The following is a 288,358-nucleotide window of genomic DNA, read 5'->3' on the forward strand; positions in this document are numbered from 1 at the left end:
TTACGACACATCAGATGTTCAATTTGGTTTTGCTTGCTCGACAACCCAAATAGCTCAGAGGGAAACACAACTATGAATGTACATTAGATCTGGAAACTTGTTGAACAGACTGCAGGCTAAACCGTAATCACTAAGAATACAGAGACTTAATAACACTGAGTGGAAGCTACTCAATCCCCAACATACATAATTCCCCAACGATCTTAAAGCGCTATTCTGCTGTCCAAATGATTTCCCTGCACACACACTCTGCAATCTGGATATGAATTCTTAAAATGAGTCTCTTGAGAGTTGGAGACCCCAGATGCACACAGAAATAATCAATAGAGTAATAACCTTAGTCTCGAAACACACTGGTTCATGTTCAATGTGCTCTATTAACCTGAGGAGAAAATAATGAATTTTTGTGAGAGTTTCTATCTATTTTGTTGCACAATAAATAAAATAATAAGCCATGTCAGTTGAAGATCTAATGTCTAAAACACAGATAAGTCCAAAAAAAAAAAAAAAAACGAAAAAATAAGAAGTAGGGATTAATGGTCTTGATCATGAGAGAAAATTATGACGCAAAATCAGAAATCCTGGTACGAGATCAAACACTCTGTTCTGGGACAAGATTGATTATTTTCTTGAAAAATGACTTTGTCATCAGCTCATCTCCTTTGTGTTAAAACGGGAAAAGTGTCTATATGTCAGCTTGTGCTCTTTCAATGAGATGTCATGGCTGCCGTCTCTGATCATATCCTCACACCAAACGATGAAGGACCCGCGGTCGTCCTCTTCACTCTGGTTTTCAGTAGAAACGTGATCTGGCCAAGTTCCAGCGCTGCAACCTGGACTTATTACTCTACACTACCAAGCTTTTACCTTTTTACTTTATTAAATGTAAATCCAATCCCCCACCATCAATTTCTTAGTCTCACAATCATCAACTACTGCTTTTCTCATTGCTTTAGCATCATTTGCAACGTATTGCCAAGACGTTCCACATATTAAACTCTGAGTTTACCTGTTAACTGAAGATGTCCACATGTGTTTCGCTCCCTTAAGTCAACACTTGTTGCATTTTCAGCAACTACCAATAGTTTTGTCCATAGTTCCCTGCCAAGTCTTGGTCAGACCGGATGGATAGCAGGTGTGAACAGACATTCTTAGTTCTCATCACAGATACTGAGCTGTGTTTAGGTTTGGGGTGACATTTCGATTCGCTGCCAGATCATGCAACAGGTTTTCTTCCCACATCGTTCTCTTCCGTTCACCTCCATCCATCTTCCACCCGACCTGCTAATGAAAGGCCGCCGACATGTTTCACCAGAGTGACAATGTGCTACATACGCACTGCGATTCGGATCTGAACAAAAGAAACGTCAGGTTCGTCTCATCTGACCAGAGAACTTTCTTCACATATCTGGTAGATTTCCAGCTAAAATGAGCAGAAACACGACGGCTATGACCACCATCTTACATGGTCCTGATGCAGAAAATGAGACCGAACCATTGGATGCTGTGAACATTTCTCTTCCCATATCTTTGACAGGAGATGTCCACGCTCAGAACTAGAAAACAAAATTATTTGAGGCTTTTCAATTTTAAAAAAACAAAACTACGTGGCACGTCTTTGCATCACGGCACCAGCGGTTTCTGAAATCAGTTTATTGTGAAGCTGAGAATGACTGATAGAGGTGTGTGTGTGTGGGGGGGAATGAGACCGAGGCAAAGTAAAATACAGCAATTCACTGCATGCTAATGGTGCGGAGGCAGGAAATGACAGGTAACAGAAAGCAACACCCTCTCAGAGCCAGACTTGCATTTCACCAAGTGATGGATGATTGAAAGCTCTGGTGAGGAGGACGGGGAGGGAGGCAGACATCTCCAGCTCGCCCTGCCTCCTCATCAGTCTCTGGGGATCGGGGGATTATAGAAATATAAAAATGCACGAGAGAGGGACACTGACGGAAAAGAGGAGAGAGGGAGGAGAGAGAAAGCAGGAGAGCGGGGAGGGAGACGGAGAGACGCTATTGGTTGACTTTCATAACGCCGACCGTGGTTGAAATGTTGCTCTTGCAGTCTAAGAAATAGTGGAAAGAGGCAGCCAGAGACGGCAGACTGAGGAAATACGCATCTCTGCGAAAAAAACAAGGGGGTCTGTAACAGAGGGGCTTTGGGTAGACAGGCGGCACAAGCAGGGAGATGAGAGGCTGCCATCTATAAGTCATGACTTCTGAGAGCTGTGGAGATGTCTTGCTTGTCAACAGGAGTGTTTTCAAAATCAGCACCACTGCGTACTGTGAACATGTAGATTCCCTACAGTGTTCTGGTTGAATCGTTTCCCCTCCACTCTCTTTGTTTTTTCTTTCTTTTTTTAATTCTTTCCGACCAGAAGTGAGACGTTTTTGGGGGTTTTTTTTCCCCCAGAGAAGAACCTGAGTGTGTGAAGGCTCTGTCTCTCTCTCTTTTGAGGTCGGGGGAACTCTGAGGAATGCATCCGAGACGCAGATACAGGGCAGACAACACTGACAATGGTGCCGACCCAAACTGACAGAACCAAGGGCAGAGTGGACTGTTCAGAGGCAGACACGGCTGCTCCGGCAGACAGGTACTCCCTGCTCGATGTTAAGGTCAGTGAAGGCGTCCGTCCTTGCTTTCGGTCGTGCGTTCGTTGAGCCTTGAAGTGTTTCGGAAATTTCCTGCGTATTCCAAACTTGTGCGGTGCCGTTCCGAGTCCTCCTTGGGTAACTCACCGGAGCAACAAGTATTTGTCACAATGAGCCTGCGAAGCAATACCTTCAACTTTAGAAGGGAGTTATAAATGCTCAACACTGATAGAAATAAGCTGAAATAATCATTAAATATGACCTGGAATAACATGCCAATAAACGAACTGTAAGCCATAATAAACTTGACTGCCGTAAGCCATAACCACCCTGGACAGTGATCCTGATTTTTTCTTATTCGTTTTTTTTTAATGCTCTTAATAACGACAACAATCCTGTGCTTCTGCTGTCTGTGTGTGTCCATCAGACACTTTTACCTTCAGAGACGTATGTGTAGGTTTTGTCTCAGGAGAAACTCCTCGGCGGAGGAGGAGGCAGACTATTTGCCTGTCAGAGAGAGAAAAAAAAAAAAAAAAAAGAGGAGCACCGTGTGTGTGTGTGTGTGTGTGTGTGTGCGCGCTGTTTGAGGGCAACAACAGCGAAACTGTGGCTGAGAAGAACAGATTTCCTCAGAGCTCCCCGAAGCCTCTTGCTGTCAGCCGCACAAAAAGGGGGAGACAAACACTGGAAGCAGCTTGAGCTCACTATTGATCACTTGCAGTGATTGCACCTGGGGTGGAAACAGACAATAAAGCCACCACTCAGGAGGGAGGGATACCGGCAGCCGGTAAACCACACAGAAAGAAAGAAAGGAAGGAAGCAGGTGGGAAGTTTTTTTTTTCTCCTCCTTGTTGCCCCCCCCTCCGGTCATCAGGCTGGCTGGGGAAGACATGGCGTTCACCTTTGCGGCCTTCTGCTACATGCTCACCCTGGTTCTGTGCGCCGGGCTCATCTTTTTTGTCATATGGCAGGTGAGTGAAACCACTGCGCACACACACACACGCACACACACACACGCACACACACACACACACACATTGACAGCGAAACAGGCACATGTTGGGGCCTGTGGACGTCCACTCTTATATCATCCCACGCAGGCAGACAAACACGTCCACCTACACGCAGTTGTACAACACTTCTTGGTTTTTTTTCTCTCTCTCTCTCTCTTTTCTTATGCACAAGAACACTTATTGGCTCAGGCTATTTAGGGTAAAAGTAAAACAAGTAAATGTGCCTTTTTTAAAAGTCCTAAAATGTGATATTGTAATTGGAGCCAGAGGCGTACCTAAAGTTCAGGCTGCAGCCCACCACTACGACTCCGGGGGTCAGTAATTATGACAACCAATGAACACACAGTCAATTTAACCCATTATTACTGTCCACGTTATCAAAAAGATGTTTTGTGTATGTGTGTGTGTTTGTGTCGCTCTACGCCTCTTCCCGACTAACCAGTGTGATTTCACAGATTTTGTTTTACCTAAAAAATAGGTAAAACAAAATAATTTTTTTTTAAATTGATTAACAGCCCAGGCATGAAATAATTAATTAAATTGTGCATCATTGTTTTTACTTTACCTGAAATTTTGATTAGTACTTTGACTGTGCCGTTTTTGTGAATACTTTAACGGTAGTAAGAGTAGTAAAAATGGGTTTTTGCTTTTAGATAGACAGTTTCCAACTGTGCACTTTTATGAGTAACATAAACTTTATTGATCTTTGAAATTATATCTCATGGCTGAAGATTATATGACCTTAGAATAGTTTCTGTTGATCATATGATTAAATAAACACGACAATTTTGAGAAAACTCAGGTTTATGATAAATGTCACGTGTGATTTTAGTTGCATTTTTTATATAATGGAAACACCACCATTGCAAAATTGTGTATTTTCAACATTAGCAGAATATTGGCAAAGTTTTGCCCAGATTTGTAATGAAGTCGTACAGGTAGATGCATTCTTTTATGAATGTGTCCATTTCTGTTTAGCAGAAATGTGATCAGTTGGATTTTTATTCCTTTTAAAAGAAATAAATATGTAAGGTAACATAATGATGCACACAGTAGCAGTTTTTGAAATTAGCGATGTGGGCAGCAAGAGACTATTTAATGGAAATGCTAACATATGAAAATTTGGACTGTTTTCCAATATCGATACTGCTGTTGTGTCCGATAACTGATACTTATCAATATCAAAAAGATTATAGATATATATATATATACAGCTCCTTGCACTTTCTACACTGTGCAACCTGTGCCGTGTTCCACTTCTGTGTCTTTCAAATAAGATTTAATCAAATTTCCATTACGCCTGCTTCGGAAAGTGGAAATTTGAAATAATGTGTCATGGTTGGTTGACAACGCGAGAGTGGGGGGCAGGAGGTGCTGAGTGTTGCTCGCCCAGGGCACCGAACAAGCTAGCACTCTCCCTGGATGCATGATTTCTAATTATGCCATCAGTCAGCCCTTGGAGAGCTCCAGACGACAAACACTTTCTCAAACAAAGTGCTCAGGCTTGCATGAAAGCCACACCGATCATGACTCTGACCCGCCAGATTGGGCTCCATCCAGCTCCCTGTTTTGGGTGGAATTTGTTCAGACACCTCAGGAGACCTGAGCTCTTTGTTTGGCGGCTACACGCTCTGCAAACATCTCCGCTTCGACGTCTCACCTATTTTTACATTTGCTGCATGGAGGCAGGCAGGCATAAAGCGAAATATGAAACGCCTCATTAGGACTGCAGGACTTAAAATGACTAATGTCCCAGTTGACGAAGTGGGTGAGACTGTGTGTCTCACCCACTGTGTCTGCATGAGAGGCATGTGTCTGGCTCTGTGGTGATTTAAACACGCCCGTCAAACCAGAAATATGTTCCGACCCCCCACCCCTCGTGTCTGCCTCCACCCACTGGGTGCAGCACCCAAAACTATGTATGGCTCACACAACCAATCAGCTTCCCCCCTCCTTCTCTTTCAAGAGTAACCATGGTGCCCAGTGAGGGGACTCACCATGTCTCCATGGAAACTGCATCTGTTTACAAGGGAGCGCAGTGTGAGAGCTGAGGGGGCGCCATATGGACTCAGATAGGGGGAAATTACCGGGACGTTTTCTATTATGCATCCAAGTGGTTCCTCCCCTGGTTCCCTTCATTCTTTCCTTGCATTTCAAGGAGCAGTCATTTCCAAAATGCATCCAAACGGAAAACTCTTGCATTTTGTCCCTCAAAAACTTTGCAAGACGCATGGATGCTTTTAATTACTGATCAATAATGAATAGGTCAGCGTTTTTTTCTGAACGCTGCCGTTCACAAGACAAGCCAGATCGATGCCTCCACTAGTTGCATATGTGCACATCCATCCCTGAATCACCATGTGTGCCTCTCACGATGCGGCCGCAGCCGGGCGGTACACACCGGGAGGCGCCGCTCGTCGATAGCATCGGCCTGCAGCCAATTGTTACGAGTGCGTCTAAAAAGTCGAAAGGACATTTTCTCACACCGTTCTGCTACTTCAACCCCACCCCCATTTTCTCTTTTCTTCTTGTTTCAGATCATTGCATTTGATGAGCTCCGCACAGACTTCAAAAACCCCATTGATCAGAGCAATCCCACCAGAGCGGTAAGAAGAACCCTGTTGTTTCCCTAAATCTAAAACCAAAACGAAGAGAAAGAGACCATCAAACCTTCATGTGCTCAAAGAGCAATCTCTGCTTTCAGATGTTTTTCTTTTTTTTTTCTTCATAATCATCACACACATCATGTAAAGAGAGCAGGCAGCCACCATCTAATGGTCTGGGTATCCCTCTGGGTATTCGAGTGAGCTCCGTTTAGGGCGACGCGTTCATTTTCTTAGCAATAAATATTTGCACTTTCGAGTTTACCGTTAATCCCGGGCTTCCAAGCGATCGGTGAAGCGGACGCTGTTTCTTTGAGAAGTTATTTGTATGCAGATTAAAGCAATCAGCGCTCTTGAAAGACGTGAGCTCCTTGGCCTAACCAGTTAAAGAGACCCGTTCAAATGAAGCCCCTGTTTAGACAATGATGAACTGCGAGGCTGTCAGAGAGAACCGTTTAAAAAAACAAAAAATATACTTTACTGTCCAACAAGCTGCAGAAAACATCAGTGTGTGATTCCTGTCTTTAGTTATCAGCTTTCATGAGTGCCATCATTGGCTTAGCAACCGAGGAGCAGCTGTGAGTGTCTTTTTTTCACAGGACAGCTAATGTTCTAGCAGTCAAGTGAACCTGCGTCTGACAGTGAGGGAGCGATGAGGGGCGGGAGAGGAAACTGTGAAACCAGGCTGTGGATGTGTGGAGGCACGCCAGCCACAGGAAGTGGACACAAAAGCTGCACCACCTGTAAAATCCATAACAGTCTCTGGAAAAAAAAAGAAAGTGGAAGCCATTTTTCGACGCTGAAAGCTCGTTGCGTCAAAGCTGCATGACTGAGTGGCGTTGCACACACACACACACACCCCCGCACACACACACACACACACACACACACACACACACACACACACACACACACACACACACACAGTAAGATGGCAACTGGAACACGTCAGGCATCTAAAAGCTGATGTGCAGCTTCTCCCAAAATTACAAATCAACTGAAGAGGAGCTGGCTGGAAATAGACGGTGAAAGTACACAGCCATGGTTTGATTTAAGCCAAGAGAAACCCGCGTTCACTCGGCCAGCGTTGTGTGCAAAAACAACAGAGGCAGTAAACATTTGAGAGAGGAGTCACATGCAGACAACACGGCAGTGTTGAAACGTGCGTTTCTAGTTTGGATTTGTGTTTGTCGCTGATATTCACAGTTGGAATCTTGCAAGCGCAGTCGATCCTTTCAATTGTTTTCATACCTCAGCTGAAATCCCCTTCTTACAGTCAGTAAGCATTCGTCTAACACTGGTCTCATCTCGCACAGCAGACGCTCCTCATGAAACAACTCTCAGGTCAACAACTAAATTACTACTTCAAAATAAGAGACTCCAACACAGACACAACATGGTTGGCCCAGAAATCAGACCTCGAGTGACAAAACCGAAGTCGACCGCATTTTAGACATCAGGGAAACTTCTGAATTTGCACATTTTTTGGTGCTACTATTAACAATACAAGCCTCTATTTTCTCTTCCGTTTTGTGGATTTGAAAAGTAGTTCAACAAGAAAGAAATGGTTAGATTGGCCAATAAATAGTTTGATCATTCAAGGACTCCCAGCTTCAGTGTTTTTTTTAGAATAATTTTTGTATTTCCAACTGGAAACTCATACGATCCGGCTTTATGTCACAGAAAATGCGCTGTTACTTTGAGAAACAGACACGACTTTTCCGAGAAAAATGGCGGCTTTTTAATCTCAACCCTTCGTGGGTTGCTTCGTATTTAAAAAGACCAGGATGTGTCTTTTTAAATACGGCTGCAGAATCATCATTTGTGTCAATTTGATTTAAACAAAAACATGTCAAAGTGTTTCATTATTCAAAACAGCAGACACAAATTACGTTTTGTTGTCTCTAAATCGTTTTTCGTTCTCTTTTATTTGCTTTGCGTAATTTCTCGACCGCCTCTGATAAGCGTCTGGTTCATTTGGAATCGACCCGGCACAAATGAGGGCACCTCGGTGACGACTCCAACACCAAACCGGAAGGCGTCCGGTTTATTGCGTTCACACGTCGAACCGCGTCACCTGCGCTGGTGACGGATGTGGGGCACCGAGCTCGAAAAAGACGGAGGGAGTCAGACAGACCGAGCTAACTGTGCTGAAGCTGAATAGTTGATAGCTGGCTGAAGATTCAGGGCAGAATTTACTCTCAGGTCAGCAGGGGATTCTCCATTTATGTCCACATTTTCGGAAAAAAAAGAGAAAGTCGACTAAAGGGAGCAGACATCAAGGGGCCTCGACCCGAGACAGAAGCTTTCAAAAAAAAAAAGGAGCTCAGACTCATAAATAAAAGGGAATTAGACTTGCTGATTAACCAGTGTTTCTTATTTGATGTAGTAACTTTGCTTCGCCGAAAATAAACAAATGAATCAAATAAAATGGACGAACCATCTGCTAATGACTGGGCTAATGATATTTGAGCTTATTAGCGAACAATCCAAACTAGTGTCCGACGGTTCGTCGATGCTGTGAAAGATGGACAGCGTTCATATCAGATACCGCCGGAGGGCTGTTGGCTCGCCCAGCCAAGACATCGCAGTCCATTAAATGTGGACGAGTTTATGAGTGTGATCAATCTTAGCTTTTCAAAAACAAACAAACAAAAAAAAACAGGAATCAAGTGAATGTTTTAGTTAATAATTACCAACATTAATATCATCTCCAGCTCATTTGTTCTGGTCCCCACTTTTCATTGTGTCACTGCTTTTGTTCTGTAGGAACATCTTGCAGTTTGCAGACTATTGACAAGCGATGTTCTTTCTTTATTTGTGCGCCTTTTCAGAGAGAAAGGATCTTGAACATCGAGAGGATCTGCAACCTGCTCCGCAGAGTGAGTAACAGATGCTTCTCACCTTTTGGGAGGGTAGAAGGGGAACCATGACTCAGACAGAGGGGCTTCAGACAACCAAGACCATTTGTCTCTTTCGCACACACACACACACACACTGATTCACGTATGTTCCTGTCCTGCAGTCAGGCGGTGATGGAGATGCCATCAAAGATTTTATCTGTGGAGTTTCTTTTTTTCTTTATCTTGTTTCAAAGCTTTTAGTGAAAAAAAAAAATCTAAACTCAAGGATCTCTGAAAGTTCCTGTTGCTCTTTATGCTTCTTTGAAAATGGATGTAGAAACAGGGCAAGATTCTAAGTGTAGCATTTGAGTTGTTACGGATGTTGCACTGCAGTCGGAAGGGGCTCATACCATCAACTCTGACGAACATTTTTAAGTGTAAAATAAAGACGTGAAACTGCGTTACGTGTTGGGGGGGAAAAAACCCCAGACGTTCCTGTGAAACGTGGTGGTGGCAGCATCATGCGCGAAGCTTCAGAAAACCTGTTTAGAGCCACAAATGTTGCATAAACGTTTGAAAGATGGCAGCTTGAATGGAAAAAAAAGCTGCCATTAAATAAAATAAATAAATAAAAAACACTTCTAGTATAAGAAGTTTATTTTTAAAGAACTGCTTTAAATTGTCTTTTTTTGGAGGTTTTGAAAAAAGAGAGAAAGAGAAGCAAATAACTTGAATAAATTCAAATGTCGGTCATGATATGAAAACAATCTTCATGAATGTCAGTTAAAAAACAAGAAAAAAATGTTTGCAAATTAAATATTTAGTTACAGTTCAAATATTGTAATTAAATAGAGACGCTGGTGGGGTTTCCAACATAGAGACAAGAAAAATAGATCTTAAGAATATAAATGACACTTTTGGAATCATTCTGCAATTTAGGCTTGTTGTTAACAAATATTTTAGTAATCGAGTAATCTATCGATTATTCTTCTGATTAATCGGGTAACCGCATAAAAACAAATCAAGTAAAAATTGGTAAATCTAATATTACAGCAGTTTTACTGTCACATATCAATATCGGCCCAATTTTTCATATTTGAGCTTCTCTAAAAATTACTTTTCTGTAGTCTAGGAAATTAACTCGTAACAATAATGGCTCGCTTTCTGAGTTAACCTGAAGAAAAGTTATTAAAGAATCTGTATGTTCACTGTTAAATAATAAAGCCGCAGACCTCAGTGCGAGGACAACAACGCCCCCAAAACAGCCAGAGCTATGATGGGATGGTTCAGATCAACCTGATGGAATGGCCTAGTCCAAGCCCATACCTCCATTCAAATCCGACACAAGACCTTAAAATAATGGCGCAATTGTGTGAAAAACCATTAAACAGATAACAGGAAGGACACATAAGGGCAAAAAAGTAGAAAAGAATTGCAGCAGCTCTGGATTCAGACTGTTGAGCAGCAGTCTGGTGGTTCAGGACGCTGCTCAATGCATCAACACAAAAAACTCGCTTTCAAACACATTTACAACGGGACCAAACTACTGATTTGGTGGAGGAAAGCTGGCCGCAAAAACATTCTACAAGCCGAGAAAGAAATGAAAACACTCTAAACACCTTGGGAGCTACTTCTTCACGTGGAGCAGCAGTTTGTAATGGTGGCGCCTCCACTCTGAAGCTGTGAGTTTGCTCTCCCGGATCGCGCCACAGTGCGGCCTGCAGCATCCCGGCGATGTTTAACCGACTCCCTGTGTCTGTCCCGACCAGCTGGTGGTACCAGAGTACTCCATCCACGGCCTCTTCTGCCTGATGTTCATGTGCGCCGGAGAGTGGGTCACACTCGGCCTCAATATCCCGCTGCTCTTCTACCATCTGTGGAGGTACAGTCCCACAGCAGCTGTTCGATCGCTGCGCGTTGAGCCCACCGGCCAAAACCCACTGCTCTTTTCAGGTTCTTTCATCGGCCGGCCGACGGATCGGAGGTGATGTACGACCCGGTCAGTGTGATGAACGCCGACATCCTGAACTACTGCCAGAAGGAGTCGTGGTGCAAGCTGGGCTTCTACTTGCTCTCCTTCTTCTACTACTTGTACAGGTGAGGAGGAACGTGGTCGTCCCAGAGGTCAGTCATTGAAACAATGTTCTGTTTTTCAATTTCTTCTTTCAGCTTAACATCCTTGTAGTGATTTTAAGTGGGATTCTTTTTTTTTCTTATTAGCCAAAATGGCATTTTGTATTTTTCCACTTATGTTAGAATTCATCTGAAGTAGTGAAACACAGATTATCTTCGAAAGGACAGACGATCGTCTGTTTTCAAAATCTTTTTGATGGGAAAAATATATATATATTTTCATTTATTCTTGAATTAAACTCTCCAGTTACCTAAAAGTCTGTTCTTCAAGAGGCCTTCTTACTTGTATTATTTTGCATGGACATTTGCTTGCGAGAGAAAAACAACAAATTTATGTTTGGATATTTAAATTGATCACAGTTGTTGAAGTTATTCCAGAATTTCAAAATATTTCCAGCAAATTCCCGCCAAAGGTTCACAATAGAGACGTTTCCATGCGCGCACTTGTGTTTTCCTATCACTTTACAACACCAGTTAACAGATCGGTGATGCGTCTTGTCCTAACTTTTGCCCAATTTCCCTCCTCAGCATGGTCTACGCCTTGGTGAGCTTCTAACAAGTGCTGTGAAGATCTAAACCGGAAGGAGCTGTAAGATATCCAAAACCGATGGAGGCAAAAATCTTCTTCTTTTCATATTTTCCGACTCTTTTGGCCTAAGACCGATGTGACTGAATGTGAGTGTGTAACGGTGTTACGTAGGATCTTGTTTAAGCCCTTCATCCCAGATGCCGCTCTCAGAAAGCCTAAAGAAAAGAGAAAACAAGCAGCTCTGAAAGACTGAAAAGAAGCAAAAAAAAAAAAAAACAAAGAAGAAAAAATATGTCGGATGTTTGAGATGCCTTCGATCCCGATACACGATATTTCTGAAGGGCTGGATTTCCCCACGCTGCTCTTACTGATCCGGTCGCTCAGCTCACTGTGAATCTCCAAACTACTTAGGGGCCGGAAAAAAAAACAAAAACAAAAAAAACAGAAGCGAACACGTCTGTAACCTTCGACTTTCAAATCGTGATTAGTCGAATTAGTCGTGACATTTGAAGCGCCGGTCAAGTCGAGCGATCGCTTCAGCGACGAAAGCCTGAAGCCTCTACAGAGAACCGACGAGGCAAATGGCATCCAGGTAGAACATCGAACCCAGTTTCCCAGAAGGACGTTAGGGGAGCCGTTCACGAGAAGCTGCGTTTGTGCAAATCTGTAAGCAAACATGCGCTGGCGCGGACTGGATTCAGCTTTCATTTGCGCCTCATAAATCCGCCTTTAAGGGTTTTTGTCTGTAGCTGTAAAGACGTATATATTTATTGCTTCATAGGTTCATGCTTCTGAAAAGAGTAATGATGCCAAAAGTTTATGGTGAAAAAACAAAACTTGTGCCACATTTAAGAATGAATCACGATTTGTGCGTTTAAAGGGATATTTCTGATTTTTTTTTCCCCTACGCTGAGATCTGTAGAAGTTGTCTCATTCCCAAACTCGTTTGTCGAGAAGGGAAAACGTACAGAGACGAGAATAACTTCACTTCTCGAAAATCAGAACTGTGCCTTTAACACATCTGGCACCTGTTTTTTGTTTTTTTTAAACGAAGGAAAGCAAGGTAGAAAAAAAAGAAATCTGTTGTACTTTTAGTGTGCAGAGAGCGCCTTATTTCCAGTGAAGTTTACTCTCACTCATCTGCATCTACGCCGTAGTCCTTTTTAGCGAGCGGTCTTTGAAACTTTTCTCTGATCCCAGGTAGACTAGAGATCTCGTGTATAAAAAGCAATTAAAAACACGCATAAAAAAAGCAAATAAATAAACAAAATAGCAATGTCGTACAATCCATGAGACATATCAGAGGTGTGCCATTCAGTGTTTGTAACGTCGGTGAGTGAGGCTCGAGTGTCGGGATGGGAGGTCAACGACTCGATGGCGACGTACCAGACATCGAGGCGGCGTAGGAACGCCATGATGCCGCTTTAGTTCACGTGGGCCAAACGTTTGAGCCGAGACGTCGTGACCAATTTGTGACGGCAGCCTATGAAAGACGTTTCTCATTCAGTCAAGACTTTTTCAGCCGAAGCCTCACAAATTGCCGTTTTGAGATATGTTGAAACGATACGTTCCAAGTTTCTAATACTAAACATCCGATCAGCTGCACCATTTGATTTAGCTGGCAAACACGCATGACCAATTTCTCAAAATGTGTAAGACTTGTGTGAGCCCGAGTTTTCCTACACTGGCCTGTTTCCTTACCGTGGCAGAGAGACTGTATTGGGTGTGTATCGGACCTTCCTGCATGTCACGTGACCTGCACTGTATGCCAGGGAGCTCACAATAAGCTCAGATACAATGGCAATACGATAAATTCAAAGCGAATAAATAAATAAATAAATAAAAATTTTGGTAAGTTTTGTGTTTACACCGTGCTCTAATTACCATGAATCCAAAAGTCAGAGAAACAATTTTTCTACAGTTCCTCTTTAAATCTTACAATTCAGTTCAGGGAAATCAGTTTTTAAATGTTATGAATCAGGTCAAACATTTTCTACAACAGCTTTCTGGACCAGGACTTTCTGATGGCCACTAAAACGTCAACTTTCTCTTCTTTAAGCGACTTTATAACTAATGTTGCTGAATGCAACATGAATGCATGTTCATTTAAAAGACCCATTTGTACCCAAACATAAACTTCCTCTATGTAACGTGTACCAGTCCCTCCTCCAGCAGAAATACAGACACACAACAAATGCAACAATGTTCACCAGAATATGATAGAAAAGTCCTTTGTTGTCCCACAGTGGGGGTGGATTTCTGTACAACTGCAGCAAACAAAAGGAGAAATCAATAGCAATAATCGATTATGGCAAAACATTTCATTTTCATGGCACCACAGGACACTTCTCCAATTTTAAGATCTTTGTGCATTTGAACCTTGTAATTTGACCTTCCCTGTTGTTTTTTGGAGCAATGGATTCTTCTTCCTTTCAGCCCATGTTGACAAATGAAACTCATCTGATTGTGGATGATGACAGTTTTACACGTTTCAGGGAACATCTTCACAAGTTCTTTAGCTTTCCTATATTGATTGAAGACATAATAATCTAAAATCCAAAGAAGAACTAAAACGTACAACCTTCAGCTACTTGAATGTGGCATTGAACTGGAGTATGCTTCATCAAACCAGTGTCAGGGACAAAGAAATCTTGACTAGGACACCTTTAATTAACTTGTTTGATTCCCCCCCCCCCCAATTAAATGGCATGAAGCTGAACGCCATCGTAGTACGACGTAATATCGACTGCAGAAACGATTTTCTTCGGGACGCTTTGCGGCGACACGCCGTCCATCGCCTTAGGAGAAAATGTCACATAGGTTGTGCGATTTCACTTTCAATCACTGAAGCAACTTTCATAGGCTGCCAGTGTTTTGGAAGACGAGCAATATGTCGTGCCAAGAGACGTTCGCGGATAATCACAGGACACCGAGACCTCGTCGTTCCGCCAACTGTGTGAATGTGTGGAGTCTGGACAATCACTACCGAAGCACAGGAACCCGCCGACAGAGGAAGGAGTACCGCCTGCTGCTGGAACGTTATCACATAGTCGCTCTAAATAAAGCATTTTAGGAAACTGAATTTAACAAATTCTGTATCGTATCCGTCTTTTATACATTCCTCATCATTATGCTAAGGTCAATTTGGTGAATCACTTTATATCTACTCGGTTACATTATGATGTGCATCTATTTACACGCCATATCCCAATAAAACAGTGATGCCAAAAGTCGCTTCCACGTTTCTTCTTTGGTGCTGAAGGTCAGCTGGGTGAGGAATGCTGGTTGGTACGCTCGAGGAGAAAATTACAAAAAAAAAACAAAAACTTCCCAACTAGCAGAGGGAAGGGAATTCAGGAGGAAACAGAGTGGTAAATTAGACGGCGACGGAACGCCTCGCTGAAAGCTGCCTAAGCTAACAGCTGCATTTCGAAGTGGCTGCAGAGACATTTAGGCGCATCTTGAGGAGTGCAAGAATAACTGAGAGCAGGCCCCCACTGAGACGGCAAGAGCTTCCACTTCAGAGGCAGCCGAAAGCAGGTTAGCGCTTCCTGCTAATGTCTCCAGAATACTAACATGAGAACTAGATACACTGGAGGTCTGCGGGGACAACGACGCAGCAGCGGCTTCACACGAACCGTCAGGAAAAAAGAACGAAAGTGTACAAAACACACCAAGTGTCATCGTACGTCCTTGTGTAATATTTAGAAACCATAAGTAAAAACAACCAAAGACAAACGATGCTAAACTTAGCCAATAAAACTGTATCTAAAACATATTTTTTGACCTTACAAATCAATTGGGAGAAACATCTTTTTTGTTTTTGACAAATTACAAAAATAACCCATTTAGTGACAAAATGGAAGCTGATTTCTTCAGGTCACTGCATGAATATTCACTCCCTTTAAAGTGACCGACCTAATTCAACAGCTAATTGGTGACAACTGGTGCTAGCATCCTCACAATAATTTGAATATCAGTGTAAAGACGCTGATATTGTGTGTGCCTTTACACACACAACAACATCATGTGTGCAACCTATTAACCATGCCATGATCGTTAACCACACCTGGTTACTAACCAGGTATTAATGACCATACCTGGCTAACAAACAGGTATGGTCACCCATTTTGTCTGATTTGAAGAGGGGGAGTAGAGGGGGGCCACTTCACTCAGGTGTACCTGCTGCGTGCGCTAGTATTTGTGTTTTTGATGACTCATCGGTCTGTATTTGACAAGTCATCAAATACAGACTGATTGTATTTTCAACGACAGTCATCGGTGACTGTTGACTGGCGCTGGTAACTCATTTTCAACAAACTAAATGCCCTTCTGCTGTCTCGGGTCAGACGTTCAGCTACGCAGTTCGATATTATTTCATTAATATTCCTAATGACCTGTAGGAAAGAAGTCCAGTTAATAAAGCGCAAACTTTTCTCTTTTAGATATCTAAACCAAACTTTACTTGTTTTTTGGTATTTTCAGTCTGTTGTTTACATTTTGCAAAAATAAACTACAGTTGAATTGAAATGGATGAGAACATATGAAAGTATATTCTAGGAGCATCACTAGCTCTCGTCTAGATAAGTTCTTATGAAAAGCTGACCTGCTACCATGTGTGATGCTGAGAAACACCTGCTGGTCATATGTACAAATGGTGTTTGTCAAAAACAGGCTGGGGGCTTCTGGCGTCTGAAAGGTCCTGCGGTATATCAATAGTCTGAATAACGATTCAGACACAAAACAACAGGGATTCAAGCTGGTGTGTTTTTTTTTTTTCCTCTGTTTGAAGAGGACATATCGCTCCCCGCTGTCACCATGGAAACCAAATTGTACTCGAAATTCCTGTTGACTCACATCGAGGGTCTCACTCAGAGCAAAAATATTCCAAGTCAAAAGTGGTGCAGATGCCCCGCGGCGCCGCATTTCTGCTCAAAAAAAAAAAAATCCTTTTACCGGACTCAGGTAAGCAGTCATGCCGACCCTGAAGCCCGGAGTGTGTGTGTTACAGCGGCTGCAGACAGTAACACGCACACACACACACACACACACACACACACACACACACACAGAAAAACATGCATTGGCTTTTTTCTACTCTGTCTCAGCCCACGGTTCACACTCCTGCACTCCCATCATCCTGGGCTCTTCCTTTCGCAGCGCCCTCCACCACAATAACTGTCTCAACTCCTTTCCCCTCTCTCCCACGTCTGTGCTCTCCCCGAGAGATGTAACCATGGAAACTGGCCACAACTGATGGGCTTGAAACGTCAGGATCGGCATAGACAATCGGGCCGGTGCACGCCTGCACGCACACCAACACACACACACACACACAAACGCTGGCAATTATTGTGCTCATTCATTATTATGCAAGACACTCTGGGCTGCATGTTATTGTGACTGTACGGGTTAGGAAAACCGCAAAGCGCCTTACACGTGAAATTTATGTTTAAATACGCGGAGAGAGTTTGATATTTTGGTGGAAGATTACCAGCACATTCACTGACAAGGAGACCATGAAAAGAAATCCAATTTCTGTAATTCGGTGTGTTTAATTAAAAAGAAAAAGGGAATACACTAAAGGGCTTGTCATATTTTGTCTGAAGCCAAATATGAAAACAGACTATTTGCAAACGCATTCGTACCTTGTGAAAGGTTTTCAGAGGCTTTAATACAAGTAGGACTTAATGTGATTGATATATATATTATCAGATTATAATTGCTAAGCAGAATTTAATTATATTGTATAATTAAGATACGTGCCATACATGTCTAACCTAAGAACTGTATCACACAAACATAATTAAATCTATAGTTCTTAAAATCTAATCAATAGTTCAGCCTTTAGACTCTATTGGAATTTAAAATGCTACGCAATCGTAAATGTTTCGCTGTCAGCTACGTGAAGAGGCAGTTCGACGCTATGAATCTTACCAAAATGGGCCGGAATGTAAACAACCATCTCTCCGCTGTGAAGAGATAAGCTGCCAAGCTGAGCGAAGCAGCTGTTAACGTTAAGCCAACGTGTGGAAGTCTGGTCGACTGAAGGGCTTCGCTCACAATCTCCTACAACTGCGGGCAGACCACACTTCTAAAACGTGGCAGAACATTGGCATCAACTTCTTGTTCTGTTCACTGATTGGTCCAGGTGAAAACTCTACCTATTGCAGTAATCCACTGCAATAGGAGAAAGTGAAGAAGGAGCAGTGAAGGAAGATGAGAATCAAGCGGAAGTGGAAAGGAAGGCGACGGCCAAGAGTATTAATGCTGCAAAAAGTATATCATGTCTATTCTCCAGACTGAATATATGTGCATCCAGCATAAACGCATCACCCTAAACACTCAATAACATCATTGTGCAGGGAAAAAAAACGCAGGTTTCAGAGTTAAGATCTGCTTCAGACTTACCCTTTGCTTTATGTTGGTAATAAATCCCATAAACAAATAAACTGAAGTGTGTGACGGTAATGTGGCAAAACGTGGAAAAAGTTCAACTAGGGATGAATTCTTTAGCGAGCGTAGAAACACTTGTCTATTTCTTTTATAATCTGCCGTTCTATTCTTTCCGTTCTCCTTGCAAATCTTCAGACGGACGTAGAAGTGGAAGTGTTGTGTTAGCAGCGCGTTTGGGTCCAAGAATGTGTCAAACCTGTTCACACTTATGTTTTTATGTGGACCGTGGATCGTCTGTCCAGACGGAGACGCGACTGTGACTCACTCTGACTGTCAGCTCTCGCCTCATTCGTATTGATATCCATCACATTCGTCTCAACTAGCTGCAGATTTCACTTTCAGCTCGTGGTTTCATTCAAGACGTGAACATTTTTTGTCCCAACTGCTTGCGACGTTTCAGTCAGCCAGGGCCCTGCTCCCCTCAAATTTAATTACATCACGTAACTTGACAAATGACGCTTTTAGGTATAAAGGTTTTTTCCTCCTGCTCATTTAATTTCTGCTTCCAGTCAGAACATTCAACAAAAAGCATTAATATAAATCTCTACAGCACCGTTGTAGCTTAATCCTGAAACACGAGAGAGAAATGTACAAACGCGTGCAAGTACAAGCATGAACACGTGTAGGAAATCCTGCACATAATCCCATCATTGTACAAGCGCCTAATTAGCACTTTGCATATGAAAAACAACAGAAAACAGCGTGTGGGTGAGGCCAGAGGCCAGCGGCGCCGCAGAAGGGCAGAAAAGGTGACAAATGAAGAGAGCTCCTTCGTCTGAGTGCACACCTCTCTGACTGCATGCAGGGAGAGACATCAGAATAAATGCGAGGTGAATCACAATGGAAATGAGTGTCACACATTCTTTATATAACACCGTTGTCACAAACAGGTATTTAATTTGTTTGGAGACACAAAGAAGAAAAAAAAACAAAACGTCATAATCGAGGACAGCAGACAACGTGCGGCACGACTCAGACCAGAGGTCACGGCAACAAACCGTGGATTTTTTTTTTTTTTCTGCTTGGGAACGAGCAGCTTTAACTGCAGCAGGTCGCCTGGGAGAGTTTAAGTGAAGATGCTGTGACTGTTACCTGCTGCACAACTTCCTGTGCGACAAACCAAGTCAAAGCAACTCGCACCAAATCATCATGGGGGGGGGACACATATCAGGGACACATATCGGAAACCTGACAGATCAGAAAACAACTTGAGGAAACAACGTCATCAACACGTCACTCTAATCTGACCTCTTGTAGTGCGTAATCTAACGCATTACCAATCCAATAAGCAGATTAAAGTTACCATCCAAGTTACTGTTTGTAGTGAACACATATTGTTGCTTTCTTCTTTTTCCTTGGGGAGTTACGTTTCATGCGTTTGTCCGGCGACACAAACGTAAACGATGGAGGGATAAGAGAGATGCACATTTCCTAGCTGATGGATGAATTTTTCTATCAGCTAGGAAAAATTAACTTGATTAGGATGTGTAATCAAGTTACTTTTTCAGAGTAACTATGACATCCCTGGTAATACATTAACTACTCTGTATGTCATATGTGTGTAGGCCGGTCACGATAACACATTTTGATGGACGATAAATTGTTCCAGAAGTTATTGCGGTAAACGATAATATTGCGCTACAGTAATGTACAAGATCAGAACGTGAATTAACTACATATAAAAAGTATGTTTTAATCGTACAGAATGAGAATTTTAACAACCGATTTTCAGATGCACACATTATTATCGGCTACACCGCAACTCTATTTACTGCGCAACGCATTTCCCACAGCAAAAGTTTTCACTCATTTTAAAAACCTCAAACAGTTTCCTCAGTCTCTTCACCTTTTTTCAACGGCATCACTATTCTAGCACTGCAAAAATATAATATAATATAATATATAATATAATATAATATAATATAATATAATATAATATAATATAATATAATATACATGTTAAGTGGTCATAATGATCAGGTGTTGTGTGGTCATTGCTCACACTGACATTACACTAAAAAGATCATTTGTTTCTATTTATGAAAGTCAACTTGACAACAAGATGTTATATACAATGGATATTTATGGCAACATTCCCGACAGACCGTGTTCCCTCATTCAAAGGGAGTTTCTGACTCCTGATGCCTTTAAGCACTCTGAGCTCTTCAGAGCGGGAGAGGAAGCGCTTTGGTGCGCCTTCAAAATAAAAGCACACGAGTGGAAGATTTCAAACTCAATGTTTCTCAACTGCGGTGAAATTATTAGGGTGGACAAATGCGCCTGCCTCCAATACTGGGGGAGAGGGGAGGCATGTCCCCTCCTGGTCCCCCCGTCTATGGCTCGCACTATAATTGTCGTGAGAGAAAGAAAAGCGATGCTAGCGTTTGTTTCCGGCCCACCTGAGTCGATACTTTGTAGAATCATCTTTTAAAAAGATTTAGAAATCATCCACCTCACAAAAACATGACTTTTTGTTGCCCTATCGCCTAAAACCCCAATAAAATATTTGTAAAATGGCATAACTTGGAAAGATTTTAAAATGTTTTTAGAAAACAAATGCTAAATGCTAACTCAATTTAAAAAGTTGCAACAAATAAGTATTTATATTAAGCTTCACCAAATGGACACTAAATGTTGTGACTTCATTTTAATAAAAAGGCACTTTGGAGTTTGTTTTTTGTCTTACTTCGGCAGAAATCATTTTCACATATGTTCAAAACAAAGGAGATGTTTGCGGTCTTAGGTTTTTAAAATCAGAATAAAATCAATTTGATACAGTTCTCTACCATCTAAACCAGTTCTGATTTAAACGTCGATCTCAACCAGCAGGTTCCACTTCTAGTCTGTCTGAACTGAATTTGACATTCTGGTTCTATGTAAACTGAGGTTGTGCACCAGTATTTTTTATTTTTTTAAAAAGCAACCCAGCATGTTGTCCTTTGTCAGTAAATGTACGGGAAGATCCTGTAGGGAACCCGGCGACAGTAGGCGTCCCACGCGAGTCCGTACTTGGCCCTGCACTGCCTCTCGTCCCGGGCCTCCCGGTGAACCAGCAGGACGGTGAAGTAAACCACGTAGAAATACGGCAGGAGATGAGAGAAGCCTGGAGGGGAAAACAGAACAGCAACAAGCATAAATGACCTAAAAAGCAGCCTAAAAATGTCACCCGAGGGATTAATCAGTGTTGGGTTGGAGAGGAGAAACACACACCTTCTCTTACCAGCGTTTGTGATGTGAACCACATTTAACAAGCTGTAATCAAGAGTGCAGCCCCCCTCCGCAAATAGCAGCGCACTGTCTTTCCCGTCTGTGTTGCATAAAAGCCTGGCGCTGAATAGCTGTTTGATTATGCCCATAGAGTTCAGTGTTGAGTCATCTCCACGGTCACTTTGCAAGCCTGTACTTTGAGTCTTTGTCTGGCTGTCATTGTTTCATCGGTTTTTGTCTGGAACATGCTGCCGTGTTTTTTTTTTTTTTTGAAGAATTTCTCAGTTTGGGATTTTGCACCAGCAATTAAGACAGAAACTGCATAACACGTCTCGGTTACAAAGGCTGTGAGTCACTTTGAGCCGAATTTCAATGAGAGGTAAGAGAGAAACGTCAACCGCAACAAAAGTCTGACAGCTGCTATTTGGGGATAGTTCGAGGGAAAGTGATGCAGTCTGCTGTGTCATTGTGTCAAAATCTCACTGCGTGGTCAAAAATACAGGAAGTATCCTAAGAGATTAATAAGGGCAAAATAAGGCCTTAAAACATCCGGGGGAGAGATGTGTGTTTGAAATCTCTTCACGTTGCCATGAACTGTAACCTGATTTTGAGAGAATTTGGAAGGGAAAGAGGCCCACAGCATAATAAGTCTGTTACCGTACTTAACTGTGGATTTCAGGGCCTTTTCTCTTCCAGAACTACATTTAGTGTTAGTTGCATAATACCTCAAAAGTTGGTTTTATCTCAGCGAATCACACAGTTCCCGTAAAGTTAACAAACTCCACACTTATACGTTTGAAATAGTAGGAGAGACATTTTGATTTGGGAAACTGCATGTTACATATAAGTTATAGGATGAATCTCCTGTAGCAGTCTGTTACAGCAAAACTGAAAAAGCCTCTGACTGAAGTCAAACAGAGAAGATTTTCTGCAATTTTCTTGATTTTTATAAAGAACAATTCTTTGCACAATAATCTTCAGATGTTCTTTTTGGGTCCTCGGCTCTGGTGGCCTTCATAGAAAACCAAAACCAGTGTTTCCCATTAACATCTCTTGGACAGATTGTGGACTGACGAGGCTTACTGACCTGAGGAGTGACCCTTAGATGCAGTTTTCCAGTAATAAGCTTTAGAAATATATTTAACCCGTTTTACAGGTGTTAAATACATCGCCTGAGTTTTAAATGACTGTTTAAAACTTAATCATTCCTCTCACTGCAGCTACGGGAAAGATTAGGCAAGCAGTTATGTTGTCAAAAGATCCGCACACATCTGCATTACTTGACTGTTCTCCTGTCTTTTCTGTTTTGAGGAATAAGCCTCTGTGTCATCCAATAGGCATATCTCCACAATAAGGAAGTTCTGGATTACTAATTAGACATTTCTATGCAAAAATACTTCAGTTAGAAGAATCAGGATTGTCAAGGGTGGAATTTCTAAAATAATAAACATATTTTTTCAAGATGATATTTTACTTTTCTGTATGAGATTATGCTATTATGTTAAAAAAAAAACTGCTAATCAATGTGTAAACTATCTAGCTGACTATACTGTAAACAGTACCAGAAACAGCTATGGCTTCCTTCACCCAGGCTGTTTTGGAGGGTTTCCACATGGTTGTGAAGATAAGAAACGGGTTGAATACAAAACATGAGATGTAAGGATATTAAAGATGACCTCAAAGCAGTGAGGAAGGTGTTGGGAAGCTTTGATGACCAGCTGCGCGGGCGCATGAGCTATCAGTACTTTAAAGTCTTGCCATTCAACATCAAAAGAGATTAAAACAAGTTTTAGATATGCACTGGTGTCCTACAATAGGGATCACGACGACCTACACGAGGAAAAACGGTCGAAAACACAAAAGGGCTCGTGTGAGAAAAAGCACAATCCTCACAGCTCAATATTATCTGCAAAAATAATATTGCAACCACCAGGCTTTCCGATAGAAATCTGTGCTGCTGTGGTTTACTATGCAGGGTGTGTACGATATGGAGCTACTTTAAAATAAATAAATAAATAAATAATCACTGTAGGGCTGATTATTAGTCATCGTGACTCAGAAGATGCTAACATCTCACTGTAAAAGGTTTCATCAGCAGCAGGTTGGGATTCATTAAAGAGCTCAGACCAAAGAGTCACCCTGTCACAATAATTCATGCGGTTTACCTGGTGAAGTGGTGGCTCACGGAAAAAAAGTTGATATTTACATCGCAGATTATAGGGATTTATTGAATAATCCATAATTCTATTTGGCCTATTTTCTTTCTCTATTAAAAAAAAAAAAATCCCCAAAATGCATTTTAAAGGAAGCAAAACCAAACCAGCAACCAGGACGGAAAGAAACTAAAGCATCTGAAGCGGGTCTTGACACGAGTCAGGATGCGATCACATGGCTGTCAGCAGGAAACCTCTCTCCAAAGCCACTGGTGACAGGGAGACTTTGATTGGAAAAAGTGGAACAACATCCCTGCCAAGTGGCACAGATCTAAGGAGCTAAGTAAAACAGAAAGCCGACAAACGCACCATCTTCTGTTCATGCAGGATATCTCTTATGTGGTTGATGAAGTTTATACAAAAAGAAGCCAAATAGTTAAATATAAATATATAATTGAAACTAAATAGCAAATGTGCAAGCAGGAAGGGGTGCTTCTTTGCTCAATTCAGTTGATCACATATCACAGATTCACACAACCTGATTTGTTGGACATAATGAACAACTTAAACAGAGGTGTCCTCTAATGGGGGACAAGGGGTGGCCATGGCCCCCCTCTTGAAAAATGTTCACCACCTCTTTGCGCCTCCAGAGAACATTTTTATGTAAAAGAAATTAAAATTCAGAGTCATGTTATGTTATTTTATGTTATATTACATTGTATAATTTTTTTTTATAGCTGTAACCCCCTGAAATATTTACTGGCCTTGTCCGGCCATCACAATAAAACTTTTTTTCCATTGGACTAAAACTCCACCCAGCTGGTAATTAACACGCACTATGAACTGGGATTTAAATAAATTAAAAGAGAACTATTACTAATTTAATTATCATTAAAAATATCTCATACTGAGAAGAGAAAGACCAAAAGTGACTTTTTTTCTCACCTGCCCTTGAGTTTCTGTAGATGGCGGCAGAATATGTAGGTTTTTAAGCTCCTGGAGCCTATTTCATGTTATCAGACACTTCTAAGTGAGTCAATTAAAGTGTGATAATTAAGAAAAAACTCAGACAAGTGACAGAGAAGCTTGAGCATACTTCACCTATTATTATTCCATATTTCATAATTAAGTTGATCTTTTTTAACAGATATACATGAAGAAACTAAGGAATTCCTGGTCGATTTTGTATGTATTTTCTACTTTAGATTGAAGTCACACAAAAGAGCCTCTGAGGCTGTGTGAGGTTGGTCAACAAGGCAGCGGGGAGTCTGAAGCGGTCTTACCACATGGCAGGGACCAGGCCAGCGCCATAAGGAGGTCGCCGAGGTAATTGGGATGACGAACGAGGCCCCACCAGCCTGACACCAGCAGCCGTTTCCCTGTAGCTGTGGCGATGGTCTCCAGTCCTGTGAGGAGTTGTGCAGAATGCATATTAGGAAAGAAAATAAAAAATTCATCCCTCAACTTCTTCCTCTCCTGTCCTGACATCAGGAGGACATGCATGAGCGGGGTTACTTTATTACAAATGAAATCAAATGACGTGAGAAAATGGACTCCATCAATAAATTTCCACAGCTTTTGCCGAACGGTAAAAAAAAAAAAAGGAAATGACGGACGACCTGAAACGCTGGGGTGAGTCGGGTCTCGCCTGAACTGGTTCTTCTGCGAGTTGGATTGTCTGAAAATGTAATACCCAGCACCTGACGACAAACGGAAACACGCGTTTAAAAACCATCAAATGTGCCACGAAACAGAATCGAATGAAAACACTACTCACCGTTCAGGGCGACGATGAGCGCCGCCGTGAGCAAAGACAGACTCTGTGGGTGGACAACCAGGAAGGACGCCTGCAGGCTGTAGGTGAAGGGAACCCAGGCCAGGTCGCCAAACACCAGCATGAACCCGAAGCCGTCATGCACAATGTCCATGGTTGTCAGAACGGCCTCCTGGTGAGAATGCAAAAAAAAAAAAAAAAAAGTGTGACTACTTATTACTCTCTATATCGATCACTGACTATAATTTGACATCAAGGCTGCAGTCACTTAAACTCAATGTTTTTGGCCAATTATGAGAAGAAAATTAGGGATTCGTAGATTTTGTGTGAATTTTGTGCACATTTTTCAGATTTGTTGAAAAACTGAAAGGACTTATTGATGTAATTTGAAGTCAAGAGGGCTCCAATCGACCACATTTGGCCTGCGGGCTTTGAGTTTGACACACGTGACACATCTTTGTGAAATAAGAGTAACAAAGCTCACTTCGTTCCACAAAGCGTCTGCCACATAAAGCAGCTGGAAGCAGTTGACCAGGACCATGGAGAGGGAAGGAGAACCGCGAAGCTCCGCCTCCTTCATCAGCATCCCGAGGTTAATGACCACCTGAAGGGGCGGAGAGAATAGCTGCACTGCAATAACAGGAACAAGTTGAAATAACATACACTTAGAAAAAAAGAAAGCAAAAAGCTCAAGGGGGTTGATTTCTATTGCAAAGCATTAGCAATCAAAACTAATTGTTCAGCTTCTCCTCCAAATGATAAATGTAAGTGAACCGTGACTTTTGGTGTAATTCTGCATCTTATTGTTTGTTATTCTGAACCTTATGAATCTTTTGTCGCTTCAAAACTGTAAATAAATTACTATAATTTGTCAGGACACGATCATGTGAGTTCATTTTAATTTGGGACATTGTCATCAATTGTGAAAAAATATTCTGAACGCTAAAAAGTAAACGTTTTGACATTTCCAAAAGATGTAAAAAAGACAACAACAAAAAATAAATCCCACACATTGTCTGGAGCCAGTTGGTGGAAGGTTTTTCTTCTGCTCTCCTACGCACGCTGCTTTAAGACATTCACATGTACAAAGGTTTAACTGTTTACTCTGTGACTGAAGAGGAACCCCACTTTCCTTTCCTACTTCAATCTTATTAATTTGTCATTTCTATTCTGAAAGTATCTGGCATAAAAACATTTAATTTCAAACTAATAAATCTCTCTCTGTTGTGTTTTTTTTAAATTCTCTCTGGTGACGCAGATGCGAGATAAAAGTGTCCAATAAATCTGGTTCTGTGCTGGGTCATCGGGGAGGCAGCAGAACTTTGATCTGGGTTGCGACAAAACTGAGGCTGCAAATCGATCAGAGGAGAGCAACAGTGCCACCCGGTGGTCGGTTTGGGTTTTAAAGAAAGGGAGTCTAATTCTTATGACACATTTTTGCCTCACCCTAACCCATATCGCTATCAGAAAAACAAAAAACACACACAAAAAAAGTGACATTTTATGTTGCGCTTTCTTCTAACTTTTGGAAAACGTGATCAAAAATGTGAACGTAAACCAGAACATGATTTGTCACATTGAATATATTGAACTTACCCAACCAATCAGACCTGGTCTGAGTTCACAGAAATACTTGAGGTCAAAGTTTCCGATCCGAGGGTTCAGCTCCCGCCCGATGAAGAAGTCATAAAGGGGATTCCCTACAACAAGACAAGCAACAAGTACAAACAACGACTCTGAAGATGCTGAAGATACTGTTCAAGTTACCTTATTCTTGATGAGTAAATACAACAAAGGTGTTCACCAACATGTTGTCTTTAAGAAATTAATGCGTCATTTATATACTTGACAACTTTAAACATTAATTACCAATAAGCAAATAAAAAAACAAACATTTTATCGCCTAAAGTTTAACAACATTCAAGTGTGAAAGCTCAGCCTTTCTGTACTTGATGTCAGTACAGTGTGATTGATCTGTTGATTCGCTTTAAGATAAACCAATTAATACATGGGCAGCAAAGATTTTTTTTTTTTATGCAAAATTTCAACCAAGTAAATCTAAAAGTAGGCCATGAGTTGGACAAAATGTATTTACGGACAAAGTAGTTTTTTCTTAGATATATTCATTTTTGGCTTAATTGCTGCTGTGAGTATGTTGTCCTTTCAGCAATTGACCTTGTTTGAGTCCGTAAACTCGGATCAACGTTCAATTGTCCACAAAATTAGTTGAGAATCATTTCAGCTCCACATGCAACTCTGACTGCAGAAACAGAGCTGATACAGTCATATGTGTTTTTCTCTCTATTAGCAGAATTCATCCTCTCACAAACTGAATACCGTTTCTGCTGTTTTCTGCCTTTGTGGCTGCTTATTGCCTGAGGATACATAAGAACAGCGTGCAGCTGGCGCAGCAGGGTCACCCGACTTGAAAAGGCAGAATGCAGCTGATGCTGATGCCTGCAAACTCCTGCCGAGCGGCAGGCCTCTTAGCCATTTACCCACAGGAAAACCAAAAAACATCCCGCAGTACAACAAACGGGCATTCGAATGCGCAGCGCGTAGGTGAAGCTCGCTTTCTCACCTGTGTCTCCCCCCAGGGCCAGAGCATGGGAGGGAGCCCAGAAAGAGCGGACGTAGAGGTAGACGGAGGACAGAAACGACACGACGACGGCAGACACCGCCAGCGGCACCAGCAGCTCAAACAGAGATCCGAGAGGAGCGCCGAGCCCCAGCAGCACCGACAGCAGCACGGCGCTGATGCACAGGCTGTGGAAACCTGAGGGAGGAAAACAAACAAAGCTAAATGTTATAGCCCCAGGGAGAGCAAACAGATAGAGGACTACATAAAAAAAAAACAGCTAAAAGTTGGCAGACAGATTTAATGTTTATCTAAAGTAAGCTTCAGCTCAAACAGGCAAACATGACTAAAGTGTCGTGCTAGAACCGATAAAACATCACACTTTATTTATTTGGAAAAAGAGATTTACTTTTTAAAAGCGTTGATTAATAATGAAGCTGATTGATACCATTTATGGGATACTTGAGGCGGCTTCCGTCTCTCAGCACTAATCCTTCAGAGACCTGCATGCAAGAAGAGCACTGGTGAGAAATCAAGCAGAAACACTTGGTAAAAAATACTCAATAATAGACGCGCTGCAGCATCATGAGGTCAGCCTGACCAAAAAGGTTAGCAATATTATACTTGTGAACAATGCAGTGATGTTTCAAAGACCTGAAGGATGTGTCAAAACAATGATCACAACATGTAGTTCGAAGAAAGATAATCGTGCAAATCTAAACAAATAACATAACGAGAAACTCAATGAACTCTTGCTCTGTTTTACATTTCATATTTATTTAAAGATGCAATAAGCAGTGGCCAAAACTCCTGACATCACTATTGCTTATGTGTTTCTGCTATTCTACACTTACGGACTAATCAATTATGTATTTTAAATTGTAAGTTTAGACAAGATCTTGCATTCTGAGTGCCATTAGCGGCCAAAACAAAAAAAATAAAAACTAAAAGAAACAAATGGCGACAAGGATATTCAACACGACCACCTCACAGAGCTGAGTAACATTGTAATATAAACAGTTTAATGGTTTGTCATTGATTATTCATGTGCTATATTTGTAGTATTCATAACACTTGGAACTTCTTGCGTTTTGTCATATTAAAACCCACAGAGATCCTTGGATTTAACTCAGATTTTTACGTGACAGACCAAAACCAAGTGGACATTCTGTAGACATTTCACACCTTGCCTAACGGCAGCAAGTAGAGGAGGGCATGCAGTCCCATCCATCCCAGCAGCAGCACAGGAGCCAGCGGGTCCCACAGCTGGTCGGCGGACGGGAGGCAGGGGGGCCACCGGAGGACGCCGGCCTCTGGTGATTGGCTCACGCAGATCAGGAAGAGAACGGTCAGTGGGAGGAAAACAGGAATGCACACGGCACCTGAGAGAACAGAGGAGGAAATGAGACGGTCAGACAGTTCAAGACCATTGACTGATAACAGCAAAAAGACCGAAGGTGCTGAAGGTTCCTGCATGAAATGAAGGGGGCAAATAAGACCAGGCAAGAAAGACATTTAAAATAATGTGATCTGATATCTTGCGTTACAGTTGGACTGAAATAACGTTGGCAATCTATCAGTCTCTGACATCAGTGAGAAAAGTTTCTGCCACTCCTCCATTTGTTAAAATATGTCAGGAAAACACAGTCGGTCCTAAAGTGTCTTCCTTAATTTTTTTTACATGACTCTTCCATCACAGATTCAACTGGGCTGAAGTTCGCGGCACGGCTCCAGCTTACCCAGAGTTCCTCCAAACTCTCTTTCTGTGTCGTGTGACAGTTTGTGTTTCAGGGCTTTCCTGGGTCCCATTTTCCTCCTCCTGTATGGAATAATTGACACAGATAGTGGACATCATCCAGACTTTTATGGAGGTGGCAGCATCGTGATGCTGCTGTGTTTTGCTTCAAGTAGTAAGCGCAGCATTGCTCAAAAATTCTTCAACTTCCCTTTTAAAATCAAAATTAAGGACAATAATAAACTTCTGACTGGACATGCACAACAACACAGTCGTTGTAAAATTGCCATCTAGATGTTATAGCTGATATGATACACCATACATGCTTAAAAAATAAAAATAAATAAACTTTCTAAAATATTGTGAGGTCTTGCATTTCACACTAGTTCCTTGGAATTAAATTCAATATTTACATTAAATGATGAAGCCAACTCAACGAATGAGAATCAAAATGTTGCCTAAGAAAATAAAATAAAATCCTGAGGTTATTTGCTCCAGGCTATGTTTAATAAGCGGGTTGTGTTAAGAGTAATAACTGTCAAAACTCGGGTCAAAGTGCAGCCAGTGACACACATACCAACCTTTCTACACAGAAATTGGAGGCAACACCGTCTAGAAACGCCGCCATTACCATTAACTGAACGTCAAAAGGGAGAATCTGTTATTTAGTAAATTAAATTTCTTACCAGTGTTGGGGATACGAGGGAGTCTGCCGAGCCTTAGAGGATGTCCATACTGCAACCTGCACGCGGATCCGCCCAACGTACGACCTGTCGGCACGAAGCTCCCTTTCAGCCAATCAGATTCGTCCGTTGTCATCAGAAGAGGGTGGAGGCAAGAGGCCTTAACCAATCAGAGCCAGCCAAATCAGGTGGCGACAGCTGAAGCAGGAAAACTCCTCAGAGGCCAGTCTGTTGGGAAACAACTCTTGAATCGCATCGATGCTTTAGGAAAGCAAACACCTAAAGTTCCATGTTTTAAGAATGAATAAGAACAGGCTCTTTTAAACCCATACATGTTTATTCTGGACATACATTCAAGTTAGTTTAGTCACAAAAACAGACAGGAAACATGGATGTACTGCAGTTTACAGTTAATGGATGAAAACAAAAAAAGGTCCATAAATAGCCTCAAGATATTTATCAATGGAGCAGCTTTCACTGGACACAGCTTTGCTCTTTAATCATCAGTGTTTTCTTTTCACATTCATATTATCTTCAAGGTCGGAGTGCTAGAGATGAATCCAAGTTTTTTTGTTTAATTATTATTTAATAGTAAATTATTAACATTAGAAACTGTAAGTAAACTCGACAAACAACAACATGATTGGTGAATCTTGGAAATACACCAGCCGAGAACTGTCGGAGGAGTAATAAACAAGAGATTCGGACAATAATTTTCCTTCAATATGTTTAAAGTATTCACCGAAATAAAGCCAATAGTGGCTAAACGATTCCTGAACAACGTAACAGAGGTACAACTCAGCCTCTCTCACAGATCACTTCAATAACACTCTGCTCCATCGGTGAGGGGTCCAGGCAGCGGTGAGCGGAGCTTCCCACTATCTCATCCAACAGGAAGTGAACGAGGTTCTCGTCTGATACGAAGCGCCACAGGTACATCTGCAGGTAGTGGCAGTCGACTTGGATCTGCTGCAGGCCGTAGCGCCCAAAAGTGCGCAGGCGGACACACTCCAGGAACGTCTTCAGGCTGATTTTGATGATTCCCGTCATCACAGAGACCTGGGAGAGAGGACACGTTAATTTGGCCAGTAGACGGGTGACGGGATGAGGCTGAAGGAATGAAGAACAGTGGAGCGTTGGTCAAAGCAACGCTGCACCGAGAACTACTGAAGGAAAAAACATGAAAACCTCTGAACTGTCTTCACAAATTGTAAATGAAAATAAAGTGCTGTCAGTTGTAGGACTTTTCTTTTGTAGGTTGTTAAAAGAAAAACACAAACCATTTTTCCAGCTAGCGCTAGACTCATGCGTTTTCTTTGATTGTATTTACCCACAATGCCCTGCACTTTAGTTCGCTTCCTGCTTTTGAAGCGGTCTCTGGCCCGCTTGGCTTTCACGTATGAATTCAGACCGCACCAGAGTTCACTTCGACCAATCTTCACCTGGCTTTTTAGGAGGATCAAATTTCACTTTTTGTTCCAGATCAGGGTTCGATTTCGCATTCACACTTCCGAAATGGACCAGACTTTCTAGGCAAACAAGCTAGAGTTGAATCAAAGCGAACTGAACAGTGTAAACGAACCCTCAACTACATCTGAAAGTTGGTTTTGGAACATATACAGCTGACATTCAAGCTTCTGGAATGGCTCGAAAGTCAGCCTTGTTGAAATTCATGAATTATTTGTTCTAGGCAGCCATCCATTTTATGAAAACTCTGCCTTTACTTGATGGCTACAAGAAGAAATCGTGTTTTTGTTCCTGTAACTTGGTAAAAGTCATTTATTCAAATATTGGTGGGGGTGTTTATGTTAATTTGATGCAGTTTGTATAAGTTCATCACAATGGAAGTCAGAGAAAACCCACAGTAAATGTAAATTTGCCTGATACTCGTTTGCAAAAATGCATTGAAGCTTTAATAATCAATCCCCCTCAAAATCAATTAAAGATAAAAATTAACATAAATGACATACATGCCAATGTTGAGTGGCTGTAAACTTCTGGCAGAAACCATTACTGCGAGTTAACAAATCAACATGAAGGAATATCCAAACTTCCCAAGAGGAAAGAACAGCGTCTGTGGATGCAAAGTCATGCGCTGTAAGAAGCAGATCTCCATGCTGAGCACACACTGGACAGTTCCTACGTGCTTATGAGGAAACTGAAGACATCAGCCAGCGGTTGGAAGCCAAGTTCATTAAATCAAGAGCTTGGAAACGAGAAACACAAAGAAGGGAGACTTCTACACAGACTACGAGAGAAAACAGTAAATAAATCTGAATAACGTTTTTAGTGATGCTTTAGATAAATGCAACAAGAATCTACGTTGGCAGAACAGCCTTAGACATTCTGTTGTTTTCTGCCCTGAGTGGCTAGAAAATGATGCGAAGGAGGAAATCGAGGGGTATCATTAGCATGTTTAAAGTGCGCCCACGTCCGCGCCTCCAGAGTCGAAGAAGTCAACTTGAAAATGTAACCAGCAGCATCATTGAGCATGCTCCAATTCACACGTTCCCAAAGGCAGACAGCCTGCAGGTCCCGGATCGCAGCCTGCTTCTTTAGCGTGGAGGAGATTCTCATGTGCCGCTTCTAAGCCTGTTAAATCATATTTATTTAAAGTAAATGAAGAGCAGCACTGACCTTGTTGAACTCCACTGAGCTAAAGATGTCGATCCTTTCAGAAAACAGCTTGTGGATGTTGCTCAGCAGATTGGTATCCATGGGAGCGCTGCAGATAAACAACAACCAATCAGTTCTTGCTCCTATTCTAGACATCATCGCTACACAATAATGACTCACTTAAGTAGAGAAGCAAATGAAATTAGTTTTCACTTTACAGAATTTTTAGGAACACTGCAACTGTGATAACATTACCTCTGTAGACATAAATAGCGATTCACCAATTCTGTGCCGACTCTGTCATTGAGGCCATTCCCACTTCCATTTATTTTCCCATTTAAACAACTTTGTCCACAGCATTTTTATGAATCAAGGAGATAAATTAATGTCAAAATCTTGCTCTATTTATTTAAATTGGATACAACCATCAAAAAAACATTGTATAATGTTTCTATTTATTTTGGTCTGATTCTCAAAGGGACTGGTTGGCTCATGAAATATGGTCCCAGATCACACCAAAGTAAAGTTTGAGTAAAACCTCTTTACAGTAGAATATGAGTAAGTTACAAAGCATTTCAAAACATGTACGAATCAACACATTGTCAGTACAAACTGCCAGGAGGCAGATGGCCTCATGTGGTGCCACAAAGAGTCAGTGTTGAAACAACTAACACTGCCAAAGAATGAAGAGTCGAGTTTGTCATTCGGAAGTGTTTAATTCGTAGCTCTTCTGTAAAATCGCTGACTACAATTTCCCCAAAACACCAAATACAGCCACTCTGAGGCATAACGGGCTTGTCGCTCCAATGCCAGAATAAACACTGAAGTCTTGTGTAAATGTCTATATCTGTCACCTCCATGATTTGTAATGATTTGTCACATTAACCAGTTCATTATTTAATGCAAACACCGAGATTGTGAAACCATTTTTTGGTTTTGGTTTTTTACATTAGCAAGGTTTTGTGCATGTTTGTAATGAAAACACAGCTCACCTCTGATCTGTATATCAGGAGTTATAAACTCAAACTGCTATCCAATGCAACAGAGTTTCATAAACAAGGTTGCTTCACCTCGGTGTGTAGCTGGCTGCATAACGGGGTTGCTGCCTGGAGCTGCTGTAGACGGAAAAGGTCCTTTTGCTTGAGTCACTGCTGTGGGCCTTCCTCACGCCTTCTTCATACAACAGACCAACCTGCGGTGCAGGACAATCATGGGTGATGTTCATGTAGGAACCGTGGCAGTTTGGCTCAGTCTGTCGTTCAGAGCGATACCTGCACGTCGATGGAGGTGGTGTCCTCCACTACTCTCTTCATCACAGCTCGGACGTTTCTGGGCTCGATGGTGTTGACCCAGTCTCGAGTTTCAACGCTCTTTCTTAACATCTGTGAAATTATCAAACCCTGAACCTGGATAGAGAAAGAAACAAGGTGTCGTCTTGGAGATGCTGTGTATTTTTACTCTTGACTCTATATTCTTGTTTCTAATGGTGAAATACCTTGACATAATGGTTGAGGAGTTTTTGTGCCGCTTCTCTTGCTTCTCCACATAACGTTGTGACTGGTGTTATGGGATTTTGGTGCTGAAAAAGACGGCCAGTCTTTGTCATTTTAAAAACTTGTTTACAGTTTGTCATGCTACAACCACACACATCTTAAAGATTTTCTTACAGTCCTCCAATACCTGGACGAGAAACTGTTCATCTGTGAGTGTGAGTATGTAGGTGATGGTAGACGTCTCAAAGTCCAAGCAGAGGCGAGACAGCAGCAGCAGGAGAGCCGGGGGCGTGGATCCTCCTTTGTCGCCGGCGCTTTCGCAAAAGTGTCGAGAGGACTGGCACACAAACCTGATGAAGTTCACCACCAGGTTCTCACGGACTCCCTGGCTACAGAACTCCCCCTGTGGCAATGATATAGAGAAAAGCTTTCATTAAAAACTCACTTTTTAACTTTGTTTAGAACAGGAGTGTCAAACTCATTTTCCTTTTGGGCAATATATAACATGAATGTTCTCAAACGGCCAGTTGTGCCAGAATGTATTGATAAAACATTTACCCCAACTGTTAAGACATTACTAAACAGCTGTGTTGGAATTGCTTCTTAAAATTAAATCATTTTAAACACCTTTCCAAACTGATCTGTCCCTCCTAGATTTTGCGTTCCTTTTCGATTTTTTTCTTTTTCTTTTTGCTATCAGAATGATTTTGCAAAGCTTATTTACAAATATCAGCAAGAGGTTTCGTGATACTTGTGTCTGTAAATGTGACTTTTTGTTACTCGCCATATTGATCACAGATTGTAGCCTGACATGGGTGAGAGTTAGCATCACTTAAACCAAATGTTTTTTGAGCAATTTTGTGAAAAATTTGCAAAAACCTTTCAATTATACAATGACATGAAAAAGTGTGGCAAACTGATGATTTTGCGTGACTTTCTGAGGAAGGAACCGACTGATGGAAAATCAATAAAGTTCATAAAAAATGTTTTTAACAAAGGAGATTTACCTTGAAGTAAGGCTTGTTGGAGAAAGTAATGTCCTTGGCGGTGAAAAGATGGACTGACGCCAACACCGACTTGATCTGGTTGAGAATAGAAGCTGACAGAGATGAGAGAAGCTCTGGAAGACTGCTGGGAGCATCCCTGCCAGCAGCAGGCCCTCCTAGATGCACTCCGCCTCCAGCCACGGAGAGTCGAGGCGTTGCTAGGGCCTGTCTCACATCTGTCAGGCTGTCCATGTAGAAGCTCTGCAGAGCAGAGAGATACTGCTTCACTCGCTCCGTTGCCGCTCTTATCACGATTTCCGTCCCCCGGTTTGGAACGGCCGAGCCAGGCAGCAGTTTGGTCACGGCCTGCAGTCTGCGGTGGAAGCGGTCTAGAGCGCGGACCAGGAGGGAATTATCGCCGACGCCTTTCTCTTCTTGTATCCTCCTCTCGACAAGCGAGAAATACCGAGCCGCCAGGTCATCCACGAAGGCCTGCAGCTTGCCGTTTGCCATCTGAGGAATATTCTTCGAAGCCAGCTCGCCTGTCTGAGCATGGTTGATGAACAATTCTTGATAGGAAGTAATAACCAGACATAAGCTGCTGACAAATTCATTGCAGCCTCTGTCTATGAATTCGAGAATGTCGGTGTTTGGGGTGGGAGAAGGTAGAGAGAGCGTCTTAGGGGAATTATCGCTCGGCGACCCTGCGGCTGTAGAAGAAGACGATGACCTGCGTGTTGCAGCCTCTTTCGAAGCTGGAGTCGGCGGGTACGGTTTGATCTCCGCTTCCAACCCCTGAAGGTCCTGCTCCAGTCGAGAGCGTGCATGACTCAGGAATTTATCACAGAGCTCCTCTGCTGGCTCATCCAGCTGCAGCAGGAGCTCCACACACTCTGACAGGTCTTTGGCGCTCGTCCCGCCATCTCTATAAACACACACACACACAAAATACTGTTAAACAGAGTCAATACATGGTGCCTTGCAAACATATTCACATGCCTACGTTTCCAAGTTTTGCCATAACAACATCAATGCATCTTAAGGGAATGGATGTCGTGTGATATAATTATACAGTTTAAGAAAATGCAGTTTTTTAATCTTAAAAAAAAAAACTTTAGTTCTCAATCCCAGTTATTCAACTGGCTTACCACATCAATTAACTGAACCTTCCTATGAAACAGCACAAGCTTAGTAAGAATGAAAGAAACATGTCTGTGGGCATATTTACTAATTCACCTATTTACTATACGTTTCAGGAAGTCAAATTTAATTTATTGGAAACTTGAATAAAATTTCATACAAAAAAAATTAAATATAGGCAAGCCAACTGCTGATAAATTTGCAAGTACCCATGATAGGCTCAAAAAAATCTATGTAGCAAGTGTATACTATCAGCCAGTCAGCGATAGCCTCAACCAATGAAGATGTTTGCGTACAACTCAGCCTTTTTCCTGAATGAAAAGCGCCACAAGCCAACAAACTATATTAAGTAGTCCTGGCACAACAAAAAATGAAACCTGTGATTAATGCATTTAAGGCAAACGTATATCTTATTTTATCAATTCAACATGTTTTAATTTTAGACACAAGAATTTAAAGACTTCTTAAGGATCCTGTAATTAATGATTGCGTCATCTTTCCCTGATCTTTACAGATTTCCACCTGAACTTTTGCCGAAGCTCCTGAGCCAGCTTCTCCATGATGGCGTTGCAGTCGTCTTGAATCCCCTTGAAGGAGGGCAGGTGGCTGTACTGCTGCAGCACGCAGCGAGCACGCCGGTGGGAGCTCACTGCCTGAGCATAGGCCTGCAGCTCCAGACACTTATTCAGTCTAGCAGGCAACTCAAACAGAAACTGAAGTTTCCTCAGTAGTGTGTGAACCCCTGGCAAGAAACATAACGGGACAAATAACTAAGAAAATCATCCTAGAGGTAAACAAAAGTAAAAAAAACATAAAATAAAAATGTGGATTATACCAGAGAGTTTGGTTATCTGTGCGTGCTGGTCCTGAAGCGTGCCGCTGATGGAAGCGCTGAAGTCAGTGATAGCAGCCATGTTCGCAGACAAGCAATCCATTTCGTCCTCCATCTTTTTGAAATCGTTCTTCATTTTTCTGATGGTGTCTAACGAGAGAGGAAATACCTCACAAACATGCAAAGGTCTTCAGTGTCCTTGAATCTGAAGACCTTTGTAAGGTCACATTACAACAATTTCAAAGAGCTGCATGTTGCAGGCTCCTAGTTTAGATGTGTCTGTGTGCTATAATGGCCCAGTCAAAGTACAGACCTAAAACAAACTGAGCAACAAGGCTTGAAACTTAATCTATTGTTGAAATCTTGTATTATCATTATTATCCTTTACAATGCTACAGTGCTTTATTTTGGTCTACTGCACACACTGAAGTTTGTGAATGCAACGTGACAAAACATGAAGTAGTTCAGGGGCTACAGACACATGCGCATCATCGACTTTACCTGTAGCAGATATGAACTTGTTATAGTTTTCATAGACCAGAGTCTGCATGTCACTGTCCAGAGAGCGGATCTGCTTCACCATGCAGGTCTCGTGGTCCATCAGCTCAGAAAGGGAGCACTCCCTTCTCAGCTGCAGTTTCAGAAACACGATGGTCATTAAACATCCTTTAATAAAGCACATAGTACTATGAAGCACTGACTCAAATTTAGTAATTAAAACAAATTAACATCCACCAAAGTGTCTTGTGTTTCCACAGCAAGACCTTAAAGTCATCCTACGTATTTACATGTAAATATAAAGTGCTGGAAAATATATAACTTGCGTTCATACGACTATATAAGTGTGATAGTAGAAGCTGAACAAACAGCACCTTGTTAAGGTACAGATCCGGGTCAAAGTGCGGCCCGTTGATGTCGCAGGGATCCAGGGACTGCGGCTGCTCCGGGGCCTTACCCTCCTCGTTTAGCCCATAGTAAAGCTTCAGCATACCGTGGACCCTCCGCTTCCTCCCGGACTCGTCCGACACCGAACCGTCGGCGTCCATACCGAACTCCGACCAGCTGCCAAAACGGACGAACCGAAACAAACACCTGACAGCTCAGAAACACGGACTGAAAACTCCAACTCTCCGTTTAAAATGATTAAATGTTTTTTTTTTTTTTTGTTTGTTTTTTTTCAGTTTTAGCCGAATGTCCCGAATGACGAAAACTTGTTATTCAAAATATTCCAAATCTGTCATATTTTCTTCGGGAGGAAACGCAGCTGTATGGAGTCGTTGTTATTTCCGCATTCGTAGCCAATCCATACTTACGTTCTCGCAAAGTGAACGTAATCGAGCCTGACTCGGGTATACTACTGCGCATGCGAGCACCAGAACTATTTAAAGGGCCATTTACCTTCTCTTTTTTTTTCTTTTTGGGACTGAATCATTGGATCTAAAAATTTATTCTTGTTTTTTCTTAGATGTATTACAGATTTATTTCGTTCTTTGTTTTTATTGCCTTTTTATACTGGTATTGTTTAAATACAAAGGTTTCTTTTATGATTTCTTTGGGGGGGACAATTTGAGACTTTTCCAAGATGGGGGGGTCTGTACTTTTTTACCACTGTTATCTATTCTGCACAACAATGGGATTATATTCCATTTATATGTCAATGAGTGATGCACACCATTTTGAATTTGAATGAACATCATTCATTTAGTCCTAATTGTTCCCTCAATTCCCTTTGTTCTGACATCTCTGCTCTGTTCCTCCTTTTAAGTCTGCTGATTGTGTAAAAACAGACTCTGCCCTTGTGCTTGACAATAAATAAATAAAATAATATTTAATTTATTTCAGAATTCTAAGATTAAACCTCTCTTTTCTAGGAGTATAAATGATTTAATCAGATAAACACACACACAAGTGTGAATGCGCTGTTTATGACTGACCTATCATTGGATAGGAGCCATGTTGGAATTTGACACTGGAGCTGGTGAAAAATCTGAAATTTTCTCACTTGGAAGTCTTGACATTTATTTTTCCAACTAGAAAGATTTTCGACTAAGAGTATGGATGGATGATTTCTTCTTTGTCACTCACAACAAACAGAAGAAAAGCTCCTCTCCTGCCGTATCATTTTGTCTTTATAGTAGGTTTTGGAATCAGAATAAACAAAGGTGCACTTCACAGAATATCTACAAGAGTACATGGAAAGGAACCACAGTCTTTTATATTACTTCATACATACCAAACAAGTATTTTACAACAGAACATTTCATTTCAACAATCAGCAAATGTGTAATGATAGAAATGGTGAGCCTGTTTTAGTTCAGATGGAAAATAAAACTACAGATGGTTTTAAGATTAAAGTTGTAACAGTGCATCATGCTGGTTAAAATGAATATGGCTTCAGTATACAGTACAGTTTTTAGGTGTGTAGTAAGCACACTTTTGTTTTTTTTAATTAATGCATCTTGCTTTATTTTACATTAAAAAGACAGCAGAACTGACTGCATACAAGACATCAGTAGGAAAGGTAAAATACATACAAATCATTTTAGTTCCCGATTTCAAAGTGTGGAAACAGGGATTCTGATATCAACATGTTTTTTTAAAAAAGGCACTTCTGCTTCTTCAGAGCGACTGCTTAAAGAGACAGCATTTGATTAGACCTAATTCTTCATTACTGTATACAAACACAAACATAAGAAGATGGAAGTAAATATATTCAATCATAAAAGTTCAAAAGTCAGTTGATGGAAACATTTGTATAAAGATTATGTTAGTATTAGTGCAACATTACATTAGGCGGAGGCTGTCGGAATGACAATTCTACGAGTCATGCATAGAGTGTGTTACCAACAATGTGACAGGACTGCTAGCGGTTACAGACGGTCGCGGAGATACAATCTGAGGCTCAAAAACAAAACAAAAAAACATTCTTGAGCTTGCATAAAGAGAGGAGAAAGAACGTGTGAGGCTGTCACTTATCAAGCGACAGCAGACGTTCGGGTGGAAGGCAGTGTTAGATATATTAGGCTTCTTTCAGTGTAAAATTTGAAACGCACAATTCAGACTTGAGGCGGCTGCATCGGTCTGAAACTCAGATAAATTGAGGAGTAGGTAGGTAGGTTTGGTGAAACGTGGAGAATAAAATGTATACAGTACAGTCAGATTTGCCATAAGATGCTGTTTTTGAATTTTACCACCTCATTGAAACCCGACGCCTCGAGAAGACAAGTGGAAATCCGTCTTTGTGAAAGTTGAAAATGTTCTACTACACATCGATATTGCTTTCTCTCTTCTTCAACAAAACTTTACCATTAGTTCGCTTAAACAGGGTAAATTTAAACTCATTGAATAAATAACATGAAATAATTAATAAATGTGAGCATTTATTTAGTGTCAGCGGTACGTAGGGTGGAAAATTAAAAGATTACCTTCAAATTTTACCTCCAACTAGAAAGTTCCTTGCAAAAGCATCGACCTGTTTTTTTTTTTTTTTACATTTAACAAACAGTGGTGTATTTTAATAAGATTTTATGTGACAGAAAAGTAGTGCATAATTGTGAAGTGAATCTAAATCTAATACTGCACACAACATTCACTTGGTGTTGCATGGCGATGGCAGCATCATGCTGAATCAGGAACCTGTAGTTTTTGTCCAGGCTGGCTGAGCTTACAACATTTTGCAAGAAAGTCTCAGCAAAAAAAAAAATAAAAAAATCTTCTTCTACTGTTTATACAAACACACAGAAAAAGATTCACAATTGAACCAAAAGGTGGTTTTGTTTGACAATTATGCGGTACTTTGTGCTGGTCTGTTGGCAACATGTTAAAAGTACAATGAAGTTTGTGTCAAATTGGTATAAATGCTTTTGTAAGGCACCATAACGGAATAACATTGGTATCTATAAGTTCATTATTAATTTATGATTCAAATCTCTGTTCCTAACTTTAATCTTTAACTCTCACTTATATTTAGTTGTTGCTTTCACAAAAAAAAAAGGATGAATATAAAAATCCTCAAATGAAAAGAAATAGAAAATGTACTCACAAGAAACTTCCACAGCACAGCAAATGTGCTGCCATAACAGTGAACCCTTTATGTTTCTACCAGTGCTTCTCCAACTTGGCTTCACCGTCAATCGAGAGAACAAGGCACCAGTAGTTTGAAAGAAAAAAAAAAGCAGAATAATGCCTTCGCACCCTTAAGCTACTCCCCCCTAAAAGTGTTGGTCATGCTGACTGAGGGGAAGCTGCAATAATCTTAACAGGAAGCTTAAAGAAAGAAAGAGGTACTGTGGTGGTTAATGCTCCTTTGAGGTGTGGCATGTTTGAAGAAATAGTTTACGCTGAGCGGATTTCTCTGAGGTTCATCTCCGCCGAAGAGTGTTTGATGGGAGTGTAAGGCCGTCTGCCGTCCGGAAAGTTCAGTTCAATCTTTGCAGGTTCGGATTTTAGAAAGATCTTAGTTTTCACATTAATGTACTCTCATACTATAGACCACTTTAAAACGATAAATACACCCACACATAGATACCTCTAACTTGGTCCTTGGTTTGCTCAGAGACTAGCTGAATAAAAAAAAAAGGAAAAAAAGGAAGTCTAATTTTTCACTTTTACATCTCAGTGTAAAAACGTCCAGGTTTGGTCGTTGAGGAGACGGAGGCAGAGAGGTTTAACCCTGCTCCAGGCTCTCAGTGTTCACAGCGGAGTAGGTGGGCACCGTGGCTTGTCGAGTGAAGAAGGACGCGGCTCTTTTTGGCTTTAAGCGTTTGATTTCTTTGCCTGAAACACAAAACAATGGAACCTAGAAATGCTCCCTCTTGCTTTTATTTCGGATTTATTTCGAGAACTCACCGTTATCCACGTAGCTGATAGTGTTGAGGGAGTGGACCCGGCTGCACACGACGCTGCCCTGCCTTTGCAGCATCCCGCGGCGCCCTCCGCGGCCGTTCCTGGTGCTGGCTTCCTGTCCGGTGGGCTCCTGAGGAACGCCCGGCTCGTTGGCGGCGCCCCCCTCTGACGTCGACATCAGCTCCACGCAGAACTCGATAAAGCCGCTCATTAATTCAGCCTAGGAAAAAAAATAAAGAGATTATTTTGTCACCTTTTCTTCTCTGCACAATACACACCAGCTTTAATCTCCATTTTATCTGAAACGGGGAAGCAGAGGCACATAGCGCTCATACTGGCATCGTCGGATTGGACCCGAGTGTGATTATAATTTACTGCTTCCGATGTTATGTAATGCCCCTTTGCCATCTGGTGCCCAAACAGCTTTTTTTCCAATCACAGCTTTTGATGATGTAAGACCACTGCACTCATCACCCTCTGCAGGAAAAACTGAAAATGCAGCCTTTCAAATGTATTCACAACACTTCAAATGTTTACTAAGGGCATCATAGCAAAGGGGTCTGAATAGAAAAGCACACTACACTTGAAACCATGTTGGCTTCTATTTTTATGCATTATTTTCTGATTATCACCAGCGGCGTCAGGTTACTTACCTCTTTTTTTCCAGTTACGAGTAATTCAACAGGTTACTATTTCCAGTTCAGTAATCAGATTAGCTGATATTTTTTGTCATTTTATTCAGAAAAACCAGATTTTTATTTTCCAAAGTTAGAATTTGGTGCAAAACCAGTAAGTCGTAGAGAGAAGAAATTGGTTGAACAGGATGTAGTAGTGGAAATGCTGCTTTTAAATACAGTTGATTCACTCTGATTGGTATTTTTATGTTGAGGCGGTGAGGGGTTGTTGTCAACTAATAATGTAACTTGTAATCTAACAGTTACTTTTAAAATCAAGTTAACTAAGTCAACTTCTTCAACGACAAAATCAGAATAGGAAACATTACAGGGACAAAATCTCGAGGAATCCAAGGGATGTGAGTATTTCATCAAAGATCATTTAATCATTTTGCCATATTTTCCTGTTTTCTTACTTGTTTTGAGTAAATCTTCAGCAGTTTGTTGACGGGAGTGCCGTCTTCCTCCCCGTCAAACTCCAGCCACAGGATGTGCGAGTCCCCCTCCTCTTCGGGGCGACTGTGGTCCCACGAAAGCTCGCTGAAACGCAGCCCGAGCAGGACGTGCTGCAACGAGACGTGATCGGCAAGAGGACAACTTTTCATGAGAAGAAGTAAACGGCTAATAACTCTCCAACTGTGCACAAAGTTAGGACTGTTAGAAATATTCGTCCCCCACCAAAAAAAACCCAAAAAGGCAAAGAAATTCACCTTCTCCTTCACATCCATTACATAAACTCCGTCCAGGCAGATGCCAACACTGACAGCTTTACGTTTTCCCCGCTGGAGGATGCCTTGAACTGGTTTGTCAATCTCCCCGCAGAAAAAGGCGGACCTGATGGTGGATTTGGTGTCAAAGCGTGAAAACAAACAAAACAAAAAGTGGCTAATACAACGGTTCCTACCCATAGTAAGGCAGAGTGTGACACATGCTGAGGTACTGGTGCAGGAGCTGCTGAGGCTCCGGAGAGCTTCCAGTGGATTTGCTGATCTTTCCGTACTCCTCGGAGAGCTTCTGCTCCAGCTCTGCCTGGCGGCTCGATTTCCCCCGCAGAGTGGAGAAGAACCCTCCGCTGCCCATGGCAACGTGAGCCGGAACGAAGGAAGGCAGCTTCTTTTCCCTGCGCGCAGCGGAGGGCAAAGGTGAAATTAGATTTTATCCCTGTGTGATAATTCACAGTTGAATCCGACAAGAACAAACACATTCCCGTTTCATTTTTTAATGTTTTGTTTTACTGCAAAAAAAGGGATTATTTGCTCTTGCGTTGTCAAAGATATATTCAAATTATTTTACAGCAAATACTCTTGGTATTTGCTGTAAATACCAGGAGTATTTACAGCGAATACAGCAAATACCACATATTTTCTGTATTTGTCTTAACACGTTCGGCTCCACCGTGGATGAGAAACATAAAACTGAAGCACAACACAACAAATAACATCATGTGCTTGTAAATGGTGTTGCGAGTTCTCCCCTCTTACAGAAGTTTGAATTAGTGACGTGACGTTTATCATTTATCATAAAATTGTTTTTTTTGATTCATTGTTATAATGATACATTTCAGATATTGATAGTAAATCAATATCATGACAAAACAATGTCTGAGCAATAACGTATATAAACATTAGTAGGTTTTGGTGGCATTTTGAAAGGAAAATTGGAATCAGACCTGAAAGAAAATTGGCATTGGCCGGTAAAACCCTGATCGGTGCACTCCCACTTAAACTGTGGGAATGTTGGTAAGGCTTCCCTTGGCATGACGACCCAAAAAAGAGACGAACTGCATGTTTGACTGATTCACCTTTTAGAAATGATTCTGTGGCACATTCATCTGATCAGATTCCGCACAGCAGCAGCTTCTTAAACATAAACCGACAGATCAACTCACTCGCTTACCTGATTTTAGTCGTGATCTGCTGGCTGTCGAGACCAGGCCCCTCTTCAAGAGCGAGGGACAAGGCGCCAAGCCCCGCCCAGTGCTCCGGGTCGCAGGGGTATCGGCCAGAGAGGATGTTGCTCTTGGCCTCCTCGTAGAGAAGTCTCAACACCGTCTCATCTTTAATCTGTGGAGTAGGAGAGACACAATTAGTGTTTTCTAAAGCGACGATGAGCTAAAGAGATTCGTGCAAATTAGTCAGTCATAATGAATCACAATGAAGGCTTTGCAGTACCTGCAGCTCTTTAGATTTTGGATAAAACACGTTGCGCCTGTACTGTAGATATGGTTCATCTGAGGAGAAAAAAAGAAAGAAAGAAAAGCAGGAAATAATGATGTGTCAGTGTTTACTGGATTTTAGGTAATTTAGTTTAACACTTAACAAGAGTTTCTCGATTCAGAGCACTGAGGCTACAGACAACTCAACCCACTCAGTCCAGGCTGACAACCCTCGAGTGTGGGCAGTACTTCCTACACAAAAAGGGAAAAATAAAAAAAATAAAATAAAATAAAAAGCTTTCAATGCAATTAAATACTGCCCTTGAAATCCTTGGTGGTGTTTTTAGCCGTTCCCTTTTTCTGTGACTTGGAGTTAAAACGTGAGCTTTTCCACTTTGATTGTTAATAACCACAAAAAAAGAAAAAACAAACAGCAAACTGCGTCACCGGCTCACACCTCACAGCCGTTTAGAGACGAGTAGCAATTCAGCAAAAGTCTGCTGTGACGTGTGGCCTGTTTGTGAAAGATGAGTTTTCTGGTGTAAAACTTTGAGCATAAGACTCTAAAAATCTGTCCATTGTGCACCTTTGTAAGAACTACTTTAATTCCACAAGGATTATTACAGTGGGAAAATAATTGTTTGCAAGACAAAACAAGTCTCTAAATTCTATTACAGCTAAACTTTAATGTGAAAAAGCACAATATTTGATAGCTTTTTTTTCTATCTTGTTGAGGTTTTTACATAAACTGGCCCTCAGCTGCAAAAATACTGCATATAAACTCTTGTTAAACTAAACTTTGAGAAACAACTTTATGTTTACTTTATGACACCTATTTGTAGCCATGATTTACTCTGTCCACAGAAGGCCTGCAACTATTAATAATTACTTTAGTGGTTGATTATTCTGATGATTAACCAGATGAAAAATTGGCAGTCTGCAGATTTATTTAAAAAATAAAGCCTTTTTTTACAAAACACTAGAAATACATTAAAAATGGAAATAGACAAATGAAAATTTTATTGGCTGAAATTTAAAAAAAAAAACATTCCTTTATTGTACTCTTGATGGTTTCTAGCAAACAATTCTTCTGCAGCGAAAAAAATATTTCCAACAACATTTGAAAAGCTTAGTCATTCCTGCTCGACTTACCATCAATATAATCGAGAGCTAATATGCTGACTATGTTTTGGATTGATTGAATGATAAATGGTTAGCAAAAGAAGATACTTGAGGAATTCTGGGAAGAACATGTGTACAGACAATGTTTTTTTTACTTTAATCTTAAATGCAAAATTGATTTAATTTTTTTTTTGAACACTTACTCAATTACTGCTCTGAGTGTGTTCTTCTTTTAGCAAATAGCTTGTTTTGGCTGCATACTCCAGTTAACGATTAATCCATTACTAAATTAGTTGACGATTGTTTCAATAACTGATTCTTCACAAAAAATTGTTTCAGCTCTAGTCCACAGCATACAGTCAATCCTGTCATGCAGTCAAAGAGCCATGAAAGTTGATGCTCAGCTATGTTATTCTTACACATTAACCTAATTAGCATGTTTTACCTGTGAAGCCAGAGTGTGTGTGGAAAAAATGCCAGGTGATCTCAGTGTTAAACAGCCCCAGGCCATTAGTTTACTCCAAAGAAGACCCTTTGTGCTAATCCCATTCAAGTTCCCACCTTGTGAAATGTCGTCTTCTGACGCCTCAGTGAATCGATACAGCAGATCCTGCCACTGCCTGCACAGTTTGTACGGCTGATGCCTCGCCTTCAGCTGCAGCTCTGCAGAATAAGGCATAAAAGAAAAGGCAATTCAATTAGCTGTTTCTTGAACTTATTAAAAGATGAAAGGATGTCCAAATCAATAAAAAAAAAAAAAATGGTGTTCTTACCAAGCAATGGCGAGCAGAGCCAAAAGGCGAAAGCATCCGGTGCGGATTCTGGGATCTGCAGGGCTTCACGAACGCTACGGCCCAACTCCTGCACAGAGACGCTGCCGAGCCCTTCCACGGTTAAGTGGACCGCACTCTCACCAAACAAATACACGAGCACGTCCTGAGCTGTGGGACACACGCAAAAAAGTTGTTTACAGCATCACAATACAGGCTTTTCTATTTTTAATAATCTAAATAGACTTTGAGGTAAAAAATAAATAAATAAATAAATCGAGGAGGGAGTTAATTCATTCCTCCGTTTTTGATTCAATTGCACCATACCACGGGAAAGCGTTGCGGAAGAAGCCACACTTCCTCTTTGCGAATGATCATCAGACAGATCTGGAGGAAAACTGCAGTTGTCACCCTCCATCTTGTATCTGCAACACAAACGCCAAAACTTCAGAGCAGTTAGAACATTTACACTGCAGCATGTGCAACGAAGTGGAAGAGTCCATAGAAACAAAGAACAAACCGCTCCGTTGTTCCACATGTCCTTAACAGAAATTATGACTTTCCTTGTGCATTTCTAAACTATCGTATTTTACTTGTGAATGCACAGAAAAAACAAAAAATGTTCATTTGAAAACCACGAAGTTTAAATGAAAATGTCTATTTTAGTATTTAGTATAAAATGAGTTACCTACAAAAAACTTTGTGAATAAAACTAATTGAGTGAACCCGTAAAAAGAAAGAAGAAATGGGAAAAAACAAAGCAGAACTTGAAATTATCTCTAAAACTTTTGTACCATTGGTGACTTTTTGTTGTAAATAATCTATGCAGATATTGCATAAAACATGAAAGAATTGTTAAAACCCTTTTTCTTATTGGGATTATGATCAAAAGCATATCTTAATTGATTGTGAAATATTAACAAAATGTTATACATATATGTGAGGTGGAAGGACACCTCACATAATGTAACACAAACTGCTAATCATAAAGAATACAACAAAACTGCAAACCTACCATACAAACTTAAACTACAGAAAGAAAGACAGAATTAATAAGAGAAGTAGCTATGAGGCACATTGTGACTCTGGAGGAGCTGGGAACATTCACAGCTCAGGTAGGAGAACCTGTTCAAAAGTATTATTGACATATTCCTCCTTTTAGGAGCTGGAGAGTGTAGATTGGGAAAGGACGTTTTGTTTGGTCTATTCTTGAATTGACTGATGGGTGTAAATAGCTATTATTTAACACGTATGGCAAAGCAAAGCAACTGTCCTTACTGGCAGTCAGTGTGTCGCTTTAAAGGATCCTTACTGGGAATAATCCAACGTACTGGGCGACTGATGGCCCAAACTTTACATTCTTCTTCTGTTTTTCTCTCTGTTTGTTTTGGGTTTTGTTTTCTTTTTTTTAACTCAAGCAAATTTGTGTTTGGCAAGTTTCTTAAACGTCTAATGCCTTCACAGACAGAAAGGGGAAGCCGTCTAAAAGCCTTCAGGACGTTAGTTGATTCCCAGCCCCGGTCCAACAGGAATGACAGCCTAACGGATGAAGGTCTCGAGGGAAAAATCCATCATCGCCAAATCAAATTACCGTTAGCTAACGCTAGCTCAGACACAAAACAAGTGGCTATGGCTATTTAAAGACCCCCATCCTGGAGCGACGGGTCCCGCTTTTACTTTAGCATGTTATGTTAAGTTATGTTAAGTTATTCAGGAGCTACTTTGCCAATTTGAACACTTATCTGTGGCTCGTCAGCTAACTTTCAGTGTTCTTCCCTTCAGTCTGTAGAAATAAACAGATGTTCCGCTCACCTACCTGTATTATGGTAAATTCACCTTCACTCGCTGCGTTTTCCTGGGACAGAATTCTGACAATGTAACACAAACTGCTAAATACATGAGTCAACAAACAGTTCGTTCCTGTAATGCTTCTCTGGCGAGGAAGGGTTAGCCAAGCGCCCGAAATTAGCTTTCCGGGCAGGGTGCGTGCGGTAGCTGAACGATTCGATTCTTTTGACCGGTTCCTCGTCGTGGCGCGTTGCGGTTGATGCCAAAAGCTCTTAACCTCAGCAGGACGGGGAAACTTTTCAATACAAATACCTTACTGAAGTGACTGGTGGCAAATATCTACCTCTATGGGGGTTTAAACTTTCCCTTTTGTCTAAATGAGCGATATGTTTATAGCGAGGCCAAAAAGATTTAATCCCGAAAACAAGTTGAAAGTTAAAGTGGGCGCAGTCGTCACCTTACGTAATGGGCACGTCATCGTCACTGTAATCCATCAAGGAGATTTTTTTTTTAATCCAAGCAAATCTGTTCATCCTTCCACAAAAGAGAGATTACGAGAAAAATAAACCCCTGAAAACACAATAGAGACAAAATAAATAAATAAAATGTATTATTATTATTATTATTATTATTATTATTATTATTATTATTATTATTATTATTATTATTATTATTATTATTATTATTATTATTAATATTATTGTTGTTGTTGTTGTTGTAGAAACAACCGGTTGAACAACAGCAGTTTTTGCATGTTTGAGAAAAAAACAGGCAATTTGCAGAGGATAATGGCTAAGAGGCATCCTGGACAGCTTAATGTTGCACTGTCCTGCTTTGTCCATCACAGGACAAAGCAGAGAAACACAGGACAAAGGATCATACATGCGCCATTTAAATAACCCAACATCGATGTAACTTTTTATATTCTGAGAAAACAGTGACCCGGTATGTGTCATACTCTGAGCAAACCCACATATGTCAGGGAGAGCATGCATGCACTGGATTCAAAACTAGGACCTTCTTTAAGCAAGACAAAGGTGTTAACAACCCCACCACTGAGCAGTCAATAATAATACTAATTCATATTATTTGTGTACCCCGTCTCTTGGCTGAAAAGCTAACTGGAGGTAGGCACCGGCATCCCTGCCGACTCTACTAGGGTGTTAGAAAATGGATGGATGGGATATTATTTGTATTTTACTACTCATAGTAGTAGGTGTTGCAGCCAAAACATTCCCACAGACTGAAAAACAAACTTCAGAAAATAAGATCCATGTTCAAAGAACAGACTCTTAAAATGTTTGTCTAACTGTACGCCACAGAATTGTTTACATTTTTAGCATTTAAATACATGCACAGTTCCCTTTGCTTGTTCCATCCACCTGACACAGGTAAATGCAGAGTTCAGCAGCTTGGGGATTACAGCTGCAAATGGGTTTAGCAGCTTTAACAAAGGTGTCAGGACAGAGGACACACTTGATGGCTTTAACTGAATTACTGACACCGCTTAATCGATCTTCTTAATCCTATTCCTTGGTGAGAGAGGTGATGCAAGGGCAGAGATGCAGGCTGGAGGACCAGCCATGAAGAGAAATGTATCGCGATACTCGCACGTTACGTTAGAAACAAAAGGAAAAGGGACGCCACGCCATAAGGCATTTAGTAACTTCAAACTTTAATAAGTCATCTGTTAAATTACGTCATAGTCCTGTTACGCAGCGGAGCATTGCGCCTCATGTCTCTCTACTGTCAGCTTTACATCTCTCTTTTCATAAGTCCACAAAAATCATTTGTGTACACTGCCTCATCAAATACTGCTTTATTGCTTTTGGCCGTAAGAATGCAAATGGTAGATCACTTTCAAAAGCAACAAACAAATACAGTACAACAACGACGGGTTACCAGTCATGCACAGCTCGCAACAGGAAAAAATAGAAAGGAATTTTAAAAAATGGTACTTTATTTTGACAATGGATGTTCCTAGAAAATTCTTTGAGGTTTTTTTTATTTTTACTGTGACTTTTGCGCTTCTTTTATTTGTACTGAAGGTCCCTGGGTAGACCTTAATTTAAAGACCATTTTGAATAACCACATCCGGCATCGTCCAACCGACAAAAAAAAACAAAAAAACAAAAACACTTTCCAATCTTGTGAGATTCATAGAAATTTCTTTGTTTGAATTGCCCTTTTTTATGTTGAAATAAATAATGATCTCTGTAAAAATTATTTACATGTCTATAGAGGGTGTGCGGTTTAGGCGGGCGCAGTGGTCGTCTCTCCGGCCGTCCCTTCTTCCACCTTATTTTTGAGCAGCAGGAATGTGAGCACAGGATCGAGGTACTCCATGACGGTCTCCTTCACTCCTTTCTCCAGCAAGTACCCTTCGGTCTCGATCTCCGTGTTCTCCTTCCCCGCCACTGCTTCCATGGCGGTCTGCAGGAAGCGCAAGCTCACCAGTACGGAGCCCTTTGGCGGGGAAAGAAACAGAGGAAGGAATGAGAGGCTGGCAATATGCACATCAACACAAGCTGCTGCAATAACGCACTTATTGTTTCTTATTTACCAACGAACAGAAAGCCAAAGGTCAGTGGCAAATCATTGACCTTTGGCATCAGACAAACACTAGACACCAGTTTGAAATTAGCAGGAGTCAACTTTAAATTTTTCCATGTTTACCTGTAGGAGGAAGATGGACAACACTCCAGCTCCAATGGTGTTCATCAAACCCATGTAGTAGTTGACCAAGGCCTCTCTGCAGCCTCTAAGGTAGATATTGAGCTCCTCGGTTTGGTAGTCGTAGTTGTAGTGAGCTGAGTTGTTGGTTAGGCGATACTGGATGCATGGTCGCGGAGAGCTGGGGTTGCAGCAGCTGAACGGGACTCCATCCACCAGGTAGCGTCCGTCTACGTTGCTCTTGATGCGGCTACGGAAAGACGTAAGACACGACCGCCTCAGAAAGAGTTCTCTATGGATACGTCTTCATGGGGAGCTCTTTTGGTCGCATCTACTTACTTTTTCACTTCCGTGGAGCTGAAGTCAAGGTAGCGATTGCTGATCCACTGGATCTCAAACCAGTCCCTGAAGTCATTGTTCCCGCAGCACTGGAACTCCATCTGCAAGCGGTCGATGTTCTGCTTCTGGAAGCAACGGCCTGGGGTGTCTGTGTCCTTGTAGAAGCGGATGCCGTTCCTCAGGCCGGCTTTCAGTGAAGACTCCAAGCTGCCCTTCATGGCACAGCTCATGATGATGGCCAGCAGCATGAGGACGGTGAAGAAGCACGAGACAGCGAAGTAGGGCTTCAGGAAGTTCTTCCAGCGAGGGAATCGGCCGGCGTCCAAGGCGTCCTGACAGATCTTTGAGGCAAAGTAGTTGATGCCCAAAGACGCCAGACCAACAATCATGAGGGTGTTGGGCACGATATGAATATCCGTGTTAGCCATTACCTAAAAGTCGGACATGCAAAATGTAGAAAACGTGAATTCAATATGTTAATATTCTTTGACTGTGAATATTACATCATAGATTTATGTGCGCTCATTAATAAAAAAAAAAACTATGTGTTAAAAACTGATGTTCTGACTATCAGTGCTAGATTTAAGGGTAGCACAGATAGACAGAACATCTTGTTCCATGTATCCACAAAGAGATGCTGCATTACAATACGAATCCAATGCCTGCAACTTTGTTGTCTCTCTTTTTTTTACTTTATTTTATTTTTACAGCAGTTTAATTTTAATGTGTTTTTCTTGATGCGTGTTGTTCTTAACCTTTTTATATAAGTACTTTGAGTTATCTCTCGTTGAAAGATGCTGTATAGAAAGAAGTTGCCTTGGCTTGCTTTGCCCTGCTATAATACTGACAAGAAAACGATGAGTTTTTTTCTTTTCAGTGGCAGACCTTCTCATCAATGATCGAAGCACTCACAAATCGCAAACTTTTCATGCCCAAATTACTCTGATCCATGTGATGAAATTTCAAACTCTGAACTGTTCTATTGAGGCAGTTCATTTCTGATTTACTGAAGTCATATTCATTTGAAACATTGCAAACTGCCTTCACTGTTTTTTTTAAATTATCTGTACACATAACCTTTCTTTTTTTTTAAAGCTTTTTTAAAACATTGAAGTGAGATTATAACTATTGTATTGTGACCGTAAACGTACTGATGTGCTCTGCACCAGTGCAGAAAGGGCTTTCCTAGAGAAACATCAGTTTACCACTGGGTGGTGCTACAAAAAGCAACAGGGATTTTTGCTGTTAAATGAGAGAAGAATATTCAGACTCCTTTGTTTCTGCTTGCAACAGCTTTCTTTTGTGTTTTCTGAAAATTTTTTGAAGATGTTAAGTAAAAATCTATTTTTGCTTTCAGCCTTGTGAGCTTTGAGGACAACATTGATTTAAATATGCTTGCTGTAGTTGTTAAACATGAGTGGAAGAATAATGACTGTTTAAAATGAACATTTGTATAAAAATAATTGTAAACTATATCTTCCTGCTTTATGCTAAAGGTACTTTCTTATTGTGATAAGATACTTTATTTATTCTGATTAAGACACAAGATTTTGAGCCACTATATTAACAGCATGATGCTACCACCACCAAACCTGACTTCACTGTGAAGTCCAATGTTTTACAGTCTCACCTTGATTTGTCCAAACCTTCTTCATGCCATCGTGGCCAAACAGCTCAGTCTTTGACCCATCAGACCATAAAACTTACCAGAACATCCCAAAATGACCAGTAGTACTTGTAACATAGTCAACATTTTCTTTCTTTACTTTGCACTTCAGTGCAAAATACTATGTAAAAGTACATGTTCTAGTTGATTCAAGAAAAATATGTTTAAATAAGATCAAATAAAAGCACACTAAATTATTTAAGGAAAAGTTGACAGCCTTCAGAATAAGGGATTAGTTTGACCGAGAGGCTGATTTAAGAAATGATTAGTCAGGATCCAAAGTGGGTCAAAGGTCTGTAAACCTTTGCTGACTCAGAATAAACAATGTTTTGTGTTTTATTGACCAATTTGTCAAATTACAAATAGATTCCCAAAGTCCATGATGATTGACAAATGTTTTGATACTTTGCATCAGCAATAGTATCCTAAAACTTAAAAAAAAAAAATATACAAATGTCCAAAACACCCGTTATTTTTGCATCACACCAGAAGTTACAGCTGTGATTTCATAGATTAAATTTATAATAAGGACAAACATAAGCTACACAATAGTTCCAAATGAAATGTTATGATGTCAGCTAGTAATAATGCTAAACAGGACATCACAACAAATACCTCCGCTCTCCTGCGCAGCTCCGTTTTCAGGAGGCACCCCAGGGTAAAGGTCGTGGCCCCTGCAAACGTGGCACACCAGGACAGGAGCCACAGTCCCTGTGCCAGCTTCACCCTTTTTTGAAAGGGGAACTTCATCTTCATGACCACCATGGTTGCAGCGCGCGGTTCGGGGGGACCCGAGTCTCACCGGGGGAGAAGGGGAAGGAGAGCGACGAGCCAACGGGAGACGATGATGTGCTTTGTCTGGGAGGCGAGAGAAGAGTTTAGAGTTAAAAGTCTCAAGGTGAAGATGACCACTGAATTTCAATAAAACTGAAATATGACAACTGAGCTGAACTAAAAATGCAAAAAAAAAAAAAACATCTAGAAAAATTGGCTCCAGATTCTGGGAGATTAAAAACGTTTTTTTTTTTTTTTCATTTCGACATCTCCAGTGGTGTCACCGCAAATAAACAAACGTGAATGCCCCAAAGTTCACCTTATTGGTCTCCAACAAAACGTCGCGAAAAAGTCCAGTTCTCCGCTGACCGCCGGACGCCTTCCTGTGTGCCACGCAGTGGATTTGGCACACTGGATTTGGCAAACCTGGATGGTGGGAGCGTCTAATTGCTAATGCCTACCTATCCTATTAAACTGGTCTGTGGATCCAGGCCAATGTCTGCTCAGCACACGTTACTCACACAGTGGGACAAGAATGACGAGCCTTATCGAATCTGACAGGAAGATATTAGCACTGAAGTCATTATCTGTGAAAACACTCATACTTAGGGACGGAATTTTCAAGATCTTTATTCTATACATCTACATAAATATGAGGCTACTAGAAACGAATCAGACATGTAACATATTTTGATTCATTTAGAATTTTGCACAGACCGATGTATATGATTTTTCTTTTCCTTTCATTAATTTCAACTATTATGGAGCATCAGAAGTTTGAGGGGCAAGAAATTACAATAGTAATTGACAAGTTTTGCAGAGATGAAATATTTCTGCTGCCATAACCAGGGGAATGTGACGTAGCAGAGTATTAGTAATGATTATCTTCTAATGCCTAATGAGGAGTTAAGAGAGACAAATATAACTCTCAGCACAGCATTAAGAGGCTCATAACATCCCCGATACAGAATACCTAATACTCTGATGTTAAATGTAAATATACAGAAATGAAAATGTTTTGGAAACGTTTTGTTGCAAACCATAACCATAAAGAAATAAAGCAAATGCATAAATTACACACTGAGTCTAACTTATTTGCTTTATTAGATGGAATATAGTCGTACCTATGTGCTGTGATTGGGTGTTTTGACAAGATATTCTAGTATTAACACAGTTTACAGTGCAAGAAGGTATAATGAGGTCACATAAAGACAAAATCCCATGAATACATACAAACATACATATATGTACATGCAAACAAGATGGTGTGTACGGTTTCATACAGCATAGAGAACAAAAATTTAGAAAGCCGTCCTGAAACATTTTAATTTTTCGACAAAATATTCTGCAAGTAATTAGCCGGTGGCTGAATCCAAGCTGCACCGCAGTGGTTCAGTGTTTACACCGTTTTATCTCACTCCTGCAACTGTTAGCCATTTCAAATCCGTTGATCATACATTATTTAATTGACAACTCTAGATGCTGGGTAAAGAGCTATGATGCTACACTGTAATAAATATCAAAGGTATGTTTATGAAAGAAGAGGAAAAAAAATCTGCTTCATAGCTAGTATTGTGATCAGTTCAGCAACGTGTTAGTGACGAAGGGAGTGGACTGCTTGTCATGAAACACAATGAAAAGAAAATTAGATACAATTAGAAGTTAGCTGGCAACATACCTACTGATTTACAGTCTATTATAAAGCATAAATACAGTTACTGTATTCAGCAGCTTTTTGTGTGTCTTGTTTTGTTTGTTCCCCCACAGTGTACAGTCAGAGCTGAGTTCGCTCCCCTTTCAGAACCTCCTCTGGAATCCCCGCGGTCCAACCGTGCATCTCAAACCCGGCCGGCTCTCTTCCTTCACCCGACGTCGGGTCGCATATGAAGTGATTGAGCAGCTGTTCCGCTGACTGCAGGCTGGCCAGGATGCCGCCTTCCTCGGGCGCTCTGCTCTTTATCAGCCTCCTGATGACTGTGTCCCTATCACTGCTCATTCGCCAGTGATGAATGATCTGATTATCGAGATCCTCGACGGCTTCGTCAGCTGAATGGTGAAGGCTCCGCGCGGCCTCCGTTCCTCTGAGCTCTTCGTCGTGGCGTATCAGAGGTATTTCTTCCAGGCTCGCAGACCGGATGAGGATGGTAGACTTTACATTTGGACTTGTGGTGATCCTGTAACTCTCCTCCTTACGCATTCCCTCAGACAGGTTCTTGAAGCCGGAGGGTAAAGTGTTGGCGTGGGACAACGGGACAAACTCGTTGTGAATGGTGAACTGAAGATGGGGTATCTGCAGGGGGCGCAGAGAGTGTCTTCTCACCAGGTCCTCGCTTCCCGACTCGCTGTCTTTGTCCATGTCTGCTTCTTCTGGCCTCCATGTCTGGCCTCTGTTTGATCCCGTCAGTAAGAGGCGTGGGGTCTCCTCTCCCACCTCGGACCAGTCAGACTCTTCCTCCTCTGGAACCGACCCCAAAGCCTGCTCCGGCGCAGACGTTGCTTCTTTCCCATAGTTATGGCTGTCCATGAACTGAGCCGGTGGGGGAGCGATTGGAGGAATCATCTGCGGGAGCGCATCACCAGAATGAGAGTGTGGGTTGACTTCATGCAGCCCAGATGTTGCCTAAAGTGAACAGAGGTGGTTGAAACTTAATCAGCTATAGTGCCTTGATAAGTAATTACACCACATGGCTAACATTCATCTGCTGATGGATTGTTAAGGTACTGTTATAAAGTTAAACAAAAATCAAAGACTGAAATCCATCACAAGTCATTAATATTTTATTGTATTGTGCCCAGTATTAATAAATGCATGTCTGCCTTGAACGTGATGATAAAGGTCAGCCTCTCACTTTTATTTCCTCCATGGTGCTGGCATACTGAGCGTCACTCAGTTGCTCGGTCAATTCTGAGATGCGCAGATTCAACCTTTCTCGCTCTCCTTCCATATTCTGAAGCTGGTGGAGAAGACAGGGGAAACACAGATCTTCAGTAAGTAAGAGAACTGGCTCACAGAGCAGCGCCCCAAAACATTTAGGAATATGTTAACTGAGGGAGAATTGAGGCCTCACCACTGAGTGAAGCTTTAACTCTAGGAGGCTATTGGTCTGTTGTGTGGAGGAACAATCATCACGGAGCCTTAAGAAAAGAGACAGAACCAGAGTAAACAACATATATGTGCAACATAATACAATCACCACTTTCTCAGTCACACTTTTTCAGTCAGTGTTTCACAACTGTGGTAATTATTTGTATCAGTCAGTTTAAAAAATGTGTCAAATTATTCATTGAAGATTTGAATCCATTTTGGGAAAATCACATCAGATTGATATGGACTTGCTGTCAGTCCATGACTCTATTTTATTGTACAATTTATTATGTGCTTTTGTAAATTGCAACCTTGTTTCTTGTTTTGTGGGAAACGGAACAGGAAACAACAGGAAACACATTCTATAGCCCATCTGCTTTATTACTTTTGGCTTTCTGTCATCCGAACATGTTCATCCGAACATGTTTTTCATTCTGGAGGCACCTGTTAAACCTGCCCATGAGGTTGCTGAGCTCCATGCGAGTCCTCTGAAGTTCAGTTTCCAGGATCTTCTGGCTACTGATAAACTCTTCTCCCAAACACTCCATCCTCACTGCTGTCTTCAGTAAACTCTGCTGCAGACCTTCATTTTGGTTCTGCAGTATCCTAGACAAACAAAAATTTAAAAAAAAATAAAAAATGCCTTAAATAAGTTACTACCATCACTTCATCCATAACTTTTTCAGTTAGCAAAACCCTGAAGCGGTGTTCTCAAAGTCCAGTCCTCAACGGCCACAGTCCTGAAACTTTCAGAGGCGTCTCTGCTTCATCACACCTGGCTCCAATATTAGCATAAATCAGTATAGCTAAACTGCATGCTAGTGAGGAAGTTTCGCCTTTTAATTCAAGTCTCTAAGATATGAAACATGTCTAAAAGTTGCTGACTCTGTCCCTTGAGGACTGCCCTAAAGGAAAACATTAAACTCACATGGTCCTGCCAAAGTCATGCGTTTTTTCCTGCATGGGAAAAGAAAGAAATATGCTGGTGAGTTGAAAAACATTCAAATGGAAGAACTGCTGTACTGCTAAAGTCTAAACACTAAAGAGGTTTAAAAAGGACACAAGAATAAAAACCAATAGTTAGGATGGTGAATTGATTTCCTTTACTTTTGTGCATAGTGTCTAATCTATTGTTCTGCCGCAAATAATCTACTTTCCACCATGATGTGCACGCAGTTGCCAGAATCAATAGAAAAACAAATGAGAAAAATATTGTTACATAACTTCTGATTTTTTTTTTGTGACTCTTCCCTAAAGGTGAACAAACTCTAAAGATAGATTGCATGCAAAAGTTTAGACTTGAAAAGTGAGGTCATACTTTAACATGGAATGGCCTGGAGAAACTTGTCCGTTCTTCATCCAAACCAGAGGGGTTATTTGTGTTGCTGGGGGAATCAGTGCTGATCAGACATTCTGGCTTTCTGTGCGAAGGTGAACTAATAGCAGAATCCTCCTTTAAATTTGTATGATGATCATCAAGAGTGTTGTGTTGGAGATCACTGTGAAGACTAAGATCTCCTGGAGATTCAAGGTGATGGTCATGAAGAAGATTTGTTTGGTGGTATTCAACATGATGACGCTGAACATCTGGATTGTGATGGCCTCTATGTTGATGACCTGGGGTATGGTAGCTTTCATGGTGAGGACTTGGACTGTGACAGTCATCTTCATGATGGCCAGCTGGACTATAATGAACACTGCCTGGACTATGGTGGACTGTCTGTTCATGACCCGGACTGCTGTGACTTTCATAATGATGGTGAGAATGGTGGAGATCTTCGTGATGGTCACCTACACTGTGCTGAACTTCATAAGCATGGCTTGGGCTGTGGTGGTCTCCATGATGACAGCTTTGATTGTGGTCATCTCCCTGAAGACAGCGTGGAGAGTCCTGATCCCCAAAATCTGAAAGGTCTGGATTTTGGTGTTCTTTATGATGATGGCCTGGACTGTGGTCATGTTCATGATTATGACCGGGAATGTTCTGGTCTCTATAATTACAATGGTCTAGATTATGCTGGTCCCCATGATTCTGGCCTTCACTGTGATGATGGCTTGGACTGTGACGGTCTCCATGTTCATGGTGGACTGGACCATGGTGGTCTGCATGATGCTGGCCTGAACCTGGGTAGTCCCTGTGATGGTGGTCTGGACTGTGGTGGATTTTATGATGAGAATGATGACCTGGAGTGTGGCTGTGGTCAGAACTGTTAGGGTGTTTGGGGTGATGATGATGGTCTGGACTATGGTGAGCTCCATGGTGATGGTGGTCTGAATTGTGGACCCTTGTGTCATGATGATGGCCTGGACTGTCGTGGTCTTGATGATGATGACGATGATGATGATGGCTTGGACTGTGGTGGTCTTTGTGATGATGATGGCTTGGACTGTGATGGCCACCATGATAATGGTGGCCCAGATTGTGGTGGTCAACATCGTGATGATGACCTGGACTGTGGTGGTCACCATGATGATGATGGCTTGTACTGTGGTGGTCAACGTCATGATCATGGTGGGCTGGACTGTGGTGTTCTGTGTCATGTTGGTGGCCTGGACTGTGGTCATCTCCATGGTGGTGGCGTTCTGCATCTTGATGGTGGCTTGAACTGTGGTGGTCGCCCTGATGGTGATTACGATGGTCAACATCATGATGATGGCCTGAACTGTGGTGGCTACCATGATGATGATGATCCAGATTGTGGTGGTCAACATCATGGTCACGATGGGCTGGACTGTGGTGGTCACCATGATGATGGTCGCCATGATGATGGTGACCTGGACTGTGGTGGTCGTCATGGTGATGGTGACTTGAGCCTTGGTGATCCCCATGATGATGATGGCCAGGACTGTGGTGGTCACCATGATGATGGTCGCCATGATGATGGTCGCCATGATGATGGTCGTCATGATGATGGTGACCTGGCCTATGGTGGTCTCCATGGTGATGGTGGCCTGGTCTATGGTGGTCTCCGTGGTGATGGTGGCCTGGGCTATGGTGGTCGTCATGGTGATGGTGACCTGGGCTATGGTGGTCCCCATGGTGATGATGACCAGGACTGTGGTGGTCGTCATGGTGATGGTGACCTGGGCTATGGTGGTCGTCATGATGATGATGATGATGATGGCCAGGACTTCGGTGCCTTCCATGGTGATGGTGGCCTGGTTTGTGGTGGTCTCCATGATGATGCGGATTAGATTCTTTGTGGAAGTCCACATGGTGGTGCTGGTGGGTTTCACATGGATGAGGCCTATCCTTGTGCTCACTATGGTGATGTGGACGTGTTGGACTGTGAGGATCTCTAATGTCACTGGCTGAACTGTGACGTCTATGCAGATGTGGAGTGGTAGGCCGTGAGCTTGAATGGCTCTGATAGTGATGACTTGAACTATGATGGTCTTCATGATGACGAGTTGGGCTACAATTATCTTCACGATTCTTGTCTCCAGACTGATGGCAATGTGGTGCATTGTGGCGTCTATGATGGTGGTGATGACTAGCGGTATGGCCATATCTTTCGTGTTGGTGATGACCTGGGCTGGTGCAATCTTCATTTTTATAGTGATTGGAACGATGGCGGTGGTTGTGCTTTCGAGAAGGCAGTCGAGATTGATGCTCATGAGCTGGAGATCTTGAGCGACAACTTCTACGTCTGTGCTTTGGATGACGAGACGGATTGTCAGAGCAGACACCGGGATGCTGGGAAGCTTTAGAGTGAGACACATGAGAAGACTTTGAATGTTTGCTAGCACGGGAATGTCTGCTTGAGCTAATTGAGTCTGCACTTGCAGCTCGACTTCTCTGCTGCCTGGGTTTGTCAATGCTGCTGTCTGTCTCCCTGGATCTGGTGGAGACCTGTCCTGGGCTCCAGGGTCTTTGAGCATCTGTGACCCCAAGAGAGGTAAGTCTCATTGGGCTGAGCACTTGCCTTGTAATCTCATTAAGGAAGGCAGAAAACTTCATTTTTTCTTTCATTAAATTCTTCTTAGCTTCAGTTTTGCTCCTCTCCAGCTCATCTCCTTCATTGCTTCCATTTCCGCTTTTATCTTTTGGTGCTTTGAGATCCTCCATTGACTTTGCCTTGCGGAAGCTTCCATCATTTCCTAAGCCTCTTGTGCTCGTTTGCTGGTTTTTGAATCCTGCTCTAGTAGGACAGCTGCAGGAGGACTTCTCAATGCCTTTCTTCTGCTTGGCAGATGTCCTGTGCAAACTCCCTCTTTTGATTATTAAAGGGGCGGTGTCGTCTTCTTCTTCTTCAAAGTACCGATGTTTAGTAGAAATGTCAGTAAAAGACTGGGAATATTGAGGCTTCCTGTGAGTGTATGTATCTGAGGAGTCACTGGTGTTTCCAGAAGAGAGGCTGGAGGTGGAAGAAGATGTTGTGGATGTGAAGGAAGATGAAGAAGAGGAGCAGGAGGAAGAAGATGACGAGGAAGAGGACGAAGAGGAGGAGGATGTGGATGAGGAAGACGTTGAAGATGAGGAGTCAAAGGAGGTTTCTGAAACAGAAAAATTGCGATGCTTTTGCCTATGATGACCCTGGTGAGGGTGTGAAGAGTGACTCTTCTCATGATTTTGGTTGTGTGGAGGATGATCGCCGCTGTCCACTGTTGACAGAGTGCTGTTGAGAAAAACATTTTACAGTTAGAATATTTGAATCGCACTAACAAGAAGATGTTTTTTTTTTGGGGGGGTGCATATTTTATGTAATAGCACATAATTGCAAAGTGGAAGAAAAACATGATTTTTGAAAGATTTTACTGCTGGTAGTCAGAAAAAAATGTGTTTCTAAGTCCATACTTCATAAAACCACCTTTCACTGGAGCTGCAGTAGGAAATCTCTTGTGGTTGCACAATTGGAGTTGGGAATTTTGTCAATTCCTCTTTGCAAAATCCCACAAACTCCGTTAGAATCAATGGAACGTATTAACAGCGGTTTTTAAGTCTTGCCACAAAGTCTCAATTTAATTTACGTTCTAATTTGAATAATGAAGCCCAAATCTCTCTAATACAGAACTGCCTGTATGGATCCTCTACCTACCAGAATGTGTGCCACTCTTATTTCCTTCGCAGTCTCTAACAAATTTTGTTTAATTAGCTCTATCCACCATCTACCCTGACCAGTTTCCCTGTGCCTAGTGAAGAAAAGCATTTTCACACCACTGGTTTTCTGACCAGTTCTCAGTTAAATTTGTCTTTCCACCATCAATTCTGACTGGTTTCCTGTTCTTCCTCAAAAGAAGCATGAGATGCTCCCATGTCTGTGTTTCATTTTGGACATACTGTTTTTACGCCTAACTTGTTTTCAAATTTACACAACATTATCTCTGACCATTTTGCCGCATTCCTTGTTCTTTATGAACTTGTAGGAGAACAGCTGCATGTAGTGATGGACTATTTTTGCAAGTTAGGTGACTTCTGAAGGACGTTTTATTTTTCTTGGACTGTCTTGATGTGTGTCAGTTTAAAAGGGGCTCAATCCAGATGCATTTTTTTAGTATATGTATCTACTTTTTCTTCTTTTTTTCCCACTATGCACTATTACTATATTTCTAAATGTGACATAAAATGCAATAAAGTTTATAGTTGTAATGGGATAAACATGAAAAAGTTGGTAACACATTAATTGACGGGGTATTCATAAGACTGACTGTCTACTGTAATGTGACATTTTTATGACTCTTGTCATGAAGTCTCATTTGGTGAAAAATGCCACTTTTAATGCAAAGTTGCTTTAAAAGTCAATGAAAACTTTGCAGTTAAGTGTCATTATTTACCAAATAATGTAAAGTTTGTACATTTAATAGACCTTTAATTCTACTTTTACTGCAACTTTGCATTAAAAGTGAAATTATTTATCGAATGACACTTCATGACAACAATCATAAACCTTCGTAGGGACTCATTCATGCTCATAAAAGGTGTCATGACAGGGTTATGTCAGTCTTATGAACACCGTTTCAAATAAAGTTTTACCAAAAAAGTTCAAGTGAAATGAAGACGTTTGCAAGGAGAAAAAGCCACAGACTTACTCTTGACTGGTGTTGTCATCGGCCTGGTGACGGTGGTGACGGTGGTGATGGACTTGGTGGTGGCGATGCTGCATCACTTGTTTGGCCTTTCTGTGCTTCAGTTCTTTTTCTTGATGGTCACACATTTCAGACGTCCTGCATCGGTCTAAAACAATTTCTTCATCCAGCGAGTCAGCAGCAGAGGACTGTAATAAAACATTCAATCGGTTTAAATTATACTGTTTTCACGTTGTTCTCATTGAACTCAAAAAATTATAATAAAATTGTGCGTTTAATATTCTATATGAATCTAATGGTTAATGTAAGCTTGTCATACAATGAAACAGCATGACACGAAGCATAAATGAGGCTTACTTTGTAGGAAACCAATGATTAAATGTTATATGTTTTTTTTAAATACAACAGAATACTCCAATAAATGTTTAAATTGATAAACTGTCTAAAAGATAAAGCTATTTCAGCCGTTTATTGTTAAATCAGTATCTGTACTTACGTTGAGAGCAGGGGTGTTCACACTGACGTTCCCTCTGAAGGCCCCTATAACTGACAACCAGAGCCCATCCTGACATATCAATATATATCTCTGTGCCAACCAATGACAGAAGGGCTTTGATCTGAGCTGGACTCCACCAAAAACAGTACAGAGTGTGATTGCTTTTGCAGGAGTCAATAAAAGAAAGTATGAATGAGTCCAACATATTAGCAGCAGTATGAACTGCAATCACAAGCTGTTCGTGCAGACGTGTCTAGGTTTATTGACACGTCATCAATCAAATTTTAAGAAAAAAGCTGTTTTAGTTTGCAAGGGAAAAAACAGCACAAATGAAACAGGACCAATGGGAAAAGCCGCTTTCCACCAGCTGGTTTGCAGTTCAGTTATTATTACATCATTCTACTAAATGAGAAAAATATCTGCAAGCAATATTTTTATTTATTTATTTTTATTTTTTTTGCTTTTGGAAAGCTGGGTTTAATTTCACCAGCCACACTTGTAGAATCAAGAAATCTTAAAGCCTGCCAAGATAAAGGAGGCAAAAATAAAATAAACTAAAATCTGTTCTTAGATGCACCAATCCAACAAGAAAATAAAGATCAGGTTAGAAATGCTGTTGACATCTATTATTCTGTTCTGTGGGTCTCATTTTCCTCATTCAAGGTCAACATTCATGATTCACCAAAAGGAAAGCTTTCGGCGAGCAGCGGAATCGACGATCAAGTTTTAAGGCCATGATCAAAAAAAACATTGTGATGATCACCAAGATATTGGGAAAAATATTCTGTCAACTTACACGACAGAAGAGAAGTTTTGGGAAAATGAACATCTTAACACAGAATAAAAAAATAAATAAAGCACAAAAAATATACTGATAGTCAAACATGGTGGGGGTAGTGTGATGATCTGGATCTGCTTTGTTATTTCCTGACGTGAACATCAAGATGGATTGATGGAACCAGGAGTTGACGGGTAAAATCCTCAAGAAGGGGCTTCGGCTAGCCGCTAGCGGTTGCTAATCAAAAGATCAAGTGCAGCAGAACAATAAACTGAAGCATGCCATAAAGATCACCTTTCAGTGGTAAAAAAAAAATTAAAATGAAGGTTTTGAATTGGTCTATTCAAAGTCTGAACTTAAATCAATTTAAGACGCTGAATATTGACCTTAAACAGTGCTTCCTTCTACTAAATCTTCCAGTGTGGCTGAATTAAAACAGTTCTGCTGAGAAATATATATATAAAAAAATTCTTTGAGGAAGCAAAGTGTGTTTTATAGACAATTTTCTGATAAGTTCTTGAACTTGTCACGTTATCCTAATTCTCTGTCTGCATCCTCTTGTGTGTACCTTTGTTCACGCCGAACAGCAACAGAAGAAATAAAAAACGTTAAACTGTTTCGTTATGGAGTCTGACCTAATTATATAACACCAAATGTATCAAATACTGTTTATTACAGCAAACATGAAGAGATGGAAAGTAAGAAAGCAGAAAGAAAAAATGCAATTTAAATGTGGTTCCTTTTAAAGAGTTTTGTATTTATTCATTTTGCAAAAAATTATTCAACATGCTATTTTCACACTGTTACTCTAGAAGTTTCTATTTTCTATACTTGAAATGTATTAAAATATATTTAAGTCTAAGCTCATCCTTGCATTAATTTGCGCTGAAGCTTTCATATCAATAAATACGCTCTGTAACAGACGTGCAAATAACAGCGGCATGTTGACAACAAAGTCACATTATTGATAAGTATGTCCCTATTATGTCAATGCAATGGACAAGCTAATAACTCAGTTACCGAGAGCCGCATTGAACTCCAATAATGTGACAAAGGGCTCTGCACTCCACACGTTTTAATAAATCCAGTTTGCTGCTTATGTCTATCTATACATACATGTAGATATAATCAGAATGAAAAAAAGAGGACATTTGAACCACCCTAAATAAATTGTCAAAGTTAACAAACTTAATCAATGAACTTGATTCAGTTACTTGTTATCGGTATAATATTTTCTTTTTTCAGTTCATATAGACGTAAACAAAAATAAAAAAGCATTCTGATGATAGCAGAATGCTATCATCAGATAGCATTCTGATGATAGCAGAATGCTATCATCGAGTAAAGACCTTCGTTTCAATCCAATTTATATAGTGTTTTACAAAACTATTCATTCTGCTTAGACCTTTGCACACTATGTGAAGCTACACCTGGGCATCAATGTCTTTTTAATTTGATCTAACGTCTAAACATTTTATTGGTGCCCTCTGTGTTTGTTTACAATCACTGTTCTGCTGGAAGATGAACCTGTGGCGTCTTCTCCAGTTTTTTTGGGCTTTTTTAAACAAATTTTCTTGACTTTAGGTCAGTCCGTCTTCCCTGTATCTGCTGAAGACAAGCATACCCACAGCATGGTGCTGCCACCACCATGTCTCACGCTGAGGTCGGTACGTTCAAGGTGATGTTTACGTCTAAAATCATGAATATTTTCCTTTCATAATATATCCTGCTTTAAGAACCCAACGAAACTGACAAAATGCGTAAAATAAATTCTGGGGGTGTGGATACTTTTTCAAGGCGCTGTATGTATGAAATAGCCAGTAGCTTTCTCTGCAGTTGTGACTCAAATCTTCTAACAGTCAATGCGTCACCAACACGATGGAAAGTTGGGAGAGTCAGATAACAGTCATGTGCAAACGCAGTGTGTGCTGGAAGGCTTTTATGAACTCCAACATCTGCACATCAATTATTATGGTGGCAGAGGTGAGATGCAAGAAGTAGCAGATATAAATGTGGAACCATTGCAACTGGGTTTGTTCAAGAAACGTAAATAATACACTTTATTAATGATTAAAACAGGGAATTACCCCATTAAATAAATTAAAACTTGGTGTTGCTAAATTTCCTGACATACATGAAAAGATTTGTAAATAAAAGGTCAGAAATTATTTGTAACTACATCCAGTTTTTATGTATCACTTTTAAATGTAAAATACAGTCTACAGTCGATCTAAATTTCTCTAAGTGATATTTTTGATTTCAGTATCTGAGGACAAGTCTGAGCATTTTCTACAAAATTTAAAGAGAGATGGGAAGATTTCTCTGTTAAAAGCCATAAAGAAGCACATTGTGCAATTAAAACTTTGTTTTTGTTTTGTTTTACGTTTAGCAACCAAGTCATATCTTTTGGTTTGCAGGTAAATTATACAGAATAAATGGCACATCATTTCTGTAAGTTTTCTTTATAGTCTAATTTTTGATGACAAAAATCTAAAATTTTAGTATCTGTCCACTTTTATACATTTTTTTTACTTAATCAAGGGAAATGAAGAACAATCAAGTGGTATAACGCCACAATTCTCCCGATTTAATGCAGCTGCCAAATGTTTGCGAAATCCATTTAACCTTTAAAAATCACATTTAGACACGTCGAAAAAACCAACATCAGTGTATTTTGAAATTATGAGAGAAGCTGCAGCTGTGAAGAAGCAAAAAAGTAGTTCTCTAAGCTACTGACTAATGTCTGTTACTCTATCATATATTACGGTGTGCGTTTGTAACAACACATTAAAGCTTTTGAAAGGCAGAATATTTCATAATAAGTCATTGTTTCCTCCAGCTTACCACAGAAAGCAGCAAAATAGATAAATAGTTAAAACAATCTTTAAACATGTTCCGTCCTGCTGCAATCCCTGCAGCTTTAATGGAAAAAAAACAAAACATGATCATCTCTAAATGTAATTTTGGCCGCAGCATTAATAGAAGAGCAGAACAGAATGACCATTATGTGGAACCTTATCGACTTCCGCGCTTCCCCTCCAGTGTTAGCGTCAATATGCTGCTTACAGGCAAGAACTTTGCATAATCTGTAGTCACGACAATGTGCCCGACATATTTCCACACCAGCGCGTAACGAAGGTGATGGATGAAGGGAATGGACTTCTAAAAGGGGAGCCAGAAGAAAGTCAAAACATTCAGCGGTAAAACGTGTCATTTTTGGGGGATTCCAATTTAATGGACACTCAAAAAAAAAAAAAACAACCAGAAATATACATACAGTGTGTGAATGGCAAATCTAAAAGCAAAACACTCAATTTGCAGAGGAAATGCAGATTATTACAGTCGTAGGAACGTAGGATGTGTCGGGTAGGTTTGACTCCAGGACCCATGGCAACAGAGTCAATCGGTTCGTAATGCAGACAGTTGAAGCTTCTTCAACATCAGCAATGCTTCCAAATGAAATCTAAACAGAAATGAACTTACAAAGATCACAGGGAAATGTTAGCTGAATAAAGTATTGCCCCTCGTCACCAAAAACAACAACATTTGGATAAATTGTGTAACTGCGCCGAGCCCCGGGGTCGCCTTTATAGGTTGTGTGTCTCATGTGGATCAACAGAACCGGCCGAACAGTGCGAGAACTGCTTCTTTACAGTCTGAGGGACGTCCTCTTAGGAGTTAGGTAGAGAGCTCCCTCTGGTGGGCAGTCTGTGCATCAGTTTCTTTTCAGACCAAACAACAAATCGCTGCTGCTCCTCAGTTTTTCCCCACCCGGATGTTGGGGTTAAGAAGAGGATCTAGGTTTGGGTCTGAGCCGGCCGAGGCGCGTCCGAGTTTCGCCATGATGATGATCAGCGTGAAGAATCCCAGAACTCCCACCAAAAGGAGCACAAAGACACGCTGCTTCCAGGACAGAGCTGTCTTCTTTCCCCCGGTACGGTTTCTGGAAAGAATGCATGAAATAAGACAAAACCGGAGCAAACAAAATTCTCATTTGTTGTTTTCTCTAGCCTCTCAGCGCCACAGCGGAGTTTGAAGGGACTGACTTTAGAATTCGTGCGAACCAGCTGAGCGCCGGTCGCCGCCGGTACTTGTCGTCGTCAAAGTCGATCTGCGTGACAGAGCTGTGAACGTCCCGTGTGTCGTAGACCTTTCTTGGCGATGACGCTGAAGAAGGACAACACGCACATGTTAGTGAGTCACAGAAGCTGGAACCAAAAGGCTTTCTGGGGACCTACCTGTGTGTATTGTGATAGTGTCAGTGGTGGAAGCAGCAGGAAAGTTGACCACAGAATGCTCTGGCATATTTGGATCCCCATTTTTATGAAGTCCGCCAACATTTTCTGGTGTCGGAGGTGAGGCAGCAGGCGGGCCGAGGCTAGTGTTATAGGAGTGACTGGAATAAACGCCACTTTTATCTTGTCCTGTGAGAAACAAAAATACAATTTGACTAATAAATCACAAAAGCAGAACTTTGTGAAAGTATTACAATTTTGTCAGATTACAACTACAAAATAAAAGTTTTTTTTGTTGTTTTTTTCATTTTATGAAACAAACCAACACAAAGTAAGGTGTGATACACAATAAAAGAAAATCTTAAATTGGAGAAGAATACAGTGAATTTCCATTGAGCTCCTCTGAGTCTATAGCAGCTCGACCTGTTACTATCACACTATAAAGTCTTTTGGGTTATTTATCTGTCAGTTTCAAACATCTGGACACTACATAAGGATAGAGAGCATCTGTGAACATAAATTTCCAACTCCTGAAGATTCTTAAATAGAGTTAGGTCTGGTCTTTGACTGGGCCATCCCTAAGTCATTCCATCACAGTGCTGGCTGAATGTTTACAGTATTTTACGCTGATGGGAGGAAAACTCTAAAGATTTTTTGAAGCCTCATTGCAACAACTATGTGATGAAATTCACGGGGAAGGAATGGTTTTCTGACGCTCTGTGTGTCTGAACAATTGACTCACCATCGAAGGTTGACCAGTCCGAGTAGTCAGAAACATCAGCTGGTGTTTCTTCAAGAACCCCAACGGGCTCTTCAATCTGCAGGGGACAGGATTTGATCATCATCACACATGAATGCAAAGGTAGAAAGAAAGACAAAAAGAAAGAAAAGAGAGAGAGAGGAAGAAAGAAAGAAAGAAAGAAATACAAAAAGAAAGAAAAGAGAGAGAGAAGAAGAAAGAAAGAAAAAAATAAATACAAAAAGAAAGAAAAGAGAGAGAGAAGAAAGAAAGAAGGAAAGAAAGAAAGAAAGACAAAAAGAAAGAAAAGAGAGAGAGAAGAAGAAAGAAAGAAATAAAGACAAAAAGAAAGAAAAGAGAGAGAGGAAGAAAGAAAGAAAGAAAGAAGAGAGAGAGAGAGAGAATGCAAAAGAAAGGAAGAAAGAGAAAGAAAGAAACTGAGAAAGGAAAAACAAAAAAATGAGAACCATGAAGACAAAAAAACAACAAAGAAGAATGAAAAACAAGACAGAAAAGAAAGGACACTACAAAGAAGATAAGAAAGAAAAAAAAACGCAAGACAAAACAAGAAGGAAAGAAACATCAACAGGTCGTTACCAATGGCAACCCTAAACCAGCCCGAGCCCAGTTGACAGATGAGAGCTGCTCTCTCAGCACATCAGCCACTGGGCTGGCCAGATTAGAGGGTGGGAACACTGGGCCCTGGCAGGAGGGGCACTGGTACCCCGCTGGGGCCGTGTGGAGCGGCAGCCGAGACGCCAAATTATTCAGACACGCCCAGTGGAAAACATCTACGGGTCGACAAAAAGACACCCGGGGTTGGTATTTTCTTCTCGCCAAACTCACCCACTTCGGCTGTTTTAGGTTTATAAAGATCCAACGGCACAAAAAGAGCTCATCTCACCATAGCAGATCAGTCTGACTGTGTCGCGTGTGGCCAGCGGATTATTGCACAGAGCACAGTTCGGGTTGTAATCGCTGTCCTGAAGCCACTGCAGATAAGACTGGACAATGCACTGCGGAGCAGCAGACGGAAGCAGAGGATGTCAATGCAAATGACAGATGAACAAACATAAGACAGAGACGAGACGCTCTCCACCCCCCAACATTTACCTTGTTGTGGTTGGAAACAAGGCAATGTTCACACACGTTCACACGATGCTCGAAGCAGAACAGGTTGGTCACCTTCCTCTTCGGACACTTGCACAGACCCATAGCCGCATGCGCTGTGTTGGGAAAAAATAAACCACCAAAAAGAAAATAAAAATATTGTTTTTTTTGCCAATAACCGCTCAGAAATATCTGAGAGGATCAAACAAAGATTTTCCCAATACCTTATTTTTTCTTTCTATACTTATTCAGACCTCATATGGAATATAAACAGGTTTTCTACACATTTTCAGAATCACTGGAAATAAAAAAATTCCAATAATTTACAGAGAAATTTATAAAGGCAAGTTTTATAAAATTGCCCTTCAAAAAATATCATCGGAATGGAAATTATTGAGCCTAAATTATAGATTACTTATTGCAACAAATTTAATCAGAGATTACAACAATATGCAAAATTAATCTTTAATCATTAAGAAATCCTGCAGTTCTTAAAGAAATTCTGTCTTTAATTCTGTTAAAAAAGAAAATCTCAGTTATTGTTTCCCGTAAGTTAGTCTTGAAATGCAGCAGATTTCAAAAACTACATTTTTAAATAGAAACCATGTCTTGGTTCAATACAGACATATTTATTGAGATAATGTTTTCCTGTCCATACCACATAGCTCTGTGTAGGAGCCCCATTTAAACCATTTTATAAATTATAAAGATCGAAACATCCTCCTAGATGGGAGCGGTGTCTTGTCTTTCCCATTTTGAAGACTTTCAAGGAGAAACTGTCCTTTATTAACACTAATTGTGCTTCACTTACAATTCAATTGCTCTAAATTAATTGTTAGGGGTGCAAACAGATATATTGCAAATAACGAGGTAGAACACTCCACAGCAATAAAATAAATGTAATTATTTATATTTTAAAGACATCTTTACAACGTGTATCAAAAAAAGAATATGGTAAAGCTGTAAGTTGAAATGTGTTGACGCTGTCCTGGTATTATCTGTTACTGAAGGAAAGTTGTCTAAAAACGTATCTTTTTCATCAAAGATGATCATCTGAAGACAGATGTAGATTTATGGTGACGACCCGTAAACAGAGCCCCATTAGTGAATGTGTAAACTATCCCTCTGAAACAATGCAGCTGTGAAAACCTGACCAGCAAGAATTTCTAGCTTACAAGTGAAAACTGTATTTTTTCACCTACATCACAGTGAAAGAGGTGTAATAATCCAACATAACAGTTTTTTTTACATCAAACTTCCCCAGAATCAAATTTCTAGACTTCTCAATCCTACTTAAAGTAACATTAATGTTCTACTGAAAATTCTTGACTATTTAATTAAGACAAGTCAGTGGGAAGACCTTTAAAACAGAGCCTGCAAAAACCACAAACTGCAAGAAAGAGGAAGGATGGATGGACCTTTTAGAAAATGGGAAAGTTTTAATGTTTGTTACCCAAAGTTCAAAGGCTTCACAGGTGAAGAAAAACCTACATTCAATAAACCTCAATTTAGTAGTTTTGCAGCTGATTGTATTCCCCAATGTGTCGTTTTCTTGTTTATACATGCTTTAAAAGTGACAAGCTGAAGATGGAGGACGTTAAAAGAAGAATATTGATAAGAGCACCAAAAACATATCTTACTTCCAGCCCATGTTACCAACAGTTACAAACACCACGCAGTAATGCTACACGTTGACCAAAGTTCAACCTCACCACCCGCTATCACAAACTCTGAGGCTTTTTAATAAGCTACCCTTTAAAAAACATGTTTAGATATCAGTACCACATCTTTTCAGCAACACAAAAACATCTTCTGACAGCTTCACTCCCACATTTTACGACTCTCACATTGGTTAGCTGCTAGCTCAGCGAGCTAATGCGGCTAGCTGCAGGAGCTACGGAAGTAACAAAGTAAAAACTCACCTCGTCAGCCGTCACGCTGACATTAAAGAAGAGTCGTTTGTTTCAAGTACTTCTGCAATGCTGTCATTTAAGGTGTCTCCCTAAATTCCCAATGAAAGTTGCTACAGGGGATGTCATCATAAACCTGGGCTGTCTGCTTCCTCTATGTGTTTATGTGCCACGTCTCTTCCGGACTTCGACTTCCTGCTCGTGGGTTTTCATTACAAACACATGCTGCCACCTACCGAGCCGGCGGAGAAACATTTAATGAGTTTCTGAGAAACATCTCGTGTTTCTCAGAAATGATAAGGTTTGTGATTGAAGTCTAACTCCAATATGTAACAATTTGTCAAGTTTGTATTTATTTATGTGGTAATTTAGATGGCTTACCTGCACAGCAATATAAATCCAACCAATCACATTTTCTTACAGCCTAGCCACTTTCATTGACTGGTATACAGGTAAAATAATGGAAGCTAGGGGATTTTGTTGGTTGAAAAGAAAGACGATATTTAGTCCCAGATTTTTATGTCTAAGTAAATAATAACTGAGATATCAAAAAGTAGTTTGGTTTTTGATCTTAAGTCTTTTTGTAGCTGTACTTTTTCAACATTTTTTTTTCTCTGTTTTGAAAGTATATTAAAAAAAATATGTTGACTTTGAGTTTATCAGCTCTGCAGGTGAACGGCTTTCATCCGGCTCCTTTAAAAAGCAGAAATTTCAAAAAGCCTGCACGCAAGCTTGCGTGTGTCAGTGACCGTGGCTGAATATGAGAACAAATTGTTTCCTTCACACTTCACTGCCCCCCTAAATTGCCTGTAGAGGGAGACATTGAGGGCAAAATGAGAAAATGAAAAATTAAAGGAACAAACCAAGAGCAAAATAGGGAGACAGAACCGTGCTGCATATTTATCATTCGGTGTTATGTCAAATTTGGCTTAAAACATGACACAGCAAAAAGTCAAAGGGAAAAAAAAGCAACCTCGCTGTTTCACAAACGACGGCTGAACGGGGGTGGGGAGGGTTGTTTGTTCCCCTCACACAGCCTCCACCTGCTCATTAGACGGGAACATGTTTCAGCAACACGGATACCTGTGTCAACCCTCTGTGAGAAAAACAGAGAGCGAGACTAAAGGAGTGTGTGCCAAGGAGCGTGCGTGGACCTGGAGTGTCCCACGGTGACAAGCGGGGGGACGAGCATAAATCACTGACAGTGGGGTGGGGGGAACGGAGAGGGAACTCGGCTTTCAGATGAAGGCAGATCTAAAGACAAATGACAGAGACGCTGGAGGACGTATCAGCCCCCGGGGTGCCGCAGCTCGGTCTGAACACGGCAACGGAGAGCCGAGTCGGGTTAGGCTGCAGGACGTTATTGGCTGATTGAGTCTGGCAGGTATTGATCAGCTATCAGCTCCATCTGTGAGGGAGAGTGTTAAGATTCAGGCATGGCTCGTTTAATTATTCTCCTCCCTGATGCTGCAGTCAGAGCACAGCCTCTACGTGTTCACATGTGTTTCTTTGACGTGTTGCGCTTTGATCACTGTACGTTAAGAGGGAAAAAACAAAAGAGGGGTGGATTTTATGGTCAAATGAGCTGCGATGTATCGGTAAAGCTATTAGAAAAATGCTAATTTATAGGAGAGGTGTGAATGTGGAATCAGATTTTATAGGTGAACTCATCAGAACAGAATAAATATGTGCCTGGAGAAAAGAAATGTTTTCATTTTGAGTTATGGAAACACATTTCCTGCATTACAATTTGTTATATGAGACAAACAATCAATACCAGGATGAAACAAATCCTTTCAGCGATCCATGTTCTTTTGTTAATTGTGCTCAGACGGCCTTTTAACAAAGATTGGATGTGGTTCTTGTTCTCATCAGAAAGGCCCTCAAGTACTCTTGCATTCACTCCAAAATAATTCGTTGCCATCCAACAGGAAATAAAACCCAGAAACAATTAAATATGCATAAAAATACCAATAACTATTCATCCAAATTAATGAATTCAAGTGTTCCTATCAATCCAAATGTGCTAAAAAGCAACAACAACCAAACAAAATGCATAGTCAGTATGAGGTTTCTGGATTCCTGTTTGATGAATGTTGTCACACCTGATGGTCTGGTAGATTTGGTTCAAACGGGGACCAAAGCTGCACTATTTGTTACATTTTCAGCTGGTGCTGTTCGCTTTCACACTGCACTGCGTCAAATGAAGCAAACCCTTTGAAAAACCTGTTCACCTCCTCGCCTGCGGTGGCGCTGCATCAAGAACCACTGGCGGGAACGGCACAAAGAGCTCTGAAGAAGACATGAACGCAACTTCCCTCCTCACACTATGAAAAGAAAACGTTAGCAGTCGTCTTTAGTAAGAGACCATGAGCCTTACAATTGTTTTTGGCCGTATTTACCCAGAATGCCCCGTGATACAGTCTGTCTTGGGGTGGTCTTGCTTGCATTCACATATGCATTCGAACCCGCACCAGAATTCATTTCAACCGAACAGACACTGAACAGGGCTGGTGTGAATCAGGTCCTCCACCTTGTCAACTCCTAACAGCTGCCCTCAAACCAAAGGGTGACATGAAAATAAGTATTTAACTCTTTCCAGTCAACAAATAAATAGTTAACAAGCGGAAAGAGCTAAAAGAAAAAAAAGCTCCAAGTCTCAGTTTTTTTTTTAACACCATTATTGCAGGATTGCATATTATCTCTGTATGTGTGTGGTTGTGTGTATGAGAGAGATAGCTGAAAATTAAGCTAAATCAAATCCATGGTCACATAGCCACATCATCTAATTCAAAGGGTAATTACACTCTGGATGCCGTTACTTTATCAGGACGGTGGCTCCGAAGCAAATCCATCAGGCTTTGTTCTGGATGAAATTGGTCTGATTGATTTATGGATGTCAAGTGAAGGGCAAAGAGACGGAGACAAAGAAACTCCGGCGTGTGAGCGAGGGTCAGGGAAAGGGAGTCGCAGATGTACGGCTGAGACACGGCCCCCTGATGGGGGGGGAGGAGAGTATTGAATCAGACAGAGACAAATGGAGTGTGAGCGACACAGAGAAAGAAATTTAGACATATGCCTGCTGACCTCAACTCTTTTTATGGACAGATCAATACAGGGAAATGCTTGTGTGTGTGTGTGTGTGTGTGTGCCGCTCCCAATAAACATTGAAACAGCAGTGACATTACCTCGGTCCTGACTGGCTCCTCCCTGGCCTTCAAACCTTTGCTCATGTCTCTATTTCATCTGAGACCTTGTAATCTTATCAACGACTGAGAGGTCTGGAGATCCTGGATTATCCTCACCGTAGAGTTTGCTGGGAGAAAAAAAGAAAAATCACCATTACACTGCAGTCTGTGGCAGTCAGAGAAGCAGCACATGTGGTTCCACAAATAAATCCCTTTTGTTTCTAACTGTAACAGTGAGATTAAGCTGATTTCTATCCAAATTAGACACAAATTAGAAACAAGGAGATTATTTCCAGGCAAGGGTTATAGTCAGGGTTAATCAAAAACCAGTGTAAGCATAAAAAGTGAGGAAGTTTGTGTTGACAATAACTTTTGCACCACTGGACAGCTTATTTAGTCCCTTCATTGCACTTTTATACGGAAAAGTCATTTGTGGGTTCTGCAGCAGTTGCACCCCAAATCATCTCCTTTTGTCAAACAAGTTATGTCGCAATTAAGTCTTAGGTTTGAAATAAAAACAACACATGTAACGTAACGGACGAGGTAGTCTGTGGAAGAACTACTCACAACCACAACAGGTTGGAACCTCCCTGTGGTCACCACAGGCTGGCACCTCATTCCTCAACCAGCATTTGGTCATTCTGACGCATCCAGTTCGATTGAGGTCAACAATTCAGGGAATCATTCTCTCCAACCCCAAATACCCCAAAGTATTGACATTGTGGTCTTACAGGGTATTTCCAAGACCCTCTAAGACTGCTAAAGAGTGGAAAAGTGGGTCTGCCACTGGTTGCAGTGGCTCTTTTTCTTAATTGAGGAAAAATAATGACTTGTGTATGGGTTCTTTCTATAGCAGAGGCTGCAGCTGAGGACTATGGCTTCTGCATAGCAGCTGCATCCCAACTCTAACAGTTTGTCTTTCTGCATCTAACATGACTTTGGCTTACTGTTTTGTTTTTTTTTTAAGTAAAACAAGCTGAAATAGCCTCTGACTTTTTTGTGTCTTGCCAAATTAGTGTCATTACGAAGACACTTCTGTTCATTTATTCTCCCAAACTGAGCCTCACTCTTTGCTAATTTCCTGATTACCGTTTATGTCCCGAGTACTGATTAGACCAGACAAAAGGTTTTAAACGCTGATTTAGATCAAGGTTTCCTCATAATCTTGCAAATCTTCCTAATCAGGGAAAGGAGAAAAAGGAACAGATCTTTAAAGCAAGAGAACTTCCATCACACGTTCTGTGAACCGCTTCTTAAAAGTACAGGTCAATGTATCTAATTCATTGTTTTTGGAATCAGAACAGTCTATTGAAAAGTTGAGTTTAACATTAAAAAAAAAAGATAAAAATGTTAAATATGAACTTGCTGAATTAGTTTGAAAGGTCAATCATTGAATTTACACCCTATATTTTATATCATGCATCCTGCATGGAAATGTTAATGTCAGTCATTTCACGCTTGACTTGGAAAACGTGGTTTGCGAACAACGTTGTTCCAAACACAATAACACGCGCTTCCAAAAAATAAAATAACCCTAAGAGTTTTAACAGTGACAACTGTGCAGTTGCTCAGACTCTTAGAATATGTAAACGCTCCTCGTCTTGGAGTGAGTCCCAACACAACAAAAACATCTGCCCTGTGAAACCAGGTGCTGAAACAGCAGCCAGGATTCGTTTTGTGGAGGGTCACCTGAAAGGACATCAGGCAAGCAGTCAAAGACTAAGTGCCCTGGATGACAGGGAGTGTAGGTGTGCAGACCCTCCCCGTCCCAGCTCTCGGCTGTTATTGGTTCTCAGGGTGGTCTGTAATCACCATTAAAGTCTCAAAGGGTCCTGCTTTATGAGACAGTAAATTACGTTGACACTGCACAGCATGAGATCGGGGCGCGTTTGCAAAAGAGATGGACGCCCTTGTGATGGATAAAGAAACTGTAGAGACCTTGAGTGGTGTGTCACAGGCTGGGAGGTGGGGGTGGGGGGTCCACCACTCCAGGTGCTAATAGATAAGAGCATAAATATAAGATGATAAGAGACACTTTGTTACAGTGCAGGTTATCTTTGGGGAATCTCTGACTGTCATTGTGTCATAGAGATTATGAAATTAATCTCTGCTGTTGGTGGGGAAATAAAACTCCTATTAATTTTTTAAAGCACCTTTTTATAACACATGGCTTGTTTAGAATAAAAACAATAACGAAACCAAAGATAAGACCGTTTAATGAAAGAAGACAGACGGCTATCTGTTCTCAGTACTGTAAAAATAATTGTACTGCAAAAGAAATGCAACAAAACAAGCAAACGTGCACAAAAGAGATGTTTAAGATGAGAAAAGTTGAATTTAAGGGCATTATTGTCAACAATAATTTCCACACCTGCATATGGAACGTGATATTGCCGTGGGTTTGAGGAAGGCTAACAGCCAGACGGACAAACATATTTTTAGTCGTTTGTAGCCGTTTAAAATAACCTAAAACAAAAACATGTTCAGAGCTCTGAGATTAATTTCCATGTCATCTTTCACCGGTGGTCAAAAAAGATTATAATAATTCAGCTGTGCTGCAGTTGTCTGAAGCTAAGTTAGCTAAACCTAAAGCTAGCATGCTAACATGCTAACACCTGTTTCTCTTCCTTCTTGTGTCCGTGGAGGCAGACGCAGAGTCCGCCTGTCTGCTTTTGCTGCCACGGACTTAGTCAGAGGTGTTTCATGCTGCTGCTGTTTGGAGGCTGAGTCATCCTCTGCCAACCCGTGAATCTGACCTGATAACATCCCTGGTTTCACTGCTAGTTGACTAACTGCTCCAGCCACGTCAAGCCTGGGTTTCTGTTTGGCACTAGGAGAGTTTTTGGCCTTTTGGAGGCCTGATGACAGAAAGTCAGCGAAGGAAAGGGCAACGCAAAAATAAATGAAATAGTGTCTGAGCAGAGGAAGATGAACCATTAGAGATGTGGCTTTCTGACCTACTTTACAGAGCTACAAACATATTGAGTATTTCTCAAGTCAGTCAAGTATTTTAGTTGCTTCTAGGACAGAATAGTTCTTCACAAAGCAAAGATGAGTGATTGACAAAGGCTAATCTGATTTTTAACAGATGCCCCTGTTGGCCGTGAACATCACATATTGTTGGATCAGACTGGCTAAAATGTTTTTACAGCCAGAAATAGATGTTGAAAAACATTTTTTGAACAGTTAAAATGGTGCATTTATCTCCATAGCCTTTTCACTCCTGCTAACAGAAAATCCCTCTGCTTAGAAGAATCATCATTTTCCATTGTTGGACTTGTGTTCGCAAAGTTTGACGGTTAAGTTTAGACGGTTTATAGGTAAAATAGAACAAATCGGTGTTTCTAAGTAATACAGCAATGCCCGTATCGGTATTACATTGCACGTTATCATTTCATTTTAGCTCATCGAAGTCTAATCTGGAATCTTTCTGACTACAGGAACAATTTTTTCCTCTTTACCTCCAAATAAAATCTGTCTAAACCTGCAAAATGTTATCCTTCCATGAAATACTACTACTAAATTAGAGCTATACATATTATACTATTTTTGCTGAGAGTGTGTAAACTGCATTAGGAAACCAATTTCTTTTGTCACAAGCACACAAATAATTTCTGCGCTTGTTGAAATTATTTAGAGATTTTAAACAAAAAAAAAATAAAATAACCACACACATCTATGAATCGTATTCGAGGAGCAAAACTACACTTTCTGTTTTCCCTTTAGAGCAAAACAGAAATCTCTCCCTTTAGAGATTTTTTACGAGTGAGGGGACTTTTAAGATTAGAAAATGTCGTCTTTTGCAAAAAGGGAGTTGTGCATAATATTAAGAGCAGGGGACTCACTAATTGTGGAATGGGTAACTTAATTAAAACTTATTTTACAACATTGGATTTTTATTGCTCCTACTGAATACAGTTAAACTAAAGGGTAGCATCTTTTGGGTGAGACTATGCTACTGCAATTAAAATGAATTTATTGGAAGGTGTTTTACACATTTTAATATGTGAAGACTGCTGCTAGTGAGTGAGATGATTTATAGTTGGGTGACAAATATGCACATATGAAATAGGAGAGGGATTTATTTTTAAAGGGATGCATCATTATATGATGGGGGAAAATATATGTTTGGGTGAGAAAAAAACAGTTTATGTGTGAGAAGAATATATGCATGTGAAAGTGACAGAACAAGGCTTAAATGAGCCTTTCGTCGTCATGTCAGCAATGACACACACAGGCATGTGTCATTCTAAACACTATGGATTTATTACCTAACATAAAAGAATAATAATTCCATTGCTATTGAAATATAAACATTTATTCGTAAGGTTTTTATTATTATTTTTTTTGTTTTACAGTTAAAGTGGTGGAGACCAGCATGTGGCTCCAGAGTTGCAGACCTCAGCTCTAGTCTATATCATTTCAGGACAGCAAAATATGGATCCAACATCTGTTTTTAGCATCACCTCTGTGAAACACTATAAATCTTGCTAAGAATATCAAGAAACTCTATCCAGAAGAGGATACAATGTGTTATTTAAGGATCGACACAGTCAATGCTAAAACTCACTTGGACACATTTCAGTGTTTCAAGCAAACTTTTTTAGCTTATAAAGTTGCTTTTGTCAATAATTATTTAAAAGTAAATATATTTTAGGTAAATCTTGCATGTATTTTTACATTTGTTTGTGATTAATAATGAATCAATTTACTGTTTCTGCTAGTCTTGTGTCTCAATTATGATTCAGTTATTTTCATGCCATAATCCAAGAGCATACGTTTTCAGTCTGAAATCAGATTTCATGTCTTTTGTTCTCAAAACTTTTAAGACTTTTGCTTACATTTTCATTTTGAAAGCAGCACTTCCTGTATTTCTTCTCAAGGCGTCTCTGCTCGGACTCTCTGCTCGCTTACGAAACATTTTCTGTTTGCTTCTGGAACAAAAAAAAATAATGCACCGTCGCCTAGCAACCTCTCAGCCAATAGAATGAAAGTGTCGTACTGGGTGCGTTTGTTTCCTTCTAGCAGGTGTGCCTGTGTGGAGACCATCAATTGTATCAATCTGATAAATGATGCTGATGAAAACCAGAAGTACATGGACTACAAACCGCTTGTTGAATGTAGCACTAAATGTATTAATATTATGAATTTCCACATATAGAAAATTTTGTCTTACAAAAGATAAAATTGACTTTAAACGGCATGAACTTTGCTGAAGTATCTAAAAAGAGAAATACGATCAGAAATGTTTCCTATGACTGTTTTTTTGTAAAACAAAAAAAAAAAAAAGAAAAAAGTTACACTGAGTTTCGTCAAGGAACAAACTAACAGGAACAAAAGTCATTTATAAATGCTGAACTTGATCGGTGTTGAACATTTGAGTGCAGATTTTTTGGAAAATGACTACAATGTTTTGCAACAGAGACCATCTTTTTTTTTTAATGAATCAGTTTTATTAACTTTTCCGCTCCACAGTTTCCACATTTAACCACACGGTGAAGCAACAAACATATCCTCTCAGTGAAACATTTATTTTGTCATCTGTGTTAAACGGAGGGCAAAGTTGACCTGAGGCAGTCATTTATAAAAAGAAAACAAAAATATCAAAAAGGGGTTCAAAAGATTTTGTCATGTGGGATTAAGTTTGTTGTATTATAATCACTTTCCTGCAACTTCTGGAAATGTCAAGATAATGCTAATGAAATATCTTGTAAATTAAAATAGTAAAAAATCCAGAATTAACCTTTGCATTTAGTGTGATTACTGTAGAAACAAAGCTACTTTTCTTAACCGAAAGTGTTTAAGTTGCACAAATTCTGGATATAAGCTTTTTCTTAATGGTATTACTTTTAGTCAGCGACCTCCGCAGAACAAATGTGCTTTATTCCCTTTCAAACAAATGCATCGGCGACATTCCCCTGATTTAATTGAGAAAAAAGGGCTAGAGCTAAATTGATTTGCAAAACGTAATTTTATACCAGTCTGGAGCAGCACCTCTGCAATGTGAGCCACATCGCAATGATTACCACCACTTCAGAATAAATAGCCCTCTTCAAACAGATGTTTGGCTACCTACAGCAAATCTGCTCGGCGGCAAATTTGCTTTCGATAATACTGTGAGTAAATTTAGGCCCTGGATGTAATATCGCCGCCCCACGCACGTGTACTACGTCTTCATTTAGCCTCCTCTATTAAACTAATTAGGCAAAAACACAAAACGCAGGCTTTGGAGCGCGTCGGGGAAACAATGCGGCCCACCTGCAGAGTGCACTTCTGGGAACCTGCCACAGATAGTCTGTTAGACCTTGAGAGTAACAGGATTAGACTGGTATACGGTTACCGTATGGATCATTGTACAGTAATAAAATGTCACAGGGCAAATCATCCTGCCCTATGAACATCAGGGTATCATTTAACAGACATAAAGTCAGAGGCTGAAGATGAATATTTTCACTTCAAGCTGGATAATTGATGTATTTTCCAAATGTGTTTACTTTCATCGAGCCTTTACTCGTTATGATCCACAAGCATGGATGAATTTCATTTTATTCATTTATTTTTTTTATGATAGATAAATCCACAATAAGGCATAATTGTGAAGGTGAAGAACACAGAAAGTCATGCAAAGGACCCGGTGGGGATCAAACTGCAGCGTATTTTGAAATGCAACTTGAACGAAGTCCATGTTCACTCATCAGGACCAGAGGCGCTTGCTCCCTCTCCCACGACCGTAAAAAAACAAAATGACACAATTCTGTTCCTGTAGCCTCGGTTTAAGTTTGGCTCCTGGCACATCGTCTGAGCATGACCCCTCATTTCTCTGTGCGTGGTTTTCTTTCAAAGCGAACATGTTTAGTACACTAACTACAGTTCTGCATTCACATTTTGGCAGAGTATGAAATGGCCTGGGTGGAAATAACTTTGTTTTTGTAGCTTTCAGGGGAAGAACTTAATGAGTCTTTTCTCACAGAGAGTGTTAAAACCTGAGACCAGCGAGGTTCACCCTCCAGCAGCAGAGGGAGCGTTAAACACCACGATGGTCGAGATGCGTCGGACTCGAATCCAAAATGAAAATATCGACTTTGAAACCCCTTCTCCGTTTAATCTGACCGAGCTTGACCCGTTTTTCAAAGAAAAATGGGAGGGGAAAAAAAAAAGCAAAGAAGCACATAACTGTGACATGGAAAGGAAATCCACCACCAGGTGGGTGTGGATATATTTCTGTGTTTGTAAAATGATGTGATCTGTAAAAGGAGTCTTACGTTCGACACACAGTTTACAGCAAACAGCTGAAACAAGAAAATGTTGAAGCTTTCAAGGGGTTTGAGTACCTATTCAATGTACTCTGATTATAAAATCAGTTTCATGTACTCTGATTATAAAATCAGTTTCATGTACTCTGATTATAAAATCAGTTTCATGTACTCTGATTATAAAATCAGTTTCATGCAAAATCTCACGTCTCAGCTGAAGTCGAAACAAATTCAATGCTACATGTTGTGATATCTAACAATAAGGTCCACTGCATTCCTCTGTCCCACCAGCTCCGCTGCATCCCACAGGGATTAAGGTCGACTCCTAATCTGCGGCTGTATTTGTTGACACCCCTGCTGCCTGATCCGTGTTTGCAAGGAAGCGGCAGTCAAGGAGTATAATTCACTTCCAATTAATGAAGCGTGATGTTCAGATGTCGTGATTTTCTTTTCCATCTCTTGTGTTTCTACCTCCACTGCGGCGCCGAGGGAATTTTCCAGCTTCGTCTGATTTCTCTTCCTCTACTGAACGTATCTATATGTTCTTCCAAGACTTTGGAGGACAGCGCATCGACAAGACAGGTTGCTTGTGATCTTTACACTGGACTCTATCCATTTTTGTTTTTCACCGAGTTCTCATCCTTGCTGGTCACTTTCCAGAAAGTCGTAGATGGAGTGCGTCTCTGCACTGGGATTTCTGTGCAGCCGAAGGAGTTCTTCCTCCAAATCCCAAAGGCTCAGATCAAGTATTACTTCCAAAATCCATTCAGTGTGGAAAGACTCCCAACCAAGATGATCCGACTGCAGGCTTATTCACTGTTAGCTTTTGAAAAAAAAAAGAAGGGAAAAAAAAAAAACCCACACAAACCCCTCTGAGAGTTAAAAGCCAGGAAACCCATCTGCTTTTCTATTCGTCAAGGACTCATCAAGTCTGTGTGTCCGTGCAGAAACTCTCGTGCATGTCCCCGGTTTGTCCTCTGTCCTACTTGGTGTTTTGGCTCACTCGGTGCTGTGTAGTCTGTAATTGTGGCAGCACAATGAGATTTGCAGGAGAAATTGTGCAGTAATGAGACAAGAAATGACTGCCTCACATCCAATTTGTCTCATCTTCCAGCTTATTTTTCATCTGCGTGAGCACAAAAGGTGTTTGAGGAGAAGAAAGAGAAGCGGAAAGTCCAACATCAGCAGGAAAGACGGTCATGTACTGTATATATATATATATATATATATATATATATATATATATATATATATATATATATATATATATATATATATATATATATATAGTGCCAAAGACTTTTACAATACAGGATAGTGTATAATCAGTTTGTTTTCAAAATGAGCACATTTTCGATGATTTATGAGCTGCTATCTCCAATGTTTGGAAATGGTTCACAGCAGAGTTACTCTGAGTTCATCAGATATTTCACTTTCACGGGACGTCAGTCGGATGTCCCACATTTGTTTTTTTCTCTTCCTTTTGCAGGATGAGGAGAGGAAACAAGTATAAGCTGAATGTAGGTTTTCTGTAATCAACATTTGGTCTGAACTGCACATTGTGGCTGAAACTTAAATATGCTCTCCTAGAAATATATAAATTAATGTCATTCAGTGGTGCTCATGGTGAAAATGGACTTCATTTCTTAGACAAAGAACAATAAACTGATGAGCTTTATTAGTAGTTTGGGAGTTTTATGAATACAAACAATGCTCATTGTTATATAGGGCTACCTGTTACTGCTCTGGGATTTTTATCAGCAAAATGTTTTTTCTGCGGTGGATAAAGCACCAAAACCGGGCCCAGTCCGGGGGGCCCACATTCTCATAAACCTGGCCCTGTTGATGCGTCAAGTTTTGACCTTTTACCTTCTGATTTCATGGTAAATTCAAAGAAATTAAAGGTAGTAATCTTTCATTACTTCACTCACTATGTGCAAAGCACCACCACCACTTGCAGAAAAACACTCCCTTAGCACGATGCTACCTCTGCACGACTCAGACACCGATTTAGACTTGAACGCCTCACCTTGAGCGCTCCAGACATTGTTACCTGTGATGGGGTGCAACTCGTTCAGCCTTCTCCAGAAGGCAGAAGGCGTCCGTGTGGGGATGTCAGTCGAGCGCCGGTGTTACATTTTCCAGTTTTATCTCAGGTTTGAGTCTTTCATGTAGTTCATGAAGATCATATCCAGTTTTATTTCATCCGAGCCTAAAGATTTGGCTCAGGTTGGAAATACTAAAACATTCTTTTCATACTATAAATCATTTCTTGTTCTTTATCTTAAAAGCTGATACCAAGGTAAGTAATTAAGATGTTGTTGTTCCTGCTATAGCAGCGTCATGCTATTAGAGTCAGTCTGCAACGTTCACTTCTCTCTCTAACCTCTGCTATCAGTAATCTTCTTTGCTGCTCTGTGCAGAACTTTATTGTCTTAACAATGTCTATTGGCAGCCCTAGGGCTTGAGCTGCCAGTAGAAATTGCAATTTAACAGCGGACTACACTAGCATGGTTAGAAATAAATGAAATAGCGGCACACTGCATTTCTGTGGCAATCAGCTGTGTGACAGGCAGAACCTGAAGTTGTATTAAAGAGGAATAAAGAGCCACGGATTCATCTTCTCTCTGTTGTCATCTGGAATGAAACTATAGAATGCATTAACGTTACTTTGCTTTTTTATTGCAGTAGCAACACAGTGTCAATTTTTGAAAAAAAACAAAACAACCAAAAACCCAAATGATCCAATCACACGAAAGCCAATCAATAAATTTAGGCAATGAGACAATGACAATGAGCTCACTGCACTCCAGTCACCGTGTCAATCCAATCGAGCAGCTTTCGGGCGCACATTATGCTAGTGCAGCGGACGAAGCTGCAGACACTGTGTGACATGGATTTCAAGCACCTTATGAAATCCAAACTCTGAATAATAAAGAACCTCTGAATGCAAAATGGATCCCAACCAAGACGTACCTTTAGAAAGCAGACAGTTGCTTCACGTGAAATGACTAAAACATGTGGTTAGAAAGAATTATTTTCTTCTTCTTTTTTACAAAACAACACTTTAATCGTGTGTGAAATAGGAATCTATTTTGGCGTTCCTTTGTCAGCGCCATGGAGACACGGTAAGAGAGTCCAGCTGCATGCGACGCGGCCTCAGTGCTTCCTCGCTGCCTCTCGGGTGCATTCGCACATCTGTACCGAGTGCCGTCTATACATGTTAACGTCAGGCTTGAGCGAGGCCATAAGGTCACGTCTAGGCAGCGGCCTGTTAAGAGGCTCGCGCGCTCCGTCTCGTTCTCAGCCAGTTTCGTCTGGCTGCGGGCTGCGGTGCGTTTTACACGAGGCCTTCCTTCAAACTGAAACAATATGTGGGTCATGTTTATGCGTGAAGACAGTTCATTCAAATATGAGTCTTTGCTGCTCCGATGCCTCCTGAGCTTCTAAAAGATTATCTCCACAGGGGGTGAGGTGAAATGACTGGTTGGAGTGATAACAAGATTATAAAACTTTTATTAATCCCCTCTGAAGATGAATTCATAAAGCAAATTCCACACACATCTCAGGTTTACATCTTTTCCTTTTTCCTTCTTTTTTTCTTTCAAACGCAAAATTATGGCACTATTATTTTCTATAATTTTCACCAGGAAAAAAAATATATATATTCATGTGGCTGTGGCCAAGATTTTATTTATACAAATGAAGACGAAGTATGCATCTTTAACAGACCCACTAGGAAAATTAAAAGAAAAAGGAAAAAAAAAAAGAAAGAAAGTCACAATTACACTATATCAACATTCTCCGAAACAAAATTAGCCAAGCCAGTAATTTTGGGTGCAAGGTAAATTTTACATTCCACTGACGTTTTGTCTGACACCAGTACGAAACTCTGCCGGACGGAATAGTCAAAGGAAGCACAAACGGTTTCCCCTTTGGAAGCAACACAGTGATAAACAACTGATAGACGATAATAAACCCGGGATCGGGGGAGGGGATGGGTCGCATCCAGGTATGACAAACGGATTTATGCAGCGCTGAACCCCGCTGTGCAGCAGCCATCAATTCTGTATCCTTCTCAATTCACAGGTTTGTGTCTTTACCCCCCGTTACTCTTATTCCTCCTACCTGCTAAGTGCTAACACATTTACATTTTTAGTGCTGCTCAGTAATAAAAGAGGTGGAATGAGCGGAGGCCTTTCTCCGGTGGCGAAAACAAACATCAGTGAACCGCTTTCACTGATGAGCCTCCCCCCCCTGTTCCCCACCTGTCCACCAGCCCACACAACTTGGCCGCCGCCCCACAGTGTAGGTCAACAGTGTTGCGGTTGGAGTCTCCTCAAATGCACTCACAGTTCTTGGCCTCATCTTCTAGGTCACTCACAAGAGTTCTTCCTCCAGCAGGAGGCTCCGCTTTATTAGCTTGTTCGCTCAGTCAGAGCGGCGGTGGGGAGGGAAACGGTTTACAAACCCTTAAAGTCAGCAACTGAGGTCAAGGGGTGAAGCACACGTTGGAAAAGAGCAGCTGAGGTCGTCGCCTAAGGGGATCTGTGGGCTTACGTGCCAAACTTTGGGTGGTTTGATAAAAAAACAACAAACAAAAAAAAACAGAATGAAATCAAATAAAATGACATGACAGTACAAACAGACTCAAGCCATAATCCACATCAATGTTTAAAGTGAAAAACAGAAATCTGAAAACAGCTGAAATTCATTAACTGTGACAAACATGAGGAACAAACCATATCATAAAGGACAATATAAATAAAGATATCTGTGCAGAGCTTCGTCATGGAACAAACCACTGAGAAAGAAACAGCAAAGCATTATCCAAACACAGCCTGGTCGGTGATGATAGTGGTAAATAATCTACACACGTGCTGCAGCACTACCTTACTGATCTCAGGTGAATGATCTGAAGAGGTAAAACCGAAGCTGATCAGCCCTCATACTGTCGTAACCCTGCCATCTACTGAATAAGGAAATAGCAAGCCTACTTTAAGACAAGTGGTTATTGGGTTGTTTAAAATAGAACAATTCACAGCTTTACAAAGCCCTTTGCTTGGGTAGCTGATAGGGCACATCAATATACTTGAGGCATTTGGATCAATGAGTCAATAAGACTACATACTGTGTGTGACTGGTGAGAAGGAAAAGGGGGCGGGGGGAAAGTACCAAAAATGTCTGTTTTTCATCATTAATGAATCCATTTTGCGCTGACCGCTGCGGCTCCCATGTGTGAAAAAAAAAAAACTCCGCCTTCGCCCACGCCAGGTTTGACCTTTCCACTAAAGATACATTCTTACATGTCACAGGGAAAGAGCAATAAGAAGAAAAAAAAAGGGGAGAGAGAGAATCATACACAGGCCATTACTAAGACGGTGAAGAAACACTCAGATGTGCATTTACACCTGGGGCACTGGCTGCTGCTTCCTGCAGTGAATTGTTCCCACACAGTTCAGTTAATTGTATTCAGTCCTCTCAGTAATGAACAGTAGGTCATTTGGAATGGGAGACCAGAAGAAGAAGAAGGCACAGAGGGGTGCTTCAGAAATGTCCATGCCAAGGGAAATTGTGCATCTATACAGTTTTACCAATTACACTATGAACAGCATCTGGTACAATACATCATGTGTAGCAGTAGTCTATATCTGGGATTCCTCCTTCTCTATAGCCACGGTTGGTGCCATGCCCAGCATTAGAAACATGATTGGAACCTTTGTATAAGCCGGTGCCATTGGAGGGGAATATGGTGTGAATGATGTAATCCTCTCGAAGGGGTTTCGGCTGCATCGGCGGACAAGCTGGCATTGGTGTCATCTGGAAACCTGGGCCGCGAATTTCCAGGATCGTGTTATCCTTCTTCGTGCCAGATTCAATGTAATCATCATAGGTTTTGCTTTTTCTCGAGCTACTGCGAGTGTAGTGGTCACGGGAACATAAATGCCCAGTTCTATGCCCGTACCAACAGAAGACACCAAATATTAGAGCCAAAGATACAGTGGCGGTCGCCCCGCCAATAATCCCTGCTAGGGGCAGTGATGTAATCTGATGTGAATCCTCATCCTGCTCCTCTTCCGATGAGCTAAGGTCTGACGTTTCTGCTTTTGCACAAACTAAGGCTTCATCAGAGTCAGCATCTCCAGAAACTGTGGCTTTGCTTTCTGAACTGACAGCCAGCGGCACCATGCAAATGATATAGCTAGAACGTGGCTGCAGGGAAGTTAGCAGATACTCTTGGCGATCACCCCGCACAAGCGTCTCTGTGATCGATTCCATGGCATTCCCAGTACCTTGTCGGAGCCAGCTTAACCTAAAAGAGGAGCTTGGCTGAGCTGCACTCCAGGTAACACGAATACTGTTGTGAGACAGAGGTTTTACATTTAGCGCCAAGCTCTTCCCCACACCACTGCTGCTAAGAGTGTAGTCTAAGCCTGAGTCAGGAAACCCAAAGCCAGGCCTCTTTGAGCGCAGAGTAAAGAGTGAACCCTGTGGAGGTGCATTGGTGGTGGAGCTCTCAACCCCACTAGCAGCCCCTTTGTCCTTAGTCCCTGTCAGTCTCACTACTTCACATTCCTCCATTTCACTGCCCAGGTCAATCAAAGCCAGATCTCGCACCCTGTCCGGCCCATGGCAAGTGAGACCCCTGACGGTGATGGTGTTCCCGCGGGCACGCAACCAGTCAAAAAGCCATCGGAGGTTGCAGCCACAGTGCCATGGATTCCCACGTACCAGCAGCTGGCCGAGACTGTCCAGGTCTTTGAACAGCCCCCTTGGTAACGTAGTTAGGTTATTTCCTGATAAGTCCAATCTCTGCAACCTGTGCATGCCGTCCAAGGAACCACGTGGCATGTGAGTCAGGGCATTGTCTTGTAGAGACAGTCGCTGTAGATGAGCACTGGGCAGATTGACAGGTGGGGTTTGAAGGGAATTGCGCACGAGGGACAGTTCTGTCAAGTTAGAGAGGCGGGAGAATGTGTCATCTGCAATGCGTTGGTTTGCCAAAAGGTTCCCATCCAAAACAAGACACCGTAACGAATTGAGGCCTCGGAAAGCATGCGTCGGGATAGTAGAGATCCGGTTGTCATCCAGACGCAGTTCCTCTAAAGAAGCTGGCAGTCCCGAGGGAATACTAGAAAGGTGGTTCCGTGAAAGAAAAAGCAAACGTAACCGTGGGTTGTCGGCGAAGGCCTGATCTTCAATGGACACAGTGGAGATGGAGTTGTCGTCCAAGTGGAGTTTTTCTAACAAGGGCATTCGAGCCAGCGTGGTGCGAGGGATGGTGCGTATGTTGTTGTCCTGCAAATGCAGCTCTCGCACAGACGGAGGAAGGTGCATGGGAAATTCATCCAGCTCATTATCATAGAGGTATACGACGCGTACAGACAGATGACGCTCCAAGGAGGTGGGGAGGCCTGGGTTGTTTATGTGGTTGTTCTGAAGGTAGAGGACAGATGCAGAAGGGGGCAGTGATGGGATGGAGCTCAGCCCACGATCATTACAGTAGATAAAGTCTTCATCGCACCTGCATACAGATGGGCACGTCATGTCTATGTCCCCAAAGTATCCTTGTATAGAAGCAGCAGCAAACCGAAGCATGCCGGCATGTATAGTCAGGGAAAGGAACAGCACAAAGAGCCGGGCACCCAGTTTGGCCATGCAAACAGGTGACATTATTAGGAACATGAAGACTGTCATTGTTTTTTTTTTGTCCCTCCCCAAGTATGTTGTTGCTTCCTAATAAGCCGCACTGAGCAGGAATCCTGCGACCTCCACCCTGAGAGAGAAAGAGAAAAAAAGGCAGCAGTTAGCATTGATCCAGGCACAAATTAGATGATTGTTGTACATGGAAACGGAGATGATTTCAATCAAGCTTAATGAGCTCATTTATGCTCAACATCATATTTCACTGTGGTTTTGCCAACCCCTTTAATAGAAAAAAACACCAAGATTACAACACAGGAACATATTCCTGCATGTCGCACCAAGAAACAAGACTGAGTTTTTCTTTTCACCAGTGAATAATCGGACCATCAGGGGGTCGTGCATGCATGGGTGGACCTGCGTGGATTCTCAATCTCTCAACACATTCTGCCTTCACTTCAAAACTAAAAAAACATACACACCGTCAAAAATTGTGCCAAACGTAGAGATAGAAGTTATGAAAGATAAATTCTCAACCTTATAATCAAAGCCTGTCTTAAAATGCACAAATAAGTTTTAAAATAAGCAGAAATGATTAACAAGAGCTTAGGAAGCTCTATAGTTATATAGAGTATGACTGTAATCTGCACAAAGATTGTCATGAGGAAAATTTAATAAGACAGTTACACAAAGATATTATCTGCAGCCAAATCAGGAGGTATTGGTACCTCATTAACAGGTTGTGCAGGGGGAATTTACATAAACTGCACCGAGGCCGTGATTGGTGTCCTGATTTGCTGTTGTTGCTGATTAAATGAGAGACATCACAACAGTAAAGCGCAGAATTGATTGCAGGGATTCGGAAACTGGTAAACTGCGACACTATCGGTGACAACTTGAGCCCATCGCGGTGCTCAATAGGCAGCGTCTTCGGTCCGAGTCGTTCAAGTTCACACGGCAGCCAAGCACAGCCCAGCACGAGTATTGATTTTCCCACAAATCCGAGGTGATCTGCCAGAGTGAGTCGCCTCTTATAGAGATTACAGGATTCCCAGGAGTGCAAGTCAAACAGCGCGATAATTAACCAAATGAATGACAAACTCTGCTGGGAGTCAAATTTGGTAAATGCACATCAGCAAACATCGCGCTGAACGCGCCTCTGCAAAGGCTGTCAGAGTCACCTCGAAATTTTACGAGTGTCGTGAATCAGCGTTTCAGTAAACAAACATAAGCAAACGCCCCGAGAGCCGTGGCACTGAAGCAGATCAGGGATCATTAAAAGGAAAAAAAAGTGCTGCATGTCATTTGTCGATCTGAATGTTTGCGCAGGATTACGTTTAATCTTCATGGAGATTGGGGCCGTTACTGTGGGGGCATGTTAATGCAAAAAGGGCATCTCAGGGTCTCACATCATGTCTTTTTTTTAACACTTAAAAATGAAGAAATTGCAAAGGTAATTTAGTTGCATTTATTTAATTAAAATAATTTAGAATTCATCGCATAAAGCTTCAAACTTGGTTTTCTACTCTGTTAAAAATTTTGAACGTGAAACTGCTTTTGGCAAATCAGGAAGCAACATGTCAGTAAAGCATCGGGCCAAAGCTTGACAGAAAACTACTGGACCTGCTTATATTAGCTTGGCAAAAACTGTAAAGATTTGAAAACGACTGCTAAATATTAACATGTATTAAAGTAAGAACAGATCGCCATTCGAGGTAACACTATTATGACTGCAATAATATATTTTCAGAGGTGGGACTATTATGTGTTGTTTTAATGTTTTAAATAACATCAGTTGAATGGAATCTCACAGTGGCCCCCCTGCATTGTTAAAACTAATTTTATGCATCAGAAATTGAAAAATGGCTATCATAGTATAAAAGAGAGCGTTTTCAAAATCTCCTCTTTCAGTCACTTAATAACGATGCATTTGTTTTTCCTCTAAAATGACATTTTAGGACATTATTCTTGGTGTCGGTTTTTTTATGTACTTTGCTCGGTTTTACACCACAAGAAACAGACGCTGGTCACCGACATCTGCGCTGCTTCCTCCCCTCTCCCACCCCGCCAACTCCACAAAATATTCAAATTGACTTGCAACCCACTAATCCCTTTTCATGCCTACTTCCACTCCAGTCCCCTCGACGCAGCAGAGTGGAGTCGGTGCTCTTTAAAGTGGGACCTGAAGAGAGAAATAAAAAATTTAAAAAGCAGAGATTGTTACTTTGCGCAGTTTGATATTGACTCGGTTTACGAGCAGAAAGGCGGATGTACGCTGCGTTCTGCTGTAAATGTTCATAGGGGGCATTTGTTTGCGCTAGTGTGTGTGTGTGTGTGTGTGTGTGTGTGTGTGTGTGTGTGTGTGTGTGTGTGTGTGTGTGTGTGTGTGTGCGTGCGCGTGCGTGTGTGTGGGAGCGGCAGTCGGGGTACTGCTAAAGAATGGATGACTTTTGAATCCCAAGAGGTTCGGCTGCAAGTCTGCTGAACACTAGAGTATTTGGGTCAGCGCTTTAAAAACAAGATAGATGTGGTGTGAGATTGAAGAGGCACAGAGAGCCAGAGGGATTAAAAGAGCATATTGAGCTGTGATTCTCTGGATTAAGCAGGTGCTACACGGAATAACAGCCAAACATTCTGAGCTTTTCTTTCTTTCAGGGTCTTGTGCTTGCTCATTTTGTTTTTCGTCGAGCCAAAGAAACATTACAGCTCTTTGTGTTTGTGAATACCTAAAGAGACCTTTTTGTTCGCCTGTCCACGGACGATCAAATTGAAAGCATTAACCCACATGTGGAGCGTGATCTGTGGCGGGGAGTAAAGTCGGGATGTGGGGTAATGTGTGAGCTAGACAGGCGGACGCCTCAGGCCGAGTACTGTACACCCAGCTACACCCGATCCAATACTGGGACTGGATCAATTTGCATACAAAACAGACAGGGACTGAGAGAGAGAGTGACCGAAAGCAGCTTTTAGCTGGACCACTGAACCTCCTCTCCTCACTGAGACTCTACTAGTGGCACAGAACAGGGGAAATCTGGAAAACCAGGTTTTGGATGGCTAGAGAAAAGCCTGATGTATCATAAAATCCACTTCACTTATGGGAAAAAAGAAGAAGAAGAAAAAAAAAGATAATTGTGGTCCACAGCTTATCTTCCATGACATGGCCGTGCTCTAGATTTTAGATTTAGGGGCTTGACACGGGAAATGGATGATGCAAAACATGGAAGAAGGGATCACAAAGAAAAGAAAAAGAAAGAGGAAAATGATAATTTTGCTTCACCACAGAAGTTGTAGGATTGTATTTGTCAAATGGGTTTGTTATCTTTTAGCGACTATAATATGGAACAAGGAATATGAAAGGAAAACAATAAAAAATCTAATCTTACAAGAAAGTCTCTATTTCTATTAAATAAGAAACACAATAAAAATCATGGAGAAGTTTATTGACGCAATAAGTCATTAAAAAACATGCTGCTTCATCATCCTCCTCCCACTTCCTCTCGTCTTTGTCTTTTCTTCCAGTAGTAACAAACCGTTTCCATTGCAGTTTTGCAAAATACACAAATTTCCATACAACCCTAAAACCTCCTCCTGGTAGTGCAAAACATTTGATCAGAAAATTGCATATTTTTCCTAAATTGCAGAGTTTCTGTGAATTTATTTTCAGACTTTCAATGCGGTGAATGGAAACTGCAGCGAATGTCTTTAAAAACTATTCATCGCCTTTAAGCTTCACTTTACGCCACAACCCCATGTGTAAAGTATTTTATCTGGATTTTAGGAGATGCAGCAGACGCCTGTAATGTGCCACTGTTTCCTGCAACTATTGAACGCATCTCTGCTCCAACACACCTGAATCAAATGAATGGTTACTGACCGGGCCTTTGCCAAACTGGGGGACATGCAAATGAGGCAATTCCAGAGCAGAAACACCAGACGCCTGTGACAGATCAGCACAAAGTAGCTCAACACATAGTTTTAAAAATGATTTTACAAGTTAAAAAACGCAAAAGAACCGCGATATGCGTTTGTGTCCAGCCTCTTTTAAACTCCGATTCGACTGCATGTAATCCGGAGCCTGAAGTAATTCTCCAACTAGTAAAAAGCCGCTCGGTGAAGAGGTTTGATGAAGAACAGTATCGCACAGTCAGCGAGTCAAACGTAAACACTTTGACAAGGAGAACATTTATTAGAGAGGCAGAAAAGAGACCCGGGGTAACTCTGAAGGAGCTGAAGAGAGAACCTGATCAGATGAAAATCACCCTGAACACACCGGCATCTACTCAGTAAAACATATTGTGAAGTAGCTTTCATTCACAAAAACAAAAAACAAAAGCAAAACCAACAACAACAACAAAAAAAAAAAAAGATAGGGAAGCTGGTTAGTGTTAAGGTAGAGAGAGCTAAATAAAGCTTAAAGCTTTGGTCGCCTCCCAGCAGGACGACGCCAAACACAGTCAGATCTACTATGGGTGGGTTTAGAAAACGGATGTTTGTGTTTGAATGATCCAGTTCAGACCTAAATATAATGGAAAATCTGACAAGACCTGAAAATGACTCTTCAGAGACGCTCTCCCCCCAAACCGACTGAGCTATAGATGTTTTCCAAAGCAAAACTCAAATGTGAGTCTCTGCATAAAGCCCGTAGATAAATACCCCCAAAGCAGCTGTAACATGTTGACAGGTCTAACATGTTTGTCAACAGTTACTCTGCATTTAAACGTACCAGAACATTTAAAATGTATTAAACATCTTGTCTTCAGTCTATTTCAAATACTAAATAACAGGAAGTGACAGAGATTCTTCTTTTCTTTATTCTATTTGTGATTTAGCAATGTGATGTCACATTGCTAAATCATTGCTCTTGTTTCAAACACAAACAACTAAATCAACTTATTAGTAAAAATATATGCATCTCAGCATCGATTCCACACAAATTAACTTGATCAAACAGCACAGAAACGGTTCATGAGAGGTTGGATCCCGAGCCAAGAAATGAGACTAAAAATAGTCCTTTCATTACGCAGCTGCCTGTTCGTAACGTCGGCAGCACTTTGACACACTCTGGATGTTTACGTCTAATTGCCTTAAAATGCAAAGGCCGCAATGACACATTTCGCCGTGAAATGTGTCATTTCCTCACAGGCAGGATTTGTCGTTGGTCTCTGCAAGGCGAGAGGAACCCCACAGTCGACTCCCGAGAGCCCGACAACATCCACACTTGGGAGATTCACCTTTTGGAGGGTCGTGTGTGTTTGTTGGTGGCTACGCAGCTCAAAGGACCCTAAAGCTACTTGATGTATAGCTTTACAGCGCTGCGTCGTGTTTCATTTCCACAACACCATAATAAGTTCTGCTGTGCCACCAGTCCAACTCCCTCTAAACTCCTTAAGCTCACCGTTCCCGCTTCAGGATAGATGGATTGCAGCTAAATCCTTTCGGCATTAACATGAGGGTGGCATCCTGCTTGCGGCAATATGCTCCGGCGCTGTGACCAAAGCTGGGGCCAGATCCATCATGAGTCGGCGGGATTTTTTGGGGCGGGGGGGGAGATTGAGTGTTTGCGACGTCGCGCCGAATGCGGGCCTTGATCGATGGTGTAATCCAGCGGGTTTCTTGAGGGTGTTACAAGAGAGTTAGTTATCTTAGCTGAACTGGATCTGACCTCAGGTTCATCAATAAAAGTCTCGTTTGGAAAGTTTTTTTTTTTCTTTTTCCTCCAATGCAACAAACACTTTGGGGTCATGGTGACATAAACAAGCAGTTTCATGACTTCCTCTCAATATCATGTGTCATAATTTGAATTTAAGGTGCTTTGCACTTCACCCAAATACGTTGAATTTCCCTTAATTGAAATGTGAACATTTTCCTCCATATGTACCAAGACACACATGATGATTTTTCTCAAGTGCTATTACTGTCTTTGTCATTTAATGAACAGCAGGGCTGGTGTGAGAATAAACTGTTGGTGAATTATTGTGAGAAAATTTGTCTCCAACAATTTGGTACATAATAGAATACGGTAAATATAAATGTAAATATTCATAATGCAAATTAGATCAATCAGTCTATATTCAAAATGATTGTGACCACCAGGGGACGCTGAAGTGCTTCTAATAAGATCCTTTGGTGGGACGAAAACGCATCAACAAAAAAATGGACCTTAAATATTTGCAGTTCACCTTTTTACTGATTTTTCTGTTGAACATAACTAAAGGATCAAGTGATAATTTGAGTTTTCAAAGATTTAAATCGACTGAAGCGTATCCATGCAGCTTAAAACTTAATAAATATCAGAAATTCAAAACTGTTGGATGATCTCAGATAAAAATTGTATTTTCCCGAAAAATGCCTCACTTTCTTACCTTACTGTGTTTGTGTTTATAAGCTATCGAGTCATCTGTCATTATACGGAAGACAATATTGCTGAGGAATGAAAGCTTTTCAAGAGCTTCATCTTGTTGCTCTTTTGAAATGTTTTCATCATAAGTATGTTTGAGCTCCGCAAATTCTCCCTGACCTTTTCTCACTGCTGTTCCTACAGGACGAGTCGTCCAAAGCAACAACCTTTTCAAACGTCAATATCATTAGCCGCTGCACAGCTGATCAGAGGAAATACATAGATTTAATGTTCAGGCAGAAGTGTGATATTTTTCACACTTTGAGGGACAAAGTGCAAAGCGATGCTTTTACTTCCCAGGAGGCAGATGTCACGGTTTTTGCCCCATGATCAAGGTGTGCAGACATGGCGTGGGGCAGGATTATTGTTTATGTTGTGACTGCTGCTGCCTTTAAAAAAAACTAAATTTAATAGTTGTAAGACTAAAATATGGGGTAAGCTTCAAAAATCTAGAACAAAATAAATAAATAAAAATGCATAATTTGTTACATTTTAGTTAGGATATCTTCCTGCTATTCCATGTTATTTGAATGTAAAAAACTTAAAATAAACACATTTTTTATTGTTACCGCTCAGTGTTCCTCTTTCTCTGTCTGTCAAACACACAAAAATAAATAAATGCATTCATAAAAATTCCAATTAGCAAATACACAGCATGAGAAAATAATCCCCAAAGATAATATAGAGATTTTTGTTATTTAAATCACCAGTGTACACCACAACTGGCTAATAACAAGCTAATAATTTTGATAAAATACATTTTCCTGACACATTTTTGAATGTAAAAAAAAATTGAGCTTCCTTCAAGCTTTTATTTGAGGAACCTTGACGTCCTGTTTCACTCTTCAAAATGGGAAAGACGAGGATAAATTCAAGGATAAGTTCTTCTTTATCACTTAAACAACGGCCATAAAGAAAACAGCTACTTGCTTGAATCTAAATATCTAAATTCAGAGCAAACGATTTGAAACAGAACAACAGCGAGTTGTTTGAGTAAATTTTCTCTGAACAGCAGCGCCGTTGGGCTTCTCTGTTTCAGCCGGGGATCAAAGAAAGAAACAAAATCTCTCACTGTTGGACAAATGCAGAAAGAGTTTCAGCATGAAATCAGGCTGTTGCAATAAAAATAAATAAATAAATTATTGCATTTTAAGGCTTTTTACACATCATTTGCCAGGAGGAGTAATAAGTGTGCAGGGGCTCTCTGCATGTATTTTCCAGCTTTTGGCTGCGGTTGAGATCCAGTTTCTTGCCACCGCAAGCGAAATTTGGTCTGACCACAGGTAGAAATAAGCAAGTCAGACATCTGCCACTTTGGAGCTCGATACAGTGGGACCAGCGGCCAGAACGGGCCTGGCAGAGCAGACGGTAAATAAAGCTCAGAGGATGTCGAGCTGAGACTGTGGTCACACCCAAGGCTTTAATCAAGGCTTCATGGGCTTCTAGATTAACCAGGCCTGGTTTTAATGTTGTCCCGACATTACATAGTACACACGACTTCATCTCAGGAAGAGCTAGCTTCTGGATATTATGAAAATGTACTTTATGGTTTTAAATTGCGCCTGTAAAAGGCAAATTTATCTCCTCCCTCCTTGGAGTCAAAGAGTCAGCCTGTGGTTGTCACGCATCAGCAACAACTCTGATTGGATTTTTTTTTTTTCTTTCTTCTTTTATTTGCGAGAGACACTGACACTGAGAGGGAGGTTGGTTAGCTTAATTGGTTAGATTTGAATTCAACCCTGACGAGTTGCGATTTAAATGCGAGGCTGTGGGAGGGCCGGTCACACAACGACGCCCTTCCTTCAGGGTGAAAATGGATCTGAGAAAAAGAAATGAAAAGCATTTTTCTAAACCTTTGGTGTTAAGTTGTGGACTTTTGTCATGTGTAAAGAAGTTGGCTTGTAACCACAAATAATATCCTCAGCTATTGCAGTAGCATATAAATATCATGTGAGACGTACAAAAAATAATTCTGACAGTGTTTAGGTAGATATTTTAATGTTTTGTCCTGGTTCTGGTCAGTGTTGCTACTCCGATGCACACAGGTACCAATTAGCCTTTTTCTGTCAAAGGAACTTGTAACAATGGTTGCAGGAAAATGGCAGAAGTGAATGGAAACAGCTAAAAATCTCACACAGATGATTTATGTTTATAATGCATTCCATTTAATGCATTTACTTCTTGTGTTAGTAAATGAGGTGACAAAATATTATATTATAATATTCTTAAGATATCAACTGTTATGCCTTACCATCTATGAGTCAGGATACAGAGAGCAGAAGGTTGTTTGATTGGTTTGATGGCTTAAAAGGAAGTCAAACTTCTGATTTATTATTACGGGTTAATTTGTCTCAAACACTGAAAAAAAAAAAAACGAGTCGCTATTGCAGGTCATTATCGTGCAGAACGTGGAGGGAACTCCAGTCCTCAAGGGCCGCTGTCCTGCAACTTTTAGATGTGCCTCTGCTGCACAACCTGAATAGATTAATTACAGCATTAGCAAGACTCTGGAGAACTTATCTGCACAAGGAGGAGGTAATTAAGCCATTTCACTCCAGTGTTTTGTACCTGTGGCACATCTAAAAGCTACAGGACAGCGGCCCTTGAGGAATGGAGTTTGACACTTGTGGTTTAGAGAGATGAACTGTTGACTTGCTAATATGATTCATGGAAATCAGCAGGTGTTTTTATACCTAGAGAAGGCAAAAGACGAGAAAATCCCAGAGTTAAACACATTGGCTGACATGGGAAACTTCATGCTCACAAACAGCAGCTCCTCTTGCCTCACTGATCTGACCTTTGACTCTGAAGACCAATCGGTTATCACAATGAGACATGAGCTGTGTAGTGTCCTTGAAATCAACAGTTCAGTTGTTTTGTAATTCCAGGACAAAATGGATTGGGATCAAGAGATTTTTGAGGAAAAATGTGAGGAGAAAACTGCCACCTTTCACATCACTCAAGTATTTTTAAACAGGAACAACGGGGCTCTTTGTTGAAGGTATGAACTAACCAAAATGCAGAGTAAATGGAATGCATTAAAAAAACATAATGAAAACTTACACTGAAACCACAGAGAGCAAGTCGTGAAGCATGGCTAGTAAATGGACGAATCCACCATTAAACAATGAGAGGATGAAAGGAGGGAGAGTGGAAAACGACTAAGAAACCAAAAGAGGTAATCAGATGAAATGTGGAACAGGTGAGGCAGAAGGAGAGCAGGGAAAAGGAAGGAAGGGACAGAAATCAACTCAAAGGAAGCTAAAATACTACTGGAAGAAACTTCAAACCGAGGGAATCGACTGACACGGCATGCGAAACAGAACGCCGTAAGACTCTCCTCACAATAACAAACACATGAACTGAATGTAAAAAGACACCAAACATAAATGAACAGAAAAAAATAATCGAAAAGAAAGACAGAGAAAAAGAAATTCAAGGTGAATAAAAGTGTTTTTATCTCACTGGATGTGCAGAAGCAGGGAACACATGAACAACAATCTGGTGATGTGGAAATGAATTCAATGGCGTGAAAATCATCTGAGTAGCTGAGATTTCCATACTTTATTGTACATAAACTGAACTTTTCTGAGGATGTCAAAGTTAAAGTGAAAGCAGAAAGTGTGATTTCCACAATATGATAAATATAAAGAAAAAAATAACACACACACACATTGGTGTCATATGACGCACAGCAAAGTCACCCCACAATTAGCCTCAGTGATTACAACCCACACCAGCAGTGTGTGGCCCTCGAACGCAGCACCGTGCCCCGATGTATTTCAGTGCAATGTTAATGTTGCTTTTTAATAACTATGATTTATGTCCTTCTTTTGTCCCAACATGAGGTCAATCTTTTTCATGTGCCGTCAGGACGACGTCTTCATGTTTCTCCCCGGTTCAACGGATGCCTTGGCGTCTCTGAGACGTGGATTAGCTTCGCTCTCTCCGAATTCCAGTTCAAACGTTAAGCTCTCAGCGCTCCACAAACCAACACCCTGTGAACGTCGCACGCAGCCGGGACGTCTGGGGACCGACTCTTAGTCTGCAGGGGGTTTAAAAAAAGGAAGCCCTGAGTTTCACTTCGGAGACATTTGTCCTTGTCCTTGCTCTCCCGTTTGCATATGTCATCCACATGCGTATGGGACTTGTGGGAACAATAAAGCAGCTGAGTAAGACTCAGTTTTCTTTCGCTTCATCACCGAGCTTCAGAATCATGTGGGAGTTTATTTTATTTCACTTTTTTGCCTATCCCGTCAGCTGACATGAACAGACTTTTTTCTACTCTGCATCTGCGTTTCAAAATGTTTTCATCTTTTTCATTTATTTATTTATTTTTGCTTTGCAGCCACTTCCCCCTGTGTGTTTGTCTCTTTGTCTTTGAGCAGCTTTTGTTGAGCTTCTTGTTGAAAGTGAAAACGCACAGCAGCAATTCCTGGGACTGACAGAAGTAATAAATGCTGGCAAAATGCCATCCAGTTAAAATCCACTTTGGCTAATAATGTATTTCTCAAAGGAAATTACGGCAGCAATGCAACACAGAAAATCACTTACATGAAGTAATTTCTGCTTGAATTGCTTTCCAGTTGTCTTTAAAATACGGCAAATTGCTGGGTTGGAAAGCGGCTTAAGAAAGTCTTAATTTTTCACACATTTTGTCATGTTACCATCATCAGGCTTAATTCACTGAGATTTCACCAACACAACATAGTAAAAAATTGTTAGGTGGAAGAAAAATTATGAAATGTGAATTAGTAATTACCCCCTTCTCTCTGATGTCCCTAAATAAAATCCCTTTTTTCTTTTCTTTTGTTTTTTTAAATCTGTTTTTTTTTTTATCACCATGTCATGATAGCATGCTACGAAACAGATAATCTGTGAAAAGGTCTCCTTCACCTCCTGCCTGAGCTACTGTCTGAAGAAATGCACCACTGCCAACCAAAAACAACCAGTCAGATCCAGGAGGCGGGTCACAGCGCTGCCAATCAACTCAATGTACTCGTTGCTAAATGCGCCAACGGTGGAGAAACATCTTACCGTTACAGGAAAACTGTTGACAGCCGTGATAACTCGCCTGTCTCTGCTAGCTGGAGCACAGCAGAGAGCAAGAGGGTGAAGGAGGAAGTAGCAGGGGTACACGCAGGATTATTGACAGCGCTAAGACCCACCTCCTGTCTCTGACTGGTTGTCGTCAGTTAGCACTGGGAGCTTTGGGAGAAGGCAGACGAACTAGACATTTTCCGCAGATTGTCTGTCTCATTCCATACTGTCACAAGACGATCACCTTTTCAACAAATATGTAAAAGAATAAAACATTTTTATAAAAGCTACCTAATGTAGCTTTAATATTACAGTTGTTGAATGTTGACTGTGAAAACCTCGAAGGGGTATAAACTCTTTAGCAAATAATTGGAACGTCATGAAGTCATAAGACGGTTTTTTTTTTCGTAATAGAAATATCTGGAGAAATAAATCCAAACTTCAAGATCCTATGTAATCCACACTTCTCAGGATGAGTGGGGCTCTCATGCATGAGGCATCGGATGTGGGAGAGATCCGGTCCAAAGACGCTGGGTGGAGAGTTTCTTCACTCAGACTTTCCGATCAAAACTCCTCCAATATAAACGCTCTCATTGTCACCGTGTCATAATTAGAAAAAATTTGGAGACCAAGGATTAGAGCATCCCTGATTTAGGAGGACTCAAACTTACTTAAGTTCAGATTTTAACAGCTCATCAAAACCAAAGAGATGTTCCAGAGCAAAGCTGGTCTAAAAGGAAGAAAAACCTTTGAGTCGTTCTGTTCTTCTAATGGCTGCTAGCTTTTAGAGAAACCTTTGCTGATCGCTTTCTTTGGCCTCCTGCCCACAAAGCGAAAGGGACAATCATGCTTTACGGCTCGCTATTTAACTGTTGTTAGTTTGTTTTTAATGGCTTCATTTAGGTTGGATTCTAATTGCCATCACAAATCGGGAAAGAGTGACAGTGCAAGGTGCCGCTCTGGTTGGGTTCTGTTCAGCTTTTCAATCAAATTATACGGCCGTGAGGATGACGGAAAACTTTAAGTCGGCATTCTGAGCAAGCGATTTAAATTTGTCAAAATCTAACCGAATATATCCTAACAAGTAACCTAATGTAGGGAGTAACAAGTAAAAATAAGTAACCTAATTAGAACCTAATAACTTTACACTCATAACTAAAACTGAGTATTAAAGTCGCACCAATCAATCAGCCGCGTTTCAAACACTTTGATTGGCTGTGAGTTGATCAGAAGTTGCAAAAAGTGGCTGAGCACTGAGAGTGGACATGCAAAGAGTTGCAAAGAAAAGACAAAAGATGTGTACATTTTAAGAAAAGCAGCAAAATAATGGTGCAACAATATTGATTTAGAGACTGACAAAAATCAGACTCGCACATTTTATACAATATGACTGATATTAAGTCTGACTGAAGATGCTATTATTCTCCCGTTTAAGAAAAATATTGTACTGGGGATATCTTGTCCTGTATGGAGATGCTCATACTCACTTTTTGAAGTGGGGTTGACAGGGAAAGAGATGATGCCACACCATCTGCCCTATTCTTCCCAACACAACTCCTTCAAAGTCTCCAGACACCGCCGTCCTCCCGGGCTCCTGCTTACGCAGGAACTCCAGGAAGCCGAGGCGGATGGCGGCGTGTAGGAGCGCTTTCTCTCTCTCTCTCTGTGTTTTATAGGAGCTGTTCTTTCCTCTGCGTTTTCAGCTTTTGGGACTCTGATGTAGATTAGTTGTCGCTTCTGATTCCGGATCGGCTCCCTGTGGGGAGAGAGAGACGGAGACATCATAAAAGATCGCTTGTGAATATCGGCGTCAGTCAAGTGTCACCATGGCGCATTCCTGATGAAACTGTAACCGGATTACGACGCTGCGCTGGTCTCATGTCGTTACCGTACGTCTATTTTCATGACTCTTTCATCCAGACTTGGTTGGAAATGATTACTGTAATTAAATCAGATGCGCATTTGTAATTAATGGGACTTTAGTTTAACAGGAAAGAGGCTTAAATTGTTTGATTCTCAAGTCACTCAGGGATTGTTCAGAGTTTTGGATGTGAAGTTTTGTTAAAAGGTTTTTGGAGCATTCAAACTACTAATCCAAGAGGGGATCGAACCAAACCGCCCCTCAATCTCAAAAACATCACAGCGGTTTACACTAAAGGATTTAATCTGATATAAAAGTAAAGCAGCATATGAAGTGAATGCTGATTGTACAGCTTTATATTTATAAAGCTTTAAATGTTCTCAGGTGATTGGTGGAGCATCGTCTCCTACATCAATTTCCAGAGTAATTACCAAACGTAATCCATGTTCAGTGCAAACATTGTGGCATTTCTGCGTGATAAATCGACTTTAATGCTTAATCACATTTTTGGCTTTCGGAGATTTTATTTTTTCAAAGTCTTGATTTTTTTTTTTACCAATGCACTCCTTGTGTTTTTTCAAAGTGATGCCAGCACACCCGGGGCGGCCATTTTGTTTGACAAGCGTGTTTTTCAGCTTCTCTTCATTTGGACTTTGAATTCTGGTGAAATAGGCCCAGGCTGATTACATTATTTATTTATTTTTTAATTATGAGAATAAATTCGTAAGGATATAGTCCAACAACAATCAAGTCAAAATAAAATCAGAATAAAGTTGTAATATTACCAGAATAAACTCAGAATATTAGGAGCATGAGGTAACATTTTTGAGAACTCCACAAAAAAATCCCAAAAATAATTTAAACGAGGAATCTTGAGCATCTTGTAATTATACTTTAGTGTTGATTAAACAATTGTGGAAATACATCGTCTCTTAGCATATTAGCATAAAAATTACCTTTTAAACGGTTGATTGAAATGTGTATTGTGAAGAAAGAACCACAGACTGAGCTGGTCATGTCAGTTCTTGATAACTACAGAAGCTTTTTCTCATTAAAACAACTCATTGTTGTAGTTTTAAGACCACCTGTCATAATACGATGGCTGCATTATTGGAACTAAAAACTAAAAAAACATAGCATAAACGACTATGAAGGTCACTCCAACAAACTAAGGCCAGACTAAGAGATTCATCCAGTTTAGTTAAGAGAGCCTCACGTTAAAACAACTGATTTATCCTTTCAGGTTTAGCAACACCGAGGCTGGATTTCACACACCCTCCAACAAAGCTGATTAAAAATAAACAATATGCAGCACCTGAAGTTTACAAATTACAAAATGAGATTTTTCCCCCATAGAAAATGCAGTGAAACATAACACAGCACCCCTGAACGTCGCCCCGTCTCTGACTGTCAGTCTCCAAACTGACGTTGTTATGGCATGAGACAGCATGCCGTCTTCCTGTCAGTCACAGTGAGGAATTCCACTTGTCTCATCAGATCATATGATTTAAGCTAAGAAAAAAAAACAACAACTCAGAAGTAATGCCTTCCCTTTCTTCCTCATAAATTCTCCGTCAAACAGTTGATCTTATGTCTTTTACACCCGAGTTTGCCTGCTACAAAGTGAACATGTTGAGGTTTTGACAAAACCCTGATGGAGTGCAGTTAAGGCAGACATTATTGAAGAACACATCAGACTGGTTGCTTTTGATCAGTTTGATAGCACTTCACGACTGTTAGAAATTATTCACTGCACAGACAGCCGGATAACATGGAGTCTGATGATAACCACTAAACAGAAAGTTTCCAATTTGACCAATTCCCATCCTCTTTGGGATTCAGCACTGAATGGCCGAGTGGAAACTCAAAAACCGGACCATTTTCTGATCAGTAAATGCCCCATGCCGAGCTCTACGAGGTTGTGATGACAACTCTTCAGTACAGAAGCCACTGCTGAGTACAGTAAACCCAAACTCAGCTGATTCAGGGGCATTTAAAATCAAGTGGGATTAAACAAACAGCTGTAAGAAGCTATTTAAAGAAACTATTGTACATCATCCCAAAAAAAAGAAAAAGCGCGAGGTTCTTTTGGGCTGTTTGGAGAGCATGAGAGGCACAGCAGATAACAGGAAGGCTTAAAGGGAGAGAGGTTGGGGTAGCATTGTATGTTTTCCAAGCCATTTTATAGCACAATCAAATAACTATGTTACCTTCAGCTGATATGAAAATGCTCTATATATCAAAATAACTGTATGTATGTATATATAAATAACTATCTGATGCCTTGAAAATTGGCCTGTCTCTTTAAGAACCTCCTCCTTTAACAAGTGACACAACATGCCATCCTTAGAAGTGTAGTTTATGAGCTCAAGCTAACTGTGCTAACGTAGGATGTGAAAGTCATTGTCTGTGTTTCAAAACTATAAATCCCTGTTGTGCTGCTCCATTAATCTCCTCATCGTGCAAATACATGAGTCCTTATGGCAGGATGGCTAGACAAAATACTTTAAGTGCTGTTCTTGCAAAGCTCGACTTTGTTCTGAGCCTGTGAATTTGTCTTTTCAAGACAGTCGGAATCAATTTTCTGCGCAAAGTGCCATCCCATCTTAATTTATACCTGGAAATAAAAATATATTACAACACGTTGACAAAAAAAACCCCAACAACAATGCAGAATGAAGTGATTTAGAGATTGTTTTTGCAGGTTTCCAGCCCAACAGCTACAATCTGAGCATTGATATGCAATGCTATTGGAGGATAGAGGAGTAGAGTACAAATCACATCAGATATTGGTGGATTAATAGCAGAAATGCCTGAAAAAAACACAACCTACTAAAAAAAAAAAAGCACCAAATGTCAGAAGCTCAGACTTATTAAAGGACTTTAGCTGGCATATCAAAATATGTCTTTCCTTGTTAACAGCTGCAGGGGAATTCAGAATCCCTTCAGACCTGAGAGGCCAGGATGAATCTTAAAGTATTTCTACATTTAAATGTGAGTCAGGAGGTAAGTAGGGGGAGAAGAGTCTTGTGTATTTGTGTGGAGATTCACCGATAGCTGCAGGTGAAATGGAAACCTTTGGGGGTCTGTCTCTACCTGCTTTGCACATCAAGCTCCAGCTCAGTCAGAATGGCTGGAAATGTTTTGTAAGTCTTACGGCGTATTCTCAATTTGATTTAGGTATGGACTTTGACTGGACCATTGCAGCACATAAATATGCTTTATATGAACCGTTCCATTTCAGCTCTGGTTGTATGTTTAGGGTCGTTATCCCGCTGGAAGGGGAACCTCTATCCCTATTTTCCACCCACAAACAAAATACCATCATTGCTCTGCATCAATCTCTATTCATTCATCCATGTTTCTCTAAAATCTGCCTGGCTTCCTTGCAAGTAGCTAAAAAAAAAAAAAGACCCTGTTTTGACTTGGGAAGATGTGTCCTGTTACTTTTTCAAGCAACACAATCATGTTTGTTCTCATGTGACCAGAGCAGGAGATTATTTATTTATTGCCAAGATTGCTTGTTGTACTCTTTCACAATCGCTTTCTTCTTGCTAATCTTTCAAAAAACACCAACTTTTGTGAGTGAATGACTAAATGCAACAAATTCTTACGTGGATTCTGAAAATAAAGAGAATGTCCAGGGTGAAGACGGGTAAAAAAAAATAAAAAATGTACACCGCACTTTTCAGTTTGTCTGGGTGACAAAAATCTTCACGTCACAGTTATGACCCTCCACTCAGACCACACGAGAGCTTCGTTCATGAGGAGCTCGCGTTGATCTTGCGCCGGGCGTGACCTCTGGACAACAACTGCTCGATTCCCACGGCCGGCGTGGCAGCAGCAGAGGCCTCCAATCAGAACAAGACGGCGAGATTCGGTTTATTCGCTTAATTTCTCTATGCAGGGTTTCTCTGATTGAATAAGAAGCTTATTGAAACCCGTTACGATGAACGGGGAAAAAAAAGAAGAAACATTTGACATCTTCCCCTCCAAGGACGTCTGAGATGTCTGGCCTCGTCCCCACGTCCCATAATTCCTCCCATCATGGCGGTGAAATTTAACTGACCTTTGGATCCCCAGCTCTGACACTCAGGTTGGGCCGCATATCGTCAATTTTCCGAGTTGATATCTCCAATTGGACACCTGCCAAACACCTCTGGATTGACCTTGACAAGACCGAACTGCTGTCTCCCCCCCATCCCACCCCCTCAGGAACCTGCCCCCTTAACAAGGAGCCGTCAATCACGGCGACGCGGGCGCACTTCCTCCCCTTCCTGGAGCCGCGCTCGGGTTGATCTCCGACAGCCAGCTGCTTCTGCTGCTGTTGCAGATCTGCCGCGCGTGGAAATCTGCTGACTCAGGTCCACAAATACTCTTTGTCTCCCATCTGGACTGCCGCAACTCCGATGTGGCTGAGCAACCTGAAATAACTGCAACACAGCGGCTGAGATCAGCTGAAACGCGCGGCTACTTTGCATGTTTTCAGAGTGGGAGTGGAAAAGGCGCGATCTCGCTTGAAGGGGATTTTTGATTTAAAGACCCAAAATTTTGCATCAATGGTAATTATTCCCGCTTTTTGATTTTGGCTACAGAAATGAATGAAATGACATAAATTCACCGCATTTTAAGGTCAGTGAACAAAATATGCTTTATTTATCCCAAAGCTTATTTGAAATATTAACCTAAATATGGTCCTAAGCGATGTAAAATTGATCAAAAAGAAAAATGTATGACATTATAAGTAATGTAAATATGATATGTCAAAATCTAAACAAACCTATGGACTTAAAAGGCAGAGGAGGCAGAGGTTTCCTAAAGTGGAGTCATTGTGAAAGAACTGATTCTTTTAAACAAGAAAATGAATCGGTTTCTTCAGAAAAAACGTTCTCATAAAAGTTTTTTCTGCTAGTTACTGGCATGGGGAGAGACAAAAAAAAGCAAGTTGAGTTTTCTGAGGAAAACTTAAGTTATACCCTTCGTCAAACAATTTCTTTTTTTTTTGAGTGTCTGAGCCAAATAAATGAGAAAGTGGATATCCGGCTGTTTTACTTCAAATCCGCCCAGCACGTCAGCTTGAATCAAGTTTTTTAGAGCCAAACAACAGACATGATGGTGTTCTTGGAGAACGAGTTTACTTAGTGCACTTGAACTTCCAGTGGTAAAACCTGCTGCTTCCATTCACTTTCACTGAGTTTCAGACAATCTCTGCATGTCTGGTTGATGGGAAGTCATCTGTTACTGCAGCTTGGAGAAGAGCTGTTCAGAACAAAAGCGCCTTAATAAAAACACAAACTCATTCAGATTTTTCCAAGTCTCAATATTAGTCCCTCTACACCTCTACTGTTAGTTACTGGCACATTTATTTGAACTACAGCAACAAGGTAGTTCAAACTTTCCTAAAAAGGTGTAGAAGTGGTGATAGATTCCCTCCCAAACTGGCATGTCCAGATTTTCAGCTACAAAACTCAAACTTTTTCTCGACTGTGGACATGGAAATAACATTCTGGCAGTCGAGAGAGAGCAGAGTGAATCCAGCAGCTCGTCTTTTTCTTACAAACAATTAGAGCACAGAGGTGCATGTTTAGCTTAGCATGTAAGGTGAAACAGTTGGCTTTGCTCGCTCTCCGACTAAACATTCAAATATTTGACGTCCAGGTAAAACACGACCTTTAGAGCAATGAGAAAAGGCTTTTTGGTCAAAGAATATGATTTAATCCACCGGAGAAAAAAATACTTGAACCTCACTGATTATTTTTGTTACTGCTTGCCATAGAAGCAAACAGTGACACGTATGCACTGGTTCTGTTCACTGAACATCATTAAGATGATGTACCTTGACATGAAAACCCTTAATTCCTGCTGCAGAAAGCCACACTGACGCTTCAAATTAGAACAGCGCACTCGCCACACAATCCTGCGCAATAATTGTGGGACAAAAATTCAGCATATAATTCAACATTCGACTCGCCGTTGGAAGCGTGGACGAGAAGTTAATGAATGTTTTCGGAATAGTAAAGAAGCCAATTAATGCAGGAGCTCATGTCACGCTCTGGAAACTTACGTCCTGTCATATAGGAGCTAAAATTATCCACAGAGTGCCTGGAAATGTTTGTTGTTGTTGGGTTTTTTTTTTTTTTTTGGTTATAATTTATAGTTTTTTTTTTTATAAAGATGCACATAACTGTGAAGCAAAAGGAAACTTTTCAAAATGATTTTACACAAGAAAACCTCAAAATGTGGTGTAAACTTGACACCCTGAAATATAGTCCAGTGTGAGTAATGTCTACTACTCAAGCCTTTTATAACAATACAAAATCAGTATTGTTATAAAATGAGTATTTTATAACAATAAAATCTTATTGGGTTAATATTGGTGTTGGCCAAAAACTCAAAGCTGCAATAACTGTATTTAATCGAAAGTGAAAAAGATCCCCCTAATTAAAATATACGAAATATATTAAAGCAGGCGATCACAATGTGACAAAATGTGTGGAAGAGCCACTGCGCGTCAAACTCAAGGCCCGGGGACCAAACGTGGCCCGCCGTAGCTTTTCATGTGGCCCCCGCAGACTCCAGCTTTTCAACAAATCTGCAAAACTCACTCAAAGTTCACACAAAATCTACAGATTCCCACATCTTTGTCAGGTTTTCACTGCAAATTTGTCTCAAAATTGGCCAGAAACATTGAGTTTAAGTGACTGCTGTTAGAGTCCGTGATTGACAGAGCGATTTATAAAAAGTCACTTTTAACATGGTACAAATATCAGAAAAATTCCTTACAAATATTTTGAAATTGGCATCATAAAAATCTACAATTTTGATTGCAAAAAAAATAAAAATCACAAAATCCTAGATGAACTGATCAGTGTGACAAGATGTTCCAATATCAGAAACACTTTCCTGAATGCTGAAACAAACATTTATTGATATGCTTAGCAAGCTTTATCAATACATACTGGCACAACCGGCCCTTTAAGAACAATCAGATTTCTGACATGGCCCCAAATGAAAATGAGTTCGACATTCCTGACCCCTGACCCAGAGGTAGGAACAAGTTTTATACTCCAGTTGTTCAGATCCGTCTCTCCGTACTATCCGCATGGACATCGCTGCAAGACTCAAACCAGCTCATCTTCGCCTTTACAGATGGCTTCCACCTAACAGTGGCTCACTATGCGTGGACAACCAAGGTGCAGGACTTGAAGCTGAAGTGATCCGACGCTCCCACACACACACACACACACACACACACACTGCTCTCACACAGACAGATACGCTGCGATGTGATCAGACTCTCAACGCGGCCGCACATTATGCCAATTCACTGACGGGCAGGTGGTGGAGAGCCGCGCCGCCGGGGGCGACAGAGATGAGACAAAACGCGCCGTGGCAGATCATCTCCCACAAACAGTCGGCTCGGACCTTGAAGTCGTCCCCACTCTTTGCCAGTCGCTACGCGCCTTTCCTGCTTCAGCCCTCTCACTGACATCTGAGAGAGCGTTCTGGTCTTCCTTGTTAACCGAGGCCAGGCTCAGACCTAATAAGAAAGCTTTTACACGCTTAATTAGGAGACACTGTAATGCGGTGTGTAATGCTCAATTTACTCTATATGATTCTCCTTCTTGTCCTCTTTAATTTCATTCTGAATCAATCCATCAAACTCATTTTTTTCCTCCCCATTAAGCAGACTTTTTTTTTTCCCCCACCCACATTAAAAGCCCACAATGACGGTCCAGTTCGCTCATGTCGACTCCATTTTGAGCCCTTCTAATAGCACCGCTGCCCCTCTCTCTTCTCTCCTGTTCCCTTTAAAGTGTCCGTCTGGTATTTGTCAAAGCAAGGCGGCGGATGTAGCAGAAATGGAGTCAAAAAACGTGTGGCTGGAATAAAACGATAAAACACAGGCTGCAGCTTTCACCGAGACTGGCAGCGACGAGGACTTGCCGCTGGAAACTAATGTAAACATGGAGGGACTATAGAGTGGAGAGGAAAACAGAAGCTGTGAAAATAGAGTCTGGTAGGCTCAAGTGGATGAGTAAACAGACCGACCCCACTTTTCAGAGCGCCAAGGGAAGCTGGAGGCAGAGGGAAGGAAGGCGCAGAGAGAGTCGGCGCTCGGGAGAGGTCAGCAGGCGGAGGCTGCCGGTTTAAACATCCGCACGCTTGGACGTTAATTAAAAGTGATCCGCGGATGAATTTCACAGCGATGAATTGTTTCTCTTACTGTAGGAAACCTGCACGGATCCCCCCAGGGCCGGAGCCGGGTCGCTAAATCTGCCGCGCATGTTTTTCATGCTCTCTGCTTTTGACAGTAATGAGCCGAGCCGCCATGGTCGGCTGTTCGGCAGCTGATTAGAAGCAGGTTCCCCTAATACGTGGATTAACTTTGACATTTTCGCAGAGATTCTTTAAAGTGTAGCAACACTTGGTGAATGTCAGTTTATTGTCAGTATTTATTTCAGCCAGACGTTCTGCTCGGCCCCAGAAGCCTTTGAGAGGCAATAGCAGCAGGACATTCTGCTGTTTTTTTTTTTTTTAATCAACATCATTTCTATATTTAAATCATTTCTAAACATCTTGTACAGACTTTAGTGTCGCAGGATGCATGGCTTGCTAAAGTAGTTCAAGCAGAAGCACAATGCGTCTATGAATCCAGTTAAAATCTTGTGTGAGTTAAGATTTCAAATAACTCAGCACATTGCCTTCTCGACTCCCACAAGACGGTCACGGCATGACGCTGCCTCACCACGTCTCTCTGTCACGATCCTCTAAACGCTGGAGGTTTCTGAGCCTCCACCATCAGTTTCAGCCCCGCTGAAAAACGTGATTCGTACTTTCACAGACAAGCTGTAAGATGTCATGCAGGCAGCACTTCAGTGCCAGACAATTCAAATTCACGCATTTTCGGTATCAGCGAGGAGTACGAAGCTCACAGAAAGGAAACTACTGTCTACTGAGGCATGTCAGCAGTTGGTTCAGGCCTCTTTGTCTTAGAGAGAAAGCTTTTAACACAAGTGGAAATTAAGACTCTGTTTTATAGAGTCTTATGCACACAGTGTGGCATCCTCACTGTGACGGCACGACACCGTCAGAGTAAGTTGTCGAAGGCATTCCTTAGTTTTTCCAAGTCATGGTTTCGAAACCATGTGCATGTTTGGTCTTACTGTTCCTGCGGTTTGAACTGTCGCTATAGACAGACGTACAAACAGTAATGATGGCTGAGGTCTCATGCAGAGGGACGCTGCTGCTCGGTTGGTGCAAAGTGTCAACCTGTCATACTTGGCTTTTTGTTATTTTTCCTCTTTATTTACACTGCAGCAAAATGAAACTTGCAGAAAAAAAGACAGTTTGCAAAGAATGGAAATTGTTTAGCCCCCTCAGCTCCCCTGAAGTTGTGATTTCTTGCAAATCTTCACAAGAGATTAATTTTGTTTTCTTTATATATCTATTTTTATATATCTATTCAGAATGATTAGATATATTCATGTTTTTTTTTAAATACCAAAACTCTTAAATTGTTTTGTTTTTTTACTTTCCTGGTTGTAAAGAATCACAATAATCCCATCTTGAAGTAACAAATCAAAGGACTAGTTTATGTTTAATGTTATCACATCTGTGCAGGTGAAAAACATAGAAATCTGTTTAATGTTGGATTTAAATGACTTTAGCTGGTTAAAGACGACACCGAAGCTCTGGTATGTTATTAGTGTACTGCACAGAAACATGACTGAAATAATAATACAACCTACCAGAAGGAGCTTTTAAGAGTTATTTTTAGTTTGATGAGGGATTAGAATCAATCATATTTCATAACTTGGGATGAGAAAGAAAACAACAGGATATAGGATGTGTGAAAAACAACAAATTGAATAATACATCAAATTTGAGCAGCTACATGATACATCGAATTGAATAACTACAAAGATGAATACACTGATATGAAAGAGTACAAAATGAATGTCGTTCGGAGAAAACAGAAGCTATTGTAATACTGAAGTGTTATTTAGCTGCAGAAGTTGTAGTACTTGTAGAAGAAGCAGAAATATTTGCATTTTTTAGGAGACGCGGTATATTTTGTTCTGTAAGTACCGCAGTGCTGGGCTTGCTGAAGGTTTTCAAGCCACTCAAGTTTCAGACTGTCCCACGCTGAGTCAGCAGTGCAAGCGGAGAGAGACAGCAGGGGGGGGGTGAATCGTTATAAGTGCAGTTTATGTCTACACATCTTTTATTTTGATATTTTGTCTCTTAAAATAAAACAATTCTAATTAGCAAAGTCTGTGAGTTGTTCCAGTCGCATCCCGCTGAGTCACATGTGGAATCAAATCACGTCCGAATGATTCCGTCATCGTTTCTGCAGCCGCTTCATGAGGGTTTCCAAAGCGCGCGACGGCCGGCGGCGCATCAGTCGACACCATCAACCCTGAGCCTGCAGGTGGATGCAGATGCACGTCGCTGCTTAAAGCTCAAAAGGCTTCAAAACAAGCATCCACGCCCTTTAACCTTTTCACTCTGATGCTTTTAAGACACAAACTTTTGACTAAACTCGTCCAGCTTTTCACTTCTTTCTCACAGCGTGCGTTTTAGACGGAATTACAAACATATGTGGTCTTTGCAGTAATTAGATGACTTGCCGTGACGGATTTTATTCGGGAGTGGGAAAAGAGTCAAGGGAGCGAAATATTAAATATTATTGGCGGTTAACTTGAAAACCACCAGCAATTTTACTCCCACTTCAGAAATATGTTCCTTTCCTGTTTCTCTTTTCCATGAAATCGTAATAAAATACAAAGGAAAACATAAGTACTCCAGAGTGGAATTAAAAAGCAATTAAAACAGCGAGTCAACAAAAGTGATGATAGTGCTGCTCCGAGTCTGATGAATGTGCGTATCCGAAGGTTCACGCCGCTTTTCTTTCCTCTTGGTATTTTCCACATTGTGTCTACCAGGTGCAGCGGCTGGAATGAGCAGCAAGAAATAACAATTTAGTTTATGGTGGCATAACGCAATGTAATTTGTTGGGTAATATTTAAGGAATAACTGAACGCACTGATTGGTTTACACAAATAGCATTCCCAGAGGCAGCATCTTAGCAAACTGAAGTGACATTTGCAGGTTCATTAGCATATTGCTTTATGTGCTCCCGCAGCCATAAACGACAGGAGCGGCACGCGGTTTTCCCAGGCAGGTTTGAGCGGCTGCTCATCATCAGAAGGCGTTGGGACACGTTACACAGAAACAGATCAGCGCCGACGCGCTCAGATAACGCGCTGAAAAAGTGTAAGGAATGTGTTGATTTATTTATTTTGTTTCCCCACATTTTTAATCGGTGGAAAACAATGTTGTATGTTATTGGAATTTCACGTGGACAAAAAGAAGAAGATAGAGTCATTTTTAAAAACAGAAATCTAAAAAGTGCGGCGCGCATTGGTTTTCACGCCTCTTCAGCTAATATTTATAAAACCTGCACGGTTTTAAATGTCTCACATCTCTTCCAGCTGTTACGTTCTGCCCATTTTTCTTGGCTGTATGGCTGAAGCTCAGTTAGAGTTTGTGAACACCATTGGTGGTTTTGTGATTAATTCCAGATTGGTTTTAAGTATGGGCTTTGACTAGGCCATTCCAACATCTAAACTGTTCCATTGTAACTGGTTGTGTTTAGCATCCTGTTCCAGTTGAATGGTGAACCTTCCTTGTGCAACCTCTAACCAGTTTTGTGATTTTTTTTGTGAAACTTCCCAGCTCTTGGATAAACCCACTGTATCACTGTAAAAGCCCACTCCCACTCCCACAGCACGATGCTGCTGCTGCTGGTGTGTTTCACTGCAGGGTGTGGAGCATTAGCCAACATGGATATGCTGTTTTTCACCACACATGGGACAAGAAAATTCATACTTTGTCTAATTTGACCAGAGCAACTTCCTTCTCTCCGTCCCAGGCACAGATCCCACCTGGACAGTGGGTTCTCTGCGACTCAACGGGCCCCCTGGCTGCTGCTCTGATTAATGCGCTCCCCGCCTGGTGTGACATTAAGCGGCAATGTCTTTGTAGGTTTGAGTTTGCCTCGCGCTCCTTTCATTTTCAGACAACAGATTTAACCGTTCAAAGCTTTTTATAGCCTAACCCTGCATTAAACCTCTCCACATTAGGGCTGCAGCTAACGGTTATTCTAGTAATTGATTGATCTATTGATTATTCTGATCGACTAATCGGATTTTTTTAAAAAGGCGCATTCGGCAGATTTTTTATTCAGCCACCTAATCTTTTGTCTTTTCACTACTAGAAATAAATTAAAAGATAAACAAATAATTCAATTACTTTTTTGAAATGAGAAAATAAATAACATTATTACTTTAGTGAATCTGAGCCAGTGTTGCTTAAACTACGGCATTTGTTGAGTTAAGAATGAATCTATTACTAAATTAGATGGCGATTCAGTAATCGATTCATCACGATTAATCCGATCAATCATTTCAGTCCTACTTCACGTCGTCGTGTTTGACCGCTGTTATGCTCTTCATGATGCTGTTTGCTCACTAATCTACTTACCCTTTTGGTCACAGTTGCCTACAACATCAAATCTTAAGAAGGGGAAAGAATTGAGGCAAGCGAGCACAAGTCTGGTTAAGAACGAGTAAAAGGGAATTTAGATTTACACGCATTACAAATCATTAAATTAAACTAAAAACTTGAAATCTGACATTTTTTTCCCCCGTCCAAAGCAAAAACCGGAGACATGAACCAACAATAAGCGTGCAGTATATGATTCCCTTCATCCAACAGAGTAAAACCCCACAGCTGATTATTAAATGAGTATTCATTTCAGGGCTTTTGCTGCAGGGGATGGATTTCCAGAGAAGTCTCCTTCCATCTAACAACCTTTCAACATGCATTTGTCTCAGACGCAGGCTGTAACCGTATCACAATCGCGGCGTTACATTTCCTTCCTGCAAGAGGCCGAGCCACGCAAATGCGCGAGTCGCTCCAGCCTCTCGGCAATCAGGGGATTCACACGCACCTCGCCACGGGAGGCACTGTGAGGCGGCCGCGTGCGCGCGCCGGCCACATCCAGGCCGCTGTCCGTGACGTGGAGTGGGAGACAAATTGCAGCGTTTGCAGGCCGACGTGGTTCACAGCCTCAGCTGAGTCTGATGGATTCCGCCCGCCGAGCCCCACTGATCGCCACAGCCTGCCACAGACACGCCCACCTCCCCCAGGAGAGCCGACAATCACGCCGCAGATCTCGGGGCAGCCGCTGGTAGACCCCGTGTAATGCACGCTTCAGGACACACCCATACGGTGCCCCTCCACATATCCACAAGGAGGTGTGGGACGGATCGCAGATGAATCTTTCCCTTCCTTCTTTTCTGCCTGGCAACAGAAAGAAAAAAATGCATTGTTTTTTTTCTGCTTACTGCTTTTTTACAACTACCCTGCAGCCATAAATCACTCACCACATCGTTAATATTTAACATCTGACTCTTAATTGTTTTTCCTTTTCTTCCCCAGCATAGACACCAACGCACCCAGCGCGTTCATTTGTAAGCTGGATCAGTGTAATTGATGCAACGGCTGGAAACAAACAGGCAATTTAAGTGCCGGACACCTCACTGCCTCCCATTGCTCTTTCTCCTCCCCTCTTAGCCCTTTGTTTCCTCTTTGTCCTTTCACACACACACCTACACTCTTTTGCACGAACATCATGGACCACCTCACAATTGAAAAAAGGTGGAATAAGTGACAAGGTCAGCGTTGATAGGGGGGAAAAAAACAAAACGACAACAAACAAACGAAAACACGTAAAATGGAAAGGAAATTAGGCTGGGTAAGAGTAACGAGGGCAAAACAAAAACTAATCCGGTGAACGACCCACGACTGGACGGTCTGTTTATAATGGTGAACTTGCAGCTCGGAAAGAGAGAAACAGATCCCATTATCGCTAACGGAGCTACTTTTCCATCCGTTTCAGTTTGGCGACATCGACCGCTCGCTCCTGTTCATTTTCATCCACGGTAACCTGCAGCTTCCACGAGCTTTAATCCACTGAGCCATTTCCCCTTTCGAAACGATGAGACCTGCAAGGCATCACGGCATGTGACGTCAAACAAAAAACAATTTCACAATTGTGGGGGCTCCAATAAATGAGAAAGCCATTTTTTCCATAAAAACTCCAAGTAGTAATACAAAAAAATACAAAAAACCTTTTGTTGGACTTGTATGCTAAACACTACATACAGTGAAAAACAAACACAAGACCCTGAACACAACATCCCTAATGTGAATCACGGTGGGGGAAGTATCATGCTGTGGGGACGCTTTTATAACAAAACGGGTTTCTGCAGATGATTGATTGGTTGAATATCAGTCCATGTCACTTGCATTGTCCTTCCACTTCACCTACTACTTTAAGGTGATATTTTACTTAAACTCAAAATAAATTAAAGTATATTAAGATTAGTAGCTCAAACATGAGAGAATGTCAAATGTCTAAGGAGTGAAATTTCCTTTTTTACACAACATCCCTGTGTTTCCAGATGAGAAACTTTGTGGGGTTTTTTTTGCACAAGCCCATCTCTGATAAACTCCAAAGCAAACCGTCTAATGGGAGAGATGCAATAAAACGCACGGCGAGGCGGCCATGGGAGCAGCGCAGCAATCAAACCGTGTCCAAAGATTGGCTCCAGGGAAATTTTTCAATCACTAACAAGATATTTTCCTCTCACTTTTCAGTAGCAGTCAGAAAAAATTACCGCAACTGTCTTCGGCAGCCGTCTCGTTGCCCACTCCTTCAGTTGCTTCACCAATGACAAAATTACACCCTGCATATTTTATCATCCAAAAAGGAGAAAAGAGAAACAGGAAAACGTCAACTCCGTTTAAAATGTCCCACGCTGCTGCGCCTGTAAACATTTTTGATGCGAACATTTTGCAGTTCATGCGTGAGTGTGATTGGTCTGCTTGTCATGTTGCCGCCCTGCGTGCACACTCCCGCCCAGTCACTTGTCGTTGAAAAATTGATTTGATTTTAGCTGCTGTTGTGATCCTTGGTCTGCACGGTTCACCCTGTGTACACATCCAACCTGCAGCAATGTTTATGTTGTAATGCACACCTGGAGTTATGTGTACGGATGCATCAATCTGATTCCTCTTGTCCTGTGAGCAGCAGTTAGAAACAGTCAAGGCTGCCTGAATATTGAAGGGCAGCTTCCAGTTGTGGACGCTAAACAGTTAATAATGAATGAACAAAGTCTAATTATTTCGTTGATCTCCATTTTGACATGTTCGATACGTTGTTGTGACGTCTGCAAGAGGCAATGGGAAGCATAAAAGGACCTGATCTGCTCTGAATCCCCAGAAACAGAACTCGATACGGAGAACCAGCAATCAGTTTGGAACAAACGCCCAGAAAACCGAAAAACTGTCGAAACACTGAGTTTCTTTAAATCGAACCTAAAAACCCATTTGCTTAGAAAATCTATTAATATATTTGATATATATTTGCTTGATGGCATTTGACAAAATGTTTCATAATTGGTGACTGACGTTTAAACGGTGTAAATTACAGTCAACTGCCTTATTGCTGAAACGCACTGTACAAATAAACTTAACTGTTTCTTCTTCAGTCTCTGTTGCAGGTGAAATCCTACAGTAACTTGTTCTGTAACCAATTATTTAGACTGTAGATTTCTATCCACTCACATGCTGATGACCCTTCAGCTGAAGCTTATACTAGTAACTTTGTTCATGTGTAATTTTTGTAAAAGACAAACTGAATAAAAGGTGCAACGAAAATAAATTAATTGCCATCGGATGTCAAAAATTGAAGTGTTTGCACCGGCAACTCATTAGTGCTTTTTGCTTAGCAAAAGAAGATTTTACAAGCATGTGCAGCTGAGAGGATTCTCAATTCACTGATCAATCAAAATAAAATAAAGATTGCTCCAGAAGGATACAGTCCTGTTGTAGAAAGAAATAATACCTACTTCAGCTTATGGAGTTGGTCACTGACAGAAAAATCACATGCACCACAAACATCGCTCATTTTTGCAAATTGCAACGTGCCATAGGCTTCAATGTCAGCCACAGCCTGAGTCAAACATTTGCTCTGACAGTTCAGAGAGGTTTGTGCGTGGAGGCTGCTGGCCTCCAAGAATATCATTATATTTTGGGGAAAAGGAGAGAGAACGCCGCGCTGGGTTTCCCCCGAAAACTTGCTAAGCCCGGTGATAGGCCGGTCAGCCATCCGGCGGCCATGTTTTTGAGTTAAAAACACGTTTAAAGTTGACAGGAAATTTGAAAATATCAGTTGATAGTTATATGTTATTGGGAGACTGGAAGATTAATACCTGGACACCAACTACAAAGTCTTAAAAATAGGCAACAATCAAACAAAACTGGAATAAATAAACAATGCTTAGCCTGGTGGGGGAACAAGTAAAGTCTGGTGGCCCGCCAGGCTTATGTGGGAAACACTGGCTCATCGCACCGTTTTATCGCAGCTCAGTTAACAGCGATCACATGATCATCTCTGACTAAATAAAATATAGACACTGCTACAGTATAATAAGGCCTTAAACCATCAGAGAAAGCTTTCATAATTCTTTCTCCATAAATTTTAAGCCATAAGGATAAAAATATGGTAAGAACATTTTCTTTGCTTTCCAAACTGTGATTTTTTTTTTTCTTTAAACTTTCACATACCTTAAAAAGAGTAAATCAAACCAAGCCTGGCTGCCATCTTTGACGTGGTTTGGCATTGACTCAAAGCTAAAGACTGCCTGCAGCTAAAAATGAGACTCTTATGAGTAACAAGCAGGCTGCATTATCTATTTTAGAGCAGGTACGATAACCAGCTCAGACACAAATCCATTTGATTCACACTCCCTCATATAAACACGTTTGCTTAACCAGATTCGTCATGAATTATTCTAACTTTTATATCACACGTCAAGACAGAAGATCACAGTTAAAATGATTAAATGTGTTCGGTTTTGACATTTCTAATCATAAACCTGAAAGTACACTGACCCTGCGCGGCGCATCCGAGGCGTCGCTGCCGGGTTCAAGCATTCAGAAGTGCAGCGTCTATTTGTCACGCTGGCGTTCGCCCACTTGTTGAGAAAACGTTGAAGAATGACTCACCGGGCCGCATCCCTTTATTCTACATCTGTGTCGATATGAACTTATGGTTTCTGGCCTAATGAACTCCAGATTTCATATCCATCTTTGTAATAAGGGGTTTAGTACATTGAAACTGTAATAACTCTCGGTGTGTATTTCTCCACGGAGCGTTCTTATGACAGTCTGATCTCAGCCTACATTCACTTTCTTAGTCATCTTCGGATCATGCTTCTTCTTTTATTTTCCATCTACGGAGCAGAAATGCAGGTATCGTGCGCATGAAGGGAAGGCGCCGTTTCTTAATCAGCGCCAACTCGAAGTGTGCTCGCTCAGTTACTCGTCGTCTTTAAATCGGTTAACCAGTTTTATACTTTGTCGTGTGTGTTCTTATTTTCTGTCTTTCTGCTTTTCTCTCTCTCTCTCTTTCTCATTTTCGTCACTTCAAAGTTTCACTTCAAGTGTCTGAATTTTCGTGCTTTTCCAACCCTCTCCCACTCACTTCCTGATGTTGCTCATTCTCCCTTGAAAGACTTCACTTCTTGATGGCGGCATCATCACAACAACCTCTTGACAAACAAACCCCCCCACTTACGCAACAGAAACACACACACACACACACTGCGTAGGCTCTCCGCAGTGCCTCTACCTCATTGACCACAGTATATTACTTCATTAGCTATAGAGCAGATTTTACCGTTTTAAGTGAGATTAGCTTTCTTTGTCTCCTCCTGGCCTCCAAAAAGCCGCGTGCCATAAACATTCACTTCAGACGCAGAGCCAATAACCTCAATGTCAAGTAATTTTATGTTTTCCTGGCATTTTTCTATCCGCAATTCATTCCTTTATTCCCTGCGAGAGCGCGTGCTGGATGGGGTCCACGACCATCTGACAAATTGTGACTCTGATGCTGAAACTATGGCCGTAAAAAAAAAAAAAACACAATACCAGAAGTCAAAAGCTTCTGTTTCATGAAAACTGTATGACGCAATTGACTAAAACGCTCATGTATAATCAAAGAGTATGCTGCCGTGTTTTTGTATATTTAACAACACTATTGAGTAATATATATTGGAAAAAAACAAAACAAAAAAACTAACTGCGATATTAGCAATCAGACTGCTTCAGGGAAGTTTCTATAAAGGGCAGCCATTTGTCTTTCTGTACGGAGGCAAGTTAAAAAATTTAAGAGGTAGACCGGCTCCACCAGAACTCCATTTTAAACCTTCCGAGAAATTTCCAGCCCAATTGATCATCGCAGTTCATTGCACGAAGCCGGGAGCCTGTGCAGGCTCAGAGGGAAGAGGAGGGGGGAATCAGAAACACTAAACCTGTCCAGCTGGGCGCTGTCTGACTGGGCCGCCGGTTCGCTGCACCCTGACCGCGCGGCGAGAGGCTGATGTGTCGCCGTAATCCGACCCAGTGATGATGGTGCAACAAGCTCTTGTTTGTTTCCACATGCTGGTGTTGTGAAATGAATACGCCCGCAGCTGGTAAAATATGCGTTGCTTTACTTGGTCGCCATTGCATTTTTCACAGCTGGCCGCGTACGACCGGAGAGCATTAATCTGAAAACGTAAACTGTGAACAAACACAAGGCCATGGGAATTTCATTCTCAGGAGCACAAGATGGCTTGCCCATTCGGCAAAGAGTGACGTAGATGCCTCTTAACGTACAGAGGTTACAAAAAGTCCATGATTTGTGATGCAACAGACGATCTGACCAAAATAAACCATTTTAAAACTTTTTCTACCTTTAGTATAAAATATATTAGGCATATTTCAACTAAGAAACAGACAATTCTGTATGCACAGCCCTAAACGTACGACTCCTCTTATCATTTTAGTGTTGTACCTACTTTTAGTAAAGAGTAATTTGTTTTTTTTTTTTGGTGCTGTCTCTTAAACGTGCTTCTTGCTCGCTTATCTTCATTATTTCCTGAACAGGTTAAACGATCGGCTCCACTGTTTGCACCACAGCAAGTAGAATCGCACAACTTCATAATTGTGGACTCTTGTTTGACTTTCTATGTGCTGCATCTGTTACAGGACTATCAAAAGCGGCGCAGAAGCCCGAGCCCAACTTGACCAGCAAGGATGTAAATTTGGCCCGACCCGGGTCGGGTTCGGGTCAGGCTCGTAAATCTCCACTGTGCAATCATGAGCTGTGGAAAAGAAATGTCCTCACAATCTGATGCAAGTTCTGCAAGGGAGAGCCGGTGAACGTGGCCAACATACGGTGAGGGATGATGATTTTGGAACTTTTTTTTATTCATATTTGTGCTTTAATTAATTCCTCTGAATATACCGCACACTAATTAATTTATTTTTGACAGTAGTGTGAAGACTTCCCTTGTATGCGTCTTATTAATCAGTCAAACTATTCTGCTAAATGTCACACTGAGACTTCATTACAGCAGATGATATATACCAATATCCAACGCAACATAATTTCAATCTGTACAGTCATGAAACTGTAACGTATACGGAGGTTTTTTTAATATCGTGCCTTGAGATCTTGTTAAAGCACGACAATTAAAATCCCACTTGTATAAAATCGGATAAGAGGAATGGGGTCCTTATAGTAGCACAGAGTAGCAATCAGACCAAGCAGCAGTCATTTAAGCTTGGAGAAGCATTTTGTTCGTGAGCTAAAAGGAGGAGAGGAAAAAAGTGAATGAAAAGAAAGGAAGGAAGGAGTCCTGCTAGCAAAACTAATAGAGTTTGAAATCAAAGCGCGATGTAAATATGTGCACTTGCCTGAATGAGTCGGTTTGATTTGGACATTTTAACACAAACGTCCACATTTCTCTGAGGCATTTTTCTTGTCCTCTGGTTTTGGGCTGACTCCATTCAGCTCTCCTTGCAGCTAAAGGGCAGTGCCCTGTCTGCGAGCCAATTCCCAGAGCTTTCTGCGATGGTTTGTGAATTATTCATTCAAACATGATTGACTGCAGGATTGAATTACGGGATTGATTGATCGGTGGGCTCGTAAAATGGGATCCCAGTGCCCGCTGAAACCTAAGTGTGACTTGAACGACTTGAGGGGAGAGCAGCATCTCTGGTTATGGTTGACCATCAGAGTCACTGACAGTTTGCAGCAAGGAGTCAGTAAAGTTTTGATCCTGGAGGATCTTTTGTCTCAGCACGCAAAATAAAACAATTCTTGAGTTTTGGTTTGACTACACACATATAAGATATAGAAAGAGAAAAGTAGCGTGAGCAGTTGCTTTCTTTTGTTTTACCATTTAATGTTTTTTCTTTATTAAATAGATTTAACTGCGATTGCATATGTCTATGTTTTTAGTTTTGTGGCTCTGACAACGTTAGGATATTTATCCCTGGCAGTGATTCTGTCATGGTTGTATATTTAGTAACACTCATTAAAAACTGCAACAAATTTAAATTAGGATAATGAGCGTGTAAGTGTTACATTTCTTTTTCTTTTTTTGTGCTTCCTGTCGCGTCTTCTTCTGCAGCCATTTCTGCTGGACTACTGTATTTTTTGCTCAACAGTGACACCTTGTGGTGAGGTAACAAAAAGGAAGTGGCACTCAGAATGTCAAATTGAAGCCACAATGAGCAAGTATTAAGATGATTTGAAGTGAACATTTTAAAAAAATTAAAAGTGCCTTTTGATAACGCTTTACACAGGGGCAAAGGCCAAACTGGGCCAAAGAAGAAGAAGCCACTGCGTTGAGGAAGCATGCAAACACCAATTGGCTATTAGAAACAGTCAGCATCTATGCACCACAAATCTGGAACAAACTTCCAGAAAACTGTAAAACAGCTGAAACACTGACTGCCTTTAAATCTCGACTTTAAACGCACCTGTTCAGAGTTGGATTTGACACGTAATCAATTATAGATTTAAGGATTATTGGCTGAAAGTGCTGCAATTGTTTTATTTGAATCGTTATGGCACTTGACTTACTGTAGTTTTTGATTATTGATTCTATGTTGCATGACTTTGTGTTTATTATGTAAAGCACTTTGAAATGCCCTGCTGCTGAAATGTGCTATACAAATAAAATTTGATTGATTGATTAAAGAGAAGACGGAAACATCCTTGGACCTGAAAAACAGTCAACTTGTAGCAATAAAAGCACAAATGCAACAAATGCTGACTGGATATTGGACTTTTGTCCAATGGGAAACAAACAGCTAACATGTGTATGTTCATAATCTGTTGGGATTTTGAACAGTTTCTTATTCAATGGGCTTCGGTTCTCATTCACCTCTTGTATGAGATCAGCTGGTATTGAAAAAAACTATTTAAGTTGTGCAACAAATCCAAGAACCATTAAGGTCCTAATTTGTACAATTCCTACAAATAATATAAATGTTGCCATTTAGTAACCCACTCATGATCCATCCTTATTCTCCCCTTCCAACATGAACGGTTCACATGCCTATATGTTCATTTATTGCTTAGATTACCTTAAAAGTTGTGGCGTCGTCAAGAAAATATGATTTAAAAAATTAGTAGAAAGCCTTGAATCTACTGCAGTAATCATGCAATATCAAAACCTTATTACATTTATGTTTAAAAATAATAAAGATGAAATTCTGCCTAACCTTTCAACTTCTAGAAATGTGCATTAAATCTTGTACAAGAACATCTTTTCTCTTAGCTTATATTCTGATACTGATTATTAGACACATCTTGCATCTCTCAACAAATGACACAAAAATCAGAGAACAAGCCTTTTCTTCCCCAGCTGAACTGAACTTCTACCAAAAAGCAAATTGTCAACAGTTTTTCAGAGTAATGCAGTGTTATAATGTCACAGGGAATGTAAAAAAAACACTTTCTTGGTGGTTTGCAATCACATACATATCCACTGTTACTGTGGTAACTGCTAGAGCCGCTGCCTGCTGAATTGACGCTAAATGCAAGAACAATATTCAGCCAAACATCCGATTTGTGCAGAAATGTCTTTGAATTGATTCCAGCAGATTACTGCAGCAGTGGTTTCAGTCTCAGGCTCTGGTTTGATCCTCGACTGTCTGTCCTGTCAAAGCAAAACAAATCTCTGCATTCCTTGGCTTTCATTAATGTCTTGCTTTATCCCTCAAGGTTCAACTTTCAGCCTCGTTTTTTAAGTCTCTTTTTCCTGTCTGTGTATTTTATTTTCTTTTTTTCTGTCTTACATCTCCCTGTGGAAGTAGCACAATCCCAGATTACACAGAAATATTCGCTACTTGTTCACATGCGTGCGTCTGTGTACAGCCTCTTATGGTTTTATTTTTCTTTTTACACTCCATCCATGTTCCGCCTAATCCGGTGTCCCGTTATTTCCTGTTTGCAGTTGATGACCTCCAAACCTCCAATCGCTGTAACACTGAGCAATCGGGTTTCCAGGAAACACTAATCAGATCCTAGATATCCCGGACTGCTTTTTCATCCTCCATCATCAAAGAACCTGACCCAATTGTCAATTCCAATTTGGTGGAGAAAATAAAGCCGACTGCCTTTGGGAGTTTTCTTAAAATGTGGAAATTAAAGAAAGTAGCTTCAAAGCCTCCGTTTCTGAAGCCATTTAAGACTCAGTGAAATAAATATGATCGTCCAAGTCATGAATAGCAAAACTGTTTATTCAGAATCACCTTGTGGACCTGATTCCAAGCCTGTCGGTGGAAGCGGCTGCAGATTCAGACATTGGTACTCTCCACCCGGGGCGTAATTCAATTAGGGGTTGGCTCCAGTGCAACGGAAAACAAAAAATGACTTTGATGGACCTTCCAAGCAGGTTGGACTGTCTAGTTGCAGAAATGTGCTACTCAAATAAACTCGATCGATTGATTCGATCAGCAATCATTCCCGTTACGGAAAAAAAAAAAGAAAAGATAAACAGACCTCACACAAATCCAATAAACAGAAGCTAAAAAAAATCCTCTTGATAAGAAGGTAATTAGCTTTTACCTACTTAAGTAAGTTTTGTATTTATGATGATGTTCTTTCCACAAATTATCAGAGAAAGCAAGATGTCTAAGAATTGGAAAGGTGCTTTTTCATCACATGTAATAAATAAATCAACTTTATCCAAACATTTTGGGAAAATGTCTGTTGCCATTGTGTGTGTACGTTTGTTTGCTTTTGTTCAAGTTTGTGGGGAAAAAAAACAACAACAGTAAAGAAAGCCACAGCACGGATTGAACTCCATAGATTTATATTCAGTTAAGACCTCCCTCTACTGTGTGTGTTTCAGCTGACATCACAACACGCAGTGTGGACTACGGTGGTCCGCACTATAAATCCTAACACCGCATGTGAGACCCAGTAAGATTACCCTCGCAGAACGCTACAGCAAAGCCCCGGGGTGCTCGGATTAATGGAAAGCGGCGCATGGCTGAAAGAGTCTAAACAAACAGGCAGAGTCTGGACGGCTTTCCTTCTCGCGCTCGCAGAACAGTTTGTCCATCTGCCAAGATTTTAATATCCAGCAAGCACAAAATTATCATTGCAAGATCCCGCAAGATAACTTGGACATCAGTCGTCTCATCCTAACTAAACACCCTTCAAATTGTTAATTGAAAGCGATTTCAGCAGATTAAAATATATTTCAAGATGAGACTATAAAACTTGGAATACTTTATATATGTCAATATTAGTCAATTTAATAAATGTGAGAAAATGTGAAAAGCTACTCTGACATAAAGCAACTTGAAGAATTTTGCTATTGCTTTGACTAAAAGCAATAACTAAAGGCTTCAAAACAAATATAGACAGCAACATTTGTTTATTCAAACTGCAAGATACTTGATCACTGAAGTTTTTAAGAATATAATCTTAAATTTGGAGGTTAAAAAAAATCACATTGATGGAGAAGAACGGAGAAATCATCTGTCAACTTTCAGCTCGGTCAGCCGCAACGCATCGCTCAGATCATTTTCGACTGATGGAAGCACAATGCTGCCCGCCACAAAATCACCATGACGACAACACTCTTCCTTGTGGAAGTTGTTACAAGAGAAAGACGACCGAATGTTAGCTTTTCTTCAGCATCTGTGAGGTCAAGGGAAGTACAAACATGAAAGAAGCTTTTGTAGAGCAAACTATGTTTTCTATAACAGTGACATGTGAAAAAGAAAGAGAGAGAGCAAAACTTAGAACAGATAACAGGAAGGATAAAGTCATTATAGCTCAGTGGCTCTATTTCCTTAGCCTTCAGATGGATTTGGACAGCAGTCTATTGTAATCTCCAAGCAGAAGTAAGAATCTATATTATCTAGGAAAAACACACAGAGACAGCGGTTGTCGAGGTGTTAGCCATGCTAACTGTGCAAATTTCTACTGTAAGATGCAGAAATACTAGACTTTTCTGGTGTGGATGGCAAAAAGCCAGAGCACATATCTTTTCTGACAAAGAAACACAAGTTTGCAACAATGCCAATTCAATGCCTTACAAAAATCAGAGATCAGCACGCAGATAAAAATTCATTAAGAATTTCATTTAGGATTACTTCTGAGGTATTTTTCCATTTAACCTTTATATCTAGTTTTCCAGAAAGAAAATGACACTAAAAACAGACCCGTTTTCCATAGACGCCTAAACGTAGGAAAGACAAGAGAACATGTCATTCCGGTTAGGCAGATGTGTGTCATCGACAGCGAGGTCATTGCTACAAATGAGCTCATCCCCTAAAATCACCCATATCTACAGTCAGACAGATTAAAGCTGCGACATGAGGATCTATGTTATAGTCTTACGATCATGCACAATGAGGAAGACATTTACTTTATCCTCACTGTTACTACAAGTGTGTGGCATCTTGGGGTCACCCGGTCTCCAGAATAATTTTTTTGAACACACTGGTTCCGATAATTGCGGAGAGAAGCTTTGGCATCCTCCAACCCAGTTTTCATCTCGACATGTTGTTGCTGGTAATGTTTCATATTACGCGAGGCCTCTGTCGCCAGACGGCTTCATTCGGGACTCAGTTAGAGGCTTTTTGTAAATGTGTTCCTCGCATGTTTTGGTGACCACAAGCGCTTGTGGGTAGCGGGGAGGGTAATATGTTCCCTGCATATGTATCCAGAAAAACTAGAGAGGGAGAATAAAGGAAAGCATCATTTGGAGACACGGAGCTGCAGCGTGCATGAGTCATTCACGTTCAAATGTGTATTTTCTCAAGTCAGTTGGCAAATATATGCGTTTGGGCTGGCACGCCGGCTGTACCCTACTGGCTGCCAGCTGTCACTCAGGAAGACGGAGAGATGGCGGATTGAGAGGGAGAGCGGGGAGAGATAAAGGGGGTGGCGATGATGTGAGGACACGAGCCCCGAGGCTTTCTCCCTCTCTCGTTTCTCATTTGTCTCTGCGATGATAACAAAAAAACATGGCAGCTCGAAAGGAGCGAGGTCGACATCAGAAGGCAAACGGCACAGAAGAGAAGAAGGAAGGCGAGGAGGACGGGGGTGAAACGGGAGAGGCGTGACATATTTCAGAGTTGTTAGCAAAGCGCGCCGGCCACAACATTGAGATTCTTAATGCATTAGCCCAAATGAGCAAACCTCAGGGTTCTCCTCAGCATTCGCTACAAACGTGATTTTTTATGCAGACGTCCAATTGCTTTGTTTGCAGAGGGCCGTACGCTTTACTCACGGCCCTCTTGCAGTATTTATTACAGTTCTCTTCTGACTAATTAGGATGGGCTGCGGGGGAAATAAAGCTCCTCTGCAGAAAGAAAAGCTCCTCGCAAGGAACAAAAATTCATTTTAGCCTGAACAAAAAACAGGCATCCTTTTGGGTCCAGATTCTCTCTCTCTTTTTTTCCTTTTTTCTCTCTCTCTCTCCAATTAGGAAGAAAACGGGCCCCTGCTTCTCATGCCAGCGATGACAGGCAGGTTTCAAAACGCAATGAAAGAACAAATTCATCACCGCCAGTGAAAGAGGGCGACGTGAGAGGTCTCTTTTCTGTGCCACGCTTGGCAGTGAACACTTGGAGAGCGTGTAGAGTCAAGCGCCGAGGCAAACTCTGTGTACTGTACCTGTTAGAACGTGACGACAAGCCAACTACGGCTACTGCGAAACCCCAACATCTTGGAGAAAATACTGCTTCCTGCCTGAACGTGACAAATGATGGAGCGGTGGGAGAAGTTGTGCACCTCTAATGGCGCTGGCGGGACGAACAGCACGCCGCCCAGAATCTGATGCCATGGCTCTGACTTTTACGGCATCAATCAACCTGCGGCATCGGAGCTGGATTTTCATAGTTGCTCTGAGAAAAGTGCGAAGAGCTTATTTGAAAATGCCTCATATGTCTAAAACAAGCCGTACATTGTATTTGACGGGAGGAAAGCTGATATTCTGTGCTTCGCCGCAGAACGCTTATTGATTCACAGCCTTCCATATCGGACACGCAACAAGCTAGCAGCTCATGTTCCGCTTTATAGGAAATATAAATATTTTATACATTGAGCTTCCGAGGTTGCAGCCGATTTATCCCGTTTTATTTGGGTATTTTGGCAGCAGACTAATTACGCAAAGTGGCGCGAACTAACCTAGCCAAAGAGACTCATCTAGAGATTTCAGAATACCAATATCCCATGATTATCTGTTTTATGATTATGTTTATTCATTTTATGTGCACGTCAGAGAGATATATCAAATAATGTTGAATTTTTGTCATATCAACATCTTGAGTTTTATTTTTATTTCCTAGACCCGCCCTTCAGGAATAACTCTTGTGATTGGTTGAGATCAGTTTCCCCCTTTCTCATTGGCTGGCAAAAATTCTGTTTTTGATTGACTGATTGATCCCTGTTAGTGTAAATCTTGTCTGCACCAAATTATGCAGGGAGCTTTGATCCAGTGAAGAAACTTGACCTGATTGATTCAACCTGGACTGATCATCCTGTCAACCTGTGATGACTGTTTAACACAGTGTGTTCACAAAGATGTTTAAACCCATTATGCTTTCTTGAACAGGTTAGAAAAGGCCTGTGGGCCATGCAAACATGTTCAGTAGACATTTTTGCACAAAATTCTTCTTAAATGAGATGTTAGCTCTTTTTTTAACTAAAATTAGCTGTTTCAGTCACTTTAAATCCATCTATTTTGCTGCTGGCCATGGCCCTCCATCAGTCCCAGTGCTTGTGAAAACAGCTGCAATTATACAACTATACATCTCTGAAAAGCAGAAGTAGAGCCTTCTGCACAGCCAACAACAATGCAGCAAGTGGTTTCTGAATGATAAATCAACAGCAAAACACCTGTCTTTTCCAGCGGCCATTGTACAGAGCTTCCAGCGAAAAAAAACAGCTGACCAAAATGTGCTGGAGCTCATTTTTCATAAAACATATGAACTTATTTCCAAAAAATGTCCGGGTGGTGGTATGTTTTTTTTTGTTGTTTTTTTTTAATAACTGCTGTTTTTAGGGTGTGGGGTTTCAGCCCAAACAAAAATATAAACATGCGAATGGCAGATTATACGTATTAGGTCCATATTTAATAAACACTGCAAGATGCCTTTTTTGTGTTTTTTTTCCCTCACCTCAGACCTGTTTAGTAATTTTTTTATTGTTTTTTCTTTAGCATTAATAAATTTGCTTCAAATCCAAAGTGAGAAAACTAATTTCATTCCAAAGCCAAAGCAACAATCCCCTTAGTTGGAGTCCCTTCATTTCCTTTTACAGTTAGTTCATAAACTCCTACATAAGCATCAAAATAATACCTTGATATCAGAAAGTGGGAGTGAATTAACTTTTAGGGTCGTTAATCAGCTCGATGCCTGTGGAAATATATTAATTTCTTAAAATCTAAGAAGTCTTTCCCCCTTCCTTTAAAACTGTGAAAACCTTAATGGAGAAATGTGATTTATGCTGATCTGATTTGGATAACCATTAAGTAATCTGAGTAATGGACATTAAAGTTGTTTAATGTACCTCGTACATTGTGCTGCATTACAAATAAAACTAATGATGTGCACACAGTCTGTTCATAAGAGACTGGATTCTTTGAGACACTGGCTTAGCAGATGATTAAACAGCACTTACTGAATTCTGCTGGATTTATTTGCTTTAATGTCAACAAATGTCAGTCCTTTTGGGCTGGAAAAAGCTTCCTCCGTCTCTTATTTAGTTCATATTTTAAAGCAAGCCCCATCAGCTACTTCTGGTTTTTGTACCAACAGCTAAAGGTCACAGCATTTTAAATGCCTCTGCTTTTAAATAAACTGATTTTGTTGAAATTGGTCAGACAAGTGTTAGTCAGTATGAGCTTCACCTCAGACCACAATATCATTTTTTTCTTTTATTACACATGTAGATGATTAATAAACTGCCAGGGACAAAAATGATATCTCACAATGTTTCAGCACGTATATGTCCAGATTAAAACTCTGCATTTCTATCAAGGCTGAGATTGTTAGATTAAAGAAATATGCAAAGTGATTCGTATACCAGTCTTATGCAGCAATGTGTTGTGAGATTTATATATACATATATAAAAAAGATACTCGTGTCTTCTAATTCAGCTAACTTGTTTTTAAAACTGCACGTTTTATAATATATTTCCTTCCTATCTGTAGCCTCAGCCTGTTACTGAAAGGAAGATGGGATGAATATTAAAACTGTTTCAGTCTCCCAACACAGCAATCTCATGTACGAACAAGAAAATATTGCCGAAGGCAAAAAAAAATAAAATAAAATAAAGAACAGACTCTTTTGAGACAGACAAATTGCGATTCTGCTCCAGCTGAGTTTGCTCTCACAAGTAGCTTTAAACTATTGGTGTCTGTTCCTGCAAGGGGTGGACGTTCAACATTAAGCTGCAGGAACATTTGGACGTACGAGAAGCAAAGTCGTGTATTTCGAAGCGTCGCTGCATCGTAATAGAGCTTTCACCAACACTCATCGTTTATCTGCCAGGGATTGAGTTCCCGTTATCACGGCATGTGATTTTCCCACTTTACTTATGACAAGTATCAACCATGGCTCAATTTCAGTTAGCTTATAAAAGCTAACAAATAGCTCTCTTTTTTTAAAAAAAACGTACATTTCAGTGTTTCAGTATGTCACATACTGAGACTTTTTTTTAAACTTTATGCAGCCTTACGGCAAGACTTTTCTCCCAGTTGATTCATATCACTCATTATCAAAAGTTACATCCATCACTTGTAAGACAGTTTTTGAATGATTCAGTTGCAGTTAGCTAATTATTTATGTAGTAAATAGCTCTTATTTAAGTGGTTGTACATCATTTTTAGATAACTATTTAATATTTTAACCACACATTTAATATGTTTCTGTAGTAGTGGTTGATTTTTTTAAACTAATTTTCTACCAAACTGACTAAAACACCATAAACCTAAACGCAGGATGCTAACAGAGTCGATTAGCTTGCTGGAAGCTAAGTGAATATGTTAGCATGATGTCTTTTGGTCAAACGTCTCTAAATTTGTAAATGGTTTGTCAATGCTGTTAACTTAACATTTTAAAAATGTCATTGATCTAGTCACAATATAAGCTAAAACAAAAAAAAAAACATTCGATATTATCAAAGCAACGCTTCTCTTTTTGCTAATCATTTTAATGGTTCAGTTTCACTTTCTGTGCCTTTTTAAACGCAGCATTCAGCAGTAGGATTTACAGTTTTCACTCAAACACACAGGCAGAAAAAGTGTGTTTTTCAAACGTGTAAAACTAGCTTTTTAATGTCCAAATCAAAGAAAAAGCATAAAATTACTTTCTGGAACGGAGAAGACGCACCTGCTAACATCTGGTTGAAACTAAGCAGCAACGTCTTTCCTTTAATTGTCCTCCTCTTTCCACAGAGCCCTAACAGAGACGCGCTCCAGCTGACTGCTGGTGGACGGCTAACCGAGCTTGGAAATGGAGGCCTAAATTGAATGATGTGCCACCCCACTCCAATGTCACCATCGATCTTCACAAACAGCTGCCTTGGCCGCTTCAAACAGACAAAATTGCATCTGCCAACAATATAAGCAACACAGACAGCATTTTCCAAATATAAAACTCAAAAATAGAGCCAAGCCTGTCCTTCATTAAAGGGATGTGTAAATGTATATTATATCTACTAATAAGCTAATTATCAGTCAATACATTACCCACTACTCACACCATTTCTTTCAGTTGAACAAAATGAATGAGCTGGATGAAGGATATTTTTGTTTTACATATTTATGCTAAAAGTGAAAGTATTTACAACTCCCTGGTGGGTTGTAATGCCTCACTACTAAATCAAATATGATGCATTTTTTGCAGTCAGCGTAGCAAGAATCAGCAGCAATTACAAGACAACTGGAAATGTTTTCATCTCCCTTCATGTTTTATTTGCCTTGGAAGCGTTTCGGTTTGAGGAGCATGTGCTGATCCTGTCATTCCCGCCCCGCCAGATAAACAGCAACTCGTAAAACCCGGGCTTCTGCCGCGCAGGGTGGCGGGGAAGTTTACAATAAATGTCTGGATAAATCCACAAAACACGGCGTTGCCAACTCTCCTCCAGTGAAATACGCTAATAACCGCTCGAGAAGTCGCACAGCGAAGCCGAGGCGACGCCCTAATTTACATGTGGATTAGGTTAATGGCTGTTTATTAGCAGAATGAAAGAACTTACAACACGATTACGGGGGGAATGAATTTTGCGACTTGGAAACGGGTTGCAACCGGGTTGTGGAGACGTGGGAAGAGAGCCGCCTTCTGTCGCTCAAACCAAAGTCCTACGAAGAAACCGATCCGGTGGAATTTGAAGTTTTAAGCAGCAGCTTAATGTGTGGTTACCCTGCAAATGTTCCAACTAATGAATTGTCAGTCATGCACCAACAAAAGCCACAATGGCTCTTCCACCACTTCAAAATGCTATAAATAAACAAAACCAGGGAGCTTATTAAAATACCTGACACAGGCACATGAAAAAATACATATTATAATATACATCTTCAGTGGCTCTAAAACATGGCGTTCCACTGGGTTCTGTTCTTAGCCTTGTTTCATTTTCTTCCTTTACGCCATCTTTTCTCATCATATAGGCATATTTTCTGTCACAGCCATTCCCATAGATGTTCAGCTTCCTGCTACATCAGCACAGCGGTTAATCATTGTTTTATTCCCTCCCACATATATGAATGTAATTCTGTTTCTACGCCTCGCTAAAAGGCATTTTCAACTTCCTTTAAACCGAAATGCACTTCAGCGTGAAGATCCCCATAATTTTTTTCTTGAAGCTCAGTTCTTAACCTGCCGTTTAAATATGCTAGTCCATTTTCTGTTTCAATTACATCTTCCACATTTTATGTGGCTTGTCTTGTTTTGCCACTCTGCAAAAAATACAGCAGGAATTACAAATTTTGTTCTAACTCCAAATCAATATTGAGTACAGATGCTTCATGGCAAAATCGCTTTCATTTTAGCGCTAATATCTGTTTTAAGATGGATTCTTTGTTCTCACAGATTCCCACCTGCTGCCCAACACACACACATGCACACACACAGTTGTCAAAATTCTTTCACCTCCAGTAGCAACAATGGATGCAGGCGAAGGCTGTCACTCCTCTAATGACTGTGCTGTCGTGAATATAATGGCGGTGCCGTTGCGTTTTATAGACAGGAAGTCCTCACAGTCCCCATGCGAGCAGAAAGCGCCGACACTCAGAGCCACTAGCAGCCCCTCGCCGATCTCAAACGGCGTCACGTCCATCCAATTCTGCGAAGCTGCTCTGCAGCCACGTAGAGGAGCATGTGATGGGGAAAACAAAGACATAAGGTGGAGCTGTGATGTTGCAGATATGCATTTCTCATTTGCCTGCTGCGATTATCTTCCACGCATCGTCTCCTCGGCCTGTTTCAAAAAGCTAAGCCGCGGCTGCTTCGTGATGTGTTTGGCGGCTAATCTGTCAGAGATCAGGACGAAATGATCTGTCCATCAGTCAATAACATCAATACGTCAAACGTCAGCCGGTAATGCAGCCTCGCTTTCACGGCCGACTGAAACGAGCACTTATGATTTAAGACGAGCTTATCACTGGCAGCAAACAACGCGGCCCTCTGATCTGCTACAGGTTGCCAAGTGAGGTACTCTTGCAGCTCTGGTCATTACTGAAAGTAAGCCTGAAGGCCAAATGCAATTATAAACGGCTCCCTACACATTACCCTGCTTATTGCATAAGCTGCAGACCTAAAACATTGTGTGCCTGCCAGCGTACACCGTTTCTAAAATATTTGTTGAGCAACGTAGGCGTTATTAGCAAGCACCTTGGTATTGCATCCTTGAAAACTTTTGTAGCTGGAATTGATTGTGAAACACAAACCCAATTTGGAGTATTTCTTTGGCCTATATGGCTTTTCTTGCCGCTTCTACCAGGAGACTCAACGTTGTTCAAACAACGTCATTTTGTACCATGTAATTTCTCCTGATCAGGAACCTTCTCATTTCACAGGTTGAAATAAGAAATGCAAAGATGGGACAATCATGCACCTAATTATTAGGTGTAAGAAGTATTTACACTTAAAAACTTAATATTGTGTTTTTAGGCATAAAAAACTGGCGAAGTACTCGGCACAAGCTAGTGCAAGTTTTTTTTCTTTTACTTAACTAAAAATCAATCACATTGAACTAATTTTGTTCACTATTGTAGCAATGATGTAAATCAGTAAGACAATAATAAACATCTCCACTCCAAAATATATAATGTTTACAAAAACTACCCAATAATCATTTAGGGAGTGGGAGTATCTCAACATAGCTGCCTCTCACAACATGGTGGCGATGATGTAAAATACTGACCCCAACGTGGCAGCCATCGCTTTTTCCCCAGAGGGCAAAGCTGGGAGTGATGTCAAACCCCAGGTTCTCTTTGGGTGTCAGACACTATAACCCGATAGACCCAAATGTTATTTTGGGACAAACAACCATCAGATATCCATCAGATAACAAATAGTCGCTTTCAGAACATTTTAAAATGTTGGGATCGGTCGGTGAGCTTCGACTTTTTCTGTTGGATCGCCGAATCCAGTGTTTTAAGGGGATTTCTCCGATTGAAGAAATCCAACTTCCGACTTCAATTAATTTGTCGTCCGGTCATTAGAGTGAGGATGAGAAGCCAATATTTATTTTTGATTTAAGTTTTCTTGAACGCGTCTTTCAGTTATATTGTCTTTTCAAATGGAACGGATTGGTCCATATTTAATGAGTCAGCATAATAACCTGAACTGGGTTGTGGATGGTGAAGGGGGCGAACAGTAATAGTGTGAACAGTAAAATATGGAATAACATAAAACCGAACAGGCAATCAGAAGTTTTGTTCTCCTGTAATAAATCAATGTCCTCGGCGGCGTAAACAGCGTTTGGCAATAACTTTAAATCAAACATCAAACGCAACACATCACACAAAGACTCGTAGCACTACAAAGACTCCGCCTGCAACACTTTGGGTCTGGTCTGTCTGCAAATGAACAAGACACAGCCGTGCCATTCAATAACTGTGTTAATATCAAAACATCTAATAGCAGTGGAAGAGGCTGCATTGTGCCCAGGCGGCTCATGCATTTGCAAATCTCAATAGCTCGCGTCTATTGATGTGCGATGGAGAAATGCAAATCAGTTCAGCAACCCAGAGCAGCATCAGCGGCAGAGCTGCTGGAAGGATTTTGCTGTATTTATTTTATTTATTTATTTTTTTAAAAAGGTGAGTGGAAGTCGTATGACTGTGCAATGTAATCAGCGAGGCCATTCAGCACTGCTGCCATGATTACTGCCAGACGGAGGCCTCGCTGCCAGCGAGTCAGAGGCCATCCCGTCCAAGAATACCTCTTCCAGCATCCACGAGATGAATTCCTTTGGAGAAGCCATCTGTTTGTCTATCGCCCGAGTGCTACGAGCACAGGTTAGATAGATCGAGCCATTACATCAGGTGTGTCTCTAGCCTCTCCTCTTCCATGGGAGCCCTGGTTTTGTTTTCCTCTGTCCCCTTTCAGTGCAGGGGATTGTTTGGAAAGCTGCGATATGGAGGAAAGCCGGCGGCGTTGATCATCCACGTTGTTCCTCTTCCATGATCAGTCAGTCCTACTTAAATTTTGGTCTTGTTGGAGGCGTTTAAGAAGCAGCAGTTCAAGCCAACCCACTGGGTGTTTGTTTGTTGTACCTTTGCAGTTTTAGGTTATTTTGTACCCCGACTTTGTGTCAATGGGTATCTCTATGATAAACCCTTAGAAAACTGAGAATTTAACTGTTTTTTTTTTGTATTTGACTCATCGTCTAAAGAAAGAAAACCTGCTTTTATGACTTCAACATATATTATCAATCAGCAGGGGTTCCATCTCGAGTTATTTAGAAGAGCGAAGGTCTTCTAATGTGTCGTATTTATACAACTCAGAATGCCAAAGCAGGGATCAAAACTCAAATAAATGGGAAATTTTGAAGAGGCAACACAGAGAAATAAATTATACACAGTCTGTGAGCATATATATATAAGTAATAACCCCCATAACCCATGAAAACATTAAGCTACAAAGAAAACTAAATGGCTACTTAACAGTCTTAAGTCAGCAATAGTGTGCAATGAGATTTTCACAGAACAACCTTGAATCAAAACACTGCGGCCTCATGGTCCGCCTCATCCGCTGCTCTCCCTTGTAGGAAGGAGGGAGTACTGCACCACACACACACACACACACACCTAAGGATTCGACGTAGAGGGACCTACGAACCTAAATGTGGAGTTTTGCGGCTGTGGGAGGAACTCCCTGAAATACGCAAACTTCATGTCAAAAGACCCAAGGATGCGACTCGAACCCACTGCCTTCTCGCTGCCAAGTCACTGCCCCACCCTGCAAAACTAGAAATGCCAACAGTTGTGCTGCTTGAGTGTCAAACCATCGCCATCCATGTGCTACAAGGCTGGAAATTTCTTCCAACAACCAAACGCATTTACTCTTTTTTTTTTAAAGCGAGGAAAAAATGTGTTCGGCGAGCTGACCACCGCCATCCAAAGGGCGTGAAGTGTGATGAAAATCTTTTTGTAGTCCTTGAGCTAAACTCCAGCATAGGTACAGTTCACTCAGGCCCAGTTTGCTGACAAAGATCCCAAATTATTTGCGTACAAGTGCAAAAAAGAAGTGGGAAGGGAACAAAAAACCGGCAACATAGATACACAAAGCGAACGGTGCAAGCTGAGCCCAAATTGTTCAAATAGGACGGCAAACAATGCAAAAAGAAAAATTGGCTGCATTGTTGTCCATCATCTTTTCTGCTCACCCTCTGATTTTGTAAAGCAAAAAATATTTCTCAGTTTCATGTTTAGATCTGCATCGTGGTGTGTTGGTTTCAGCTGTTTAACAACCCTAATGACAATTTAATGGGCATAAATGGTGGTAATGTGTGTGTGTGTGTGTGTGTGTGTGTGTGTGTGTGTGTGTGTGTGTGTGTGTGTGTGTGTGTGTGTGTGTGTGTGTGTGTGATGCTGTCACAGGCTTTATAAACGCAGTAATTCTGTCCACAAGTCCACATCAGATAAAGTCAATGGGAATCCAGCAGGGCGGGCCTTCTGAAACTCACCTGATCAAGTTGTTGATCAGTCAACACCAGAGGGAAAGGAAGGAGATAAAAGTCTGCACTAACAATAGAGAGCACGACATCAACAGCTCTGCTCAACTATATCTAGAAATAAATCACTCGATTCAAAGCATCTGAGAGATTTGGGAAAAAATAAAGATAACAACAACCGCCTCACTGTGATGTTTCTTTGGCGCTTTTCGCATGAAGCTAATCAATCAGTGCAAAATCCCCGAAGCTCTCCCCTCTTTTGTTCCGTTTTTTTTTTTCCTGTCTTTTCTTTTCACGCCCACTGGGCCTCGGAACCAGGACCCGGTCCTCACGTCGGGCTGCCAGCTTCTTCCCCTCCGCTGACAGCCGCATCCTCAATCATCCGCCTTGGCATTTGCGGAGAGCGGCGCGCATTGTCTCACAGACGGACCTGATTGTTTCCTGAGCCGTGCCGCGAATATCGGCCGAGTAAGAAAGGTTAGGAAAAATAAAACTAAAACAAAAAACCGGAGATACTTGTTGGGGAGGGGGGGGGATACAGCTCCTGAGGTGACTTTTCTCCTTCGCGCAGATTGGGAGGATGGAAAGCATATCGACAGTCCGGGCGCATCAATCAACGCTCACCTACCGGATGGTGTTTGGGGCTGCCGCTCTTTTCTCTTCTCTTCTCTCTCTCTCTGTTTTTTCCCCCTCGGCTGGTTCAGGCAAAGTCTCCCCCCTCGGATTCGGCCACCTTTTCTCCGCCCCCCCACCCGGCGCGCTGTCCTCCGGAATCAGGCGCGATCTCGCCGCCGTTGTATTCCCATGCGTGGACGCCACCGCAGTTATGAACGCTCCAGTAGATGAGTGACTGGATGCAGCCCGTCTGATCATGTGCTGCCAGCCCCTTCCCCTCTCGGTCTTTCTCTCTCTCTCTCTCTCTCTTCCTCTCTCTCTCTCCGTCTACTCTCCCTCCGCCCGATTATCTCCCCGCTGCGGCACTGGCTGCACGGTGATACGGAGGCATATGAAAACGAGCCGGACTCGCCCGCAGAACTTGTGCGAGGAAAAACCCGTCCACTGTTCCAGCTGAGACTGGTGACGGACAGAAAAGGGGGAAAGGTGCAAAACTGTCGAAAGCCTCTGTGCACGCTTTGAACAGTGATCTATCTGTGATGCACGGTTTCATTTTTATTATTATTATTTAAATAAATACATAAGTTTATATAAAAAGCGCAGGGTGCATCTTTAAATGTGCCCCTTTCACTTTGATGCCCCTAAAACGCAGTTTTTAGATGTGGCACAGGTACAAAAACGCTGGAATGAAATGGCTTAATTACCTCCTGCTGTTGTGTCGATCAGATCTCCAGAGCCTTGCTAATGACCTAATTATTCTATTCAGGTGTGGTGCAGCAGATGCAGGTCTAAAAGTTGCAGGACCACCCATGCTCTAAAAGAAGTAAAACAATAATAATCATCAAAAATGACCCTTATTTTTGGTCTCTTTCCGCCTGCGAACACCGTGACCCTCTAGCAGAGCTGGGACTTTGGTGTGTCTCAGTTTCGGGTCACCTTTCTGTAGTCCACAGTGTTTCTAGCAGAGTTCACAGGCCGCTGAGTGACACCGTTTCCTTTTCCGTCATCAAAACATCCGTGGAAAATCAGATTTCAGGGCAGAACATCAGCGCATCAAATCAGTCATTTAGGAAATACCTGTAAAAAAAAAAGAATGGGTTGGCCATTCGGTGGTTGCCTTGTTTCCTTCTCGGTCAGTTGGTTAAACACTGCTGTGATCTGTCCTCCACATGCAGGCCGAAGTCCATTTTGTGGCTTGTAGTGAACTTTCTTCCAGCCCCCCTAAATACTCCTGCAGTTTGGTGTTGATCCAAACCACAAACTCAAAAATCATCACATCCCTTCGATTCCCTCAGAGGACACAGACAGCCTCATGTTGCTGTCAGGATGCCTATTAATGGAGCACGCTGCTGGCACACAGTGTCACAGCTTCAAGTCTCCCCCTTTAGACAGAGCAAATATCATAAGATAGGAGTAGATGCAGATTCTTGTAAGTCACCGTTGGAGCTCAAACCCCGAGTTTCCACTGCCTGCCACTTTATATATATATATATATATATATATATATATATATATATATATATATATATATATATATATATATATATATATGTACATAAAGCCTTGCCCTCATTAATGTTGCAGCCCGGGTAGCAGAGAGCACAGCTACCAGTGGTTGTGTTGTACTGGCTAATGTCAACAACCTTGTTTGAGTTCATGACTCAGTGTCAGCAGCTGATGTTGGTTTACAGTCGCTCGCACATTTTCAGACGTGTTAATTAAATGTGCCTGCCTGGTGATATAATATGGACTCGCCTCGTAATGCTGTGTGCTCAGAGTGATAGCGTCGCCGTCCTTGAGGACCGGGTCTGTCTGGCTCTGGGCTGGGCCGGCTGCTGGCGTTGACCATCAGAACGGGCGAGCACGCAGCTGCGAAACGCAAACACAAGACAACGCTGGCCTGTCATTTTTTTTGCTAGTAGCTTAAGCTAACCTGAATATTTTCGAGCCTCCTCCTGGTCGACGGACAAATGTCGACCATTTTGAAAAGCTCATTTTGTACCTCTTCTGTTTATTTATGTATTTTTTTTCAAAAAAAATATCTCACAACAATATATATACATAGATATATATGCAATATTTTAATGAACCAGAGTGGGAACTTTTTGTCATAATAAAAGGTGGACAGTTTCCTAACCCTTTGGTTTATTTGCTCTATAAAATCTTTTAGTCTGCAACAAAAAGGAAACCTTTCTTCAAAAATGGAGTAAATGTGATCTAGTTTTTTATGTTGTTGTTTTTTTAAGTAAAAAGCTGCTGGCTTTTCTTGTGTTAAGAAAAGATTAAAAATTCCCACTGGAGGGTGAAATTTGTACCACTGCACACACAAAATTGCTCCAAGGTAGACAAATGGCCCCCGAGCCGCACTTTGTACCCCCCTGCAGCACGGCCTCTGAATCTGAAGTTCCAACCTCGTTTGTTTCCTGGACTGAGGACCGGATGCCACTATAGATGAATATTTGAGTGTCTTACCTTCTGTCATAAAATGGTGGTGGTGAGGTGGTGAGGCTGACGCTGGAGACCCAGGTAGGTGTATGGTGAGTAATTTAATGAAAATAAGTCCACAAAAACACAGAGTCAATAAACAATAGTCCGCGGCCAGGCAGCACGGCTGAGCAGAAGCCAGGGCTCACACCGGTAGCAACTGGTCTTAAGGGCGGCACAAAAAAACAACGACAATCTGACAAACAACGACAAGGACCCGACGAGGAACAAAGGACACAGGAGGGACTAAATACACTGAGGGTAATCAGGAGAACAAGACACACCTGGGAACAATCAAGGGGAAGACAGGACAACGAGGAGAACTCAGGACACAGAAACTCAGAATTAAACACAGAACCTGACAGTACCCCCCCCTTAAAGGGCGGCTACCAGACGCCCAAAAACAAAATCCAAAACCCAAAAACCAGGGTGGGCGGAGGGGCGACGGAAGGAGGGCCAGAGTCCAGAAAACAAAAAACTACCCACAAAAGGTGGGCGGAAACACAAGGAGGGGCCAAGAGTCCAAAACTAAACAGAAAGAGGGCAGAGGCGTCGAGGGGGGTCCGGAGGGCGTCCTCGGCCCCGCGGCAGACCCACGGGGGAGGTCCGGAGGGCGTCCTCGGCGCCCGCGGCAGACCCCACGGGGGAGGTCCGGAGGGCGTCCTCGGCGCCCGCGGCAGACCCCACGGGGGAGGTCCGGAGGGCGTCCTCGGCGCCAAGGAGCACTAGGGAACTCGGGAGGAGCACTAGGGGACTCGGGAGGAGCACTAGGGGACTCGGGAGGAGCACTAGGGGACTCGGGAGGAGCACTAGGGGACTCGGGAGGAGCACTAGGGGACTCGGGAGGAGCACTGGGAGACTCGGAAGGAGCACTAGGGGACTCGGGAGGAGCACTAGGGGACTCGGGAGGAGCACTAGGGATCTCGGGAGCACTAGGATCTCGAAGGAGCACTAGGGATCTCGGAAGGAGCACTAGGGATCTCGGAAGGAGCACTAGGGATCTCGAAGGAGCACTCTCGGAAGGAGCACTAGGGATAGAGGCTGCCGGAGCAGCGGCACGAGGAGCAGAGTCCACGGAGGCCGGAGCGGAATCCGGCGGAGCAGGAGCAGGAGCCGGAGCGGAATCCGGCGGAGCAGGAGCAGGAGCCGGAGCGGAATCCGGCGGAGCAGGAGCAGGAGCCGGAGCGGAATCCGGCGGAGCAGGAGCAGGAGCCGGAGCGGAATCCGGCGGAGCAGGAGCAGGAGCCGGAGCGGAATCCGGCGGAGCAGGAGCAGGAGCCGGAGCGGAATCCGGCGGAGCAGGAGCAGGAGCCGGAGCGGAATCCGGCGGAGCAGGAGCAGGAGCCGGAGCGGAATCCGGCGGAGCAGGAGCAGGAGCCGGAGCGGAATCCGGCGGAGCAGGAGCAGGAGCCGGAGCGGGGTCCGGCGGAGCAGGAGCCGGAGCCGGAGCGGGGTCCGGCGGAGCAGCAGCCGAAGCCGGAGCGGGGTCCGGCGGAGCAGGAGCGGCAGCCGGAGCGGGGTCCGGCGGAGCAGGAGCGGCAGCCGGAGCGGGGTCCGGCGGAGCAGGAACGGCAGCCGGAGCGGGGTCCGGCGGAGCAGGAGCGGCAGCCGGAGCGGGGTCCGGCGGAGCAGGAGCCAGCCGGAGCGGGTCCGGCGGAGCAGGAGCGGCAGCCGGAGCGGGGTCCGGCGGAGCAGGAGCGGCAGCCGGAGCGGGGTCCGGCGGAGCAGCGCAGCCGGAGCGGGGTCCGGCGGAGCAGGAGCGGCAGCCGGAGCGGGGTCCGGCGGAGCAGGAGCGGCAGCCGGAGCGGGGTCCGGCGGAGCAGGAACGGCAGCTGGAGCGGGGCTGGCGGAGCAGCCGGGCAGCGGAGCGGGGTCCGGCGCTCCCGCTGCAACTCCACCAGGACTGGGTGCTGGAGACGTGGTACCCAATAGTCCAGCAAAAGCCCCAGGCGTATGGCGAACCCAGGCCGTCTCAGGGCGAAAGTGGACGTACTCCTTGACTCTTCATACTCGCGGATTGTTCGGAGTAGCTCCTCTAAACCCTCTGGGTCCATGATCTGATTCTGCGAGCCTCACCGTATTTCTGGTCGGGTCCTTCTGTCATAAAATGGTGGTGGTGAGGTGGTGAGGCTGACGCTGGAGACCCAGGTAGGTGTATGGTGAGTAATTTAATGAAAATAAGTCCACAAAAACACAGAGTCAATAAACAATAGTCCGCGGGCAGCAGGCAGCACTGAGCAGAAGCCAGGGCTCACACCGGTAGCAACTGGTCTTAAGGGCGGCACAAAAAAACAACGACAATCTGACAAACAACGACAAGGACCCGACGAGGAACAAAGGACACAGGAGGGACTAAATACACTGAGGGTAATCAGGAGAACAAGACACACCTGGGAACAATCAAGGGGAAGACAGGACAACGAGGAGAACTCAGGACACAGAAACTCAGAATTAAACACAGAACCTGACACCTTCATACCATCACCATGTGTTTAACCGTACGCTAATTGAGATCGTGATGTTCAACGTGACCTTTGCCCCCTCCCCGCCTCATTCTCTCTCTCTCACAGCGCCCAGCTCACATCCAGGACTCGGTGAGGAAGCAGCTAACATCTGACCCCTCTGCGAAATTTACTGCATCCTTCCTCCCCCGTCCTACCCTGCCCCTCACGCGCTGCTTTCCGTCTCCGCCGCACTCCCTCTCCATGGCGTCTCAGCGGGAGTGGGAGTGTAATTACGCAGTCAGACGGTGTTTACAGACGCAAAAGCGCCTTAATTTATTCCAACAGTTAGCAGTAATTTCCCAGTTTAATTTATAGCTCCTCCACCCAGTGGGAAAGTGAGAGAAGCAGATAGTGAGAAAGGGAGTGAAGGGGGGGAGAAGGAGAAGCATATGGACCTTATACTGCTAAACACGGCCGCCGCTGCAACTTCTACAAGACGCGTTCACACGTAAAAGGCTTCATTATTGGTTTAGCTGCACATTTAAGTTGTTTTCCCCTGATCGGTGGCTTAGGTTTTGATTGCATTCACAGGGGAAGGAATGCAAAGCGGGAATGTTCGTCGACGGCGCCTCGCAGAAGTATTCCCACTGTCATGGCGTCATAGGAGAGTTTCTATCAACTTCAGTAACATTTTTTTAGATGACGGACCAATTCAAAACAGATCACAAATGCAAAGTGGAATGGAATCGTTTCGAAAACATTTTCAAGATAAATATCTGAAAAGTGTGGCATGCATTTGTTTTTAGCTTCCCTAACTCTGAGACCCCACAGTGACATTTAGAACAAATTATCTTTGGACCATATCAAGATATAAGAAAATTCATAATCATTAAGAAATAATTGCCTTAAAGCATATTGTGAAATATATCTCATTAAAAAGTGACTTGAAAGTTAATTTGTCTTATTTCAAGTGTGCTAAGATGTTCACTTCAGGAACTAGACCCAAAACAAAAAACAAAAATTACAAGATTTTGTGTTTTTTCAGTGAATGAAACTGCACTTTAGATCTTTTAAAATGAATTTTCCTTCCATTTCACAATAAGCTCTACCGCATGTGTCGTCATGTCGCATAACATCCCAACGAAACGTCTGATGCTTGTGGTCGTAATGTGACAAAATGTGGAAAAAGTTCATGGAGCATGGATACATCCGCAAGTCACTGGATGAGTTACTTGTGACGAAAAAAAAAACAAACCCTCCTGTCATCCTGTCCCTTCACGATCTGCTCAGGCAGACAGCAGACTGACAATCACGTCACGTCAGGCTGCAAACTGTGTAAAGAAGACGACTGAGGGCTGGATTAGTTTGTCCTGGCCGTCATTAAATCATCGCTGCGACCAGGCAGCGTGTCACTCTTTGGCAAAGTGTGACACTTTCTTGCACACTTTTTTTTTCCAGCTCATTTTTCTGCGAGCGTGGAGGGGTCCTTGCACGCTCAGGGAGCATTTTGACCTCAACGATTTCTGCACACTTCTTCACCGGGCATTGATTACGTTCGCGCCACAACAGCTACAGTGGCGTTTATTGACTTTTTTGGGGCGGCCGTGTAAGGCCAGGTACAAAACCTTAATGACCGCACCGAAAGACTTATGTCAAGATACCCGGGGAAAAAAAACAGCCTGCTGAACTGAAACGGCTGCTGCGGGAACACGACTTTTCCGCCATCAGCTGGAAAGCAAGATATTGATGGAGCACTTTGGTTCCATTTGAACAAGCAAGAAAAAAACAAGACAAAAAAAACAAGGACAATTGAGCAAGGACTGGAAAGCATGGAACCAGTCTTTGTCAAATCTCAGAGCAGGCCCAGATCCTTAAAAACATGTTTGTTTGGGTTTTTTTTAAGAAAAAGAAAAAGCTGAACAAATCTGCTTTATTGCAGAGTTTGGCAACAATATCAGTGCCTGATATTATCACTGACGGCGATCTTTACATTCTCCGTTCTCTCTGTCATTGTGCACAAACGAACGCCACGACTCGATCCGAGGGCTCCGCGCTCATCCACCAGGCTTTGCTTTTCCTCCAGAAGATAAATTGCATTGAATGTAATGCTAGAGTGAGCATAGGTTCCTGGACATCCAGCAGTACAGCTGAGCAGTAATAAGATAATTAGCAGGAGTACAAAAGTCAAAGCCACTGGGGCCTGTGAGCACTTTTAATGGAGAAACACTAATTAGAGAAAGCAGGGGGTTCGGGAAGAAGGAGGGAAGATGAAATGTGGCGCACGACGAAGGGAGGGTGGTCAAGACTTACATGAAGGAAGCAGGAAAATTTAAAAGCGGACACATCCTGACTCTCTGTTGACAGGGACGCTGTGGCTAACTTTGTCCGTTTTGCACCAGATAATCAATTTATCTCTTCCAAATAAACTGACGAGTGAAACACCCGTGACTGAACATGCAAAGACCTTACTTCATGCAGACAGAAGGACAATAACACATTTACTATGCGCTTGCGTTATTTTCCAGGGCTTTTCAAGAGATGCAGCTTCATTGACTTTTTTTTTTAATTATTTTTAAACAGGAATCACAAGTTACAATTTCCTCCAATCCACAGAGTTCAAATTATTCACACAGAGATAGATGTACAGCATTGATATTATATATATATATATATATATATATTCTGGCCCTTTCCTATTTTGTTGTTTTTATCCATCATGATCAGCAAAATGTAGCTGTAATGACTGAAAAAACAAAACTGTCAATGTCAAGTTCAAGTGATGCTTCTTGACTATCTTGGTAAGAAAAAAACTGGTGCTCCACTCAACTCAAAATCCTTCCTTTCTTTCAGGAGCAACTGCATATTATGTGAGAGAAACACCAAAGACAAAAAAAAAATGTCTGACCCATAAAAACAGGCCAGCCTCAACAGTCAAATTCAGTTTAAGTAGAAGTACTTGCACCTCAACACCGGGAGCTAAAGGCTTCCTGACTCCTCCTCTTTCAAAGCCATCCGCCATTTTTATATCAGTGATTTTACCCCACAGTTCACAGGAGTCGTCCGTCTTTCTTCACCATGGTCCGTTAATGTGTTTCCAGGCTGGGCTGTGAACTGCAGCCGGAGCGGCGTGAAAGACTTCAGGCGGCGCTGGACCGGCAGCTGTTCTGTGAGGTAAACTCGCTGCTCCAGTCAAAGGGAACCCGTGGCTTTGAAGAAAACCATACATGGCTGTGATCGCTTCAGTTCCGTGCCATGAAAGGCCTGACTGAAGGCATCATTCAGAGCCCAAACTATGCTAAATATAGCGTGTAGCTCCACGGGGAGCGGCACAAAGGGCTTTTATGCAATTTCTGCTCACAGTAGTTCTCCTCAACACCTGTAAACACACTCTGATGTTTCAAATCAATGGCGTTTCCTGTTAATGGAGCAGTGCTGTGGTGCTGTACCGGTGAAAATAATAAAACACAGAAATACGGAATGGATTTAAGCAACATTATATTTACTACTTCAGCGGCTGCTACTCGTTCAACAGTCTGCAAAAACGCCAACATTTTACTCATTGTCACACGACTCATGTATGATGAACCCCTCTGTGCGGCCTTGTTTCGTTTCAGGGTTTAATAGCGAAACAAACAAGATACCGTTGCCGTTTTATGTGCGAGTGAGCTGTAATACCGGGCCTGCTGTGTCAGAATGAGCCGGGACAGTGAAAAATCCCTGAGCGTGTTTCCTGAGCGCTCCTGCCTTCCTCTTTTCAAATCATTTTCGGCAAACGAAACTTCAAATCTCAAAGACGCAAACGTGAAATTGTCACGGACGTTCCTGAATGCCCGACAAAAGGTACTCAGTGTGCTGCAATAATCTGTTGAAGATGAATTTTGATTTTACGATTTGATTTTACGTAAAACCCCACTGAAATTTTACGTCTAAAACATGTTTTGTAAAAGTACTTCTTTGGGATTTTTTGAGCATTTTGTCACAACTGCAAATATTAACGTATTTTATTGGATTATAGGTGAAAATCCAAAAACAAAGCACCAGATAGCTGTAAAGTGGAAGGATATATTATTCTTAAATTGGAAATATAAGCGAACATTTCAAATCTGTAGTTCTTTAACTACGTGCCGTACGTCGTTCTCAACATTTTACTTTCTGCATCAGAGTCAACATATTCCTGAAGTCAGGCAGAAGATCACCCAGTATTGATTTTATTGTGGACATGCAGCTGTCTTTGTTGGGTTTTGCAGAATGAATTCACGCCAGTCCTGTTTAGTCAGCTTTAGTCGAAGTCTGGTCTCATCTGGAGAGTTGTGAATCCGTCACTGGACCCTAATCCGTCCAGAAACCAGGCCTTGGTTCGGTCCAAGTGAACTCTGGTGCTAGAGACCGCGCCAAAAAGCAGGAAGCGGACTATAACGCAGGGCATTTTGGGTAAATGCAACCTAAACAAATGCGAGAGCCTAGCGTTAGCAGAAGAAATGACTTGTGGCCTTTTACCAAAGACAAAGGTTCTTGGTGTAGCGCCTCCACAGGTGAGGAGGTGAACAGCTTTTTTAACCGGCTTGTTTCATTTGACACAGTGGAGTGTGAATGTGAACTGGCTCGATTTTATTTATGAGTATTACAGCAGTGGGGACTGAATGCAAATTGGCCAGTGCATAATTTCCATATTTTATTTGCCAATTATGTCAGATTACACAAATTCCCCAATATAAATTGCATAAATTAACTTGTGAAACTGCGCAAGCCTCCGTTTGACAACCGATCTGCACATCTTCCTCATTCAACATCTACAACTCGCGAGATAAAAGCGAGGAAAAGGTGTCACAGTCAAAGCACTGCCATAACCGGCGGAGACTTCTCTTTCATTTGAAAGTAAATGGGTTCTGAGCAGAACCATAACAGAGTCCGCTTCCCGACCATTTCACTTCTCAATGGGCCCTCAAACTATGAAAACGATCGCACTTTCACCCGCTCTGTCGCTTACATTTTAATGTCCGGGCTCCACTTAAAGCCTTCGCCTGGCTGCGGCTTCACTTAAGAAACGCATAAAATGGGCACTGGGCGGGTTCGGCGTGTCATTAGGCCTTGGACGGGAGGGGGGGAAGGAGTGACCGGGCTGCGGAAGAAGAACAGAACCAAAAACACGGCAGTGAAAGAGGGAAGGAAGCGAGGAGGAGGAGAAGGTTCCCATTTTCAGCCTTTCATGCAAGTCCCACAATGCCGAAGCCATCTAACCGTACTGATATGTTTAGTGATCCATTATAACATGATAACAGTCACATTGGCAAAATGAACTGAGCCAGACCACTCAACTAAACACAAAGCAGCTGTCAAATTCAACTTAAATGTCACGAGCTGGCAGCTGCTGCACCCAAATTGCTGCACACATTTATTTATTTATTTAGTTTGTTTTTTTTTTTCGTTCGTCCTTGTGGGCAGCTTGATTATATTTATAAAAGTCATGTCGGCCTCATCTGCTGCGTCCGACCTTGTTTCCCCTCGCCCGCTAAATACTCCCGAGACCTTTTCCTCTCCCCGCCGCCACGAGGGAGGCGGCCATCACAGTCCGACTGGACTCTATCTAACTGAGGCCCGGAGACGCTCCTCCATTTTGCCGTTAAATGTTGGGGAGGATTTTCTCCCCCCGTCTCCAAAACTCAGTCGGGCAAAACCATCCATAGACAGAGTCGACGGCTCACAGAGGTATCGCCCAGTGGTGTGTGGTGTTTCACCAACAAATGCAAAAATGATTAATGCAAAAAATATATACACAGCTGGTTATTGAAGTGGGGATTTGTGCAGCAAATTTGGATTTATTTATTGATTGATTTCTATTTATTTCTTGCCAGTTTACAACAACAATTCGGTAAGTTGCATCACAATCCGGTTTGATTATTGAAAACCACAGTCAGATTTTTGTTTCGAATGATTTAATCTTTCATTCGTGCAGAAATAATTACAGACAAGTTGAGATACTCTTAAAATGCGAAATGCTCATAACAGCGTTTGGTATTTTTTGGAATAACAATAATTTTCGATTTGCCTGTCAAATTTATCCAGGTTTTTCTGAGTAGCTTATAAACAGACGTTTGTACTTTATTTTTTAAATGAATTTGCAAATTTCTAAGACAAAAAAAACCACAATGATCTTTTTATAAATATAAAAGTAGCTTTAGCACAATTTACTTTTAATAAGTGTTTTTAAGTTGTCAAAATACAGCAAATGTCTTAAAGAACATTTGCTGTCGAGAATTGACTGAATATGTTCCTGTTTTTTCAGTCGAGCCCAGATGAACCTGCAAACTGGACTCCTTTCTTCTCATGAGGCAAAAACATGGAGAACAACGACCTAAACTTGGCTTTCATGCAAAAATCTGGCTTCTTCATTTGTTTAATTAATATTACTGTATGCTAAGTTTATTGTTGAGGAGTAAAATAAAACTGACACAACTGTAATTTTTTATGATCTCAATGTTTTTAAAAGTGACCGGGTTTTTGGCTCGCGGGTCTGTGTGACTCAATGATTTTGGCCCACGTTACTAGAGGTTCCGGAACCACCGATCCGAGGAAACCCGGCAGATCCGCTCCTCGTGAAAGAGAGTGGGACAGCCGCCTCTACTGTGCTGTTGACTTTGCAGCGATAATCATGAGGATTTGGGCAGCAGAGAGGAAGAAATGGTGCAGCAGAGCCTGGGACAGCGTGAGCAGCAATCTGCCACTGCTCACTCACAAAACACAAACGGTCTGTGTCAGTGAACCCGGTTTCAAAAAGTGAACCGTGGAAGAAAAAAAAACAATCTAATTAGTTTTGTGTGTGTTGGATTTGATGACTTCATAAAAGTCACAAGAACACATAAGAGCAAGGACAAAAACACTGTGATGGAAGAGGGACAAATGACTTTTTCCCAACTATCTGACTTTAAATCTGATTCAATTTTACCTGTTCAGGTCAGGTCGGATTATTTAACCTATGTTAACTTTTAGCATTACTGAGTTCACATTTACTTTGTATTTTTGTAATGTTGCCTTTTAAACCGTCTGATTTGGGTCAAATATTTTAGGTCTCCTTCCTCGGGTTCGTAGGTCGCTTCCTGCAACTTCAAGCTCTGCTGACAGATTTTCAGTGGCACAGAGGAATCACTGTTCATTTGACATCACTGATATTATTCAGTTGTTTCCGCTTCACAATCTTTCCTTGTGATCTACTTTGTGACGTGCACCAATTCTTTTTTCCTCTATTGTGTCACACAAGGAAGCTGTGTGTTTCAGGTTTTGCCTTAACAAATACATCCAAAGCTCTGTTCGCCTTAAATGTCATTAATTAACCTACGAAACGCTTAACAAGCCGTGTAGAGATATAATGACCCCAGTATCATCTTCTGATCGCTTTAGCGGGTTTTATTTTTGCCTAATATTTCTGGAATCCATGGCCGGTATCACATGCAAGTTATACAGAATGAAAGAGACAAATAAAAGATACAAACAGCTGTACTCTTATAAGTTATTTCCAGCCGTACGTGATGTCACAAAGAGGCGCGTGTACATAAGTGAAGTTAATCTTGACGAGTTATAGCGACTGGAATAAAATAAAAATAAAAATAAAAAACAATGACCGCAGCATGTGGTTTCATATGCAGTAAACTGTTTCAAACAAGGTTTGAAGAATGTCAAATGAAAAGAGGACCGGTTGGCTTTAAAGTGAGGCAGATGTGAAGCATCCCTGGCACTGAGCAGTTTGGCACGGACAGGCTGAGTGGGTTGTTCAGGAAGGAAGGAAGCGTGGGGCTCAGCAACAGTTGTAATACCGACATGCAGCATCTCATATGCAACCATTCCGCAAGGCATGACGCCAACGGGGTACTGGAGAAAATCCCCTCAGAAAAAAACCAAGTATTCTAATCATGAAAGTGTCTGATGACCAGTGGGGGCTGGTCAGGGCCTTCACTGGACGTCAACCACACCCGAGCAGCGATCACCTCAATAACACCAATAAGCAACTCGTTTGTAGAACAAAAAATTCAATGTGACTTTTTTTCTTTTCGGTTTTCTAGGACTAGCAGGCTGCTGGCTCTGACGGCCCACCACTGGAAGTTGCTTTTTTTCAAGCGTCTGCGTCGGTGACAATGATGGAGCGTCATCAGTGGACGCTCTGTGACAGACCTGACGTCGTTTGTTGCCCATACTGACGAAGATATCCTCCTTTCATTTCATCGTTTCGAGCACGAAGCTCGGCCAACAGCTGAGGCTAAATTACTTATCAAAGATTCCTTGTTGATGGTTTCCAATTAATGATCTAATTTTCCGCCCCGCTGGGCCGCCGCGCTCCGTCCCGCAGCATACGGGACTGAAATACCGCAGGCAGAGGAGAGGCAGACATGCAGGCAGATTGTCGGGGTGTGGGCGAGTGTGAAGAGGAAATCCTCTCACCTCTCACACAGAGTGGCGCTCACACATACTACTGGGGTTTTTTTGTTGTTGTTGTTTTTCTGTATTTTTGAAAAGACTGGTCACAGCAGTCAGAGGAGAGCATACTTTAAACAGTCTGAACAATAGAGGAGGAGAAAAATAGAAAAAAACAAAGTGTTTCAAGGATATAAACTTCCTCATTGTCTATTGTTATTAGTTATGAAGCTCAAATAATGAAAAATAAATGTATTCATTCATTTTCTGCACTAAAAATAAGACAGAAAAAAGGGACATTTGTCACAATTGCATAATTTATTTAATCTCACTTTACAAGTTGGGATTTTTTTTTCTTACCATTTCTTGTTTTACACTTATTCTGTTTACTACATCTGAAGCACCAAAAATGTAACAACCACCAATAACATGATCAAATTTGATCATTTTAATTGTTATAAAGCCAAAGAAATGCAAAAATGTTCCATGAAAAACAAAACTTTGTCGGGATTGGCATAATAACAGTTGCCAAAAATTCGATGAATTGTTTTTAAAAGAAAAATCTTTGTAACGCTAACAAAATAACTGCCTTTCTTAGGAATAAAAGACTTTTTACTGGTCTTCTGTTAAAAATAAGGTGCAATTGAAGCTATAGTTGTCATATACCTAGATCAAGGATAAGGCGACTAAATCCAGCTAAACTAATTAAAGTTTGGATTAATTTGATGCTTTAATCACTTCTCTGCTGTAACTGAGAGAGAGACTGTAAGTTTTTAGTTGATCTCATCTCCAAATACTTCTGCCGTGGATCATGACTCTTTAACCTGGATGAAAGGAACTTGTTGTCACATAAGGGGCGCTTACGACACTTCTTAGAAATTTCTGCCGCTGACTAACTCCTATTTTGTCGTCAGTAACGTATGAGAAGTGTCCAGTTTGTGTAACTTGCTACGTGGAGTCATTGATCACTTTCGATATTGTGCTGTTGTGCACAATATCGTGTCCTTATCATCATGTGTGATGATAAGGAAATGTCATCCAGCTGAACTTGAGCTCTTATTAAGCAGAGCCAAACGAACTGATGGGAGTTTTGGACCCAAGAAGTCTGAATCCTGCCACCGCAAGCATTAGCTTGATGGTTAGCTCAAGTTATTGCCCCTTTTGTTTTCCTTTAACAGTTTTTTTAAATTTAATGATTGTCACAGCATATGGAAAGTATTTTAAAATGATTTATTTTCTTGTCTCATTTTTTTGTTTTTTTACTTGCTACATCTGAAGTAGTCGGGAGATCGTGGTTGCATCTCGAAAGGCTGGCTGAAATGCAACTAAGAGGTCAAAGGACATTTTATTTGGCTTCTGGTTTTCATAGGAATGTCAAAACATTTTATTTTCGACAATTTTGTTTTAAGATTTTGTTTCTGTCCAAAGACTCAGAGTGTTTTTTTTGTTTGTTTTTTTTTTTTTACTGCTTGCTCGTTTGGTTCCAATAATAAGCCGTAATGCTTTGTTTGCATTAGGGCTAAAAGAGAAGAAAATAACTCTTGACTGGAAAACCGGATTCGGCCTCGGAGGGAGAAAACGTTTCACAGGTTAGCCGGAGAGAAATTAGTCCGCTTCGGAAATCTGCCACAGAGGAAAATGTTCCGCTGCTGCATCTTCTGTGTGGAGAGAAAAAAAAAAAAACCTTCAGCAGAAAATCTGAAGGTGAAATCAATCAATGCAGGTGTTTGTGTTTGGGCTGTGGGAGACAGAAATATTTGGACGTCTCTAAAAGCGGCGCCGGTGCTCCTGACGGTGCCCGACTCTCCCCTCCTGTCCATCGATCCGCCGGTCACCTCCTCACCCCCCCTGCATGTGGGCGGGGAGTCACAAGTGCACTGCAGCCTTTTATTTCTACTAAGCTACACAAAATGGCTTATGTGGAGCGAGCGAGCAGAGGAGGCCTCGGAGTTCGCCGGGAGGTCAGAGCAGCAGTCCAGCTCCCTGGAGCCGCACAAAAAAAAAAAATAGATAAATAAAAAATGGCTCCGTGCCAAACAGTGAACCGGAGCTGCTGCTACACTTTCCCCCCCATCGGTCCGGCCCGGTGCAGCAGCGTCTGCTGGACCTCCAACAGGGCCAGGAAGTGTTCAGGGAGAGCACTTCCTGTTTATACCTGAGCATTTGCAATGAATGACCTCAATCTCCAGCTGGGTCAACTGGATATTTAAAACACAACGCCCTGCTGAAGCTTGGTAGCAGAGAACGCCAGCTTCCAAACAGGATTTCTGATCACTTTTTTGGGGGGGGGATTATTTTTGCCGTCAAAGCGTAGCAGACAAGTGAAAGCAGTAGGGCTGAGATGATTAATCAAATTAATTGTGATTAATACATTCTTCCAATCAAACTCAGCTAATTTAGAAATCAATCGCTAACCGGATTCTGAAGGTGCAGTTGAACTAAAACTGTGCGAAAATAAATATATTCTATATTTAAGAGATGAAACATTCTTTGTCTGTAAATATATTCAACCCAAAGCTCCTGAGGTGGAAGTTTCATCTTCACCTGGTTCAAATTCTGTTGATAAAAAAAAATCCAGTTTGCTATGCAATTATTAACTGAAGAACAAAAAAATCGACAGATTAGTATGTTATTGCATTTTAGGCAGTAATGTTTTATTGAATTATTCTGTGTGTTTATCATGTCGTATGAGTGTTGGATGAAACACCTTCAACATGTGCCAGTTGCTTTATTCGTTTTCAAAGAATTTACTCGCGAGGCTGAAAAACAAAGGCACTCCACACTTTTCATTAAAAAAAAAACTTTAAAAACTACTTTAAGACCATTCGCTGAACGTGGTCCTCTGCAGTTTTCCTGTTGTTTTACTTCTTCATCAGGAATCACTCAAACGGGATTAACTTGCGCATTTCTTGCGGAGTTTTTTCAGAGGCGGATTACTAAAACATTTTGTATCCAAAAGAAGAAGAAAAAAACACTTTCTGGTAGCTGGGTGGGATTATATCAAATAAAATAAACTGCAGAGCTCATATTCATTGTGATCGGGTAGAAAAAGCGATAGAGAAATATCATAATAATAGCGAGGGAGCAAAAACACAGATTTCCACCATTATTGTGCTTTACTATTAAACCTCCATCTCTTACCCTCACTCTCCCCCTCCATCAACCAGTGGGGGAGGGGCCAGCAGGCTGGTAATTACTCCGCTTTGCTGTTTGTGCACAAGGGCAAAGGACGCATTTCACGTCTCCTTCCTCCTGCTGCGTGCGCCACTTCCAGCTCATGTGTTGTCCCGTGAACGCGCCGCAGCGCCTGCAGGCCGGGAGGCTGCAGCCGCTGCGGGGCAGAAAGCGCGTTTCTCTCCACAATAGACTCGATTGTGTTTCATCTGGAGCGGTCATCCCGTGTGTGCGCGTCGGTCTCGTGTCTGCCCAATAAAAAAGCGCTCATGCATTACAAGGGCCTGACCCAGATCACAGGGAGACGTAATAGCGCGTGACAGGTTGTCCTTTTGAGAGCCGCGTGTCCTGAGAGGCAGACCGGGCCACGCGCAGCCTCTGCGTCTGATACCCTGAGCTGCTGGCTTTTAATTTGAAATGCAGAAGCATTCATATATATATTTATATGCGTGTGTATTACATTTTTGTCACATCACATCAGAAACTTGAGACAATGATGTGGGAACTGTTATTTCCAAGAACAGGGAAGATGCCCAGACTTAATAGAAAGACAAATGGAGGAAAATCTTGGAAGAAAACCTGCAGAAGATTTGATTTCATGTGTTTTCATTTATTCATTTCCATTTGGGATCAATAGAGTATTTTTTTTAAATTGAGATTGGTGTACAGGTTCGCCCTGCAGCAAGACAACATAATTATACAGCTGCAAGTCTGACTTGTTGGTTTCAGTCAAGGCGTAATCATGTGTTGAATGGCCCAGTCAAAGTCCGAAGGTAAATTCAACTGAGAGCCTTTGTCGATTTGCATCTTTTGAGGTTTATTGGTTACAAGTTTTGACTCAAGTGAAGAAGAATGTAGTTTTATTCTACTGCAAAATGATGTATTGCCCGTAACATCCCAATAAAACAAATTCAAATTTGTGGTTGTTGCATGAAAACGCTTGAAAAAGCTCAAGAAGTATAAATGTATTTACATTTCATTATTAATAAACATGTGGTTTGCTATGGGCTTTGAGTTTGTTTTTTTTATCTCAGTTCTTGGTTCTGCTGCCACTAATCACATCCCCTGCAGTCAGAAGCCTTTCAACTGCTGTCACTCCTTGCCAGATTCCTCTATTTCCCTCTCTGATCTGCTGCCATGCTGGTTTCCAAACCTGATGTTTTTTCTTTTGTCTTCGTTGTCTTTGGATTTTCTATTAACTTTTGTTTTTGTGTTTTTTGTTTTTTTTACTTCTAACATCCACAATTCTGCCGCCATCTCGTCTGCGTTCAGGTAATCCGCACACAAAGCTAAAGTCTTACTACAATTTTCTCTGAAAAGTTGAAGAGGTCATTCAAAAAGCCATTGTGCATCATTGTAAAAGCGGGATGCACGGCTTTGACCCTCAACATGTAAACTGCACAAGGCCAGCGAGCCGAGATCTCATTCCTGTCACAAGAAGCTCTAAAAATATTCTCAAGATGTGCTCATGCACCAGGATGTCAACTTAAGCACAGTTTCCATGGCATCTGTGAGAACACTCAGATTATATTTTTCCATTATACATGGGGACGTGTGAGTGCGATATTAATGATGCATGCGAACAGCTTACCGCAGACTTTTAACAGCGCTTCTCGCCAAACAAACTCGGATTATGTATTATTCAGACAATCTCACGTTGTGAAACTCCGGCAGGGCTAAATGTCTCCGCTTTGACGTCTTTGGACTTAACGAGGTGAGACTCGCTCTCGGAGTGTGGAGTCATCTGAAGGACCCACGCTTCCCGTGGAGAGGCTGATCGTGCCCGGCAGGCCCTTTGCGTTTTTTTGTAGACCGGAAGCGAACGTGAACATGTGATCACGACTTCCTCGTTTAAATCCCATGGTTGGAACAAAGCTCAGTTTTCCGCTCGTTTCGTTATGTTGATATGTTGATTTTCTCATTCTTACTCGAGTAATAACTCGGATCTTCTTACCTTCACCCGGTTGAAATTGCAGTGCTGCTCTTCCTTGAGCACGAGTTTTTGCCGAGAAGGCCCAGTCGAGACTCTACTTCCTGCTGCCACTCCAGAGGTGCAACCTTCCACTTCAGAGCGCGACTTGCTAACACCAGCCGTCACTGCGACAGCTTCTTCCCCCAGACTGTCACCCTGATGAACACGAGGAACGCCTTGCAGCCGGAGTCGTCAGCTCCTCTGCTTTCATCACAATGAGTGTGCATATGTAAAGTGTTTATGTCTGCACACTGTGAGTTGCGAAGCTACAATTTAAACCGCTTGCACGTAGCACACAGAGTGGTTCTGATTCTGCACGTGGCACAAGAACATATTTCATTGAAATCACGCAGAAACCGGGTCGTCCATGTGTTCCTCCTGATCTGACGTTCAGCCTCACAAAGTGGAAACGTGATTGCAGAGTTAAGCTGATGTCGGAGGCGAACGGCACTGGCAGCGTTAATTTAGAAAGATACATAGATTTTCCTTTTTTTTTATATATTCTGGTAAGATGCAGCGTTCTCATCTTAGTCTCTCTCCCAGGGAAGAGACACCATGCATTTTTAAACAAGACAATGTAACATCACATGCTGTACACATCACAACGACAGAGCTGCTGAAGAATGGAGTACTGAACAAGTCAATGCTAAAAGCCTAGCTGTTGCTGCTGCTGTGTCCTAAAATGCCTGGATTAATACGGATGAACACCTAAAATTAGGTCAAGAAGGCCAAGTCGTAAAATGTGTCCTGTTCACTGTAATTGTGATAATATATGATTCTGTTCGCAGTGGGAGCTTCAAATAGTGCCGAAAATGCAGCTTGATTTGTAGAGTTGGTAAAGCAAAGCTCACAGGCTAGCATTAGCCCTGCGGTACAGCCTGTTGTGACAGAAAGTGAGAAAAGTAGCAACCAAACCCCTTCACAAATGAGACCTTCTTCCTGGTCCTGCTTATGGAGACATCAGTGTGAATGGTGTAGTACAGCTCATTTTTACAGTAAGTTAGAAATGTAGCAGTTCAAAAACTTACGTGGGTTTTAGTTTTGGGAGTCAAGTTGATCGTTTGTTGTCATTTGTGATTCATGATTGTGAGTTTTGTGAGTGAGTGGCTGCTTATGTTCCCAATGCACAGCTGAATATCCCTATGAGCCCTAATTAACTAATGACATATCAATTCATCGCAGTCCAATACGTTCACATCAAAATCCTGTTTGGGCTAGTAGTATAGAATGAAAGACTGATTATTAAAACCAGAAGAAAGGGGGAAGAACACCTCCAAAATAATATTTTATCCGGCCCTAAAGCCACACACTTAATTTTGCCTTTAAATCCTCGATTTGTCTCTTCTCATCAAGTTACAGCGAGAGATAAAAACATTGCAGGCAGCGGTCTTCAGCCAACAGATCGGTGGAAGAATGTTCCCCGATCTGAATCTGCAGCCCGCGCCGGTCAGCATTCATCTCCCCCAATAATCTGGTCTGTTAACGTCCCCCGGCCGTCTCCTCCAGCGTTTAACCTTGTCAGAGATAGGCTGGGATCCATTAAGGTTTCCTGAAAAGGGTTGAGCATTACAGGCTCACTCGGAGCGGCTTCCATTTTTTAATAAACCGCTCGCTGCCCCGCAGATCAAAATGCCAAGGAGGTGCAGTTAACAATGGCAGGGAGAGATAGATACGGCTCATAATTTCCACCGCACAAAAGCTCAAGAAATCTCTCCGGCGCGCCCCGGATGATTCCTCCCCTCCCGTTTGGCTTTTGTTCTCCTTCCTCCTCTTTGTGGCGGCACCTTTCACTGCAGCGCGCCGCCATCAGCTGGGAGCATTCAACATGTTTCAAAGCTGCTCAGTCATCTTTTCAGGTTTGTAATCCCTCCCGTCGAAACCCCCCGGTGTGGTTCTTCTTTCTCCGTAGCGTTGCCGCCGCCGCCGCGATGTTGACATTGTTCCTCCACAGACTTGGAGGATTGATTGGGACGTGGCATCACCGAATCTCTGACATGTCGCCGCTGTGGAAAAGAACCCCGGCTAATGGACGCGCGTGAAAAGCCAATGGCGGCGAGTGAGAGATGAGAAAGGTCAAAGGTGAATGTTAGAAAGCTTTCTAAGATAAACACTTTTTTGGTTGTTTTTGCCAGATAAATCACCAAACAGCCTCCAAGACGAAAAAAGACGGCGGTGAAAAGCTTCGTATTGTTGCCGTCCAAATAGCTGGAATATATCCATCGCACACACACCAGGCCTCATTCTCTCCCACTCAGGTTAGCACTGACATCCACTATGTAGCCGTAGCATATAAGTTACCTCCCCTCTGATATTTCTTAGAACAAGGTATATCATTAAGAGAAAGCGGGGCCCTGATCCACGCGCACGCTGCTGCAAAATTAAAATCGCTCTCCAAATGCCACGGCAGCGTGAGGTGAAGAAAGAGGAAGCGATGCATAAGAAAAGAAAATACAGACGCAAGCAGTCACCGTTTTCATCTGAAGGACTGACAGGAAGACATTCATCTGACAGAAGTGCCTCCTTTGAACATTCCTCTTTCGGAGCCATGTTAGATTTTAGGAATGAGGCCAAAAACGAAGGAAAGGGTTTCAAAGTGGCGCATTTGATCAGGGCTTTCGACTTGCCCTGAGAAGATACCAGAGGCGGCGAATTACAGCCTCAACAAGTTTAAGGGGCTCGGAACTTTATTTTTTGTCTTTATTTTATTAGGTGCAGTAACGTTTTAAGTTCACGCTGTCACAAAAGCTTCCCCCAGGTGACGGCGATCATCCTGAGGGCAGAGAGGAGAGAGAGGAGAGCAGAGAGTATTAGTGCAAAAGCACTAATGCTAGTCGTTCCTCAAACTGTTCCACGTTTTGTCGCAAAGTATAAACGCAACACGACTCTTGGAAGTAAAATAGCCTATTTAGACTCATTAAAGAACTTTTGTTTAGTTTCTAAAATGAAAAAACTATTCATTGGGCTTTTTTTTCCTTTTTTTTAGGTTTAATACATTTTATTTGATGAGAAATGCAATCTTTAGAGATTGTGGTGTCAAAACTGTAGAAAAAAAATGTCATCAGTTTGCAACCTATGAACAAATAAAACAGCACTTACAGTATTAACGTCATTCTTTGGGAACGTTTTTTTTTTCTTTGCAAGAAAACACCTAGAAAATAAAAACTGTCACAATTACCTTTGATTTTGAAAACGTGGGCATGCCAGTAAAACACACAGTGTGCAGGAATCTGCTGCTCGAGATCCTCCTTGATCATTTTTGAAGCTTCAGCCGCTGCACAGATGGCCTCAACATTTGACTCTTACACACCAAACAGAGGACTCCGTTTCCAGCTGATGTGGTTCTGATGGCTTTCTAAACTCGCCTCGGAGACGTTTGATCCAGAGTGGGCACACCTGCTTTTCCAATGCGTGGAACGGGTGAAAACTCACACACTCCAAAGGCGCAATCAGGAACCTCTACGCAGCACTCATGACATAGAATCGGTCAACTAATGAATGAAGGACACATCTGTGTTTGTGATCTCCAAAGGAAAAAAGCCCTGAACTTCTGAATCAAGGTGTTTCGGTGCAACACAACCTCTTGTCGTGGGCCGCTGCTGGAGGGAAGTGCTCTCTGCTCTTGGGTCGCTTCCAAGCTGCGCGGATTGTAATCGACGGTTCCACCCCGATCCGTCTTTGTCGCGCTCAATAAATCACATTTATTCCATGCAAATCATCCGTCCGGAGGGGAGAAGGGGAGGGTGATTTAATTAACGGCTTGGCGACATGTTCTATTCGCCTCCTCCATTCCCTCTCCATTGCTCACTGCGCGTCTCTCCGCCGCGGTCGGCGCTCTGCTGACCCCTGGCGGCGGCGAGCGGCGAAACGCGGTTCCTGGTGCGTCCAGCACCACGGACAGCGTCGGAGTTCGTCGAACCTATTGCTCAAATTAATGAACCGGTAAATGTTTAATTCATCTTTTTTATGTTCATTTGCAGCCGCATTAGTTGGCGTTTTATAGACTTGGGTGTCGTGAGCATGCGGGTTGAGGTGCCTGCGCTGCGGGTTCAGGTGCCTTCGGGTGCGTGGTGTCGGAGGCCTGACCCGAAGCGCGCAAGAGTGCATGTGACGCAGGGAACCTGATGAGCTCCGAAGCTCTGGGATCCATCCGCAGACAGCGATCAATGAGCGGGCTGGCAAACCACGCCAGTCAGCTTTATTGGGGCCTGCCCATAGCAATGCATGGAGGCACCTATTAATCTACACCCAATAGAACGTCTCTTTATTTCTTTCTTTCTTTATTTTTCTTCCGTCAACCGGAATGCGGCTCGCACCGCTGCGAGCCCACCCACAAAAGTGGTATCAAAACTTGCGGCTCGGCGCCGGGACGGGAGCTATTACTTTTATTGGGAATCGGACTTACGACGGCGACGTAAAAAGCGAAAAACGAGCGAAATTTCCAACTGCCGAAACGCAGAGCATAACTGCCACCAACTGCCGCTCCGCTAGAGTGGAGAATGAAGTGGATTTTTGACCCCAAATAAATTTTGAAATCGCCGCCACGCCCACAAATATCGTGCTACCGGTATGAAACTCGGACATGACATCAATACGAATGTCTGCTCCGGTAAAATGTTTTCAAAATTTTTCTAGGGCTTACGGTTTTCTGTCAAGGTGCTTTAGAGCAAAATCAAGTTCCAGCCTAACTGACGCTCTCCACCATGTATTTTCATACTTTTCTGGAAAATTTCAGACCTCAGCGCATACGTATCACGGTTTGCGAACGGCAAGGAGTTGTTCGGGCTGCTTTTTCCATTATAACTGACTGAGCTGTCTCACAAAGATAGAAATCTGTCTCTGCCTCACACACATGACAGTTGACCTCTTTAGAACTACAATGACTGCAGGTTAGAACTACAACATGGCGGAACACTCAGTGCCTACAAAAGAGGTCAGAGCTGATTGTCTGAACTACAACATGGCGGAACTGTCAGTTACTACTGAGGAGGAATGAGCTGGCCTTTAGAATTACATTGTGTTTGGGCTTTTTATAACTGATTTTAAGCAACCATTGTGTAACCTGTGTGTAAACACAGGATTAGTGTGGATCTGTAACAATAGCCGTTTCAGTAAAATACTTCATATAATAACTTTATTCTACTTGTGTTGCAGCATCTTTAGCTTCTCTCCTGCAATAATGGCTTCTTCTGAATGTACATGTTCCTGGTTAAATCAAGGTATTTTGTAAATGAAAAAATATTGTATTTGGTGTTTGTTTTACTAAAAATTCGGTAATTCACTCTGATGCAATCTATTACAGTCTGTTCCTCTTTGACCCTTCTGTTTGAGAAGCATATTGAAATTACATGCAATTAAAAGAATAAAAAATAATTACATGCAATTAAAAGAAATAAAATAATTTCATGTAATTAAAAGAACGATTTTAATTACATGTAATTTAAAGAACGATTTTAATTACTTGTAATTAAAAGAACGATTTTAATTACATTTTAATTACATGTAATTAAAAGAACGATTTTAATTACATGTAATTAAAAGAACGATTTTAATGACATGTAATTAAAAGAACGATTTTAATTACATTTTAATTACATGTAATTAAAAGAACGATTTTAATGACATGTAATTAAAAGAACGATTTTAATTACATTTTAATTACATGTAATTAAAAGAACGATTTTAATTACATTTTAATTACATGTAATTAAAAGGACGATTTTAATTACATGTAATTAAAAGAACGACTTTAATTACATTTTAATTACATGTAATTAAAATAACGATTTTAATTACATGTAATTAATGCACGATTTTAATTACATGTAATTAAAATGTAATTAAAATCGTGTTTTTAATTACATGTAATTAAAATCGTGCTTTTAATTACATGTAATTAAAATCGTGCTTTTAATTACATGTAATTAAAATCGTGCTTTTAATTACATGTAATTAAAATCGTCATTTTAATTACATGAATTAAAATCGTGCTTTTAATTACATGTAAATAAAATCGTTATTTTAATTACATTTTAATTACATGTAATTAAAATCGTTCCTTTAATTACATTTTAATTACATGTAATTACATGTAATTAAAATCGTGCTTTCAATTACATGTAATTAAAAGCACGATTTTAATTACATGTAATTAAAATGTAATTAAAATCGTGCTTTTAATTACAAGTAATTAAAAGCACGATTTTAATTACATGTAATTAAAAGCACGATTTTAATTACATGTAATTAAATGTAATTAAAAGAACGACTTTAATTACATGTAATTAAAATCGTTCTTTTAATTACATGTAATTAAAATCGTGCTTCTAATTACATGTAATTAAAATCATTCTTTTAATTACGTGTAATTAAAAGAACGATTTTAATTACATGTAATTAAAAGCACGATTTTAATTACATGTAATTAAAATGTAATTAAAATAACGTTTTTAATTACACGTAATTAAAAGCACGATTTTAATTACATGTAATTAAAAGAACGATTTTAATTACATTTTAATTACATGTGATTAAAATAACGATTTTAATTACATTGTAATTACATGTAATTAAAAGAACGATTTTAATTACATTTTAATTACATGTAATTAAAAGAACGATTTTAATGACATGTAATTAAAAGAACGATTTTAATTACATTTTAATTACATGTAATTAAAAGAACGATTTTAATTACATTTTAATTACATGTAATTAAAAGGACGATTTTAATTACATGTAATTAAAAGAACGACTTTAATTACATTTTAATTACATGTAATTAAAATAACGATTTTAATTACATGTAATTAATGCACAATTTTAATTACATGTAATTAAAATGTAATTAAAATCGTGTTTTTTAATTACATGTAATTAAAATCGTGCTTTTAATTACATGTAATTAAAATCGTGCTTTTAATTACATGTAATTAAAATCGTGCTTTTAATTACATGTAATTAAAATCGTCATTTTAATTACATGAATTAAAATCGTGCTTTTAATTACATGTAAATAAAATCGTTATTTTAATTACATTTTAATTACATGTAATTAAAATCGTTCCTTTAATTACATTTTAATTACATGTAATTACATGTAATTAAAATCGTGCTTTCAATTACATGTAATTAAAAGCACGATTTTAATTACATGTAATTAAAATGTAATTAAAATCGTGCTTTTAATTACAAGTAATTAAAAGCACGATTTTAATTACATGTAATTAAAAGCACGATTTTAATTACATGTAATTAAAATGTAATTAAAAGAACGACTTTAATTACATGTAATTAAATCGTTCTTTTAATTACATGTAATTAAAATCGTGCTTCTAATTACATGTAATTAAAATCATTCTTTTAATTACGTGTAATTAAAAGAACGATTTTAATTACATGTAATTAAAAGCACGATTTTAATTACATGTAATTAAAATGTAATTAAAATAACGTTTTTAATTACACGTAATTAAAAGCACGATTTTAATTACATGTAATTAAAGAACGATTTTAATTACATTTTAATTACATGTGATTAAAATAACGATTTTAATTACATTGTAATTACATGTAATTAAAAGAACGATTTTAATTACATTTTAATTACATGTAATTAAAAGAACGATTTTAATGACATGTAATTAAAAGAACGATTTTATTACATTTTAATTACATGTAATTAAAAGAACGATTTTAATTACATTTTAATTACATGTAATTAAAAGAACGATTTTAATTACGTTTTAATTACATGTAATTAAAAGGACGATTTTAATTACATGTAATTAAAAGAACGACTTTAATTACATTTTAATTACATGTAATTAAAATAACGATTTTAATTACATGTAATTAATGCACGATTTTAATTACATGTAATTAAAATGTAATTAAAATCGTACTTTTAATTACATGTAATTAAAATCGTGCTTTTAATTACATGTAATTAAAATAACGATTTTAATTACATGTAATTAATGCACGATTTTAATTACATGTAATTAAAATGTAATTAAAATCGTGCTTTTAATTACATGTAATTAAAATCGTCATTTTAATTACATGAATTAAAATCGTGCTTTTAATTACATGTAAATAAAATCGTTATTTTAATTACATTTTAATTACATGTAATTAAAATCGTTCCTTTAATTACATTTTAATTACATGTAATTACATGTAATTAAAATCGTGCTTTCAATTACATGTAATTAAAAGCACGATTTTAATTACATGTAATTAAAATGTAATTAAAATCGTGCTTTTAATTACATGTAATTAAAATCGTCATTTTAATTACATGAATTAAAATCGTGCTTTTAATTACATGTAATTAAAATAACGATTTTAATTACATGTAATTAATGCACGATTTTAATTACATGTAATTAAAATGTAATTAAAATCGTGCTTTTAATTACATGTAATTAAAATCGTCATTTTAATTACATGAATTAAAATCGTGCTTTTAATTACATGTAAATAAAATCGTTATTTTAATTACATTTTAATTACATGTAATTAAAATCGTTCCTTTAATTACATTTTAATTACATGTAATTACATGTAATTAAAATCGTGCTTTCAATTACATGTAATTAAAAGCACGATTTTAATTACATGTAATTAAAATGTAATTAAAATCGTGCTTTTAATTACATGTAATTAAAATCGTCATTTTAATTACATGAATTAAAATCGTGCTTTTAATTACATGTAAATAAAATCGTTTTTAATTACATTTTAATTACATGTAATTAAAATCGTTCCTTTAATTACATTTTAATTACATGTAATTACATGTAATTAAAATCGTGCTTTCAATTACATGTAATTAAAAGCACGATTTTAATTACATGTAATTAAAATGTAATTAAAATCGTGCTTTTAATTACAAGTAATTAAAAGCACGATTTTAATTACATGTAATTAAAAGCACGATTTTAATTACATGTAATTAAAATGTAATTAAAAGAACGACTTTAATTACATGTAATTAAAATCGTTCTTTTAATTACATGTAATTAAAATCGTGCTTTAATTACATGTAATTAAAATCATTCTTTTAATTACGTGTAATTAAAAGAACGATTTTAATTACATGTAATTAAAAGCACGATTTTAATTACATGTAATTAAAATGTAATTAAAATAACGTTTTAATTACATGTAATTAAAAGCACGATTTTAATTACATGTAATTAAAAGAACGATTTTAATTACATTTTAATTACATGTGATTAAAATAACGATTTTAATTACATTGTAATTACATGTAATTAAAAGAACGATTTTAATTACATTTTAATTACATGTAATTAAAAGAACGATTTTAATTACATTTTAATTACATGTAATTAAAATCGTGCTTTTAATTACATGTAATTAAAAGCACGATTTTAATTACATGTAATTAAAATGTAATTAAAATATCAATTTTATTTACATGTAATTAAAAGCACGATTTTAATTACATGTAATTAAAAGAACGATTTTAATTACATGTAATTAAAAGAACGATTTTAATTACATGTAATTAAAATGTAATTAAAAGAACGATTTTAATTACATGTAATTAAAAGCACGATTTTAATTACATGTAATTAAAAGAACGATTTTAATTACATGTAATTAAAAGCACGATTTTAATTACATGTAATTAAAAGAACGATTTTAATTACATGTAATTAAAAGAACGATTTTAATTACATGTAATTAAAATGTAATTAAAAGAACGATTTTAATTACATGTAATTAAAAGCACGATTTTAATTACATGTAATTAAAAGAACGATTTTAATTACATGTAATTAAAAGCACGATTTTAGTTACATGTAATTAAAAGCACGATTTTAATTACATGTAATTAAAATGTAATTAAAAGCACGATTTTAATTACATGTAATTAAAAGAACGATTTTAATTACATGTAATTAAAATGTAATTAAAAGAACGATTTTAATTACATGTAATTAAAATGTAATTAAAAGAACGATTTTAATTACATGTAATTAAAAGCACGATTTTAATTACATGTAATTAAAAGAACGATTTTAATTACATGTAATTAAAAGCACGATTTTAGTTACATGTAATTGAAAGCACGATTTTAATTACATGTAATTAAAAGAACAATTTTAATTACATGTAATTAAAAGAACGATTTTAATTACATGTAATTCTCCACATGATACTTTGTCATTTTTAGCAAAGCTTATCATGGATGCTAACGTTTAGCATCAGAACGCTGGGTCCAAACCGATGGGCACACTTTGGCAGGCCCCGGTTAAATTTCGTCAGGAATTTTCTAGTTGGCTTCTCTTGTGCAGGTGATTGCACATCACCCACGTGGGTGAGGCCCCCGTGGAGGCCCGTGATCATCCTGCGGTTCCACTCCATGGAGAGAAAAAAAAATACATATATAAAATCTCCACAATTCGACAAATAAATTATCTTTCTTTTCTTCCCTTTTAATCCTCCAGTTTTGCTCTCTTTTCAACAATTGTGTTTATTTGAAGCTTGCATCTTTCTGCAGCATCTTCTGCCTCGAAAGGCAGGAGGCAAAAAAACCGAACGCGGCAAAGCTCAGAGACATCCTGGAGGACAGTGTACTTCGATCTGGAAGAGACCCCTGGCCTCAGTGGGTCATGTGTGTCCTGGCACGAAAACGACCCGAAGCGTGCGGCCAAAGATGCACAGAAACGGTTAGAGGTCAATGAGGTGGATGTTTCTGGAGTGGCACCGCAAGTCACAAACACGTCCACAGTTAATCCCATCCAAATCCAGCTGCACGTCATTTCGCTGCAGTCAGTTTGGAATCCAATTATATACCATTTCCACTCAGTGCAATCCAACTGGGGTATAAAACAATCAGGCTCTGTTTGTTGTAAACATGTCAATTAGCAAGAACCTGCTTATGGCAGGGTGGGTGGGTGGGTTGCATCATGACTTTTACTTCAATCCGATAAAAGCTTGATTTACTCCAAAGAGATGTTTCCACGTCATTCAAGTGTCCTCAACGAGATTCTGTGGAATATATAGGCGAGCTACAAAACCAGTTCGTACCTCTGACAGATTTCAAGTTTAAATAATTTCCAAGAAGTTTCTTGAGGGAGGTGAGTCTGCCGTCTTTTACAAGATTCGATAATCGAGCAAACAAATGTAAATATCAGCCAAAAATACCGTGAATTAGTTGCAAGTGGTAGTTTTCATCATTAAAGGCCAAAAGGTTATTCAAACCTTTTGCTACCAAAACTAATATCTGATGGCGGCAGCGTCTCGCATGCTTATGACTCAGTAGTTTTACATCACTCTGAAGGAATTTCAAAATGCTTTAGAAATGATTTTTGAGTCTCCAGAAAGTCCTATAACCTTTTTTTCTCATTAGTTCCTTCATCTTTTGCTGTTTGAAGACTTTTTGCCAACTTCATGTTGTCAGATTTGCTAAAGGGTCACGTGTTTCCAGTAATATGCAGTCACTTCATGTCACCTTCCCTTGTCAGAAAAATGCTGCAGAAATAAAACATGACTAAAGAAATTTGGCTTCGTAACTTCACTCTCTGGAATTAGACTCCCGTCTCTTTAAGGAAGCCCTGATCTTTCCAACACTCATCACAGCATCACTCCTCTAATAACACTCAGCGGACCCGCAGCTCCGCCAGGTGTTTGCTAATCGCTGCTGGCTAGTCTGAAGGAGCCGAGCGGGGGAGTCACGGGGAGGCAGGAGCTCAGCAGAGGAGCTGCACCCTGTCGACAGCGCTTGGTCCCCCCTCGGCATTTCACACAGCTGAATGGTTGCCACGGGAGATTCAAAGATTTAGCGTGAATGACAGACTCAAGGCGAACACCTTCAGGTTTGTTTTGGATGAAGAGAAATGAATTCTTAAGGAAATCATGTATGAAAACCACCCTGCCTCTCTTTGTGCAAATGAGACGCTCGTCTGGTGCAGTGAACGCCTTGCATCATTAACTGGATGCCGGGTCTTTTTACTGCCCACTCTGTCAGCAGTGGTACAATGAGTGCACCTGTGCTCCCAGCCTCCATTATTTATTTATTTCTTTATTTATTTGCTCGATATTTTAAATAGCCGCTTGTCCGGATGGAGCAATCCAGCCCAGCAGCGGACTGCAGCCGGAGAACATCATATGCATTGCATTACACAAGATGAGTATTGAGCAGAGCCGCCATGCAAAACAGCAAACGCGACGAGAGTCATCCCAACAGGGGAGGAAGCGGCAAACACAGAAGCTCACAGCAGCCCCCTAACGGTGCAGTAAAGTCATTACAGGTGGATCAGCTCAAAAAGCAGGAGCCTCGTTACGTCGCGATAGCTTGAAAAAAAAAAGCATCTTCGGCTGAGCGGCAGTTTTAAAAAAAAAGGGACACGGTGTAAAACGAGCACTAATGCAGTGATGAATGTAATTCCTGGATCATCGCCGTTAAGCTTCTCAGCCGCAGCTGAGGATCAGCAGCGGGACGAGAGAGAAAGCCAAGTGTGGAGGGAAGGAAACAGCTGGGATTTAAAAAGGCGGAATATTTTTGGACACGCCCCCTGCTTACGTCACTGGTGTCCAAAGTCGCTTTGGTATCATTTTGAAAAGCCACATTTATATCTTTTCTTTTCTTTTTTTTTTTTTTTTACATGGAATGTATTTGGTATTATATGTTTTTATTGTGCCTTTCTTTGTGTACTTTTTACCCCAAACACCCTACTATTGTTTTTTAACTCAAAAACAGATAAATTATTCAATTTGAATATTGTGGAGAGTACGATATATTTTTCCATATTCAATTTGTAAGCAAACAAGCTTTTTAATGACTTCCTGCTAAAACGGAACATGTGTTCTAACCATCTGTGCTACCGTGCTTACTGTGCGGTAACGCGCATGCGCACATCGGCACTACGTCACCTACTGCTAGAGGCAGATTTCTGTGATCGCTTTTCATTTTAAACGGATATTCTGAGGAAGGAAGTGCTATTTTTGTGTGTGTTTTTTTGTTTTTTTTTTCGTCGTGTATATAAATTGTTCCAGTGCTATGCTAAGGCTAACTCCCAATGTTATCCAGTGATAATAATTAGCATTAGCACAGCCTGCTGTAGTTTTCGGTTTGTATGAATAGTTGTAGGTTAGCAGCTAATAACATTTTAGAGGCCCAGATAGATGCCTGATTGAATCTGACAGTGTCAATGTTCAAAGTCCCAAAGGAAACAGTAATAATAATAATAATAAATGCAGTAATTGAAGACATTGAATGTTTCCAATATTAAGGATACAAAAAAACTGACTACCTTTTTAAAAATTAAAATATCAACATTTTCTCTCTGAAAATGCATACCATGACTCATAGTTTTCATCAAATAGGACACATCATCAGAAATAAACTTCTGAGTTGAGTGAAAATCGTTTTAAATTTAAATCTGACAGGGTAATAAATTCACTATGCATAGCAAGAAAGGTACAATGCAGTCATATTCCATAAATCAGTTCTGCTGAGGCTCATTAGAAAATTGACACCACTTAGCAACAGGTTTGTATGAAAAAATAAAATTTTTCAATCGGTCTGACATAATATCCTATTTTTAAATGTCACGCTTTGATTAACTGTGAATAAAAAAATTGTGATTAACAGATTTCATTCATCCATCCGAGTATTTAACCTCTTTGTGTGTCATTTAGTCACGAAGCTCCTGAAATAAATGGACTGTTCAATAAGATTTGAATTTATTGAATGGGTCTGTACATGTTAGGTTGCACCGAAGAAGCCGCAAAGCCAGTGATTTACAAAATAATGCATTAAGGCATTTTAATTCACAAGAGAAAAAATCTATATAATCAAATCTTTTTTCTTTTAACTGAAAGTCAGAAAACCCCTTTCCCTCCATGAAAATGTATAAATATAAACATCTTACCGTCATATTTCCTCTAGTTTGATCACTTAAGTTCAATTAACCCTCTCAGGCTCAAATTACTTGCAGACTAGCTAAGTAGCATTTAGCAACATCTGCTTGGAGAGGGTTAAATACCACTGAAACATTCAAAAGACAAAAAAAAAAAATCAACAAGATATTTCAATGTAATATTTATTTTTGCACCAACCAAAAAAACAAAACAAAAATACAAATCTTGGTGCAAAAGATAAATTCCCATTTAGGACACTGACAGCAAAAGAGCAATGCTAAAACCAAAAAGAAACGTCACCTACAACAGCAAAGGACTATAAACACCAATAAAAGCAATTCTTGAGTAAAAACAACAACAAACAACCAGTTCATTTCAAAAACAACATCAGTGGGGAACCAACACGACAGCAAAGATGCAATAATGTTTCATCTGGCACAGAAATATCAGCAAAACCGATTCGCAAACATACATAAAAACACACACTCTCTCTCGCTCTCTCTCACACACACAGGGCTGGAATTCAACAAGAGCTAAAATCATGATAAACCCACAACCACAGCATTAAAAAAAGAATCAAGGATGTAATAAATATCAGCAAAAATCACTGTTAAAGCTGAAATGTGTTTAATCGCTCAACTGACAACATTTAAGAAGTCCACTAAAACAAAGATATACCTTTGAGACTCCTGTCAAACCATAACTCATTACATGATCAGTTTCGGTTTAAAAAAAAATATCATTACTTTCATCAAAAAGTTGTGTTTGGAGTTCCGAAGCGTTTTAAAACCACCTCAGAAAGAAAAAGTCATCAGATGACAGGTCTCAACATCGCCGTGGCGCTGGGAAAAGCAGAAAGACGAAGGCATTGTGTGCGGCTGAAGATACCATCTTCTATCAGTCGGGTACGAAAATATAGAAAACCGCATGCTAGACTGAAATAAACGTGAGATTCAATTCGACCAGCTTGTTTGTGTTTTGACAGCTGCAACTCCTGAACACCTAAAAAATAAAAATTCAACTCCGCGGATCAAAACTCCCAGAGTTGAATAATTTGAGACAAGAGCCCTGCCCGGAGCTGGTAGTGTACCGGAAGTGCAGCACCTTTAGCATGAAAACCGACTCCGACTACGTCCCGACACTCACTCTGTACATATTCAAACGACACATAAACATCACAGAATAAATCCCTCTGTGTGAAATCCCTGCAGCCACTCTATGCGTTTGCGATAATTTGATCATCGACATTCTCTGCTGATAGTGCAAACGGCTCAAATCTGCCCTCAAACGTAACCTGTAAAGTTCATTTCTTTTGTGATCGTGCGGTGGAGAACATGTGAAGGAGCGTTTGACTGATTACAGATAAATCAACGACTGAAAGGCTGGTTCGCTTGCAGCGCCTTCTTATTCACAGAGTCGCTGGAATTATGGCTTCTCCTCATTAATGGCTCGTTTTTTTGCCTCCCTTTCCTCCTCCGACCAGGCGCTGCTTTGTTGCCTCAGTGAGGATAAACTGATTGTGCTGAGAAGAAAAATACTGAACAGGAATTCAAATCCTCAAGGGCACATCCTCTCTTTTCAACAAAATACACGTTTGGTTTGAGTGGAGTGCAGCAGGAGGAACCAAGATTATTTTCCACTAAAACTGCCGTTGTACCCGCAACCACTGCTTCTATCCGTCAGTGTGGGTTTGTTTGTGTTTTTGACTTTTTTGTTTTTTTTGTTTAGCTAGCACTGACCCCACCGGCAGACACCATGTCCTCAGTGTTAGGATACGCCTCTTGTTTTTTGTTTTTCTTTGTTTTCTCAGCGTTGCGCCAGCCGCATCATTTGGGCTTGGTGTGCTTCGGGGTAACAGTCTGCTTGTTCTGCTCTTTGGATGCCGAGGAGGAGGTGGAGGAGGAGGACGAGGAAGAGGAGGAGCTCCATCGGGTCTCCACGCCCGTGCTCGTCATCTTGAGCTTGCGTCGCTTTGCCAGGGGGGCGTTGTCGACGCTTTTCAGGAAAAAGCCTTCCCTCTTGCAACGGTTAAAAGCCTGTTGTACCAAAAAGAAGAAGAAAAAATAGTACTCACATTTTTCTTGCCAAAAATGTGTCCATTTTTTTTTTGCAAATGTTTTCTGTTGGTTTTTATTGTAATTTAAAATCCAAGTATAGAAATAAAAAGGTGGATTTTTAAAACTTTCTTAATGTAGCTATTCCTCAAAATGAGAAGTTGTCTCATATATAAATGACTCTTTGGACTGTGAAGGTTGCAGAATCCTGGTCCAACATAAAATCATCACAATACACTTAACAGTTTAGAATTACAATGTTTAAGTAGTATACATACTTTTTATTTGCTTCATTTAAAGTAAAGTCCAACATTATTTTAGTCATTTATCATCCTAGCAATTATTCTGACAATGAGATACAAAAAAAAACCCAAAAAATAAATAAATAACGTTTCATTCTGCAGATTTTTTTAAATGTAGTATTAAAAATACATGATATAAAGCAAATAATTTATTTCCTTTTTTAAATAAACATTTCAAGGCTTAAAATGCAAAAACAGCATTCCTTTAGTATGTGTTCCATCATTTGTATCTTTTTGAGTAACTGATTAATAATTGGATGAAAAGTGGAAGATCTTATTGATTTATTTTTATAGAATTTGAACCAGGTGAAGCTAACACTTCATAAACTAAGACTTTATAAGCTCTGTGTAGAAAATATGGTAACACTTTATTTGACGGGTTGTGAATAAGACGGTCATGACGCCGTCATAAACATGACATAACACCTGTCATGAACATGAGGAAGTCTTCATGAATATATATGACTTGTCATAAAGTCTCATTCGGTAAATCACTTTAGCTTTATTAATACAAAGCTACATAATTTTTAAAGTTTAATCAGCAATACTTTTATAACAAATTTATGTCAGATTATGATTTGTCATAGAGAGATTTTGAATGTCAACTTTGTATTAAAAGTGTCATTATTTACCGAATGACACTTTATGACAACAGTCATAAATATTCATAAAGACTTCCTCATGTTCATGACAGGTGTTATGTCACGTTTATGACTGTGTCATAACAGTCTTATGCACAACCCGTCAAATAAAGTGTTACCTAAAATATTTACAGAAAAAAAGTTTTTCATATTTAAGGCAAAATTTATATTTTTTTTGTACAGTTTTTGGCCTAATTACTGCTACAATTACGTTGTTCTTTCAGCAATTGGAATGTTGCTTTTTTTATCTATATACTAGTTAATGATTAATCAATTAGTAAATAATGAATTTCAGCCCAACATAAAAAGCAGTTACCTTGTATGTAGCGTTCACATAGGTACGGACTGTTGGCCCGCTGGATTCCAACACATCAGGAGTGCACAGCGGAGTGGTGGACATGGACGCTCCGCCTTGCAGCCAGCTGTTCTCCTTCAGATCGGAGAGTTTCAGGCGTCTCTCTGGATCCACAGTCAAAAGTCCTGAAGATAAAACGCATCACAACAGGCTTAAAGGATACAATCACATGCCATTTATGCTCCCTTATTACTGGACTGGCATCACCACCACCACTAGAAATGCGTCACTGACAGCGCTAACCTTTAACAAGCTCTTTGGCGTCCTCTGACACACCCTTCCACGCCTCCCCGTCCAACGAGAAATCTCCCTCCTTTATCTTCTGCATGATGTCGACGGCGTACGATGAGGTCATCCCACGCTGCTCGCTCTGAAACGGCACCTGGCCCGACAGCATGGTGTACTGCAGGACGCACACAGGCTCATTAGCGCTAACTGCTGTTACTTAGCCGCGACACATGTCGCATAACCAGGCTGTGCCGGCTCAATTACCAAGATGACCCCTACACTCCAGAGGTCGCAGGACTTGTCGTATCCCGCGCTCTCAAAAAGCTCCGGAGCGGCATACTGCAGCGTGAAGCAGGGCGTCTGCAGAGGGGCGCTGCCCGCAGGACACAGGCGGGCGAAGCCGAAGTCGATGACTTTCAGCACAGAGTCCTCGCCCTCGTCGGTAAACAGCACGTTCTGAAAGGTCAACAAGAAAGGTCAACCCACGTCGCGCGCTGTTGGGTGGGAGCATTCTGCTACCTGCGTTCCTGCAGGTTGAACCAACTCAAATTTAAGACTCTTTTCTGACCATTTTCAATGACAATTACGACCTCCATCAAGACAGAAATGTACAAAAGACAACAGCATATTTTATATGTGTATAAAGACACAACAATGTAAAATTATTGAGGAAAAAATTGTAATTCTAGTCAGATCCAACTATGTACTGCGTTGTGTTTTTTCATTATAGCTGTGTCTGTGCGCGAACACCTGCTCTCTGTTCGGTTTTCCTTTTCTTCTCCTTCTCGGACGTCATTCTCTTTATACTAACAACTTGGTCGAAATAAAGCTCTTCAGATGTTTGACCACCGTGCTTAAAATCCACTAAACCTCCGACTTCAGAGTTTGTGTCGCACCAAAATGCTGCTCTTTTATCAGTGCCAGTAGCAGCAGTGCTGACCGATTTCTCGGGAACGATAGCCACACCTGGGGATCAAAACGGTGACATGTTTGTAGGTCTCGACAGTCACTCTGTGCTGCTCAGACATGGTTCTCTATAGTGTATACTGCCAACCTTTAGCAATACAGGTTTGTAAGGTTCACAACAAATCACCTAGTGCATTTTTTAGCTCAGAGGATAACAAGTCAAGAAGACCCGAGTAGAAAAAAGATGAACGCAATCAAGATCTCTGAGGTTGACTCGAGCCGTAGCCTCACAGAAAAGTCCCGCAAGAAAAAATAAAAACAACATGGACGTTAAATGGTCCAGCCAAGACAAAATTTAAGACCTGTGATTAACGTATTGAAGGCCAAGGTGTATTTTTTCAGTAATGTAAGACTTTTTAAGGATACGCAGACACCCTGTGCTGGAATAATTGAAATAAATAGGCTAAACAAATAAAAACTGAAAAGCCACACCTCAGGTTTTAGGTCTCTGTGCACCACTCCAGCGTCGTGCATGAAGCTGACCGCTGAGACCAGGCTCTGCAGCAGCTGACTGGCCTCTGCCTCCCCAAACAGCTTCTTCTTCTTGATCCTCTCCAGTAACTCTCCGCCTCGCAGGAGCTCCATCACTAAATACGTGTGATACTGACAGAGCAGAAGATGTGCAGCAGAAAAAATATATAGATAAGTCGTTCTGTTGTACAATATTGTACAATATTATCACAATATATGTAGCGCAAAATACAAATAAAATTTAATTGAAGTTGGGCTTGTTTCTGACCCCAATTCTTTCAAAATAAAACCAAAGTAAAAAGCAACCGTTCTGGGCAGGTGAATCTGCCACCTTCTTGCTGAAAAAGATATTAATTATTGATGCAATTTATTTATAATTCCAAGTTAGGATTTGAAACATTTTAGGAAGCCAAAGAAGGATACAAAATCTAATTGAAATGTTGCACAGTAAAAATATGCAGCATCCAGGGTTAGAAATTGTGGAAGGTTCCTGAAATGAAGAAATGCTGAAAAGAAAAGTGATCAAATCTAAGAATTGAATACATTGTCATGTATTTGATTCTGAGATCTAAGGTGTTGGTCCCTTTAAGGTAGTGAAGGCAGAGCAACGTACGAGGAAGGAAAAGGTAGAGAGGAGGCTCAGCTGTTTTACTGTTAGTGTGATAAAGTTCTACCCTGCAAAGTTTCCATAAAATTTTTCCTTACAAACTTCCAACACTTTTCTGTACTCTAAATCCTAAGAGTCCTCAACTCTCTTACGACTCTTTTTTTTTTTAATATCCAAATACAAAAGTTTACTGCTGATATTTTCTACACTTGTAGAATTGTAGAAATAGGCTTTAAAATCAATCCAGTAAAAAACAGAAACAGTAAAAAAAGATGTTGGTGGATAGATTCATCACCGAAAACATTCACGCACTCTTACGGGGAAACCAAGACGCTGCGGATTAAGAGGTGTACTAAGGTGTTGGCAACAAGAGAATACTCAAACTACAAAAACTGATAAGCTAAACAAATAAGAACTGGAAAACCACACCTCAGGTTTAAGGCCTCTGTGCACCACTCGGGCGTTGTGTTGTCGTTAGGTTTCCCGGAATTACGTGAAAATACAATAAAATGTGTATTTATCTTCTGATAGTTTGGTGTTTGGAGTTGTTTGTACCCGCACATATATGAATGTGAAAACAAAAAGTCTGTGATCCAAAAGAATTTATTGTATTTATATGTCAGTGACCAACAGAAACGTCACATAACTATTAAACTTTTCTGCGGTGAAAAGCACTTTTGTTCCGTTATAGTTTTTGTTTTTCTTGCACCAGAGAAGTTCTGTTGACTCCTGCTGAAATAATTACGTCTACTTTTCTCAAAACAGAGGCATAAATTTTAAGTAACATCTCATTTCATTGGATAAAAAGACATTTTTACAGAGATAAAGTATGTGGTCTGAAAAATGTATTTAAAGTCTTTTCCTATTTATTTTTCTATTAAATTCCAGACTTTGTAGGAACCCTGAATTTAAAAAGGCGTTTTGTTTTCTTGTCTCAGCTGGCAGTGGTTTTTTTAGGCCTGTCCCGTTTGATGTTTTGTCTGTCCATTGGCTGTCGACATGGTGGTTTCCGTACCTGATCTGTGAAGACGTCATACAGCTTGACGATGTTGGGGTGAGCTTCACACTGCCTCAGGGCAGCAATCTCCCTCTGAGTATTCGCCTCCATTCTGACAAATAGGAAAACAAGACGAGTGTGAAAAACGCTTGCACGTGAAACAGCTGAGTGCATCTCAAATAGCGACATACTAAGGGCGCAGACTGTCCTCTCACCTGCGGCTGACGATCTTAACGGCGTAGTCGTGGCCGCTCTGCTTGTGTCTGCATTTCCTGCACACGGAGAAACTCCCCTCGCCCAGTGGAGGACCATGGAGATCCAGCTCATAGTGCTGGAAGAACTGGGATTCCTGAACAAACATTAGTGACGAGGACAAGCTTTTGGTATCCAGCGATCACGATGCAAGAAGGTATGTTACCACATTAAGCTCAAGATTATTCATTATTTACAGGTAAAAGCTTAAAGCTGCAGCTTTTGTAAACGTTATATTGTTCACATATTTGTCAAGACTGTTGCACTTTCCTGACCATATGAGAGATAATCTGTGCGTGTACAGTGCCTGATTGACAACTCTAAGACCCTCCCCCTGGCTCTGATTGGTTGTTTCTAACTGGGAGTGGTGCATTTCTGCACATGGCTGTAGGACCACAGAGGGGAGGCAGGCCTAATTCAATTTTTTCACAGATCATCTGTTTCATGTCGAGAAGTAGTGACAGTTTTATGAATTATGTAGAATTTTATATATATATATATATATATATATATATATATATATATATATATATATATATATATATATATATATATATATATATATATATATATATATATATATATATATATAAGTTACATACTGCAGCTGTCATTCAAACACTAAATTTGTTTCTGAAAGGAAATTAGATAAAATAGGAAAAAAGCAGTGTCACCTTCAAGTTTATTTAAATTAAAGTCTATTTAAAAACATACATGTTGAAAATTATTAATACCCTTCTCAATAATAAATGAATCTTGATTATTTGCATTACATCAAACATAACAACTGAGAAGCCTCGCAACTGGCTTTAGTTCATCCAATACATTTTCTTAATTTCTATAAGCTTGATATTTTATTGTTTTTATACATGAGGGCAGGAAATCAACCAGCCAAAACTGACTTATGTGGTAAAAAGTTAAATTAGAAGAAATATTTTCCACTGCAACTGATTTCTTGATAAAATATATTTCTCTTTTGCAGAAGGCAACACCTACTTCTGCTTTAACTATTTCCAAACGTGGACCCAGATGAGCCTCCACCCATACCTTTAACATTGCACTTTGCTGGACAGAAGCAGAAGCTGGTCGCTCTGCTCCAATCTGACATTCGACAAAGTCTCCCATCACGGCGTTCTTGTTGAACAAAATGGAAGGAGCAATAAATGAGTAGCCCTAGAAACAAAGATGAAGAGTTGGGTGTCAGAGACAATATGAGACACGAACGTGTCTGATAAGAGTGTTATCTAACTTTTCAGACTTCCTATTTCCCAGACAGCAGCTGAAGATGAGGACTTACCTGGAAGAGGCGGTCTGTGCTGGGGGGCGTACTCGCCGGGGAGTAGACAGGGTCCATTCCGGTGAACTCTTCAGCAAAGTTGCCCACATCGAGCTCACTTTTCAGCTCCGGTTTGAATGGACTTGGCACCTTCTTCTGTGCTAAGTCAGACCAGTTCAGTCCCTGTGAGGGAGCAGTGAACATGTTTCATAAAAAAAATTCTCAGACCTTCTAGATAATTTCTTAAGTTTACAAAAGTTCACAATGAATTCACAGCAGTAACACAGAAGTAAGGCTTATAAAACAAACTGGATGGATGGGAAGAAAAATTAGGGAATGTCAGCAAAGGGTAAGTATGAAGGAAGGACCTTGAAGAAGGGATGAGCTTTGATATCCTCGGCTCCTCTGGGCCCAGAGCCAAGTCTCTTATGTGGATCCTTCACCAATAGCTTCCTCAGCAGGTCCTTGGCAACTGGTCCAATCATGGAGGGGAACGGTGGATCGCAGCGCAGGATACGTCTGACAGGAAAAAGGTAAACGGGTTTTAAAATGACTTTTTCCTAGATCCCACTCTGTTGTCCTCTGAAACAAGAAACAACACAATTTTCCAAACTTTTTGCTACAGAAGCAATTTGGGTGACTTCAGAATGGAACGAGGTGACCTAATCCGTGAGCGTTCATTTAGGAGCAGCACTTACTTCGACACTTCACTCTGGGAGTTCCTTTCTCCCTCCAAGGTGAAAGGAGAAGCTCCTGTCAGCAGCTCGAACATCAGGATCCCCAGGCTCCACCAATCTACAGACTATAGAACAGAAGAGGGAGAAAGCAAGCTTAAAGACAGGCATGGAAAGGCCCAGACCGGAACTGAACTGGGACTGCTGCAGAATGAATGAATCTTGATGCCCAGTGAAGATGTCACCTTGCCGTGGCCCGTCTTCCCCCGAATGATTTCTGGAGCCATGTATTCGATGGTGCCGCAGAAAGAGTAAGTCCTTCCTTTCTGCAACAAGACGAAGCCACAAAAAAAAAGGGATTTACTTCACGCAGGAAGAGGATAGTAATCTGCCATCGTGGGTTTGGGTTACGCACGTCTTCTTCCAGAAACTCTTTGCTGAGCCCGAAGTCGGTCAAAACCACGTGGCCGTCGCTGTCTAGAAGGATGTTTTCCAGCTTGATGTCTCGGTACACGATCCCAAGCTGCACAAAACCATTTACATTAAGTGAGTAAAAATAACATGCACAAAAAGTATTGAGTAGAGGTGAGAAAACTGCATTGCTAGCATCTTTTCTAAGTAAGAATCAGTTTTATTTACTGGGGGAGAAAAAGATAAAATCAACAATCTCAACAATTTCTACTGGTTTTCAGAAAGTATTTGTTCTTATTTGAACATGTTTCGCATTTGCGATATTTTGATAATATTCACCCCTGTGCCCCTCCCTCACCTGTTGCCCTCGAGATTTCTCATAATTGTATTTTAACGATTATGAGAAAGACAAAGTCAATTGTGAAAACGGATGTGAAAAAAAGCTTTTTGGATTTCACACATCATTCTTGTGAAAGGGCCTCTGCTTTTTTTTCACAGTATAGCACAATTTTGACATTTGCTGAACAAAAAAAAAAAAAAAGCAAAACTATAAAATAAATACTGAAATAGCTGAACATGCAGCTGATGTTCCCCAGAAAGACCAGCCAGCCACAAAAAAACGATACAACAGCCGTCGGTGGAAAGGATCTGTGTTGGTTGTAATTTTGGTTCTGTGACGGGATGTTGTAGGGAAATGTTTCTGTTCACTGTTCAGGCTGAATTTTAATTAATTACCTCCTGGATTTATTGATGCGTGTTAATGTAAACAAATGGCATGGAGTCTCAGAGGAGCAGTCAAAGCTGTGGCATTTATAGAATCATTGTAAACTCTCATAAATGAGGATGAGAATGATTACCCTCCACAGTTGTTTGTTAGCTGAATGTAAGTGGAGGGGTGCTATTTGGGCATCAGAGAATGTGACGAATACTGCTTGATAATATTTTTACATTCAATGCACAATGCTTTGTCCTATTGCCAATAAAACAAACAAAAATAAACAAGCAAACTGACATAAACATGTTTTTGGAAGATGTCAACCCTGTCCACATTCCATGAGCGTTTAGCCATCCTGTCCTAAAGGAAGTTACCTTTTAAGTACATACTTTGCCTAAGTTGATCAAAATCTAAATATGTGGTGCAGGAGTTGGTGCTGTTGCCTAGCAGCATGAAGCTCCCAGGTTTGCACCTTTGCAGAGGCTCTTTCTGCTTGTTCCACCTGTGCCTCTCTGGGTTCACGCTGGCTTCCTCCCACGCCTCAGAAACACGACTGTTCACTTAATCGGTCTCTCTACATTGTGATGTGACAGACTGGCGTGTCTCCTTGGCCACAGGCTGGTGGAGCATCCGCCCTCAACCCCGCGCGGTCGGTCGGGTACGGGTGATAGACGGAGCCATCGTGTTACTGACTGTTGCTTTAAAGTTTAGAGAAAATACCGTAGCACCTTTGGTATTACTACTCAAGGTTATGAAAGCAATGGATTTTAATACCTGCTTGTGCTTTGTGTCTACTGTTATGTCACAGGCAAATCGACAGAGATTCCATTAGCAGAGGAGAAATACTGGAAGCAACACAGATCAGTCAGTTATTCTTAGCTTGCTGTGACTACTTTCTTCAGCTTATAGCATTCAGGTATTGTAAAATGTGCTTGTGGGATGGTAAATTGCTTTATTTTGCTATTGGAATCATCTTTTTTTTCTGATTAGCAAGAATTAGCTCTTCCCTTGTATATCAACCCTGAAAATAGGGAGAAAAATGAGAGGCGGATCTAATTTGTTTCTCTTGCAGCTTTACAGTTTCATCAAATCCTAAAGATTGGCTTCACCTCCTGGAGGGCTACACCCTAAAAAAAATAGAATTCACTATTGCTATGCCACAAAAGCCAGCAGCGATAAACTGAGGAATGCTTTTAAAAAGAAATCTGACTTCCGGCTTCCCACCAACATTTAACAATCAGTTATCAAAAGAACATGCAAGATGGTGACTAAATTCAACAGTGCAGCTGCCACCCTGGGATATGAGCACAACTAACAGCTATGGGAGTTGCGTAACACTATTAGGTAATCACTTCCTCGAGCCAGAGTGTGTTTCACACAATGAACACCAAAGGAGACTTCTCTCCTTGAAGAATAAAGTCAACAGCTGCAGAAAAAAAAAGCTGCAAGTCAAGCAAAGTCCAGTCAGCTCACTTGTGTTGTGAGTTCAACAAAAGTGTATGTAAATCAAAGTTAACGATAAAAGAGAACGATATATAAAAACCACCGAGGAATAGAGAGTGAATGTATGGATTTAACCAACTTTTGAATGTGGTGGGGGAAATAAAGAACGGCTCCGTTCAGGCGTTAAAGTCACCCACACTCACCTTGTGCAGATGCTCCAGAGCGAGAATTATTTCCCCGATATAAATCCGCACCGCTTCCTCAGAAAAGTGATCTCGCTGGTACAGGTGAGTAAACATTTCACCACCGCTCACATAGTCTGTAGTCGCACACAAGAACAAATGAAGAGGGGGCGTGAAAGGGATATGGTGCAAAGAAATAAACAAGCTGCAAAAAATGTAAATAAAAATGTAGGCAAGAAAAATAAAAACGCAGAGTCAGACAGAAAGACGAATCTGTTTTGACAGATTCGGTGTTTTGACAGCTGATCTTTGATTGTCTCACCCAAGATGAGGTGCAGCTTGCTCTGAGTTTGAAAGGCGTAGTGAAGGGTGACCAGGAAGGGAGACTGGCGGATGTGCTCCAGCACCTGCCGCTCGGTGCGAGTGTGTTCTGTCGTCTTCGCTTTCTGAACGATCGCCGCTTTCTTTAAAACCTGAGACAAGTAACAGAAGCAGAAGACACATGAGAACATGAATATGGTCTGTTAGTATTCTATCGTAGCTCTTACTGTGAAATTAAGGTTTTTGTTGCTCTACTGAAAATTGAACCTTTCCTTCCGTCTCAGGTCTTTCCAAACCTCTAACAGGTTTTCTCTAATTTGATCTGCTTATCAAATCTGACCAGTTTTCCTCTTCCAGCTAAAGAAAAGCTTCCTCACAGCATGACGCTGCCCACATCATGTAATGTCAGCATGTCGGCCAAAAACTTTTCCCAATTCTGGCCTCATTTACCCAAAGTACCTTCTTCTAGTTAGCTTGTGAAGAACTGCAAACACACTTCTTAACACACCACATATTTGAGATTTTTTAATAAAATTCCATTGACTCTTAAGTCATATCCTTCAGCTGATCCTGCAACTTAACAGTCCAGAGCGACATATGCGCTGTTTTCTTTCTTTTTCTAGTCCGGAGAATACGGTAATTTTAACATTTGAAAATGTGGGAAAATTCTATATTCTTGTAATGTGTTAAAAAAAAAAACAAGACAAGCACAAACTCTTTACATCATATGAGGAATTTTACCTTCATTGCATACAGCTGACCCTCGTCGTGGCCGGTGTTCTTCCGAACCAAAAACACCTTTCCATAAGCTAGAAGGACACAAAATTCATAGCTATTTAAATTTCAGCTTGTTAAAACAAAAACAAAACAAAAAAAATGGTGAATTTTCATGGTTTTATCATTTCTGGAGATACATAGTCGTCAAAAATGCTCAAATCTGACAGTTTAGTGTATTTTCTGTAGATTTTATTTTGCACTTTGATTCCACTGATTGAGGATCTGACTCCTGCGAAGATTTTTAGTTTTCATGAAACATGACGGAAGATTTACGGAATAAAACCGAGGAGAGATCTCCTCGTCTAATAGTTGTTGGTATCACATAAGCACATAAATGAGGAAAAAACAAAAAACAGCTTTAAATGGACAGTTTACAAAGTGGTAACAAAATGCTCCAGAGGCAGATATGATCAGACACATGGCTGGGCTCAAAATTTTAAAACTTAAGCTAAACATATGCAAAATCCTTTAGGTACAACATAATTATGAAGGTGTTTTTTTGTTTGTTTGTTTTTTTACAGACAGAGCATGTGAAGTCAGAAATAGCACAATTTGGTTTGATAATTTAACATTAAACTATTTTTACTGCTATCTTAACGATGCACTTTTTAAAAAAAGAAACATGTTAGCGCTGTATCGCCCAGATAATGTTGAATTATTCTTGTTCTCTATGTTTTCTTTACCATCTGTAAAGTTGGACAAAAGGTTCTACCACAAGTTCACAGCAAGATTAGATTGTGGCTTCTTTGAGAAAACATCCCAGTTTTCTCAAAGAAGCCACTTCTTATAATTTCTTATAATTGTCTTTCTTATAATTTGGCAACTTTGTCAGTCAAAACAAAAAGTATGTGGGTGGAGAAAACATTACTTATTTAATAATAATAAAAAAAGGTTAAAATTGATCAGCATTTTATTATTTTCTGAGGAAGGAGTTATTTTTACTTATAGTTTGTGATCATCATCTTTTTGCATGATCCGGTTTGGACAGATATAGTCCCATTGTATTTGAAAAACTCTCCATAAACTGAGGGACTGCAAGAGATCCTGTGGCTGCAAAACAACCTTTAGCTTATTATGGGAGTCCTTGCTGGTCAAAATGAGACTTTTGCACAGTGTGTCTTATCTAGTATTTAACAAACATCCCTATTTAGGTCTGATTTGAGCAAAAATGTCTCTTCAGAAGCTTACCTCCGGTGCCCAAAACCTTGAGAAGCTCAAAGTTCTCCATGCCAACCCTTTCAGTGTGACCTGTGAGGTTAGCTAGGAGGAAAAAGCAAAAAAAAAAAAAAAGTTTTTAAAATGCATTTTGAAAAGGTGAATACAAACTGTTTTTAACAAATCTGAGTGTAAAACAATTTACGCATCACTTTGTTCTTGAAACATTAGCATTGCAATTCAATACTGAGGATAGCTAATAAAAAAACAAAAATCATGTTGGCTGATTATGATTAGATCAGACTACGGTCCAGTTTAATACTGTGATATTAGGAGTGAGCAATGTAGACTTATAATTTTATCATGATATTTTGTGGTACTACTGAGTTGACCATAACACTTTTTGCTAAAAATACAACTTAATACTTCTTATTTAAGTGACTGTGTGGCTGTGACTGCATGCTTGTGGTGTTAATAGTGCCACAAACCCTGTTCCTGAAAGCCATTCCCACCCCAAATGCATTTTTAACTGTATTAATATTCATTCTCTCGTAGAGTAAATGGTGACAAAAATAGTAATAAAATAAAATACACATTTTAGTCATTGTCTATAACATTAATAATCAAAAATTGATTTGAGATTGATAAAAAAAATTAAGACATTTTTCGCAATAAATAAACAAATAAATGCCCACCCCTCTGTGATATATGCATGATTATATGAGGCGCGCATACTAAATAGTACCAACAACACAACACACACATATACACTGCTCAAAAAAATAAAGGGAGCACTCAAATAACACATCCTAGATCTGAATGAATGAAATAAATATGAAAATAATTTCAACCTGTTGTTTGTTCCATTTGCACAACGGCAGGTGATATTGTCAATCAGTGTTGCTTTCTAAGCAGTTTGATTTCACAGAAGTTTGATTTACTTGGAGTTATAGTGTTATTTGAGTGTTCCCTTTATTTTTTTGAGCAGTATATATATTAAAAAAGAAAACCCTTGAAAACAAGAGATTTTTTTCAAGAGCTCATTTAATTTGCATGCAGTGCCTTTCAAGTGGAATATTCCATCTCATTGAGGTTATGTGATAGACCAATACAACAAAGTGCATAACTGTGAAGTGGAAGAAACAGGACATATGTTTTTAAAAATAAATCTGAAAAGTGTGGCCTGCATTTGCATTTAGAGGTATTGCATAAACACTGAATAAAATCCAGCGCAATCAAATAAAACCCATACAAAATCCAGGTCAAAATCTGCCTGAGAACAGGTGGAAAGACTTAAACACCTATGTTCACAGATGTTCTTCGTGGTTGATTTAACACCTTTATCAAGAGGAGGAAAAAATTATAATCTTTTCTAATTTTTATTAACAATAACATTTGGAAACACATTTATCATTTTCATTCCACTTCACAATAATGTTGTAATTATTTAATTTGTAAATTAAAATCCTAATAATGTACTCACCGTCCTTTAAGGGAAGCAAAATAGAGACGCCTACTATAATCTGGTTCCTTCTAATAATCATTTCATTCCAAAGTACAATTTTGTACAATTTTTCTTTATTTAAGATAAGTTACCTAGTGCAGTTTAGTGATACAAATCACTTCTTTATGCAACAGGTGTCCTGAAGAAACAAATTGCAAATGTAAATGTTTTTTTTTTCTTCACAATATCACAATAATAAATCCGTATCGCCCATCCCTTGCTTCATAGTCGTCTCTTCACCAGTGATTTTAGCTTAAGCAATACTTGTTCATCAGCATTTCTTCATTTTAAGAAAAAGAAAATATGTGTGAACAGTGTTGGTCCATTTCTCATACGTAAATCTGACTTACCATTGGTAATTTGATGCTTGACAGTGCAGGCCTTCTCATTAGATTTCCCATCGGAGTCGTCACTGCTGTCAGATGTGTCCCCAGACATAATTTTAACGGGGAAAACAGCCTGTGTGAACTGATTTAATGAACCCAGATGCTAACTGACTGCCGACTACAAGCTCTGTAAGTAAAAAAAAAAAAAAAAAATCTCTACTGTTGATGCATTGCGAGGAACGCGGGGATTATCGAAATGACAGGACCAGTGTGTTTTCGAGGCAGCTGGGTTGAGGTTAATCCCCATGCGTTTGACATCCTGGTGTTTAGCATTGTTTGTTACTCATGTGATTGGCCGAAATCGGAGGGGGGAGAGAAAAAAAAACAAAACAAAAACAAAAAAACAAGGACGTGTTGCTTCTGCGGTTCTTCAAGCTTTGTTACGGCTGTCTAATCTTCACCAACATTTAGAGGAAACAACAGCGGCGCTTTCAATTTCTGCCACCGAATACGTTTGTGCTACTTTTAATTTGAACGCACTGCAGTTAGCGTTAGCCGCGCGACAGCAGTTATTATTCAAAAGGGGGCTAATAGTTACTTTGTAATAACCTAAACATTAGTTTTGAATGAACTGCCCGGCTACAGAGGCCCCGTTCCCGACATTTTTGGTAGCATTATTGCTCCGACAAGAAGGACGGGTTCCCACCCAGATGCGGTAGAAGCTGTACAGATGTAAAACAGCTTCAGTAGCTAGCTGTCCGTCAAAGTTTGAACGACTAGCTAAGCTAAGTGTTTGCTAGCCTTTTCAACTGGCCTGCTCAGGTAAGTGCAGTCGGTCCGTGTCGGAAAACACCGCAGTAGCTCCCCGTCTTCTTCCCGTTCGCGCCAACTAGATACATAGTTCATCCATTGTCAGTAAAAGTACGTCTTACTTTATTTCCCTTGCCACAGCCAGTAAACTGCTAACACCAGGATGCTTTCGAGACAACCTGGGCGACGGCCGGGCCACGTGACCACTACTGGTGGGCGGTGCCGTTTTACTAGAGAAGTCAGCGAAGGTATTAACTCTCTTATTATCACATAGACATTGTAATGACCTTAATAAGGACCATTTATGCGAGTGGACGTGATCAGAACCACGAGTTTGGGAGATCACCTTAAAGAAACGAGCCAGAGTTTGTATTTCTTTTAACTACAAACAGACTGCGGGTGACTGACGACGTTGCGAAATGCAGAGTTTTGTTGTACTCCAACTGATGATTTCTAATTCATTTTCCATTTCCTGTTTGGAAATGTATTTACATAAAATGGGGGAAGTGGATTTATATATGACAGTAACAATGGCATTTTTTTATTAGTAACTTATGTAATAAAAAAAAGAAGACAAAATCTGGCTTTTACCAAAAATGCTGGTCATGTTATGTACATAAACATGCTTTAAAAAGCACAGAAAAAGTAGATGGAAACCCCTAATTGTACATTTCTATGTATTGTAAGACAGACTTTGAACGATACTGAGGTTTTTCATGCGAGATTTAACAAAAAAAAAAGAAAAGAAAAAAAAAGCCACAACTGCCAGTTATTTATACATTCAGATAATCTGTATTTCAGTTTACAGCTAATTTCCAATAGTTCATGACTCTTCTGGGACTAATACAATTGTTGCATGTGGTTTATTACAAAATAAGGACCAGACGGGGAGCGGGTGGGGGAATAAACAAACCCTGATATCTGCAGTCCACAATAACAGAAAACTGCAGAGAAATGCCCCTAGAGTGACAATGTAAAGACAAAACATACGAATCGCACTCCGACACGGTGGCACAATCAGGCAGCGAAACTTGAGATGTTGAGGTATCCAAAGCCACACGTGGCAAACTCGTCCCATTGCAATATAAACATGTATTTATGCTTCAGCGGTCGAAGTCAAGCCGACTGAACCATGAAGAAACTGGTCGCTAACATCTGCGAAGCGTTAAGAACAGATCAGGCAAACTTCAAGAACTACTTAGCCTGGTGTAATTCTCTCTCCAACTACCAGCAGGTTGTGCCAAAACTCGAAACATTTAAAACGCACCGAGGCTACAATACAGAATCAACGAATAGATGTTTCCAGCAGGTGAGTCTTTGTGATAAACCGTTTAGTCAACGTAAAAACAAAAAGAAAGAAAAAACATTCTAAAAGTCTGCAGGTCAAGTATTTTTGGGGAAAAAAAATATCTTAAACCCGTTTAAAAAAAATGTAATGATACATTAGCAAGCTCTCTGAAGACCTTTGTTGTGGGTTTAATATAACTGAAAAGATGAGAAACAAATGTTTCTATGAAGAAATGTAGAGAATCCTTTCATTTCCTGTTGGAATTAGAAATACCATCTTGTCAATTAAACTCCAGCAACTACGTTAAAACATTTTCTTCCATTTGTCACATTTAAAAGCTCAAATAATACGAGGTTAACTAATGAGACTAAGCTTTGATCCTGCAGGAAGATCCATTCCTAAAATGTTCCCAGTATGCTCAGATATGAGTCAGTGCAGCAGAAAACAAAACAAAAAAAAAAGAAAAATTGTCAGACAGGAAGAGCTACAAATTTAAAGTCCAAGGTTACTTGCCAAACTGCAGTAGCTGACATTTCAATGCGTTTTAAGCAGATTTACACTTTGAATGAGGAACGGGGTGAATTCAGAGTTTCATAATATCTGTCGAAGCAAGACAGAAAGAGGAAACAGAGGAAAATAAAGCTAATGAATCAGGATTACTCCACTCTTCATGGACTTGCATGTCACATCAATAAGAAATGTTTCAAACTTACATTTCAAGCATGAACCAGCATGAACACAGTAAAAACAGCTTCTGTTTTTACACCTTTAAACACCGAGCATAATGTCGTACTGCATTGTGATGTTTATTAATGTTTCACAGCATCTTTACATGTGAATTTGCGGTTTGATTTTTTTTTCCTTTTTAAGTTGACGTTGTCTGGAGTGCTGAAGTTTTCCAGAGGATATTACTAGATGCTTTTTTCTCCGCTTCCCAACACAAAGTCAAAGTCGTGAACACGAATAAAAAAAAGAAAAATAATAATAATACAGACAAATGTCCCAGTCAGGCCGAGGGGACTATAATCTTGAATTTAAAAGGCAAGAAAGATCAGTTGGATCATTTTTAGAAGAATCTGCGTTCGGTTCCACTGATGTCTTAGAACTTCTTTACATACATGGATACTGGTTCCACATCAGCGGATGGCTATCAGTCCAACATCGATGAGTTTCTGTATCTTCTGAGCGATGACCGGGTTCTTTAAGTGGCTGCGAGAAACAGAGGAAACATTAATCAGATCAAGTATTTCTGGAGGTGTGCGGGTCGTGCGCCGTTAGCCTGCGGACGTACTCGCTGAGTGCCTGCGGATCCTTCTGCATCTGTTCGAGGATCATGCGCATGGCTGGGTCGGACATGATCTGCTGGACCTCCGGGTCGGCCATGGCTCTTTTCTTCACCTCCTCTGGGCTGTCGTTCCTCATGGTTTGGCTGACCATGCAGCGCTGCATGCCTTCTGTGGCTTCCTGCACGTCAACAGAGCAGGGAACGGTCAAAGGGACTCCCCTCGACTTATTATGAACAGACATGAACTTATTTTATACAGCAAATGGAAAAAATTCCAACAAATCCTGTAGTGAATATTGTGTTATATATGAACCCAGTCATTGCCGTTTGGTTTTAAATATTCAGTCTGATCAAGTTTGAACATTTGTAGATTAATTTATTTGCTTTATAATAAACAGACATGCTGAGCAGAAGAGGTTAAGGCCTTGTCCACATGTATCTGGGGTCTTTATAAAAACAAATATCTCCGTCACATCATTTAAATTTTTTTTATTTTTTCTGAAACCACAGAATTGGTTTCAGAAACATTTTCATCCACATAAACCTGTATAAATCTGCCCCTGACTTTTGTGTCAAAGATGCCTGACCCATAGGGGGCAGTGGAGCGCAAAGCTTAAACCTGTCAGCAAATTAGAATCCTTCAAAAACAACCATGACTTTCTATTATGGATTAAATATGGCACCAGGAGGTTTATTTGTGTGGACAGTACTAGCTGAGAAACTACCAGAGCTATCCTACTGGGAGGAGAAATAATATGGAGTAATATAATCTGGGAAGCAGTGTGGAGCTTGAGGAGGAATATTTTGACTTCAAACTGTTTCAATAACCCTTCAGAAAGTTATCGGCAATGTTAGATATAATTATTCTCTCGCAACAGACAATGGGTTTTAAAAACACCTGAATACCCCAAACTTCACTTTAACGGTTGTTCATACACTTGGTGTTTTTAAGAAACCACTTTAATCACTCACAGCTTTTAAGGTGCATGGAAAATACCTTTGAGGATGAATCCAGCTCCAATGCCTTCTGGTACGCATCCATAGCTTTGGAAAAGTCTTTCATGGCCTCCAATGCAGCTCCCTTACGTGTGTAGCCTTTAACTATGAGCAAATTCAGTTTAGTGGTTAGAAAAATCCCTGCTTACACGTTACACAGACATTATTTTTAGCTCATCACTCAAAATACTTACTGAAACTGGGCTCAAGATTGATGCATTCTTCACAATCCTGATAGGAACAAAAAAAAAAAAAAAGATCAAATGGAAGCTCCGAGTGGAATAAACCAAATTGTGTTCAGATGTGCGTTTAGCGAAGTGGCATACCTTTAGGGCGAGCTGGAACTCCAGCAGCTTCGTGTAGCAGGCAGCTCTGTTACTGTACAGTTTGGCATCATTGGGGTTTCTCTTAATGGCCTCAGTGTAATGTTTCATGGCTAAGGGGTAGTCTCCTGATAGAAAGGAAACAAACGGCACCCGTAGTCAAGAAAACATACACAAACCGTGTTCTGCGGGTTTCACAAGCTCAAAATTAAGACAGTTATGAATTAAATTTAAGACTTGTATCATAGCAGAAATGTGCAAAAGAGCCCACATAGTGCCAGGCTTGCTAACTAGCAAGGGTATATAAGCAGTTAGGCGCCAGCAGCCTCAAGCGACTCAAATGTTTTTTCCTGACTGAAAACTCCCATGAGAAAAAACAAAAAAGAAAAACTACATAGAACTTAAGAGACTGAATGGTTCTATCACCACAACATCAAAGACTTGACATAACATATTTAAGGCCAACTTACATTCTTTTTAACTTAACTCAAGACATGTCAAGGCCTTCATTTTAGATATATGAAATTTTAAGCGTGCTCAGACATTCTGATGCAGAGCATTTTACAAACCTTTCTGGAAAGCATCGTTGCCCTTGTTCTTCTCTTCAAGTGCCAGCTCTGGGTTGATATAGGCTAGTTTTTCTTGCTCCTTTAAAATCTTCTCTGCCTGCATTGAGTGAAGTGAAAGTAAGTGAAATTTTAAGGCAGTGCTTACTAAAAATTGCCCACTTCTCCTATGGTTAATTTAGATTTTTAAAGCTTCCCCACAATCAACTGCACCTGTTGACATTTCTTCAACACATCAGGAGTCCGGTGCTCAGTCAAACTCTTGTTAAAGTATTGGATAGCTTCTTTGTATTTCTCTTGTTTAAAGTACGAGTTGCCGATTCGAGCCAGGGCCCTGCAAACCGAAGGAAGGATGTGAACTGATGGATCAGAAAACTACAAGTGCATCCCAAAGTTACAATATTGTGAACAGGTTTAATATTTGTTCACTGGTTTCAGAGAGTAAAATCCATCCCACATAGCTTCATCACACAGAGTAAAATATTTCACCGTTACGGTTTACAGATAAAGGAAATTCAGCGCCACACCCGAGTGAGCCAATTATGATGCATGGTTCCTACCAAACTTCATCCCTCCACTCAACTTTCTATCACTATCCAGCACTCTGAACAGTAGTTAAATTTTGTGCATTTGACTGGTTAGATGTCTCCAGTCCAGCTAACAAGAGTTATTTGGTTCTTGCTAGCTGGATGTCCAGTCAGGTATCTTTATAGACCATTTAGAGACTTGGGAAACCTTTGCTGGTGTTTTCAGATAATGAACTCATTAGGGTTTGTCAACATGGGACTCCAATATATTTTTTTCACAAAATACATTCAAACCTTCAGACACACCAATTTTCTTTGTCTTTTCTTTTTTCCATTTTTAAGCCATAATAATCTAAATTAAAAAAATGAAAGGCTTGAAATGTTTCACTATGTGTAATGAAGCAATTGAAAGTATGAGTTTCCCTTTCTGAATCATACAACAATTTTTTTTTTTTCCACAACATTAATTTTCTTTTAAATGAACTCGGGTAAAAAAAAAAAAAAAAACACTAATGACATGCATTGAAATTTGTTGTTGAAATGTAACATGACAACTCTAGAAGTCTATACTTATGCAAAACATTAACAAAGTTCAAATTACTCATGCATTTCTATTAAGACTTTGATGCAGTTATTTTTTTCATGTTTACTTACTTTGCTATTTGTCTGTAATCTTCTCTGTTTTCTCGGCCGACATCAATGGCCTTCTCACACAGATCTCTACACTTTTCAAACTCTCCCTTCTCAAAATAGACAGCTGGGAAGAAAATGTTTGAGACAAGCTTTAAAAACAAGCTTACAATGTCTGTAAGCTTGTTTTTACTTTTTTGCATCAGGAAACAGATATTTTTAGTTTGGTCAAACGTGAGGACATTAAGAATCAACATGTCTGAGTGTACAAACCTGCTTGATTGGACATATACGTCATGTTGGTCGGGTCGTGCTGAAGTGCCTGATCGTAATGTTTCAGTGCCTTTCCAAAGTCTTTATTCTTGTATGCTGCATTTCCCAGTTCCTTTTCCTTCAAAGCCTGGAGAGCAGAAGAATAACAAACGTCACAACCGAGAATCATCAGGAGGAAAAATGGAAGAGGGATTCACTTTTAGTTCATTTACCATCTTTTTGTTTTCAGGGAGATCTTCCTCCTTGGGAGGAGGTGCTGGGGCCTCTTTGGGTTTGGGAGGAGAGGGGACAGGCTCCTCTTCCTCCTCCATCTCTGATAGGTTCAACCCCAGGAGCACAGAGAGAGTCGTCATTACTCTTGGATCCTGCAGCTTCCTGCAAGAGCATTGAGAAACAGATTTATTAGATTTCCTAAACTTACACAGTGCTGGGCTGCCTTTCAGACAAAGAGATCGGCAAAGCTTTTAGCCTAAAGTCACGTACGTGCCAAGCTCTGACGGTTTGTTCCTGAGCTGCTCCAGCAGTTCTTTGTAGCTGGGATCCGTTAGAAGCTCACGGGTCCGAGGATCGTTCTCAAGCTTCTGGTACAGGTTGGGCATGGCAAACGGGTTCATCATTGATTTCTCTGGTGAAGGACAAGATTACAACAAATAAGGAATCCTCCACAGATGGTAAAGAGTTAAGCTCGTAAGCTGGATCCGCTACATCAACATTTATAATGACCATTTTGTGAATTACTTTTTAAAATAAGACACGTATGCAAATATATAAATCGTTATTGCATTTTTTAAAGACAAGGTATGAAAATATTAAATATTTAACGAAAACTGAAGCATAAAGAAATTTGTGGCTGATTCAGAAAAAAGATGGGTTTGTACAGATAAAGGCATAATGAGGAAGGTTTCTGTTAGACAAATTCATCAGATTAAGAGAGCAGCTGTTAAAATGCCCTTACAAAGCAAAAACACTTATTTCAAGCTGCTGGTGTCTCTGGAACCTCAAGGTGGAGGATCCTCCAGAGGCTTGTGTTGCATACTATTGGGCCCCCTAACCAGAAACAGTCGCCATGGGCCCAGCTGTACATAAAGATTAACTTTCAAACAGACTTGTTCACTGATGACTACTGTGCAACCGTGGATGGTCCAGATGGACGCAGTAGTGGAATGCATAATAATTTGGAACAGTGTATATTAATGAATCTTTTTGTACAACTGAACTAAACAGACATGCTTTTGTACCTGCAAGGCGAGCCTCGATATTCTGCAAACCCTCCTTCAGCTGCTGGTTGTTGGGCTCTTTGCGGAGCCCCTCATGGTACGTCACTCTGGCCTCCTCTATCCGGCCGAGAAACTCCAGAGCGGCAGCTTTGCGGGAGTATCCCTGCAGGGAAAGTTGGAAGGTTTGAAATCAATTTTTGTTCTTCCGATTCCTCAAATCGTAGCAAGACACAAGAACGCTCACCTTGCCCCAGTCGGGCTTGATCTTGATGGTCTGAACAGCGTCCTGGAGAGCGTTCTCATAGTTGCCCTTTTTGGCGAAGGCAGCAGAGCGGTTGCTGAACAGCACATGGTTTGATGGATCCAGAGCCAAGGCCTCAGTGTAGCAACGGACAGCTTCGTCGATGTTTCCCGCACTCAGCGCCTTGTTGCCCTGGTCTTTCAATGCTGACACCTAGAATTCACACGTTTACTAAATGTTAGCACATACAGAAAGCCCAGTAGAAGCCAAATGCAACCCTTGACAGCTGCTACCGACAGATCTGAAAAAATAACAGCTGTTCGTGCAGAGTTGCTGCTACGGAAATGTATTCATTGTATTTAATACACAATCTACAGGAGAATAATAATAATATTAATAAAGGAGATTGCAACAAGACTTTAATGTAATCTGGAGGGAATATAAATGTGATAAATAGCTTAAAAACTGCATGTAGATGTCTTTAAAAAGAACTGGCATACATTATAAAGATTTGATGGATTTGTTTTGATGTTTAACCAACAACTTATCCCATCTTAACAGTAATAACACTAAAGAACATGAGAAAGTGATAAAGAAGTATTTATCCACACTACTTCGACCAGAGCAGTCCAGCTCCAGACCCTCTGAGGTCTGATTTTGATCAATATTACCTTAAACTCACTAAATGGAACCAAGCATCTAAATCTTCAAAATAACTCATAAACATCACTACTCATTATAGGCGTGGCTATTTGTTGTTGTTTTTTATCCCCCACAAGCATCGTCTGAACAATAGTTTCCTGAGCTTTGTGTTGATGCTTTAATTGTTCTGAGAACAAAAAAACACCTTGAAAAAAGGACAGAACAGAAGTTTGTTTTTAACTATAACCAAGGCAATACTATAACTATGGCAATACTCTGAACAATAGATCAGTAAAGGTATTGAAAACCAAACGTGTGTTTTTCCAAGTACCTACAGTTGAAAGAACAATTGCACTAAAAGGATAACTTTTATTTTCTTCAGATTCAGAAGTTTGCATCCACTATATTTGTACGCTATTGTACTATTACGATGATAATAATAATAATTGCACAAAGCAAAAGAAATAAGCAGGGCTGTCAGTAAAAGCATCCACAAGTCTGGGTCACAATTTCAATACACCTCAAGGTGCCATGTTAATCCATTCAAACATTTATATGCAAGTACAACAGAATGTCCAGCCCTCATACTGGAAGGAGATGAGTTCAATATCCTGAAGGTCTTTTGGTGAGAAATGTCTGAATCGACCTCAGAACAAAAGCAAATGACTGTGTGAAGATGTTAGCCGAAGCTTGCAAGAGATAATGTAACAAGTCCTGTGGGCTAAAAGGCCACTTAGCCACAAAGAAGATATGATTACAAGAGAAGCACTAAGAGATTACAGTAGGCAAATGCACTAAAGGACAAATGCCTTAGTGTTGGGAGACATGCTCTGCTGTCTGATGATAATAACATTTAAGTGTTTGGCTGTAATGTCCTTTGTTATATTAGACAGGAAAAGGGGAACGCTATGAGCTGTAGCATCATGTTGTAAAGGTGCTATGATGTAGGAGGAACAGGTGAACTTCACTGATAGATTGTATCAAGAAGGAAGATCAATATTTATAAATATTGGGACATTTAAAATCCTTCGTATCTTTCAGCTTTGTCTCTAACCACACTTGTTTTATATGTATAAAAAAAAACTGTTACAACTGGCTAGATCTGGTGTTCAGGCAAAGAAGCAACTTGGGCTATATGCTTAATGTCTTTACTAAAACATTATAATGCCCTTCTAATACAAGCATTATTACATATATTGCTGACATAGAAGGCTTGAATGCCTGGAACGTATAATTAGAAGTCCAAATACCGCAATCCATGAAGTTCTTGCACACCTAATACTATGACCACATTAAATCTCGAATCCAACGCTCAGAAAATTTGTAGGCCGAGTTGAAACTAATTGTGTAAGCAAGGCACCCTACAAATGTCAGATGTTAAAATAGAAATGGACAAAAACTACAGCAAATTACTGTGAGACGTCTATGGGACGGTATCCAACTGATCTAAAACAAAGAAGAAGAAAAACCGATTGAAGAAAACTTGGACTGAATTACTGTGAGGAAAAAAGAAAACGTATTTCATAAAATGTTTATAAAGCTCAACTGTACCTCACCTTGTGTAATCTACTTTGAGTCAAAGCAAAATATATATAAAAAAATAATATTTTATCTTAATTTCCCAAACTACTTAGTTTAAAAAGAAATACAAGCCCAATGCATGTTATGGCCTAAAGTACAACACACATATTTCGAGTAATAATAATAATAGACTTCTATGTGTACAGTGCGACTGTCTCAAGCTGTGTGTACACCATGTTCCGTTACATAAATCGAATAGTAATTACAGAGCAACTCAATGCTTTACGAATTATGGAGTCCGTTCAAAACATGAACCATCATCTGGAAACCTTTCGATTGAAAACTGGAAAGTTCGAGAGGTCACGACAGTCTTCGTCGGCGTGCGGCTGTAGCCGTGTGCATCTAGAATGATCCTCCGGTCTGAGTGTGAGCTCGTGCTGAAGCAAGTCCCCCAAAAAAAACCCAGTACAGCACGTGCCGCCAGAGAAAACTTTAAACAGACAGCGCCACTCTTCCTCAACAAACAAATGAATGAAACGAGTCCAATAAAATCCATGTGGTTCAATGAACTAAAGCCCTCGCGGTGTGAGCTCTATTAGCTGTCGCGCAAAGGTTAGCTAACTCGAGTTTCACTGAGACGTTTTACCGTCAAGGATATTGAAGTAATTGAAGCGCTACTTTGATACTATAAAGTAATAGCCCCGAAATTAGAAGCAGTTTTATTGGGGCATCCTGCTACACTGCGAACTACTGTAACGAGCTAACGTAACGTTTAGCCAAGACTGATTTATCTCCACGGGGTTAGCTGCAAACAGAAGACTTATCAGTTTTTGGTTGACCGATCAGCCTTCTGTTTGTATTTACCAATTGTAAATACATGATGTAATTTCACTGTTAGCGGTTTCCAACACATTTCGTATTTCCTAACGGCTCAGAAAAGCCCACTCTCATCTAAATGACTGCAGTGAATGACGCTAAGCTAACAAGCTAAGAAACACTGAAATCTCTCAACGCTGAAGCTAACTGACGACGCTAAGCTACAACATTTTGCTGGTAAATATTGCAGATTCGGCTTAAACAAAATGCGCCAAAAGACTTGGTTTAAACACAGAAGTTAACAACAGACAAGGAAATAAGTTAAGGGACACTTACTTTCTCCATGGTGCACGCACGCGATTCTTTCCAGAAACTACTTCGGACCAGCGCCTCCCACTGACAATGTGTGCAAGTTGCCAGTTTGGGATGTTGAAAATCTGCATTCAGTGCGTGGGGCAAAACCACAGCGCCAATATATACTCTACTGTCTGAAACTTCCAGAAGAAAGGGGGGGAAACAATACCTAAAGCTCAAGATATGTTTGTTTGTTTGTTTTTCAGATTCTCCATGTTGTGTAATTCATTACAAGTCATAATATTCATAATATTGCAGATCATCCTTCTTAGAAACTTTCATGCTGTAAAATAAACATAAACTTGTGATTTTGTGTATCAAATAATCGTCTAATAATGTCATTAAATAAACTTGTACACATTAATAAAATAATAACTGATGCGTTTTTGTTTTTTTTTTACAATTGGAAAAAGGTTGCCCTTTTTAAATAAGTTGTTGTTTTACGTGGCTAAAGGTTGACACCTCTAACATCCTTAAAAAATATATACATGGTATGTTTCTACACACAATGTTTTAAAGGAAAAAATAACAACATGAACTGATTCATTGTAATTCAATTCAGAAATACTTTTCTTTATCCTAAAGTAAAATTAAATGTTTAAGTTATTCTGGTATTCTGGTAGTTTTGGATGGTGATCCATTTCTCTATGTGCTCCAGGAAACAAATGAATATCTCAAATATCTCACCTAATTTAAACTTAACCAATATCATTTGTATAAACATTTATAGAAAGCTTTCTCTTAAAAGTACATTTTGTTAATCGACACAGTGAAAAGTAATACTGGTTTGTTTGAAGGGATCGCATAAAAGAAAGGATAATTCACAATTAATAAATACCTTTGCATCAAAACATTTTACAATGTCATTTGAACCAATAGTTTCCCCGGTGGAGCCCATCTGTAATAGATATGAAAGGTGACAAAGTGCACAAATATGCTTCTGAAATCGCCAGGATCCTAATTAGCTGTAGTAAGAAACCCCGAACTTACTTGCGGATCGTGAACGCACCATGACAGGTGGCGCGTGAACCTGCGGATCTTTCCTCTTTCCGATGTACGGAACTGAAAAATAAGCTGCGACATTATCTCCTCGGTTATCTTGGAAACTTTAGGTAAGAAGAACAAGTGATATATTGACTAATTTTTTAAAACGATAAAGGATAAGAAAAGTAAACAGTTGCTACATTTCACACCTGTTGCTAAGCTAAACTCGCCAATGCAATTTGCTAGCATAACGTATAGCTCACGGTAATTATGTTACTGTACATATTTGATGAAATTGTCGAAAAGAAAGCTTTAAAGCTACTTAAAAACTTGGTCACTGGGTACTTTTCCCATCGTGTTTGTAACAGTAATGACCAACACACACTAGAACTACTGTCTTTGAATTAGTTTTTTCTGTATATTCCTTCTTGTTCTGCTAATATTGTTAGCATCTGCAAGCGGAAAGAACTGCGGGACTTTGTGACCAAACATGAGGAGACAGGAACAGCAGCTGGACCGACCAGCAACAGGTTTGTTACAAAATATTTTATTAAAAATAATTTTAAAATATGTCGTAGTTATTGGTCCAGTATAGGTGGTATGTGGCATCTTTTTTTAAGTATTGTACCAAATGTGAAGAGATATCATTTCACAAATGTACCGGCATGTATTCTATAGGTTTGCTTTCTTATTCTGGAAAAAAGAAATAGTGCAACTCCCTCCAACCCCATCCAACAGGTTTTTTTTTTAAAAAAGTGTTTCGTTTGCTTTCTCTGTTAGGCTACCTCCCTGTGTCACTCTTTAACCAGAGGAAGAGAAACAGAATTCCTCTGAAATCTGTTCCTGGTGAAAATGAGTTCTTTCCCCCAAGTGAATACATGGCCAGCACCAGTTCAGCTGCTAGTGAAGCCCCCTCAGGTAATCACGCTTCTGTCACTAGGTGGCAGCACATTCACAGAAAACGTTAACAATACCAGGCTATCTTTGAGACGTTTAGTATCCTGGGATGTATTGTGTGTCTTTTCAGCTGCGTATGAATGTTACCAGGCTTCAGATTCTTCTAGTGCTCCTCAAAGCCATCAGTGGAGCAGAAAAGGTGTCCCAGAGTCTGCTAAATCCCAGCAGTACGGCAACAGACCTGCTCCTGGACCGTCTACAATGAGGACCTTTGCACCCATTGCGCATCCATACAAAGCCGGGGCCAAGAGGTGCTTTTCAGTGACTCACTGACCACCAGAGTGTCTTGTGGAAACTTTTATGACACAGAAACAATCAAACTAATTTGGTTTAGCTGCATGGCTTTCATAGGAAAAGAATCCCAAAAACTCATGTGGTTGTGAACAGTTCAAGTGTTTGAATAAAAGTGCGAAAGTTCACAGACTGTTCGATGCAATAACTTATGACATGTACATGAAGGCAAACCCTTTTATTCAAAATAAGAAAACTTGCTTGTTTTTTAATCTTTAATTAAAATATCTTTATTGTGTTGCTTCAGCTCCACGACGGGCCAGTCCAGCAATCCAGCCGGACAATGGGTTTTGAGCTCCGGTGTTAGTCCGAGACACAGCCAAATTCAACATCCCTATGGCAACAAGAACCCCCAGAGCAAGCCGGCACAGCATGCAGGTTTCTCTCAGACGGCTCAGCAGTCGTCCGACAAACAAACCCTCCCTGCACGTCAGTTTTCCCAGCAGTCCAGATCTCTTCCTCCTCCTGAAGCTCCTCCACCCAGCATGCCGCTTGCCCAAGCCGCACAGCAACCTAACAAGTCCTGGAAGTTTACTAACAGCTTTGAGCATCAAAAATCACATTTTGCTTCAAAAAAGAGTTTGAATCAACCTCCAACAGCTAAACCAACCAAAAATGAGGTAGAAAGTTACACGGTCTGCATGTAACTTTCTTAAAATGATCATTCACAGTGCGCTGTTTTGATTGTTTTGCTGTTTTCAGAAGGAGAATGTTCCAGCGAAGCAGCCAATGGAAAACTCCCTGAGGATCTTGACCACAGTTATTAATGGCATGAGACACTGGAGCCAGTTTAAAGATAAAATTCCTTACTTATTCGAGATATTTGGTTAGGGAGTATGAAATTCCTTCAGCTTGCTGCTCATTTGTGATATTTCTAAACAACTTTAAATAGACAAGTTGTGACTTTTCCCCACAGCCACTCTGGACTCTGCAGTCACTCTGGGGCGCTACGGAGCCAAGAGCTTTCTGCTGAGAGACGGGAAGGATGTGCTGCAGTGTGTCTTCTACGAAAATGTGAGTTTGAAAGCAAATGTAACCAAGTGCATCTGAGTCACAGTAGGTTGTGTCTGTTCAAATATATATTTAGTTAGTTAAGCTGCATTTATTATGATGGTTGTGGTGCCAAATGATGTAAAAAAAAAAAACATTGGCTTGCAGATATATTCATAGCTTTTGCTTTTTTAAAAAACTGTTCATGTGACGAGTACAAAACTCAGTTTAGTAGTTATACAGATGTGTTTTGCAACTTTTTTAAAAGTTTAACATTTTCCTTGTAATTTCACAATTACACTGTAGTATGTCCATCTCACAGAATCCCATTGAAATGTACTGAGGTTTGTGGCTATGAAGCGTCAATATGACCATTATAATCATTTTTATTAACATCTTCTCCCATCACAACAAACTCAAAAACCTTCAGACATAATAAACAGCACAATGAAATACCCTTACTGGGGTTTGTTTTGTTTTTTTTTCCCTCCATTTGATGTCCTTCAGGAGCAGCTGCTGCCGCGCCTCATTCGAGGTCAGGTCCATCGCTGCGTCGGCAACTACGACCGCAGCAAAGACGTCCTGATATGCGTGTCTGTTCGAGCCGGTCAGCCGTCAGAGCAGAGGAACGCTCTGGAAGCTGTCAAAGTGTCGGATGCAGAAATGAGAGCGCTGGTCAAGATACTCAGCGAAGTTTGAGCACAAAATACTTTTTGTCCAGCTTCTTGTGCAGATATCTTTCTACATTTGAAGTAAGATAAAACTTACAAGTGACTTTTCAGCAAGACATAGGAGCTTGTTTTAAGGCAATTATTCTTTAATATTGATTCAAAAGAGAGTATTGGTTTCACTGGCAGATTTTTTTTCACTCCTAAGATATTTTTCTTCCTACTAGTAGCATTTTATCAACATCAAAGTTAATAAGGTATTATTAACTTTTCTAACTTTTCTTCATCTTGCTGAAAAGTTACTTGTAAGTCAGTTTAGTAGTTTAAAATACTTAAGAGGGAGATTAACTAAGATTGTGTGTTTTGGCAGTGCAGCGGCTGTTGTCATCGGTCAACATTTGAGTTTTAAAAGAACATTTCTATATGTTTGGTTTGTCGGAGAAAAAAAGGTAGCTTTAACAAAAATGTTGTTTTTGTCATTTTCCCATCAAGGTTGCAGCTGCCATACTTGTATTGTGTTAACGTTTACATGTTCTCCTTTCCCGTTTCTATAGTTTTCTGTGAACAAATATAACAGAAAGTAAAGCATCTGGTTTTTAGAAGTTATGAAATTCTTTTTATTACAAAGAAATGCCACAAAAACAACACACAACTTAATTCTGTTAAAAACCTAAAACCAATCAGTCACCTGAAATTGAAAAATGGGGCAGTTAGGAATAAAGTGATATCAACAACAGTTAGTTTATTTACAGTCAAATTCCACAATAAAAAAAAAGTCAACATATTTTCTCTACAAATCACTTTTTTCTTTTTTCACCAGTGCTGAGACTTTACACATAAATGTCCAACAAATAAGGGAATGAGTCCAACGTCGTTACCCCAGTCAAGCACAGTAAGAGGTCCAGTACACTACTTACATTTCTAATTCCTATTAGCTTTGAAATATGGCAACAAAGTCACATTAAATTTTCAATCTCTGTCAGTATTGAAGCCCAAATTGGGAGTTATTTTAAGGTTTAGTCTGTTAGTAAAACTGATCAATAACTGAATATGAATCTTCTTAAACACGTTGAAAATGGAGGTTGGGTTGGAAGAAGTTGGCAGTGAACAGGAAGCGGAAACTGGATCATATTTCACACATCATTTCGATCGTGTGCTGGCTTAAAAATGTAGAATCCTCCTCTAGTCTTTTCACTCAATTCATAAAAAAAGATGGATTCCGAGACTAAATGTTTGCTGCACTCCGTGAAGCATTTTGAGTGATTCACCTCTTCAGTAATTTGCAGAAGCATTTCAGGGGATAATTTAAAACGAGTGCGTCGCTTTCTTCGCGGCTGTCATCCTCAAGGGTTCAAACACATCTTTTCTCTTTTCAGCATTTCTCCAAACTATAATCACACACTGCATGAAGTACATAAAAACACCTAACCACCGAGAGGAAAAACCAGAAGAGAAAAAACACATCACGTGACACAACAGAATCCTCAGTTTTCAGCAGAGAGAGATCAATACCTGATAACTGTATGAAACTTGTCTTTGTTACGTCAAAAGGCACAAGTTGGTCAGATCACATTGAAAATCTAGATCAGCTGTTCTACCATTAACAAAGCCCATCTTTTCATGCAGTTTTAGACACAATCCCTACATCTCCTGGCATTTTGCAACATTTTCTTTCCTGAATTAAAGTTAGCATCGCGTGTCGGAGGCAGAGAAAAGAAGCACATCACACAAACAAATCTGGGGAAGAGGGTGACAAAAACACGCAGCGTTTTCAACATTTTTTTTAATTATTATTATCTTTCTTTGTCTTTGTCCTTTATCTTATGACGACACCCCACGGAAACAACTACCTGTCGTGATTTTCCTCCTTTTAGGACGGGAATCTGATCCTTAAGTTGTCCGTTCAGAGGTTTTGATGCTGCGTCTGTGATCCTTTGCGTTCAAAGTTTTCTTGAACGCGTGAGGAACTCAGTCTTTGACAGCTGAACGTCGTTTTGACTCCCCAGCTGGTTAATGCAAGTTCCAAGAGAAGAGGGGGGAAAAAGTCCTTCCAAATATCAAAGTTCTTATTTTAAAGAGTCATTTAGAACTTCAGAGTTCCCGTGGATTTATTTACGATCAATTCATTTTAGAGAGAACTAATTGAAGATTCAAATGCCTCTGTCTGTACAATTTCCTTTAAATCCTTGAACTGTCCTTATTGCCTCTTCGTCAAGCTTTCTCAGTGAAAAAAAAACTTGCACTGAAATATTAATGTGGCTGAAACCACAGAGCATCATGCTTCCATTTGGAATGTTTTATGTTTTCATTCAACAAAAACAAAACAGAAAGTTCACTGTTTAAAAAGAAATTTAAATGACTTCAATTTGAGTTCATAACATTACAGAAGCAGGAAGACAGCGTTTGTTTGGTTTTTTTTTTTTTTATATATGTGTGTTTTCAGCTTCAGCTGTCTCTGGGCAGAGCTTCTCCCAGGAACGGGGACATCATGTCCCGGGACATATAAAGTGGTCAACAGTAAAAGAGGAAAAAGAAGACGGAACTATAACAGAGTGGGCAATGGGGTGGGGGACAGCTGCTCCTTCGGTGCATATTTGGCAAAAAAGGGCAAGAAGACGGTGAGCATGACTCCAACGATAGCCAGCATGTAGCCCCAGCCGATCTGGCACTCGCCGGCGTAGTAGATGTCAGCATCTCCGCAGAAAGATCGGACCAGTGAGGAGTTAAGGCCAAAAGGGTACACCAGCAGACCAGTGGCCATGATGAACACTGCAAAGAGAACAGAGGGGGAACGGGAATGTTAGAATGAACTATAAAAGAGAGGACGGGCTTCACACAAAATGTGTTTCAAGGATAATAGATGTTGCTCTGTGGGAAATATTTTGGATCTACTTCTCTGTACCTCGCTGAAGTCCATGTGTTTTAAGTAGTTCACATATGTAAATACAGCTAGATTTTACATATTTAGTCTTAAATTAGGTTTGGTTAAGTGTTAAACTTGTACATTTCCTTAAACTTACTGCTTCTTTTTAACAAATAAGCCACTTTCAACCAAATTTTGAAGCCCAACATTATTCATACTCTTAGTAGATTGACAGGAAATGTGCGATTAACCACATTAAGAAATGCAACATAAAACAATGTAAAAGTTGTATCAAATTTTAAGAAAATGATTTATTTTCTTCTGAGAAATCAGTTGAAAAAATCTTTTGTCAGCTGCTGAGGAGCTTTTTTGAAAGTTTCCACTGATAAAATTCATCTTTTGTGCTTGGAAGGCCTCTATGCCATTACATTAATCTATCTCCATGGGCAGATTCTCTGTTAGATATAATCCATGGTATGGATAATTTTGGTCTTAACTGTATGTTTAACAAATATAACTTATTAAGATACTAAGTTAACTTACTTGTGATAGCTCATGTTGGGTCTTACATTTTAAGAAATAATTACCTCCATGTCTGTTTTAACTTTGTTAATGTACAAGAACTTTTATTCCCAAATGACTGCATGCAATATGACTACCTGTTATATCCACTAATGCCCACTTGGTGGCAGTAGATAGCTTGCTCAATTTGCCAGTAGCAGACAGATCTTTGGTGTTTTAACAGCCAAAACCCAAATTTCCCCTGTTACTTAGATAAAATATAAATCTCAACCTACATTTTTTTAATGTTTAAAAAAGTTTAAATGTTTAAAAATCTGGTATTTAATTATATTGTGGATTTTTAGGGTTTCTTTTTGTAAGTTAGTGAAGAAATTAACCCAGCTGTTGAATAAATGAAGCCTTTTTAACCAGTGCTTCCTCAGACATTATCATCTGCACCCGTAGAGCCTGAGAGCAACTCACTTTTTACAAACCGAGCCAAGTCTCCTGCTCCAAGGTGCCAAACATTTATCGACTGTGCTACAGACTGTCATGGATGCTCTTGGTCAGCCTGTTGACAGTCTGACCAACAGGCTGGGTTTCCATTACATTTCTAAGTAATTTCAGAACTGGAGAGCTAACATTACTGAAAAACCGTGAACTTATGTTAGTGAGGAACTTAAAAAGAAATACTATAGAGATTTCTTTCATCACTCTATATTGATTTTGTCAGAGTTCCTTCGTTCATAGGCAGCAGGTTTAAGCTCTGGGAGACTGTATTCATGCAATAGCTGTAACAGCATAGATGTATGAAGATTGAATCAATGGCTGCTGAGGACAGTAAACAGCTAGAGGTGATGCTCAAGGTACACTACAGAACCATAGGTGGAGAAAAACGCGGGGAAGAACAAAAGTGGTATAAATTGATTAAGTAAAGTTATCTGTTGGGTGAGCTTTCAGTCTGTTGCAATATCTGCAATTTTTTTTTGTTTTATGTTTTTAAAGGGCAGCAGCTTGGTGGATGTTGTTTTTCAAGCACCACTGTATTGGTGTACATTTTAAAACATTAGTGCAACAATTTGGACTTTTTCATTTGTACCGTCAAGTCATAAAAATGGAAAAAAGTAATTTAAAAAATCCATTGTCACTACCCGGTTGGTTGAATAGTGAGGTGTAATTATGCAAACAAACACAACCCTAGAAATTGGAATCTCAGGAAGGTTTGGGGTTTCTCAAAATCCAATATGGCCGACAAGCACATAAAACACAGTTTTCTCGAATTTTTGACTTATTGTTTCTCAATAAATCTGGTGCTTAACTATATAGCATGTAGTAAAAATGTTTCTACAGAATCTGAAAGTACAACATGCACAGAAATACATTGTTGCTATTTTTGCTAGTCGTCACAACACATTAGTTTGAATACACCATGAAAAATAATAAACAACATTTCTTTTGAAAACAAAGGAAGTACAACAAGTAGGGCTTGTGTTAGTCACAGGAATGTGCGGACCATGGCTCCTTAGACTTAGAATTTTTCCTTTTAACTCGGTGTATCAACCAAAACCAGTATCTCACTGCTGTCCCGCCAGCTCTCCACGTTTCATCTTTATTGTGTAACAAAACAAATCAGGAATGTAAGAAAAATCAACAGAGGAATGAAATCACAACAGCCGTCTCAAAGAAGCAGCAGCCGAGCAGAATCATGGTCAGATCTTATCATACAGACCTGGACGGAGTTCAAGATGTTGTCTTGATCAGATAAAAAGAAAAGTTCTGAAGGTTAAAAGTAGCTCTGCAAGCCTTTAACAAGAGAGTAAGGCTTAAAAAAAACTGGTAAAGTTCACCACAAATCAAATGCATCAAAGAACTCCCTAAAATTGCTTTGACTGATATTAAAAGAAGCAAACTGGTTGACGGCATGAATTTATCCGAAACCGAATGGGTAAAACAGAACAGTGTGACATGTATTTTATGACAATCCTTCAATTAAGGCCAGTGAAACTGAAGGATCTGCGTAGCTGCCACCGCTGGGCGTACAAGCCTAATTTCTAAAGGGTCTTAAATGGCCCAGTGGCCTAATCTTAAGAGGAACGGCCAGCGCGCTTGAAGAGGCTGACATGACACGAAGACGCCACGCAGGGGGTCTGAAGCCTGAACAGGCTCATTGCTCGTCCCTGCAGGGCTTCTACTTTAACATGGCAAAATGAATAACAAACCTCAGAGTCCGCTGACATCGTTGGCCGACACCACAAAGGACCGACTGGGTTTGTGTTAGTCACGGGAAGAATATGACTAACTGTAGCTGGGGAAAAGAAAATTCACGCCGTTACGAGGCCCAGAAAGACTCAACAATTTATCATCAAAGATGGGAAAACTTCCTCATTTAAACCCAAATGTGGGTCTGTGAAAGAAGCTAGCACTGCAGCAAACAACCAGAAAGGAAGCAGTGAGCTGCTTAATCATTTGCTTTTTAATAGCTGACTGTACAAATCCCCAAATTAACAGCCTGCGTTACATAAGAAAAGAAGAGAGCGATAAGTAAAATACGTTGGAAAAGCACTCATGACGATCAGATCAGCAAATTGTTTTATTCATGGCTGCATAAGAAGGTAAGATTAATGTCTCGTAAGGCAGTGAATAATGTAGACGTTTCAAAGTTAAATGGGGATCCACGCAGGTTTCACCCAACTCAAATGATTTTTTTTAAAGATGCATTTCCCCCATTGATAGCTGGAGACGGTTCCAGTCAGAAGCACACATACATTTGGGGTCTTTATACGAATTTAAACCATTTTTTTAATCAGGGTGGACTCTCAACATCAGATAAAAGAGAAATGTTTACACTTTTAAAAAACATATGCATGCAAAATTTTGCTTTTGGTCATAATCATAGGAAGTATTTGCAGAAGAGCCTTCAAACCTAAGAACACCTTAGAAACTGCTAAGCACTGTGGTAGCTGTATCATCCTCTAGGCTTCTTACCACCACTACTACTGGTCGCATTGGACGAAGTTTATGGAAAAGGTTATGTAATTGGACAATTTCCAAATTCTTTACCTTCACTTCAGCTAGATGTTTGAAATATTGGCACATCATGATCTCAAGCATCAAAACTGGTTTTAGAATTGATGAAAAAGTCTAATAGTTTCTTCTTTTTTTCAATAGTCTTGACTTTAACAGGATTCAGATTTTGGGGACTATCCTTACATGAGTATCCGGTGTCAGTGAGGGTCTGTTTCACTCCCAGTGACAGATACAGCAAAGACCTTCTGGAGAAAAGTTTTGTGGTCAAACAAGACAAAGATTGAGCTGTTTGGGGATAAAAAAGGAAGGTTTAAGGATTTTAACCCAAGGAGATTCTACCAACTGTCCAGCATGGTGGTGGTAGCATCATTCTGAGGGTCTTCAGCTGAACCCACTATCTGCTACAGCTGATAGTGGGTTGGACGTTCCAGTTTGTCAATGATACCCAAACACGTCCAAACTGGTTTTGGAGTGGATATAGCACGCTAACTTTAGAGCCCGTTTCAAAATGTTAATTCAATTAGCTCCACCCATTTAAGATAAAAGAAAAAGAGCTGACAAATAAAGCTAGAGTAATACAAGAAATTTAAAATATGTGGCTCAAGTTGACCTTGCTACATCCAAGTGGATTTAATAGTTTCTCGGTTGTGGCCTTTTTTCCCACATGTACCTCAAAGGCTGGTTTTTATTGCTTCTCCTTGGGTAAATATGGTTTTATGGGCGTGTCCCGGACAAAGACAGCACAAAAGGAAAACAAAATCAAATAAAACAAGAAGAAACACAGAACCACTTTACAAAGAGTCGCTCTTACCAGCTTAATAAGCCGAATTAACCTTGAATCTTGTTCTCAGCAGTGCAGCAAGAAATGGAAAGCAGCTCGCCGACATGGTAAAATAGGCTCGCAGCAGTGAAAATGAGAGAAAGAGATTGAATGGGATTGTGGAGCAAGAAGGTGTGTGATAACCTGGCATCCAAGTGTGACAGCGAATCACTTTCATCCCAGGCCTCTAACACAGAAATCACTGACTCAGTTTATTACAAAAACTAAGATGATCACAGGAGTACTCACATGCTGCATTTTCGTGAGTTCGGCCGTAGAAATCTGCGATCTGCAACTGTCGAAAATGTCTGAAATCCAGCATAGCGCAATCTCATTCCTTCAGTCGTCTTCAGTTTTATTCTCCTCGGCGAATAAAAATCTATTGTGCGAGCATCAAAGAACCATTCAGCGACTCTGATTCTGCTTTGGATCAAACTGTGGCTCCTCTGCTGCCGTCGTTATCGGCCCCTTCAGCTATAGGGACGGTTGAATTGTGCTCGGAATACGTTTGGTGACTTTCCCAAAGCGAAAGCAGGACGTTTTTAAGTTAGGCTCTGCTGCTGATTTTGTCTGTTAGTTTTCTCCTTTGGTGGGGAAAAAGAGCACGGAGAGAGCAGAGAGGTTTCAAAACAGGTGAAAATGTTTTAAATCGTATTGTGTCACACACCGACACAAAGTGTGTGACACATAAAGTGAATGGAAGTGCTCCTGTTTTCACTATTTTCATATAAACTCTGATGCACCATAATAAAATTTTGCACAGCTAGTTACATACAAGTAGAGATTAGATGTGGATTGGACTTTTTAGATCTGGTCTAAAATGTACATCTGCGTACACTGGGCAACTGTTAGTCCTGCTTTTTATAAACAACAAACAGCAGGTTTAAGCAAATACATGGAAGGCAGGTTGCCCAATGAGGCTGGACCAAAATTGAATGATAGAAAATGAACACTATATTATCCTGAAAACGCAATCAACAGCGTCAAACATGGTGCAATGTGTTTTCAATGTGTCTTTTTCACCAGGGCCAGAAAAGCTAGTCAGGTCTTATCTGAATCGGGACTAAACACAAAATCATACGACATTGTCATTGTCCTTCCACTTTCATATGTCCGACTTTCTTTTGGTGATTTCACAAAAAAATGAAAAATGTAAAACCGGAAAGATATTTGATGTCACATTATCTCGCACTGCAGAGACATCGACACAAACCGGCAGAAAAAAAACACATTATTAGTCACTGTAGTGCCTCTTCCACACAAAAACAACTAAGTGATGCTAACAAGTATCGATTTTTCCAGACAAAGCGTTTTTTTATGTGTGTTTGGCAGGAGCTGTGCTGTACTATATGTAAGGCGGTAGAGAAATGCAGCCTGATTACATATGCAGGTCTGAACCGCTGCTCATGTCTCCATCTTGCTCTTCTTCGTCGTCTCGTCGCTTCTCTTTTGACATGAGTCAGCACTTCCCAGGGACAGAACAGGTGGACTTTGCGGTCCCAAATGTAGATAATAATATCCCAGATAGGTCCAAGCCTGGCGATGTAAGTTTAGAGGTGATTTATGACAACAGCCTGGGGGCAATAAACCCAGACTGACCCAGATACGCACACCTTCACAATTCTCACACAATTCTATGACGATGTCCTCATATGGAGAAATATGCACTTGAAACCAGATATTTACGTACACTGCATGGAAAGACAATCTTGTTTTCTGCTGTTTGAATGTTTTAGCTCATTTTGGATCACAAATAATTATTGCTATTTGCTAAATTGCAGAGCAGGGAGTGACATACTTTTCTTTTACTTACTTCAGAATTAGTTTGTAGACATCTTGTGAGTTTTTAATCAAGTTGCATTTTAAATACTATGTTTTGGGCCAAGAATTAAGGGTATTTTTCTTCCTTCCTTTTGTGATTTACTGAGTGAAGTGCACCAGATCCCCTTTCAGGAAAAACATGATGCTGCCACCCCCGTACTTTACCTTCAGGTCATTATGGTCGAACACAGACGTTTTTGTTTTGTAAGACCGCAGGACTTGTCTCCAAACATAAACATTGTTGCTGCTGGTTGCTTTTGCAAACTGAGACCTGGCTTTCAAGGACTAATAGCTTCTTCATCTCAGAATGGTCTTCCAGTGCAGGACTAATTTCTCTTGTTGATAAGGACACTATCTCACCAGTTTCAAAATCTTTTAGTTTTGTATGGGAAATTCCTGATTTCCATTGGTGTGTTGGAGATGTTGCCTTAAAATATATCCATAGATGTGGAAGACGCATACTGAGCTATAACAATCAATGGAATCGTTGTACTTTTAGCTAATTGTGTCGATTCATAAAGTAATCCAACATTTCTCTTTCTGCATTCTGGCATTTAATATTTAGACATGAACTTAACTGTCCCGGATAAGAAAAGGGTTTTGTCTGATTCGATGTCAGAAAATGACAAAAATAGGCCACATGTCTTTTTATACACTGTATGTAAATATCTGGTTTCAAATACAGTCTCAAAAGGCCTTAATTAGTCGCGGAGTACATTCACGAGAGACGTGTCACTGTTCCCACAATAAAAGCAAAACAAAGGACAGCAAATTACGATGACGGGCCTCTGGGAGACTATCTTTTCCCTGTCCGCAGGCAGGGAGTATTTCCATTTTCCTCTCAATCTACAGGAAAATGGAAACGGACCTCTACAACGCGCCGTGCCAGGGGTTTATCTTGACCCCTTCGATGCACTCACTGAGGAATTGCGGCGCGGAGGATGAAAGTTTTCGGGAGCGCCGAACTTTGGCGGCAATGAATCTCGGCTGGGAGCTGGCGGAGCGTGGACACAAACGGCGGGGACGCCATCCCAACGCGATGAGCCGTGCTCCAGTCTGCACACAGGCATGTTGATAATTAAGCTCGATGCGCCTCTGGGAAATTATGCTAATGACGTTCCTGAAACAGCCTACATATCGGGAAACATTTGGCTTAAGGTGCTCTCGACTGCATAGCACATGTTGAAGTCCAGGAAGGGAAGACGGATTGCAAATGAAGGCATTGGGTACTTTTATAATATTATATACCAAATTCACTTGTTTGTATCCTTCAGGCACAGTACAGGCAGTCACACTTATAATAATCATCCTATAAAAATTTCCCTATTTAATTCTATTGTTAGTTTTTTTTTCCAGGGTGAAATTATTAAGATTATGATTTTAAAAAGCGATTTTAATAATTCAAAGTAAATAAATTCTCTAATCCACATAAGGTCAGAGTTATAAATTCAGGCTCAACTAGATGCAAACACCCCCAATAACAATCAGATAAATGTCAAAAACAACAGTTACAGACGATGGTTTCTTGGGTCTTGGAAAGTGCAATATAGAAGTTTAACGGTTGCTCGAGTTATCCAATCCAAGGATCATCATCCTTTTTGCAGATTTTTCAGAAAGCATACCTAAAATACTGGAAAGAAAACGTAGGTTGGGAAGCCGACATTTCCAGGAGCAATGTTACTTGATGCGCCATTAGCAGCCAATCCAGAAGCGCCATTCATTTTCCTTGGCACTGATTGGCTGTTCTCCGAAGAGCGAAGCAAAAGAAGACAGTAGATATTTGCTTCTGCAGTCGTGCTAAGACCGTTTCTACTGTGCATCTGAAGGTTTATTTGGATTTTGAACTATTAAAAAGAAGCACAGACGTGTTTTTCAAGGGGTCTGAAGTATTCATGGAATCCAGCTTTTCGTGGGCGAATCCCCACATTATGGAAAGGGTTTAAATCAGGGCTTTGGTTTGTTGTGTGACCTTACTAAATGTTAGTTTTTACTCATGTCTGGGGCCATTGTCCCGCTGGAGCATTTAAAACCTTTTAAACTTTGTATTTTACTTGTCAGCCGAAGCTGCAGGCTTTGGAAATGGTTACAGTTTTATTATCATTCCATCATTTTTGTTTTAAATCCGGCACACGGCGTATGATTTCAAGAATCACATTTGATGGGAGATGCAGGACGACACGACTTGCATAACACCAGACACTTCCAATAAACGTATAATTCAATCAGTAAACAAACATAATTTACATCTGATGATGAATTTATTAAAACCACGTGACACTGACTGAAGCTCACAACCAGAGATTTTCTTTCGCAATAGAAGATTTGTGCAAAGATGGCCGACAATCACAGAGTGTGGCTTTAAGTACCGGTGCCTCTCTCAATAAAATAACCCCACACCATGACACAGCCACCACCGATCTTCACAGCAGAAACTGTTCTGCAGTTTTAATATTGATTCACAATATGGTGTTTCACCCGATTAACTTATTCTTCTATAATTGTTTAAAATGGTGAGTTTAAATGCCTCCATTTCTCCTTCTTACTGGGATCTAGATGAACTCTAATTGGAGACATTAGTAAAAGTTTAAAAAAGACAAAGGCTAAAAAAGACGACAAACCAATCTTATATAAAACATTTTAGTCCTTTAAGCAAATTAAAAATCAATTTACTCAGTCCATCTTGCATTTAGCCACGAAGCGAGAAATAAAAATAGTCGGTTCGCTTCGCGCGTCAGGACAGCACGTTTGAAGCCCTGAGGGTTTTACTTATTAGGGTCCACTTGAGAATGACTTGCTAAAGAGGAGATTAAAGCAATTTCAGGGGAAATGGCCGACTACTGTCTGCAGAGGCAAGGACCTGTTGACCTTGAGAGATTCGCAAAAAGAGATAAGGAGGGAGAGAGTGGCGCGGAGAGACGACGCCGATGAGGAAATAAAATACAGGGAGTTGGGAGAGATTAGTGGGCCAATAAAATGGCTCCTGCTATCTTTGGAGCGAGCGGGCCTGGCTGTGTACTGGTCAATCAGAGCTCAGTAATGGGCCTCTTTATCATCGAGTCATTCAGGGTCCGATCATTCGGGCGGCTGCAGAGGCCGTCCCAGCCGCCCGACAACAATACGTTTAGGGATGGAAATGTCCAATTTAGTGTCCTAAAATGTTGATGGTTTTTAGCTCCGGCAAGCTTTTCGCATTGGTGGCGATCATCTCCTGTGATGGAGTGACAAAGCAAAGCAAAACTGCAGACAGAAGAGGAGACACACAATAGAAGACACATAATAGACGTACACCCTGAGCACCCTCTAATGTAACACAAAAGACAAATGCGACATTTCATTTCTGCCGTAAGAAGAAATAAATAAATAAGAATCCAAAATGGTTGCAAGTCATTGATCTTATCAATCATTATCATATGATATTTTGATGACATGATACTGCTACGATATTTCTGTGATGGGAGGAAGTAAAAGAATAAAAATCCACTAGGTCATATCAGTCGACTAACAATTAATTGATAAACCATTTTCTTGGAAACTGACTGTTCTTTTGTATCAAGAGGGATAAACATGTTTCCATAATGTAAATTAATATTATTGCCATGCTAAGAAAACACACAAAAAAAAACTAATTAAAATAATAACATTTAAATAATGCAATGAGGTCATAACATTGTGTCTTTTCTTGATATTTTGTGATTTTATTAGTAATATGACTTGATTCTTGTGTTATTTCGACTTTCGTAATATACTTCCACCGTTCTTCTTTTTGTATCTGACTCCTTCTTAACAGGACTCTGCTCTCCTAAGTGGTCCCCTCTGCTGGATGGTGGTCGAACTACAACATTAATAAAAGATCTATGCGGATGTTATTTAATCGATTGGAACTAATTTTAATCCAATAAACTATTAATCTACAACTAAGCATAAGTTGATTTATAGTTTACGTCCCTAAAATCCAGTAATGCAGAGCAGAGTATGAGTTTTTGCGGCCTCCAAACAAAGACCCCTAAGAGTGTGAAGCGCCGCTCCCTGTGCATGCTCAGCCATCTCGACTCTTATTTAAGTCGGTGAACGTGGATCCGCGGCGCGCTGCAGCAATCATACATGAATCTAACATGCTGGATCCAATCTATCATCCTAATTACTTCCTTTTCCATGTCCCAATCTATTTGGTTGTATGGCAAATTAATTTACACTTTAGAAAATGTGCTTGTCCTCCACCTTCCTTTCTGCGAGGATGCAACCCTCCGAGCGCCCGAGGCCGTGTTGGCTTACAGTCTAACCCAACCTAATCTCCACCTCGCAAATTAAATTAGGACGGCAGACAAAGTAGCTGAGGAGTCTACAAACTGGAAAATAAATATTAATATTACAAAAACAGAGAGCAGGTGCCAGGATTGAAGCTATCGATCAAATTTGAAGTGACGATGCATGACTGGAAAGGCGTAGAAAAAAATCAAGGTTTAACTGGTGAAACCTTTGGGTGTATTGCTGAAGAAGGGGATTTCTGTGTGTGTGTGTGTATGTGTGTGTTGTACAGCCATGTGTCTGACATTAACCCCACATCATCCGCTGACAACTCTTGGCCCCGAATCCAAGCCCTTAACCATCTCCTGGGTTCAGCAGCTGCCTCAGGCCCAGAAGCAAATGTCAGCAGCGAAATGCAGAGCAGCTCGGTGACTCTGGCGAATGGGTCGTAAATCCAGCTGAGCGGTGGAAAACCAAATCACATCTCTGCGCCGTGATGGCACAACGACAAGTAAGGCAGGACTCGCCACACCGAATGTGATTTCATGATTTAATTCAATTGAGTTGGACTTTGCTTGACCCACAGAAGACCATAAAGAGGATCATTTGAAACACAAAACAACCAGGACTCATAAAAGCGGCGCCAAACGACAGCAGATAAAAGTAAATCCCCACATGGCCCACGTGGCACAAAGCTGTCAGATCACAACCATCTAAGCAAAAAGGTAAACATGAAATGGTAACAAAAGGGATCCGTAAATGTGATATTTAACATCCTGGGCAGGAACAACCTATGACATCATGAAGACACAAACAAATCTAACTAAAATGGATACTGCTTTGTTCACATTGTGGCTAATTTAACAACCTTTCCAAATACAAAAAGCAGAATTGAAATATCAATCTGAAGCTACAATAAGCAATATCGACTAGCATTAGCTGTGATTTATTTCGATTTGACCGCAGGACATAAGAAATATGTTATGCAATACAAAGTTTTCAGGTAATCATCTTAATCAACAACGGCTTAGGTAAACGGGGATGCAGAATGCTTTGGGTAAAAGTACAAAGGGAGAAAAACGACAGCGCTTTGGCGAGGTGAAATGACACAGAGCCTAACAAAACGACCTAAAGTTGCAACAAATACAATAATAATGCCACAAAAATCCATGAGGAGAGAAAATAATTGCAAATGACTAAACAAATCCACCCAAGAAACAAAAAGATGAGCCCTGAGGAGCTTAAAAGCTCCGTTATTTCATAGAAGTTATTCTTCCTTTTTATAGAAGTGCACAAACAATACCACACTCGTGTAGTTAATTTGTTTATTTAGAAGACTATAGGGGACTACTTCCAATTATTGGATGCAAAGGTGATACTAAACAGCTCCTTGGGAGGTGCAATGGAGGAATGGTCAATATGAAATGGCTACTTAAGTAGAACAAAATAGTTATTGACCAAAAAGATCAAAATTACATCAGTTAAATTGGGCTAAAGGGCAAATGAGCACCACATGTCAGGATGCAAAACAGCAACAAAACGATTTAAAGGAAAGACCAAAGAGCAATAAGAAGAAATACAAAACAAGTGTAACACAAAATGTAGCAAAACAACAATGACAGAACAAAGAGTTGCAAAAACCATTACAAAAAGATGGAAAACACCAATTTGTAACTTTAAATAAAATCAATTAACATTAAAGAGACATCAAACAAATACAAAGTGATACAATTACTTCAAACACAATCTAAAAAAAAAGCAAAACAAAACAAGTAGGAAAAATTTTAATTGCCTGGATTTATTATAAAAATGGTTTATTTGATCATTCATGACGGCACTGAATAGAATCTATCATTATTGTCTCTGTAGCAGTGAGAGACTATTTGTTGCTATAATTTGTTTACCTAAAAAATGTCCTATTCAAAGTACATGCTGTCTCAGACTGCTGTTGTCATACTCAGTCTGGCAGAGACACACTTTTGTTAGCGCTTGGATAAAAAGAAGACGCAGGCGGTTTCACTGAATAAACATAATCCGGTCGTTTCATAATATATGGATGTAAAAATCACAACCCAGCACCAAACAACCCAAGTGCAGAAACTGTTCGACTGGGCGGTTTTAAAAAAAGAACAAACCACTTAATTCCTGTGTGACTGCAGCACATTCTTCAAATTAAAGAAAGTGATTTAAATTGGCTTCGCCGAGATCGCTCAGAACACAGACGGCCCTGTAACTCCAGGAGGAAAACGCGGAAAAGCTCCTCCACGCTCATTCACCTTCGCTGTTGTCGAAAATAAATTTTGCATCCACACTCATTTTTACTTTTTTGTTTATTTTTTTTTTAAGCGTTGCCTTGACAGCGTGGCTTTTCTAAAGCGATGGTAGAAAGAAGTCGGAGCTGCATGAGTGTGATGTGCACAAGGATGCTGCAGACAAAAGGAAAGCCTGAGCTCTGCACCTGCACGGTGCCCAGCGCAGTAAGTAGAAAATAGCTGCTATTAATCACTGAGAAAAAGTGTGTGGATAAAAATCTGACTTTTGGGTTTGCCTGTGTGCGCGCAGAATGGTTGGGGAGGGATTTTAAACTTCATATGCAGCTAACGTGAACAAAATTTGTTTTCGAAGAGGATTAAAGGCTGCTTCACAGAGCTTTTCATTCAGTAGAATCATCTAAGAGCAGCAATACATTCAAGCTTTCATTTCTGCTTTGTCTCTCTCGCAGGTGGCATGCCGGCTGTGGGAACGAATTGCAGCTGCACGGCAAAAAGCACAATCCATTACTGGCTCTAGACTCAGCAGTGTGCGCCGACCTGCTGAGTGAAATTTTCTGGACATCGTCCACTGCTGTTTGAAAATGCTTTTTAAAAAAGAAAAACAAGAACAATGGCGCTCACCTTTAGGAAAATGTCAAATTTGTACCTTATTTGTAGGAGCGCTAACTACTTTCACAAACAACTATTTTATTGTTCACAAACAAAAACAGGGCTGAATTTCTTTTCTTCCCAAACAAGAAAGGTGAGGCTTTGCAGCACAGAGGCCTTCTTGTCTCGTATTGTCACGCCAGCATGCAGGATTACCGCAGCGTCTTACAGAAATTCCTCACACATCCTGGACTTTTGTAATATAACAAAAAACTTTTTGTGTGTGCCCTTCTATATTCTTTGGAAAATAGCTTCCTGCTGAGTCAAACTGGGAGGGAAGAATCTGTAAATCAGTTTCCAAATCTTACCTACAATTCTCAATTGACTTTAAGCCTGGGCTTTGACTGGGCCGTTCTCTGATCTAAACCAATTTTGCAACTTTTAGCCCGTTTCCTTTGTCATTTTGCTTTGATTTATTTAGATCTCTTTTCTCTAGTTTCCCTACTGCTCTGCTTTCTCTTGGGACGGTGTGCTCAAAGAGGATTTGTTTTCATAAAATTGTGCATGAAGGCTAAGAGAGGCTTAAAACAGGAAGTCTTACAAGTTTCTCACACCGTTTACAAAGTTCTTTGTGTTGGTAAAACCCCAGTACAATACATCTAATGGTTTCAGGGTGACCAAATTAAGGAAAAAGTGCACGTTTTGGCGTTGAGCCTAGTAGTAAACAGTGCAGGCGCAATGTGATGCATTGCTGAAACATAATAAATCCTGACAGAGGACACAGGGAACCTGCTGGGCTTCTGTAATGAACTTCTGTCCCACAATCACTCTCTGACCCACTTGCATTAAAGAGAACCAGGAAGCCATTATGTTCACCTGTCTCCACCGCACACCAACAAGGAGAATGTGGAACACACAGGTGCACGTGTGTGTGCAGTAAGATTTCCTGCTGTACACGACCGAAGCGTCAAACGGGAGCCGCTGAGCTAGAGAAGACTGGACGCTTTCATACACTCACGTTCCAGCAGAGAGCTTCTTAAACTGCCCATGGGTTGCAGCTTTCTTTGTCTAAGAGCGTGTGTGTGCGCGCTCGTCGGCACGCTCCCATCAAACTCATCCTTGGTTGAACGCGTCTTATTAGACGTAGAATGTCTCTGTTGTGAGTTTCTAGTCAAGCAGACGTAGCTTGTGTTTCAGGGTTTTGTCACACTGCTCAGCTTCACCCACCAGGGATTTTCAATAGAAATAGGTATGAGATACGAGAACAAAAATGTATTCGTTCCCTGCGAGCGATAGGAACAGGCTGACATGTTGCCCCAGACGAGCCGACTTTACTATTTCCTCCATTTTCTTTTACTTTCTGAAAGGTTAAAGAAAATAAAAAGAAAAAAATCTTTTGGAAAAACTCCAAAAATGAAAACAGAAAAAAATCCAAACATCCACCGATCAGTGATGCTGGAATGGATCACGAACTAAATCTAATCAGGTTGGAAAATGTATATGCTACGTTTACATGTGGACACAGGCAGCAAATGTTTAAAATATTCAGCCAGAGTTATGCCAGAAGCTTGTTGACAGCCATAAAAATCACGTGAGATTGTTACGTTTATTCAAATAACAGCGGAAGTTTATTCATATACATACTGTGCATATGCTGATGATGAGTGAATGTATCCTTCTGAGCGGAGCAGGACTTCGAATAGAATTGAACTTTTCACATTTGAACAAATTCAAAATGAGAACTTCCTTATATCAAGATTCAGATCAAAAGGTAAAACTTCATAAAAATGGTCAAACTTTATGTAATCATCCCTTTGCTTAATTTGAAGAGGGGAATAAATGCATGCTGCTCTTCTGCACCAACCTGATCTCCACTCACCATGTTTCAGATTGAGCTTGTTTTTCTTTCTTGTTTGCTTCGGCCAGACTTTGACGTTTCAAATAACTAGTTTTCCGGGTAAGAGCTTTTGCAAGAGAACTCCTTCAACACTATACTTAGCCTCCTTTCAGACATGCATGGCCTTACATCTGAAGAGGCACTGATGCTGTTTCTATGACTGCTTTATTGCCAAACTCAGCGGTGAACCCGGTGGAGATGGAGAAACTTGTTTGTTTACATGAAAGAGATCAAATTAACCTCATCCGACCAAACGCTTAACCTGTGTGGCTCTGTATTATTTTATTTTTATTTCCTGACATTCACAAAGCAAACCTGGATCATTTTATATCTATATGGTAACTTGAACTCTCTATACCTTTTGTCACTTTACAGCTATAACCTTCAATGGGTTTTATAGCTGTATTAATGTACTGCAAGTTGTGCATATTGGCAGTGTAAAGTGGAAGAATAAATGTAAATCTAAAATGTCTACTCAGCCCCTGGAGTCAATACTTTGGACAATTATTTTTTGAAAATATGGCTGCAGGTCTTTCAGGTTATATTTTTACCGGTTTTGCACATCACTTTGTCTCAACACTGAAATGTTGAGAGAGAAACACAACATGATATAAAACTCAAAACGTCACAGCCCCTTGAATCCAATTCCTTGCTTTCGCATTCAGCTGTATCTGTGAGCATGCTAGCCCCCCAGCAATCTGCTAACGGTTTAACTGGAACCTCAGCCCACCTAGTCTGCACTTGCTTCTAAAATTTATTTCCAAGAGTAAAAGGAAACTCACTGTCTTTAATCATCTACAATCCTTACTTTTATCTGAGGAGCTAATCAGAAAAAAAAAAATCCATTCTGAGCCTCTGGATGCGGACAAATGGCTGGTGTCTCGCCTCCGATCGATCACATGCTTTCAGAACTGTAAATGAAGGGTTAGGTAACGAGGATGAACGGAGAGGTAATCAAGAAGACCACTCGAGATGCAAGGGAGACGGGCGCTAATGCGGCGAGAGCATTTCCCTGGTTACAGACGAGTGGCTTTTCTAGACCCTCAGACACAGAAACACATATGAGTGGCTGTGACATTTGACCCTTGTTGGGAACAGTGTCCTGGTCACAGCAGTCACCCTCAGTCTCTTTTATTTAAAGCTTCATCTCTCTTTCTATCACACACACGCACATTGAGGAGGTCGGGGTCAGGGGTCAATGGGATCGTCCAGGCTAGACTCCGAGGTTTAATCACACAAACTGATTGCTTGAAACCTTGAAACCAACTCGACACCTAGATTGAAGCCGGTGAGGCAGGGTACTGTAGACATGCTAACTGATACGTCCAACTGAGCACCATTGCTGTTTTCCACATCCTTTCGATTTTATTGCTGAAGAACAAACATCTGCATGAAACTGCCTGCGACGTTAGCTCACAAGTGACTTGGAGGCACATCAGTCTGCAGTTTGCAGATCGTTCAGGCCAGACTGCTGAACCATTTATCAAGAAGAGCGTTTCAGTGACTCATCGCACGAAGACGTAAACAGTGCGAGCAGTAAGCCTTGGAGAGAGTTTGCTAAGTGCGAGTACGTCAAGCCTGGATGGATTTTTAAGCTCTCAACATGACTGCAAAGATTCTCCAAGCCTGACTTTGGATTACTCTTTTTGTTGTTGTTGTTAACATAACAAGTTTTTCCCTCCAGGAAAAACCAGTCCTCTTTAGTCTGCTTTCGTCAAACTCTAGCTCGTCTGCATGTGTGCATGTGTAATCGAACTCTGATGTGGACCAACAAAGCGACCTCTGGTCCACCTACAAACCTGGGTGTGTTTAAGATAAAGTGAGTTCGGATGCACATGTAGATTTGCCAAGCGGACCAGAGACCGCTCTACAAGCTGTTATCATGAAGCAGGAGGGACTTGGACACCTCAGAGTTGAAGTACTAACTTTCTCTAATTTATACACAAAGAAAATACAGCTTTAATAATGTAGGATTCTCCTACGCTGCTTTAAAATAACAGAAACAGAGCTGCAGGAAAATCAAGTCAATGCTTGGATGTTTTATTTGACATGCCTTGCAATATATTTTACATTTCCATCAATGCAAAGGAATTTATTGACAAAAAGCACATTCCCTAGATGGTTTTAGTGGTTGATAGAAACCCTGCTTTTTGTTATTATTATTATTTGTCTGATGACTCGGCCTGCTTTTAAGCTGCACTCTCACTTTGTGTCCATTAAGGCGATGTTTCACATTCTATCATTTCAGCATCCCTTATTTTCATGCCAAACACTGAGCTTATCATCTAGGCTTTCTGCCTGTCAGCCACTATGCTGGAACCTGAAATATTCCTGTTGTCTTCAGAGAGATGGAAAGGAGGAAAAACAAAAAACAAAGCCAGGTGCACAACTGACGAGTCGTGCTTCAATAACACGGTGGCGTCCTTCTTATTACGATCTCAAATCAGCCCTTAATACTTCCTTGTGTTCTAACGCCGCCTCAGACCAAAGACGTCTCTAGCAGAAAACCCCTTTCCGCCTGAGCCTTGACCCAGGAGACGAAACATTGCAGGTTAGCTCACGCAACACCACACCCACTGCACCGACCTCTCCACCTTCCAGGAACACACACGCACACCCCCCCCACACACACACACACACACGCACACACACACACACAGCTGACGCAAACAGTGTGCTTTGGTCCCTCGTGTTCCCTGAGTAATTATTATTTCTTCATTATGCAGGACAGGCTGGGTAGAATCATCAGGAGCTGAAATGTTAATGGTTTTATCACTTAGCAACAGGACCGAACCTCACAGCCTGTCCAATCTCCCTGACACACACACGCACACACACACACACACACACACGCGCGCACACACACACACACACGCACACGCGCACGCACGCACACACACACACACACACACACACACACACACACACACACACACACACGCACACGCGCACGCACACACACACACACACACACACACACACACACACATTGTATGTCTTCTTATCTTCACAAGGACTTTGCTTTGACTTCCATTCATTTTTCATTAATTCCTGTATCTTAACCCCAAACCTAACTTAAACTCAATTCATATCTTAAAACAACAGTTTCTGGGTTACATGTGGTCTTCTATATGCAGTACATAGACTTACACACACACACTTACTATGAGCTTCAATGAAATAGCCTAATTTTGAGTTTGCTTGACAGACAGGGCTCTAATGACCAAATGCCTGAGTGAGGACTCAGGCTGACAGAAATATCTATAGGCGCCTCTGTCACCAGATGCTTTGGCAGCCGACTAACCACGGTGTTATTATACCCACAACAGCCTTGCCACGTTTCTCATTAGGCTTTTTAAAAACATGAAAAGCGTACACCTTGAACTTGACATTAAACTCCATGTTTCAGAACTTCATCGGAGAAGCAGCCAAAGACTCAGGAGGAGCTTTAGAGCGCCACAGCTCAGGAGAGACTCTGCTTTGAGTGGAAGGCTATAAGTCATGAACACTGATCTGTTCTTTATGAAAGAGTGACACGAATAAAAAGTCATTTTCGAAAGGGAGGCATAATAAGGGCTGTCCGCAGTTTGCCTAATGCCAGGGGATAGAGCACATATTTAAAAGAAGGTTTTCTTCTATGCTGGTTGAAAGTCAGTGAATGTAGCAACCACATTCTGGATCATGGTGTCGGTAGCAGTAGAGATGGGTTCCTTCAGCTGACACACAAAAAAAAGTGGTCTAATTTGATAGGTTGATGGCTGAAAGCCCATGGTTAAACACAAGACAATCCAGGAAGAAGACCTGCTGGAGGCCAGAAAGGCAACAGCTTTAGATATACGCTCATGTGTTAGGGTGGCCTAGTCAAAGTCCAGATCCAAATACTGGAGGGAAAAAAAAACAGGTTTTATAAACTAATTGACTCATTGTCCTTCCACGCTGCGATTTCTGTGCATATAATCTGACCTGTGTCCATTTCTGTCGCATAAAATCCAACAAAGTCCAAAGACATTTAATTACAATGTGACAAAAAGGGAGAAAGTCCACCATCAGACGCTGAAAACCAAAGCAGACCCTCATCCTGTCTTCAGTCAGATGCGACAGCACTGGAAGCACTGAGTAGCATGTAATGAGAGCAACTCTACAGCTTCAGCTATGAAATGCCTAATTATCCACTAGCGTTTGCTGAAAAGTGGCTATGCGACGATTACTCAAACGATACGACTGCAGCTCAAAGGTTCCTCAGCACAGAGAGCTGTCAGCCTATCAGATGTCTCCCTCCACAGGTCAGGCTTTCGCTACCAGAGCGCGAAGGCTAAGGTTTCTCTTTCGTAACACCCACCCAGCACATCCACTCAGAGTGTGACCTCCCGCTCTTCTCATTTAGAAGGTTAATTAGAAAGTGACTGGTTGTTGTTTACAAGAGAGCAGCCATATGTTGTCCACATTTTGCTCATCAACTTTCTGTAAACCAAAAAAAAAAAAAAAGAGCTTTAACTAGATGCACAGACATGCAATCCCACTCATACGTGTGTGTGTGTGTGTGTGTGTGTGTGTGTGTGTGTGTGTGTGTGTGTGTGTGTGTGTGTGTGTGTGTGTGTGTGTGTGGGGGGTGTGTGTGTGTGTTTGGGTGTGCGCTCAGTGTTAATGTGGATAATGTTCCCTGCCATTAGCAATCTTCTTCTCTCTCTGTTTTGGGGGAATTAAGCAGCTCAATTTGGTGCCCGTCTTGGCTAATGAGAGGTGATGCGATGAGACTGTGTATGTGCAGACGAGAATGTGTATAATGAGAAAAGACAACACTAATCTACCGAGGCAAAAATGATACCGCCTTCCAAAAAGAAGGGCCTCTTTTTATTCTTTCTTGTCAGATTCACCAGAAGGTTAGACGCCGTTTGCTTTCCGATGCTTCGCCTTTCAGTGAAAAGGACCGTCTGCCTGATGTGCTCAACTGTACGCCGCAACTTCCAGCGTGTGCACATTTACGCTGAATGCATTTACATTCATCAGCTCTGACATTTGCGTTTGTGGTGCATTGATGTCCGTTTGGCTTGTAGTGAGCGTCTGATTAGTTTATCGAGTTTGAAAACTAGATTGTGTGTGTCTGGGTCTTAATGAGGCTGTGATTTTCCAGGGACAGACAAAGGTGTTGGAGGACTGATGGATCGGAGAGAAGAAGACCCCGTCAGAGCCGACATTGATTGAACAGCGACGGCGAACTGAATATGCAGACAGGCACTTGGGGAGCGGGACAGCAGAGGATGATAAATGTGCAAACAGTACATCACCAAGAAAACCATCTGTAGAAGGGATGTGACTGACTGAGCAAACATTGTCTGGCTTGGTCCCTCTGTTTTAGCTCAGTCACACTTTGGCCAACTCACGTCTGGATTCCCAGTTCTGGGCTTTTCACACCTGATAGTCTGGTAGATTCAGTTGAACTGAGGAGCAAAACTGCAACATTTGTTACATGTTCAGCTGGTGTGGTTCCCTTTCGCACTGCGCTGTGTTAAACAATTCGAACATTTAAAAAACCTCTTCCTCTCCCTTGTCCATGGTGACGCTGCACCAAGAACTGCAGAAGGAAATGACACAAAATTCTCAGAAGAAGACATAAGTGCAACATCCTTCGCAAAACGCAAAAAAATAAAATAAAATGCTTTTAGTGGTTGTAAGATTTTTCTTTTGCCTTTGGCTTTAGCGGTAGATACGCTAGTTTGTTGTTGTATTTACCCAGAATGCCCTGTGGTATAGTTTGCTTCTTCCTTTGGCGCGGTCTCCGGTCCAGTTGGTATTCACATGTGCAATTGAACCAAACCGGGACCTAGGTTTTAGGCGGAGCAGAGTTATTTTGGTTTGAGCAGTCACAGTCGTTTAAACAAACCTAACTTTCTAGTCAAACAGACTAGATCGATTAAACTGGACTGAACAGGGCTGGTGTGATTGGACCCTTTGATTTCAACTGCTTCATAGATTAACAATTATCTATACCTTCACAGATGCAAATGGGGAGTTCGAATGACTACATGACTGCGACTACAGAGTCTAGGAAAGTAGTAAATGTATGAGTTCATTCGTTTTCACTTGTTCTGGGATGGCAGATTTTTCTTTAACAGAGTCAAAACCACTGATGGAGACACAGTAGCTGGATGTTTGTCATTAAGCTGAGCCGTCGGCCAAGGAAAAAGTAACCATCTGTCAGGCAGACAAGACCACATGAAGAAAATTATCTGTGCAAAATAAATAAATAAATAAAGGTTAAAGGTTATTGCGGACCTTCGAATGTGAAGCAGCTAAACAATGTTCTGAAAAAACAATGTTCTGAAAAAAATTTCCATGCAGATTTACTCTATTTTTTTTTGCCTTTTATTCAATTTAAATGTTTCAGATCGTCCAACAAGATTTTGCCATCAGACAAAAATAACCTGAGGTTATTTTTTTACATTGAACTGTTTCGGTAAAATTAATAACCTACAAAAAGTAGGTTTCAAATGATGACTGTATGTAAAAAACTAATCATCCAACTTGCTAAATGATCAATTAGCTGATTAAAGACTGACTATTGTTTGACCTATAGGACTTGGAAATCCCTTAAATAGAAGCCACATGACAACATGACGTAGACAAAAAGTTCTGAAAAAGCAGACTCATGTTAATCAATCAGCATTGATGAGGCCCAGGCGTTTTTTTGGGGGGGGATGTAGTAATTTCTTGGTCCTTATGGAGAACCTCTGCAGGCCCCAGGTTGATGGACTGAACATGGTTCATGTCCTCTGTTACACTTTCTTGCTAAGTAAATACAACCAGCCAAAACCAAATTTTGTATGTACGCCTCGATTACTCACATCACCAGTCCACACACACGACATGCCAAGTTGTACTGACACGCATCATCTGCCATGGCCGCTCCGGAACGAGCAAAACCATGAGTCCAATGAACGATGATGGGCGGATTGTTCCAGATGCTCCTCAATCCAGCTGCAGCCTGTTGGCAGTGTCACAGCGTGACGACACGCTCCGATATTGATGACCCCGCTCCCTCCCTCTGTCTCCTTTGGGCTGCCGTCCCGCCACCTCGCGCGGCGCCTGCCAAGCCCATTATCCATGCACACTTTAAGTCAAAATGCCACAAGCTCACAAACTGATCGATGGGGTCTCAAACAGTGGGGGGCCATTTAAACAAAGGAGCAGAGGATGGTGTGGGGTGTGTTTTTGCATGTGTGTGGCTGACAGTCCTCTCGCAGTCGGCATTCCCAATGCCATCTCATCTTTTCCAGCCGTCTGTATGGATTTAGGCGGCTGGCCCGTGGGCCCGGCTCCATCGATCGCATGGGGCCAACCAATCACATTGACGGACAGCTCGGTTGAAGGCACACCTTGGCTTTTAATAGTCCTGTCCGCCAAACACATGCTCACGTGGAGGGAGCGTGAGGAGACACAGCGGAGTAGTGCAGCTAATGCACGCTGACACCCAGCAGGCAGCCACTGTAACCTTGTGTATCTGCATAATGAGGCAGACAAAGATGTAGACACAGAGAACCTCTAGCAGTCACAAGAACAAAACAATTTAAGCCAAAGCTTTGGTGATTTGCTCAGCCACATGTGTGTACACCTCCTCTCGTCTGCTAGGCTCAGCGGCAGCGGCTTTGAACGAGGCGATGCAAATGACCTCGTCTTATCTTGAAGCAAACACTGGCAAATTAAATTAAGACCTCCTGCAACGGTGAGAAGTGCTGTTTCCTCATCCTTGTTACTGTAGTGGTTAAGCAGCATCCCTGGGTGTAATCAGTGTTGGTAGTCTGACCGTCAGGACAGAGGCATTTCTCCAGCTCGTGTCAGAATTTGCCTCTGTTTTGCTTAGATTAAGAAGCATATGTATACATCTCTGGGGATTTTCTTGCAAGTGGGTATTATTTGTGTATTCAGCTTTTTCTCAGATTTGTGTCACTGTGACGACCATTAGCGCACGCCTCTCTTTAATATTTCCCCCTTAGGTAGGCGGCTACAGTAAACTGTCAACAACACGAGCTTCTACTGAAACCCCCATTAGCTGCTGATGAGTTATACCTGCGTTACATTTGTTAGAGCACAAACAAATGTAATGCACACGCAAACACACACCAGCGCTCCAAAAGAAATGAGCCCATATGTCAAAGTTCCTGACAATATTCCTAATGGCTCGACGTCTACGGAGTCTCTGAGGAACTCTCCATTATTAAAGTGGTGAAATGGAGACCCCATTGGCCTTTAGGATGGGGGGCTAAACCCAGGAACATTATGTTAATCAGGATCCTAAGGGAGAAGCTGCCTCACAATCTGATGAGTTGTCTGGGGATGCAACAAAGCCAATTTCCTTCCTCTATAGCAACTTCTCAGTGGATATTAACAAAGAGCAGATACACATCTGAAGAAGGTCCTTTTTTTTCCATACATTGAACTGTTTCGGTAAAATTAATTTCATATTTCTCAGCTCAAAATAGTCCAATTAATGTCAAATTACATAGATCCGTCCATCCACATCCACAGTGTCAGCCGAAACCTTACACTGGGAGATCCGAAGGTCTTCCTGAGACAAAATAAATATACAGTCCCTCTAGCAGGATTTGGGTCTGCTGTGGTGACCCCTGTTACACCTTCCTAAGGGAGGCATTCCCATACCCATACTTCATCCTTTCATACAGCCCCTCCTCATTCAGTACACGTCACCAGCCTGGGTTCCCCTCCGTCCCGGGATCCCCTGTTTTGCTTTTACAAAGCGGTTATAGAAAGAACGTCACAATTTTCTCCATGAACAACAACGTTACAATTTCCATCCAGGAGTTACCGTCTTATTAATATAATAGTTATTTAATGAAGAATCGTACATATGTATATAATTTCTCGAAATCTATTCCTGTCTCCTATGGATAAAAAAATGCAGACAGTGGAAGTGGACTCGTTGGAGATAAATATCAATACTGAAGCATGTTCGGGCTTCAATGCCGAGTCCAGTCACTACAAGGAGGAGATTTTCTTCAACTTCTTGTATCCTTGTTCTTTGATACTTATTTTATGACCAAAGGTAACGATTGGGACGTATGGAGACCTGCAGTAAGTCAAGAGTAATTTTTTGGCTGAGCTCTTTCTTCATAATGAAAGACCAAACACCACCAGCACTGCTGCATACGAGGCCCTAATCTTTCTCTTGCTCCTGCCCACCACCACTTGTAAAATAACACACTGACATACACTACTATTTCAGGCAGAGACTGATCCGCAACCCAGAGGGAGCACTCCACCCTTTTCCGGTTCTTCTGGAGCCTTAGAGGAGCTGACCCTCCTCTGTTTCACGCTGAGCTGTAAACCACTCCAGTCTCCCAAGGTTGTGGCTTTTAAATCTCAACAGAACCCCATCGTCTGCACAAAACAAAGTGCTTCCCAAGCGAGACGTGCTTGTCTCCATAACTCCACCTTGAGATCCTTCCAGGCCATGAAAACAACCAACGGAGTCTGAGTCAGTTGGCAGCCATGGCACAGTGTAACCAGCCCTGGAAAGAAACTCAACAATGTACCAATCTGGATAATAGGTAGTTGGATTCAGATGTAATTGCATACGGTCATATCCAATCCAAATTACAATAAGTGGACGTCCAGTATTAGTAGGGGTTAGAGATCACAATCGCCTGCAAATGCTGATATGAGACCTCCTCTAAAAACATTCGATCACCAAGTACACCTCAATACGTATTATAATACAATGTGTAAACCGTCATAGCACTACTGAAAAGCCGGTGTTCGTGGTTTCTCTTTACTCCGCTCTTGGGGGGAGTACATCAGTCTGAAGGTGCAAATGTCACTGTCAAAAAAAAATGCCTATCACTTCTGGACGAGCTGGTTTGCAAATAGCAGTCAGTAATGTGTCAACAAGCATTGCACTTCAGTATTCCAGTTTTTGAAATACAACTGGAAAAAATGAAGACCACTAAAAATGATCAGTTTCTCTGATTTTACTCTTTATAGGTAAATGTCTGAGTAAAACCAATATTGTCCTTTTACTCTATAAACTACTGACAAGTTGTTTCTGAAATTTCAAGCAAAAAATATTATTTATTTGCAGAAAATGAAGAGATAGATGCAGTGCTTTCAGACCTCAAACAATGCAAAGAAAACAAGTTCATCTTCTTTTAGAAACAACAAAACTAATGTTTTAACTCAGGAAGAGTTTCAGAAATCAATATTTGGTGGGAAAACCAGGAAGTTTTCAATGGGGTTCATTACAGTGAACTCTTCGTTTTTGTTTTCCAGAGCTGCATTTTAAATAAAAGAAATCAGCAAAAAAGTGATTTTTTCTCCAATAAATTGGAGTTACATCCTCACATGTGAATCTGCAAACAGGTGAAGATCCACTGCAGTTTATTTCACTGATTCCGACAAGTAGAAAATGATCTGTTTGTGAGCTAATTGCATTAAGTTGTCGAGTCTGTAGCTGTCCCTACTCTGTTCAAGCACTCTGCGACGTATTTCCACCAACAGACATCTATCCATTTGCTTTCATATGTCACCTGTCTGGTTAATTTTAGCATGCGTTATTGCTAGAGACTCCCAAAATTCAACTTTCTAGTTTGAGCCTCTGCTTTCTTATTTGGAAGAATCATTATAAGAAGTAATTCTTGACTCTGTCGCAGTGGCAACGTGTGTTTAAATCTTTTATGTGGCCGCATTTTTATTGCACGGTAGGAAAAACAACATTCCAACATCCTTTAACCTAACAACCATAACATGGACACATCCTAAATACTGCATGAACTTCACGTACGTCACAGACCGGGAGACGTGGCAAAATGTGTTTCCCATTCTCGATGTCTGTAAAGATTCACTTTCAGCTACACCAGATAAGCTGTGGCAGTGTCAGATCTGTCCTGGGGTCAGATAGGTTGTCATTTTAGCCTTTTCAAACTGGAGATGGGAGGTCATGCAGAACCAAGCATGGTAATTGATTGCATGCATGTTCTGACCCACAAGGTGTTCTCAAGTTAGTTTTATCATCACTATGCTAAACCTTTTCCAAAGTGGCTCACATTGTTATAAAACTATAAAGGCTGATGCGAAATAAAGCTAACAGGCCTCCTAAACCAGGGATCAGCTCTAGATTTATTTAGTCATGTTCAGCTGTAGTGCAAATAGGTGACAGTCACACCTTTTTGTGACTGTCAGCTACACAATATAGCATTTATTTATTTCATTTTTTTTTTGCCAGCGAAGTACGTTTGTTGGCTGGGTTAGACAAACTAATATCTTTTGGCGTATATTCTGCTGCAATACTCCTATCACTTGCAGGCGAGATCTGTACAATCTTGTAATTTGAGCTCTACAGCTCAGGATCGCAGTTCCTGATATTAAATAAAGTCCCGTGGCACAATATAAACTAAAACATGTCATATATCCAAATCCCAGGTGTTGTGGATTTATCATCTTTCTTTAAGGGGACATAGAGCAGAGGTGATACAAGAACGAGATGTTTTTTGGTTGCTGTTGCTGAGCAGGCCGGATGCCCAGGAAGCTGGGAATTACTGGGGCTTGCTTCTGAAGCTGGACAGCAACACTTGAAATCTCAAACTGGCCGCATGGAGCACTCTGGCCAGTTCCTTTTTCATTTCCAGTAATTGCTAATAAGGACGCAGCTATTAAGATGCCGCAGCTGAGCACTGAGCTGAAAGCATTTTATAACATAATCACCTGCTGCCGTAGCCAAGAATCTCCATGTTAATACTGTCCATTTACTGCAATCGAGTGCTGCAATTGAGATAATGGAGCAGACGTGGAGGGGTGCAGGGGGGGCACCATCACAGTTTCTGACTTAATTTTCCTGAAAAACCACTCAAAAAAATCTGTATCCACAGTTCTCTTTGAGGTACTTTTGCAGGTCATACTTTTGATGGTTATGAATGATTTTTTTTAGGTTATCAAATCACATAATATCTAGTCAGCAGTAGATAACTCTCTTGGTATCTTCATGTTCAGTGAGGCTGAAGCTAGTGTTGAGTCTGACAGGGGGCTCAGGCTCCTCAAAGAACTGCAATCCTAACTTTTCATTGAGCAAAATTATTAACGTGCCATAAATCATCACGCTTTGGATGGGCGGCTGTTGGCAAAGATGCTGAAAGGGAAGTGAGAGGTGAAGCAAGAACTGCGAATGGTACAAACACCTCTATTCAAAGCACATCATAGAAAACTAAGGCAAAGTAAGAATAAATAAAGTGTTCTCTTAAACATATGTCTGCATTTTACACCACATGTCTTTCCCACTAAACAACCACTCTGACTGAAAATGTTTGACAAGTTCTGTTGCGTTTCACTGAGGAAGAACACCCTTCATTTCCCACGTAAACAGTCTTTGGTTAAATAAACCAATAACTGATGGAAGCTAATAAAGTGGGAAAAAAACTGTTATCTTCAGGATGTTTTGCCATTTAATCCGGATTTGTACTAAATAAAGACGCAAACACAGCTATCTACTGTAGGGAGGAGATAAACTGCTTATGAGATTTATCAAAACCTCCTTTCAGAAATCTTGAAATGTCGTTTTAATCCTTAACCTGCTTTTTAATTTGAGAAACCTGAAGTCTGATTTAAAGGAGATACAGCATTCAAAATGAAGATGATTTCACTTATTCCCAAAAAAAAAAGAACTTATCCATAAAGCCTGTTTCTTTGTGGGAAAAAAAGTAACCGCTCTCACTTTCTAAATGATAAATTAATTGTTGTGGATAGCCGAGGAAAATTTCACTAGCAAAACCAACACATAAACTAAAAAATATCCGAAAATATTCAAGCACGCATCAAGGACTTGGAACCTGGCTCACATTTGCCAAAACGTTTTGACGGCATAAAATGTTCCCATCATCTAGAAACCGCATTTAAACCGTATATAGTCAGAGTTTCCTCCTCTGACATGAACATGTATTTGATGAACAGAAAATCTGCGCAACGCTTTGCTAAATAAACATGTTTGCGGATGTGACGCTTGAAATACGGTCAGTCAGCCATCCAGGGCAGTCGGACGTGGATGGAGGCCAACGTTGAGCTGATCCGCCTGGCTGCTCCGGGTAGCCGGAGGCTACTGGTGACCTGCTCACACTGTGACCTTTACCTCCATGCTACAGATCACCAACCCGCCTGCGCTCTATCCCCAGGGGCTGTTGGGCATTTGTCACTAATATTGCCGTGTTATGACAGGGCCTGCCTCGGAGCGAGCGCGATCCGCTGCCCCCGCGGGCTGCACAACATTAGCACCCCGCCTTTATTAGTGCTATTAGCAGCCATTTTCATATCCAGGCGGCGTCGGCGCGAGAGGCTGGATTGATGACGACGCTGATGATAACGATCACGGTGACGCTCGGAGTGGGGAGAACTCGCATCTGATTTGCAAAGGTTGCCGACGAGGCCTTCATTTCCATAATGAATCCTCAGCGGCTGTTTGATGAGCTGCTGACAAAGGCAAAAAAACAACAAGTGTCCCGACTCCCTCAGACGAAATGAAGACGAGCCTCGTTCACGAATGACCCGATCAACATTTTCTCTTTTTTTTTTTCTTTCTGAATTTAGATCCAATTTAACAATTGTCGCAAATCCTGAAAGTTACAAAGCAACAACTATCCAACCTTGAGTGTCATATCGAACAAGAAGAAGCGTAGTTATTTTATTTTCCTTTCATTCATCCGCCGGCCCTCCCCAGCTTCAAACAGCCTACCTTCAAGCTTTATTGCCATAGAGCAACTCTGGCTAGATGAGATCCCAGCACAGCTTAACATCTGGGCGCTTTGCCGCTGATGCCCTCATAAATAAAAGATAACTCCTGCCTACCGCGCACAGTCGCATTGATATAAAACATGTATATGGATTTTTGCTTGGCTTTCACTCTCTCTTTCTCTTATTGCCCACCCTCCCCAGCCCAGTCACAGTTTTCCTGTCTGCCCCCTTTTGCACAATTCTTCCTCTCTTCAGTCTTCGTCTCTTTTGTCTTTGTTGCCCAGCATGAAGTCCCAAGACTCGGCGAGTTGGCAGGTAATTAGGAGTGTCTCGATGGTGGGATGGAGAGCCACCTCGTCTTTGTTCTCTGCTAATTCGAAATGTCTGCAGTTTGCTCTCAGGGCTGAGAAGCAATATAATAGTTACTTCAGCTCCTAGGAGAAAGAAATGAAAGGTCTAGATGTCGTAAAATCAAATGTGAGTGAACGGTCTGATTGTACAGGATGATTTTCTGATATATGACTGATGTGTTTTTTTTCTTTATGTGGCCTTTCAGAGGTCATTCATAAATCTTAGTATCAAAACAAAACAATTAGACTAGAACAAAACCAATATGAAAACTTTAGATTTCAGGAAATAAGTGCATATTTAGAACCCCATTGAACAGCAGTGATTTTCTGCACAACTTCATCACTTTCCATGTCATAGGTGAGACATTTTGGCCCCCTCTTTGCTTTTTTGGGATTTGCTGTTGAACAGATAGACCCTCCTTTCGAAATCTGGGTGCACAACAAGGCCAAAGCACCACACCGCCACCACCGTGCGGATTGTGGTTCCTATCAAACATGGAAGTATAGATTATAGTCAGACTTCTCTACTTTGCTCCCCTCTGTCCACAAAATATTGTTACAGTTGTTACTTATCGGGATGAATTATTCATCCCACCCAATCCTTGTTCCATCTTTTTTTGAATTGTCTTGTCATGAACTGTAAAATAAATACACAGAAACATTTAACCATCATTCTCCAAGGTCACTGCATGACCCAGAGGAGAAAAAAAAATCCCCAGAAGCCTCTGCATTTATAGAGCTGCAGTTGGTCCACAGCACCTACATGATGCTGCCCCATTTAAAGGAAGATTTACTTGGATTTCTTTCCTTTTTTCCCCCCTTGAAGCTTTTCCAGATTTAATTTATTTCAGAAGAGAGCATTTTTTAGATGTCATGATGTCACATCATCTGTATATTTGCATCAAGATAACAACCAGAAAAAGATATATATATATATATATATATATATATATATATATATATATATATATATATATATATATATATATATATATATATATATATATATATATATATATATATATATATATATATATGATTCTCTCATGACAGAGTTTATCAAATGAACATTATTGTTCTGGAATATGTGATCAATTCTTCATTCCCTCTGGAAAATGTAAATGAAAAGAATGTCCTGAATGGATTCCACATAAAAGAACAAAACAAAAAATCCCACACACATTTCCACTGAAAATCACTTTCAGTGAGTTTCAGGACTCGTTCTCTCAGGAGCAGCACGCATCAGATGCCCATTTAAAATGGATTCCTGCTATTCAATTATTGTGAAACTAAGGGCCTGAGCAACGGGGCTTTGCCAATAATAACACGGCTTTATTAATGTACAGTGTGATACTTTAGTGATGCCGGAGGGGGAGATTCTTTTCCCCGGATCACATTACTGGGACTGCGGAGCCATTATGCGTCAACTTAACAGACGCAGACACATTATGACAAGCAGCCGAATTTGGAGATAAATGGCATAAACGAAGGCGGAACATGGATCATTATGGCGGATCAATAGAGGAGCAGGAGGACTAACTATCCCTGGTGAGCGGAGGAGAGGTCAGCGGTAATATTTAATCCCCAAGGACAGGAAGCCCAAATCAAATTCAAACAAAAGAAAAACTAATTATGTCAAGTCTCCTCTAGCTGATGATAAAGGATAATTACTTTTTTATTTCCCCGCGCTAAGGCTGAGTACATTCTTTCAGACGTGGCGACGTAACCTTTAACGAACGCTGCTTGATTGATGAGGCGCCTCATGTTCCCCCCCTCCACCCCTTCTCAAATGATTACCAATCACTGCGCACCCCCACCACCCGTGGAAACACGGGCAAACACAAATAAAATAATCTGTCCTCTTTAATGGCAACAAACAAGTTTGCACAAGACATGAGAAAGGCGAGGCCCTCATCTAAGGAGATTTACGCCCTTTATTATCTGATGCGTGTTTCACCAGTGCAGAGAGTGCAATTACAGGGGAACAAATATCTGTCCCGTCCAGAGCGACCCCTTCTGATGAGGGAGTCAGCCACAGACGTGTCCACCCGTCTGCGGCGGAGAGGCGCTCGCACAGATGGAGCTAATGATGAATGAGACATCTCCAGAGCCTGATACATACTTCTCATTTCTCCGAGCAAACAATGCAGAGATCTGAAATGAATCTCGCCAGCTGAACAGGCGCCACCTGGCAGGCAGGCGAGGCGAAGGCCGACGGTAGAGATCTGCACGAGGACCCGCGTCCTCTTGTCCCTCCGTACCGCAGATGCCAGGGATTGCAGGGAATAACACACCGCTGACGCGCTGCCAGTCAGTCGACGATGAAATAATTGCAACAGAAACTAATAAGTAGCACCGTTTCCTGTTTCCAAGTCTGTATGTCGATTGAAATTGTGATTTCGGCTCGTGAAACGACTGTAACTCATGTGATTGTCCTTGTTCTGACTGACGCTGTTTACTCATTAATGCTCCTAAAAATCTCAGAGGCCTTCACACAACAGCTGCAATTATACCAGGATTAAATTACACACAGGAGGACCTACTAATCAGATAACTTCAAGGTATGTAGGAATTTTGTTCTTGAGAATGTTGAAGAGATTTTCCTGAAGAAAAAAATGTTTACAAGTTATTTTCTGTTGTTCAGTTTACGAATGGAGCAAAACTTTTGCAGATGTAATATGTGATAAATAATCGGGAAACAGTGTAAAATATTCCAGAAGCTTGACAAGTTTATGCATGACAGATTATCTGATCTTAAAGGGGTCTTGTTATTAGAAAACCATAGAATCTGCATTTAGCAAATTTCATCAGAGGAAATGATGACAGCAGCTGGATGGAGCCCATGTCACAAGGAGAAACATTGTGATGTTTTAACATCCCAATATCTGCTATGAAACCTTGCAGCGCCCGTAGACAGTGGAGTAAGTATAAAAAATGTTTTCCCCTTCAAAATTCTAAAATTACTTTCTGTCGGTGGGTCACATAAACAGACCGCACTGGATCTTGTGGCTGTTAATGTGACAAAAAGTTCATGCGACATCAAAACTTCAGGAAGGTGCAGCACGTCCAGCCTGGCAGCACATTTGGTGAGACAGCTCAGCTCGTCCCGCGCTGACTCCTCGGAGCGGACGCGGCCGGCGTGCGGTACACCCGCGCCCCCCCTCCGCCCCCCCTCCTCCTCCCATCAGGCGTCTGTGCCTCAGCCGTGACACTTGACAAATGCCGCGCTCCCCTCCAAACCTGGTTACCAGCAAGTTGTCCACTGACAGAAGCTATTTGCTGTTTAATGCCACCGAAATCCGATTATGTCTTTTCGCGGGCCGCGGCTGTCAGCCGGCAGAGATGGATGGAGATAATAAAGTAAGGCTTGGAGGAGGAGAGTGTGTTCTTTAAGGTTATGAAAAACAAATAAATAGCAAGGTTCAAGGACGACTGCGGTTGAACGTCGCTCTGCTGGAGGTGAGGGAGTGAAGAGTGTTCTTGCTCACTGGGAAACTCAGGCACACGTTGATACAATGCTTTAATACGTTTTATTAGGATTTTATGCGACAGACCAACACAAGATAATGCACGACTGCAATTTGAAAGGGAAATATTTGATGCTGTTGCAAATAAAAACCCGAATGGTGTGAATCGTTTTCTGATTTTCTGACAAAAGTCTCCAAATTAGTACATAATGGCATCAATACGCTGGTTTTACGAAGGTCCCAGAACTTTAAGAGAACATTAATCATAAGCCTCTTCCGATATTGCACAGCAAAGAGTGTTTCTCATTTTGTATGTTTCACCTTGCTAACGTAATCATTTCCTGCTAATAAATCTGATTTAGATTTGATAACTGTAGTTTTTGTTTTTTAACTGTTGTTGTGCTGCAGCTCCTGTTCTCTCTCCAAAAAGACATTTTTAATCTCTCTGCTCAAATAAACGTTACACACAAACAATAAATACCAGTCCCGTCCTACTCGGTTCTACTCTTTTCATTGAGCTTCTATTCCATCAACACGCTGGAGAACATGGTGGTGGCAGCATCATGCTGTGGGGAAGCTGCTCAGAAAACGGACGGGGAAAAAGGGAAAGCATTCCGAGTCACGATTATGCTCTGCTTTGAGTTTTTCTATCCCATAAAGCAAACAAAATTAAAGGTTGTGGCGATAAAATGTGAAAATGTTTGGGTTCTTTTGCAAAGCTGTATAAATTTGTTCCTTCTGCATGTTTTCATGGTTTCTAAAAATAAAAAAAACAACAACAGACTCGTATCACAAAGAATGGGTGCGTACAGTAGTAGGAGTCCAACTGGTTTTTAAAATCGCCAAAGTTTTTACAACAGGTGATCCCAAGTGGCTAAATCCATTCAATCCAGTGAGTGTGGATTGATACAGGGTGATTAAAGGTCAACTCTGAGTGCGTCACCGCTGAGCCGTCCTCATCATCTTGGGACTGTGTCCATTCCACAAACGCACCGGCGGCGTCTTTCAGCCGCTGTTTGCCAACACAGCTTACTCCTTGGGGAGGAAAAGGAAAAGTCCAAACCAATAATCGCATTCCTCCTCTCGTTCTTTTCTTTTTTTTTTTGTCTTTCGGCCATTCTCCTTTTCTGGACAGGTCCATTCACAGACCGGGAACCATTCTGACCTCGTCGTGAAAGGCTGAGAACGAGGCGGCCCGGGCTTTCTCTCGGTAACACAATTAGCCATGGTGCGGGCGGGTCCGGCCTCCAGCTCATTCAGCGGCGTACTTGATGGCCAGCCAGAGCCATGACTTCATCCACACACACTATCAAGACTATTACTATGCAAAGCAGCACCACTTTCTCCAGCCCCGGCCCCACGCACACTCTAAAGCCTGGCTTTGTCCCATGGCTGCCAATGCGTGTAATTTTTGTGTGAACGAGGAGCCGAGGCTGCGAGCAAACACACCTCTTTAGGCTCGCAGTATTATGGGATTTAAGCCCATATGGCAGAGGGAAGATGTGCCGTTCTCTGGGAAAGGAAAGACGAGACGAAGCAGGACGAGAAAGTTTCAAAGTTTCTGGCACTTACCAACCTAAAAAAGACGATCAAAAGGAGAAAAGGCAAAGTTTGTGTTGTGATTCCCTGAGGCACCCGGGGGAATTATTTTATTTTGCGTTACCAGAATTTCCTTGCAATAAATTAGTAAATAGCCTACAACCTATTTTGTATACAAAATTAGTGATCACAAATGTTAATTTAAAATCACACATATGTACATCTTTAAGCATAATTAAGTAACTATGTTACCTTCAGTTGTTATAAAAGTGCTGCATATATCAGACATGTCTTAAAAGAAAATTGACTTCATAATTTGAGGAACTGAAATTGGGCCTCTGTCTCTTTAAGAAAGTCCTGCTCTTCCCAACACTCGGCCTTCAGAAAGTAATCACAACATGACTCCTCTATTAATCCTTTAACAACGTATTTAACAGCGATGCAGTGAGAAGCAGCTCGTATAATGAGCTCGGCAGATGTGCAGTCCCACCAGGTGTTTGCTAATTGCTGCTGGCTAGTCTGAAGGAGCTGATTTGGGGAGAGGAGCTCCGTCAGGCAGAAAATGGGAAGCTTGGAAACAGCTGAGCAAGGCTTTCTCAAACATGCATGAAAGAATCAAGGCAACACTCCAGGTATGTCTTTGATGAGGGAATAAAATTATAATATGATGTAAAGCAAGTAAAGTTGATGGTTTTCTATAATGCTGCCCCTTTAAGGAGCCTCTGTGAAAACATGTTTACACATTCTTAACTCTTTGGTACAGAAACTGGTTGAAAATCAATTTATGAACTGCATGTTCACGTTTGTTTGTGTGATGCAAAGATGGGAATAGTCCAAAAAGTTTGGATGTTTTTTTTAATTTTATTTTTTTGCTTTCCTTTTTACACCAGGTTTCTGTTTGCACCTCAGAAAAGGGATGGATATTAAACTATATAGAACGCCTTCCAAAAACTTTTGCATAAAATCCCCAAAAAATGTTTTGCGCAGCAGCCGAAAAAGAGACGAAGTCACAAGTTTCAACGTCCCAAAAGTTTTCGCAGCAACTGTTCAGATCGGCCTTTTGTTTTCCGAGAATTCGTCCTGACTCGATTCTCATCGGCATGTCAGTGGAATGCGCAAAGCCGGCATTCCTTCAACGCGGGTCGGAGGCAGGTCTATATAATTAAAATTGACTGGCACACGGTGGAGGGCTCCGCACCCGTCCATAACAGATATTGAAGACGCCCCTGGGAGGGCAGGCAGCCAGAGGCCTCCCTCCACAAATGAGACAGGTTTGTAGGAGAGCAGGCTGCCACCACAATCAATTTCCTTCTCCTCAGCCGGCGCACGCAGGTCGAGCCGAGCGTGTGCACATAAATTTTCCGTGCACGTTCACGCGTCTGCGCGCTCCGTCTTGGGTACAGTTGGGAAACTGGTCGCCAATCCCAAATCAGTTGGCTCTGTTAAAAGCTGCTCCCCAGCGTCCCCCGGGGTTACGGCTCTGAGTAGTTGATGGCGTGGAAGCGAATATTATCATGCTTCTGGGACAGAAAAGGAAATAAAAAAGACTGCAACACGTGTAACTACGATGGGAGGAGAGGAAAAAAAAAGCTGAAATTGGTTGGAATGTAGGAGAGCAAGAAAACAACAAGGTACAAGAGGGTGAAGGATGAAAATAGAAACACGTAAAGCCGCAGAAGGAGCCCCTTTGGGACGCGCGCCATGCTGGTCAGCTTGCCTTAAAGAAATCTGAGAAAAACAGCTTCGTGTTTGGCTGTTCTTAAAAAAGAAAATGAAAAAAAAAACATCCCACAAGCCCCTGTGTAATTTCACAACTCACACTGAACTCACATTTCCCCTTGAGGCAAGAGAGAAATTCAAATAGCTGGTTGCGGGAGGGCAATCGTGATACTTGCAGCTGTGTTTAATGGCACCTTTCCGAGGGCACGACGTAAAAACCGTGTGCACGCGATAGAGACGCTCAAGGTTATGGTCACTGTTGCTCTCAAAGAAAAGAAATCCACTTCGTTTCAAACGAACTCAAAAGACACATTTCCAACTTTTTTTTTTTCCTGAGAAAAAAAGCTGAAAGGGTCTGACAAAGAAAATACAGCAAAATCTGGGAAACATTTTGTCTTTAACTGCACAACTCATCTAAGTTGACAAGAGTGCTAATTCAGTCCTGATCATCTGATCCATGTCGCTTGGCTCCGCCCACTTTGCTGGAGGGTTTCGCTCTCAGAGGCGTGTTAGTTACGCGTTAAATGAAAATGTGTAACGTTAGATCACCACAAGCTATCTGACCTGTAATCAAAGCACCGATCATAGGGCTCAACAGTCTTGAAAAACACGACTTGTTGGAGTGCGTGGCTTGCAAAACTACATTACATACTTTGTGGCTTCATAAAGTAATGTGTGTTTCTCCATCTACAGCGATGGGTGACTGTTGATGTGTGTTTGCACGAAGCAGCCAGTCCGCTCCAAACAGCACACAGATGAACGTGCGGAAAAGAGAACGACAGCAGCTGAAACACCAATCATTAGAAATTATGACCATCGCAGCAAAGTTTGAAGTTTTATCTTCAATTATTGAACTGTTAATTGTGGACATTCTGTGTTTTAATAGGTTAATCTTTGTATTTTGATGTTATCAGGGTTTTTTTTTTGTTTTGTTTTTTTGTGTCATTTTAACAATCTTTCTTCACATCCTCCAGTCGTTGTTGCTCATTCAGTTTTACAGACTCACTTGTTCCTTGTTGTACTGTTCAACACCCACAATATTTAGGCTTCTCTTTTTGCAAGCAGACAACATCCAAGGCCAATGCTGGAAACCGTGGAGTACAGGAAGCAAAGTCGGGGTGGCACAATGCAAACTGTGCATGCTTTACAAGGATACTGCCATTAATTCTACTAGTTTAGCTGTTCATTGTGAAAGACATTGAAAACTTAATTTAAATCTCTCTCAGCAGTTGGTTACAGATGAACATAAACCTTAATTTGCATCTTTTAGTTTGTTTTTACGTCATTCTCAGGGGGAGCCAGAGGATGAACGCTCGGCTTTTCCGATTTCTGGCTGACTTACTGGAACTAAGGGACGGCGCGGGGTGACAACGGTCCTTAGCTGGAAACTTGTTTAACCACACATGCACTCGCTAATTTATGGAAGCCATCATTTAACAATAAACGTCTGAAATCAGCATTTGGTTTGATGAATCTCTGCCATCGGTTCCGTCTGTCCCTCCGGGGCCCGAATCCACTTCTATGCTAATCGACATTCTTCCTTTTCTGCCCTTAATGGGGGAGCTTTAATAATGCAGGAACGCTCCATACGATTCTGTTTAATTCCATTGTGCAAATCATGGCCCGGGGCCTTTCCTCTTCTCTTCTGAACTTGTTTTCTCACTCCAGGTAGGCTGAAAAGGTCTCCATCAGTTGAATCCATAATTCTGCGGTGGCTGTAGATAAAGCTATTATCTCCTGCATTTGATCCACCTCTATCCGCGCTCAATATTATATTTCCCAATTAAGGAAGTTGTTGAAGGTGCAGAGTGTCCCCCTGAGTGCATTTCCCGCCTCGATTCCTTCACTTTGTCATGATTTTATCCGTATCCCCCGTCACACGCACCAGTTTCAGATTCCTCTCTCGGCTGTTTTGTCTTTTCTCTTCATCAGCCGTTCCAACATGCATCTGTCTTCTCCGTGTGTCTCCGGAGGGAGCGACGAAGCTCAAAAGAAAGCTGCAGAGGAGGAGGTGGCACGGGCGGCGGGTCCGGAGGGAGTGATTCATAGACGAGAAAGTAGCAGCTCAAGATAAATAAAAAACAAACAAAAAAACTGCAGTCCAATTTGCAGTAATTCTGTTATCTGAGGCAGTCAGGGCTGGACTACAGTGTCACATACAATGGGCCCCTCTGGTTCTGTATGCGCCAGGTCCAAGACTCTAACTCTGATTTACGCCTGAGCGTTGTCTGGATGCGGGAGTGCACACACGTCTGCAGTGTGTGAGCATCGCAGCCGCCCGTCAGGCGCAAAGATCCTGAGCGAGGAAGAGGAGTGATGTAACCGGCAGCCATTAGCAGTAACAAGACCTGTCCTCGGAAAGAAAAAACAGCTGAAAAGTGATATGTCCGATTGGAAAAGAGATTTCAGCAAACGTCAAAGTTGCTGCCGCAATATTTTTATGATGTAATCCTGTCAACATGAAGTTACAACGTCGTTTTTCATTTTGTTTCTTCAGTTTTTATTATATAAGTGCGAAAAACTTCACAAAAACCAGAGTTTGATCGGTAAAACGACTTTTTTCCAATTTGTATGTTTTTCACCTCAGTCTGTTTCATCGTTCAAAAGCGAACCAGAACTGACATGCAGATGCGAAGGCCTTTGAAAAGGCAGACCAGCTGAACATCAAATGTGATAAGTTGAAGCTCATGACTTCTTCAAAAACTGTACATCTGTAATGTATTTCTCACCTGTGCAGCTGGTGCTGGTCCGGTGACGTGGGTATGTTGTAGTGGAGGAACCCATTAAAAAAACACAAACCGTCGAGGTGATGGAGGCAGACTGAGCCACCAAACGTCTAAAGCTAAAGCTTGATTTAGCTGAAGAAGTGTAAATATCAGTTAAACATCTAAAACCACAATGACATTTCAGCTGTTTACAACAGAGTGAGCGCTCCAGCTATGCAAATATTGTTCCTCTTTCCAACCACTTACCTCATCACTTTCAACTCTTTCACACAAGCTTGTTTACAAGTGGAAGATGACCCTCCTGTTGGAGTTCAGCTCTCTGAAAGCTGAACCCCAACAAACTGGCAAGTTTTGAAAGATCCCAGCAGAGTGAATGCCTGAATAAGAGGATCAATAATCTCCTCTGATTATTGATAAATAGTGCTGGGGCAGTGGCTGAAATAGGAATATGTAGGACATAAGAGTCGCTGCCACGGGTTTTCATCAGGTTTATGAATCAGCAGGTTTTATTGCTGTGATAGTGGTAGGACAACATGCAGTTTTTCTGCTTAAAACGTAAGCAAACAGATCATCTTGTGCGTTTCTGCTTTAAAATTGTGTTGATACTTCAACTGTGGCTTTTTAACTCGAGGTTATCGCATAGTGAAAGTCTCACCCTAACCCACACCTACCGCAAAAAGCTTTTCATGCTCAGAATTCCTGAATAAATGAAACAGAAATAGTCGACTTTATGAAGAAGCAGAGAGGTCAAAGTGCACACTGATGGCTGTATGGTAATCATGGCTCTTCTTTGATTAACCTCATCGTAAAGAGACCATAAGAGGAGCGTCACATCACACTGGTACAGATTATGCTCGGGTGCTTTCCTCTGAAACTAGCAGGAGACAGAAACCGATCCAACCAATCGGCCCACAAATGGATAAAATCCAACACAAATCATTCTAATGCCTTAATAATTACCGTGGCTTTAATGAGCCCATAAGAAAACAGCTTATATATTAACCATCAGGCTGTAATTAGAATGGAGCCAGAGCTGTTAAGCAAACAAATTAATAATTAACGTGCAAACAAATAAGAGTTTTAAAAAATATGAGCATTGGATGTTGTTGTTTGTTTTGGTTTCTTTATTTAATGTGTGCGCCTCTGCAGTTTGGAGATACGCTGCAGGGGCAGCCATTAACAACATAATGTCCCCGGTATGTTTTGGATGGCGAGTGAGGAGAGGGGGCCGTTTGGGTGAAGGGCGAGCCTGGAGAGAAGGACAGATCCAGTCCATCGGCCTCCACCGCTCTGGCCAATGTGTCGGAAAAGCAGCCCGGCGTGGAAGGGGGGGATTATTAAAAATCTTCTCAGCCGGGGAGGTTTGAAATGGCGGCTCTTCCTCCCCCATCCCCATATGTCTGCAGGTGTCTCCGATAAGCATAAGAGCTATCTCCGTTGACACCTGAGCGAGTAAATCTGCCGCTCTCCTCTCCTCACACCACCGCCGTTACGGTCTTCACCAGGAAGCAGAGCCGGGACGGGGTGGCAGGGAAAAGCTGGAGACGAGGCGGCGCAAGCTGTGACGGCGAACGTTAATGGGGGACAGCAGATGTGGAATTAATGCGGCACATCTGGAGAGGACAGAGCAGGCGAGGAGGCGGCAGCAGCCCGGAGAGGCACTGATGAGGGAGAGGGGGTTCAGGAGAGAGACGAAAGACAGGAGGAACGATGCTTTGATTTGACTTTCAAGGAGCTTCTCACATTCACTCAATGCATCTCTCAGGCTGCACGGTGGCGCAGCGGGTAGCACTGTTGCCGTGCAGGGTCCGATTCCCGGGTCTTTATGCACGGAGTTTGCATGTTCTCCCTGTGCATGCGTGGGTTCTCTCCAGGTACTCCGGCTTCCTCCCACAGTCCAAAAACAAGACCTGTTAGGTTAATCTGTAATTTCTCCTGTGTGCCTGGCGACCAGGGTGTACTCTGCCTCTCGCCCGGAACGACCCCACTGTGGACAAGGGTGTTAGAAAATGGATGGCGTCTCTCAGGCTTCTTCAAGAAGTTCTTGTTCTTGAGGAGTAATGCATGTATTTTGAGGCAACACTTCAAACTCTCTGCTTCCTTCAAGAGATATCAGGCAACATGTCAGAAAGAGAATTATGAACCCCACAGGTCCGCCTCATCCTTGAGAACTTTTTGTTTTTGTTTTGTTTTGTTTGTAGTAGACACTTGAAGTTATTGCGTTCATCTGCGGGGTTCAGAAAATTAACGACTTTTTAACGCCATTTTACGTCAGGAAGGCAAATCTTTTGGGTCTTCTAAATGAACTATAAGCATACAGCCAGTTTGATCTATAATCATTTAAATTTCTACATGAAGCCTTAAACTTATTTAAATAACTACGTTTACATTTGCATTTATTATCTGTTAAATGCAAAAAAAAAAAAATTCCAAAAATTAATTTAACTGAAGTATTTAAGTAGTACATTATTCAAACATTTATTTATCTTAAGCCTTAGCTGACAAAGTGGGTGGGCGGAGCTAACATTCAACATGTGGATCAACCAATCAGATGCTAGGGTCTTTTTGGCGAACCACAGAGACAGATAGTTATTTGTTAAACGTAACATACGACATATTAAAGTATTATATATATAAAAAAACATTAATTGTATATGATTTGACATTCAATTTAAATCAGATTTCAATTTAAATTTGAGTTTTGACCCATTTATATATTAATAACATAAGTTTTATTTAGTGACTACATTTATACAGAGCTCAATATAACAAAACATTATTTCTTTTAGCTTGTGATCAATATTTTGTTTGGCCCTTGATATACAGACACCTACTGCAAAAGTCAGCATGTAATTAAAACCTAACTATCCAAACCCTTCAAAAAGAAACAAACAAAAAACTTTCCACCATGTGAAATGCTTCAAATTAAGTTATAAAGCTGTTAACACATCCACAGTTAATACCGCCTCGTCCTACACCAGCCTCAGCTACGGGGCCAGACCTCCCTCCACCCACCAATCCCAGCGCTATCTTGGGAACTCCATCAAACACGAAGCCAGAGGGCAACCTGGAAAGTCTTCCCTGCCTCCCACCACCTCTCTGCCTCACCGCTGCTCGTCTTGCAGACTTAACACCTTCATTTCGAGCGTCAGGGTGGAGAGTGAGCGGTCCCTGCGTGCCTGAAACAGACATATTCCCTGCAAGGTTTTTACTGTAAAAGACACACAAACTTCAGCTGCACAGTGAGTTTCGTGTCAAACACTTCTTCAGCATTTGGAGAACTCTATAATGAGCCATCGCTGTGTTGAGGATCTGCTTCGCCTTTATGGCACACTGGATGTAGACGCTACAGAACGAGGCGGTGAGGCTTGAAAATTCAACATTCTCCAAACAACATAAAGTGGAGATATGCCAGTCATCCCTCTGTATTCTGACTTAGTTTAGAGTTCGCAACAATCCAAAACACATTTTAAAGATTCTCTGGTTAGGGAGTTAAAAAAAAATGATATTATGACTTTGTTAAAAAGTGGTGATTCGATGGAAAACAAATGTTGCACATTGCAGCGAACATGTCATCCCCACCATGGTGAGAGTTGATGGCTGCAGGTTCAGCTTCCAGCAGAACAACAATAGACACTCAGTTACGACGGGATGGTTTAAACCTGACATCACTAAACTCCTTCCTCTTGACGGTTAATCAGCAAAATGATTGACGAAGCTGTTTCAACAGTTCCTGATAGTGACCAGCTGGTTTTTTGACTTTCAGCCACTGAGCCTGAAATCGAAACGTGTTCAATGTTCTCAAGTGATAGATGCACAGAGCAGCCATGTTTATTACAGTAAAAAGAACATCGGGATTCAAACTTGTCCCTCCCAGAAACCAAACTAGTTCAATTTCAAATCCAGTGTGCTGATTTTTTCCACATTTGGATATGCTTACCTTGCCTCCTTCGAATCTGGAGATCTTCACGCTGAAACGTGAAAGGCCCGCTAATGTTCTCACATTAGCAGCGGATCAAAGGGCCTAGTTTTCTAAACCTCGGAGCATGTCTTTAATGCCGAGAAAAGGGCGGCTGAGGCAGGCGAGCTGCAGATTCACTCAGATTAAGACTTTTTGACACTCTTATTTCCTGCTAGAGATACATTAACCGTCAAGTTATGCAAAAACCTGCAAGGCACAATTAAATCTCAGGTGATGACATAAACCAGTGATCCTGATATTCTTTGTCTTTAATTAGCAGATTAGTTGTACTACACAGACAACCTGGTAGGCAGTGGTCATGAAGAAAAAAGGAGAGGAAAGGTGAAACAACATTCACCCCTCAGACAGAGCGAAGGGTTTAAAACGGATGATCTTTCTCCTCCGTTGCACTCGCTCCCCCGGATATATTGCACCATCAGTCTCCCGGCTGTGGAAGATGAATAAATTAATCTGGAATGAATGGCCTCCTGCATGACACATAATCACAGATTACACTGGGAGACCTGGGAGTGATGCGTTGGGCTGGGCTTGGGGTGCGGAGACGGAGGACTGGGGCAAACAGAGGATGAGGGTGAGGACGGGTCAGTCGCATTAACCCCTGTCTGCAGCAGCGACCAGAGATGAAGAGCAGAGTCCAGGTTCGTCAGCCCAGGCTACAGGTTTGTCTCCAAAATATGATTCAGCTGGTCATGTTCCCTAATGAGACGTTCATTACCAGTTCAGAGTGAACTCTTCCCTCACATGAAGAACGTTTAAAAAAAAGGAATCAAACAAGCTGGCATCACCAGGACAGTATGTCCATTTTCACCATATACATCTTGATGAGAATTTGGATTTATGATGACAGTGATAAATTTTAATTAATGACGTTTAAAACCCCCAATATTGTAAAATACAGAAAACTGTGAAAAAAAGCAACTGAGTTCCTTCAGACAGACAAACTGAAAAGAAACTTCAGCAAATGTCAGCGTGCGGTTCTACATGGCAATAAGATAGAAGATAAGATGAAAAATATGATGTTGCATTTGTGGGCAACAGTGGAGTAAAGTTTAAAAGGCTTTCAGGATATTTTATTAATCCATACCTTAATGTTCCTAACTTTATAGGAAGTTATTCAGTGACTGAAATGAAGAACTGTTAAGAGAAAACAGAGAAAAAGAATATGGAGGAATCTGAGACAGCGCTACAGATGTATTCAGCTGCTGCTCCGAGAAAACCGTTTACTTTGCCACTTCAGGAAGCGTATCGTTTGCTTAGTTTTTAACAGTGACTTTGGATGACGTGCAGAAGAAAACAGATGACTTGGAGCAGTGGCCACATAAGCTGCTGCTAAGGCGGCAGCCAACAAATTGAGGGAAAAACTAAAACTATAAAAATGCAACATTGTGCATTACACAGTATATTGAACCAATTTTACATCCCTACTCAGGCTAGCTTTTCATGCTAGACTTATGCAGCGCAGCATCACAAGCATTGGGATGTTGCAGATGATGAACCAAAGGTTAGAGGTTAAGATGTTGCACTCGACCCAGAATCCCAGCTTTGAAGAGTGAAACCATCACTGAGTCCTGTGAAAACAGAGAGTAAACATGCTAGCATTAGCTGAGCACTAAGCTAACTGATGTACACAAGCAGCAGTTAGCTTGTGAAATGTAAAGGTTTTGTCCTCAATGAGAAAATCTTTAGAAACAAGTCATGCTGGGTTCAGTCGTCTCCGTGTTGGAGCGGCACAATGAGGCTGTACAACAGAAACCGCGATGAGTTTAAAATATAAATAACAATCGCTCTCAGAGACTGTTTTCTCCCTGTGGAGCGTATGGTACTGATGAAATGTTGATGTTTCACTGCACTTTGGAGCCACTGAGTTCTGAATATATGCTGCGCAAGTCATAGATTTTAATAAAATTAGTTTCTGTATTTTTAAGTGGTTCTGACTGGTGTCAGGAATCTGTTTAGACTGGACTAACCATACAGTCATTTTTGCCACACATTAAAAATCATATTATCCAACTGTAACGCAGTTTTCTGACATATCTTCTGCTGAATTCCACCAAACTTCGTTGGCTCCTTTACCCAGTCCAAACAAAAGTCTGGGTTTCCGCAAAGCAAAACGCAATTAAGGTGAGCAGAGAAATTCATCATGTTGATTCATCTCAGACCTCACGTAATGAAATTTTCTCACATTCTCTTTGGAGTAACTCAGTTTAAAGGAGAGATGGGGGTGAAAAAAAATTAAATAATAAAAACAAATTTAAAAAAATGAAGACGCAGCGACCCCTCCGTGACCCAGAGCACCTCTATTTAGACAAATGAACGTAACGCTGTCCGTTTCATTTTTCTCAATTAAATTGTTTGCCATTTGGAATGGTTCCCAGCTTCGTGATCATTAAAACCGCTGCATGTCGGAGGAGGCTGGGGGGGAGGAGAGGGTGGAGATGGCACTTAATTTAATTTCACAGCCGTCACTTCTACCTACGGTAATCGACAGACACCGAGAGTGAGAGAATGTGAGGGAGTGGCGGCTGCAACGCGGACAGATAAATAATGACAATAAACGCACCATTTGTCTGATGGGAGCTGTCGACATGAAAAACACTTATTGATCTTCTGGGGCAGATCGGTGCGACTCGTCTTGATTTTCATAAGAGAAAATCCACTGTTCTGGAATAAGGAAAAAGAAGTGGATGTTTTCTTTGCGACAATAAATAAAAAAAATCAGAATAAAATGACTTGGAGCAGTGGCCACATAAGCTGCTGCTAAGGCGGTAGCCAACAAATTGAGGGAAACTCAACAAGGTTTTGTTCGACAAAACCTTGTTGAGTTTTGTCAAACTCAACAAGGAGACTTTATTTTTTAAAGATTAAGGGGAACGCCTCATATCTGCCTTAGAGTTGAGTCTTTCCCCCCTGATGCTACACTGACCATAGCATAAACCCCTTGCCTTTGCACACCTTAACAGTAACTTTGATGTATTCGTCTGTCGATAACTGGCAGGCTCGGGAGAAAATTGCAGCTGATGTAGAGAAATCACATTAACATTGGACAGAACAGCAGAAAAAGTCATGTTATCCCAGTACTGGAGGAGGGGGAGGGAGCATCTTACATCCTCTGCATCAATCAATCAGACACAAAAGATATTAGATAACTCATCTGGAGCCAGATTCATTAGAAAATGAAAGTAAAAACTGTGCTGAACTTTTTTTTTTTTTCCCTCACTAGTTATGAGTGGAACCTGAGTGGAACAGTGGACGGCAAATCACTTTCTCGAAAAGGAGAATGCTAATTCTCATCGACCCTCCAGCCAAGTTGGGAAATAAGCGATGGTGGCCGAGTCATTCAGCATTCTCCAATCCATTACGGCCGAAAGTGGCGGGAGAGGAGGATGAGGGGAGAAAACACCTCTGGCTTAATCACTTTTATGGTTTCTCTACATCAGAGATTTACACCGGGATCCCCAGGGCCCCATAGCTGCAGGCACAAGATTTTTTTTCTTTGGGTTTTAACAGCGACATGCTAACCAAACCGTCACACTGCTTTGTGTCAAGTTTGTGTCATTTACCTTTTTTGTGCACAACTGTACACATTATTTTATTAATTTTGCGAGTCTGGGTCTAACCATTAAAGTGCTTTTCACACTTCACATATACAACCACGGCGGGAGAGATCAGCTTCAAGAGCAGCTGAAACACTGAGCCTTGCATTTTACGACGATCAAAGCAAAACACGGCGTTTAAGAAGCAGGAGGGCAACGTTTTCTGAATATCACGTCAGCTCATGATTAACAGGAACACCAAGTATCTTAAAAAATAAATTATTAGAGAGGCATAATACAACAGAGGGTAAACATGCTAATGTTAGGCTAGCACTTTAGCTAACTGCTTCACATGGAAACATCTGCAGAAGGTGTGAGTTTAAATATGCATGTCTCAAGCAATATAATTGAAAGAGATGATCAGGCTGGGAATAATTTGCATGTGAAAACCATGCAAATTATGGTTTTCACTCTAAATTGAGGTACATGACGGTCAAAGGTCAACATTCCCTGTGCAGATCCACAATCTAAAGTACTTGGTTGTTTTTTGAGAGAGGGTTTTGCTATTGCAACATTACAAAAAAATCACGAGTGATCCGCCTAGTAAACTTCTATAAAGGGAATAATTTAATTTCATTCTCTTATAGATTTTGGAGTATATTTCAATCTCGAACAAAATTTGCTGACTCTTTGTGCCACTGTAAGTCGCTGTGTTTAAAAATGAACCTTTGAGTCACTGACTAAAACTGTGAACAACTTCAGCGTTAGCCTGCAGCAGCAGTAGAACAACGTAGTTGAGATTTTATGTTTTTTTTAACATACCTTTCAAGGCGAAAAAAAGAGTTTCAGAGGTGACAACATGAAGGCGTTTTTCTCCTTATGCTAACCAGCCTCAGCTCTCATATAAAGGCCAGTCAACCTGCAGATGTCAGCTCACTGATTTATAGTTTCACTTCACTGCTCGCCGTCGCCCTCCCTCTCTCGTCCCTGAATGACTATATGTCAGTATTATGTTGTCCACGACGTGGATCGACTCCTAATAGACGCCATGTACACATCAACGCTCGACGGCCCCCCCCCAACCCAACAGGTTTGATTAATTTGGCCCGTAACGCATGTGAGCAGAGCTATCACAAGCATCCAGATGTTTCCTATCCCTTTTTGTCAGTACACCCTCGCCCTTCCCCCCCAACACCACACACACACACACACACACACACACACACACACACACACACACACACACACACACGCTAAGGTACACACCTGCTTTCAAACCCTTTCCCTCTGCTTCCAGCAGCCGGGGATGTTATTTGGTGTGTGGCGCATCGATGTTTAGGAGATTGCTTTTTGTAGCTTCCTGCGACTATCGCCTCTTGATCAGAAGCAGAAGTGTGTTTTCATAAAGGCTTACAGAGATTAGGCTGGGAACTCGGAGAAAGCCTTTGTGTTAACACAAACACACTCTAACACGAACGCACACTCCCTCCTCTCCACGGCTATCGCCACCAATCACTCACAGACACACTCGCCCACACCGGAGTGCGGTGTTGACCTTAACAACTTGAACGTAAAACATCTCCAGGAGCCAGAAGAGAGGCTTCGATTCGACTTCCCCATCTTTTTTTAAATTTATTTTTCTGTCTCTGTGAGGCCAAAACTCTGTCCACAGTGGAGTCCTTTAGTTATCATGAGGGTAATCCTCCTCCTTTCACACAACCTCCCGCATTTGTTCAGTCTACACTACGAGTTAGTCTGGAGACAGTAGCAGAGAAGGAGAGAAGAGCAGAAGAATAGGATGGGAGGATGAGGAGACAGACGATGTGAGGGGGAATGATAGATTGCAGCCACCGGGAATGCCGATTCAAGACCAGATAGTTTATGAAGTTGGGTGGCAAAGGACTGCCGGAGAGGAATCGTAATGTTTTTTTGCTTTATACCTACAATATAAAAAAATATTTACATCCAAAACGACTTTGTCTGGTAAGTTTAGGTCATTGTCATCAACCACAGGTAAGGTTCACAACATGGATCTATGTTTGAGACTCTTATTTTGACAGAAGAAAGGAAGTAGTTCTTGGGACTATGTGTTCTTTTTCACAGAATGTTACACCTGTCTTTATACAATTATGAAGGTGAACAACTTGCACATTCAAACAAATACAAAATCTGTTTCTAGAGAAACCTTTGCACAGCTCAGGACAATGAAAAGAGTTCTTAAATTAGTAAATGAGACAAATTGCAGAGTTTGGTTCAATGTGAGACGAAATAAAAGAGCTGTGATCCGGGATACTGAGCCTTAAACCTTTTCCTTTAGACCAACATTTAGCTTTATACGTTTAATATCGGAGCAGGAGCGAGAGAAACTCCTGTTAGTTTACAGATCTAGGACAAACTTAGATCTGTAAGATCAGACATGGAGAACCAACGTCTAACGTTAAATAGCACAAATCCGGAACTTGACCCAGAACCAACGTGTAGTTTTATCAGAACAAGCATCCAGAGAACCTTCTACGAGTTTATAAATTGTGGACCACTTATTCTTATTAAATGTGGGGAACCAAGACATAGTTTTATACTTTTACCTTCTTGTCTGTCCTTTTGTTTGTTGTATTTCCTTCTAACTCATGTAAATCACTTTGAAATGCCTCGTTGCTGAGAATGTGCTACATAAATAAAATTACCTTACCTTCAATTAAGTGGCATGACAGTTGGCAAATCAATGTGTGAATGTGTGTGCAAATGGATAAAGAGTTACTCACATAAAAACGCTGTGGACTGTAAATAAATAGGCTCCATTTACCGTCCGAATAAAGCGTCTCCTAGTTTATGCTGGAATTAAGAAGGTAATTAGTACCTGAATGCTGCCAACTTTAATTGATCAAAATACAGAAAAACCTCCTGACCAGAACGAAACATCTTCCTCCTAAAAACAACATGGCTGCTCGGTTTAAGTTCGCTGTATCTGAACAAACATCCTAGTTTCTGGGAAAACGTTGTATGCACAGTGTGGAGGTATCTGATGAAAAATACATCGTATCGACTGCCAGCAGAGCGCTGGAGGAGGAGGGATCGTTTGGGTGTGTTTTACAGACAGTATAAATAAGGAAAAAAAAAAAAAAAAAGCTTTTGGCCAGGACTGACCCGACCGTGAACTCCTCTGTACATAATAGTGTCATAAATCGAGTCATCTGTATGACAGATAAATAATCTAGAACTGGTCCATGCAACATTTAATATCACCAAATAGCTAAAATATTGTAATTAGGAAGGTGCTGTTTCTTTTCATTATGCCCGTACATCTCTTTGGCCGTGTCTTGTTCCCAGAAAACTGGTGTGTGTGTGTGTGTGTGTGTTGGTGTGTGTTTGTGATGGATTGATCTGTAAATGGCATGGAGTAAATAGGATGTTTTTGAAGGCTACGCCATGCTGAGCTGAGCTGGCGGGGGGGGGGGGAAACGGGGCCATCATTACAGAAGTGATCACTAAATGGCCACTGATATTCCTGTGCCTCCGAGTGTGTTTGTGCATCTCGAGCTTTCAGTTGATGGATTGTGTGCGGCCGACTCCGGGGGCCAAATGGAGGGTATCTGTGTGTCCGTCATCGCCCTATAGACCCTCTGCTGTTGAGCGATGATGAAACGATGGGAATTTCTATCACACGAACACGAGCAGAGGACGGAGCTCCCACCGACAAGCGGTGAGCGTAACGAGCTTTGACTGTACATGATGGGAGGAGGCAGCCGTCTGACTGCTGCCTGTTCGGTCAGGTGAATGTTTTTGTTTGCATGACTCCGACACCGCAAGGCGAAACATGGAGGTGGGCGAAAGAGTGCGTCTGGCGTGTGCTGAGGTTAACCAAAGTTCAGGTGGGAATAGTTTACTTTTGCTGTGTTTATTTAGATTGTGAACTTATTTATCATTTGATCAAAGTGCTTAAATAAAGTCATGATTAAATTTGAACATTTGAGCTTTTATTGCAGTTTTTTTTTTTTTTTTTTAATGAATAACCAACTGTAATATTTGTGAAAACAGGGAGAATGAGGAGTTGGTGTCATTTTGTTTTTTAGTCCAACAAAACGGGAGGTTGATTTCTAATACTTGGTACTTTGACACTTTTATCAGTTAAAAAAAATGATAAAGTTAATTCAGTTACAATCATTTAAAGAAATTGCCGGTAGGGCTGTTGAGTTTCCAAAAAAGATTAAATCTCTTTTCTGAACTCAGTTCTTATGTTTTTGAACTGAATTTATATGTAAATAGTTTCCTGTTTTCTTTTCTTAGTTGAGAATATTTCGCTAAATCAAGTTTAAAGTCCACACTTAAAGGTTTACTTTATTTAAAACTTTATTTTGATCTGCTTTCTAACCTCGGTGTTGTGTAAAAAAGTGAAACATGAAGCTGTTTTCAGGCCGATTTTGCGATTTGCCTGTTCAAAACAGCCGTCAGCTCTACACAGTACGATGTGAGGAAATCGAATCCGGGAGTCCGGCTGCTGCCTAATGTGTTAATTTGTCATGTCGTGTGGGCAAAGAAAAAAAAAAACACACAATATCAGCGACAGTCATTTATCACCACTTTTTCTCGACAATCCTCAAAAAGTCAGTCTTCCATCAATTTAGCTCTTGCCAGCTGTGTTTGTTTGGGACTAACCCTTCAATAAGACCCCGATACAAAGACGCTGCTCTCAAAACTTAATCTCTAAGTCATAGAAAAGCTTTTAGATATTTCTGGCGGAAGATAAAAATGTCCCATTCTTGCAGGATGACGTGCACTGAACTATCAACACGACTGGATGAGGAGCTGAATATCAGATTGTGAGGAAACAAAGATGTTAGTGGCATAAAATGACTTTGGTGTGTTTGAGTTGACGCACTCTATGAGCAGCTTAGTCCAGTTCAGGCTCACTGTAGTAACACAGCATGACCATCACATGTTCAAAAACACTGTTCTTGACAAACTATTCAGAAATAGAGACACATCAGACATACATTGCGATGAATATTTTCACATTTCGCCACGTTACAATTATAAACGCAGGTTTCTTCAAATGGATCTAATGTGACACAGCTACACAAAGTTCTTCATAAATATGGGGAGGGAGCAAAATTATATATATTCACATGCAAATCTGAAAAGTGTGGCGTGCATTTATATTCATAAAACCAGATTTTCGAAAGGCCAAAAACGGTTTGCATTGCACTCTCACCATAAGTGCAAGAAAACATGTTAGTGAGCGCATCATAAGGCTTCTAGCACAGCAACTTTAAACCTGCAGCCAGAACAACAATCAACTTACACCCAACAATGTACATGTATTAGAACGGCCCATTCAAAGTCCAAACCTAAATTAAAGTTAAGAATTTGTAACATTGCCGCACTTTTCATATTTTTGTTTATGTAAAACATTTGGAAAAAAACTTATTAGCTTCCGTCTATTTTAAGAAAAAAAAAAGTCAACAAAAGTTTGCAGTTGTTACGTGACTAATGTGATTTTTAGTTTGCAGGGGTTTGAATACTTTTTGAAACCATTATATTTTCAGAAAAGCACAATCTTGTGCAAGCGTTGACGAAGGATTCCTCACGCTGCCCCAAAGAACTCACCGACCGAACAGGAACGCGCAAATAAAAACGAGCCGAAGCTCCAAACCAAAGTGAAATGAAGCTTTTTGGCCAAATACCTCGGAGTGCGGCGCAGCCAGCAGAGAGCTTTGATTATCTGTGAGTTCAGAGGGATTACACCCGGTCCATCCACTGCAGTGAACTCTCTTCACCCGCACCAAGAAATAACAATAAAACTATCCAGCAGCGGTGGAAAATCTAACACGCACTTGTCTTGTTTTTTTTCCCCCTCTCTCCATCATGCAGCCTCTTGTCTGAATTTCTTTGTTCCCCTCCATTTTGTTTGTGCCGATCCCTCCGTATCTCCCTGCCCAGGCCTGTGTGGGCAGCAGGGAGGTTCAGATTTCAGATACGTCTGCCGTGACTGTGACAGTAAGTCTGCGATCGGGATTATCGGAGGAGGAGACGTAAACAAACACAGATATGCAAACAGAACCAGCTGTTTGAACTCTGTGCATTAATGCGTGTTTGGGATACATTTGCAGGAAACGTTGAAACAGATTTGGTGTTAGACACCGTTACCCGGGCACGGAGCCGACCTTGATTAACACGCTCCGTCCCATCAGAAGAGAGATTATATGTACATCAGGGCTGCAGGGCAGCAAGAAGCCAAAATAATCGCAAGAGACTAAAGAAAAAGAAACATGAAAAAAATTAGACTTTGAATGCAGAACTGATCACTGAAGTGACTTTATCACTCAGGATTCACTGAACGTACATCAACAGGAGGACAATCTGAGCCTGTGCGTCAAATCGAAGCGTATTTTAATAGATCAATATCAGTTCCTGAATAAGATCAACTTTTACGTCAATCTCTCTCTTTTTAAGGCATCTCAATATTTCTTCCTCTTAAAAGGAACCAATGACGCTTTAACATCATCGGTGACATGTCACTGCAGTGGGCGCATCGACCTGGGTCTTGTGAAATCTTTGCGCTATATCTTTGCATAAAACATCTATCAGAGGAATAAAATTCACACAGTTGATTTTCCTCAGATCTTCAAACTGTCCCATTATGTTATGATCCAAAAATACTTTTTATGATCACACATTGCAGCCTTGCTGCATTGAACAGCTACTTGTAAGCAGCAAAAAGTCCAAATAAACCATGAATAATTCATGGTCAGCCTTGTTGTTAAGCTCTGACTCCACGCTTGTCTTTCTGTTGAAATCTTGAGAACGGCGGCGCAGTTCTTTCAGCCTCACATGGTTCATCTAATGGTCTACATATCTGTCTCTCTGAAGTCAGAAGAAAGAAAAGCACTTCTAAAGAATACGAGCATTTTATTTTTCTTGTTGGTATTTTAGTGAGGCACGAGTCCAAACAGAACCACAGGGAACCAAGCAGAAGGAGCACGGCCAAAAATCAAAACCAATTCGATCACTTGTTACGTCTGAAATGCATAATAATCTGTGTAAACTTTTGTCATTTTTGGTCAAATGGGGGAAGAATGGACCAGTCAAGTTCTGGTCCATTCTTCCCCCACACCCACAATTTTCTCAATATCACAAAAGTATTTATTCTTCAGGGTGATTTTTCTTTTTCTGTCGTTTTATCCAAGTTAGAAAAGTGACAAAACATTTGATTTAGGACCAGAGTAAGGTCTCCTCTTATCCGCTTCCGGCTCGATGGCGGACGTGGATCAAAGTTGGCTTAAAGTCACTTCCTTCTTCCTTTTCTTTTCCTGAACTGTCAATAACGACTAAAAGCTGCTGGATTGTGAGCAAAATCACTTTCCTTAAGAGAAATCCCCAGACTCTTGATGATTAACCTTGTAATAAGCTAAAAATCATAAATATTCTGTTGAGCATAAAAATAAATAAATTCTGGCTTTGGTTCTGGTTTATTTAATTAGACGATTAAAATAGGTTGGCACATAAGCTCTTGATTCTAGTTGTGACTGCCTCCAATAATCAATACATTCGTGTGTGAAATCGCAATTCCCTCAATCTCACTCCTGCAGTAAAATATCTCAATAAATAAGCAACAAATCCATCCATCAGATTGATTTTGAACGCATAATACGACTTGTGTCTTTTATTTGTAAAAATCCTCAACGCATTAATGTGATTTAAAATATAATTTCTACAAACTTTTCTTTCTAATTCAAACCAACGTTGGTCAACAACACAAATCCAGTCGCCTTATTTGAAGAGCCGTTAAAGCTTCCAGGCGTTCGACGCTCCGACCGAGTCTCGGCCGACATCAATCTGATCTAGTGCTCAGAGTGCAGGATGAAGGAGGATGTGCTTAAACAAGCTTGACATGAAACTGATTTGGTTTGCAAAGACGAATGACACCGAAGCCGACGAGGAGGTAAATGTAGAAACGCAGAGGCACAAGTCGCTCCCCGGGGGGAAGCAGGAGTGCGAGATGTTCGCCGTCTCCGTCCGCGGCCAAACCGAGAGCGTTTTACGGGAGCGAAGCATCTGGGAGAAGAAAGGACAACACTAGCCCTGGTCGGATTCAGCCAGAGGTGATTCAGCAGAAAGCAGCTGCAGACAAGTCTGACACCCGATGAGTCTATTTGCTGAAGCAAAAACATGAAATTAAACACATGTAGGAAGATACAAACAAACGTCGGTGTGAGCTTCGCTCTCCCCAGCAAAGCAAAAAATAATTACATTACGGAAAGGCGAAGGATGCTTTTCTGACACGCCACGTTTCCTCCACGTCTAGCAAAAGACGGAAACTATCGATGTCGAACAAAACGGTCAGTTGCCAACAAAAGCTCCCAGAGAGAACATCCAGCTGGAGCCTGGATGCTTTATCATTCAAAAGTCTCGTCATTTGGCTCCTCTGGCCACAGCAGTAAAAACTGAGCCAGCGACTACAACGTGTTTTGGCCCAGAATACGACTTGAAAACCTGACACTTTGTATTCAGAGGTGGGGTTGTTTTCTGCATTCGGATCTGATATAAGACACATCCCAATGCAATCTTCAGTTTGAATGTCAGAATTAGTCTTGTTGATGGATGCTGTGCACGTCAGGTCAGTCGGTGATGATGTGCGCGTGGCGGCGTGCCTCCATTTTGTTCCTGCGATGGAACAGGAACATGTTCAAGGTGGACAACGCAACCCTGAAAGGTGAGAAAAAAATACAACACGAACGCTTTGAAAGGTCTCCTGATTGGTCTGATCACAGGCAGGGACAGTAATAGTAATTCAACTTATAGGCTCTAAACATGCTACTTTTCTGTCTTTTTCCTACTTTTTTTGAAACTCCAAATGTCTCGTTTTTTAATCTCCCAAGTGAGAAGTTTCGCCTTGATTTTGTCGTTTCCAATTTAAAGAAAAAAAAAAAACTCGAGTTGAATCCAACTTGACTCAACTACAATCATTCATGATGAAAAAAGGGGAGGAGAAACGACTTGGAGACGAAAATGAAAAACCACAGAGTACAGCAAAGCTTCTCTAAAGATGTCAAGCCTCAAGGTTTGACGCGTCAAGGTTAGATTCCTAAACTACAGACGACGTTAATTACTGTGGATCCTTCTAATAAAGTCACGCTGCGCCAATTAGGGACAACTGAGACACAGCATGGACGTCCAGAGCTCATTACTCACACAAACAACACAATCCTCACGGGGGAAAAGGAGATTAATGGCACTTCTCTTACGCCGCATATCCGTCCCGGCAAAATATTTGCAGTTAAGGACAATGCGAGCAAAGGGAAGAAGTCGGAAACGAAAAGAGACGCAGGAAGACGGAAACAAAGTGAAGTTGAAGGAAAAGAGGATGAGAGGAAAAGAGTCGCAGATGTAATTTCCTCTCTCGGAGGCGCGCGATAATGCATTGTTGTGATAATTTCATGCGCGCTTCTGCTGTCAGGGAAAGCGTGTGGTCTCTTCTCTTCTGGCTCTCTTTTTTGATTTTCCAAGCAGAGCGTCCACAGAGTGGGGGTGTGCTGTTGTAAAAAAAAAAAAAAAAAAAAAAAAGTCAGGGCACACAACAATCAGGTCCTCTGACAAAGAGCCCGTCAGTCGCTCCCCCCTCTCCTGCTTGAAGGCCTTTCTCCACTCAGAGCCTGACAGGCTGTAATTCTGCTCCAGAACAACACAAAAAAACCCTCAAAGTGCAGCAGTCAAACTTCTCTTTTCTTATTCCAGACGATATTTCTCTCAGGATTAGACGGATGCCGCTTTCTCTCCGCGGTCATAAAAAGAGCTGATTGTCCTGGCGACCCCTCGTGGGGGTCGTCCACTTCCTGCGGCCTCTGCGTGCTCAGACTGCGTTTAACTGCACGACTATAAAAGACAAAAGCAGAGATGATGGAGAAATTAGAGCCTCTCTGCGTTACTTCGGTTTCCCATTAAAGCTCTTTGCTCCCGTGTTAAAATAAAAACCCCGACAGCTCAGGACACACACATTTATATATATATCTATATATAGAGATATATAGATATCTATATACATATATATATATATATATATATATATATAGTTTTCTATATCAAACCTGTAAATCTGTCCAACTCCACTCAAGTTTCTTCTTAGATATTTTAAGTCTATCACATCGGTGCCCTAGATTTCAATCTATTTTATTTTTGCATTCTCTCTTTCGTGCTTGTATTATTCATGTACTTTATTAATAAAATAACTCCCGATATGAGTCTTCATTTCTTTCTCCCTCCAGGAATCACCAAAGCTTCTTTTATCTTGAAAAGCTCGCGGGGCTTTCTCGATTCAGGGGTGTTTTTTGTTTTTGTTCTTTTTTCTTCCTCTTCTTTGGAAATTTAGAAATCAAGAAAATCATAAAACATTGAATATTTTAATAAAACATAAAAAGCAGATTTTAAAAAAACCCCAAAAAAAGCTTTTTTTTTTTTTTTTACTGCAACTTAATTTTGTTTTCCACCTCTGGTTTCTGTGAATGTTTGATTTCTTTTGAAAACTGTAACAGAAATGCGGTAGCTGGGATGCTAGTCAGTTTAAATATCAACGTTCCTGGGTTATAAAAAGCAAACATGCTTATTGCATATCCACAGAGCCTTGTTGTCTTGCTCAATTTAGTATGAAACATGAAGTAGGAAACAGCATCTTATTTGACTTTTCTTCACTTTAAAAACGGCTGAATGTAAAGCAACATAATTTGGATTTTATTTGTCCAAGTGCTGAGTGAAATATGGCCTGTGACCAGATGGGAGTTTTAATTTTCATCTGATTAAGCAACTATTAAAGACAACCATCTTCACAATGTCTAACAGAGCTTTATAGTGGCCAACAATTGACTCTGGATGCTGTATTAGAGATGGATATTGTCGTTAATGTGAATAATTTCTTATTATGAAAAGAATTTGGACTTATAATATTAACTACAGAAGATTTTTACATCCAGATCTAAGAAATAAACTATGTCAGCAGTATTTCATTAGAAATACTATAACAAATAAATCATTTGTATTGACAAAAAAAAATAAATTATTTCAATTTTCTGTGTGTATTTAGGTTACTCACAATGCATTTCACCAGGAAGTAAGGAAACCATCTTTTATGTACGATACTTAATAAGCTTCAGCCAAGTTTCCATTTGATAAAGTGCGGGTCCGGTGCAGTCGTGTAGCGTTGAGGCTCCGTTGGCTAGTTGGACATTTTAGTGATGTCATCACCGCTTCGTCTGGGGACAGCAAATGGCACCGCTGCGGCCGAAGCGCTTCTTGTTTTTCAGACTCTCACCATATTCAGCATAAATGTTTGATGATAGCTGAAAGGAAAGCTAACGTCCAGGAGGAAAAGGAATTGATCGTTCGCCAAAAACAGCTCGGATGCTTCCTTAAGGTCGGGGTTTCTTAAAGTATAGAAAAGTCTGAGGTTTAATTTTCAAAATAAAGAGGGGAAAAAAAATATCTTAATCTCAAATCCTGGAATTGTGTCATGAAAACTATGAAAAAAACCCATTGAGTACAAAAATCTCCCTGCAGGGTTCAGTTCACCACAGATGTGTGTGTGTGTGTGTCTGCGTGCGTGCGTTTGTGTGTGTGTGTGTGTGTGTGTGTCTGCGTGCGTGCATTTGTGTGTGTGTGTGTGTGTGTCTGCGTGCGTGCATTTGTGTGTGTGTGTGTGTGTCTGCGTGCGTGCATTTGTGGGTGTGTGTGTGTGTGTGTGTGTGTGTGTGTGTGTGTGTTTGACTATGTGGTGACAGATTGAGGCTCGGGGGAGCAGTGACACCCTGCTCCCGCCTCTCATGTTGAACATAATCCGAGTGTCTGGTTACAGCTCGGAAATGTTACACTCACCTCCTTTTCTCTCATACTGTCTGCTTTCATTTAGTTCCTTTTTTGTCTTTCTCATTTCTCTGCACACACTAGATGCTTTGTGTCCCACACATGCCTCACGCCTGAAAAGCTTTGCTCACCGGAGTAAATAGCTTCTGTGTGACATAAAGAAATGGCAGCAATTTGGGGTCCACCTCCACAACTCATACTTTTCCACAAATGGTTTTATAGAATACCGGATCACAGCTGCTGATGTCGTCTAAAGATAAAGCACATTTTGTAAGAAATACCGAAGCAGCCACTTCTGTCAGTTTTTCTTCTAAAGAGGCTTGCAAAGAAGAAAACCATGAGACGATGACAGTTTCCCACAAGCTATAGGAGGCAGAGCAAACATGTGGAAAAGGTGCACCAGTCAGATGAGACCAAAAGGGAACTTTCTGGGCTGACTGCAGCCACGTGGAGAGAGCAACAGTAAAACACAGCGGTGGCAGCATGATGCAGTGAGAACGTCCCTTTATAGGTCAGCGGGTCAGACTTGACGGTGAAAACGACAAAAGATTGAAACTCATTTACACTTTATAGCAGGAAAATTTTCCTAAACTTGGTCCCAGAATTGCAATAAAATAGTTCAGATTAAAGGATATTCATGTATTGAAATGGTCCAGTCAAAGTTCAGGCCTAAAACCGATTGGGGGTCGGGGCTGAAAGACTCGAAAGTTGTTGTTCTTCACCAATACACTTGTAATGGATTACAAGTGTACAAAAATATCCGCTAACTAGGGGTGAGAATTTACCGTATTGTTTATCATTTACCGTGATAAGAATTTTGATTAATTATTGTTGCTTTAAATTCCAACAAATCCCCCCAAACTGTCCATATTGTCAACATTGTTAGTTCTCCACTGTGTATTCAATGACAGTATAATTACACATCAATGCATTTGTAGGTACTGCGAGCAGCTCAGTGATAAAAATCACAACTCTTTACATGATGTCATAAAGAGTCGCATTACAAATGGGAATGTGTCTCAAAAGCAAAATTTAGCATCGAAGCATTCACAGCTTTGATGATAACAATACAGTAAGTTAGTATCATCACAATAGTACCACAAATAAAAAAATACTTCACACAGTTTAGCAGCTACATGCTACTCTATCACATAAAATTTCAACAGATTCACTGACTTTATTATTATTATTATTATTGTTATTATTATTATATATTTTGCAAGGGTTTCAAATCTTTCAACAGATTTCTAAAAAAAAAAAATAATAAATCACCTAATTTCTCAAGGCCACTTTGCTTCCCATACTTCCTTGGTTACTTTGGTTATAAAGTGAGATTCCAGCGGCGATGAAAGAAGCGCAGTGAACTCCTGAGTAAACGGCGACGGAGCGAACCAAGAGAGCCGGGAGACAAGAGAAATCATTAACGCATCAGAGGCTGTCAGAGGAATACCGGCTGAAAGTCTGAAAGTGTAAACACAGCAGATGGTGGAGCATCTCATCCTCGGACGGGCGATTGCGCCCCGCTGATGTAGTATTAGCCCCTGCTGCGGTTGTTTGTATCTGCCTGTCAGTGAGAAGGGATAATAGTGAAAATAGCTGAGCGGATTATGAGCTTAGGCTGGCCGGTCTCCACAACGAGAACTGTGATTAACACACTTTCCGAGCTTCCAGCGAACACATCATCGCCAAAAAGGGATAATAATAATAATAAAAAAAAGAACCATTATCATTCTTATTACACACTCGCCCTCTTAAAAAGAAAACGTGCTTGAAAACAAATTAAGGCTTATTACTGTGCTTGTGGCAGTCTGCTCTGCGTTTGCCAGAGTCAGCACTAAAACGCAAACGCCGATGAAACGGGACGTAAATCAACGAATGCGTTTGTGGCAACGCGAGCGCAGCTATTAGTGCAAACAGCTATTTACAGGAAGCTTAAAAGATTTACTGTTAATAGTTTAGTGTTACACTGCAAAACAATTAAATTCACGCCAACGCCGGAAAGAACATTCGGATGATTAATGAAGAGCGTTTATTAATCGTCACGGCGAGGTTTGGTGTTTTGATGAGTTGTTGTAGTTTTCTAGAACGGCCGTCAACGCGGTTTGAAAGCAAAAAACTGGATCTGCATGTTTACATTTATTATGAATTTCGCCCGTTTGGTCAGAACTGTTCATATAGACTCACATGTCTATGTACATCATTGAAATGCGAACAAAATGTCTCTTATACAGAGAATCCATCAGGGTTTGTGGAACAGTGAGTATAAAAAGTATTCACTCTGGTTGTTTCACCCTTTTTACTGACTTTATCAATCAATTATGATTTTAAAAATTGATTTTTTTGGACCAAACAAATATACAAAAAGGTTGGCATTGTGGTTAAAAAGCACTTTTATCTCTGGAGAAGGCATTAGGTTTGTCTATAGTTGCAACACATCGAGTCAGTCTGCATCCTCTCCGTTCATATTGATGCTAAACTTGCTTCATCAGGGTTTCTACAGGTTTCACCAGCTCATGTCTAAGAGCTTTTTTAAGATTATCATTAATTTAATTTAATACTTGTATCTCCTCGGAAATGTAGGAACATCGTTCGGCCAATTGGCGATAAATTTACACTTGTACCAAACTAGCATGGCTATGTTAGCAGCTAGTTAGCGGTACCCTAAATCACCTGGAGTCGCAGAAGGCAGTGGAGACGTGAGTGAGAAGAAAAAGACATAAAAACATACAATATACAAGATTAAATAGACCTGCAAACATGTACCGGTAATTAATCTATCAAAGGCCAACTTACTTTTTAAAAATTTAATTTAAGACTCTTTAAGGCCTTAATTTTAGATGGATGAATTTAGGACTTTTTAAGGATGTGCAAACACCACCGGTCCCTGTGATCGGTGCAGCCAGTGAAAAGGTTCTGGACACAGAATCCCGCTGTGAAGACAACCCCGTCTTATTCATGCATCACTCCCTGCGCAGCCTCCCGCACGCCCGCCCCGCTTTAATCGCTCGGTTGAAGAAGGGAGGCTGGCGAATGAGACCGGGCTTTAATCTGCTCGGTCCCAGCCCGCTTGCTCGGCCCATCCGTCTTCCCCCGCCGTCTGCCTGGTCTTGTGAGGTGCCCTCCTTTAACTGTAATCACAGGGAGGCGAGCCAGGTGAGGGATGTGCTGGGACGGGGCGAGCGAGGAGGAGGAGAAGCACATCTCTCTCTTTCATTTCTCCTTTCACCTGTGTCGCCAGCGAGGATGTCTTCGCTGTAACAGATTGGGGCATAAACTGCGGCGCATCCATCCTATCAGCGGACCAATCAGTGTGAGTGTACTCAGCGCACACAGGACATATCAATTAGAAGGAGAAACGAGTGGCAGTGCAGAGTTGGCGTGTGTGTATAAGTGTAATCTATTATGGAGCAAACCCCCTATATCAAAATGCAGAGGCTGCTGTGATGCGTCTTCTTCGTGTGAGGTCAACTGAAAGTTCAGGAAGGAAGCAGCAAAAAGACACACAAAAGTTATTTTTTGCAAAACAACAGATCGACAACTATAAAGCCTTATCCGCTTTTGGTTATTTTCCTTTCAAACATCTTCCCATGCATCAAGAGTTATAAAAAACACGCCACATTACATTTTGTTGCAAAAAGTAATTAATAGAAATCAATAAAACATATGTGGGTGACTGAGTGAACCTGTAACAGTCCAGAATTTGGTGCCAGCGCGTGGGGTCCGTCTGTAACAAGCCAAAAGAGTATACGACTGATAACTTTAAAAAAAAAAAAACAAAAAAAATGTGTTCTAGTTCTGGTTTTACTAATGCTACTCATCAATGCTACCAAAACTCTTCACTAATCCGTTCTTATTCCATAAGGTTTAATATGATGTCAGCTTCAATTCTTCTGGGAAGACTTTCTCCCTTTTCTTTCTGCTTTCTTATGCTGACTTTTGAAGACACTATAAGCCTTAAATGCACATAGCTTGGTGGGCATTACAAAATAAAAGCAAACAACAACAAAATCAAATAGAAAAACAGGAGCGTTTTCTGACCATGTTCTCATCATTATTGCTTGGAACCAAAATCAGAAGTGAAATATAAAATGTTAACAAATATATTAACACAATATTTGTTTTTAGATATTGGTTACAGCCTGTTTTATAGAAACGTCTCTCTCACTTCTGCTCCAAATGCTAATGATTATTTTAATATACGGTTAAGAAACAAAATCAATAAATAATGTGGGTGGATAAGGGAACGTATGAGTCCAAAATGTTTTACCACTGTGTAGTAAAAGGAAACAACTCATTCATAAGTGAGCTGTGTTCTTTCTGGAGCCTTTATGAGAGCTGCCTTCATATATTGCAGCAACTTTCAAATAACCTCTGTGCACGAAGCTCAAATCATATTGTCTTCCCCCCAAAGAGTCAGACGGGGATGAGTGCATGTCTGCATGAGCGTACACGTGCTCGCAGGCGGAGAAAGAAAAGAAAAATGTGCGGCCGACTTAAGGAAGCCTGAAGCTGAGTGTACTGTACGTCGGCCCCGCGGGGTTTACGACAGACGTACAGGGCTTTCGGTTTGTGCATTTCAAGGGATGCACCTGTCGGCATCGTCTTCTTGGCAGAGACAGAGTGGTTTGTTCGAATGTGACTCCAGGACCTCACTGGTGTAATTTAATGTGGACTCCAGGCTGAGCGGACATGCAGGTGTAACTTCCTTTCACATGACAAGCATCAGAAGGCGGCGCATGCAGCTGTGTGCGCCAAACAACATAAATCACAGGTGCTACATTACGGCCTCTTTCCTGGCTCGACATCCAAGGAGCGATTGGTTTGAGCTGAAGATTAGCACAGATGTACAGAAGCTATGTCTGATCAAAAGATCTCAACAGCACAAAGCAGTGCATCGTTTTGAAGTGGAAGTGCCTTTTGGAGGATTTCGAAAATCTAGAGACTCAATATTTGTCCCCCCCCCCGATCCTCTGCAAGGTCAATCTGACCTGCTCCCTTTAGCTTAGAGAATAGGTTTTAAAATACTTTTGTCAGTTTATAAGCCACTCAACAAGTTAGTACATCAAAGACATGTTGTTGTGTCAGTCTTTCAGCTCGGTCTCCTGGTTCTGACCCGCTCTACATCCCCACAGCCAAAACACGGAGAAGCAGCATTCAGTTTTTATTCTCCACTAACCCGGAACAAACTTCCAGAAAACTCCAAAACAGTTTTGGAGTTTTTTGAAAGGAAGGCTAAAACCGCGCTTGTTTAGAGTTGCAGGTGACTAATAAAAAACGCAAGTGTCTCGTTTGCAGTTCTCAGCATAAATGGTCTTTGTGTTATGTTTTTAATTATAGAGAGAACTTCAAACCGCCTTATCGCCGAAACGTGGGATGCAAATTAACTTGACTCGTGTAAACAAAGGAAATTTCAAAACTCCAAAGGTTCACTGTGTTCACTACATGCTTTGTCGCAAACATGAAGAGGGATTCTTGCGGTTTTCTTCCTTTCTTGCAATTAATAGTTATCCCGTCAATAAATTCTCCCACCTGAGCTCATCCAGAGACGTCAGCGTTGTGGTAGTTTTGCAGTTGTGTCCTACTCTACTTTCGGAAAACGGATTGAAACATTCGAAGCTCACAATATTGTTTCATAGCCCTACATTAAACTTTCTCCCTGATCTGTCTGCTGTGCTCCTTTGCTTTTGAGACGCTGTTCATTCAGCCAAGTTCTCCAACAAACTTTTGGTTGCACTCTTCACTGGTACGAAAAACAACCCGGAGAGCATAAATCCCTTTCCCACCACTTCACTATCGTTCGCCATACCATGTTGGTGTATCGCACAAAATCCCCCAAATGTTGCAGTGTGGCAAAAAGTTTCTAAAAAGTGAGGACTTTTGCAATGCGGCTGAAGTCGAGCGTTATCCTGTCAGAGACAGAGTCAAAGACAGAAAAACAAACTCTGACCTCCTTTGCTGCCGCGCTTACCCTGCTGTACAGTCGGCTCCCAGGCGTCCTGCTGCCACTGATGTACATGTGAGAAAATATTCCCTTTGCTGCTCTCTCTGCTTTCACTGTGGTCGACTGAAAGCCCATTCATGTTCTGGATCACTGCACTTCTTTGTCATTTTCATCTGAGCAGCCTGGCTGGATGAGCAGAAGTTCAACTCAAAACACAACTTTTCTGTTTTGTTCTGTGTTTGTTTTGTCCGTTCAGCGAAGGAGAAAATCCTGAAACTTTCACCACGGCCCGTAGAAAAGAAAATATTATTTTGCTTAAGGCCATTTCTGCTTGTGGAGACATGAGCTATGCAGAAGTGAATAGAGGTCAGTCTGTAACAATGAACCCATGCAGTTTCTTTACTCATGGAATTTAAAGCCATTATAATAAATGTAAGTCGTTATAAATCAGACGAAAGCAGCCGTACCGTTTGGGGGAGCTGGTCCTGTTCCAAATGAACTCTAGTGTGGATCATTTATGGTGTGAATGTGACACCAGGTGTACGCTGCCAGCTTCAGCTAAACACCTTCCCTGCAGCCAACTTTGCATTGCATTGTGGGATGCCTTCAGAGTAAACAAACCAATAAACAATGTCGGTGCAGCTTTCCCGTTAAGCATAACGCCCAAATTCAACGTTGAAGACGTCTTCTCTAACTTTATCTCTATGCTTCTTGAATAATTAGCATTTTAGCAAACAGCATATCACAACAGAGCGTCTGCGTCCCGATTTTACATCTGGTATTTCCTCCTTGGACACATCTGGCCCGGCAGAATCCTCACCTAGCTTGTAGTGCTGGTTCGCTGGGAGTTTTCTCTGTGCATAAAGAAACCAAATCACTGGAGAAAGTTCATCAACTGACTGGGACTCAATTAAATGAACTCACTCAGGTTCACCTGGGATATTGTCAGTAAACCTGATGCAAGTGTAAAAATGTAACATACATTATAAAGAGAAATAGCTATGTTGCTGGTGAATCTGTAGGGAACATGTAAAAATATACATGTATACATGAATCAATTAATTGCATAATAAATTCAGATTAGCTCAATCATTTTCCCATTGGATGATTGTTTCTCTCTCTCTCTCTAAAGACTGGGTGACAAAAAGCTTCAGTCTGGTTCTTTGGTCTCAACCAGTCCATTTTGTGAAGGACAGTTTTGTTTACAGAAACTTCATAGTCAATTTTACTGGCTGTTTATTTATTTTGGGAACTGAAAATGTCTCCAGGTTCCAATGTTCAACATTCATTAGAGTTTCAGGTTTATTGACCTTTGTGAGGATCTACTTGCTTTCTTATTACATTATCAATATATGACTTGAAAATGTTCAAGAGAAACCATATCAATATTATATATGATAATTAGGACAATTAGTCGTCCAGCAAAATTTGTTACTGTAACGGTTTGTTTTTCGGATGCTGGAGGAAAAACCCTTTGATTAGGCCAAATGCTTTCTGGAAAAACGTTTTCTCACAACACAAGACAAAGCTAATCTTGTACGTAACAAATGTGTGTGACCTGGAAAAGCAGATGTTTTCATTATATTTTGGTAGGACGCGAACAAAACAATATTTTTTCAGCTAAATGGGTTAAAAAAAGTATTTCCACTGTTGCCCAAAGCTATTCCTTTCTATCTTTACTTTCTAGTCAGGAGCAGATCCAGGTGGAGCTCCGAGTCGATGAGTAATTCACCAGTAGGCATTTTGTTTAAAACCAACTTTTAATAACAATGAATGTATCAGCTATGCAGATGAGTTCACAATAGTGTTTTCATGTTTTTCTTTCCTAATTCACTTAGCGTAAGGATTTATTTATCTCATGCAAATGAGTGTCATAAACACGTGGAACTCAAAGGCAGCAGAGCCCAACCGGCTAATCAATCATAGTGTGGGTGTGACAGGTACCGGCATTCTCAACTTTCTGTTTATCGCCTACAAAAAACAAATTGTTAACAACACAGATGGCACAAACAAAAACACACACACACACACAACAAAGTGGCACAAGTTCTCACTCATCGCTGCACACTGAGGAGAAGATCAATCACTGCATGAGAGGGAAGGGGATAAAACGGCAGAGCAGAAATGAATCGGAAAGAGAAATAGGCATAAACATGCGCACACACTTTGCAAAGTTGGTGTGTGTGCCTGGGTGTGTGTGTGTGTGCAGGACCAACAGCGTGAGACACAACAATGAGTCATCCTGGCTCATTGTTCTCATCAAAGACAGACTGATGGGAATTCCTGAACACACACATCCACACACTGCAGTAGTATTACTCTGGCCTGATGTTGGCCCGTCACAACTGGAGCAACTTTCTACAATAGTTAAGTCTGTGAAGCCGTTAACTTTCAAGCAGAATTTAACTATTACTGGTACTGAGAAAAACTGTCTAAAGTCCAAATCCAGTTACCTGTTGCATTCAACCAGCCACACCCACAACGTGAGTCTTTCTAAGCAAAATGTGGGTCTCTACCTGAATGCGTATATGATGCATTCAGGTAACCAAATCTCCAGTTAGTTCTGTACATTTTTAAAGTTTAGAAAATTCTTAACACATCTGATTAATGTCAAAGTATTTCAAATTGTCTTGTTTAAAAGATTAAGAAACAAAGCAACAAAAAACACAGAGTTGTTCATTTTGGTGATTGTCATATACCAAAATGCATCTAATCTTTAAAACCGAGGTTCCACCAACAGAGGCAATCATAAATAACTGTGATTGCATGTAATTGGCTTTAATTTGTATTTAAGATTAGACTGAATTGACTGTATATTTCTGTGTATTCACACAATCTGTTTAGTGAAGTACCTTGAGATGGCATGAATCTAAATAAAGAAGTTAAATCATCTGATACAGCTACATTTGAGGAAAGATTGATGACTGAACATTTAAACAGCAATGCAAACCATCAGACATGTTATGGCAGCCACTAAAGTTGCTTTTAACTCATTACAACAAACAGATATAACATTATAACATCGTCTGCATAGCTGAAAATGCCATTATTTCTCTTCATTTATTTATAAAAAAATGCTTAGCAATGTGCAACAGGACTAATGAAAGCTAACTTTTTGTCGGGAATCATTTGCTTATCAGAGCTGAGTTCTTTACCATCTCTATACAACACTGGATATACTGTGTTGTAACATCTTTAGTTCCTGCAGAAACAAGGGAAGCTGCCTGAAGTGCAGAATCTGGCTTCCACCTCATCATCTTGGCTGCAAGTTGCAAAATGAAAAAAAGAAAAGAAAAAAAAAAAGCCGAGAGCCCTTCAGAGGTGGAGGACTCATGTAATATGCATAGCCACCAGCTCTTTGAGTGTGTTTGCCTGTGTGTGTCACTGTGTGGTTGTGTGTATTTGCTGGAACTTATGTGGCAGAATGACAGAGGAGCGGGAAGAAAAGGGAGACGGCAGAGGAATAAGAAACAGACACTCATGATTTTTGGACGGTTCTCCTTTATCTGATGGAGGCGAGAGGAGCGAAGAGGTCCGTCAGGGATGAACCACAGGCGGGAGAAAGACTCCCTTTCTTATCTTTCTGGTTCATCTTACATATCTTCTACTGTTATAGCGTATCATTTGAGTCTTGCCATTGTGAGACAGTTCAGAAGGACATAACAGGAAAAAGAGGCAGATTTAGGTGTCACTTTACAGCCACAAACTTCAGTGAGTTTTATTCGAGTTTGTAATGGACCGACATTAAACAGTGCTTAGCTTTAAATAAAAATGGAATGTGCATCTGTTTCCGGCCTCCTTTACTCGGTTCAAGGTGCTGCCATTAGCTTTCTTTAGTTGCCTGATAAAAGCAAACTGGTGTTTAATTTACTCTCAGTATAAATCCAGCTGCTTTGTGAAGGACTCTGAGGTTTGTTAGAGAAGAGTAGAGGAAAAAAAAGCATCATCATGGAGACCAAGAAACACAGCAGACGGGTTAGGGAGAAACTAAGCATCCATTCAGTCCATCAGCCAAAAACAGAAAGTGGTGGCTCAACCACAAACCTGCCAAGACATGACCATCCACCTCAACTAACATTTAAGGAAAACTAACAAGAAGAAAATTGTTGCTTAAAGAAAGCAGTAAAAACTCGGATTGTTGGGACGCGCGATTATGACACAGAACACACAATTATGGTTTTAGCACATCGTCGCTAACGACTGCAACGACTTACGACTCTATTTTCCAGACGCCTCTGCTTCGCTTCCTTCATCACAATGTCCACATTGTGTTTAATCGCTCTTTGCAATTATGATAGCGCGGTATAAAGGGGGAATAGCTAAAATCTGGGAACACTTGAGATCCCCTGTAAAAAACACGTATAACTTACTTTAGCTCACACACCAAAAATACCTTGATATCCATCAGTGAGTGAATTGGAAAACCATCTAAAGCAAAAAAAAAACATATCTACAGTTTTATTTCCAGTGTTGGGGGTTCAGTCAATCAGCACCAAGGAAAATAAATGGCACTTCTGGATTGGCTGCTCTGCAAATCCCAGCCATTAGCATATTAAGTAGTTTTGCACCAACGCGTTTCAGCTTCTTAAGCTGGGTTTTCTTACAAACATTTAGAAATGCTCTGTGAAAAAGTCTATTCATCTGCTGAATCCGATTCAAAGTGTACAGAAAACCTTTGAAAAATGATCTTGAGCCACTTTAGAAAAACGAATGGAGTAAAACCTCAGGGTCCAGATGAACAAGGCAATTGCAAAGATTTTCAACGTATGTTGTACTGAAAGTCTTTAATTACTGTTTTAAAAAGATAATAAACCCTGGAACATATTAAAGCACGCACTCATTTTTAATGAAGACATTAAAGATGAATTAAAAACCTGTTAATCTCTGAAGATTGCCTTTACAAAGAGCCTATAAGAGACCTTTCCAAGAAAACCGATGAACTGGATAGGACGATAGCTCAGTCCTAATTACACTCTGGCTCTAATTGACTGTTGGACCAATTAATGTGGTTTTTGTGGGTAATGTATCAGCGAGCGAGCGGAGCAAGGCGCTGCTGTAATCATAATTACAGTAGACAACAGATCAGACCAATGTGGGATCCCACAAAAATGCACCAACACACACGCCAGCTTTGATTCATAAGCACACATTAGACCTAGTCTATCCATTTGTGTACATTTGCATTTATGAAAGAAACAAAAAAAAAGAGAAAAACTATGAATCAAACACGTTTTTATTTTTCTAAATGCTTTGTCAAATTAGAAAACGAAGCGGCCGTGTAGTGCTTCACTAGTAAATATTAATCATTTCTGATTAAATCCGCTCCGTCTTGAGCAATCAACAAAACGTGAGATCACGAATGCAAAGCGGGCTGACTGTGTGTGTCTGTGTGTGTGTGTCTGTGTGTGCACGAAGAATACTGGTGACCAATCACATTACTGTCAGCAGCAGGTGAAAAAACAACTCTGATTATACGAAAAGAGACATTCACACGTATCCACACACTGACAAAACACATATCCACAGCTAATGTCCGGCGTCAGTCCACCTGCGTGTCGCAGGTGACGGCGGGGTCACCGTGTCGCATCCAAACTGGGTCACACAAACAAACAGAGAGCAAATGATGAAGTGTAAAAGCTTGATCGACCGCTCTGCCTCTCGTTGACTGCAGATCGGGGAGATTCAAAGGTGAGTGTGAAGCGTCCACGGGAAAGTAGAACAAAAAACACAGCATATTTGAGAGTTGTGTGAGAAGCCTCCGGCGAACCCACTGATGAAACGGAATAAAATATCAGCGATCGACAGACGAAAAAGAAAAACAACAAGAGTTCAGAGGTTCTGATTGTGATGAAGACGGGCTAACGGGGAGAACGCCGTGAAAAAGGCTGAAGCTGGAAAAGTTTGGAGGGAAACGGTAAACATGTCAGAGAACTGGTCATGGATTTAATCCACGCTCTTTTCTACAAACAGCATAATAGATGAAGAGGAAGCAGGCTGGAGGGCAGAGCAGAAATCTTCTGCACTGACTAGTCCAAAAGGACCGAGTTTGACCGGCAGATGCTCACAACACAATAAACCAGGAGATCCAGGAGGGATAGCAGGGATAACTAGGAGTTAGAAATAATTACTATCACTGAAATCATGATTTAATGCTCAGCGAACAGTGATTCACCTTTGAGTCTTTCTGGGTGAATCTTCTCTTAAAATATGTGTATTTACTTAAACGTAGGATATTATGTAACAAATAAACTAAAGATGTTCCTTGAACAGGTTATGATAGAGAGATGGCCTATACAAAACATGCTCATCTATCTTATTTATATGCACAAAATTGTCGATAACCAAACACCTGGGCCACATTCGATCCTCTCTGGTCCATAATCTTAATTTAAGATTCATGAAACCTTTATTCTATGTACAAAAACAGAGAACAAAGCCGTATTTCTTATACTTTTCAGGGAAATCCAAACCAACTCCGATTTAGACAGGCACTACAACTTCAATAAATGGACTGAATTACCAGTAAATACAGAATAATCTTCACGTTTGCTGATTTCACATAGTTGCTACGAGTTTAATTCTTTTTCTATTTGAGCTCGCCCGGTTTGTTCACAAATACATCTCTGAAAATTAGAAGCGATTATCCCTGATTGCTTTTAAGCTCAGCCAATTAATCTTGGCTCCTCTCCCAGATTCCAACAAATCATCAGTGCTGAGACGCCGTTCGTGGTGACTACGTTCCTAAAAAAATCTAATTCCCATACAACACGGGACAACCCTGGGCTTGTATTAAAACGCCTCATGATTCATAAAACTTTTCAATGTGAAAACAGAACGTATTGTGGGTCATTTAGAGCGACTGCCTCTGAAACCTCTTCTATTATTAGGGATGAACCGATATGAAAACTTGGGCCAGTGTCGATATCGTTATGCCGATATTTATTGGTATTGTGAGGATTTTATATATTTCACTATCTGTTCAACACCTTGAAAAAAATCGCTCTCACATGACCAAACGCCTCTGTTCTGCAACTCAATCTCCAGAAACAAATGAAATAAATAAGTATTGGTTGCTAATATTAGTTGTAGTTTCTATACCAATATGTTAGACAATGACTAACATCAGCTGATACCAATGTCAGTGTCAATATATTGTGCTTTTCTAGTTTCTATTTTACCCTTTATGTCCAAAATTTCAAATGTCTGCCTGGATATTTTTGCTTATTTTAACTGTTCAAATATCCTGTGAGTAAATGTGTATCTGCCCATTTATCTATAACAACAGAAATGTCAATATCTAGCAAGTTTCTTTCATAATTTGTCTATTAAAAGCGCCCCTCAGATTAATTTCATTTCCTGCCACGGCGGGAATGAAGTTACTGTATTGACTCGATATTGGCTGGAAAGCTCAACGTCTCCCTTTTCAGAAACCACTGGACTCTTTCAGAAAGCACAAAGAGTGGCAGAAAACTATTTCGATGCGCTTAATTACAGTTCATAAAGAGAAAATGGAGTTGGGTAAAATCATAGTTGACAGGTATAAAAATGAAAAGTCAGTGTTAAGTTTCCAATAAGTCCATTTCTACTATTAATTAGTATTATTTCAAGAACTCTCAGAATACTAACTGTGACAAAAGGGACGTTCCAATCATCTTTTTCTCCAACAGAGAGATGAAAGAGAAACTCTCTAAGTGCAAATTAATTGTCAGAGGAGCAGATTCTGTTAATAGAGTCTGCCTCACTAATCCAGCCCGATATGGAAAACCTGTTCAGCTGTATCAGAGAGATGACTGACGCGCTGTACAGGTACCATATGGGCTCCGGCGGCGACAGCAGCCCCCGTGTAACTCAGCAAGTGCTTTGATCAAAGCAACTTCCTATTTGCGTCGCCGTGCTTCGCAGGACATCTGCAGAGCAGCTTTGCCTCAAGGGAGCGCTGACACAGCAGGCAGGGCTTCCTCGGCATCAGCACAATAAAACTTAATGTGGGAGTTTGTACAGGCAGAACAGAGAACACAAACCGTCTCGCCTTTCCTTTCCCAAGGAGGTAAAAATGGAAGGGGCGGGGGGGTTCTCCTCGACGATGACGAAGATAAAAATAAGAAATCTCGCTCAGCCAGATGTTGGTCCACATGACGACCTCTCTTTCCTGGGTCCTCTTTCATTCGCTCTGCTGCAGCTGCAGAATTCGATGACTGGAAGGCAATTTCAGCCGACGTGTCAAACCCAGTAAAGCCCTGTAATATCTGTACTTAACAGTGGAATAGTGATTTTCACCGATTGTCAGTGCGGATATCTAACCCTGCCTCTGGAAAACGTGCAGATAAAACCCACCAAGTATCACATGATGGAAATAGGTCCTGAGCCTGCTGGAGAATTATGGAAATTAAAACAGGGGGAGAAAACCAGCAAGAGCATTTTGTATTCACAAATTATAAATACGCAAATATGAAATATAAGAAGCAAACATATCCATCTAACTTTTAGGACAATCTTATTGCTCTAAAAATCATCACTTTACGCAATATTAGCATGAATTGTTCTATTCCTCGATGATTTCAAATCTTACAAAGTGAAAAATAAAGATAAAATATCCGACTTGCATTTCAGTGGCGTACAGATACAACATTATATCAATAACCTTCTAGCAGATACAACGCCTCACTCCTAAGCCAGGCTGCCATTGATGTTTTTGACAAAATATACTGTGACTCACTCACTTCTGCATGGCAAATGCTTAAATGGGCTTCAGTGGGAGGGCAGTTCAACCTTTTCTTTCTAAATAATTCAGCTCATAACTACGTGACCACTAACTGATAGCCTATGTATAAGACACTAAATATGTACAGTTAGTAGTTACAGCAACATGGCAGCAAGAGTAATGTTTACACCATTAATCCAAATACACATGCACTAAGCAAAATACGCTTTATAAAGATCAGATGCTTTATAGATGTGAAAAGATTTTATGTTTGACTAAATGAACTTTTATCATGTTTATAATCTTGCTATGTATGTTAGATCCGCCAAAATACATCTCAAGATAAGAAAGAGTGCAGCAGCTTTATGTAGCCACATGCTAACACATGACAGAGTAAAATAAAAAAGAAACACCAACAATGAAAAGTGGAAACTCTTTTCCTTCCTGTTGCCTGCTGACCTAAATGGAAAGACGTAAAACGTGTTACAGCGCCGACTGCTACAACAACACACATAGTGGAATATAGCAGGAACACACTTTGTCGTGTTTTTGCAGAGCAAAAGGTTGTTTGCCAATTCCCGCTAAAGCATTTGGCTCAGTGTAAGACGTTTTCAAGAACGTAAAAAAAATAAAACCAGCAGAAAACATTACAACCAATTCATCACAGCGGATATTTTTAAATCGGTTTTTTATTCTATCATGGTTAAAATATATTTTCTCCCGACCAGAAGTGTTAACCGTTTGCTCAGGAATTAAAAGCCAGCGGGGGTTGCTAGTTAGAGCGCTGTGATTTTAGTCGCAGTTTCTCATTTAAGTCTCGAGTGCCATTTCTTTCCTCTTTCATATCTCAGAGCAATAATGAACCACAAGCCGCTGCTGTTCCGACTTTAATGGAGCTGCACAACACATTCTCAACTGCATGAATATGGAGGGGAAGAAGGAAACCGTGCTTCATGTTTTTTTTACAGAATAAAAGAAACAAGCCTGCAGGGAAACTCTTTTCAAGTCCTCAGCTCATGAATCTCCCAACGAAATATTTCAACAACAGTATATTTTTTTGAGCCGGGGAAACTATGTACTCACCTGGAGTCAGATCAATAAAGAGGAGGAAACTCAAGGCTTTTAGATAGAACCTTTACAATGCTCAACGCAAAATCATAATCTAAATGTCCCCGTTATGGTAATACGGCTATACCCCTGCAGGAAAACAGCTGAGATTAGGCCTGTGTGAGCACTCAGTGCTTGTATACGCAGTCGAGTGTGTCATGTCTTCAGCCCTGCACAGATAACTGTTCTCCCAGAATCTGCCCGAGCGCAGCAGCATGACGGAAAAAGAAAAGCTGCGCTCAGCGACTTCTACATCCGACTGGCTCAGTGGGTGTTACCCAGAGAAATTTACACAAAGTTTCTGTGCTCAGGACTTCTTCGCTGCATTGTAAATAAAATCTGTTCAACGTGTTTTAGGAGAAAAGCAAAACAAACAAAAGAAAAACACAGCCTCCAGCCAATGTGAAGGGCCCTGACCATCGAAAAGCAGAGCTCAGTGAAATATGCATGAGCATGGGGTGGGGGAGAAAAAGCTTCTTGCCGTAACACACACAAACGTGGGCCTACTTTGGTTCGGCGCATGAAACATTGATGGTGGCAGCCTTCATTGGGTGGTGCAGCAGCTCAGCCGGTGGATGGAGTTTACGTCTAATTTTGGACTGCGCCCAGGAGACCTGAGCTCTGCGCTCCCTTTACTTTAAAACTGAAGGGCTTTTTAGGTTCTTAAAAGCACAAAAGTGTTACAAAGTCATTAAGATGACAGAGCCATGGTTTAAAATCTAGGTGACAAACCTAGACATCTCCACACCTACAAGAACTGAGAGCTCTGCACTAAGCAGATGACGGTGTGTTGTAATAAATATCAAGATATTATCAAAGTATGTCAGCTCACCAAACAGTCGCTCAACATGCACAACGTTGTGTGAATATACAGTGAAGGCAAAATCAGTTGGACGATATATTCTTTCAGAAATGATTGCGATAAAAAAATAATAGTGTTGTTTTAAAGCCATTTCCACAAAATGACGCTTTATGTGGCTTCATCCAGCTGTCCCAAAGTTCATTTCTAAAGAGCATCAAGCACTGCGACTGAAAAACATTTTAAATACAAAACAAAACAAAAAAACAGAACAACAAAAAAGATGGACACTTAAAAGTCTGTAAGCAAAATTGCCCTTCGAAAAAAAATAGAAAAAAGCCTGGCTGAGATGCATGTGCCTTTTGTCAACCGGTCGTTGGTAGAAAGAGAGAGACACGAGAAAAACAATCATGCAAATGGAAGTTATCCAGCTCGTTTTAATTTATCACGCGATTAATTGATTTATTGCTTATTGTGACAGGCTTAAACGCAGTCACTATATACTAAGTACTCTGAGCTCATACTCAATCCAATGTGATGTAATAGCTTCACCCGAGATGCTAAATGTCTCAGAGACAGCTTGAATCACAGATGATAAGATGAAGAGGGAGGAAAATTACTTTTTTTTCTTTTTTGCAACAAATATGTCATGTTTTTAGATCAATCAGCCCAAAAATCATTGAATTCAGTGACATTTTGAGTCGTACATCCCTTCAGTAGAGAAGATAGATCTGACAGAGCAAGTAAAAATGTAATTTTTGACATTTTTAGTCAAAAAAAAAATTGTAATGGACGATACACAAACAAGTGTAACAGCACGACTGCAGAGCTCAACCAGGTCCGACCCTCAAAAAAAGACCCCAAACACAAATACAGCGTCTCTTCAAAACAAGAGGACTTGTAAAGTTTTGAAGTAGAAACAGAAGTGAAAATAGCTCCTCTGTACCACCGGCGGTGGGATGAGGACAAACAAACAGCGCACATCTTTTAATTTCTCATCAACTTTCACCCCCCGCAGGTGAGGAGCACAACGTGCAGACAGACGTCTCCTCTGCCTGTCAGAGGCCTGCTGTAATGAACACGACGATCACAAAAAAAAACAAAAAAAACAGACGTCACCGCGAGATTTAGAAGAAAAGCTGACAAGCAGTTCGCTTCCCCCAATCTGCCGGATAAAACACACACACCCCAGCAGACGATACACACACCACAAAGAAAACTATTGTTTTTAATCTCCTTGTCACAGTTTATCAGCTCACTTTGATAGCACACACACACAGCCGCAGAGCTGGGAAAACAAACACTCTTCTGGTCTGCGCTCCTCAGGAGGGCTTTGCCGGCTCTCTGTTAACCCTCCGCCTATCTACACAAGAGTCGACCTGGAAACGGAACAAAGGATCCTCGCTTCACGTCACACACGCGCAGAAAAAGTCTTGGTTTTTCTTGCTCTGCCGCTGATATGTTCCCATTTTTCCAAAGCCGCATTGATCCCGACCGTGGCGTCTGCCTGTAAGCCATTAACCGGAGGCTGCAAGAGCTCCACTCCTGTCAATAAGGATTTAACCTCGCCAATGAATTCAGGCGCTAATCATGCCCAGGAAAATGCCTCATGCTGAGATTCCAATTACCTGCTCGATACTCGCAAGGACAGAGGTTATGTAAACAGGAGTGGAGTTAAGAAAGAAAAGACAAAAGAAACAATTATTGGTGCTTCTAATTAACACAGAGGAGGTAGAGGAGGCAGGAGACTCGGCACTTAGGAGGAGAAAAACGACGCAAACTTCACCAAACCCGACGCACAAACACTTTTTTGTGTTGCTTTTCTTGTGGCTTAACGCCTGAACAGACCGTGCTGCATTCAGGGGCCCACTTCGCGGTTAGGAGTGAAAATGTCGGCCTGAAAAGTCACATGTAGCCGTGAACAAATGACCTGTGTTAAGGAGGGGTAATTGTCTTTATACAGCAGCCTCTAAATCTCCCTGGCTGACTCGCCCATGTCATGCAGACTCTGGTTGCCTAGCAGCAGATGTCCTCGACTCCATTGTTTTGTTTTTTTTTCACCGACGAGAAACAAAAGTCAGCTCTTTTTTATATATATATATATTTTATTTCATGGCTCTGGTAATAGGCAGCACTATCAGCGACTGTCACACCTGACGAGGGATGCTGGGGGAAAAAACATTCGTCCTAAACAAACATGGAGTTGAAACATTTGTCCCCCGGGGACCAGAACCGAGTCGTCCGTTTCAGCAGAGGGCGGGCGCATGTGCGCGTCTTTGCTCACCTGACGCCATCTGCATGTATCCGGCCAGGGTGCAGATCCTCCGCTCGCAGCCTCCGCCCGGCAGGAAGATGGTGATGATGGCCAACAGGGAGCTGACCGCCAGCAGGGCGCAGCCTCCCGAGCACAGCACCGCGCTGGTCTGAGGGACACAACGAGACGACTTCATGTCAGAGAGAGGAAATCCCACCACATGTTCACCTGCTTCCCTACTGGAGTACACTCACAGGGCCTTACACTGCAAAAACACAAAGTCTTCAAAAGTATTTTCATCTAGCTTCTAGTACACTTGAAATAAGACTAAACAGACTTGCAAGCAAGTTTTCAGCAGAGAACGTGGGTTTGTTTTAAGTTCCTCAATTTCAGTAAAATGTAGCAATTCCACTGGAGGATTAGTAACTTTTTCACCAACTTTAAGGGATTATTTACTTAAAACAAACTTGCATATCTTGCTGAAAGGTTAGTTTCAAGTTATTTAAGATAAAAATTAGACAAATTCATTTTTTTGGCAGTGCATCGAAGTGTTGACACACTTTTATTCGCATCCTAACTGCAAACATCGACGTACTGAAACTCGACGACAGACAAAAGAGTCCAGTGACCTTTCACCTCAGTCTCGAGTTGTTTACAGCCTCCAACAGGCTCCATCCTTCTCCCTACCAACACTTACCAGCTTCCCTGTTTGTTGGAGTACAAAAGCATTGTCACAGCATGACGCTGCCACCACCGTGTTTTACAGTTTACAGACAGATTCTCTCACCAGCAGCTGTGAGCTCCTGGTCTCAGCTGCAGCTCATTTAATTAGTAGTATTAACAAAGAAAACTGGATTTTTCTGAGTCTAATCAGATAAACAAACATTGAAACGTCGTAAAACGTCATTTTATGTCCTATTCCATACATTTTACAATCACACACTACTTTGTGTAAATTTACCACATCAAATCCTCGTAAAGTGCAGTACAGTTTGACTTTCGAATGACAAAATGTTGAAAGTTCAAGCGCTGTGAATACTTTTTCCCTTGCTGTCCGTGTATGACAGTGTAGGCCACACACACCACAGCCGAAACATGTTTGGTTTTTAGATTTGTCAGATCACACAACGTCGCAGTCAGTCCTCCTTCCAGCCGTTACTCATTTTATCTCAGCTGGAAATCAGCCCTGAAACACCAAACAAGAGCTGCCTGTCCCTGTTCATTACACATTCGCTTAATCACTCACACACACACAGGCACACACACGCATACACACGTACCAGATGCGTACGGATACACGTATTCCAGATTTATATATTTAAAAGTTTTAGACATACAGTGCCTTAAAGTATTAATGAAACCATTAAACTGTTAAACACAAAGGAAGCTGTGATATTTTAATGGGTACTTCTTAAAATTAAATAATTTTCAAAATTGGTGTGATTTGATTTCACTAAAAAAAAACATAATATTTATCTGTTATCTATTTATTGTAAAGTCTTTATTGTCACGCCGAGCCTTGAGTTCGACATGCAGTATCATTTTCTTCCTACTCTGCTCTACTTTGCGTTGGTCCAAGAAGTTGTGGGTGTTCAATACTTTTATTTCTATGCTTTTTGGGTCAGTATTTAATTGCAATGTTTCCTTTTTTTTCTGTCTCATTTCAAGCTCTCGTCCATCTCACAGGAGCATCCACACTGATGCCGTCGCAGGTTCGATTCCCGGCGTGGTGGCCTGTGCCGCATGTTTTCCCGTTCTCTCTCTTTACCAACTTTCCTATCTTAGCACTTTGAAGTACAGGCCGCTGGCGCCACACAAAAAAATAATCATTTTCATAACATTGTATGAAAACACAGGTGATTAGCAAAGCGACGCCGGTAGGGGCGATTGGAGGGGAATGTCTAACATGCACAGGGGAATAACAGGCCTAAAACACGAGTCATTACGTGTGCCTGTGATCTGACTGACGCGAACGGAGGGAGGATAGGGAAGCTGAGCGATTTCCTCGGCTGACGGATTTAATTAGCTTTCTCTGGGTGGCTGGGAGGAAAGACGGAAATATGAAAATAAAGAACTGGTGGGACGCTGACGGCGACGATGATGATTGTGTTTTTGACCTTCATTCGTTACAGGTTGATAAATAGGTGCGCTCATCATCCCAAACACGTAAACAGAGCGCTTGCCCGCGTTGCGCAGGAGCTCGGCGAGGCGCTGAGTGCCTCGCCCTGCGGCACCTTGACCCCAACAATTAAGTAAGAGAGGACGGCGAGCGGAAAGAGAGAAACTCAGCAAGTCGTTTTATTGCATATCATTTCGAGAACCAATAAAGGTTTAATTTAATTCATATTTTATGCCTTCATTACAAAGCCCGGTGATTACTTCTTGTTCCTCCAGCAGCAGAGCGTCAGGTTTTCCTTGTGCAAAGAGTCATGTTCTTGCTGTAAAAGGTGAATGATATTATTGAAACAATTTTTTTTTTTTAACAAATTTGTAAAAATGTAAATGTCAAACTTTTTGGGAAGATTTCCAAATTTAAAAAAATGTTCAGTCAAACAACTTTTCCATCCAATCCTATTTCCCCTTTAAGATCAACATCATAATATAAAAATCATTGTTATTTAAACAGGGAACAGAGGAAACTGTGTTTCACAGTCACTGTGAAACACAGATTTACTAATATTTCAAACCAAAGACAAAATGATTACGGAGTTTAGCACCGTGGATTAACTGTTGGCCCACCTAGAACGATTAAAGTAGATTTTTCCAAGAAAATGTGGCTCATTATCTGAAAACTAAGATGTCTAAACATCTCCCAACATTTTCACTTCTAACATTATCCATCAGACAGTGGCTGAACGCTGAAAAGGATAAAACAGATCAATGTCGCAGCAAAAAGCCTGAATGTTGTTCCCATCTCTCACACTCAGCGCTAATGAACAACAAACATGATGTTGTAAGTACACTTCCTCTTACACGAACTTTGTCATTTTTCCTCTCGACACATTGAAACTACCCAACTTTGAGTCTTCCTCTCCCTGTAACTTCACATAAATGTAATGTAGGGTTTGCAGCTATTCTCATTCATGGTTTTGTGAGGATGTGGTGGAGAAAAGTCACAAATGCTGCCTGTTTATATGCTGCCAGAAGCAACACTGATAGTGACAGAGAGCTGGAAACGAACCTCCATTAGCAATCAGCGCTAACGTCGAGTTATTTAAGAAGCAAACACTGAACATGGCTACCCTAAGACGGTCTTCTGAACACCATCCAGCTATTTTTATCGTGTTTGACAACAGGAAGACAAAGTAGAGGCACCTAAAGATGGAGATTAGCCATAAATCTCTGAGGTTTTGTTCTGTCTTGCTAAAATGATATTCATGTATGCAGAAGAATGTCTCCTTTCTCTCCGCTGCTTGATCTTTGCATGCCTCGTGGGCTCAAAGAGTACAGCTACCTCCCACCCTGCTGTTCGCAATTCGCAGCCACACATTAGAGGCGCATCATGTCTCATCGAGCGGAGCAAAGGTTGAGAGAGGAAGACAGCCATCCTTCATTATATAAGGTGCAACTTAGGGGGGGGGAAGCGACGTAGTTGGCTGACAACTTTTAGCACAAAAACTCAGCATTTTAAACAGTTCTGGACATTTTTTTTTTAGATGAATAGAGATATGCTGTTTGTTTATCTTCTCCGTTTTTCATCCACTTCATTATCTTCTCCCAGTAACAGATTTATACACTTGACATTTTCCGTGCCATTTAAACACAACAACGGACGAATAAAGACCATCAGAGCACGACGCACAGCAAAAACAACGACGACACGCACACAGACACAGAAAAAAAAAAACACAGCAAGAATTTTAATTAATAAGACCCTAATCCATCAATTTCTAAAACTGTGACTGAGTGTGATTGGGCGGATAAGGCAGGGAGGAAAAAAATCCAGATAATCATAACGACTTCAACTTTATCAGAGCCAGACAGTAGCATTTAGGAGGCTCCTTCCTGCCCCCCCCCCTCAGATGCACTTGTTGTTCTGAGCGCAAGTTAATTTAGTAGTAAATGGGCTCCTAACAGCACTGGTCTTTTTCTAAATAGATTGTAATTATGTGTGAATAACTGGCTGAGCCACTGCGACGGCCAGCGCAAAAGAGGAAGGAGGAGAAACGGGGGAAATGTCTTCTTTTCTTCCTCCGAGTCTGAAAACTTACATTGGACATCAGTCCTCTGAGAGTGACTCAAAGTACCTTTCATTTATGACTTTGTGATGATTTAGAAAGCCAGATTAGAATAAATATAGCCAAATTACTTATCATTCACTGGTTTATTACATTGCATGGTTGTGACTAAAAGTCCCAGAAGAAAACTGCTGCATGCTCAGCTGTTCAGTGGAGAGTTTATCATTAAGCGAACGAGGAAACGGTAAACAGCATGAGGAAGCGCTTATTCACGTCATTTAATATGATAATGGAAGAGACGTAAAGCAAATTTATAGATTGTAACATGATTCAAAGCTGCATCACAGGAGCAGTTGTGTCAAGCTCTTCAAACTTCATCAGAGAGCGATTCGGTCAAATTCATGCTCCTGCTTTTTATTACCGTTATTGTGCCTGAGCTGCAAAACATGCAGAGGACATCAAAACGGAGAGCGGCGTTTTTAATTTGGTGTCATTAGTTGAGGGGTCTGCTGAGTCTCCGATGACAAAAACAACAAAAAGGAATCAAGAATAACTTTGAAATGTTGAATCGGAACGTTTTACCCAATACAGTTACTATTTGTCATCAAACTCGTTTCAGTGCAAAGTTCCTGTTTGTCCCATTGGGCCGACCAAAATGGTTTCACAACTTAACAGCACAAACATTAGATTGATGGACCAAAGTCTCAAATCGAACTCAAAATGTTCAGACTTGATTCAAAGTGACTGGATTCCTGTTGCGTTTGAGAAACGTGTATAAAAGCTTTATATGTACGATGGCGAGAATGGACTGGATGTTTTTATTTGAACATTTTTAGTAGGCCTCTGTGAGCCGTTGCTCCACAGGCG

At 40.9% G+C, this 288,358-nt stretch overlaps 12 protein-coding genes across 20 annotated transcripts in view; 2 read left to right on the forward strand and 10 right to left on the reverse strand.

The window, feature by feature from the left end:
• The first annotated feature begins 2,011 nt into the window (after nt 1-2,011).
• On the forward strand, nt 2,012-14,948 carry cnih2 (cornichon family AMPA receptor auxiliary protein 2). 2 transcript variants are annotated; one of them, XM_055043755.1, is made up of 6 exons: nt 2,012-2,618; nt 6,145-6,213; nt 9,045-9,092; nt 10,823-10,935; nt 11,007-11,150; nt 11,715-14,948. In XM_055043755.1, the coding sequence occupies exons 1-6, from the start codon at nt 2,520-2,522 to the stop codon at nt 11,740-11,742; spliced, it is 501 nt and encodes a 166-aa protein (XP_054899730.1). In that variant the 5' UTR covers nt 2,012-2,519; the 3' UTR covers nt 11,743-14,948. The 2 variants fall into 2 exon arrangements, with proteins under 2 accessions (XP_054899730.1, XP_054899731.1); XM_055043756.1 differs by having other exon boundaries at nt 2,520-3,565.
• Nucleotides 14,949-18,637: 3,689 nt separating this feature from the next.
• tm7sf2 (transmembrane 7 superfamily member 2) lies at nt 18,638-30,437 on the reverse strand. Its single transcript, XM_055043733.1, is given in 12 exon segments — nt 18,638-21,274; nt 24,815-24,937; nt 25,151-25,231; nt 25,309-25,477; nt 25,790-25,909; nt 26,902-27,005; nt 27,887-28,081; nt 28,332-28,386; nt 29,069-29,265; nt 29,623-29,702; nt 30,305-30,347; nt 30,350-30,437. Coding segments are annotated over 12 exon segments (1,416 nt in total). The 3' UTR covers nt 18,638-21,113.
• Nucleotides 30,438-30,625: 188 nt separating this feature from the next.
• Nucleotides 30,626-38,782, reverse strand: vps51 (VPS51 subunit of GARP complex). The gene is made up of 11 exons (XM_055043734.1): nt 38,241-38,782; nt 37,870-37,999; nt 37,372-37,518; nt 37,059-37,278; nt 35,418-36,321; nt 34,598-34,813; nt 34,413-34,496; nt 34,189-34,323; nt 33,988-34,109; nt 32,939-33,026; nt 30,626-31,360 (listed from the first exon to the last, which is right to left on the reverse strand). Exons 1-11 carry the CDS (start codon nt 38,412-38,414, stop codon nt 31,100-31,102), a joined length of 2,481 nt encoding a protein of 826 aa, XP_054899709.1. The 5' UTR covers nt 38,415-38,782; the 3' UTR covers nt 30,626-31,099.
• A 775-nt stretch (nt 38,783-39,557) lies between these two features.
• On the reverse strand, nt 39,558-48,904 carry frmd8 (FERM domain containing 8). The gene is made up of 11 exons (XM_055043893.1): nt 48,751-48,904; nt 47,262-47,359; nt 46,938-47,105; nt 46,726-46,827; nt 45,059-45,117; nt 44,784-44,950; nt 43,792-44,007; nt 43,598-43,721; nt 43,304-43,453; nt 42,217-42,433; nt 39,558-42,144 (listed from the first exon to the last, which is right to left on the reverse strand). The coding sequence occupies exons 2-11, from the start codon at nt 47,350-47,352 to the stop codon at nt 42,035-42,037; spliced, it is 1,404 nt and encodes a 467-aa protein (XP_054899868.1). The 5' UTR covers nt 47,353-47,359; nt 48,751-48,904; the 3' UTR covers nt 39,558-42,034.
• A 1,469-nt stretch (nt 48,905-50,373) lies between these two features.
• On the reverse strand, nt 50,374-54,638 carry rom1a (retinal outer segment membrane protein 1a). Its single transcript, XM_055043393.1, has 5 exons — nt 54,494-54,638; nt 54,016-54,258; nt 51,735-52,165; nt 51,399-51,645; nt 50,374-51,188 (listed from the first exon to the last, which is right to left on the reverse strand). The coding sequence occupies exons 2-5, from the start codon at nt 54,163-54,165 to the stop codon at nt 50,976-50,978; spliced, it is 1,041 nt and encodes a 346-aa protein (XP_054899368.1). The 5' UTR covers nt 54,166-54,258; nt 54,494-54,638; the 3' UTR covers nt 50,374-50,975.
• A 621-nt stretch (nt 54,639-55,259) lies between these two features.
• Nucleotides 55,260-63,928, reverse strand: si:dkey-273o13.3 (LIM domain-containing protein A). Its single transcript, XM_055043392.1, has 9 exons — nt 63,783-63,928; nt 63,290-63,474; nt 60,311-61,878; nt 58,578-60,034; nt 58,188-58,216; nt 57,704-57,865; nt 57,243-57,309; nt 57,024-57,128; nt 55,260-56,794 (listed from the first exon to the last, which is right to left on the reverse strand). The coding sequence occupies exons 2-9, from the start codon at nt 63,412-63,414 to the stop codon at nt 55,949-55,951; spliced, it is 4,359 nt and encodes a 1,452-aa protein (XP_054899367.1). The 5' UTR covers nt 63,415-63,474; nt 63,783-63,928; the 3' UTR covers nt 55,260-55,948.
• A 1,408-nt stretch (nt 63,929-65,336) lies between these two features.
• zfpl1 (zinc finger protein-like 1) lies at nt 65,337-80,669 on the reverse strand. 2 transcript variants are annotated; one of them, XM_055043394.1, is made up of 10 exons: nt 80,584-80,669; nt 75,743-75,870; nt 72,567-72,786; nt 70,648-70,760; nt 70,439-70,550; nt 70,132-70,325; nt 69,538-69,613; nt 68,799-68,984; nt 68,607-68,727; nt 65,337-68,503 (listed from the first exon to the last, which is right to left on the reverse strand). In XM_055043394.1, the coding sequence occupies exons 4-10, from the start codon at nt 70,747-70,749 to the stop codon at nt 68,317-68,319; spliced, it is 978 nt and encodes a 325-aa protein (XP_054899369.1). In that variant the 5' UTR covers nt 70,750-70,760; nt 72,567-72,786; nt 75,743-75,870; nt 80,584-80,669; the 3' UTR covers nt 65,337-68,316. The 2 variants fall into 2 exon arrangements, with proteins under 2 accessions (XP_054899369.1, XP_054899370.1); XM_055043395.1 differs by lacking the exon at nt 72,567-72,786.
• Nucleotides 80,670-86,495: 5,826 nt separating this feature from the next.
• flrt1a (fibronectin leucine rich transmembrane protein 1a) lies at nt 86,496-141,238 on the reverse strand. Of its 6 annotated transcripts, XM_055043397.1 has the most exons (4): nt 141,113-141,238; nt 140,881-140,990; nt 103,564-103,832; nt 86,496-90,772 (listed from the first exon to the last, which is right to left on the reverse strand). In XM_055043397.1, exon 4 carries the CDS (start codon nt 90,691-90,693, stop codon nt 88,624-88,626), a length of 2,070 nt encoding a protein of 689 aa, XP_054899372.1. In that variant the 5' UTR covers nt 90,694-90,772; nt 103,564-103,832; nt 140,881-140,990; nt 141,113-141,238; the 3' UTR covers nt 86,496-88,623. The 6 variants fall into 6 exon arrangements, 5 of the variants coding, with proteins under 5 accessions (XP_054899372.1, XP_054899371.1, XP_054899373.1 ...); XM_055043396.1 differs by lacking the exons at nt 140,881-140,990; nt 141,113-141,238 and adding an exon at nt 140,190-140,438; XM_055043398.1 differs by lacking the exons at nt 140,881-140,990; nt 141,113-141,238 and adding an exon at nt 140,186-140,438.
• A 31,115-nt stretch (nt 141,239-172,353) lies between these two features.
• Nucleotides 172,354-188,761, reverse strand: rps6ka4 (ribosomal protein S6 kinase, polypeptide 4). The gene is made up of 18 exons (XM_055043301.1): nt 188,234-188,761; nt 186,413-186,484; nt 185,189-185,256; nt 184,449-184,599; nt 184,148-184,263; nt 181,791-181,898; nt 181,621-181,701; nt 181,400-181,503; nt 181,070-181,220; nt 180,723-180,884; nt 180,473-180,598; nt 179,389-179,522; nt 179,192-179,285; nt 177,531-177,701; nt 176,397-176,588; nt 176,148-176,307; nt 175,866-176,029; nt 172,354-174,588 (listed from the first exon to the last, which is right to left on the reverse strand). Exons 1-18 carry the CDS (start codon nt 188,319-188,321, stop codon nt 174,379-174,381), a joined length of 2,352 nt encoding a protein of 783 aa, XP_054899276.1. The 5' UTR covers nt 188,322-188,761; the 3' UTR covers nt 172,354-174,378.
• A 428-nt stretch (nt 188,762-189,189) lies between these two features.
• Nucleotides 189,190-204,178, forward strand: LOC129368383 (spermatogenesis-associated protein 22). 2 transcript variants are annotated; one of them, XM_055043304.1, is made up of 8 exons: nt 189,190-189,267; nt 201,132-201,212; nt 201,463-201,600; nt 201,710-201,890; nt 202,178-202,550; nt 202,633-202,756; nt 202,847-202,944; nt 203,428-204,178. In XM_055043304.1, the coding sequence occupies exons 2-8, from the start codon at nt 201,173-201,175 to the stop codon at nt 203,617-203,619; spliced, it is 1,146 nt and encodes a 381-aa protein (XP_054899279.1). In that variant the 5' UTR covers nt 189,190-189,267; nt 201,132-201,172; the 3' UTR covers nt 203,620-204,178. The 2 variants fall into 2 exon arrangements, with proteins under 2 accessions (XP_054899279.1, XP_054899278.1); XM_055043303.1 differs by lacking the exon at nt 189,190-189,267 and adding an exon at nt 200,714-200,810.
• On the reverse strand, nt 189,789-199,775 carry stip1 (stress-induced phosphoprotein 1). The gene is made up of 14 exons (XM_055043302.1): nt 199,681-199,775; nt 196,369-196,578; nt 196,146-196,287; nt 195,391-195,532; nt 195,120-195,282; nt 194,908-195,034; nt 194,659-194,761; nt 193,691-193,811; nt 193,481-193,577; nt 192,915-193,039; nt 192,783-192,819; nt 192,590-192,693; nt 191,599-191,771; nt 189,789-191,516 (listed from the first exon to the last, which is right to left on the reverse strand). The coding sequence occupies exons 1-14, from the start codon at nt 199,687-199,689 to the stop codon at nt 191,444-191,446; spliced, it is 1,626 nt and encodes a 541-aa protein (XP_054899277.1). The 5' UTR covers nt 199,690-199,775; the 3' UTR covers nt 189,789-191,443.
• Nucleotides 204,179-204,310: 132 nt separating the features above from the next.
• Nucleotides 204,311-288,358, reverse strand: part of LOC129368384 (LHFPL tetraspan subfamily member 7 protein) — a 114,933-nt gene continuing 30,885 nt past the window's right edge. The window contains exons 2-3 of the mRNA XM_055043305.1: nt 283,344-283,482; nt 204,311-206,357 (exon numbers count right to left, since the gene is read on the reverse strand). Of these exons, the coding sequence (XP_054899280.1) occupies nt 206,131-206,357; nt 283,344-283,482 (366 nt within the window). The 3' untranslated portion in view covers nt 204,311-206,130. The remainder of the gene's footprint in view (nt 206,358-283,343; nt 283,483-288,358) is intronic.

This window comes from Poeciliopsis prolifica, unplaced genomic scaffold (genome assembly GCF_027474105.1).
Source record: "Poeciliopsis prolifica strain line A6 unplaced genomic scaffold, Auburn_PproV2 SCAFFOLD019, whole genome shotgun sequence".
NCBI classification, from domain to species: Eukaryota; Metazoa; Chordata; class Actinopteri; order Cyprinodontiformes; family Poeciliidae; genus Poeciliopsis; species Poeciliopsis prolifica.

What these genes read in the sequence shown, in the direction of transcription:
- cnih2 (XM_055043755.1), top strand. Translation starts at nt 2,520, where the DNA reads ATGGTGCCGACCCAAACTGACAGAACCAAGGGCAGAGTGGACTGTTCA. An exon ending in AGAGCAATCCCACCAGAGCG is followed by an intron (nt 6,214 to 9,044) that starts GTAAGAAGAACC and finishes GCGCCTTTTCAG; the next exon opens with AGAGAAAGGATCTTGAACAT. An exon ending in TTCTTCTACTACTTGTACAG is followed by an intron (nt 11,151 to 11,714) that starts GTGAGGAGGAAC and finishes TTCCCTCCTCAG; the next exon opens with CATGGTCTACGCCTTGGTGA.
- vps51 (XM_055043734.1), bottom strand. Translation starts at nt 38,414, where the DNA reads ATGGACGCCGACGGTTCGGTGTCGGACGAGTCCGGGAGGAAGCGGAGG. An exon ending in GAGCTTCGGCAAAAGTTCAG is followed by an intron (nt 36,322 to 37,058) that starts GTGGAAATCTGT and finishes GTGTGTTTATAG; the next exon opens with AGATGGCGGGACGAGCGCCA. An exon ending in GCAGCCAGCTACACACCGAG is followed by an intron (nt 33,027 to 33,987) that starts GTGAAGCAACCT and finishes GTTTATCTGCAG; the next exon opens with CGCTCCCATGGATACCAATC.
- frmd8 (XM_055043893.1), bottom strand. Translation starts at nt 47,352, where the DNA reads ATGGAGGGTGACAACTGCAGTTTTCCTCCAGATCTGTCTGATGATCAT. An exon ending in TTCCGCAACGCTTTCCCGTG is followed by an intron (nt 47,106 to 47,261) that starts GTATGGTGCAAT and finishes TGTGTCCCACAG; the next exon opens with CTCAGGACGTGCTCGTGTAT. An exon ending in CAAAATCTAAAGAGCTGCAG is followed by an intron (nt 44,951 to 45,058) that starts GTACTGCAAAGC and finishes CCTACTCCACAG; the next exon opens with ATTAAAGATGAGACGGTGTT.
- rom1a (XM_055043393.1), bottom strand. Translation starts at nt 54,165, where the DNA reads ATGGTGGTCATGAAGATGAAGTTCCCCTTTCAAAAAAGGGTGAAGCTG. An exon ending in AGCTGCGCAGGAGAGCGGAG is followed by an intron (nt 52,166 to 54,015) that starts GTATTTGTTGTG and finishes TCCGACTTTTAG; the next exon opens with GTAATGGCTAACACGGATAT. An exon ending in TGTCCATCTTCCTCCTACAG is followed by an intron (nt 51,189 to 51,398) that starts GTAAACATGGAA and finishes TCCCCGCCAAAG; the next exon opens with GGCTCCGTACTGGTGAGCTT.
- si:dkey-273o13.3 (XM_055043392.1), bottom strand. Translation starts at nt 63,414, where the DNA reads ATGTGTGACCATCAAGAAAAAGAACTGAAGCACAGAAAGGCCAAACAA. An exon ending in CTCATGGGCAGGTTTAACAG is followed by an intron (nt 57,310 to 57,703) that starts GTGCCTCCAGAA and finishes TCTTTTCTTAAG; the next exon opens with GCTCCGTGATGATTGTTCCT. An exon ending in AGTTAAAGCTTCACTCAGTG is followed by an intron (nt 57,129 to 57,242) that starts GTGAGGCCTCAA and finishes CTTCTCCACCAG; the next exon opens with CTTCAGAATATGGAAGGAGA.
- zfpl1 (XM_055043395.1), bottom strand. Translation starts at nt 70,749, where the DNA reads ATGGGTCTGTGCAAGTGTCCGAAGAGGAAGGTGACCAACCTGTTCTGC. An exon ending in CTGGTTTAGGGTTGCCATTG is followed by an intron (nt 69,614 to 70,131) that starts GTAACGACCTGT and finishes TGTCCCCTGCAG; the next exon opens with ATTGAAGAGCCCGTTGGGGT. An exon ending in CACTATCACAATACACACAG is followed by an intron (nt 68,728 to 68,798) that starts GTAGGTCCCCAG and finishes GTCCTTCTTCAG; the next exon opens with CGTCATCGCCAAGAAAGGTC.
- flrt1a (XM_055043397.1), bottom strand. Translation starts at nt 90,693, where the DNA reads ATGACAGTCTTCATGTTCCTAATAATGTCACCTGTTTGCATGGCCAAA.
- rps6ka4 (XM_055043301.1), bottom strand. Translation starts at nt 188,321, where the DNA reads ATGTCTGGGGACACATCTGACAGCAGTGACGACTCCGATGGGAAATCT. An exon ending in CAAGGTTTTGGGCACCGGAG is followed by an intron (nt 185,257 to 186,412) that starts GTAAGCTTCTGA and finishes GTGTCCTTCTAG; the next exon opens with CTTATGGAAAGGTGTTTTTG. An exon ending in GGAGTGTAGGGGTCATCTTG is followed by an intron (nt 176,308 to 176,396) that starts GTAATTGAGCCG and finishes TGCGTCCTGCAG; the next exon opens with TACACCATGCTGTCGGGCCA.
- stip1 (XM_055043302.1), bottom strand. An exon ending in TCAAGCCCGACTGGGGCAAG is followed by an intron (nt 196,288 to 196,368) that starts GTGAGCGTTCTT and finishes CTTTCCCTGCAG; the next exon opens with GGATACTCCCGCAAAGCTGC. An exon ending in CAATCTTGAGCCCAGTTTCA is followed by an intron (nt 192,694 to 192,782) that starts GTAAGTATTTTG and finishes ATTTGCTCATAG; the next exon opens with TTAAAGGCTACACACGTAAG.
- LOC129368383 (XM_055043304.1), top strand. Translation starts at nt 201,173, where the DNA reads ATGAGGAGACAGGAACAGCAGCTGGACCGACCAGCAACAG. An exon ending in TGCTAGTGAAGCCCCCTCAG is followed by an intron (nt 201,601 to 201,709) that starts GTAATCACGCTT and finishes GTGTCTTTTCAG; the next exon opens with CTGCGTATGAATGTTACCAG. An exon ending in AGTGTGTCTTCTACGAAAAT is followed by an intron (nt 202,945 to 203,427) that starts GTGAGTTTGAAA and finishes GATGTCCTTCAG; the next exon opens with GAGCAGCTGCTGCCGCGCCT.